This window comes from Xenopus laevis, chromosome 1L (assembly GCF_017654675.1).
Source record: "Xenopus laevis strain J_2021 chromosome 1L, Xenopus_laevis_v10.1, whole genome shotgun sequence".
NCBI lineage: Eukaryota > Metazoa > Chordata > Amphibia > Anura > Pipidae > Xenopus > Xenopus laevis.
The window spans coordinates 148,120,468-148,408,825 of NC_054371.1; the positions used below are offsets into that span (position 1 = coordinate 148,120,468).

The 288,358-nt window shown below is 36.1% G+C and overlaps 1 protein-coding gene across 2 annotated transcripts; it reads right to left on the bottom strand.

The window, feature by feature from the left end:
- Positions 1 to 30,768: 30,768 nt before the first annotated feature.
- On the bottom strand, positions 30,769 to 212,130 carry LOC108695542 (contactin-associated protein-like 4). 2 transcript variants are annotated; one of them, XM_041564659.1, is made up of 24 exons: positions 211,738 to 212,130; positions 170,838 to 170,948; positions 165,286 to 165,479; positions 137,248 to 137,395; positions 133,107 to 133,310; positions 128,604 to 128,788; positions 121,898 to 122,041; positions 117,868 to 118,126; positions 115,377 to 115,526; positions 108,662 to 108,833; positions 100,765 to 100,871; positions 91,821 to 91,940; positions 76,269 to 76,466; positions 69,875 to 70,031; positions 68,529 to 68,656; positions 65,703 to 65,873; positions 64,612 to 64,830; positions 51,928 to 52,167; positions 48,072 to 48,293; positions 46,210 to 46,343; positions 44,056 to 44,143; positions 35,740 to 35,961; positions 34,423 to 34,494; positions 30,769 to 32,040 (listed from the first exon to the last, which is right to left on the bottom strand). In XM_041564659.1, exons 1-24 carry the CDS (start codon positions 211,832 to 211,834, stop codon positions 31,841 to 31,843), a joined length of 3,942 nt encoding a protein of 1,313 aa, XP_041420593.1. In that variant the 5' UTR covers positions 211,835 to 212,130; the 3' UTR covers positions 30,769 to 31,840. The 2 variants fall into 2 exon arrangements, with proteins under 2 accessions (XP_041420593.1, XP_041420596.1); XM_041564662.1 differs by lacking the exons at positions 133,107 to 133,310; positions 137,248 to 137,395; positions 165,286 to 165,479; positions 170,838 to 170,948; positions 211,738 to 212,130 and having other exon boundaries at positions 121,898 to 122,036; positions 128,604 to 128,692.
- Between the last annotated feature and the right edge of the window lie 76,228 nt (positions 212,131 to 288,358).

Consider the following 288,358-nt stretch of genomic DNA (forward strand, 5'->3'; position numbering starts at 1 on the left):
TTTCAAAAACTTCTAAAACCACTAAAATGAGAATGTTGATAAATGGGCCCCTAATCCATTATATGTCATGTGTGTTCCTTTCTTTTTCTGTAATGTCTATCCTAGCTATTGAATCAATCTATCAGATACTAGCTCTCCTCCAGCCAAGACTCCAGTTTTCACCATTTTTGCATGTTCTGTGATCAGTTCTGGAGTCCTTGCTGAAGGAGAGTTAGCTGTCTACTACTTTGTTACTATTTTTGCATATTCTGTGTCTGTGATCAGCTATGTAAGAAACAGAGTTAGCTTTTGTTCTAATGTTTTAACAATCAGGACAAACTGTGCAAAAAGCAACAACAGCCACAAAAATTTTGCTTTCAAAAGCAAAAACATTTACAATTAATGTTAACATCATATACAATATATAATTTATTATATAGTATATAATAATATAATTGATTAAAATTACTTTTCCATTCATCAAGCAAAATCTCATTGTTGATGCTTTAATGATCATGAGATAATTTCAAAAGAATTATAAATATTTTAACATCAAATTTGCTTTGCTACCAGTGCCTGAGGGTTTTATTCTAAAGGTCGATTGTTTTCTATGTTGAATTTGAGTTCATTTATTATAATGTAGCAAGATTAGAATGGAACTTATTCATAATAACCGCTGTTATGATGTAATCAAATTATCAGAAATACCTGTAATGATAAAAGTTGCATCCATGTCTAGCAGTACTTCTTTTTAGTGTTTGCTAGTAAGCTAGTAGTTGAGTTAACTTTTGTTAGGAAGTTTATGGTTTTAGTGATAAATCCTTTAGAGAAGCAGGTAAGTAACACTTGTCTTAGTGAGTCAGAGGTAAGTGATGGATTACTTTAATAAATTATGGGAAATTTCTTTACAGGAAAACTACAGTTCTGGAGAACTTCTTGGTGAAGGGAAGAACCTTGTGGAGTTCTTAAGGAGAGTATAACTGTTGTCAGAAGTTAGTTCTTTGGAAAAGTCTGATCTAAAGAATCAAGTTTCTTTTTCCAGGTGCACAAGAAATGGATATATTACAGCAGTGGAATAATTATGGAAGCAACATAGTATGGAGAATCAATTGAGAAAAAAAGTAAGTTGGCAAACAATTAAGTAAGTAGTTTTCACAAAGTCTTTTGCAGGGAGGCAGCCAGTAAGTGGTTTAAATACAGTCTTTGCAGAGAGGGAGCCAATAAGTAGTTTAAACACAGTCTTTTGTAATGAGGCAGCCAGTAAATAGTTCAACACAGTCTTTTGCAAGGAGGTCGCCAGTAAGTAGTTTAAACCAAAATCTTTGCAGAGATGAAGCCAACAAAAGTTTAGTAACAGTTCAAATCTTAACAGTAAGGGAGTAATGGAGTAAGGTGCAACTTAACTCAATCCAGAGGAAAGCTAGTCCTTACCAGGAAGTCAGTCAATGAAATGTTTAAACCAGAGGGGTTTAGAAGAATCCAATCCAGAAACCAGCCGAGTTGTAGCCTAAAATCTGTCCAAAGAAGCGAGGTGCAGGAAAGGAGAAACTGAAGATCAAAAACCAAGAACTTTCCGAAGCCAGGACCAGAAACAGAAAGGATCGGAACATGGTGAGTATCTTCCAGGGAATGCTAACAATAACTGTGCGTAAAAGTGCACATACATGCTCCAGATAACCAGTATAGGGTAACAGCAAACTCAGGATCTTTTGGCCTGATATGTAATCTATAAGAAGGTGCCCCCTAGGAAGGTAGATTTTCTTACCCTTTCCAAAGAGTTTTGTATTTCACATGCATTTACATCACTGCCATGTCCAAAAAGAATAAAAGAAGGCCCACTGTAGCTGCTGTGAAATGTAGTAACTGCAAAATATGATTACTAAGGGTGTTACATATTATTTTTCTTAAAATCTCCTGTGTATCGTACTAGATATGTACTCCACAAATACCTGACCTATTGAGATTTTCAATATGCCAAATCAAATCCAAATGCAGGTATTGGACCTGTTATTCAGAAGGGACCTGGGTAGTGATGAGCGAATATGTCCTGTTTAGCTTTGCCAGGAAAATTAGGGAAATGTCGATTTTGACGCTGGCGACAATTCGCCGGAGTCAAAATGGGTGCCAGTGTCAAACTTGTCACCGGCGCCCATTACAGTCAATGGGCACACGGTAATTGTCGCGGGCATCTAAATTGTCGCCAGGGTCAATTCTGTTTTTTCAGCAAATTTACTTTTCTGGATAAGGGGTCTTTCTGTAATTTCAGTCTCCATACCTGAAGTCTACTAAACAATTATTTAAACGTTAAATCCAAAAGGGTGGTTTTGCCTCCAGTAACGATTAATTATTAATTAATTATGTATTAGTTATTATAGTTTATTATTATGTATTAGTTATTATAGTTTATTATTACAGAGAAAACAGAAAAAAAAATTAAAAATGTAAATTATTTTATTTAAATGGAGTTTATGGGAAATGGACCTGCCATAATTTGAAGCTTGCTGTATAATGGGTTTCTTAATATCAAAGAATAAAGATTATAGAACAGAACACCAGTACAGAACTGCTATGTTGTGGAAGAAGCTCAACGTTAAAGACCATTCTGTTATAAGGGTTGTAGAATGTTTACACAAAACAAGGAATCTCATGTCACAAGTATTCTTAGTGCAAGGCCAAGAAAAGCACATATAGTTTCAGAAACCACAGCACCCATACCATTCTGGACACTGTGCTGACATAGTAGATGTATTTTATTTGGCAATTGTACTGAGACTGTGAGTATGTCCCTAAGATAGAAATAGTGACACAGTTATGCTAAAACAAGAATGATGATTGGATGCCATGGGATCAGCCCCATGGAAGAAGAAATGTTTAAATTGTAACATGCTTTATTGCTAATTGTTCCCTACACGTCCTGACGAGCTTTCAGGACGTATGAGCTATTATTTAATACTCTGTATTGTAATATTCTGTATTATACCTCAAATAAAGCTGTCTGGTTGATATCCGGAGTGAATCTGAATGGTTCAAGTCAGGCCCAGGGGGAACTTTGGAGCCAGGCTCGATTTGAGTAAGTATTTTTTTAAATCCAAGAGAGACTTACTCATTTTGAGAGAGAATCATACAGTATATCCCTAGTGGAGAATCATATGGGTAGACAAGCGAGAATATATGAGAGTATATTTATATGATCATTTATATTGTACTATAATATATAAATATATACACCTTTAAATATGAAATTTAAATATGTAAACCTCTATTACTGGCTACTGTTTTTTTATTGCAGAAAAAGGAAATCATACCTGTACACCTACAGTATAAGGAGCATATTACGGTAGAGGCCTTTTATTTGTAACATTTGTATCCAGCAAAGGGCTCCCCAGTTCTATTGTGGTTTTTTTTCATAAAGAAAGGTACCCAATTTATCATGAATTGTTTTAAGAATAACTTCACTTTATAATTAGATCAACAAGAAAGCAAAATATTACCTCAAAATTGAATGCAAAAGTTACACACCAAATATAGTTGAGGAAAAGCTTCAGATGTATTAAGATAAAAGGGAATTTCAATATCAAAGAAAATAAGGCTTGATTGATTGGTTAACAAAATGACATATGCTGAAAGTTCTCACAGATGTACCAATTAATCAAAGAACAAAATAATTCATAAACAACTCTACAGTATATACTGTAATATACTTTCTTTCATAGCCACGTGAAAACTAATTCCATTCATCAACAAACTAGTTGTTTCTTAAAGGGACACCCTGGATCTGCTAACTTCCTTAAAGGGCATTTAATAGTGCTCCTCACACATAATCCTGAACTGAAATCTGAGCAAATGGTTCTGTTTTATATTTAGCTTTTAAATCCAGGTATCAGACAAGCCAACATTTTTGTTTTCACAGGATTTCTTTAAGTCTCCTGAATAGTGCTTTGATAAATTGTAGTTAATCTTTACTGTTGGCCTACAAATTGATATCAGTACTCCCCATCAGCTGACGTGAAAAGAGCCCATGGGGGGGGGTTAGGCCCTGGAGGCAGCAGCTCCGGTCCAACGCTGAAAATAATGACATGACTGTGGAACCTCTCTTGAAGAAATGGCCAAAATTCAACCCATGCTGCTTAACATTGACTTTAAGGGATACAGAGCATGGGGGAGGGTTGATTGTTTTTGCTGTCAGTCACCCATGTCTAACTATCACCACTTCTGATAATGTTAAAAGAATAGTGACTTGGCCAGTGCACATAGAGCAGTCATGGGGTTTGTTTGTCCTGGAGATCTTCTTTTCACTGCTCCATGTCACACGTGGAACTATTCATTTATCAGGAGAGGACACAGGAACATTTTAGTTACTGCTGACCTAATGGTTACATGGTAGATCATTTACCTGTTGTATTGGGTTATGTACATAAGTGGATTTAAATAAATATAGTGTACTGCATTGTTTTAAGGTTAAATAGAGATTTGAATAGTGGGAAAAGATGTGTAGTATTTAATTAGTAACACATGTTTGTGGAAACTTTATAGTGGGTGAAAGTTGTAAGGTGATATGGGTGTCTAAAAAAATTGCAATAGCTCTTTTTAAGCTTGGTTGAAGAATGTGTGTCTGTACAGTACGCAGTTCAAATATTTTTCTCTATTACATCAAGCTTAATAATTCTAGCAACTTACACATATTCACTCACTGGAATATACACTGGGAATCAACATGTAGGGGCAAATTTTCGTAAGGTCGAATATCGTGGGTTGATTAACCCTCGATATTCCACTGTCGAAGTTAAATCCTTCGACTTCGAATAACGAAGTCAAAGGATTTAGCCATATTCGTTCGAACGATGAAAAATCATTCGATCGAACGATTAAATCCTTCGAATCGTTTGATTCGAAGGATTTTAATCCATTGATCGATTTGGATTAAAACGATTTTTGTTCGACCAAAAAATGCTTACATTGACTTCGGTAGCTTTTAGGTGGCGAACTAGGGGGTTGAAGTTTTTCTTAAAGAGACAGTACTTCGACTATCGAATGGTCGAATAGTGGAACAATTTTTAGTTTGAATCGTTCGATCCAAAGTCGTAGTCGAAGGTCGAAGTAGCCAATTCGATGGTCGAAGCAGCCAAAAAAACATTTGAAATTCGAAGTTTTTTCTATTCATTCCTTCACTCAAGGGAATTCAAGTAAATGGGCCCCTAAACTTTTATCTTCACCTGATTGAGCTTGTATTGCACCAAAGTTTCATGCCCCATGATTAGGACACATACCTTTGTGAGAACAGTTATCAGACCAAATATACCCAGCCTTATTTTAGAATCTGCATTTTAAAATAGAAAGACCTAGAGAATGATCAAATATAATGCTGAACACCATACCAGGTTCACAGTCCATATCAGGACAAAAATCTAAGGCAGAATGAAAAGAGGCAACATTAATGAAACATTAAACGGGAACATCCCCTTTACAACATAATATAATACAGTTTGCAATATGAAATTCATATAATGAATAGAACTTGTGCTGAACAAACTTTTTGCCTATTGTTTAAATCATGCAAAATCTATAGTTTTGTTATTTCAACAGGGAAACTGAAGCTACTCTGTGTTTTGTCCATGAGCGGTAGATAATTAGATTCCCAGTGCACAGATATAGAAACAGTCTATTATATGTATTGGTAATCTAATTATTTACCTTTCAAGGACCAAACATGAAGGAGCTTCAATTTCTTACCTGCTCAAGAAATAACAAAGCTTGTTGAATTTGTGTCTCAAAAAGTATGTTCAGCACAAACCCTATTCATATTCTGAAGTTCTTATTATGAATTGTATCATATTATTGTCTTATAAGGTATTCATATAATAGATTCAAAGAGAATTTACACTGAAGTTGAGACTAAAGACAAATATTTTGTAAGTTCAGCACATTTATCTATGAAACAAGCCTCATGCATAGCAATTAAATAGCAATTAAAAGCAGAGCCTAAGGAAATGAAATGTTATCCTGACCGTATCAGAAAACTGCTCAGATGAATAATCACCATCTGATTACTTTAATTCAACATACATAAGCATGAAAACTTTAACATGCTAAGCACTTGTCTATTGTATCAATAATGATATATATTGTAGGCACGGCATATTACAGCTGAAATTCCTTTATTAAACTATAGCGTGACTTTCATCCCCTAATCACAAGGGGCACTTTTGTGTAGATACCAGAATTCGGATATTCTTTAGATAATTCTCTATTCTGACTTTTGAAATATTATTGAGGTATTATTTTGGTCATTTGAAGGTATTCTTCCTACCTACGAATCTTTTTGGCAAGTCTTTCTGTCAAGGATCCTGTAAAGTTATAAAAATGTGTGCAATTACCTAAATTCTATAATATCACATTTATACACAGGTGAAAGGGCAGCTCACATTATGGCCACCATACATTTGTAAGAGACCTGGACCTTTCCTGAAAACATCTTCAAATCTCACCAGCACAGACATGATTCCTATTTTACCATACAATGTATATCAGTGGACTATGCACCATCAAGCTGTAAAAGTTGTGCTTACCATTAAACAAAATAATAAAGCAGAGGTACAATCACATAATTCTTAAAAAAATATATAGATACTATAATTCTTAATGAATAAAATGAAGGCGTGACTTTCTATGTAGTTGGCCAGCTCTAATATATTGCAATAAATCAATCCCTGTTTTGAGTAAAGGGGAGGGAATTTTAGTAGCTTTTTGCACTAAATGCATTTATGTCTTTTGATATATTCAAGAATGGATGAGTGCAAGTGTTGTTTTCCACACTAGTAATTAAAATGTATATTTATTTCAGTTACATGCAGTATAGAGGCATATGTAATACACTGAGAGTGAAACAGCATACTGCACACACAACCAAAACCTATATACAGTTTACAACCATAGTATTTTCAATCACTTATAAGTATTTTCAATTACATTTTTTTATCCATTTTCTTTTGAAACAAGTGAGCAATATAGAAAAGCTTTTGCTAAAAAAAAGAAAGTAGGAGGTCAAAGCAATCTATCTGTTGGTTGTGCAGTTTTTACAGAAATAATTTTATGTTGTAGACAAAGACTGAATGTTTATAGCTGCAATCAAAACAATTCTTACTGTAAATTTTGCATGCATGTATAACATACTCTGTGCTCTATCGCTTTTGATAAATTAAGCATAACAAGGAAAGAAAAGCCAGTGTCAGTTAATTAAGATGTATAACACAACCTATTTATGATCAAACCAGATCTGCCCTCAGGTGCAGTTTCCACCTCACTAATAGACTTTGCTCCCTATCCATTTTTTTGATGCAGAAATTCAATTCTCAACTCAATGTTGTATGGGTATGATTAGAAAATTACTTTTTAAGAAGTCATGGAAAAAGTCAATATTACTTATATAACCACTAAAAGGTATACAATACTGTAGTACATTTGTGTAAAATATTCTATTTACTTTTAAGTAAAGAATGTCACTAGTCAACCTAAAACACGGAGGGTGGTCAAAGAAGTTACAGTACATGCCAGGTACAGGAACCAGGAGTCAGACATTCAAATGAAAGCCAAATATAAGTCAAAAACAGGCCACACAATCCAGTAATCAGGACTATTAACTAGGGACAAGAAATGGAGACATAATAATCAAGAGAAGGGAGCAAAACTGTATATTAGAAAATGGGTGTGAAGTAAAATATATTTTCGCTGTATATTGCCCTTTTATATAACATTAAAGTCAGAGTGAAGGAGATAGCTTTTTATGCAAGTAGCAAGTTTAAGGCCATTATATCTAAGTTCCCATCAACTGCAGCTTGTGATATGCAATGCCCCACATAAGGCCAACAATAGACTAAAAATGTCAAAGTTTATTAAATTGCTATATTTTGAATATCATGTCCTTGGCAGGTTGAGTGGTGTCATGCAGTGAGAAACAGCAGTGTAATGCAGGTAACACAAAATGTATGTGACCATTGCTAACAGGAGAAGGAGTAACATAATTTGAATAAGGTGAAGAGCTCACTTTTGGGCTCAAGGAATCCCTGTCTTTAACACTTGACTCCCTCCTCTCTATTTAGTAAATATTTTCTGTATTGTAAAAGTTACTCCAATTGCCAAGCACCAATTGATTCAGCTGGCACCAGCTATGCCTGTCCCACACTCATGCAATGAACACGTGCTTTGCCAATGCCAGAGTAAAGGATTTATTTGTAAATCAAGAAAGGCAAATTTAAATACCATCCTATGTAATCCAACATTGTACAATAAGGGACATATTTTTGATCTGCATGTTCACAATACCTGAGCAATAGTAAGTATTGATGGTAGCCAATCATAAAAGTAATAGGCACGTCAAGAGTATGGTGTGGTTCAATCAAAATGATATTCTTTCAGACATTTGCCATTAACCACTTACCTGTCAGGTATGATAAAAGCTAGGGTGCTGGTTGTCAATGACCTTTAAGTATTTCTGATTCTTCTTTGATCTATGTCACACCTTGTGTTAGCTGAAAACACCTGCTGTAGCAAAATTTTAGAGATCGGGGGAAAGAATTAAATGAGTTAATGGCGGACCATTATGTGATTTTCTAATGTTCTTTCTCCTTTTGTCATACTTGACCCTGTTATATTTTTGCCTGGTTGTATTTAAAAGGCATCATCCAAGCAGTAGAAATGCTAAGTTGTGCAGATGGCAGCATCATATAATATATAATAATATCATATAATATAATGACAACAGTATACTGTGATCACAATTAATATATACAGTATGCTATCATATATCACAATGGGGTCCGTTTATTAAAGTTCGTAAAAACTGTCTATAACCCATCACCCATTATTGCTGAGAATATTCTAGTGACACAATTATTGCCACTCTCTCATGTTTACTAAAATGCGATAAGACAAATTAGTTTTGCGATGAGTGATGTTTATTACGAAAGCATAGCAGTTCGTTTTGCATTATTCTTGGAGAATTGCAAGCTTTTTGGCGTTTATTTAGGTTTACTGCATAATCTGCTTTAAACCTTGCAAATTTTTTTGGCACCACTGCCAATAGACACACGAATTAATATACAGTATTATTAAATATATTTTTGGCCAATTAATTTCTATCAGGAATAAATTATTTTCCCATTCAATACATTTTATTTACTATATTCACTGCAATCCTTCATCTGCAAATCCAGTACACGAATAGAGCACATTTTCTTTATGTGTTACACAACTCTCAGCACGTATGCATGAAACCATTTATTCAGTCCTTCATTTATCATGTTTGTTGTCTGAAATTCCATTAGTTAGTTCTTTGGGTTATAATCATATCTCACAAGCAAAACACAAACAATACATTGATTTTTAAATGCATTTACCACCCAACAATTGTGGATTATTGATTGGTTCATCCTGTCAATGATAGTGTCAAAGACAAATAGACCATTATTATCTTTACTTAAAGAAATCTGCTGTATTATATTTTTCAGTTGTTTGTTGTTTTTAATAAAACTAATTTTTCTAATAACATATAAAAGGCCACTTTTTTATAGTCTCCAGTGTTTGCCTATATTTGTCTAAATGTATAAAACCAATATTCTCTACAGTTATTTCTCTAATTCAGTAAATACTTTACTGCAAGTGGTAGCATACTGGTAGATTCCTTGATTCCTAGATATATATAATATATAAATACAGTAGTATATTCCCACATGCAGAGCATGAGTGTGAGATCTGGCTTTCCTGGAAGTGTCCATAATGCCACTATCCTGCGTCAATCAGCTCTCCGTGACCTCTTCATGATCTCCATGAATCTTAGGTAAGTAAAAGGAATGTCGGACAGTGCATCCGACACGACTGTCAGATGAAGATGCAACATGCAGCGTTTACATCCGACAGTTGTGTCGGATGCATACAGCGACAACATCTGAAATTCCAATTATTTATCTTAGATTCGGCGCATCCGACGTGACGCCTGCGAGTCATCTCAGTGCATCGGAAAGGACAATATTGTACTTAAAATCGCCAGTGGAGTGCTACCCTAACCTTCAGAAAGCATTTTCTTAGTAAGTGGCAGTGTTTAACAATGACAGACTTTTTTTAGTGGCTAGTTCAAATGTAATATTTGTGTTTTATCTGTTTTTCTTGTAGAACCAACCGTGAAAAATGATCTACCTGCACAGCATACTTCAAATGACATTACCCATGATGTGCCTTTTTGGCCAGAAGTAAAAAAAAAAACAGACACAGTTTCATTTAGTGGGTTTACCTGACAAGATGTATTCGTGACAAATGTTTTCTTGTTTGTTGAACACCACTAAAACATTTAAGGGCAGATTTATCGAGGGTCAAATTTCGAAGTATTGGGAGTTTTTTTGAACTCCCATAACTTTGAAATTCGAATAAAAAAAGACCAATTGAAATATATAAAAAAACCGTAGTTTTTTTTTGGGCGAATAGGTCCGTTTTCGATCGAATTTGAAACGCAAGAAACAAAGTAATAGCGCATTCGATTAACTTTGATTCAAAGTTCTTCCAAAAAACCTTTTTCGATTTTTCGAAGTCCATCAATTGACTCCTAATAGGTTCTAGGAGGTCCCCCATAGGCTAAAATAGCAATTCGGCAGGCAAGTCGAAGTTGAATTTTTAAAGAGACAGTACATGATAAATTTCGATATTCAATTTTTTTTCAAATTCAAATAGAATTTGAACTATTCCCTAGTCGGAGTACACAAAAATTAGCTTGAAATTCGATTTTTTTTCAATCGAATTTTCACTTCGACCTTTGATAAATCTGCCCCTTATACAACAAATATAAATATGTACGTTGTAAGACACAGGAAAATTCTGTCTCAACATGCTTTTCATTATGTAGCAGTCTCCATTGACCACTAAAGGGCAGAGCTTTACAAAGGGTATAGTGGGTTAATGGCAAGCACTTCTTGCATCAGATTCCTAATGCACCTCTGTGGCTATGCCGGGCAACTTAAGGCAAATTGAAGGCCACAAAAAGTTTACCAAAGATAAGCCTTGTCTACAAAACAAGACTCTAACAGTCAATATTACAAAAAAATTTAACTTGTCAGTATAAGACAATCTGGCCTGTTTGCAAGTATGAACAGATATGAGGTTAGTAGTGGCCAGGTAATGTGTTGGATAGCCAACAATTGTTATAGTGCAAAGAAGCAACCAATGCTTTGTGCCTTTAATGCAAAACATACACCCTTGACTTGCTCTTTAAGTAGCACAGGCTGGTGAAGGAGGAGGAGGTAGAGAGTTGCCCATATTATCAGCGCTGGGCAGTAGTGATGGATGAATTTATTTGACAGGCATGGATTTGTGGCAAATTTCTGGATTCCGCCGACAGCAAATGTTTACACTAAACTACTGCGAAAATTTGCCATAGGAAAATTTGCTTCAACAAAAAAAACTTTTGCTCATCAAAATTGTGGCACATCAAAATTTTTCAGACTCCCATTGACTTTAATGCATTTGAACAAAAGAGCCGCGCGCGTAAAAATGCCTGGCAGTATTAGTGTGATCAGATTGAGCCCCAAATAAGATGTCCCATTATGCACCCACAACATGTGGGCTCTCTGAGAGCCTCTATCCTCCTTCTTCCTCTTGCAGGCCCCCTAGAGCCTCTATTCTCCTCCTGTAGCCCTCATACCTGCCCTCCTCCTCTCTCAAGCAGGCCTCCCTCCATGCCCTACTTTTCTCCTCCTCCCACCTGCAGGCCCCCCTACCTGACCTCCTCCTCTCTTCTGAAGGTTCCCCTCCCTGCCCCTCCTCCCACCTGCAGGCTCCACTACCTGCCCTCCAGCTCACTTCTGCTGGCCCCCTCCCTGCCCTCCTCCTCCAATCTGTGGGCCCCCTACCTTTCCTTTCCTCTTCCTCTCTTGTGTGGGCCCCCCACCCTGCCTTGCCCACCTCCTCCTATCTCCTACTGGCCCCCTCCCTGCCCTCCTCTTCCTCTCCCTGATCCCTCTGCCTCTGACTCCCTAACTTCCCTCCAATTCCCAATCCCTGTTGTGGCCACTTAAATCCCGTGTGCTAGAGACGCGCACTCACCCGCCACTTCCTCCCCCACCTCTTTGGGACTGGAGAGGCACTCTCCTTTCGCCTGCCTCCTGTGCCTGGCCAGATTGTGGGGAGGCAGTTGCTTGTGAGCTAACATTTAAATAAAAAACAAGCCTCCGTTTTCCCTTTTCGTGGGTGGAGGTTAGACACAGCTTTTATTAAAACCATATTTGCCAAAAATGATAACCCTTTCCTTGCCATTTTATACCAAGCCCAGGTTACCACAGATGCCAGCCACCGCAGCCTTGGTGGGCATGTAAAGGGAAAAACCTACTAACCATACCGAAATGGCAAGGACCAAAAACAATTACCCGCCAACAACTGTGACAATAATAATATTAGTTATATAACACATTTTTAACAATATGGAAACCAATCCATTGAAACTTTATTAACAAATAAACATAACAATTTAAATGTAACAGTGCAACGGTGGGGAGTGAGATAATCGGCCGCCATTAGGGGAGATCAGACACGCTGCCAGCGTGCACATCGCTCCAGGTGCCTATGATGTCACAAGAGGAACAGCTTCCCCTTTTTTATAACAGCCCTCCCTTAGTTCCATCAACCAATCCTTCCACTCCATGTAACCATTCCCAGGGTTCCCTCTGCTCCCAGTAACTCCCCACAGTCCCTGGCACCCACTTTGGTGCCTTGCATTTTTGCCAAAAAGCACCTGATATTTAGGAAACTCTCCAAAGACTTCCTCCTCCCAGCCTTTCCAAATAGCAAGTGATGAATCAACATGAAAATTAGGGATGCACAAATCCATGATTCGTTTGGGAATCGGCCAGGATTCAGCCTTTTTCAGAAGGATTTGGCCTGCCTGGATCCTAATCCTACTTTGCATATATATAATAACAAAGGGGTATATAACTGTGTGGTGGTATTTCATGAAGCCAACTACAGTTCAGACATAGGATCTATTACATGGAATGTCTGGGACCTGGGGGTTTCCAGATAAGGGATGTTTCCATAATTTGGATCACAATCACCCCATATTATGGGGCCTATTTACTAAAACTTGTACTTTTCTTTTTACTTTTTATTAAAACGAATTCGACCTAACTCCCAGCAATGAATTGCCTTAATTTACAAAAAAATCGGTTTGTAAAAAATACGTGCAGGAAAAGTTGTGACAAAATCACGCGACAATTTGATTTTTTTAGATTTTCGGGTGAAAACCAGCATCAATCAGTCCAGAACTCTCGAAAATCTTGAAGGCAAAAAACATCTTCAAATGGTAAAAGGCACATCTGCCATTGACTTTTACATGATTTCAACAGGTTATAGCTTGAGTAATTTAAATTTTTTAGCAGCTCTGGAGCATAATAAATCTCAAAAATTCCCCCTCAAATGATTCAGATTTTTTTCCCTTAAAACCTCGAGCAAGAAAATCAAGGTTTAATAAATAAGCTCCTAAGTCTTCTAAAAATGATAGTACAGAGAAAAAATAGACACGTGATCCAATATCTACATAGAAGTGCTTTCTATTGATAATATAAAACATGTAAATTTCTTAAAAACTTCAGGCTTGGAGTATAGTTCCAATTTCTCCAACGTAGTGTAATAACACCTTAATGATAGTGAAGTTCAGTGCCATATACTGTAAGGGTTATCCCTATGTGAAGGTCTGTAAACAATGTTGTGCTTGAAAGTAAGCATAATAAGTTCTGCTTTTTAGTAGTTCCTCCAAGTGCCCCCACAGCGTGTATCTCTCAGACTATGAAGATGTCTAGTGAGACTCAAGTCTATTTCATTTTTTTTTTCATTTTTCAATAAGTTATTTATTGAATTATCACACATGTATCATTAAAAATGACATTCTGTTTTGCGGTAGGTAATAATTTCTTTGTAATATTACTCACTTATCAAACATACATTACAGCAACATTTTGTCTTGGCAAATAAATTTTGCTTTGGTACTCTAGGAAATCAGGATATATAGCAAAATATAGCAGTAAGCTAATTATATGTCATGGCATAGCAAAAGATTAAATAAAATCATATTAAATGTAACTAATATTGAAAAATTAGTTTAAAATTTTATGCTGTAAAATAAATAAGATTTCATCTTATACTTTTGTCATGGGCCTTATTTTTTATGCATTAGATGTTTATTTTGTCGCATTTGTAATGTCTCATAATGTTAATATAATTATAAAGTTGCATCTACCTGTATGTGAAAATATTCTGCAAAAAATAAAATAGCAAAAGCCAGCAAAAATCTGGTGAGAAAAAGTTTTAGATGAACTATGGCACGTAAACTGATAGAAAGAGTCAACTGAAAAGACTCCACTGTGAACAAATTGTGCTTATTGTACCATAAAGAAATGTAGCATACGGCAGAGCAATATCATCAGCATAACAGATGGTCGCCATTTCCCTAAAGGATAATTTTTGAAGTATCATTCAAAAAGAGAAAGAATAAAAATCATAGAAAATAATGGTTAATCTAGATCTTCATAAAAAGAAGAAATATTGATCTATATTTCAAACTCATTATATGTAAACATTTGACCAGCTACTATGAGTTGACTCAAAGAAGTGTAACATCTAACTGGATATAATCTGGAACATGTTTTGCATTGCACTTGACCTTTTTCAGATAAACCAGCCATTGCATAGACAAATCAAGTTGCCAAGACTTAACTGAAACATCTGCCCTCATGTTACCACACTCAAAATTAAATAAACTGTGTGCAATGTGATGGGTCTTATAACCAAATTTTGTGACAAAATGAAATTAATGCTCATGGGTGTGAATGTGATTGTGTACCAGATGCATCGATAATGTCCAACTACCCAAATCCTGATAAATAAATATATGTGCCCAATATAACAAATATTAATGTAGGAGACAGTATACTATAAATTGCAGATCCCATTTGAAGTCATTTCCTATATGGAAAAAAATCAGCTCTGTACCATTGCAGCAACCTTGTGTTTACTCACTTGCTAAATAGTCATCTAACGTCATTTTGAAACTATCAAATGAGTTTGATGGCGCAATCACTTCTGGTAAGAAATTCCATAACTTTATAGTTCCACCTTAAAAACCTGGAGGTCGTTATGTTCTATAACCCTTATTTTGTTACTATCTATTTAAATAACAATTAACCCTTTGCAACCCAGTACCCTGAATCCCTTTTGCATATGAAAAGTATTGGGAACTGGGATTTACAGCGTAGTGCTTCCATCTACTGAACACCAAGGAGCACATCTCAGGAGGGTTCCACTAGAAAAAATAAAACACACAAGTTTGCAATGAAACAAATATAACTTTATGTTAAACTGTAGTGAAAGAACTTGGGCTATCTAATATACAATGCACTCCTGCACTGGGGACACGGGGGACCTACCTAACTCACTATTAGTTATCTATCTCTCCAACACAGTCCTTTTTATTATCACAGTCCCAATCCTCTAGGATGGGGTTATAACCACTCAGTTTAAATGGAATTTCCCTTCCCAAGAGCTCTTATACCCCAGGTAGCGCTACCTTTCCCAAAAGTACCTCTCCCTTTGGAACTTGGCAGGTAAATACACAAGACCTCTCCTCAAATCGAGGCCTCACTCTTGTATCATTGCCAATATTCTCACTTGGGTGGCTCGCTCACTGGAGTGTTCTCAGAGACAGTCACACTGGAGATTACAGGCAGCTCTGCAGCAGGACCAATCTCACCAGTGGCACATTTCTTCTCCTGAGTCTCTAGTATCTTGGCATGGAACTGGATGGTCTTTCTCTGTACATCAAGAGATGCAGAACACTCAAATAAAACTAATAAACAAAAGGAACACCAAGAGCCCCAATAGTGTAATATGTATTGGTAAGGGATAATAAAATAAGAGTAGATAACATATACTCACAAACCAAGGTTACCAATAGGCAACCACTGTAAAGGCAGGTGGGGAGATTGTCCTGACCACACACAGGATTAAGAAGTCGCTCTCTGTAGATAGAAAAAGGGTATCAACCCTCCACCCAGGGTGGACTTAGTATTGTATAAAAAGAACAGAGGCGCCAAAAGAATAAAAGGGTATAAACGAGTTTAAAAACCAAAACTTGGTAATCAGAGGAGGCAGTAGTGGACTTACCTCCTCCAAGCAGACACAAAACGACTGTAATTAAGCAGTCAAAATTTATTAACGAACTCCAATCAGTGCAACGCGTTTCATGGGCTCAGACCCGCTTCTTCAGGCAATAAACATAGGAGTTACAGCATCTGGCAGTAGTATACACACTTAGAGGCGCTAAGTGTGTATACTACTGCCAGATGCTGTAACTCCTATGTCACTTTAATAATTAAATGACTAGCAACTGTGATTCTTAGCTGTTTTCTGTTTTCAGAGGTATATATCTCTTTTAATGTAACATACCTATTACTAAATGATGATACAGAAGACGGGCTTTATTTTCTTCTATAGCCAGTAAACTGTAAACCCATGGCAAATGCTGTATGTCAAAACAGCAAGTTATTCATTTGAGTTAATACTAACTTTACTCTCTCTCTCTCTCTCTCTCTCTCTCTCTCTCTCTCGCTTCACAAATCTTGACAACATTTCACTCAAGTACAGTCTGCAATAATTCTGATGAGGAGTCTGTTCATCTGTGTAGATCACTGCTCAGATCAGTAAGCACAAAATCGCATTCACGCAGCACTGGGCTTTAATTCCAGTTATAACCATAATAGTAAGCAGTTTGTAGATTAAACTAAGGTTTTCTATGTCTGTAGTTAATTTGGCCAGATCAGTAGCACTTCCAATGTATTTTAGTACATTTTAGTACATTTTTATTTAGCCATGGAGTGCTCTCACAATTTTTCCTTTTTGTATTTTAAACTAAGGGTATCCTCCTTTAATCTGCCATATAAGAAGTATAAATAATTAATTTTATAATGTATCTATTTTTCCTAATTGATTAAGCACCAACACGTGTATGCAGTTCTTTACAGACATTGTGCATGATCCACATACTGTAATTGCCTGCCTCGTGGTGCTGACAGGTTTCCGACTACATTCACACAACAGCAAGGGGTTATTTATTAAAGTCCGAATGCCAAAAACGCGAAAAATTCGGGATTTATTATACCCCGAGGATGGAAAAGGTCAGGATCCGAAAATTCGGCATATCAGACCTGCCGAGGTTGCAGTGGTAGAAGTCCCAAAGATATCCTGATTTGCACTGGGTTTTGTGCAATAATCCGAAGATCTTGTTCGGGAGACAAATCCGAAAAATATGTACAATTTGTACAATTTTTCATGATTTTTTTGAGTCTTTCCCCCGCACAAGAAATTTTCTATATATGTATTGATAAATAAGGGAAAATCACCCGTGCAGATTTGGTCAGAATATATTTCAGAAAAAAATTAGATAACTTCGGATTTTGATAAAGAACTCCCTTACTGACAGTTTCATCAGGAGCCTGTTAACCTTCCTGTAAAAGTTGGGAGTGTTGGAAGAAACCCAAAAACCTGGAGGAAACCCAAGAACCTGGAGGAAACCCAATAACCTGGAGGAAAACAACACAAACAGAGAATATACAAACTTTTCTGTGCAGTGATCTTATACAGCATGCTAACATTTCCTCTGAATTAAGGGAAATAGATATAAATATATAGATATAAAATATATAGATATAAAATCTATGTTGATAATGTAATATATAGTATTTAGTTTGCTATTTGTCCAGTCCAATTTGATAAGTCGTGTTTGTGTGTATAAACAAATATATATTTATTTTCCCAAGGGGTAGATTTATCAGAAATTGAGTTGGAGATTTTTTTTGATTCGAAAAGTAAGAATGCTATTATATATGCAAGTATTTTCTGAAACATCAAACAGTTGTGATTTATTAAAAACAACTGAGAAAAGTTAACTGAAAAAATAAAATTTGGCAAGTTTATATAGAAGTCAATGGGAATGGTCTCAGGCAACATTATATACAGTATTTATTTATTTCTCAAGTTTATTATAGACCATTCATGATTTCCAGCTTCATTATATATGAATGGAACAATGTGATTATTGCTTGTGTGTAAGTTCCATGAAAAAATGCAACTGCGAATATTCAGCCATGTTCGTTAAAGGACAAGGAAAGTATTAAATAGAATAAGGCTAGAAATGCTGTATTTTGTATACTAAACATAAGCATGAACTTACTGCACCACAAAGTCTAATCAAACAAATAATTTATGCTTTTAAAGTTGGCCACAGGGGGCTGTCATCTTGTAACTATGTTAAACATCTTTGCCTGACCCTGAACCCTGCACATGCTCAGTGTGGTCTGGGATGCTTAGGGATCGTCATAAACAAAGCTGCTTGAGTTCTGCATGGCTGGGAAGTAAGACGGGGTCTCCCCCTGCTGTTCATAAGTATGATTGCTTCCCTGCTCAGCAGTTAGGGACCATCTGACAATTCCTATCCACAGCAGTAAATGAAGGGAGAATTTCACTGCATACAGTCAGGTTTCTTATAAAAACGGTACACATTTTTTAATTAAAGTATATTGGAGATAGGTTTCTTTTTCATTAAACAAAGTAAAAATGTGATTTTATTTTTTTGCCTTTCCTTGTCCTTTAAATAAGGTAACGTTCAAGGGGAAAAAATCACATGCATTTTGTCATTTTTTCCTTGAAATTTGATTAATCTGCCTCTGCATGTAAGAAATGTATAATATGTTTTTAAGAGGAAAGTATCAATTTATGAGATTTTATGTAATATATATATATATTATATTTGGGGAAGCCTATTTAACAAAATTTGGATTTTTGTAGTTTTAGAAGTTTTTTCTATTTTGAATAAACTCACAATTTAAAACAAACAGGAATATTATCTTATATATTTAAAGAAATCTGAATATAAAAAAACTCAAATGAATAAAACCAAGAAGTTAAATTTGTGGTTTACTCATTATTTGTAGTGAGTTAACAAACTCAAAAATGGTTTTTAAAAATTTTTTTTCATGCCAGCCAATACCCACTTTGGTCTACCAAATGTCTATCAAATGTGGAGGGGCCAGTGGCAGGATTTCCAGTGAGGTAGCAACCCTGAAAAAATACCCAAAAGAAGTAGATTATTATCTTATGCATTTCAAAGAAAGTTTGAAAAGATATGTGCTAAGAATCTTTTTATTCATTTGTATTGAATGTTCAACATATACTGTATATTCCAGACAAAATAAAAAATAGTGCTTGTACTCCCAGAAAGGTAGCTTCCTTGTCATTAAAACTTTTCCTTTGTTTCAAGAAGTTGAAGTACATTGAGAACAAGGATATAAGTTCTAAAAGAGTTAACTGTCACCCACAGCAGCCTTAGTTTGATCGCAAAAGGGCTGCATCCTAAAACTATCTAAGATATAATGAGAAACAGAGAATAAAAAAAGTATATGCAAAAAGGAATAAAAAAGAGAAAGAATGTCTATGCGTCCACTGGCTTAGTTAGTGATAGTTAGTTCTTGTTAGTTTTTATTTTATTTTACATATTACTTGATTGTAAATTATACATTCTGTAAATTATGTCATTGTATTAATCTTCTTATTCTGCATACTATTTGTTATCATATTGATTTTTATGGTTTATTGTGAAAACCAAATAAAATATTTCAAACAAAAAAGAAAAGAGAAAGAAAGAACGAGGAGACATAGCCAGGGCTGGCAGGAGGTTAAATGAACAGTAACACCAAAAAATCTAAGTGTTTTAAAGTAATGAAAATATCATGTACTGTTGCACTGTTCTGTTTGCTTCAGAAACACTACTATAGTTCATTTAAACTATTATAAATTGAAAAAAGACTATCTGGCACAGGTTAAATAGTGGATAACAGATAGCATCAATATGTTCTACCTGAGCCTGCCCCAATTGCCACACAGCAGCTTATTTATATAAACATCAGTAGTGTTTCTGAAGCAAACACAGCAGTTTTACTAGTGCAGGGCAACACTGCATTATATTTGTATAACTTTAAAACACTTTTAGTTTTTGATGTTACTGGTCCTTCCTGGAACTGTGGTTTCTCTTCACATCCTCATCTTCTGATTCACCATTCACTGACCTACACTGCTCTTCAACAGATTAAGTGTGTACAGAAATATATAAATTTTATAAAATGTGCTATTTGAACTACATTGGATGCATTTGTATATATTACAAAGCAACCAAAATTGTATGTAATAAAATATTGATAATAATATTGCTGAAGTGAAATAATGATTTTGTAATACTTTACTAAAGGCAAAACAAGAAAGATCAAAGTGTGTTCCCAAAGGCTTTACCAAAGGCTTTCTAACATCAAAAGCAATGCTAAGAAAACCCTTTAATAGCACGTAGTTAAAATATCAAAAGAAAATAATCATTACATTTGGGAGTGATTCACTTCTGTATAATGTCTTATCATTTTATTTTTTTAATGTTTATTTAAAAAAAAATACAGTTTTAGTGAGATAAAGTTGTCTTCCAATAATGAGACATACAGTATGCACTAGAGATATTTTGTTAGTTCATGTTAGACTGGGGAGGGTTTTTTTTGTTCACTATAAAAATAGTACATATTTATTAACAGTTTCATTTTTGTAGTTTTAGTGGTTTTTGAAACCACGAGATTTATTAAAAAATCTGAATATAAAAAATTAAGAATGACGAATTATGCTGAATTCTACACAAAAAGTCTGAAAACCTCTAAAAATTCAAGTTTTTTGAGCAATTCCTACCTGAAAAAATACAAAAACCTCTAAAAGTCCGAATTGAGTGGTCCAAAAAGATCAGAGCAGCTCCCATTGACTTCTATAGGACCTTGACAACTTTTACCTGGTTAAGTTTTGTCTCAGTGGGTTTCATGGTTTTTACACTTAATAAATTTCGAAATTCTTAGAGCTTTTTAAAATAATGAGACAACCACATATTTATAGAGGTGCGTGGAGAAAATTGAAATGGAATTATTTTTAGCAATTTAAACTACACGAAGAACTGTGCTGGTTTGGATTTTTAAAAAGTTTCCCCTTTCATTGAGAAGATCCTTGCTTGATTTTGAGTTTAACCCCTTAAAAGCCTATCCCATTAAGGGCCCCTTTAATAATGTTTAAAGACTTTCAGTGCTGGTCTTAGTATGTGGATAGCTAGTATTTCATAAATTGGATATCCATAATGTATGTCATTCCCCTACCACACACAGCCACATAAAAATTGCATTTATAGATTTTTGGGTCCAATGAACCAATGACATAATTGATCAATATTCCTTGACATTTCTATGTACTGAGTGCAATACCATAAAGGGAAAGGCATTGGGCCAATAACATCTAGATTAATAGGTATCTGTCTAGTGTGATAACCTTCACATATTTATTCACCCACTGCTCACCTTGAGAATTAAAATGTTGTGCATATGTTCTTTACTATTGGAATAGAATCAATACATTTATGTGGACAGATTAATTAGGATTCTATGGGCTTCTTCAGATATATATAGCTTCACCAGTATATAGATAATTTAGTATTGTTACACAAAAATCAAAGTAATAAATGTTGGATCAGACATTGTACGTTCCAATTACTTTTTTGTACCAAGTTGTTTTTGTACCCAATTTATTTACAACTGGGTCCAATAACATTTGATATTTTTATGCTTTCCTTCCAAGCCCACCCTATTTTGCCTTTTATTATTATTCATCTCATATTCTTGCCTGCCCTCAAGGAAGCTCTAAAAATAAGTCCAAGTATGTATTTATGAATGCTTAATTAATTTTTATACTGTTACTCAGATATGCAACACTGGAGAATTTTACAATATCAAAAAAAGGACACAAAGTGAGGGAAACATGTATATTATGATGATGTAACTGTCTTTGGTTGCAGTTTCAGTATTACTTCACTTTACATTATTCTATGGATAAATATCTACAATGGCTGTTGCCATCTCCCAAAAGCATTCTTTGGTGTTAGAAATATACTAAAAAAAATCCAGCACTGGGCAAGTGATTCATGAGGCATATACAAGAATGAATACTTACCTACAGTATGCTAAGTAAAATTTAGCAGGACAATTATAGGATATAGTGGCCCTCTAAGAAAGAACAGGTATTCAGATTGTATGTAAAAGAATGTGGGGGAACAAAGAGTCAGCCATTAAAGAATAGATCAAAGAGGCTGGTTTATAAATAGTATGATGGCAGAAGTTGTGGAAAATAGAGAAAGACAAGTGACCACTACAGCTAAAGCAAGACGAATAGCAGCATTTTTTTTATATTAATTCTCTGTATATTTGCATTCAGGGTATCACAGGGCATGTTAATCTGAATGAGCACCAAAAATAGAAAAGAAATTGCCACAATAAGAGAGACCTTTGCTGTTAAAATCATTTTAATTTTGAATAAAGTAAGAAAAAAATTAAATTACACATTAAATTAAAATACAATTAAAATTACAGTATCATTTAAGTTATGTGAGAGGAACTGAATGGGAATTCTAATGTTTGCAGACAAAATTGTTTATTACAAATCCACGTGTGTATGTTTTTAATTTCAAGGATCATTACATTGTAAAAGAGCATACAGTCTTGGTGGAATTTCTCAGCTGTAGGCTAAACATGCATTTAAATAAGTAATAAATCTCTTGAGATCACAATGAAAGTACATAAATGATTTGAAACGGAACATTTGAAAGGTCACCAAGCCTAAAACAATTTGTGTAATGTCTTACAATGGGCATTTTAGCTTAATGTGTGAAAAAATGACACTGTGGCACAAAGATATGAATGGGATGATATAAAATAAGGCACAAAATGCGCGGGTGGTTTTCTAACCCATAGTAAATAGTTGGCAGGTAGCATTTATTGGTCACCTATTTCAAAGGAAACTTTTAATTGTAGTCAATAAACCTGATGTATATATGGTTTTATCTGACCCGGTTAACAGAACAATATCCAAAATACAATTTTATTGTAGAGTATGGTAGTATGTATAGTAGTATAGTAGTATGGAAAAAATATTCCAAATGGTATACGAATTATAAACATGTTTTATTTACTTTTAACACAGAGACAATTTTTTTCTAATTTTGGTTCTGTACAATACCACAATGAATTTTAAATGAAACAACTCAGATACAGTTGAACTGCAGACTTTCAACTTTAATTCAGTGGGTTGAACAAAAAGATTGCATAAAAATGTCAGGAACTAAAGCCTTTCTTTTAACACAATCACTCCTAATTTCAGGTTCTTAAAAGGAATTGAACAAATTAAAAAGCTGAAAATAAAATGTTCATTTCTAATACTTGGTCCTGAACTCATGGACATCACCACATTCTGGGTTTCCTCCTTTTTAATGCTCTGCCAGGCATTTACTGCAGCGGCTTTCAGTTGCTGTTTGTTTGTCTTTGATTTGGCTGTATGTTTTGGTTCATTGTCCATCTATATTATGAAACATCTCCCTCATCAATTTGACTGCATTTAGCTGGATTTGATCAGACCTCAGAATTCATTTGGCTGCTTCTCTCCTGTGTCATATCATGGATAAACACTAGTGTCCCAGTGTCACTGGCAGCCATGCACGCCCAAGCCATCACACTGCCTCCGCCATGTTTTACAGATGATGTGGTATGCTTTGGGTCATGAGCTGTTCCACACCTTCTCCATAGTTTTTTCTTGCCATCATTCTGGTAGAGGTTGATCTTGTTTTCATCTGTCCAAAGAATGTTTTTCCAGAACTGTGCTGGCTTTTTTAGATGTTTTTTTTTAGCAAAGTCTAAAGTCCAAGCCTAGCCTTTCTATTATTGAGGCTTATGAGTGGCTTGCACCTTGCAATGAACCCTCTGTATTTACTTTTACGCAGTCTTCTCTTTATGGTAGACTGGAGTTTAGTAAATAACCCCCTGAATATCCTTCTATTTCTCTAAGTTACCCTCCCACTTGTTAGCTATGTGGGGCAGAGACCTCCATCTTCTTGGGTCTTTACACTTCACTCTGGAGAATCTTTAATGCAATTGTACTATATGTTTATTTGTATTTATTATTGTAGTTTGTATTTTTTTATCTGTTTTTGTAACTAACCTCTGCTTTTCTATTAATTTATTGTCCTGCTGTACAGTGCTACATTTATAAGTATTGCTATTTAAATAAAAAAAATCCATACAGTACAATGTAGTTGAATGGATACAGGTTGGATAACTAAACACTACCGTAGTATATTAAAAAATAAGATATTTGCATATTTTAATGCACAGTTACATTTTATTTTACAATCTTTAAAACATAAAATCACAGAAAATAGTAATTGTAGCTTGTGCAAAATGCAGTCTGTTCAATGATAAATATTACCAGCAAGTTTTTTCTTGTTTACAATTGCAGAACATAATAAATGTTTGCCACCCCAAAATTTGGGCTGTCACTCATCAACCATGGGCTCCTTTTAATTTAGTATGTGAAAATGAAACTGATACTTGCAAAGGTGGTGAAGGTCATAAAAAAATCAGCTCACTGTTTTCACTGCCATCAAGAATAGAAGTGGAACTGTGGAAGTCAACATGAGATCTGGAAAAACTAAAAACTTTCAGAGCGCACTGTTCATATGCTGGAGAGAAAAGCAAATGCAAGCCCTCATATGACTGCAAAGGACCTGCAAAAGAGTTTAGATAAAACATGGGTGGTGGTACACTATTTTATGATTGTCAGTCAAGAAGCTGAAGATAAAAGGGGATGACTCCTACACAAGACTGATCCTTAACAAATGTCTTCAGTGGGTTACTAGTGATCTTGGGGTGTCACTAAATACTAGAGAATACTAGAGATTCTGCAAGATTCAGCCTTTTTGAGCAGGCTTTTGATTCGGCCAAATCAAAGTGCCTAACTGAACCAATACAAATTCAAAAAAATCACGTGACATTTCATCACACAAACAAGTCCAAAAATGTTTAGCCTCATACACAGTGAGAGGTTATTTTTTCCAATCTTTTCCATAATTTACATATGCAAATTAGGGTTCAGATTTGGTTTAGGAGTCAGCCAAATCTTTCACAGAGGATTTGGATTTGGAAAAATCCTAAAATAGTGGATTCAGTGTAGCCTACTAAATACTAACTTACTAGGGTATCCAAACCCTATACAAACATGTCCATAATTAGGGATGTACTGAATAACTATTTGGGGATTTGCTTCATGAAAGATTGGTCTGAATCCCGAATCAAATTCTGGATTGAGTGCATCGTAAGTCACAACTACTATTTATTCCTATGTGTTCTGTTTCAACCCACTGTGCTTAGTGAGAGTTTCCTTAGATTTGGGCTGGATTTGTACAGAACACTACTCACCGTTATAAGCAGATTTACACAGGTAGTTTAACTCCACTGGACTGACACAAGAGCTTACTGAAGTTTATTCCAAAACTGTTTGAAATCTACGACACATTCATCCATCCAGTCGGTCAGAGAATATTTTAACAACCATGTTCAATTTGGGATCTACCATTAACTGATACGTGACCTCGACAGGTTTGAGATGACAGATTTTCGGATTCGGGTATAATAAATCTTGAAAAATGTATGTGATTTTTTTCCACAAAAAGCCCAACCAGAAAAATGTGAGTTTTAGTACATATCCCCCCAAGTGTTAAAGCTGGTAATACATTCCAGTGACAAACCACACAGGATTTTACACTGGAGCGAGAGATTGCAGTACTGTTGCTATATGAAGGAATTCAGTTGTAATATTATAAAATAAGAGGCTGTTTATGATGAGACCATTAAAGATGTGAATCTCTATAGTAAAGGTGGTAGTAACGATACATTAAAAATATATGTACGAATAAAAAATTGAAATATATTAATGTTTAAAAAAAAAAACAATAATTTAAGTCACGAGGTGTTGGACTCTCAAAATGATCATGCGACAGTCACTAGTTATAACAGCTGTAATAAAAATATCTACCTTGAGAAAGGTCCCCTAGTGCTACTGAACTCTGGCAATAAATATTTGATTTTTTTTCACTGAATGTCTATGAAGTCCCTGAGTCACTGTGATACTATTTGAATATATATATATATTCAGTATATACATATATATATTGTCACACTATGTTTTAGCTTTTATATAGGCCATATGATATAAAGAAAGCAAAAACAAAAAAAAGTATTGTGTCCCAAACATTTACCTGTATTTGTCGTTAAAGTATCTTTTTCCTACCTTTAAATTGATTTGAACAGCTCTGGGGAATGTCTATATTGTACTCCACCACTAAAAATACCACAGTATTTCCACAAAACTTTCTTATATACTGTAGATTCATAATATAATTTAGGCTGTGTATTTTGTCCGCAAAATTACATACTCATTTGTATTTAGGTCTATCACAAGTTTTCCTTCAGGGAATGAGTTATTATGGGCAATTTTGTATTGTGTTATTTGCTTTTTAAATGAATATAGCTATTAATTTAGAAAACTATGTTATGGAGGCAGCAATGACCTTTTGTTGTTATTACTCATCTGGCTGTGAAAATAATTTTTTCTTTCATTACTTTAAAAGTCAACATATTTGCATGAATGGGAAAGTCATAAAGATTGATATAAGGATGGCAATAATAATTTAGTATTTCCTCAGTACTGTTACCAAATATTTTAGCATGCAGTAAAAAGAGCTGCATTGAAGAAGGATGTTATTAGATTTTAAATTATTAGAATAAAAAAAATAATACACACACAAGCTCCAAAATAAAATAAAAAAATTGACACTCTATAGCTATAAATACTAAATATACATATAAATAGTCCCAAGAAATGGTACCTTCCATTTTAATATAGCAAGCAAGCACTTGGGACAATATATTTATATTAATCAGCATTAGCTTTTAAAATATTTTAAACTCAGTGCAAAGCATATTACATAAGAATTTACTATTTAATGTTCTAATTCTAATATTTGTGTAGCACTATATATGCATAACATTCAATTACAACAAAACAATTGTGGAAAATAAATATTTTCCCTAAGGGCAGAGACACACGTGAAGATTCTGCCTTCCCGCCAGTTAGAATCTAAATAGGTGGCAGGATTGGCACTTGGAGCACCTCGGTTTCCGAAGTCACCCGAAGTTGCCTCACAAGGAAACTTCGGGCGACTTTGGAAAAACTAAGCGCTCCGAGTGCCATCCTGCTGGCGATTTGGATTCTAGCCAGCAGTAAGGTTTTTCGGGGAGATAAGTCGTCCGAAGAAGAGGCGGTTTGTCACCTGGTGACTAAATCGCCGGGTGACATCAAAATTGGTGTACATACACTTGCTCAAAGCTGCCATTTACAAAAGCAGCTTTACAGTTATACTATGACTACATGTAGCATTCACACAATGTTGCAGTGGTCAGCTATGCTCTGGCTAAGACTTCAATCTCCATATGCTCCAATAGCTTATTCAGGAGAAAACCAGGATTGTGCAAGGCATTGCGGGAAATGTAATGGCTATGGGGAAAAAAAAGTTTAAATTGGGGATAAAAGAACAATTAAACCACAAATAACTTAAATTGCCTTGAGCTGCGAGTCCCTCAAGCAAAAATAATTTATCTGGGTTTCCATGTCAATGTTATGAAGACAATTTGTATCCACTGACATTTAAGTAATAACAGTTCATATCATGTATTGTGTCAAAAAGTTAACATAAAATGAGAACTGCTAAGTGCAATGTGAAAATAAATTTGTGTGAATACAATGTTCTAGAAATCTTCAAAATAAATATGTATTTATATTGTCCATGAGACGAAATTAAATTATTCCCTCAGCTCGTTATTTTTATCTTCCTGTCACATTAAAATAATGACTTACAGTACCCCAATGGGGATTGATGTTTATAGTTTTATTATGAAGGGACAGGTAAGTAAGTGATACCCAGCCATGGCCATGACAGTTGTAGCTGAACTTTAGAAGTCAAATGTTGGGCTTATACTAAAGAAGCCTTTCCCAATAGTAAAATAAATAATGTTTTTAATTCTTGCCTTTACCCTGTACTGACTGCTTCTTGTCAAATGACAAAGGTTTCTTGAGTTTTCTTATTGTTCACATCTGTTGTATGGTTGACTTTTTACCCACTGCCCATTTCTGCCTATGGTCAGAATGTCCTACACAAGCAGCATCTGATGAGTTCTACATATACCAGGCTTCATCTTTAGAAATAAGAGAATGGTAAGTTGGGGATCTTCTTGTATGTTTGCTGACTGTATGTTTCTATTATGATCAAATCCCATGTGCAATTACTTTACAAATATATAAAATACTGATGAAAATGCCATAATACTGTGTCCCAGCCCAACAGTGTCAAGACTAGATGGGTTCAAAAATGTTTTATTGTATTCAATAATGCCCCCGTTTCAGGCCATGCAATTAGTCCAAATCAGTCCAAAAATACTCAACTAAGTCAATTCAAATCTTAGTCCAAGTAGTCTGAAAATGCTGCTTCACACATGGCACATTATTTAAGAATAGTGTGTTAACAGCTGCCTAAAAACTTGGATAGTTCTTCATTTTGGTGCTTTCTTCTCCAGGCCCAGACTTCTTGAGCGCCCCTAGGCCACAAAGTCCTAGCGCATGCTGCCTTCGTGTGCAACCCCCCCCACACAAGCACACGTGTGCATGTACCGGAGTGCTGAGGATTAGCACACTGTAGCACTGGGGATTAGCACCCCTTAGAATGTAGCTGGGCAGTATGCCACCACTACAATCTTCCCACCCTAGGCCCGGGCCTTTGTAAATTTTCTCAACTCGGACAAATTGAATCGTCTCGATAACTCAATCAAATTTGAAAAAAACTTGAATGTCAGGAAGGCTGCAAACATCACCAAATTGATCCCTGGACCTCTCCCATGGAAAATTTACAATTCGAATTTGAGAGTTTTGACCAAAAAAAATGTTGAATTAGAATTTTCACTTCGACCTTGTGTTCTGTTTTTTTATGTTTATGGGCTTCTTGGTCGTTTGAAATGGAAATGTAGGTGGAACATGGTTTACACCAGGATATAGAAATGACAAAACACTGTGCAATTAAAGCAAAATGCTACTCACACTTCAGGATACAATGCAAAAAGCCTGTATGGATGTTAAGGTTGGCAGTATTGATTGGTTTAATAACTTTGTCACTTATTGAATCAAATTCTTTAGATCTAAAATGTACTTAAAGGGATCCTGTCACCAGAAAACATGTTTTTTTCAAAACGCATCAGTTAATAGTGCTGCTCCAGCAGACTTCTGCACTGAAATCCATTTCTCAAAAGAGCAAACAGATTTTTTTATATTCAATTTTAAAATCTGACATGGGGCTAGACATTTTGTCAATTTCCCAGCTGCCCCTGGTCATGTGACTTGTGGCTGCACTTTAGGAGAGAAATGCTTTCTGGCAGGCTGCTGTTTTTCCTTCTCAATGTAACTGAATGTGTCTCAGTGGGACATGGGTTTTTACTATTGAGTGTTGTTCTTAGATCTACCAGGCAGTTGTTATCTTGTGTTAGGGAGCTGCTATCTGGTTACCTTTCCATTGTTCTTTTGTTTGGCTGCTGGGTGGGAAAGGGAGGGGGTGATATCACTCCAACTTGCAGTACAGCAGTGAAGAGTGATTGAAGTTTTTAAGAGCACAAGTCACATGACTTGGGGCAGCAAGAAATTGACAACATGTCTAGCCCATGTCAGATTTCAAAATTGAATATAAAAAAATATGTTTGCTCTTTTGAGAAATGGATTTCAGTGCTGGAGCAGCACTATTAACGGATTCATTTTGAAAAAAATGTTTTTTCCCATGACAGTATCCCTTTAAGTGTTTGACAACTACACACTTTTTCAACACTACTCTTTGTGTGGAGAATGAGGGGAAATTAGCACTTTACAGAAGAGTGTTCTACAAACCTCATTTTATATGCTTAATCTTGCCCTCATACATCTAATTTAAAATATTCCTTACAGTTAATTTTTAAATTGAATTTTCTGAAATGTCAATGATTTTGTGGAAAACCTTGTGAATTACCGTAAGTGATGGAATTTTAGCAAAAGGGTACTCAGTGTCAAACTTAAAAAACAGCCTTCATAAAATATGAAAAAAATATGAACTGTTTAAAAGGTTCACAGTTATTTAACAGTGTTTCCTTTGTTGTTCAAAAACCTGCTTAGGGGTGTATTCTGTCTTAAAATGAGGGGAAACAGAAGGCTCTATTTTGTAATATTAATTACAACCCACAGTTTACTCAGATTTTAAATATCATTAAAAAGAATGTTGCTATGTTACAAACCAACAGGGTGCTAGGTTATATCCATTAGGTGTTACATGTCGGGTGATGTCCTAATCTTATAGAAAGTGTGAAAAGTTTAAGGAAAAATATGTAAATAGTTCAAAAGCCACAGAAATAAAATACAAAGATCAAATGAAAATTGTTTTAGAATTCTAAATATTAATTCAAAGGAGAATCCTTTTTTTAACATTCTCCATCTGGTATAACTATTACAGACTTTGTCACTCACCTTTCTCCAAAATATTTCTATTCATATACATTGATATGAAGCCATAACTGTCAGTGTATATAACCACTGTTTTATCCCTTATTTTCAGTATATTGTAAAAACATAATGCAATTATTTATAAAAATGTAAAATTCCATACAACATACAAATAGTTGAACATATTTTTGGATTTAAATTCAATACATTTAGTTTAGGGAAAATGAATGTTTTCAAGTCCAGCAGTACATTTTCTCAATTTTATTAAAAAAGGAAGAAATTAACACAAATATAGCCCTGCCCACAACAAAAAAAGAAGACAGTGCAGAAAAGTAATTCATGGGTTTAATAAATAAAAATAATCTTTACAAATAAAATAAATGACCATTTTAATAACAATAGTTTCAATTCACATACTGTAATCTGACTATTTTTGAAGAATAGCCGCAACATTAAAAATGCACCAATCCTCATACTCTCCAAAGTTCACATTATAATAAAACATAAATTTATCAAACAAATTGCATTATCTTAGTATTTTTTTTCTAGAAGTGCCTCAGTTAATAAGTCTTCTCTCTCCTTTTGGAGTTTTATTAGATATATATTTTTCGCAAATTTCTGCTTCGATCTTTAGGTAGGAATTTTATAATGACATTATGGTCATATCATGTTAAAATATGATTTTAATAGAATATTCTTTAAATTAAAAATGTGCTTAAATTCATGATTATCATGCTAGTTTTCTGTATTAGTGACACATTTTATGCCATCAGATATTATGCTAATTTTGCACACTAAGGTACATGGCTTTATTTGTTTTGTGTGGCAGTATTGATCTGATTTAAATACTTTTTCCCATTAGACTACTAAAATTTGCAATGTAACACAAATAACCTGTCTTTTGAAATAGGATATTGCAGTCAAGCTTTTATCTTGAACAAAACAATTCAAACCACAATAGATATTGAAAATCTGAAACTTCTGAACAGTCCATTAATTAAATGTTATATCAAATATTGGAATTTTGCATGTTTAAAGAATCACATCAGAACAATCTGACACTACCTACAATAAAAGTGTGTACAATACAGGATTACTTTCACAGAAAAATGCATTTATGAAACCTAAGAAATGCATGTAGAATTTAGAGGCCTCTTCTAGTCATTGCTATGACTGATTATATGTCCAGTTAACACATCTCCAGTCCATTGTTTGCTTGCAGTGCATGAACAGTTTTTTATTGTGTTGATCTGCTAGTGCCCCTTGCTTAGCAAGAAATTCCCTGTGTCTCATTGTTCAGCTAGACAATGGGAGTCTATTAGAAAAAATATTCCTTTTGACTCTCGTTGATTGTGTTTTGCATACTGATCTCAGTTTTCAATGCCGCTGTTGTGTCTGCATTATCCTCATTTTCGGAGGCTTTGGCTTCGTTTTTTTTATATGTGTTCTTTTGCAGGTGAATCCGAATTGCTATTGCTGTAATGCATAGCAGGATAAATGTCACAACTGATATCACACCTGGAGGAAATTGAATTTAAAAGAAGTCAAGAAAAGATTAAGAAAATATAGGGTGTTTACAGCCAAATGTAATTCAGTTTTTTAGTTGCATAACACAAATTCACCTTTATGTAACTTTTTGAATAAATACAAAATTACAATAATGAATTTCATTGCACTTTTGTGTATGTCAAGCACATTTTGTTGTGGATAACAAATCCCTCACTGTACTAACTCACCAACACCTTTTATACTGCAACAGGTAGCTAATCAAGTGTTTTGTGTTAGTAAGTGTAAATAGAATGCATTGCAATGTGTTGTGCTTTGCCCTCTGTTAATAGCTCTGCATTATTATTTCAAAAATTGGTGTCTTCATTATGAGATGTATAAGTGTATAGACTCCAATTTCTTAACAGCATAAAACAATGCAGTGTTTTCATTATCAGTACAGACACGAAGCATCTAAAAACAGTCTGGTGGGTTCATTATCAACAACATAATACAATGTTCATTGGCAATGCAGAGGAACACATCTGCTTTGTATAGAACAGCTAATAATGAATTAGTGGTTTATTTTCAAGGTTTTTACTAAGGGAATAGTCCTTAACTCTTACTACTCTGTAAACAAACTGCTATATTCAGTCCCTTAAGTTAACTGCATGCTCAAATAAGCATCTGGATATTTCCTTTAATGAGTCTCCGCCATCAATTCTTTCATTTGCTTCTGTCATGTTTTCATTTCACTTTCTGAGAAAATCTGCATGAAGATGTATGTGTATTAAAATCTATATGCACATGTCGATCTTTGTCACTTCCTACTTTATCTTCATATATTTTTCTTCTTTGGAACTTGGAATGCATTGACATGCCTAATAGTAGTGCAGAGGGGCTATGGAGTAAGTGGTTCAGCTTACATCCCCCCCACCATAATGGGTTAAAATATATGGGGGGGAGTGCAGAGACGTGCAACTAAACTGGTTAGTGGGATGGAAGACTTAAATTATGAGGGTAGACTGTCAAGGTTGGGGTTGTTTTCTCTGGAAAAAAGGCACTTGCGAGGGGACATGATTACACTTAACAAGTACATTAGAGAACATGATAGACAAATAGCAGGGGACCTTTTTACCCATAAAGTGGATCACCGTACCAGAGGCCACCCCTTTAGACTAGAAGATTAGAACTTTCATTTGAAGCAACGTAGGGGGTTCTTCACAGTCAGGACAGTGAGGTTGTGGAATGCACTGACGGGTGATGTTGTGATGGCTGATTCAGTTAATGCCTTTAAGAATGGCTTGGATGATTTTTTGGACAGACAAATATCAAAGGCTTTTGTGATACTAAACTCTATTCTTAGTATAGATATGAGTATATATAATTTATGTGTGTGTGGGGGGGTGTGTATGGATGCTGAGTTTTCATTTGGAGGGGTTGAACTTGATGGACTTTGCCTTTTTTCAACCCAATTTAACTATGTAACTATGTAACATGGTAAAAAAATTAAGCATGAAATAAAATGAAAAGAACAAAATGCTATTCAAAATGCGGTGTGTACATCTGCCAATTGTGCCTTTGTTTATGAGTTGTTACAAGTAATGGCAGGATTTTTGTTCCTAATGGAGTGTTATTTGTTCCTTCAAATGCTCACTGCATTTGCAGTAGGCATTACTTTGGTATAAAATAGGTATTCCATTTATCAATTCCTAATGTATTTTGAAGTTATATCAATATTATGACAAGGGCTGAACTGTGGTCTAAATAAAGCTGTGCCAGACCCTTACACAAATAGCTATGGTGGCTAAGTCCTACCTTCTGTGCCTGGTCAGGTGACTTGGATCACATTTTAGACACAGGCATGTTTTATATTTTGTGTGATGTAGGTATGTGTGACAATGGCAGTCATATTGTGCATTCCAGCCCAATTTCATTTTCTTGTCCTTTGATAACATCTGCTGTGCATATTTTAAAATCTGCATGCTCTGTGCACTTTAGTGATACCTTGGACTTACAGTATACTTTTGGATGCACACTGGAGAATTATTGTGCATAGTGTATTTTACCCCCTTCACCCATCTAATGATTATTCATACAGTAGGTGAACATCAGTTTATTTAGTTCCTGCTTTTGATTACTGCGTGAAGTATGGATACAATCAAATTTAATCTCAAAGTAAGTTTATATTAAATGTGCATTAAATACAAATGCACACAGTCAAATGCACATGAAAACATACAAGCAATAGCAATTTTCTTGCAATTGCAATGAATCATAATTAAGATATTTCATAATAAAAATATTTACAGCAGATTTTCGATTTTTAAGGAATGCTTTTAACTATTCATTTTTTAAATATTCATATATGCAGTATTTTAAGAAAGAAAATCAAAGCTTTTGTTTTCATTTTACCCCCAATCACTGCAGAGTCACTTCTGATCGCATTAGCTATGGGTTCTCTTTCATCTTTTGGTCCTGAATGATCTGTAAGCATAAAACAAGAAAAAGTTGCATCTTTTTAAGGTCTTTACACTTTTATTGGTAGATAAATATTAACATTATTTTAGGAAGAAGTATGGACCATCAGTGCTTAAATGGATAAAAAGTTATAGGTAAAGTTTCTGTTCTGAAATTCATTGAACCCTTACATTTTGCTCACTGTGGCATTTGTTCTTTTCTCTAGCATTTCTCTAGTATTTGAATTAAAAGATGCAGCTTAATACCATCTAAATACATTTGTTCTGCCTTGGCAACTCAAGGGTTGCAAGACCATATTGATCTCCTTTTTATTCTGAAACCAAGTACCTCTATTTCAGTACAGTATGTTTGTGTTGCTTCTGACTTCCATCTGTATATATACAGCTGAAATGCAATATCCTCTCTTTTTCTCCTGGTTCAATTCAAATTCAAAATTTGAGATTTATCAAACCTCGACCCTGGGAAAAATATCGCCACCTAAAACCTGCTAGGTTCATGTAGAAGTCAATGGCAGAGGTCCAGTGACCCATTTGAAGATGTCAATAGCCTTCCTGACAGAGAAAAAACTTGATTAGCGTTTAGTCAAATTCGATTCAGATTAGATTCATGTTTTCATGTCTGTAATATTCGTTCGAGTTTTAGATGCTCAAATTCTTTCTTAAATAACCTCCCATTCGAATTTTGAGTATATTCCAATGAAAAAAGTTTACATGAATTCAAAATTTGACCTTTGATAAATGGGCCTCTAAGTTCTATCTAGGTACTGTATCATGCTTTAAGGTGGCCATACACATAGAGATCCTCTCGTTTGGGGATTTTGACAAACAAACGGATCTCTTCCTGATATGGTCACCTTCAAGGTGGGCGATATCAGATTAATCCGATTGTGGGCCCTAGTGCCCAACTATCGGATCATAATTAAAGCAATACAGGCAATCAGATTGCGGGACTGCATTAACAAACAGAACAGGTCCGCAAACCGACACAATTTTTAATCCTGTCCGATCAACATCTGCCCGACTTTCGGACAGATATCAATTGGGGAAGCCGAGGGACCCACACACGGGTCAATTCAAATTTTGCTGGTTTCAGGACTCTAACTCGTAGAATCTGTTTTTTCCCATTCAAGTTTTGTCTTAAATAAATAACCCTTGATTTGAGTTCATTTGATGTATAAAAGATTCTAACACTGGACCTTTGATAAATAACCCACAAAGAGTACAAAATGATTGTGAAATTGCCTGAATTTACCTGCAAATGTATGGGTTGATTCACTTGATGTTGACTCTATACCATTTACGGAACCACAACTGGATTCTGAAATATGCCCAGTTGTTATAACTTGTGGTGATTTATCATGATAGAAAACAGTTCTTAAAGGAAAAATATGGCTAAAATGCATTGAAGATAGGCATCCAATAAATCCATTTGCATTTGCTTTCATTGTCTCCAGGTCAACATCAACATTTTCTGCTGTAAAATAAAAATATGGACTCTTATTTTCGAACAAAAGCTTCTTTGGAGATTACATTATGTATAAGGTAATAATTAAAATATTACAAAGCCATTTGGTATGAAATAAATGAAGTAAAATAAAACATTTAATTTTTCCATTAAACCTTGTTTATCTGATTAGACATTAATTAGCTGGATATATAAACATATACAGTACAAGCTCACATGTTTAATACTTAAAAGGATTTGACATATTATAATAGCAGAAGGGGAGAGGCCTATGGAGGGACCCTGGAACAGGTGGAGCGAAGTAAGGCATGACTTAGGGACAAAAAGGAAATTATGGGGATGGTCTGACTGGTGCATTGTGGAGATTGTAGGCAAAGGTGAGCAAAGGAGGGGGCAGGGCTGAGCCTATAAAGGGAGGTAAAAAGTGTGGGAGAGCAGTCCTACCTTTTACAGAAGACACAGGAGGCAGTGTTTCCGTCAGGATGGCACAGGACAGGAGTGATGTGCTGCAGGGACTGCGGATCACGCTGGCAGGCCAAGAGGGAGAGAGGATCCGGAGGGAATTGGTGGCGCTGCTAGGGTCGGCCGTGAGACAAGGCAGCATCGCGACTGCAGTGGAGGACAGTAGGAGGTGGCCACAGAGGAGGACCCGACCCCCTGATCGCCTGAGCCCAGGGACCGGGAATGAGAGAAGGCGCAGGAGGAGCCCATCAGCAGGCCCGGGTCCATCTAGGAGCATGGAGGGTGGGACGTGCAGTAGGCCGGCGCAGAGGACACAGCGGCAAGGAGTGGCAGGCAAGTGGGGTCATGCGGTGCTTTGGGAAAGGCAGCAGCAGGCACTGGGGATGGAGCGCTCAGGAGGGGGCGAAGTCTCACGGCCCAGGCTGCCAAAGGCCAGGAGCAGGAAGGGACATCGGCGGCTGGGGGCCAGAGCAGCTCTATGTCTAGGGGCTAGGGGATACGGCCAGTGGTCAGGGAGAAGAGGAAACTGGGAGGAGCAGCGTCACTGGGGAGGCTGCGGCAGCCACAGGGGCTACAGGACTCAGAGAGGGGGAGAGAGTGGAGGCCCAGGACATGGCCAGGCATGGTAGAAGGGAGGAGCAGAGGCAATGCAGCCCAGTTGGTGGCTATGGAGGGAGGCCCAGGGAAGGCTGGCAGCACAGTGGGAGCAGCTCCACATCTGGCCGGCGGTCCCCAAGGTGGGATTCCCTTCACCGTGCTGGGTCACGAAGCAGGGGGCAAGGGTATTGGAGCAGGCCAGGTAGTCGCACCAGGTCTAGGAGCCGGTCTGTGAGCAGATTCAGCAGGGGGGACAGCAGGCATCGGAGGGAGCACAGGCGGGGTAGGGAGAGGGAAGTTGGTTCCCCTGCTCATGTTTGTGTTTTTCCTTCTGGTTGGGAATCCGCCCCTAGGAGCACTGGACGAAGGGAGAAAGGTGACGGCAGGGGATCGGCGGCCAAAGAATCACGGCCGAGGAGTCGGCGGCAAAGTGGGAACAGGAACACGGCCCACTTGGAAGGGGCTTCTGGTGGGCCAGGTGGTGAGTCCTCCAGCAGGGCATCAGGGACACTCAATGCTCAAGGTTTTTTGCAAGGGCTGAAAGAATTTTTAGGGAAATGGGATGCAAGGGAGCCCCGGGAGAGTGTGGCCAAGGTGAGGGTCAGAGGTGAGGAAAGGGTGGCTGGCAAGCTGGTCAGGAAAGAGTCTGAGGTGCCCAAAGGGAATTGGCACTCCACTGGGATGGAAGGAGCGGTTGAGAAAGATGAAGTTGGTATGGCTGGTCAAAGTGAGCAAAGGGTTAAAGGAGCCAACTAGCAGCTGGTCCCGGGAGTCATTCTGGAGGCTGCTCAGAGGAGGCCTTACGTGTCATTTGCAGGCCCCCTAGGCTCACATGTTAAGAAACAGGTAAAAGAAAAGATTTGGAAGGGGGAATTCATAGAAATATTTTCCCTTCTTCCTTTGGAGGAATCAGTGGAGTTAAAGGACGAGGAAAAGAAAGATGGGAAAAAAGAGGAGGAGGAGAGGAGCAAGTGTTATAGGAAGATCCCCAAGACATTCGGCAACTGGCTTAGGGCATTCTGTATCTTAGCCAGTATAATTGGCAAGAAACGTCCGGAGCATTGTTCCCCTCTTTTTTGCTATGTAGATGGGATTTGGGAGGCGTACAGGGTTTACGGTGGCTAAGCTTGGTGGCGTTATGACAAGCAATTTCGTCAGATGCTATCGGCCAACCCAGGGATGAGATGGGATCAGTTGGATATGCAGTGGAGTAACTAAATGCTACTGGGCCCCACAGCAAATTAATTTTAGGGCCCCCAACATTTCCAGAGGTTGTCCTGTTTTACCAATATATATTGACATTTCTCATTAATTAGGGCCTCATAGGCCCCCTATACCTCCTGGGCCCCCCTGCAGCCGCAGGGTCTGCTTCCTCTGTAGTTACGCCCCTGTGGATATGCCACTATGGTTACGTCTGATGATGGCACAGAGGGCAACCCCCTTTCAGAGAGGCGCCGGTGGGGCATAGCAGGTAGCTTCTGAGTAGACTAAATTTCGCTTGCCGGGTGATTGTGATGGGCAGGGTGTTCTGTCGCAGGCTGGGCAGGTTGTTGGCTGGGGCAGTGGCACCTCATCACCACGTCCGCTTGACAAAAGAGGTCAGAGACGATTTGATAATTTGGCGGCGTTTTCTGGACTCATTCAATGGAAAATTGATATTGGAAGATGGTGCGCAGAGGAATGGCAGGGAGAGTGGGCCGGGTTAGGTCTGACGAAGAACAGGAGAGTGATATTTGTATTGGACAATTTGGGGGTGGTTCAGGCGATAAACAGGCAGTCAGCTTCCTCGGCTGAGGTGGTGCGACTTTTACAAGTTCTGGTTTTACGCTGCTTACAGCTTAATGTGGGTTTCAGAGCAGTGCACATTCCTGGGGTTCAAAATGAGATTGCTGACTCTTTGTCTCGATTCCAGTGGGACTTTTTTTGAAAATTGGCTCCGTTGGCACAGGAGGAAGGCCACAGCTTCCCAACGTGCCTGTGGCAACTCGGGACGAAAGGATTGGAGGGTTGGTGAGATCATCGGTGGCCGAGCGGTTGGTGCAATGGGCTTCGGGTACACACTCACCACTGGTCAGGCAGGAACTAATGCTGTGGTGGGTATACTGGATGGCGGAGCAAGGTTGGTCAATAGCCCAGATTGAGAAGAGTAAGGTGGCTTTGGCCTTTTGGTTTAAACTACACGGTTGGGAGGCTTTTTCAAAAGGTTTTGTCACTGGGCAGGCAATTAAAGGGTTGAAGAGGGGTCGCATACAACAGGACTCTAGAAGGCCTATGCAGTCCATTTACTAAAGTGAGGTAAATTTGACTTTAAGTTTCCGAATGTTATTGCTGAGAATATTTTTCCGCCAGAATATTTGCAACGACTAAGTTTACTAAACTGCGATGTGCTCAGAAGTCATTGCGATCACTTGCGGTAACTACGTTAAAAAACCAGCTTACGTTAGTGGTAATTTTAGCGAGTTGCCATTTTTCTGGGGACAAAGTTTTTGCGAATATTTATGCTATGAAATAGTCTTGTTTTATGGCGGTTATTATGGCAATTATTACTGTGACATTAATGGCCAGAAATGCATCTTCAAAACTCATAAACTTTATTGACTGGTGATTATACCATCCAACAACATTACCAGAGTAACACCAATCAAACATGTATGCATCATATTAACCCTTCTGACAATCATCATATGAACAAGAAATCATATCAGTCAATCTCTTTGCTTCATAGAAATGCACAGTTTAATGTAGCCAATCACAATGAAACAAAAAAGCGTAGATGCTGACGGATCCTTGGACTGTGATGCCCGCTGCCAATAATACGCCTCTGAGCTGAAACTGCTGCTGTTGCAACAGATAGAAGCAGAAGCCAAAACTTCCTGTCAGCAATAGCTACAGATCTCTCTCCTGTCAGCAAAGAATAATGGGTATATTATATTATTATGGGATATTTCCTGCTGCTTCAGAATTTTCTGGCGAAAAAAATACTTTTACGCCACTACACAGGTGGCGGTAAAATTTTGCGAATATTCATGCGTAAATTTTGTATTTTGCACATTTTGCTGTTTAGTAAAGCAGGCGTTAATATGTACGTTGCATTATTTTCATCGAATTCGATAACTGCCGAAAACATATTTTTGCGCAAGAAAATTCTCAAGTTTATATTTATATTTCGCAGGTTAGTAAACTGGTGAACACATATTTGGCTACAAATTTGTCTATATTTTGTGTGCATATTTTTACCATGCTTTAGTAAACGGACCCCTATGTCAGTTAACTTGTTAGAAAGATTGATTAGCATTTTAAATAAAATTTGTCTTTCACAATACAAAGCTTTGTTATTCTGGGTGGCGTTTGTTTTGGCATTCTTTGGTGCTTTTCGGATTGGGGAGCTGGTAAGCCGCAGCAAACGGGCAGCCTGGGGTCTTCAGAGGTGGGATGTGGAATTGTGTCAAGAGTATGTGGGAATATGGCTTTGCTGGTCTAAGAGAGATCAGTTAGGCAAAGGTCGACAGGTGGTGCTATACGCCTTACAGGGGGGGAGGGCGATTTGCCCTTACAGTAATGTTCAATAATTTTTGGTCGCTCAGCCAGGTCGGGATGGCCCCTTCTTATTTCAATAACGATGGCACGCCGCTGACCAGATTTCATTTTCTGAGGGTTTTTAAGAGGGGTTTGGAAGAACTGGGCATGGCCCCGCCCCACTTGAGTATGGATCACATTCCTTTGGAATTGGTGCTGCTACTGAGGGGCGCGACTTGGCCTAGGCGAGAGGGTGGTAAAGAGGATTGGGCAGGCGGGAATCACAGAGATTTCAGAGATATGTACTTCCAACATTGTTACAATAAAGTTTAACTGAGGGGGTTGGTTATTGGCTCTTGGAAAGTAGATGGAGTTAATTCACAGTTGGTTGTGGTGATTATTATTTTGTTCAAGGTGATCGTCGGCGTGTGTGGATCGTTGGACATTCCTTTGTGAGCCGGGCGGAAAGGAGAGCTGCAGTTCGGAGAAGAGGTCAGCAGCTGGGCTTCCCGGAACGCCAGGTTGAGGTAAAATGGTTTGATTTTCCGGGTCTTCAATGGCCTGGCTTATTTGACAGACTGATGGAAAAAACAGCGAAAGAAGAGCACCCCCATGTTCTGGTATTGCATGCAGGGGGTAATGATATGGGAATTAAGAGTCAAAAAGATCTTTGATCTTTGATTAAGTTTGATTTGATTCATTCATTGTTCATGGGAGTGGTGGTGGTATGGTCGGAGATGGTACCTCGCCTAAGATGGCGGTGGGCAAGGGATAATTCCGCAATGGAAAGGAGCAGGATGAAGCTGAACAAGTTGCTTAGCACCTTCATCAGAAGGTCCGGTGGGGTTGTGGTAAAACATAATAAGCTGGAGAGTGATATGCCGAGTTATTACAGGAGGGATGGAGTTCATCTGTCAGATGTGGACATGGATATATTTACTCTTAATTTGAAGGTTGGGTGGAAAGAGCCTTTCAGTTGCATGGTGGGGTGGTGCGGCCGGCATAAGGTGGGAAAGCTGGCAGCGCAGTGGCGGTGTAGGGCTGCCTTAATGGATAGCCAAAAAGGGGGCTGGAGTGTTAAGGTGAGATTGGCCTGGGGCTAGGCTTAGGGGCAAGGAGGCACAGTAAGTGAGGAAATAGGACGGAGGCTTGCTTAGGCTGGAGAATAGGTTGATTCTGAAGAGTAATGTGAATTCATTATAAGCTACTGTTAAATGTTATGCAGCCTTAAGCGGCTATTGTTTTATAATGTCACAGCTTATTCATTTGTTATGCATTTGTTACAATAAGAATTAATAATATGGGTATGTTGGTGGATGATTTTCCCTAAGCTTGGTGAGTTTTTAATAAAACAAGCTGTGGCCTTTTCCACCCATGTAATGTTGTGTTGTGTTTTATTGGGGTTAAAAGAGTTAATTGATGATATTGAGTCATATGTAAGTCATGACTAATAATGTAATATTAAAGAAGGGATTTTGAAGGAGGCTAATTCTTCAGAAAGATGATAAAACCTTGCTGTTGAAACTCACATTAATATTTTTTTAGCAAAACAGCTTGTGATGTAAAGACAATTTAGTAAGTCCAATAATTACAAGGTTTTTTTTTACAGTGTCAAAGCTGGAGACACTTCTAGGAAGTGTCTCCAGTACGCAAGGTAAATGTTATTATATTAAACAGTGAAAAAAATAATACAATTTAAACGTGTTACTTATAGCATCAAGAGAAGTGTCTCATTTTTCATTTATGCAGACTATAAAATATTAAATTAAATATATTGGATGTGAACATCTGCTGCACGCTAAATATAATTTTCACTGGTTCCTTTTTTACATATTTCCTTGAAATTTGATTTCTTGTTTTCAATTACATGCTCTACCACTCTCACTCAAAGGTTTGTTCTCCCTATATCAGCCCCCTTATCAGCACCTTATAGAGGTATTTGGTTTCTAAGGAAAATTCAAATTAATAAAGGGATACAGTCATGATATTTATGGAATAAAATATTATTCCTAAACCAACAAGTGTATTCTTATAGTTATATTTTTTTTGCAATATTGGCTTGCAGGCAGCTATCTCAGGCCATTTTACTTGATCCTCTGCTTTCAGAAAGAGCCAGCACTTTGTAACTACTTTCAATTAAGCTATTGTTTCTCCAACAAATGTAACCGAAGGAGATGCAGTTGAATGCTATTCTTATATCTACCAGGGAGCTGTTATCTTTAGTGATAGGCGAATTTATTCGCCAGGTGCGAATTCGCGGCGAATTTGTGTGATTTGCCGCCAGCGTATAAATTCGCAAAACGCCCGCGAAAATTTGCGGCAAAAATTCACCGGCGTCAAAAAAATTTTTCCGGAAAAACAGGCGCCGGCGTCGAAAACGGGCACCGGCATCAAAAACGAGACGCCGGCGCCGTTTCGCAAATTTTTCGCCTTTTTCGCAAATTTTGCGCGAAATCCGCTAATTTTTCGGCAAAGCGAAACGGCGCAAATTTGCCCATCACTAGTTATCTTGTTGCACTCCCTTCATTTCTGCTGATGGGCTACTAAGGGGAAAAGGAGGGGCTGGCATCCAGCTTGCAGTGCAGCAGTAAAGAGTGACTGAAGTTTATCAGAGCACAGGTCACATTACTAAGGGCGCCTGGGAAAGTGACAATATGTCTAACCACATGTCAGATTTCAGAATTAAAAGTTTGCTCTTTGGAAAAAATGTTGCTCTTTTGAAAAAATGGATTTTAGTGCAGAATTCTGCTGGAGGAGAGCTATTAACTGATGCATTTTGGAAAAACATGTTTTCCCCAGACAGAATCCCTTTAAATAATAATAATCCACTCCAAAACTACTGTTTCTTACTCCTCCTTGCATTTTTTAACAACTATATCTAAAATCATACTTACAAAATGCTTTATAGCAGCAGGTCAATAGGTTGACAGAGTACCAGCATCCCTGAACTTTAAGTTACCTTCACAATGGAGGTGCTTCAGTACGTGAACTTTTCATCAGTGTCTGCAGTTACATTTTGTGTTCACAATCTGTCATAACATTCCCTCCTTGAATGAATAGAAGCATGTATTGCAGATGCAGACACTGATAAAAAGCTTAAGTGCTTAAGTGTCTACTTAAAACTGAAGAGAGAATAGTAAAATACATTAGGGAAAATATATGTTCATCTTCTAGGAAGTGTTATTTTAAAATTTTGGCAAAGGTACATTTTATCATGAATTATAATGGGAATACAGGGCTATGGAAGTACAATTTGATCCAGGGATTGTTCCGATTGCCATCTTGGAGTCAGGAAGGATTTTTTTTCCCCTCTGAAGCAAATTGGAGAGGTTTTAAATGGGTTTTTTTGCCTTCCTCTAGATCAGCTAGCAGTTAGGCAAGTTATATACAGACTTAAGTTCAACTTGATGGATGTGTGTCTTTTTTCAACCTAACTTACTATGTTACTATGTTACTACAGTATGTTACAGTTATTTATTAAAAGTTGTAGCAATAAATAAATCAGACATAAATGAAAAAACGACTTACCTAATATCTTACCAAGGGTAAGAAACTGAACTGCTTTGAATGCTGTACTTGATGTTAGGCTGAATTTTACAGCTGTATACTTGTTAACCTGAAATTATATTCAGTATATTAATTATAAAATAGACAAGTGATAAAACATTTTGGTCACATCTGCTGTTTAACTAGACTCTGTATATAAGGTTTCATGAAGTTTAGGATTTGACTGGTTTATTACAGGATGCATAAAGAGTAAATATTATCTCATGGCACATTAATTTCTTTCTCTCAGTGCCATAATAAGCACTTTTTAAATGTACATGCACAATTATAATGATGCTTGCTTATTTGCTTTTGAACCATGAATAATTCTCAGAAAGGGGTTATTCATTCATTCACTAGACTTTGCATAGACAATGACATTACTACAAATTATATTAGTAATATATACTGTATACTGTATACCTTGCTTGAGGTCATTTAAATAAAGACTACTGAACTCTGTTTTAGAAACAGACCTTCATCTAAAATAAAACTCACTAGGGAATGTTAATCACTATCTCAGTTCCGGCCAAGCCAGTCAAAGTAGTGAACCATAGAAATCATTCCTCACTACTATGCTAAGATTCTTTAACTAAACTAAACACATTGTAGTCCATTGCCTGTTTGTACACCATGCTGAAGCATCTTTAGAGTAGTTGACTAAGCATGTGGACCACATGTATTAAAACAATTTCTTAGGTTTTGTAACCCACAGCAACTAAAGATAACATTTGAACAGGTTACCAGTAAAGGCTACTTGCTAATTAGTTGTTATCGGTGCAGTAAAATGGGTGCCTTTCATTGCATATGCCCTTTCAATTAACTAGGTGAGTTAACAGGCAAACCAAAACAACTGAAAACACACCAATATTCACCAAATTAAATACAAATACTGTTTTTCCTTCTTTAAATAATGTGCCCAATTTAGCTGCTTAACCACTGTATTCTAAATGCATAATTGCTTCAAAAAAGTCTAGAAAGTCTCAGGTACTATAGTTCATTCTAAGATTAAAACTAACCTTCTTTCTATAAAATGTGTTAGACTTTAATACTATAATATACTATACAATACATTAATTTACAGTGGATGCAACTTAACTTATGCCCACACTTATGCTGGGGTTCCTGGGGGGGGTGCTGAATAGCCAGTAAAAAACAGGTGATTTACATGCATGCTCTTTAATCATTCACTGCACTGTGTTTGTAAAGTATGGCATACATTACAAAGATGTGTAAAAAGCAATGTTCAAATGTGCACAACATCAAAACATTGCCACCATGTACTGTCCTATACTTTAATAAAGTCTGGACATTATTGTTTATGTATGTAGTCGAAAGAAAAATTCTGGTGGCAAAAAGCCTTAAAAAAACATTGAGGGGGTTATTTACTAAACTTTGAATGCAAAAATCAAAATTTGTGATTTTTTAAAATAAAATCGGACTTTTAAAAAATCACACATTTTTTGGAATTTATTAAACCTAGAGGATGGAAAAGTCTGAATCAGAAAATCCGGCATTTCAGACCTGTCGAGGTTGCATATAAGTCAACGGGAGAAGTCCCAATGATTTTTTTGATGTGCACTGGGTTTCGGGCAAAAATCAGAGTTTTCGGGGCAAAAAATACGAAAAAATTGTGAAAAGCAGATTAAAAATCCAAAAAAACCTTGAAAATCAAAGCAGAATTTAGGGAAAATGTAATGATAAATGAGTGCATAAACCCTAGCGGATTTGATCAGAGTTTGTAGCAGAAAATATTGGGATAAATTCAGACTTTGATAAATAACCCCCTGAGTTATGAGTTTTTTTTTTTTTACATGAATTCTATGGTTCCATTTATCAGGTGCCTTAATGTATCCCATGATTCATTGATTCATGTAAAATGGCAAAGCTGGGGTAAGTCTGGGACACAGTCATATACATTTCTCTAAATTTGAAAGTTCAGTTTTGAAGCATCAAGTTTTCCAATCCTAAACTAAATTTATTCTAAATGATTCTTGGATGACAGCATATTCTTGAACTGTCTGTTCAACTTTTTAATTATTACTTTTTTCTCCTCATCCAAGGAAGCAGGTAGTTAAAAGTGACACTTGGCGATTCTCTCAGTGGCCTTTTCATGTCTTGTCTCAAGTCTCTTACCTCTATATAGAGTGCCTCTCCTTTTCTTAAAAGTCTCACTTTCTGGAGATGTCCATCAACCAAGCTTTTTGCATTGATGTTAAATACATCAGGATCAAGATGATGTTCTAACTTGTATCTAATCTGCAAACTACCTGAAAAAATAATATTTGTATTTATCACTTACATTTTGCAATGCAAAACAAGGCCATGCTCCTGTATACAGTAAATACCTTAACAAGCATTTACAGACATATTTTTTAAAGGGACAGTATACTCTCTTTTTTCAATATAACTGCAACACATAGGGGCATATTTATCAAGGGTTGAATTTTGATTTATGAAAAACTTTCGAAATGTAAAAAGTTTTAGATCGAATCGTATGAATCGAAGTAATAGCACATTCGATCGACTTCGAATCAAAGTTTTCCCAAAAAAACCTTAGATTTTTCAAAGTCCGACAATTGACTCCAAATAGATTCTAGGAGGTCCCCCATAGGCGAAAACAGCAATTCGGCAGGTTTTAGATGGCGAATTGTCAAAGTCAAATTTTTAAAGAGACAGTACATGATAAATTTCGATATTCGAATCGAATTTAGACTATTCCCTAGTTGAAGTACCCAAAAATAGCTTGCAATTCAAATGTTTGGAATTCAAAAATTCACCTCGACCTTTTGATAAATCTGCCCCATAGTTCTTGTGCTAAACATGCTTTTTGTCTGTTGTTCAAATGACAAAAAAACCTAAGTGTTTTTTTTTTTTTGGGGCTGAAAAGGGCAAACAGGAAGACTACATCTCCTCACTGTTGCCTTTGTGAGGTAGACAATTAGATCTATTTATTTTGGATCTTTTTTTTACCTATTTCTGAAATGAGCAAACCGCTATTTTCTTTTACATTATAGATCCTGGCGCACATTATACTGTTCTATGTCTCTTTACTCTTCATTTTCTAAGCATCTAAGTGGACTGTGCAGCACGCAACACTGAATGTGCACCATTCAGTGCAGTTCTATGCAGCCCCTGTAGGCATATTCCTGCTTTGCAAATCCAGTCTGAGACCTTAATAATAACCAAACTAGCTTAAAACTATGTTGATTGAAAAAAAATCCTATTTTTAGTAGCATTAAGGCATGGTTCTCTGCCCTATGGAAAGATCCCTTGACCAGATTCCAAGAATCCAAGATAACAGATCCCACACCCATAATTGCTGTGTACTCAATAACTAAATTAAATGTATCATAAACTAAACTTTTAGACCAGGCAAATATGCACCTGGACAGTGACCTATAGCACCAATTGGTTGATTAATTGACATGGGTTACAGTCCATGAGCAAATTGCCCACTGTTTATAAATTACCCCATTGACATGTAAAGCACTTAGCAGAAAAGAATAGTTACTTTTTCTGCTAAAATATTTTAAGTATTTTTTAATAGCATAACTCATGTAAATAATTTTCATGAATTCATTTTATTAAAAAGATTTTACTGAGACTCTAATGGCATCAGCTATCCTTTAACATGTATTCTTGAAGTTCTTACATTGTATAACTCTTGAGGCATAGAGCTCAACAGACAAACTGTCACACTGACCTGATGTTTTAGGGAGGAAAAGGAAAGTGAATTCTGCCTTGCCTGTGTGTTCTTACAGTGTGTTTTAGAAACAAATCTCTCAATCACTGTACTAGCAATAAATTCCTGAACTTTTAGCACATTATGTGAACAATGCATACAGCTACTGTATGTTCAATTCACAGTCAGTATATTATCAGATAACATATTTACTATTGCATTGGTGATTTGCAGATTTCTGAGTTCTACTTCAGAAGTGAAACAAAACAATAAAAAATAACATTTAGAAGATGGAAAAAAAGGCAAAACCTACCATTTTTTGCAATGATGATGGAAATATATTGCTTATTGAAAGAGCTCACAAATAATAATAAACTTGGCGATTGAGTAGTTCGAAAACTAAATGCAATATTTTCTTTACTGTTTGTGTCTGTCTGCTGAGTAGAAGAATGCCAGCTGGAATTTCTGGATATGGTGTAATTTTCAGGGAACAGTAATGTTGCTGAAGATCCAGCACCAAAGTATGCTGAAATTTCTGAAAAATAAAAATACATTGCATGTTATCATTAGAACTGGAATAAGAGCCTAAGAGGAGAATCATATTCTAAAATTAATTTCCAACTTATATTGTTCTCCTAAAAAACAAAATTGTTTCCAAATGAAATACAATAATACATACAGTATAATCAAATTTGATAGCAACAGCCTTCTCAAACAAATCGGAAATAGTCAATAAGGAGTCTAAAATTTTATTTTAACCTATCAAGTTACTCTACAGTGTGATTGGAGAGTGAGACGTGTGATCACCTCATCATATGATTTACATTAGACTGGATAGCCAATATCTCTTCAGGCTAATAGTATTTATAAAAGTGTGAATTGTCCTTGTGCCTGCAGATTATGGGTCAAAAATATTTATTTCTTTAAAAAAAATCCTGGAATTATTCATATTGACCTGTCCATGGAATGGACAGGGCCGGATTGACACAGTGGGCATCCCTAGTCCCGCTGATATTCGTCGCCCCCGTCCTCTCCCTTTTATTCACCCAAAATTTTCATCATCTGGACTGGAGCAATGGGGATTGGCACTGGGAAATTTAAAAAACTATTTTATCTCTTATGCATCCTCAGTGTTTCTGAACCAATGTGGGTGTGGTTGGGCAGCATGCCGCCCCATAAAATCCTGCCACCCTAGGGCCGGGCTTTGGTGGCCTTTCTGCAAATCTGGGCCTGGGAATGGATATTTTGTGTTCCTATGTTTCTAATAAAGATTATGGGATTCCCCTGCCAGTAAAGTAAATTGGAAGGTTTAAATTGAGGAACGCGTTCATATTTATTGCTAAGGCATTGTTTATCGTCAGAGGGAGCAAGTGCTGAAGAGTCCTACCTTGTCCCTTTGGTGTCTTATTTCTAGAATATAGTCTATTACCCTTATCAAGTGTATCTTTTCTGGGTCAGAATAGTTACAGTAAGATATGCAGTACAGCATTTTTGTATGGATCTATTTGAACCATTAGATACTAATTAAAAAAAATGTTAAGCTTCTTTCTGAAGAACCTAATAATATTTTTAATCCTAATTAATTAAATCTATAACATTTCTGGAACTTAAATCATCACCTCTATTTTTATGTATTATTTTATGTATTATTTTAAGTGATATATATATATATATATATATATATATATTGAACTTGTGTCTTGAAATATACATTTTTAAGCCCAGCATTATAGAGGAGCCATTTACACACAGAACACAGTTTGCAAAGTGCATAAAAAAGTGTGCATTCTTTAAATGTTTTAACACTGCATTTTGCATTCATAGTAGTCTTCTTATTCTTATAGTATAGCCCATGAATACCGCACTTATTGAATTACTTTGAGATATATTGGTGAGTGGCGGGAGAAGGAAAGCATGTAGGCTTCTTCCCACCTGCTCCTACCAGTCACCTAAGTTGCACGTCATTCAGATGACTTATACCCCTTTGATTTTCCTTTGTAGCTCATCCTATAATGGTGAATACACATGCTCATTTACTGATGGTACTGATAGAAACTCACTATGTTCATAAGTATCACCAGTTATACCTTTGAAATGGATACATATGGCAAACATTTTGCATGGTTATCTGCAATCTTGAAACTACTTTAGCGTATTTACCATTGCATACCTTAAAGGTGTCATATTATACATGATGCCAAAATATATTTTTGCAGTATTAGATATGATAACACCCCATATGCCACATTGAATTGTGTTCCTCTGTGTTGGCTTAAATAGATATTGTAGCAACCTGTAATTGTGAAATTTAATAAGAGTTCAGCCATTAGATAATACTGTGCTTTTAAACTGAACTTTGCTTTTAAACTGAACTTTAAATAAATATTCTGTTTACACTTAGCTTTCCTTCCCTTTTTATCTTTATCTGTAGCTATTAAAAGGTGGATTTTAATTATGCTCCGTTCACACCTTTACATTCTTATACAAATGAACTGCAGCAGGGGAGTTCTGACTTCTCCATTGCACCATTAATTAGCTTAATGCCACAGGTAACAAAATGTTAATTAATCATCTAAATGTTCCGGGTAGTTTTAGTTACAATATAGTGTATGGTTTGTATGGAGGTTTGAAATTCTTCAATTTAATGAGGCCTACAGGTTAACTAAGATTTTTTTTCAAAATTTTAAACATTTAAAAATATATTATACCTCTAGATTGATGAAGAATCCTATTAGTATTAGACATGATCTCATTAGATTTAATCAAAAAACAGATACAGAGGGAATGATTTTAAAGACTGTTTAGGTCAACGCTTGGGAGTAATTATACATGACTTACATAAAGTCCAATATCGAGATGATGACATTTATGACTTTCTTCAATTTAATTTCTGCTTGTAATGATAAACCTGGGGGTTGACTGATCTATTTTATAGCTTGAAGAATATCTTAATACACAGAAATTATAAAGGAGCACATAGGAAGACAAATTAATATTTAAATTCCTTCTACAATTTGCAAGTATGTTTTTTTACTTAGCATAGGACTTTAATGTGTTAATGTTTAAAATATTACTGGATGGAATACTAAATATTTGACATATACAAGAGTACAAGAGCTTTTAAATGACCACATATTAAAGGAAAATATTATAGATGTTTCAACATGCGTATACTATTGTCAAATACATATCACACAGAGACTTGCCTTATAAAAAAGTATTTTTCTGACAATATTCATATGTTAATAGTATATGTACTGTGTTGCGTTGTAGCCAATATAATGTCTCCTTGCAAAAGCAGTGGTAGGAGGGCTAGGGCCACTATGGGAAACAATCTGCCGTAGATTTAATGAAGACTAAAAATTCACCAGACATAAATAGACATGAACAAGATTGTCTTTACACATTTGGCTCATATTGGTGTGTCTATAGTTACACATTAAACAGATGATTATTGTATAAATTTCCATTAAAATGAATGCTTAAATGCACCATGTGATGCCCAAACAATGTTTACTGTATCTGTATGATGCCCCTTAGTGCTTATTCACTACACAATTGCTTCATATAACTTGCTGCTTTCTGCACCTTTCATCCCATTCAAATTCAATGAGGGGTGCAGAGAGCAGTGGGAGCAAGATCGTCCTGTCCTTATTAGCCAACATAGACCAGATGATAAAGACAGTGCTTCTTAGCACATGTGCACCTACCTGTGCATCTAAATGACAAGTTACAGGGACAGGCAGGGTATGGAATGAGGGACACCTACATGACAGATGCCAACAGGAAGGAGTGCAGGTCTAACACTCGAAAAACTGTATCCTTGATGAAAAGCACAAGACAGGGTACAAAAAGCAAGGTTTGTGCTTGCTGCGCTTTGATACCCATTGTCAGAATAGTCAATGTACAACATTGTGTGTAATTACTAGTGTTTTACAGGAACAAATATATAGTTTAAATATTTAGTAATGCTGGCACAGATTTCCAAGGCAGACATGTTATTTAGGGCCTATTCTGCATTATCAGTTTAATCATTTTTAAAAAGGCCATCAGTATGTTTTAGCATAGGAGTAATAGTAATATGTTTAGGCTGTTAAAATCTTTTTAAATTTTTTAGTTTATAAAATAAACAGTTTCATATGGAATTGAAGACAAGTCATTGTATGTACCTTTCTTGCAAAATGGTCCTCCATAAGCAGAGAAATTGCAATCACATGAAAATCCATTTTGCTTTTCTACACATTTTCCTCCATTGTGACATAGGTTTCCATAGCTACTGCAGTGTCCAGGACATCCTGGTTTAATTCCTGGTGTCACTTTAGCCCTTTCTTCCAAGTCAAGAGCAATACCATTTAATGTTAAATAACGGATGCATCCTAAAAATCCTTTCTGTCTTGATGCTGTTCCACCTGTATAAGATACAAGCATTTGAAGTCACTTAACCATTAAAATTTAAAAATTTCCAAGATAAGATAATTTTGTCCTTAGTGTATATTAGAGATTGGTTTTATTTTCATTTTACAATTTATTTTACAATTGTAATTTATTTTACAATTTATTTTGTTTAGACGTATTTTGTTTATAACGTTCCCAAGAGAACTTATTTGTAAATTAATCTTTGTAGACGAAACAAAGCAAACTATATATATTTAGCCTCTATACCAATAAAGTTAATGAAGTGATTTATCTTCCTTCCTGTAAAATAAGTCAGAATGAGTCATCCTGTATTGATCATATGCAATCACCTAAGCACTACAAGGGAAGTCGAATTGAAATTGTACTTATAGACTTCTATGGAATCCACTTGTTATTTTGGAAGGTCTAAGATAACAAATTCCTGAATGTTTGTACAAATTGAAATACAGATTTTTTTTTTCCAAATCTATTGAAGTGAACTCTTGATTTGATCTAAAAAAATTCCACCAAAGATCAAATGGTTAGGAATCATATCAAACAAATAAGATTTTCCATTGAATCTAATATGTCCATTTCACCACCTTTTGTAATTTTGTAATTAAAAGAACTTTTGTAGCGTGAAGTTTTTTTTTACGAAAAGATTTTAGGAATTGACAAACGCCATGCATTAAGTACATGTAGAATAGAAAAACCTTCATGTAAAGCTCTAAGCAAGGATTAAAAAGTCAAATTTAAAAGTCTGTTACATAATTAACATTTATAAAGAAACAATGCAAAACATTTCGAAATTTAGACAAGAAAATGAAAAAGGGTCAAAACCTTCTAAACAAATATAATTACAGAAGATCTTTTCAATGATTAATACTTCAAATAGAGGAGGCTATACAATACAATACTTTCTACAGTAGAACCCCCATTTTGCATTTTCCAGGGGACCAATGGTCCAGAAATGGTGTAAAATACAGGAAAATGTCAAATTATGCATAATATGTATATAGGTGGGATCACAAAACAACAATGTAAAATGATGAAAAACTTAAATTCAGGAGATGTAAAATTGATGTTCCACTATATGAAGGTGTGAATGAAGTACAGTAGTGCTGAAGGATATTGGAGTAATATAGGATCTCTCTGTCTATCTGATATTTAGCTATTCTATTACATTAAACAAACCTTTTCCTTTAATCCCCTTACAACTTTCTGTAAAGGGATTATAACACTAGAAGTGAACAAGAATATAAATTGGTTTGGACCATATAGCTTGCATTATGCAATGCTAAAATTCCAATGAATAACTCAAACAAGAAACAATAAAAAGTAAGAATTAGAGACCCTGTAATTGGTCATACACTTGCTGATCTCCAAGGTATCTGATTGGTTGGCCTGTGAACTAGCCTGTTATTGGATAGGAATATGGTCATTTGCAAAAACAGGTATTAAGAGGGTTGACACCGCTAATTAGGTTTAGCTTTATTTATCATAAACATACAACATTTAAATGTATAACATGGCTTGCATTGTTATACTTCTGAAATAATTTGGGAAATAAACATGATATAGACACTTTTTAGAATGTAAAACATGACCAAATGACACCCACCTTTTATAAAAAAAATATCCTTTCATATAGGGCCATGATTGTTTTTTATTAACTATACCAATGCCTCATTTCTTGCTTGTAATCTAATATATTAAAAAACTCAAGATATAATATGCTGCTTTTTAGTCCGGAAGAAAACAATTGTTTTAGTACTTTAATATTTATTAAAATATAGCAACCATATGTGTCTATTAAAACTTTATTGCAAAGTAGATTTCATTTTCATTTAGTTAATTAAATGTTTCAAGTTTGGCACATATGAACAGCAAATTGTCTAATTTTACTTACCAAGGATTTGCAGTTTACAACTAGTACTCTACCCAATAAATGAAATTAATCTGAAAGAATGCCAGTTTATTCTATAATCCAACTCTAGAAATCTTCCAAACATCTGCTGCATTCAAAGAAGATGTTCCATCAGTAATCTACCCCTAACACATTATAGGCCTGCTAATGTGCAATTACAAGGTGCTGTGTGCAAATGATTTCATTTTTATGGATATCAAACTGTGTGGGCATTTTGGTGGTTTAAATAACTGGTTTTTTTTACAGCACTATAATTACAATTAGCAGACATTTACCTGATTTGCCCTACAGATAATAGTCAGACATAAGACATATAATTGCACTGAACGCACACTATAAAATGTCTTGTGTTGAGGACCATATTAGGTATACCTAAGTAAACCAACTGTTGGTTTAAGGACCAAATGCTCAATCAACGCAGGTTGTTCCACCTACCATCATTTTACTCCCTGTGGTCTACTTTTTAAAAAAGGACAAAGGATGTATGTTTGTATATTAATAATAAATATAACCCATGACACAGATCATAAAATGTACAGAATTGGCACAAACAAAGCATTTTCCCTAGCAATACCCCATGTATTAATGCACCCAGAGAAAATGTCAAATTTGACATTAAGTGGCATGTTTATCAAAGGTTGAATGAGTTTTTCTTTACCTTAAATGACCTTGAATGACTTTGAAACTCAAATGGTATCTTAGTTAAGAAAAAAACGTCTAAAACTTAAATAAATATTACCGAACCAAAAAGTGGACTTCAAATTGAATTCAAACAGAACTCGATTCAAGTTTTTTTCTTGGAAAAAAATTTGAATGTCAGGAACGCTATTCACATCTACAAATAGGTCACTGGACCTCTGCCATTGACTTCATTGAACTCAGCAGGTTTTAGGTGGCGATTTTGAGTTGTTCCTAGGGTTAAGATATAGATCTTGAATTCAAATTCGAGTTTGGATTTTTCTAAACTTGAATTTGTGAGTTTTGACAAAAGATTCAACTCGAAAATTTGAATTTGAATTTACCATACGAACTTTAATAAATCTGCCCCCATCTTTACAGTTTAAAAGAAATGTTATACTTCATACATCGCATCTCCCCAACATATTTCAGATTTTTAACTGCTTTCACCAAAATCAATTTGGTATGTAAAAAAGTTGCTTTTACTCAGAGGCTTTCCCACAGCTGCTGTTCCAATAGTATCAACATGCTTTCAATTCGTCCTTCCTGCAGTGTCCTAGATGCCTGATTGTTCTTCCTTTAATGATAATGGTAAAAGGAACATTTTGTTGCCAGTACAATTTCTAGTTCATGGGCAAATAGCTATAGGCTAGCAAATTCACTTTCATAAACAAAATGACATTTCCACCTTGTCAGACTTTTTATCTCTTAAGCATGTACTTAATGTAAACCTCCTTTGCACTCAGTCCATGGGACCCTTCCCTGGCTGCAAATAAAATGGAATTTTTTCCTGTCGAACTCCAGTTTATTTGGATTAATGTGTAAACCGTAGGGATGCTAGCAGCAGGGTCTCTTTTAAAATACCTGTCTATATATATTTTATGCCAAATGTAACATTACCATAGGGATTATTTAAAAGTATTCAAAGTAAGATGCAGTTGCAAGTTACAAAAGCATATACAGGCAGTCTTTCCTAAATATGTGTATGCCTGTAAAGTACCTGTATGTGTTAAATGTGAAGACTGATCATCAAGGTCAACTCTTTAAATATATATATATATATATATATATATATATATATATATATATATATATATATATATATATATATATATATATATATATATATATATATATATATATATATATATATATATATATATATATAGAAGCCTCTCCAATTTGCCTCAGACGGGAAAAAATCCTTCCTGACTCCAATATGGACTAGTCCCTGGATTAACTTTAGAAAGCTCTAAATTCTATGAGCTTTCTTTCATAACCATTGATGGCACTGACTGGCATTGCTTGCTACAGCCAAATTTATTATCCTTTTGCCAAGTACAGTACCATTAAGAGTATAGGTGGCTTGGATATTTTTACATCCCAGGTGCATGACTTTACATTTATCACCATTGAATCTCATTTGCCACTTATCTGCCCAGATTGCCAGTTTTTCAAGATCCTGTTGCAAGGATACCACATCCTGTATGGAATTAATTGGACTGCATAGTTTTGTGTTATCTGCAAACTCTGACACATTACTTACAATACCCTCCCCTAAGTCTTTTATGTACAAGCTAAATAAAAGTGGACCAAAAACCGAGCCCAGAGAGACTCCACTAAGAATCTTTCCCAAAGTAGAGAATGTACAATTAACATTTGACACTGTATCTAATTCTTTGGCTCCCCCCTGCTAGCATCTTCTTTACCTCATTATAAAAAGCAATCAAATTTGTCTGACATAACCCATCCTTATACGTCCATGCTGATTGCTGCTCATAATACCATTTAGTAGGACAAAATTTTGAATGTAATCCCTTAAAAAGTCTTCAAATATTTTGCACACCACTGATGTCAAATTTACTGGCCTCTAATTGCCAGGCTGACATTGTAATACCTTTTTAAATATTGGAATGACATCAACTTTCCTCAATTCCATAGGTACCATAACAGATAAATCTGAGAAAATCAGAAATAGAGGCCAGTCTGAAACTGACTTACGCTCTCTTAGAACCTGGGGGTGTAGGCCATCTGACCCTGGCGCCTTGTCCACATCCTGAGTCAGCCACTGACTAGATTGAGCTGAGCCAACAGTGCAGCTATGAAGTGAGCCTGGGAACTCTGACTACTCTATTGTATACACCAAAGAAAATAACTGATTTAGGACATTTGCCTTTTCTGTATATGTTACAAACATACTGGTACCATTATTCATAGGAGCAACACTCTCAACCTGCTTTTCTTTCTACTATTAATATATTTAAAAAACATTTTTGGGGTTAGTCTTAGCATCTGCCGCAATGCACTCCTCTTTTTATTTCTATCTTTGCCTTCTGGAGCACTTAGTCAACACTCACAAAAGAATATGGCTTTGAAGATTTGGGAACAGACTGTGTGTAATGTTACACATTAAATTATAAATCTAAAATTATTCAAATAAATATCTAAAATATCTTATTTTTAACTGATATAAATAACAGTTAGGGGCACAATTACTAAGGGTTGAATATCGAGGGTTAATTAACCCTCAATATTCGACTTTTGAAATAAAATCCTTCGACTTCGAATATCGAAGTCTAGGGATTTACCCCATTTACTTCGATCGAACGATTCGAAGGATCGTCCGAAGATTTTCCTTCAATCAGAAATTACTTAGAAAGCTTATGGGGAAGGTCCCCATAGGCTAACATTGGTGCTCGGTAGGTTGGTGCTCATGAAAGGCAGTCACATCATAAGAGCATCACTTTTTCTGCACAATATGGAAACTTAATTTCAGCTAGCTGTAGCTAAGGAATCAGGCTAAAACATGCTGGGTACAATCACTTGTCCAGTGCACTATTAAACCTTGATTGTAACTTTGGAATATCAGAATGATAGTTAAGGATCGGGTCACAAACCAGAGCATAAATCACAATCCCTCTATAAAATATATTTTCTTGCGCTAGCTTCAAATGTCTGTAGAGAGCACTGCAAGACTATGCAGAAATGTTTCTGTATCATTATCACACTTTCAAAGGTATAATTTGTTAAATTGATATTTTTAAAGCTTTAAAAACTGTGTTTTAGATCCATTATGCTTTATCTGTTACAATTGTTCCCACTTTTATTTCCTAAAATATACCTGCTTCTGTTGGAGCTGAAAAACATTACAACATATATGTTTTAGTTCTGCTTCTCAGCCTTTAAAAATAACAAAAGGTTCACACTCACAGTATGCTGCAGAATTTATTAGAAAACCTTGTCATATCTACAGAAGTCAGAAGTATGAAAATAACATTGTACAAATCTTTCTAGCATCTTTTGTTTTACTAAATGGCCAAAATAAAGCCAAAATAAAGTCAATTATTTCTACTTGCAATGCATTAATAATCTATTATTAAAAAATAAATAATCTGAATAATCATTTTTATACTGTTTATTTTTTTGCAATATAATTTTACACAACTTTTCTTTTGGAATGTGACATGCACACATACTTTAGGAATAGGTATACATGAAGAAATACATAGGGGGTTATTTACTCAATTCTGAATTCAAAAATCACTATTTTTTATAAAATGTAATAAATCAAAAAATTTTTGGAATTTATTAAACCCAGAGAATGGAAAAATCAGAATCTGGTTGCATATAAGTCAATGGGAGAAGTACCAATGATTTTCTGAATTTTTGGGTGAAAATTTCTTTCCAGCAAAGCAAATTTTTGGGAAAATGTAATAATAAATAAGCATAAAAAACCAGAGTGGATTTTATAAGAGTTTGTAGCAGAAAATATTGAAATAAAATCAGACTTTGATAATTAACCAACCATAGTATTGGAACTGGAAACACTATGTAAAAAAGGTATAACATAGCTATAAACAGTATGCAGTTTTATTGGAAAGTCATATTAGGTTAACAAGCTACAGCCCAAAAGAAATAGCAAAAGAATTTAATCAGTTCCTCTGCGACCCACTTTTATCCATTATGAAGGCCATCATTATTACCTCTTCTGTCAGTCAGTATTTGTATAATTTGGTAGCATAGATATTAAATACTTTATCCAAAAACGTAATATCCAGAAAGCTCCAAATTATGGGAAAGCCATTTCAAATTTTAAAAAATTATTGCTTTTTTCTTTGTAACAGTACCTTGTACTTGACTAACCTAACTAAGCTGAATGAATCCATATTTGTGGATTTATTTACTGTTTAAACATAACATAATGTTTTTAGTAGACTTAAGATATAGTGATCCAAATTACGTCAAAATTAGGGATTTTTTGGCGAAGCGAAATGGGTCAAATGCACCCATCCCTAGTAAAATCCCGTATTCGGAAAATTAGAGGTCCAATTGATTCTGGATAATAGCTACTATACTACTACTAATAATTTTATAGCCTTGCATAGAATAGGAGTTTTCCAGTCTTCCATTCATCCACAGAGGTGGCACCAATTGTAATACACTTTGAATTCATAGTTACTGTTTAGCTCTGTACTTTCCAAAATGATAGTAAAGTGGACAAATATAAGGAATTACATAGAAAATCCAGTTACTGATGTGATTGTATTCAACTATACCTCCAGCCAGTTATTGCACCCCAACAAAAGACTTTAGTTCCTCAAAAGCAAAAAAGACTACTTGATTCATAAATAGTTCACCATTTAAGGACCCGCTGTCCCTTTTAGACTGGATCACTTGAATCACATGCTTTGTTTTCCCTGCTGTTTATATCTGTGCCTTTAGTCATGAATATTGTGTGAAATGATATGTGGGTGACAGATTAGATAACCAAACCCGTTACTCAGTTTTTGTTTAACACAATCACTGTTACATACATACAAAGGTACTTGGTATGTATTTTAACTTTTAAATGATCATTACTTTTTGAATAGCAACAGCAGTTTAAAATGTCAAAAGAAACTCAGTCATTCTTAGTCTACTAGAAAATCATGTAAACGTTAAATAAACCCAATAGACTGCTTTGCTTCCATTATATCTTATTTGGGATCAGATACAAGGTACTGTTTTATTATTATAGAGAAAAAGGAAATCATTTTTTAAAAATTGTATTGCCTTCCCATAATTTGGAACTTTCTGGATAATGGGGTTCTGGATAACAGGACATTTGAATTGCACATATAACTGCTTTCCTAAGACAGGACTTTAAACACATTTTTCACTATTGTAAAAGGGACTTGACATTTAGTTTTACTATAAGAAAATAATTAAAGTGAAATGGTTTCCTTTTAATGGCTATTATTCTAATGGATCAGTTTCTTCTTCGTGATAAATAGAGAGAGTCAAGATCCAAAAAAGGCGTCCAAGGTCAATTTAACTTCCATGATAGATTGGTTCTATTAAAGCTAGGCTAATCACTCTGAATTTAGAGTTACTTTTTAAATAGATGTTGCATGTAAAGATATAATGTTCTTCAAACTATTGTTCCATCTGTACTCTAGGCTTGTAATTAAACACCTGCATGTAGCAAACAGTAGGCTGCAAGACACAAACGCTAAATTAAAATCAAATGCAAAATGTTGCGTAGTTACGGTATGTGAAAAACTGTAGCTCTTCTAATGTTATCCTAATGTGATCATGTTTCATTTAAATGATTACTCATTCAATATAGTTCATTACTCATTTCATTTCAATAATTTAATGAGAGTAGTTGTAGGAATCATCGCATTTAAAAATAACTATGGTAGTGACATTTAAATCAGCTCATGTCCTACCATATTCTGTCTTCCATTCAGACCTTAAACAGACCAAAAGTACCATCTAGAAATAGGAGCTACTATCTATATGTATATCTACAATGCATTTTATGGGTTACTGTATTTGCAGTTCACCGTCCATAATCCAGATTATCCATAATCCATTATCCGGAAACCCTCTATCAAGAAAATTCCCGAATTACGGAATAGCCAGCAGCCATAGACTTTATTTTATCCAAATAATCCAAATTATAAAAAAAGATTTCCTTTTGTCTCTGTGATAATAAAACAGTAGCTTGTACTTGATCCAAACTAAGATATACTTAATGCTTATTGGAAGCAAAACCAACCTATTTGGGTTTATTTAATGTTTGCATCATTTTCTAGTAGATTTAAGGTATGAAGATCCAAACTATGAAAATATCCAATATCTGGGAAAACCCCAGGCCCTGAGCATTCTGGATAACAGGTCCCATACCTGTACAGCTCTCACTATCATTCTTTAAATTAGTAAATTCCATTGGGTGGAGGGAATGGTATAATGGTTAAAAATAAAGCCATAGGCATCTGATCAAAGGAAAGAACATATTTTCAATACAAGACCTGTTTTTCTTGCTCATGTTAAACATAGGTGTATATTGCCCATCTAGAGATTTTTTCATTATTAACACAAAGGGGGTTATTTCTGGTCGACGTTTTTGGGAAAAAGCTCCAATTTTTTGGGGGGAAAAAAACCTTGAATTTGTCTAAAAGTCAAAATCGAAAATCTGACATCTCAAACATGTTGAGGTCATGTAGAAGTCAATGGCAGATGTCCCTTTTACAATTTGAAGATATTGTGATTTGTTTGATAATCTGAAAAATGTTGAGTTTTCAGGTGATAATCCAAAAAAATCGAGCGATTCGGGTGTCAAATTTTAAAAATTTGTACAATTTGAGTTTTCGCATGATTTTATCGAGTCTTTTCCTGCACCAAATTTTGTGAGTTATTTTATTAATAAATACATAAAAATCATGGAAGGGAGTTTAGTTGAGCTTGATATTATCATTGGTTTAATAAAAAGATTAAATAAATTCTAGTTTTAGTAAATAACCCCCTAAATATTGCAATCCTGACCTTCATATATATAAATATCTACCTATTTATCATGCTGAGTAAAACATTGGAGAAAAACATCACCGCACTGGTGATGTTGCCCATAGGAACCAATCAGCAATTTGATTTCAACACCTACAAGTTAGAAAACAAAAGCAAAAATTTGATCGGTTGCTATGGGAAACATCACCGGTGATGTTTGTCTCAAATGTTTTACATGGCATAATAAATAGGCCCTTAGTGTACAACACTGTGGTATAGCCTTTGTCCAGTTTCACTATCTCTCCTTCTCTACTACCAGAAAACCAAAAGGATGCTCTTTTATGGTTGTTGACATTTAGGGGCCTATTTATTAAACTATAATAATATAATTTGTGTTGATGCCAAAGAAATATGTAAATGTATAGGTACTACTACAAAATAATTAATAGTTCAAAATCAGATATTAAAGTTAATCATGGAGAATATACTCATAATTCACCCCAGTCCTAGGGTGTAGGTCCAAGACAACATTTCAAAAAAGGAAAATGTGAGTATCCACAATTGATTGGTTCATTATTTCTGGGGATACTCACATTTTCCTTTCTGGAAATGTTGCCTATTTATTAAACGTCAATTTTTTCTGGTCGAGTTTTTAAATGTCAGAGATGAATTAAACCACAAAGATGCTAAAAATAACAATCTGCGAATACTCCAGCTAAAACCTGTCAAGGTCATGTAGAAGTCAATGGCAGATGTCCCTTTTACAGTGTTTCTTGACATTGTGATCTGTTCTGGTTTTTTGTACGATCATCCGAAAAAGTCAAGGTTTTTGGGGTAAATTCAGAAAAGTCGTATTTTTCGAGCATCACATTAGAAAAACTCGTACCATTCAAATTGTTGCCTGATTTTGTGACTTTTCCCACACGTAGGGGCACATTTACTTAGGGTCTAATATCGAGGGTTAATTAACCTTGATATTCGACCATCAAAGTAAAATATCGAAGTCGAAGGATTTACCACATTTCCTTCATTCGTACGATCGAAGGAAAATCGATTCGAAGGATTTTAATCCATCGATCGAACGATTTTCCTTCGATCAAAAAAAGCTAGGAAAGCCTATGGGGACCTTCCCCATAGGCTAACATTGATGCTCGGTAGGTTTTAGGTGGCGAAGTAGAATGTCGAAGTATTTTTTAAAGAGACAGTACTTCGACTATCGAATGGTAGAATGGTCGAATAGTCGAACGATTTTTAGTTTGAATCGAAGTCGTAGTCGAAGGTCGAAGAAGCCAATTTGATGGTCGAAGAAGCCAAAAAAATACTTTTAAATGTGCCCCTCACTGTTTTGACCTGACTTTTTGATAAATAAGGTAATTCATGGATGGGAGTTCGGTTTTTTTATAAAAAAATGGGAATTTTTTTTAGTTTTAGTAAATACCCTCTATAGACTTTATAACACCAGAATCTATCCTGTGACAAATGAATGTCTAATGTATTACTTGTATACAATGCATGTTACTAACTGTGTATCAGTTCTTTGTTTCTGAATATCCTATGTTTTACTTAAACACAAAATATTTAGGTCAGAACTCATACTGTTACAGTACAGTATAGGTTATAATCCATCAATGACCACCATCCTGCGCAATAAAAATATAGAGTGCTAATACTGAAAGGAATTTGTTGCAACAGAACCAAAACAACATTCTCCAGCATTAGTTATTGTCAACATCTTTGTGAAAGTGGTACTGTATGTATAATATCTAGAGAAACCTTAGGGTCTGTTGATTTAAGCCAAAACTTAGATAACAAATATATGTGAAGGCTTTAGAAAAATATATAAAATATATATATATATAAAATCTGTGTCAAAGTGACCAGTTAGTATGAGCATTGATTTAAATTTCACATACTTTCTGCATTTTCCAAATCATTAATAAAAGTGTCTTGTTACAACAGTAGTAATTGAGAAAATTACTAGTAAAGATAAAGCAATTACTGTATCTTAAATCAGCACCATAATGTAAACCAATAAAGTAAATTCATATACCGGTAACATATATGTGTGTGAGTGTGTTGTCTAAGGCATGGTTGATCATGTAAATGATTGTATTTTTTGATGTTGTTAAATACTGTCTACATTAGAGGTCTTATTCAGTTTTTACACAGTGGTACCTAGACATAGAAATCAGTGGTCCCACGCAGATCCCCATAGCCATGTAGATGTAGGACCTCAAATGTAGGGAATATTTTAGATGTATAAAGCTTTTTTGTTGCTGTTTATTAGGGGGTTATTTATCAAAGTCTGAATTTATCTTAATATTTTCCATTACAAATTCCGATCAAATCCACTTGGATTTTTATGCTTATTTATTATTACATTTTACCGAAAATTTGCTTTGCATGAAAAAATCTGATTTTCACAATTTTTTCGGATTTTCCACCAGAAAACTTCGAAATCTTCAGTGCACATCAAAAAATCATTGGGACTTCTCCCATTGACTTTGATGCAACCTCAACAGGTCTGAGAAGCCAGATTTTCAGATTCTGACTTTTTCATCCTCAGCGTTTAATAAATTCTGAAAAATTTGTTATTTTTTCAAAGTTCGATTTTATAAAAAAAATCACGAATTTTTTGTGATTTTTGCATTCAGAGTTTAGTAAATAACGCCCTTAGTAACTTAATCTTATCTTTTACTCAGTAGTTGCTGTTGAGTAAAATACATATTTAAAATTAAGTTTAAAATTAAGTTATTATGACAATCTTTGTTGCTCTCTAACTTTGTTCTGATTAATCTCTAATCTTTCTTAAACCCGGTTACCACAAAACTAATTTACCATTAGCATAACATTATTTGTATGCAAATAAAGGATAAAAATCAACCAATGTAAAGCTTTAACTATGTGAAGCTTCAACTATGCCAGCTCATGAAAGATAAATGACAGTTTCCCTGCAAGGGTAGAACTATATAATTGTAGTTGTGATAAAGTATGGCAGTCATATAAAATATCTTATACATAATTGCATATATACTATAATTACTTTATAATCTTGCTTTTTTCACATAATTAAGTCACTTACCTATATAAAGCTGGCTGTTGAGCTGTAAACGGATATGCCCATCAGAAGGAGTGATAATTGTTTTTTGCGGCAGCTGATCCACTTGAAGGGATGCTTCTTTTATATTCCTTTCTGCCTTTATGAAGTGCCACTGATTGTCATTTAGATTATAGGGTGACTGTACTGTAACCCCAAAGGGACCATTTCCCACGTCAAATGAAAATACCACTTCTGTTGGAGCTGTTAATAGGATGATATTGCTAAAGTTATACCATTTACTGTTCATTCAGATGTACAGATTATTTACATGGAAACGTTTTAGCCCTAGACTAGCACTTTGATGAGTACATCATGCATTTGCCATGTTCCAGACACTCAAGTAGACCTTTCCAAAGTGTGAAAATCAGGTAGGCAGAAGATCACAAACCTTCGCAATCAACATGAGCATCTTAAATTCTAAAACTCAATAGGCATTTACTGTATATGAAGGAAACACTGTTAATCTAGCAAACAGTGATATCTTTATTGTTGTTAAATAGTGCAGTAGGGAAACTACTTCAACAACTACTCATATTAAGCAAGTTCCAACTTCAAGTTCCAAGAGCAAACACCCCTATACTGAATATTTTTGTTTTACTCTTGATTTTATTATTGTTACCATTGCTGAAAAGTTATTGAAAAAAGGGAGTACTATATTTCCGATGCATTTAAAAATTAGTTAACTTTAGCTTGGCCTTAGCGGAAAACAACATTTCTTTAACCAACAATATTATTGGAATGTTACTATGCAATACTATTGTTTTTCACAGCTCTTCTTCCACCCAGAGTGCATCAATTTTTCAATAAGTCTCCCTTTAAAAAGTATCACAGGCTAAAAACAGTAGTTCTGCTTAGTTACACAGGCTAGACTTCATTCCTCCAAAATGTCCTGCCCCAAATTAAGTTGAAATGAAAAGTGTGTGCTTACTTTACAGAAGCTGCAAGCAAAATGTGCCTGAAGTACTCTATATTGGCCATGTTCTTATTTGAGATTGTAAACTTAATTATTGTAAAATAATGGTAATAATAATGAACATAAATGAGTAATGAGCAACAAAGTAAAAAAAACTTACATTTCAATTCTATTCGAATAAAATCTTTAATCCCAAGATTTTCTAGAAATAATCCAGATGGTGATGATGTTTTGAAGAAAAAGGATACATCTGCACTGATTTCACCATGGAGAGTAGGAAAGTGTAGGTATGATGTGACTGTATTGAAGGAAGCCGAATTCCAAAAACTTCCTAGCAAAAGAAAATGGATTGACTGAAGAAAGTACCATATTTCTTTTATTGGTTAATTCAAGCTTTTTATGTGTAATTTCCTCTAAATGTGCAAAAAACCTACTACCTTTAATAATTAATCTTTTATCTTTTTTGTGTTTTAGAAATCAACACTGCATCTGTACCAGCATGCTATACCTTAATAAAATAGTTTAACAGCTTGCTATGCATCTTCCTAGCTTCCAGTAAAACCAAAGAGATATTACCCCAATTCAATTAGCATCAATAGCAAATGATAACATGAGTGGTAGTTTCTTACATGGTACCTGTCACACTTTGCCTATTTCTATGAGATGTCCTACTAGACATTACGCTATTATGTTTTTGTGCATATAAATAGAACCAGATATCTAGGACAATGAGGGTTATGTGCTTAGAAATACAGGTATGGGAGCTATTATCCTGAATGCAGTACAGAGGGGGCAGATTTATCAATTTGTGAAACTAGAACTCACCAAAGAAATCTCGCTCCCTTACTATTCATTCATATGGGAGTTTTAGAAGTGTGTTTATCAAATGGTGAACTCTAACTTTCACCCATTTATAAATACAGTTCTAAATACCCCATAGGAATGAATTAAAAGTGAGTGGTTTTCCGTTAAAATAGTCAAATAGTATAATAATTGACAATATGCATATAATATGTCCTATGAGCAAAAGTTGATATTTGAGTATAACTATGAAAGTAAATGTTTCATAATGCACAAGATAATGCTTTAAGCACTAATACATGATATTCATTAACAATGAGCAACACCACATGTCAGCATGCCTTAGGTGATCATAAGAAAGCCTGGTGGGTATAACTGCTTTCATCTGACCTGACATCATGTCAAATATTTCTGATGCATTATAAATTATAATATAATATTGTTAGCATACAAAAGAATAATAAAGCCTGTTGCACTGTGCAAAATAATATACTGTATCTATAACTAAATAAATCACATTTCAATGATTGTATGTGTTTATTATTATGATTATTCTAAGCTCCACTGAAAATAAAGAGCAGCAATTCATGTTTATAAATGTGGTCTTGTTTATATTTTTCATGATTTTTTTTAATTTTTGAACTTTGTTTTTCTGCAGCTCTTTCGGTTGGAGCATGTTTTATTACATATGACTCTGGGCAAATTTGTACAGTAACCAATTGCAACCAGTCAGCAATCAGCTAGGCACTTGATGGCAGACTGAAGTATCAAATGGAGAGGGCCTTAATGACAGCTAAGTACAAATATAGAATCTTGATGAATCTACTCTCTGATTATGGATGACACTTGCAAGTAAATTGCATTCTAAATTTCACGTTGGAGAGAGGGCAGCATGGATAGGGTAATTTTTTAAAAAAAAATCTATACATTAAACTCAAATGTCAGTTGTAGGTTGATCATTGAGTGTGCAAGATGCAGAGCATAATTGTATATGAATATGCATGGAACCCCTATAACAGTTTTATTAAGTGAGGGTTTTGGGGTTTAATAAAGGCACATTAAATCGCAGATTTATTAAAATGTGAGATTAGAGCTAACCACAGAAAAACTCACTTTCTATACATTTTTAGAAGCATATTTACCGTATATACTCGAGTATAAGCCGTCCCGAGTATGAGCCGAGGTACCTAAGTTTACCTCCAAAAACTGGGAAAGCTTATTGACTCGAGTATAAGCCTAGGGTGAGAAATGCAGCAGCTTCTGGTAAGTTTCAATCAAAAAATTGAGGGTTTCTGCTCCCATTGGAGGTGCCGGCAACCATTCTTGGACACTGGCGAATATTCTTGGAGACTATTCTTGGACGCCAGCGACTATTCTTGGACGCCGGCGACTATTCTTGGACGCCGGCGACTATTCTTAGACGCCGGCGACCGTTTTTGCGCTTGACCCGAGTATATGCCGAAGTAGAGTTTTTCAGCATATTTTGGGGGCTGAAAAACTCGGCTTATACTCGAGAATATATGGTATCAAACGATAAATGTTCAAGTTCACCATTTCATAAATATACTTCTAAAAAAGGAATAGAAAGTGGGTATGTTTTTTTGCAGTGAGTTCCAATCTCACATTTAAATAACTCTGACCCATAGATGCACATTTATTAAAGGACGAATTTCAAATTCATGTGAGTATTTTTAAAACTCTATTCAAATTGAATATACTTAAATTTGACTGGGGGGTTATTTCTAAAAAAAAAAAATATCTAAAACTCAGATGAATTTTACAAACTTGAAAACTCAAACCGAATTCGAATTTGACTAAACTTGATTCCAGTTTTTGCTCCAAAAAAAATGTAAATGTCAGGAAGGCTACTCACATGTCCAAATTGGTCCCTGGCCCTCTCCCATTGACTTATAAAAGAATTTGGCAGGTTTTAGGTGGTGAATAGTTGAATTTGAGTTCTTAAATGGCAAGAGTGTGATAAATCTTGAAATTTAATTTTAATTAAGACTCGAATCGAGTTTGGATAATTCGAATTTGAGAGTTTTGACCATAAAGAAAAATTGAAAATTTGAATTTGAATTTTCAGTTTGACCCTTAAAAAAATCTGCCTCTTAAAGTCACTGGAAACATGTTAACATGTGAGCAATGAATCAGTAATTTGCAAAAATTTTATGAATTAACTTACTATCTCCCCAACAAAGCAGAGGTCCAAGTTTATAAGCTGCTTCTGACTGAGGGCGATCAGTGTCTGTAATCACAATTTTTGTAACTGGGAGATGATCTTTATAAGAAAGGAAGCCTGTATCATTTGACCTGATAAAGAAATTGAATGCAAGTTATTAACAGCAAATATACTGGGGTAACCAGTGATGTGCAATATGTCATATGAGTGTCAGGACTGGAGAATGATGGCTAGATGGACAATCACATGGACAACTTCATTTCTATGGAGAATTATTATTAGTTTTCCTGAAAATATCTGTACATGGCTAAATATCTACATAACCAACATAACGTATTACTGTATCTACATAACCAACACATTTTGGCATTATTATTTATTATATTTTATACTTTTATTCCTTTATTGAATAATTTCACTTTACTCAAAGTAAAAACATGAATGAATACTATCATTACACACTGGATGGAAATACAGTCTAAAACTTACGTATTTACTTTATTGGTGTTGACTTGCCTATAATGATGCTTTCCTGCATCATGCTGGATTTCAGAACCCCCGGCAATAATGGTGCATTTTGTAATTGCCTAAAATGGACTTAGCACTGTATGCTGGGATGGAAGTAGCACTCCTGTTCAATTGCCATTTATTGAGATAACATCAACGTTGGTTCATGGACTAGAACCTTTGTCAAGATGTATTGCCATAATGTAATATAGTGAATAAAGTAACCCCTCTTGCAAATTATAAGGATATTATAAGTTACCGAGGAGTTTCATGACCGTATAAAAACACAAGGCCGAAGGCCAAGTGTTTTTATACAGGTCATGGAACTCCGAGGTAACTTCTAATATCCTCATATTTTACAATTGGGTGTACTTTATTTATTATAATACACAAGTTTCAGTGAGTCATGTGACTGAAATGACATCAGAACTCACCGTTTATAACTGATGACATCAGTACTCACCGTTTATAAGGATATCATTTACAAGATATTCATGGCTTTTGTGTATTATATATATATATAAAATGTGTGTATACAGAAATGCTGCTTTAAGATTGTGCTTGAACATGACCCAAAAGATGTGTGTGTCTGAAACTTTTCTCTTAAAGAGAAATGCATGGAAAAGCAAAGATGTACGAACCAGCCAAACACTTATTGGAGACTGCAAACTATTTTTTGTGAGCTTACACTTAACCAATAACATACATTTCTTTTATATTAACGTTTTCTGCATTTTTAATTGCCTCTATCAAAAGCTGTCTTGAAAATTGTTCTTTTAATGTTTTAATGTTATTCTTGTCTTCTTGAGCTACATTTTAAATGCCATCAGTACAATCATTACCATTCACTTTTGTCGGCATCACAATTACAGTAAAGCTGGGAATCAATGCAATTCTCTTCAATCCCACATGTACATTTATTGACATCTGGTGAAGATCCACTCCAGTACGTCTGTGTTTCATTAGTTCTTCCTACCCACCAACTGTAAGGGATGTGACCTAAAGAAACAAAATTCAGCTTAACTCGCTATTTGTAATATATACATAGGTTATATGTATGTATCATACAAAATCCATGAATAACAGGCTGGGTGTAATAACTCTGGGTATGCTAATAAACTGGGTGTACATTCAGCAAAGTCCTATTCAAAGAACTACACCAACAGCACACATAAATATTAAGATGATGAATCATTAATCAACAAACTTTAATTTCAAGAAATTGTGTGAACAGAACCAATGGTCTGGAAATGTAATATTTTTATTTCCTCCTGCATGTACCTAAATATGGGTGGTGAAGAAAGATTATATTGCTAAAGGGAGGGGCCATGAACCGTTAACTTTTTGTAACCTACATATAATATCCAATATGGATTTAAACATTATATAATATGTATGTGTTATAAAACTTTCTTAATACCAGATCCATCCATTCTTCTTTCATGAGTGTATAACACTAGTGATGGGCGAATGAATTTGCCAGGCGTGGATTCGCGGCGACAGGAAAAAAATTGTTGTGCGGCTGAATTATTCGGATAGCCATTGACTTTAATGCATTCGGACAAAATAGTCGCGTGTATAAAAATAGTTGCCCGTCAAAATTATTTTGACGCTCAGTGACTTCAATTTGCTTCGCAAATTTTTCACCGTTTCAAAAAATTTTCCTTAAATGTTGGAAATTTTCGGTTAAGCCTCTCAGATACTGACCCTCACTTCAATAGATTCCACTTGAAAGAATATTCCTCTTCATCCCTTAGACAATCTGTTCAATCCTTATTAAAATCGTTATCATGGATCCAGTGAAAAACTTCCAAATTCCTACTAGTTAACTATATTCAATCCTCCATATTTCTAAGTTTCTGCATATGTGTCTCCAGCTGTTCCTTGTTGAATCCTCCATTCATGGTCGGACTGGAGCATGGGAGGGCCCACCGGGTTCCACTCTTCCCGGGCCCCACGCGTGCATGTGCGAAGGACGGCGAGTATCACGCCGCACATTTTTTTCTTGGGCCTTGGCAGATTAGGGGGGAAAGGGCCTGGGCCTGTCTCCATTCATAGCACAGCAACAGTGTTTTGCTACCACAAACATCTGCTGCCAACCCCCATATTAAATATTTCTTGTTGCATATTAAGAAACTCTCACTCTCTTGGAGCAATGGCATGGCCCAATATAATTTCCATCCTATCTGTGCCTGTAAGGAATCCATCCAATTTAAAGTTTGTGTTTAAAAACAGATAATAGATGACTAAACACAAGAGGTGATGGGAAAACAAGAATTTAGAATTGTTTTTAAAGATAGAGATAATAGGGGTTAAAGAGTCAGATACATTTTTATTTTTTTCTGTCTTACTGGCTTTTTAAGCAAACAAAAAGGAAAAGTTAGTATATCAGCTGCATTACTTCTTTAATATATGCAGTTAGTTTTTTTGGTTTTACAGTGAAATATGCAGCTTTGCAGGTAATGTGTAGATTTATTTTGCTTTATGAAATATTCTGCAAATAACCTTATATTTCATTATTGTCAAATATTTTACTTTTATTAGTAGAAAGAGAACCAAGCGTCTACATACTCACTGAGGCATGATATTAGAATCATTTATCTTGAGGAGTTCACGTCTACATTTTAGACTTACAGGTGAGAAACAAAGGGACATGCTAAACTGAATGAAATCGATATCATGTAAAAACAAATACTGTACCGTTACATGATAAGTATTTTAAGCTTGCTGAAGTAAAAATAATTTCATTTGTGCTTTGTAAAGAAAAACTACATTTTCTTATTATATAATATAAACTTTGTAATTTTGTTTTTATACATTCAACACAAAATTCTTTTGGTTGATATAAATAAGGCAAGGTCTTATTGTGCTCTGCTTCTTTTTAGAGGCATATATATATATACATATACTTGTAATAATTCCAAATGGGCAGCACTCCGCCTTTGCAGCTTACCTCGGGTGCAAGGTAAATTGAATAGATAATAAGGTAGAAATGACCAGCAACACCAAGTTCTTTGGTGAAAAAATCAAAGTGTATTCATGTAAAGCATACTTTACATGAATACACTTTGATTTTTTCACCAAAGAACTCGGTGTTGCTGGTCATTTCTACCTTATTATATATATACACATATATATATATATATATATATATATATATATATATATATATATATATATATATATATATATATATATATATATATATATATATATATATATTCAGTGAAAATATATATAATTTTTTGGACATTTTTATATGTTGTACAAAGATAGCTGAAATGGAAAATACATTTGACATAACATAATTTACTGATTTTTTTTTATTCTTTTGAAAATAGTGAATACATAACAATATACCAGAATTTAATTTGACCCCTGCTTTTATGTTATACACCACTAGTATTTATGTTGCCCTACTGAGCCATCTTGAGGCAGCATGATGGCTCAGTGGGTAGTACAGTACTTCTGCCTTGCAGTGCTGGGGTCCAAGCCACCAGGATTTCCTTCCGGTAATCTGGTTTCCTTCCACAACCGCAATCCAATAACATACAGGTTAACTGGCTTCTGACTAAACTGACCATAGTGTGTGTGTGTGAGTGCAAGAGGTACCTTAGTTTGTTAAGTGCTGCAGATACATGCATTCATAGTAATAAATTTTTCGCCGTTTCGCGAATTTCGCGCGAAATTCGCTAATTTTTCGGCGAAGCGAAACGGCGCAAATTCGCCCATCACTAGCCACAGCACAGCGGATTACCATCTTTGTTTTCACATTAGGGAATTACAAAGCACAATAATTTATCAATTGTGATCTTAATTAGAGTTAAAAACAATTGCAAACCACCGGATCAATTTAGAGGTCAGAGTGTCATGTTATTTTTTTTAACTTTTGTCAGCTAATATATTACTATACAGCATATAGAGATTCAATTTCATCTAAATCGAGTTCCCTAAGTTTCAAGCATATTTAAAATTGTACAGGATGGCATTATACAATTCCAGTATAAAGGCCCAATATATTCTAGAATGTGTCACGGTAAATTATAAGCAAAGAGACATGTCAGAATACAATACTAATGAGAAACTTGTGGTGTTTCACTTCGCATATTTGCAAAACTATTACATTTTGCTGAAATGCATTGGAGTCAATGGGAAGGTGAAATTATATTTTAATTAAGGAATTTTAACTCAGTAATGGCATATACATTGCGCTACCTTGTTAGAGAAGCTCCTTTCCATCATGCCACAACTGTTCTTCATACACAGTTGCCAATATCTTCCATACACAGAACCTGGACAGAGCCTTGGGGAGGGTACGGAACCCATTTGTTGTTGTTACAGGCAAGGGATGAATAATAATGATGTCTGGGTTTTTTCCAGAGTACAATTTCAAAATTTGTATGGATTCACAAAAATTCTGGCAAAGCCACAAATTCCATTTTGGCCCAAAAAATTCCCTAATCCATATACAATACTGTATATGCAGAGAAGCCACTCAAGTAACCAAGATATGGAAACATGGTCTCCACACAACAAAATGGTTGTACCGACTCAAATATTGTGAGATGGTGGAAACCCAGTGACAAGGAAAAAAGAAGTGACGTGAACCAATCACCTCATTCAAACAAAAAGCACCAAAGTGCAAACACTAAAAACACCAATATAATGATCAAAATACTACTTCGTATTATATCAAACATAATCAAATACAATAATAGATTGCATAATCAGAACGTAATATTTAATATCACCTTGGAAACTGTGAATCTAAAACCTCCCAAAAATAATAAGCCTGCACCTATTAAAATCAACATTGCATTGTGAAAAAAAACAGTTGAACTATTTAGTGTGCGGCATAAAAACGTAGAAAATATTCAGGGTCAAAACCAGTTAAACAACTGTTTTAGTATGTAGCATAAAACATTGTATCCCAGTGCATTAAATCCAAATTACCCAACACAATGTAGCAATGTGAGCCACTAGTCCATGAAAGTAACATAGCCATTCTAGGCAATCAAGCCACCATAGTTTAAAATTGAAAAAGCAGCAAACCACCAATATAAAGCCAGAACAAAAATTCTGATCTACGAGCCAACATGAGCAGCGTACTCCTCTTGCTAAGCAGATTCATTCCAGCGGTGCACTGCATTGAGAGGCTTCTGGCCCACCCACTTCATCATTTTACCTATCAATCAGCTCACACTATTGATTGTCTATATCTTCTAATAAATCACTTCGCCACAGTGCAAACAATCCCCATCAAGGGGATCAAGGTTACTACTAGTTGTCGCTCATGTGGGAACTAAAGAGGGGTAATGAATTTACTTAAAGAGACAACGATTATCATTCAACATTACGGTTGCTATGCTCGAATCACCTTAGCAACCATGCATTGGTTTCCATTGTCTCACAGATAAAAACTACCAATTCATCAACATCAAAAGTGTCCACCATTCAATTAAATATACTAAATACTATAAGGTATGAACCAAATTTTTGCCTTAATTTTATGACCTTTCTCAGGGTCTGATCATCTGAAAGACACAGCTTGAATGTATAGTACTATTCTTTACTGAGAAATAGCTCTGCCTGATGGAATGCAAAACTAAATTCAGTATAACATAGAACATGTCTTTGTGTGGACCACTGTAGGTCCTTCCTTCATTTAGACTGTTGTGTCTACTTGACTTTACTTAAAGGAACATAATAATAGCATCCCTTTATTCTGTGCTAGTATGTTCAAAATTTCACACAAATGTGTACATTCATTCCAATACACCTTGGCAGCACCTCCAATGCATGTGTAAGAAAGAATATATATAACCAGTATTTAAAAATTGATCAGTATTCATAATATAAAGACAGTTCATGGAATACATTTTTTCTTTTACCTAGCTAATTAAACCATTAGGGACCAAATATTTAATATTCATGAGTGAAAATGAAAGAATGCCTGAAAAATCTATGGCTCAGTTCATGTTTTTTAAAAAAAAAAAGTTTTATGCTCTGGATTTCAAAATATAATTATTAGTTTTACTTAAGTTACGTTTGTGTTAAGAGACAAAACTGTCTTTATAATGATCAGAGAATACACAAAAGTAGCGATGACATATGCTATTATTCCTTAATTGGATCCCAATGTCTTTTTTATTGGATATAATGTATATATTCTGAAGTTACAATTTTAGGGGAAGCTATTATTTTCTTGGGCAAGTACTGCATCATGCCCAGCTGATGTCAGCTAGGGTAAAAAGGCATGGCCTTACATCACCTTCTACTCTAAAAGTGGAGATTAAACAATTTTCAGACTTTTTCTGAAACAAAAACCCAAAAGTTCTGAAATGCCATCTATAAACTGAATTAAAGGAGAAGGAAATGCAAATTATAAATACGCCTCTAATCAAAGGCTTGTGGAAAAGGAACTTACGTAGCCTTTTAAACGTTTTCTCCCTAGTATGATGTGGAAGGAGTAGCGCTCATACGCAGACTGCAGCGGTGGACTCGGTTGACGTCACGCTGCACACAGTCTTCTTGCATCCTGCTGCCAGAGGCAGCCTTGATGTGCATTGGGTGTAATATACATCTACTGCGCAAGTCCTTCGTGCTGCCACTACTGATCTGCTGGCGCTGATTCCTACTGAGTGAAACGTCTGTAGTGATGCGCTCCTGGGACCAAGTTTTTTTTTTTTCTCGCTGCGAACGAGGACAAGCATTACTGATGATTAGAGTGGACTATGTGACTCGCTACCTTAGCGATTTCAGAGGCCTTGGGGTGTTCATTAATGGGAGATAAGTATTTACTTTTGCCTTTCCTTCTCCTTTAAAACAATTGCCATTTTCTGTTAAGGAATAAATGTAGCCTACATATATATAAATATATATCAAATTATATATTCAAATAGAGTTATATAATTGGACAGATTTTCTGTCTCTTGATTTCTATACCATAAAAATATTTTATTGCAAATTAGCAGATTGGAAATTAATAGAACAATTAAATTATAGGCGCCCAACAGAATTGCTTTGCCTACTATAATTCGAAATATCAAAATTTATAAGTCAAAATTAAATTAAGAATGACTGAGATATGGCACCATTCATTAAGCTTTAAAAGTGTGATGGTCACATTTCCATGGATTTTGTTCCACTAATGGAATAGAACATCCAAGTAGAAAAATATCTATTTATACAATGGATAATTGTTAAACATACCTGAAATTTCCCTAAGTTACTCACTTTGTTTATGTAGAATCCGAGACTTTTTACAATGATAAGTAAGTTCTTGCTTGCAGTGCTCTGCATTGTCAATGGTTTCCTGGAGCTGTGCCAGATCAGCAAAGTATTTGAAGTTCATTACATGAGGGTTCTCTTTGTTAGAGTTCTTGACCTTGTTCATATCTGTATTATTGTGACTTATGACTGTCACTGCCGTGTCTTGATTTATCAGGAAAGAAAGCAAATAATTAGGTTTCTCATATTAAAGGTAATACCTGGAAAAAGAGAAAATGCATCAGTTTACAATTTAAGAATTAATACTTTTGTGTAGATGAAAAAACTTCCATCTTTTTCTTTCTTCCCCTAGCTCTTTTAAATACATTTTGAATATTGTTTGGTTGAGTTTAAGGTATGGACATTAATTGAGCATAAATCCATATTCATCTTGAAATTTAAAAAGCCCATTTAATTATTTTTTAAAAATGCAAGTATGAAAAAATGGTTTAGTTCAATTTACTAAATTAAATCTCAAACACAAAGAGAATTTATTGTCAAAGTTTCGGTCCTGTTTGGGACCTTTCTCAAAACATTACAGAATCTTGAGAAAGATCCCAAACAGGACCGGAATGTTGACAATAAAGTCTCTTTATGTTTGACTACATTATGAAGTCCTGGAGTGCATCAATTATGGGAAACAACTGATATATATATATATATATAATAAAAGGGCAGCCAAGTTTGGGGTTTTTACTTTAAAAGCAGCAAGTAAGTTGGAGGTCAAACTAGTCCCTTTGTAAAATGTATAATGAAGCAATAGAATTCTTAATAAATCAGATTAAAATTGAGCAAAGGACTGGCCAGATATGGGATGACTTTGACGTAGTTGGCCAGCTTAAATATATTGCAATATATGGACAAACAATCCCTGTTTTGTTTAAAGGGTAAGGCATTTTTTAGTAGCTGTATGCACAAAATGTCTCAATGTCTTAAATATATTGATGGGTTGAGTGCAGAGGACCTCTTCTATTTGTCTATATATATATATATATACAGAATTAATACCTGGGTGCCAGCAAGGGAAATATGCAGTAGACAAGCATTGCGGCACTCACAAGATTTTAGTGAAAAAAACAAAAAAGTTTTATTTAACCTCAACGTTTCGTCAGGAGCAAAAGTATAACCGTCAGGAGTCTGTTTTTGCCCCTGACGAAGCGTTGAGGTTTAATAAAACTTTTTGTTTTTTCACTAAGATCCTGTGAGTGCTGCAATCGTTGTCTAATTAATATATATATATATATATATATATATATATATATATATACAGTATATATATATATATATATATATATACACACACACACAAACACGCATAGCAACCTATAGATACTGTCAAGGTTGGGTTTGTTTTTTTTCTGAAAAAGACTGTTGACAAGATTACTTTTTACATTAGGGGGCATTATAGACTATACAGTATATACCAATATCAATATCTATAATAATTGTAACTTAAAGTATCATAATAGCCCTGGATATTATGCTTGTTAAACAAATGCATTAATAGAATCTGCCATTACAACATCACCTGTCTGGGTATTCCACTTCCTCACTGCCCTCACCGTAAAGAAACACCACATTGCTTCACATTAAAGTTCTGCTGCGTTGCTGATTTTTATGAGAAACAAAATATCCCCCACAGTCTATAATGCCCTCTAATGTAAAAGGTAATCATGTCAAGAGTCTTTTCCAGCAAGGATAAACAGCCTTGACAGTCTACCCTTATATATTAAATCCTCCATCCCTTTTACCTGTTTAGTTACACTTTGCTACACTCTCTCCAGCTCATTTATATCCTTCTTAAGGACTGGAGCCCACAAATACACTGCATTACCATAGTTACATAGTTACATAGTTACATAGTTAAATTGGGTTGAAAAAAGACAAAGTCCATCAAGTTCAACCCCTCCAAATGAAAACCCAGCATCCATACACACACCCCTCCCTACTTTTAATTAAAATTCTATATACCCATACCTATATTAACTATAGAGTTTAGTATCACAATAGCCTTTAATATTATGTCTGTCCAAAAAATCATCCAAGCCATTCTTAAAGGCATTAACTGAATCAGCCATCACAACATCACCCGGCAGTGCATTCCACAACCTCACTGTCCTGACTGTGAAGAACCCTCTACGTTGCTTCAAATGAAAGTTCTTTTCTTCTAGTCTAAAGGGGTGGCCTCTGGTACGGTGATCCACTTTATGGGTAAAAAGGTCCCCTGCCATTTGTCTATAATGTCCTCTAATGTACTTGTAAAGTGTAATCATGTCCCCTCGCAAGCGCCTTTTTTCCAGAGAAAACAACCCCAACCTTGACAGTCTACCCTCATAATTTAAGTCTTCCGTCCCTCTAACCAATTTAGTTGCACGTCTCTGCACTCTCTCCAGCTCATTTATATCCCTCTTAAGGACTGGAGTCCAAAACTGAACTGCATACTCCAGATGAGGCCTTACCAGGGACCTATAAAGAGGCATAATTATGTTTTCATCCCTTGAGTTAATGCCCTTTTTTATGCAAGACAGAACTTTATTTGCTTTAGTAGCCACAGAATGACACTGCCCAGAATTAGACAACGTGTTATCTACAAAGACCCCTAGATCCTTTTCATTTAAGGAAACTCCCAACACATTGCCATTTAGTGTATAACTTGCATTTATATTATTTTTGCCAAAGTGCATAACCTTGCATTTATCAACATTGAACCTCATTTTCCAGTTTGCTGCCCAGTTTTCCAGTTTAGACAGATCACTTTGCAAAGTGGCAGCATCCTGCATGGAACCTATAGTTCTGCACAATTTAGTATCATCTGCAAAAATAGAAACAGTACTTTCAATGCCCACCTCCAGGTCATTAATAAACAAGTTGAAAAGCAAGGGACCTAGTACAGAGCCCTGTGGTACTCCACTAACAACACTGGTCCAATTAGAAAATGTTCCATTTACCACCACTCTTTGTAGTCTATCTTTTAGCCAGTTCGCTATCCAGGTACAAATACTATGTTCCAGGCCAACATTCCTTAATTTAACCAGTAACCTTTTGTGTGGCACTGTATCAAATGCTTTAGCAAAGTCTAAGTAAATCACATCCACTGCCATCCCAGAATCGAGGTCTCTACTTACATTCTCGTAAAAAGAAATTAAGTTAGTCTGGCAAGATCTATTACGCATAAAACCATGCTGGCACAAACTCATAGTATTATTATTATATAGGCCCTTGAATTAATGGCATTTTTAATTTAAAGGAGAAGGAAACCCCCTGGGCGCAAAACCCCTCCTCTGTGTTGCCCCCTCCTTCCTCCCCCCTGGCCTACCTGTCCCCCTGGGCAAATGCCCCTAACTTGTTACTCACCCCTCTGGGCATTTGCCCAGGGGGACAGGTAGGCCAGGGGGGAGGAGGGAGGGGGAGGGGTTTTGCGCCCAGGGGGTTTCCTTCTCCTTTTTTTCTTTAGTATCAACTGATTGACACTGTCTGGTATAAGACAACTTGTTAACCACAAGTCCCCCAGCTCCTTCTCTATTAAGGATTCACCCCTACACTTTTATCATTTATATTAAGTTATACATTTAATTTTGCACAACAATGAGCCTCATTTTGCAGTTTGCTGTCCCGTTTTCTAGTTTGATCAAATCACTTTGCAAAGTGGCAACATTTTGCAGGGATCTTAAAGTTTTGCACAATCTGGTATCATCAACAAAAATAGAAGCAGTACTTTCAATGCCCATCTCCAGGTCATTAATAACCAAGTGAAAAAGCAAGTGTGTAAGGGACTCTTCCACACAAGAAAATGATTTATGAAAATTCGAATTTGTGTAGTTTTAAGATTCTACCACAACTAAACATACATTTTAAAAAAACATGAATGATTACTTATTTATGAGATTCAAATATTAAAAGCATGAACAATAAAAATATAGAATGAAACTGAAGAAGAATACAAAAGCCTTGAAATCTTCATTTACTTTGAATTTTAAGTACATTTACTAATGTACTTAAAAAAAAAATACTTTGCAAAATTATAAAACCTTGAAGTAACTAAATATTTTAAAGTTTTCTAATAATAACTCCCACTGACATGATCTCGGCAGTTATTAGATGGCATAATCTTACATTAAAATTTTTAATATTTTATTTACTCTATTTTGTATTTTTTACACTTAATAAATATGGAAAATTAGTTTTTTAAAACTATTAATCACATGCAAGGTTTTTTAGTGCTAAAAAGTTCAGATTGTAAAAGAAATTAGAAATGTTATAAATCAGCCGCCTATATTAAGTGGGGAAATATACAAAGTTAGAGCCAAACACCCCACTTTAGTACTGATCAGTTACCAGACCAGTACAATAGCCATTTGCCACTGGACTTCCATATGATTGAATAGCTAGTTTTGACAACTATCTCAATAGCATCGTGAGCAATTTTTGGTGCACGTGTTTTAAGAATGATCCATATTATTCCCACTCAAATGGTTAAAGCTGTAATTTGTCCTATAATTTTATTTGACATTATAGAACAGCATCTGATTAAAAAAAAGCATGACTTTAGAATAAAAAACTCCCATTTAATTTAATTTTGGAGTCCCCTTAAGTATAATTATTTGAAGGTATCTGAATTTACCCTAGAGATTGGATTCTTTAAACTCTGTGGTATTCTGATGTAAGATATTTGTCAAAATGAATTATAAACAACATCCATGGAGTGTCTAAGTAGTCCGCACAGATACAGTGCATTTACATTTATATACAAACATAAAATATATATGTCTGTGTCAGACAGTAGCAATTGGCAATTTAAGAACCAATTTTATTTTCTATATTCAGCTACCAGTTGTCTTGTGAGAGAGAGAGAGAGAGAGAGAGAGAGAGAGAGAGAGAGAGAGAGAGAGAGAGAGAGAGAGAGAGAGAGAGAGAGAGAGATGTATCTGAGAAAAGCTTTGGTAATCTCTTTTTTTCTAGCATAATGGCCTTTTCTTTGTGGGAAATTAACAGTGTAAATAACACAATGACAAGGGGCTTAATATTTACCTTCTCTGGAGGGTGTGTGAGTTCATTAAGGGGGTTATTTATCAAAGTCCGAATTTATCTCAATATTTTCTGCTACAAACTCTGATCAAATCCGCTCAGGCTTTCTACGCTTATTTATTATTACATTTTCCCGAAATTTGCTTTGCAGGAAAAAAAATCAGATTCTCATGATTTTTTCATCTGATTTTTTGGGGATTATCACCCGAAAAATTGCACGAAACTCTGCGCTCATCAAAAATCATTGGGATTTCTCCCATTGACTTATATGCAACCTCGACAGGTTTGTGATGCTGGATTTTCAGATTCTGACTTCCATCCTCAGGGTTTAATAAATTCCAAAAATGTTTTGATTTTTTAAAAGTCTGATTTTATAAAAAAAAATCACGACTTTTTTGTGATTTTTGCATTCAGAGTTTAGTATATAACGCCCCTAAGTGTCCCTTAAAGGAACAGTAATGCCAAAAAAGTACTTAAATTATAATGTACTGTTGCCCTACTCTGGTAAAACTAGTGTGTTTTATATAAACAAGCTACTGTGTAGCCATGGGGGCAGCCATACAAAGCTGAAAAAGGAGACCGGTTCACATAGCAGATTAGTTTAGTAGAATACAATGGGATTCTACAGAACTTTTTGTTATCTACTATGTAACCTGTGCCTTTTCTCTTTTTTCCGACCACATGGAAGAGCTGGAGGTTATATAATTTTCTGTAACTTGTCCCATCATGTAAAATTAACTTCAATCCTATCTTAATCATAAAAAATTGACATACTGACTGCGCTCTAATAAAAGGCTAATACTCTGCTCTATCTGAGATACTGCAAACATGAGTTTATTTAGGTACTTCAAATGGCATTAACAGCATGCCTATAGAATGATTTTATTTAACAGAGATTAGAAAAGCAATAGCAGACTGCACCGATTATAACTATTGCATCTGCCTTACTCCACTTACCGTACTCCAATCATATGACATAATTATTTTTGTACTACCAAGTCAAATAAACTTAAATGAATAGAAAAGACCAAAAAAAAACCACATCCATTAAGTGATACGCCATTCATAAAATGAATTACCATTACCACCACCATTACCACACTGTCTGGAAAAACAGCAGCACTAGTTGTAGAAGTGTGAATTGATCTTCTACCAGATATTTCTATTGCATATAAAGTATCTACAATTTTAGTTGCACACAATGAAACAGTATTAAATCCTCCTGTTTCTTTAAACACTGATGGATACAGAAGACATAAATCAAATTCCTGACGATGGAAAAATACATTTCTTTGATCTGAAAGGAAAGAGGCTAACCTTTTAACTTAGATTTAGCAAATTGTACTCCTTATTCTCCCAAGGCAATCACTTGATAAGTGTCATTGATGTAAAAAAAAAATCTCCAGACTACAGTGTTTTTAAAATAACACTTTCAGTAAAAAAAAGATATAAAATGAAAAGAATAAAATGGGGAAAGTGAAAAACCAGGAGATTAGTATAGTTTATTTGGCTGCTCAGTTTCATAGATATATTATAAACATATGTTCTACCCAGGAGAAATGTTAAAACCGCATCTTGTTTTTCAAATGCAAAAACAGAAAATGGTGCACATCCTGGACCAATGCTTGGTGATAGCCCCAAGAGGTTTCTCTATAATTTTTTGAACATGCAAATATATTTATTGTGTAGCTCTGCACCTATTGAATTTCAAAGAAATCCATCTTAATTTCTATGGGTAGACATTTTCTACTGTATCTACTGAACTTAATGCACAAGGCGAATGTTTCAAAGTTGTGCACAGGGAGTGACCATGTTGGATTTTGTTAGATGTGTCAGCGACACTGCACATGCTCAGTAGGGATGTAGCGAACGTCGGAAAAAAGTTCGCGAACATATTCGCGAACTTGCGCAAAAATGCGAGCGGTTCGCGAACGGTTCGCGAACCCCATAGACTTCAATGGGAAGGCGAACTTTAACATCTAGAAAAGACATTTCTGGCCAGAAAAATGATTTTAAAGTTGTTTAAAGGGTGCAACGACCTGGACAGTGGCATGCCAGAGGGGGATCAAGGGCAAAAATGTATCTGAAAAATCTGCCTGTGTGTGCTTGGAAGAGATAGTGTAGGGGGAGAGCTGTTAGTGATTTCAGGGACAGATGATAGTAAGTTTGCTGGCTAGTAATCTGCTTGATACTGCTCTGTATTGGAGGGACAGAAGTCTGCAGGGATTTGAGGGACATTTTAGCTTAGGTAGCTTTGCTGGCTAGTAATCTACTGTTCTCTTTAAACAACTGCCATACGTTGACCTTGTAGGCATTGTTTGCCCAGTTTTTTTGGACGCAGCCACTGAAGCACAGTTGCCAGAAAAAATATGCCATATAAATGCTGAAAATAGTCATTTTTCGCCATACGTTGACCTTGTAGACATTGTTTGCCCAGTTTTTTTGGACGCAGCCACTGAAGCACAGTTGCCAGAAAAAATATGCCATATAAATGCTGAAAATAGTAATTTTTCGCCATACGTTGACCTTGTAGACATTGTTTGCCCAGTTTTTTTGGTTGCAGCCACTGAAGCACAGTTGCCAGAAAAAATATGCCACATAAATGCTGAAAATAGTCATTTTTTGCCATATACGTTGAGTCAACGTATGGCAAAAAATGACTATTTTCAGCATTTATATGGCATATTTTTTCTGGCCTCTGTGCTTCAGTGGCTGTGGCCAAAAAAACTGGGCAAACAATGCCTACAAGGTCAACGTCGTTGACCTTGTAGGCATTGTTTGCCCAGTTTTTTTGGCCACAGCCACTGAAGCACAGAGGCCAGAAAAAATATGCCATATAAATGCTGAAAATAGTCATTTTTTTGGTCGCAGCCACTGAAGCACAGTTGCCAGAAAAATTATGCCATATAAATGCTGAAAATATAAATTTTTTTGGTTGCAGCCACTGAAGCACAGAGGCCAGAAAAATTATGCCATATAAATGCAGAAAATATGCATTTTTTTGGTCGCAGCCACTGAAGCACAGTTGACAGAAAAATTATGCCATATAAATGCTGAAAATATAAATTTTTTTGGTTGCAGCCACTGAAGCACAGAGGCCAGAAAAATTATGCCATATAAATGCAGAAAATATGCATTTTTTTGGTCGCAGCCACTGAAGCACAGTTGCCAGAAAAAATATGCCATATAAATGCTGAAAATAGTAATTTTTTTGGTTGCAGCCACTGAAGCACAGAGGCCAGAAAAATTATGCCATATAAATGCAGAAAATATGCATTTGTTTGGTCGCAGCCACTGAAGCACAGTTGACAGAAAAATTATGCCATATAAATGCTGAAAATATAAATTTTTTTGGTTGCAGCCACTGAAGCACAGAGGCCAGAAAAATTATGTCATATAAATGCAGAAAATAGGCATTTTTTTGGTCGCAGCCACTGAAGCACAGAGGCCAGAAAAAATTAAACCAGTAGGGTTTGCACCCTAGTTTGTAACGGTGGCGGAGGGAGGAGGAGGACGCTAAAGGACAGCTGTGTGTGGAGTCATGAGGCTTGAAGAGAAGGACAGCTGCATAGAAGTCAGAACAAGTCTTCCGGCGTGCAGTAACCCTCCGAGATCCACCCCTCATTCATTTTAATAAAGGTCAGGTAATCGACACTTTTGTGACCTAGGCGAGTTCTCTTCTCAGTTACAATCCCTCCTGCTGCACTGAAGGTCCTTTCTGAGAGCACACTTGAGGCTGGGCAAGACAAGAGGTTCATGGCAAATTGTGACAGCTCTGGCCACAGATCAAGCCTGCGCACCCAGTAGTCCAGGGGTTCATCGCTCCTCAGAGTGTCGATATCTGCAGTTAATGCCAGGTAGTCCGCTACCTGCCGGTCGAGGCGTTCTTTGAGGGTGGATCCAGAAGGGTTGTGGCGCTGCCTTGGACAGAAAAACATTTGCATGTCTGACGTTACAGACTGGCCAAAGGGCTTTGTCCTTGCAGGTGTGCTCGTGGCAGGATTACTGGCACCTCTGCCCCTGGAATGTTGATGAGTTCCTGAAGTGACATCACCCTTAAAAGCATTGTACAACATGTTTTGCAGGCTGGTTTGTAAATGCCGCATCTTTTCGGACTTGTGGTATGTTGGTAACATTTCTGACACTTTATGCTTGTACCGAGGGTCTAGTAGCATTGCGACCCAGTACAGGTCCTTCTCCTTAAGCCTCTTGATACGGGGGTCCTTCAACAGGCATGACAGCATGAAAGACCCCATTCTCACAAGGTTGGATGCAGAGCTATCCATCTCCGCTTCCTCATTATCAAGGACTGCATCATCCACGGTCTCCTCCCCCCAGCCACGTACAAGACCAGGGGTCCCCAAAAGGTCACCACTAGCCCCCTGGGAAGCCTGCTCCTGTTGGTCCTCCTCCTCCTCCTCCACAAAGCCACCTTCCTCCTCTGACTCCACTTCTGGCACCTCTCCCTGCGTTGCAGCAGGTGCCTGGGTTCGTTCTGGTGATTCCGACCAGAAATCGCGCGCTTCCAGCTCCTCGTCACGCTGGTCTACAGCCTCATCTGTCACTCGTCGCACGGCACGCTCCAGGAAGAAAGCGAAGGGTATTAGGTCGCTGATGGTGCCTTCGGTGCGACTGACCATATTTGTCACCTCTTCAAAAGGTCGCATGAGCCTGCAGGCATCGCGCATAAGCACCCAGTAACGGGGGAAAAAAATCCCCAGCTGTGCAGATCCAGTCCTACCACCCAGTTCAAAAAGGTACTCGTTGACGGCCCTTTGTTGTTGCAGCAGACGTTCCAACATAAGGAGCGTTGAATTCCAGCGAGTCTGGCTGTCAGAAATCAAACGCCTGACTGGCATGTTGTAGCGCTGCTGAATGTCAGCAAGGCGTGCCATGGCTGTGTAGGAACGTCTGAAATGGGCCGACACCTTTCTGGACTGGGTGAGAACGTCCTGGAATCCTGGGTACTTGGAGACAAAACGTTGGACTATTAAATTTAACACATGTGCCATGCAGGGCACATGTGTTAAATTGCCTAGTCTCAACGCTGCCAACAGATTGCTTCCATTGTCACACACCACTTTTCCGATCTGCAGTTGGTGTGGGGTCAGCCACCGATCGGCCTGTGACTGCAGAGATGACAGGAGTACAGATCCGGTATGGTTTTTGCTTTCCAGGCACGTCATCCCCAAGACAGCGTGACAACGGCGTACCTGGCACGTCGAATAGCCTAGGGGGAGCTGGGGTGCACAGGTGTGGAGGAGGAGAAGGAGGACCCAGCAGCAGAGTAAGAAGAAGAAGAAGACGAGGTAGAGAGCGATGGAGGAGTAGAGGTGGTGGCAGAACCGCGTGCAATCCGTGGCGGTGACACCAACTCCACTGTTGTTGTTGAGCTACCCATTCCCTGCTTCCCAGCCATTACCAAGTTCACCCAGTGGGCAGTGTAGGTGACATACCTGCCCTGACCATGCTTGGAGGACCATGCGTCAGTAGTCATATGGACCTTTGGCCCAACACTAAGTGACAGAGATGCGGTAACTTGGCTCTGCACATGTTGGTACAGGTGTGGTATTCCCTTTTTAGAAAAAAAATTGCGGCTGGGTACCTTCCACTGCGGTGTCCCAATTGCTACAAATTTGCGGAAGGCCTCAGAGTCCACCAGCTGGTATGGTAAAAGCTGGCGGGCTAAGAGTGCAGACAAGCCAGCTGTCAGACGCCGGGCAAGGGGGTGACAGTCAGACATTGGCTTCTTACGCTCAAACATGGCCTTCACAGAAACTTGGCTGGTGGCAGATGACTGGGAATGGGAACAGGTGGTCAAGGTGGAAGGCGGAGTGGAGGGTGGTTCAGACGGGTCAAGGAGAGCAGAGGTAGAGCAGTAAGATGCTGGACCAGAAGGAGTGTGGCTTTTAGTTTGCCTGTTGCCTTTGAGGTGTTGCTCCCAAAGTGCTTTGTGCTTGCCGCTCATGTGCCTTCGCATAGAAGTTGTACCTATGTGGCTGTTGGGCTTACCAAGGCTCAGTTTCTGACTGCACTCATTGCAAATTACAATGCTTTTGTCAGAGGCACACACATTAAAAAAATCCCACACTGCTGACTTTTTGGAAGTGTGCGATCTGGCGGTAACAGTAGAAGTTGGCGGAGTTTGCGGTATTGGCGGCAATGGCGGGTGCGTTGGCCGGCTGAACACAGGTGCCGATACATGTTGTTGCCCTACTGATCCCTGCGGGCTGTCCTCCCTGCTTCTTCTAAGTCTTATTCTCCTACTGCCTCTCTGACTCTCCGTCTCTCCATCTGAACTACCCTCCTCTTGCTCTCTTCTACTAGGCACCCACAAAACATCAATCTCCTCATCATCATTCTCCTCAGATGCATCAATTTCTTCTGACACATCACAGAAGGAAGCAGCAGCGGGGACCTCCTCCTCATCACTCATTATGTCCATCTCTATCGTGTTCTCTGCCAGAATTAAATCTGGTGTAAGGTCCTCATCTCCTTCATCTTCTTCTGGCAATAATGGTTGCGCATTACTCAGTTCAAGAAACTCATTGGAAAATAACTCCTCTGACCCCAGTGAAGAAGGGGCACCGGTGGTGGAGGAAGTGTTACGTGGGGTGGCCATAGCAGTGGAGGATGAGGAGGATGTTGTGGTAAAGTTAGAAACGGTAGAGGATGGGGTGTGCTGTGTAAGCCAGTCAACTACCTCTTCAGCATTTTGGGAGTTCAGGGTCATTGGCTTTTTAAAACTGGGCAATTTGCTAGGGCCACAGGATTGCATAGCAGCACGGCCCCTAGCACGGCCTCTGCGTGGCGGCCTGCCTTTGCCTGGCATTATTTTTAAAAAAACAACAACAACAACAAAAACTCAGTTGGTTTTTCTGGAAACGATAATACACACAGCTAGATGGCGGGTTGAAGAAAACACTGTGCAAATAATGCCTACAAAGTCAACGTATACACTACTACAGCGGTGGATACGGATTACGTAAAATATATGAATGCTGCTTGAAAAAAAGTAACTCAAGTGGTTTTTCTAGAGACGATAATATAAAAAATGTGAAGTCACATGATTTAAAAGGCAAAATGTAACAAGGTCAACTACACAAAGCTATCGGATCGTAAGAGTGCTTGAAAAAGAATAACAGAACGTTTATCAATATTAGACAAATGTGAACAAGTCACACAGCTCGATGGCGGTTGAAGAAAACGTGCAAATAAAGCTACAAGTAAGTATACACTACTAGCGTGGAAACGATACGTAAATCAATGATGCTGTTCTGAAAAAGTAACTCAATTTTTCTAGAACATATATTAGCAATATTAACAAATGTGAACAAGGCTCACACAGCTCGATGGCGGGTTGAAGAAAACAGTGTGCAAATAATGCCTACAAGGTCAACGTATACACTACTACAGCGGTGGATACGGATTACGTAAAATATATGAATGCTGCTTGAAAAAAAGTAACTCAAGTGGTTTTTCTAGAGACGATAATATTATCAATATTTAGACAAAATGTGAACAAGCTCACACAGCTCGATGGCGGGTTGAAGAAAACAGTGTGCAAATAATGCCTACAAGGTCAACGTATACACTACTACAGCGGTGGATACGGATTACGTAAAATATATGAATGCTGCTTGAAAAAAGTAACTCAAGTGGTTTTTCTAGAGACGATAATATTATCAATATTTAGACAAAATGTGAACAAGGTCACACAGCTCGATGGCGGGTTGAAGAAAACAGTGTGCAAATAATGCCTACAAGGCCAACGTATACACTACTACAGCGGTGGATACGGATTACGTAAAATATATTATGGCTGCTTGAAAAAAGTGACTCCGGTGTTTTTTCTGGAGACGGTAATATTATGGATATTTAGACAGAATGGGAACAAGGTCACACAGCTCGATGGCGGGTTGAAGAAAACAGTGTGCAAATAATGCCTACAAGGCCAACGTATACACTACTACAGCGGTGGATACGGATTACGTAAAATATATTATGGCTGCTTGAAAAAAGTGACTCCGGTGTTTTTTCTGGAGACGGTAATATTATGGATATTTAGACAGAATGGGAACAAGGTCACACAGCTCGATGGCGGGTTGAAGAAAACAGTGTGCAAATAATGCCTACAAGGCCAACGTATACACTACTACAGCGGTGGATACGGATTACGTAAAATATATTATGGCTGCTTGAAAAAAGTGACTCCGGTGTTTTTTCTGGAGACGGTAATATTATGGATATTTAGACAGAATGGGAACAAGGTCACACAGCTCGATGGCGGGTTGAAGAAAACAGTGTGCAAATAATGCCTACAAGGCCAACGTATACACTACTACAGCGGTGGATACGGATTACGTAAAATATATTATGGCTGCTTGAAAAAAGTGACTCCGGTGTTTTTTCTGGAGACGGTAATATTATGGATATTTAGACAGAATGGGAACAAGGTCACACAGCTCGATGGCGGGTTGAAGAAAACAGTGTGCAAATAATGCCTACAAGGCCAACGTATACACTACTACAGCGGTGGATACGGATTACGTAAAATATATTATGGCTGCTTGAAAAAAGTGACTCCGGTGTTTTTTCTGGAGACGGTAATATTATGGATATTTAGACAGAATGGGAACAAGGTCACACAGCTCGATGGCGGGTTGAAGAAAACAGTGTGCAAATAATGCCTACAAGGCCAACGTATACACTACTACAGCGGTGGATACGGATTACGTAAAATATATTATGGCTGCTTGAAAAAAGTGACTCCGGTGTTTTTTCTGGAGACGGTAATATTATGGATATTTAGACAGAATGGGAACAAGGTCACACAGCTCGATGGCGGGTTGAAGAAAACAGTGTGCAAATAATGCCTACAAGGCCAACGTATACACTACTACAGCGGTGGATACGGATTACGTAAAATATATGAATGCTGCTTGAAAAAAGTGACTCCGGTGTTTTTTCTGGAGACGGTAATATTATGGATATTTAGACAGAATGGGAACAAGGTCACACAGCTCGATGGCGGGTTGAAGAAAACAGTGTGCAAATAATGCCTACAAGGCCAACGTATACACTACTACAGCGGTGGATACGGATTACGTAAAATATATGAATGCTGCTTGAAAAAAGTGACTCCGGTGTTTTTTCTGGAGACGGTAATATTATGGATATTTAGACAGAATGGGAACAAGGTCACACAGCTCGATGGCGGGTTGAAGAAAACAGTGTGCAAATAATGCCTACAGGGCAAATAATGCCTAAAAGGTCAACTTATACACTACTACAGCGGTAGTAAAATAAAAAAAGTAAAATAAAAAAAAATGAATATTAAAAAAAAAAAATTAAAGTTGGTGCTGCTGAACTACTAGGAGCAGCAAATTAGCACACCAGTCCCACTCCCCAACACTGCTAGACTAATAGCACTGGGCTCTTATAGTAGTAGTAGTAGTAGTAGTAGTAAAACAACAAAAAAATAAATAAAAGCAGTCCTTACAAGGACTACTGTTATTGCAGCAGTCAGCAGATGAGATCAGAAGCAGGACAGCTGCCCACTGCAGCTACATACAGAGCACTGCAGTAGAAGGTAGATTACTAGCCAGCAAAGCTACCTAAGCTAAAATGTCCCTCAAACCCCTGCAGACTTCTGTCCCTCCAATAACAGAGCAGTATCAAAACGATTACTAGCCAGCAAACTTTCAACTGTCCCTGAAATCACTAACAGGCAGCAGCTCTCTCCCTACACTATCTCTTCAGCACACACAGGCAGAGTGAAAAAACGCTGCAGGGCTTCGGTTTTTATAGGGAAGGGGAGTGGTCCAGGGGAGAGCTTCCTGATTGGCTGCCATGTACCTGCTGGTCTGGGGTGAGAGGGCAAAAAAAAGCGCCAACAATGGCGAACCCAAAATGGCGAACGTCGCGCGACGTTCGCGAACTTCCGGCGAGCGCGAACACCCGATGTTCGCGCGAACAAGTTCGCCGGCGAACAGTTCGCGACATCTCTAATGCTCAGTGTGGTCTGGGCAGTTTTTGAGAACCTAAGCTTAGGGGTCATCACAAATCGTCAAGCAAAAAATGAGGTCCATCTGTCATACTGTAGAATCTATTGCTGTTACGGTTTCTGATCAGACTTGAACTGTGACTTTTCTATTTTATATATGAAGAATATTGAGTTGGCCCCTAAGCTTGTACTGTGTATCAGCAGAAGAGAAGATAGGAACTATTGGGGCATCTTTGGTGGCACAGATCTTCACTGTTAAGGAGCTGTGGTTGCCTTGGTCTGGTGCGAAAACCCAAAACATAATGTTCAACAGTTGTAACTTGCTTCTTTGATAAGCATGAATTCTCCTTTAAGTCGCAGAAAAAAAAGAGTGAATTACTAATAAATGACTTAATAATCAGTGCTATTATTATATGATATTGACAGGTTTATGTTATCACACAATATAATAGACTTGCCAAGAATAAGGTTTAATGCACCCAGCTTACCTAGCATATTACAGTATACGGTAAATGGTTCTAAGGGACCACTTCCATCAGAATCAATAAAAAAGAATCCAGATGTATTTCCTTTATGTTTGTATGCTTCACATGATTTTTCATAAACCGCTAAAACAGAACATACATGCATATTAATACATATCAAATGAATACAAACTATTTTTCTCTTAATATACATATAAATATATAGTAGTAAAGTAGTAAAGTATATATAAACATATACATTGAGGCAAAATTTTACATATATTGTTCTTTATGTTATTTATAGATCTTGGAAAAGTGAATAAATACACAAGGACATTAATGTGTAAATACACAGGTATAACATTTGTTTTAAATGTTTGATTTAAGCAGACAATACTGTACAGGGATGATTACGTTTGGACAAGCCTGAAAACAAAGCAATTGTCAAGTAATTTGAAGATACTGTATGTACTTTACAATTAATTATTTAGGAAAAAAGTAAAAAAATAAAATCTAGTATCCAGAAATCTCCGAATTACAGGAAGTTCATCTTCCTTAGGCTCCATTTTAATCAAACAATTCAATATATAAAACCTATTTTCTTTCTCTCTGTAAAAATAAAATGGTACCTTATACTTGATCATAACTAAGATATAATCAATCCTTACTGGAGGCAAACAGTTCTGTTTGGTTTAATTAATAGTTTGATGATTCTTTAGTAAACTTTAAGTATGGAGATCCAAATTACCGAAAGACCACCTTTTCCAGAAAACCCCAGGTCCCAAGCTGGAAAACAGGTCTCATACCTGTACTTTGAAATCCTTAACATCTATTAGCCATAAGCTTAATTTGATAGATGTTGGTGTCCAACCATTTGGTTTTAAAATAACCAGGTACGATACATCCAGGTAGATGTATACACTATGGGGAAGAGAGGTTAAGCACAGGGCTCAAGTAGTGGTTATCAGCCCATAAGTTCTATAGGGTAGGTCCCTCCTTACTATTTTATCAGCGGTTAGCACTTAATCATAAATGTCAATAAACGTTCTATTTCTTTGTATTTTATTGTTGTATTGCATTAACCCATCTGTTACTGTATTGTTCTTCTGTACTGTGCTACATGCACAAGTAGTGCTATATGACTAAAAATATAAAACTAGTCCTGCCCAACAAAAGGCATCAGCTTGCAGCTTGAATAAACTGCTTAATGCCAGTGCTAGCAGCATTTATTAGGTAAATGAACTCCTTTATCAGCAGAGTTCATCAATCTGTCGTTTTTGATTCCCTATAATGCCATATTAATGGAACACATTCCACTACTGAGAGTGAGATGAAATTATGTTACAAGTCAAATTATGCTTAATCTCGCTGCCTAATTTGAGATAAAAAAATCAACAAACTTTCAAAATCTGTCCTCCAGTGTCGTAATGCTTGAATATTTTTCATTTATTTATTAAAAAGAGTGCAGACTCATTAGTGCTATAACACAAATCATATCTAGTATTTGTATGTCTGTCTAATGAAAACAATATTGATGTTTCATAAAAAAGGTGTAAGACAAAAAAGACCCTTTAAAGAGCTTCTTAATGCTCATAAAATAAAATTATAAGAGTCTGCAAATCTGCCGCAATAGTACATTTATAAAGCCATTTTGTAGCATGACAGAAGTCTCAGGAGGATCAAAAAAGAACTTGCCTAAAGAACTTGATTTTATTTGTACATTCATTTCTTTTTTTCACACACATGGTTTGTCTAAATAAGCATACTGCCTTTACAATGGGTAGTATATAAATTATCATCAATATAATCAAAATTGAAAACGAATTTAAACTTTGTTTTCTCTTTTCATCGATGCCTTGTAAATTTGATGTTAAAACTTGATATTACATTATGCTGAACTATATTTTCTCTATATTTTTGAAAAATATATATGAGGAAACAATCCCTTTCCAGCACTTTCTACCAGCATCTCAATAGGCTGCAGTAAGGGAACAATCCAATCCCTGTCTTTGGGGTTTTCTGTTACTGGTCTTAGTATCCATTGGAACACTTCATCCATAACAAATTAAAGATCACTTAGATACACATGTAGGCACATTGCCATCTATTACGAAACATCTATATTTTCCATATAGATTCTTATCAAATTACTTTGTCTGGTCAATATCTTCTGTAAAATGAAGGAATATTTTGTACACATGGATCAGTAGGTCCAATCTAAAGGAATTTCATTTAAAAAAACACACAAAAAAAACCAAATGCAGACCCCTCTGTTTTTTGCACAATTGCATTTGTAATTGGGTCAGTGATGTTTTGATAGCTGTAATTAGTGATGGGCGAATTTATTCGCCAGGCGCGAATTTGCGGCGAATTTGCGCGATTCACGCCGAGTGAATAAATTCGTGTAACGCCCGCCGGCGTCAAAAACGGGCGCCGGCACCAAAAACGGTTTCGCAAATTTTTCGCCGTTTCGCAAATTTTGCGAATTTCAGCTACATTTTTGGTTTTTATCATCATTGTGGGTTGGAGGACATTTCTATTTATGATTTTGAGGTTGCCCCCTTGGTTCTGGGGGCTGTATCCTGCTCCCTTTGGCATGTTGTTGGAGCCATTTATAATCCCCCTTTTAAAGATATTCTGCTTATTAAGAGTATATAATTAAAATTGGCTGCTAGAGAACATAGGATGTTTTTATGTTGTTTCATTACTGCAGAATACATAAAGGCATATTCATGCAGCAGATTGAATTTTTGGAAGGCTTATTCAGCACACCTAGAGAAATATAGATAAACTTAGAAAAGACAAGAGGGCAAGAATATATATAAATTAATATATGTCATAGAGAGGGCACATGGTTGTCTATAGATAAACATTTGTTGTAGTTAAAACCTATGTTTGTAAATTAGTCATTTTACATTTATTTGTAAGGCAAGAATACAGGAGCCACATTACAGTTATAAATATATATAGTATAATAACATAAAGATAAATGAATAGTGTAGGTTCCAGTATCAATATAGGTTCCACTACTAAGCACAGACTCTGCCTTTTTCCACTAACACACTGAGCACCAACCCAGACACCGTGATTAATACACATGGGGAAATGCTGAGTTTATGAACAGGTACTGTTTTATCTGCATACTGTAAATGAACATAAATGCATAGACCAACACTAACTTCAGCCATGGACTTGAAAAATGTATCCAGATAAATAACTTTGGAATTTTTTTTTGTATTTGCCCTTTAAACATAGAATAATGGGTTGGTGGGCACTGCAGGAACGCAGCTGCTCTTTTTACATTCTGAAATCCTACATTAGCAAAGCCAGCAGCAAGACAACAGCTGAATAAAGAAAGTGTTTTATTAATGATGAACTGGCATTGGAAAAATAAGATGAACATCTACAGGCCTAATTTAGGAACAGACGGTATCTGCAAATATATCACTCTAGTAAAATATACAATGCAAAATAACTGGACTTATTTGCATATTATGAACGGAATAATCAAGTGTAATGAAATATTGATATTGATTCAGACAGATGCTTGGATGACCTAGCAAGTTCATGGTGGCCAGAGGAAATAACAGCAATGTAGCTGTCCAAAAACACCAATAAATTAAACATAGCAGAAACAGGCTATTTATCAAGTCTTAAATGATAAATCCAAACAACACAAAACAAAATTAAAATAGATGGTAAATAAACCATGAATTTAGTACTTTTAAATGTTGAAAAACTCAATTTACTGGTGGCAAACTGAATATTTTACAATAGTCAGAAAGGGATTTTAGGCTTCTTTCAATTTTACAGTTCATATATATATATATATATATATATATATATATAGTTCAGTTGAATGAACTGCTTTGAGTAGTCTCTCCTGGTTTTTTTTTTATTCGGGAGCTATATTCAGCAGCAACTATCGTTGATTTGGTAAATCCTCCAAAAAAGATTGCTTGTTAATTTTAGCATAATTCAGGTCTACGGAGGATTTTGTTGAATTGATATATAAATACATAAATACATTTCAGCATTACTATGAATTGGTAGTGAGGCAGAAAATTATTTACTAGCAGCTGTACATTAGGGTTAGTGTTTATGGTTAAGGATTTGGCTGTAAGAGGATCAATAGCACATTTGGAGTCTCCGATAAAATGGCACAGTTGGCTAAACCTATGTAAATGAGGATTTTTTTAGACATAGCTCTGCATTGGTATATAGCAGCAAAATTGGTTATAAAGGGTAATTTTTAAAAACATTAGTTGAGTCATGTAAAATAATCATGGATTAATAAAGATTTACGTGGAATCAGATACCATTTTCCTAACAGATATTGTATTGATGTTGACAATTATTGTCCAACAGTGTGAGATTTGTTAAAAATGCTAATGATTTTGTTTTAAATCAATCCTTATTTTATGATTGGGAATAAGTGTATTTTACTTTCTGGGTTTCCGTTTTACTTTTCTTGATTATTATTAGATACCCTTTTTATAATACAGAAAGCTCACAAATTACAGCGCAGAGGTCAGAGGTCAGATACAGTAATGTCTCTTTGGAAGAAGCTGTTTGCATTAGACATATGAATTATAAATTAAAATCAGCAAAAGTCTAGTAAGCCATACCAACTAACAATTTATTAGCTTTCAAAAATGCATATTGGTAACTAGACCTGGATTTAGGTCCTGTTGTATCATTATACCTATGCCTTTTTTCAGATACTGTAATGAATATTTTCCAAATTCATATAGTCTGCAGGTTGCTTATTGTTGCTTCTCCTACTCTTGTATAATTGCTGCAATATGGAACAGCCCTATAAAAATATTGTAAGAATTCTTTGTATTTCCATAGCGGAGGTGGCAGAAAATCCTTTTGTCAACCAATGAAGAACCTTAGTAAATAGAATATTCTAAATAAACAAAGGCATCTTTGAAAAGATATTAGGGTTCACTTACTAACATAAATCAAGTACAGGTATGGAGACCTGTTAGCCTTTCTACTAGAAAGTCATGTAAAAATTAAATAACCCCTATAGGCTGGTTTAACTTCCAATAAGGATTCAATATATCTTAGTTGGGATCAAGTACAAGGTACTTTTTAATTATAACAGATAAAAGGAAATACTATTTTAAAATTTGGATTATTTGGATAAAATGGAGTCTATGGCAGATGGTCTCACATAAGCAATTAGAACAATCACACACCCTTGGAGAGATCAGCCCGGTGCACAATATAAGAGGATCCAGCTTCCTAACAATTGATCTGGGAAGAAGATATCGGCACACAAGGCATTACCGTTGCAGGGAGCACCCTGCTCGTTTATTGTGCGACGTTTCGGGGACACACCCCTTTGTCAGGCATGCTTGCACAATAAACGAGCAGGGTGCTCCCTGCAACAGTAATGCCTTGTGCCGATATCTTCTTCCCAGTTCTATGGCAGATGGCCTTTCCCTAATTTAGAACTATCTAGATAATGGTGTTACAGATAAAGATCCCCTGCCTGTATAGAGATTGGACAATTCAGTATGTTTTTACTGAGGAATGATGCCACTTTTCCCAGAATTCCTTAATAATTGCAGCATGGCAAATTAGAGCAACATTTTATGACAGATAATGGTGCAAAATTTGTACTGCTCACTGAATTGTGTAAAATTGGGTTAAACTTTGTAAATTCCCTGTTTCTTATATGACAATTTATCTCTTTAAATGCTAGCAATGTAAAATCTTCACAACTGATGGCATTGTGTCTGCTGCTTCAAGTGACGCACTGCACAGAATAGCCCCTTCTCACAAGCCTCAACACTGAATGTTTTGTGAATAATAATTGTATTATATACAAGTTGTGCTGTGCAGTTATTCATATACACTAACTGTTATCAAGTCCCAAAGACAGGTTTGAGCATCTGTGGCATAAGACCTGATCCTTTCAGACAGATGATTAGCTATTTTTTGAATCCTTCTAATAAAACATGACTGGTTGACAGACACGAAGGAAACAGATAAAGGCAAATGACTGCCACAGAGTGCACTTTTCCATGCAAGTTTAAAATATGTGCACTCTATAACTAACCATTCATGCAAAAAAAAACTAAAGATTTTAAAGTCACATAAAAACCTAAAGGGTAATGCAATAACAGGCACAGCATTTGATGTAGAAGTAGTAAGCTAATAAGGAAAGAAAGAAATTTGTATTCAATCAGATGTCCAGTAAAATCTATTGCTACTGGCTGCTGCAAACTGACCCATATTCACATAACCTTTAGATAATTCACACGTATAACAAAACATAAGCAATATTTCCTGTTGTAGAAGAAATACCTTTAAGCAATAATGTAGATTATTTTATATGTTACCTTAGGGAGAGTTGCTTGTGTCATGTTTTATTATATACAATATGGGGCAGATTTATCAAGGGTCGAATTTTGAAGTAAAAAATACTTCATATTCGACCATCAAATTAAAATACTTCAACTTCGAATATCGATGTCGAAGGATTTTTTACCAAAGTAAAATCGATCGATCGTACGATTAAATCGTTCGAGCGATCGATCGAAGGATTTTCCTTCGACCTCTAAAGACTTTAATTTTTTAGGTTTAATTTGGCGAAGTATTGAAGTCAAAGTTTTTTTAACGAGACAGTACTTCGATTATCGAATGGTCGAATATTCGAACGATTTCTACTTCAAATCGAAGTCGAAGTAAATTCGAAGTCATAGTATCCTATTCGATGGTCGAAGTATCCAAAAAATTACTTCGAAATTTTTTTTTTTTTACTTAGAAAATTCCCTCTAATTCACTTCGACCCTTGATAAATCTGCCCCTAGGTGTAGATAAGCAACGAATATAAGGAACACATTTGCTGCCCTAACACAGCATTCAACCGAAGTTCCACGCTAAACACTCACACCCGGCTGCGGCAGCGCAGGAGGAGGAGAAGGTATCGGCACTGGTTTGGCCAGACCGAAATGGACATGCTGCCCTCTTCTACCTTCCTGCACCTCTTGTGATTTATAGTAGGCAACTTAGATTATAAAATAGAAACAGATATCAGATCAGAGATTTTACATTCAAAAGTGAATTCTCGTGCCTCTTCCACAAATGTAGCTACAAGGTTACAACTTGCTGCAGAACTAGGAAATTTACACCTATAGAGTAACCAATTAAATCGTACCCGAACAACCCCATGGTGTCCAGACAGTCCCGCATACCCTTCGGGCTTGATTATCATAGTAGATTAGGTGCAGATCACAATCTGCAAAAATGGAAGAGATACAAATCCTACGCTTGCTAATTCAATTCTATTTTTATATAACAGCCTTGCTCCCAGACTCATATGCAGTGTATGCACAGGAGGAGGAGGTATCGGCAGACCTGGATATCAGTCCTGTGCAGCCCGAGGCCGATTTGTGCCACAGGGTCCTAGTGCCCAGCATCTATGCAATGCAGGGCCCTACCGGCTGCTAAATTTTCACACAATTCCATGTACCCCTGCAGGAGCACGCACGCACTTAGAATGCGGCTGGGCAGCATGCCGCCCCTACAGACTTGTCGCCCTAGGCCAGGGCCTTTGTAGCCATGCCACAAATCCGGGCCTGGGTATCGGCACCAGTTCGGCCGACTATATGCAGATTTATTAAAGGTCAAGGTGAATTTTTGAATGAAAAAAAAATAAATTTCGAGCTATTTTTTGTGTACTTCAACTAGGAAATAGTCCAAATTCGATGTGAATTTGAAAAAAAAATGTAAAAATTAGAATATCGAAATTTATCATGTAGCATCTCTTCAAAAATTCAACCTCGACCATTCGCCATTTAAAACTTGCCAAATTGCTGTTTTGGCCTATGGGGGACCTCCTAGAACCTATTTAGAGAATTTGTGGACTCTCTGGAAATCAAAGTTTTTTTTGGGAAAACCATTGAATATGATATTAATTCGATTAGTACGATTCGAATTCGGCTGAATACGGACCTATTCGATCAAAAACGGATCTATTCGGCCAAAAAAACCTTCATTTTGGTTGGTCTTTTTGAATTTGAATGTCAAAGTTTTTCAAAGTCGAAATTTGACCCTTGTTAAATATGCCCTTATGTGTATGAGATTAATATACACATTTAGGGGCATATTTGTCAAGGGTCAAATTTCGAATTTGAAAAATTTCAAAATTCAAAAAGACCAACTGAAATTAAGTTAAAGGTTTTTCTTGACCGAATAGGTCAGTTTTTGATCGAATAGGTCCATATTCAGCCGAATTTGAATCGTACAAATCGAAGTAATAGCGCATTCGATCAAATTTCAATAGAAGTTTTCCCAAACTTTCAAATCAAATTTGGACTATTTCCTAGTCGAAGTACACAAAAAATAGATAGATTTTTTTTAATTCAAAAATTCACCTCAACCTTTGATAAATCTGCCTCTTAGACTTACATTTATTTTTGGGCAACATTATACATAGGTAAGCAACTGAAAAAAGGTACTGCCTAGGCCAACATGGGGTATATCACAAGAGTAAAGGTGGAGTACATTTCTTTGCATGAGGGTACTGGAAAAGTCTACCTTTGTATAGTAATGTACTGTACTAGATAGATGTCTAGTATAAAGTCTTATATTTTCTTGTTTCATGTATAAGAGATGCCTAATTTTGGATGTTTACTAAAAGTGTATTCTTATGTGAGGGTTTCTCAACAATAATAACTACAGTACTTCAGAACATTGCTAAAAATGGCAATATAAAAAACAATGATTAGACTGGATAACACACATGCAAGCACTGTCACAGTCAAGGTATCATGACGAAATAGTATAGAACAATTCAGGTATCATTATGTAATAGTATGTACACTTTAGTATTTAAATATGCAATGATATCTACATTTCAATATATTTAACAATTGGAGATACACTAATAAAAGAGAAGCAGCAGGAAAAATGTCAGATACGGACATTATAAATGAGAATATATACTTACAATAATGGCAAGTAGCTCCTTTGTATCCTGTATCTGAACAATTACAGTAAAAATCATTCCAAGTTTGTGAACATTGACCTCTGTGTTCACAGTAGTTTGGCATGCATCTGAAAAATTAAATCCATTCAATAATTTGTTATAAACATAGAACATTTTAACACCACAATGCAGCATTTTTAGGCATACAGGTGCACTGCTTTCTTTATTTAGATTGCTATAACAATGCTCTAATATTAGTTCCACTCTCTTCTCTATTTGCACTATTATTATAGCAAAAGCTTCTGCTGAAAGGGCATCATAGGGGTCTACTGCTTATTTCACAAGCAAATTCTACACAAATAGAGCTTAAATTCTGGGGTTAATAGAGCTTTAACTATTGCAGACCTACTTAGAGATATATGCATTGCATGATAGTTGATCATGCTTCTCCTTGTTAACTCACATGTAAGACATACATTTTTAATAGCAAATAACTAAAAACATAAAATAAACTATAAACATTCCCAATATATACTAGTAAGACAGGTAAGGGTTTGAGATCAGACACTCCATCAAATCCTGACAAAACTTGTAGGTTCTAGGGAGAGGGAATATATTTATTTTCTTTATTTTAGGGTCTATACTCTAGATACCCTATCCAGAACTGGAAGGCACAATATAAATGGGGCAATGGTGTAAGGGTAAAATGGGGATTACTGAATTCCTCCCTCTTCCCTTATGTAGGAAATGTAGCACAGATTATACCATATTATATATTACATTGCATAACCTAATTATTATAAAGAGAGAGAAAATTGTCACAGGCCATGGACAGTGGTTCCCTAGGTAGACTTTTTATATTATATTTTATTCCTCACCACAATCATGAGTTTATAGGTAATTTGATAAGCTAGAGGGTTTGCTTTGCTAAAGAAACTTGGTTTCAGAAATTATTTAAAGATAGAAATTGATAAATAGTGTCGTGTGGATGGAAATTAAGGTGTATCTTTAAAGCATGAATGTGTAATGACTCTGTTTTGGAGACTACTTGGAGATTAATTCAGAGATATCAGGGTTATTAAAATGTGAAATTAGCACTCACGAGAAAAATTCACTCACTTTCCATGCATTTCCTAAGGGATTTTTAGAATCATATTTATCACTGGAGTGAAAGTAAGAGTCCACCATTTTGTAATACAATTCTAAAACTCTTATAGGAATGACTAGAAAATGAGTGAATTTTTCAAGGGGCTCATTTATTAGACCTCAAATGTGGTCAAGGTGTTCTCAAAAACCCTCAATTTTTTAGCGATCTATTATACCCCAAACCATGTCAATCGTATGATAAGAATTGCCAATCAATTTTGTTCCAACATTTTGTCCGTATTTTCTGAGAAAATATTAAGAATAAATTATTTAAATTCATGGAAGGGAGTTTTAGTTGACTTTTTTCATGAAAAGATTAGCTTAATTCGAGTTTTAGAAAATGACCCCTAAATCTCACATTTTGATGAATCTGTCCTATATTGTGCTAGAGTACCACACTGCTTTGAACATCAAGGTCAGTAGATTTTATAGTCTTATCTAGTGATGGGTGAATTTATTTGCCAGGCATGAATTTGCTGGGAATTTCCGTGTTTCAAATAAATTTGCGAAATTGCCGAAACAAATTGACTTTAATGGGCGTCAAAATTGTCGCCAGCGTCGGAATTGTCGCGGGGGTTGGAATATTTTAAGAAATATTTCGACAGCGGTGCAGAAATTCAAATTTCGCGGTAAATTGGCAAATTTTACAGTGAAGTGAAACTGGAGAAATTCGCCCATCACTAGTCTTATCCTGAATGATGGCAAAAGCCAGTGTAGGGATTGGCAAAGTGAGTGGTTGGTGAGATGAAAATTAAAGATCAAAATTAAAATGTGTGTTATGTTAGAGTTTTTTTCTACTTTGAAAAAAAACTCATTTTGAATAAACTCATATAATGTTTATCTGAAAATAAAAACTAGTTTGAATAAATTGTGAAAAAAATAAAATACCTTGAATTTGCACTGTATTTAACATTTTTAATGGGTTTAAAATTTTGAAACATTTGCATTGAAAAAATGCTTTAAATTTGCCATAGATGGCTCCCCTTGAGTTCTACATTAACTCAGCAGCTTTTAAATGCTGAATTTTTACATTCCTGGTTTACTATTTTTTTGTGCTTAATACATTCTATAGATACAAGTCTTTTAAAGACTGTATCATTTTAATTCATGAGTTTTTGCTGAAAGAAATTTGATGTGCAGGAAAAATTCTAATTCAAAAGTTGATAAATCATCCCCTTACAGTCTGACAAGTGAAGTAATTATTAACTTGAGTTGTGGCAGTATCTGAACAAACTCTGGATAGTTGCAGTAGGAAACATTTGACATACAGTAATGGGAGAGCAAACTAGAAATTTGGTGGCAACTTGTGCAATGAATGGTCGTATTTTAGAAATATTCCATGCCTATAAGGAGATAAGGATAGGGCAGAAATAATGATGGCAACTGCTGATGAGATATAAAGTTGTTATCAGTTTCTGTTGATGCTATGGTTGGAAAACGCATTTTAGGGGTCAAGCAAGTCATATCTAAATTTAGCAAGTCTTGGTATGTGTGTGTCTGGGTATGTGCACTAAGTGGGTAGAAGAAGCTCACTGTGAACCTTAGATTAAATTATAATACTTAATAGTTCTCTTATCTGTAACTTAAAGTAAATAAATCAGCACTAAATGAAGAAATAGGTTAAACGTAATAATCCTGAAAGCCAAATGTTTATTTTTGCATCACGTTTATATGAAAGGAGACCTTTGTGTACTATTTGACTACTTTCTAACATATATTGATTTCTTATTGCACATTAAACAATTTTAATAAAGGAAGATGTTACAGATATAAAAAATAAAAACATTATCCAACATTTTAAATATAGTCTTGCATTGTATTAAAAAATAGCTACTATTATCAACACATAGTTTTCTTGATGGAAAAAATACAGGGCAATTGAACATTGTGTGCTCTGTTAGGTTCTGTAAAAATATAAATTATAAAACAGATTTTATTGAACCTTTTCAAAACAATTAGAAAGAGCTTTCAAGGACAAACTCTTATCCTAGGGCTAAGGTAAGTGAAACACATTTCTATAAGTTAAGAAGTTGTTTTAAGTATCTAATAAAAGTCATGAGCGATTTATGGCAAACACAGTATGAAGAGCAAAAGCAATTCTTGGCACTTTTAAGGTCATAATAAGATTATTGATATCTTAAACTAGAATAAAATCTCCTAAAAGGAGCTACATTTAGGATTAGTTAGATAATGCTTATGATTTTTTTTTGCTAACTACCATCTTCTTAAAGTTTTCTTATACATAAACGTGTGTCCATTGTACCTGTGCAGAGATCACTTGTCCCTATAACTTATTCTTATATATCCATGCCATGCAGTACAGGCATTTAGAAACTGTTATGGTTAAAAAGATCAGGAGCCATGAAATATTTGCTCTCTTAGGTGTTCTATTAGACAAAACTATTGACCCAGACCCCTGACTTAGCCCTGCTTTCCTTTAACTATGACTCCCTCACAAAGAAAGAATTTAAGTTGTGCTCACAAATCTGTCTAGCAACAAGATGCAATATAGCTCACAAATGGAAAGAAGGCATCCCTACAACATGGGAAGTTAAAAAGAAGGATATGGTGGGTGTCTTCAATGGAAAAACGTACAGCATTGATACATCACAACATGGACAGCTATAATTCAACCTGGGTGTGAATCCCAAATCCCTTCAAATATGTCGGATAGAGTAACGCAAAACATTTAATAGAGATAATAATGGTATAAATTATATAGTTTCAGCATGATAATTATGTTGATTATGTAAACTTTAATATTGCACTTAGTAAATATGCATATTTATCTGGCGTGAGTCCTATCCCCCCTCATTCTTCTATCCCTATATTCTTTCCTTTTTCTTCTTTCTTTTTTTTTCTTTCACTACTTGAATTTTTTCTTTTCTTTCTTTCCTTTTCTTTCTCTTACGTTCTTTTTCTTCTGTTCTTAATATTACAATCTGTAAATGAGTCTGGACGTGGAGCACATTTGGCCACATCTGCGCAGAAGGCTCTGGGACCCGATGTGCCTCGAAGTATAGGGGTGCGCCGGTCTCCCAGAACGCGTAACAACTGTGTTCCCAAGTTTTGCTGCCAGTATTTCCATCATTATAGCCTTGTATAACCCACTGTCTTTTGCTAAATTACAAGGTAACCAATAGATACCAAGAAATATTATTGCATTAACACAGTCATTAGGGGTCACTCAGAAGGCACTGGGTGTCCCTCTTTTAGATTCTCCCAGTTCATAATCTTAAACATTATCTGTACCTATTTTAAAGAAATATTCATCAATATAACTGTGCATGCAGTTAGATTATTTATAGTACAGCATGGGCAGACAAAGGGAAAGCTATCAGCCCAATATGCTTTTGAGAGCTTAGAGGAAAATAATAATTTGATAATTTATATTTATTCAGTCTAACAAATATCTGGTTCAGCAATCTGAATTTATTCGTGAATAGTGTAAAGCAAAGTTCAAAGCAGGTTAAAAGTTCAAGCAGACGTTTACAAGCTCTGATTATGAATCAAAGCTTGAGTTATATTCCTTACTGTACCACCAGGTCTGCTATTCAAGCTGTGATTCATGATCACAGCTTGTCAACAACCGAGAAATTACTACACTGGGGTAATGATAGATCATTTTCTTCACCAACTCCATCTTACTGTTAATGTTTTGGTAACAGAGGAACCCAGAATCATTTATCCATGAACAGAGTGCACACTACATACAGCATGAACTAATAAAGTTTATGTTTAAACGCAAGTTGGGGAAAAATAGGTAGAAAAAGGTAAGTAGCAAACTAGATAGATAAATAGACCAACAGTTCTGTATTGTCTAAAGTACATTTAAAATAAAACCAGAAGGGGTGTGTGTGAGAGATGATGAAGAAACAGAGAGAAGTCCTGATATCCCTCTGCAATTCATAGGCTTCAGAGAAAACACAATCACAAATAGTAGCACCTACAATATATAAAGGACAAGCTGTGATTTTGTTTTCTGGAAGCTGGTTGCATAGCTGATTTCAAGGTTTGAATGTTTTTAAAATAAAATTATGCAGGTTAGCTGTGTATTTTAGCAACTGCTGTTAAATACAGAGACTCAGAAAAAACAATAACAATAAAAACTTTATGATATTCTATAATATTCTGTAATGTTCATGGAGTGTGTGATGTACTGATGCTAAGTTATTGTTGGCAAAGGTTAGCTTATGTATGTCCACCTTCTTTTTATGTAGTAGATTCTTTCCTATTGACAATGAAAAAGTTGTGGAAGGTAATACTTGAAGGATGCTTTTCTTGTCCCTCCATCTACAGCTAAACAGGAATTACCATAATCAACAAACTAAGAATAGAAAACTGGATATTGGACAACAAACTGGTCAGGGAGTTGTGGAGCATAGGTAAGCTTCCTAGTACTAATAGAAACTCCATATGTACTTAGCAGCTTTTTTTAACAAATCAGCATGAAATAAGACTTATTTTGGTGAACTGATTGAACCTGAAACTGAATAAATTACAAAGATGTAAATTCAGATGGGGAAGGTAGGTTATTGATGAAGAGGAACAAGCCATTTTATGTCAAGAGAGAATGGGTCGTATTTGGGTATTAGTAAAGTTCTATGAATAATGAGTTAAATAAATGTTATAGAATTCCATGATCAGCGAATTGTATTTGTATCTGAACAAAATTTGCTGTCTCATCTCAACCTCAAAAATAATGGAGCATGTTTGTTTTCAAGACAAGGAAGTACAAATGAATGTGAATTAAGAAATCATTAGTATTACAATAAACAAAACAATATCTTTATTAATTTCATATTTTGGGTTTAAAACTCTTAGGGGGTTATTTGCAGATATCCATAAAGTCGACTACCGTCCATGAATTTAACTCATTTGCTAAGAAATCAGCTTGAAAAGTCAGTGTAGGAAATGTCTCAATAAAATTGTGCGTCAATTCGAATCATGCACATTTTTCAAGTTTGTCAATCAAATTGCTCAACTTCTGAGTGTGGTGGGAAAAATGCATTAGTGGTGGTGAGAAGTAGCAAAGCATTTTAGGAAGCTCCTCATAGTGCTTATTCCGAGAGCACTTCTGCCCCAGGTCTAGCTGCACTGTGCATCTTGCACCATTCATATAGTTGCTTTATTGCTTTTCTTTCTACCTTGTACCAGACTGTTCAAAAGAGTTGATTGGTTGGGTAACAGACCTAAAACAATGTAGCACTAAAGGGATTATTTACTAAAACTCGATTTTATTTGGTTGGGCTTTTTGGGGCAAAAAGTTGCAAAAAAAAAAAAAATTCTGAGATTTATATAAATATTAGTGATGGGCGAATTTGGGGCATTTCGCTTCAGCGAAAAATTTGCAAATTTCCAGAGAAATTCACGAAACGGCAAAAAAATTTGCGAAACGGCAGTTTCACAAACCCCCGGGAATTAGCAGCAAATTTGCGACCTGGCGAATAAATTCACCCATCACTAATAAATATATTATGTGGAAAAAAGCCTGAATAAGAAAATCTGCCATTATGACCTGTAGAGGTCCTGTATACGACAATGGGAGCAGCACCTATCTCAATTTTATCAAGTTTTTCCAGGATCAGGTTAATTTGAGTTATTTTATTAATAAATAAGGGTCAAATCAAGCATGGAAGTTTAGCCGTGTTTTTTTAAAAATAAAATATGAGATAAATTTGGATTTTAGTAAATAACCCCCTAAATGTGACACCAAATTCAACTTATGTTTTCACTTTGAGCACCATGTTTATATCTTTTGGCGTTTTAACTATAGCATATACCATTATTACCTAAACCTGATTTCCTTCCCATGATTCTTTTTGCTTATTCATTCCTCTTCTCTAAATGGTCAAGTTATGTTCACACTGGAAGTTTATTTAGAAAATTAAAGTAGCATTTCTTCCCGTTACATCAAGGGGGTTATTTGTTAAAGGTCGAGTTAACTCTAATGAACTCGAATTTACTCACAACTAAAATGGGAGCTTATTTATGGAATAAAAAACATCTAAAATCCGATCTAATGTTAACGACCCGAAAACTCAAATCGAATTCAAACGCAATTCGAATTGAGCTTGCCTCCCAAAAAAACCCCACAAATGTCAGGAATAAGGAAGGCTATTAACATATTGGTGGTTTTAAACTCGAAAACCATTTCGAACCTTAGTAAATCTGCCCCAAATGATTCCTTGCACTAATATACAAACAATTGGAAAATATGATGGCATGTTCCTAAAATTCTCACAATTCCTGCATATTTTTTACATCCCTACAATTCAGCACATTAGCATTGTCCAAGCCACAATATGCTAACAACTGCAAAAAAATGTGTTCTTAAATGCAATAAGTTGTAGAGTAAATATGGAAAAGGGGAAATCAAAGGACCGCACACCGGATCATTTAAAAGTTCATATCTTTATCCGTCAGCATTAAAAAAACACACATGGCATTATAGGGCTGACATGTTTTGGTCACTTCCGCCCTTCATCATAAGAATATTCTGGCCACATTCCAGCCACATCTTGGGATAAAAAATCAGCCCCTGGGTATTGACGATTGGGCCACACACTTTGGCCAAATTGCACCGACCCAGAAGGTTGCTGAGACCTATGCAGCCTTGGACCCTATACAAGAGCAAGTTTTAGAGGCATTTGTAGCCATGGGTCAACCTGATTTTCTGCCCAATTAATATTTGTTACTCTATATATTATGGCATCGCAATTATAGATGAATTAAAATATATTCAAATAAAACATTATGATTGTTATTTTACCTGTCTATGATGCCACAGATGTCAAATTGCAGATCGGTGAAATTTCCAATCTGCCCTTGCTGTAATGAAATAATATCTATTAAATTGGAACCAACGGAAATTAACTTCATGCATCCCAGAAAACTCCTTACAGGGCTAAAACACCCATGATCAGTACTGTTGTCAGGACAACCTGAAAAGGGAAACAAAGACAAAGCAAAACCATAACTGTCAGATGATATATACCCTGGACAGAATTACCAGTTGACAATTTGTAAAAGCTTTTTAGGATATTAAACAAGATAAAGAAACATGACTTCATCCCTAATGTTTAAAGCTGGTGCTGGTACCATTTTAGACTTTGTTTTTTGGTAATAGTGATTATAAGGGTATTGTACAGATGTATTGTTAGATGGCACTAATGTATCACTATCAGTTATTGATAAATACTGTATGTGCAGTGCCTCAATACCAGCAACCCTCACAGCATTTAGGTGCATAGGGGGAAATGAAATACAATTTGCAAAGAGCAAAACTTTGCATATAGCAATGTACTATTTTTCCTTAGGTTTTAATTTCATTGCATATCTTAATTGCGCATTGCAAACCTTTAACAACAGCATTGGAGTTTCATTAAATATTTTGTCACAAAAAAATAGTTTGCAGTTGCTAAATTTTATTACATACACTCCAAACGTTCACAAACTTTAGTTGTATTAGGGGCAAAGTGTTCACAAAGACAACATTTTTCACTTTGCAAACATTTATTCGCATTGTGAACGGATTGCAAATGATTTTTGCATTATCGACCGATATTACACTCCCCCCATAATGTACTTGTAGTGCTATTAGCTTGTATCACACATATGAATACATTAGATAGAGATCCAGATTTATATGTGGTTATTTTCTAGGTGCATGCCTTGGACTGCATATTCGTTGTGTCCTGTTGCCTGCCGCTATTACTAGTGTTTGCAATTATTTGGAACACTTGTCCAAACACATTGATCACATTTGCTTCACAGAGATCAGCAAAAATATTGTGAGTGTGCGGTCTACAAATTTATGTATCAAGATAAGTGCTTTCTAGTGTGTCTGTGTAATCTCTAATGGTAAAGAATGAGATACATAGCAAAATTCAAATAGGAGCTGTACTACACATATACTGTATAATGCAATGTGCTTAACTCAAATATTATAAGGTACGGGCTGCGGCAACTTGTTTAGTTACACTCTTTGCTTTCACAAATGCATGGGGAATTAGGGCACTTTTGAAAGTATAAATATGATCGTTGGGGATAGCCCATATACAGGGTTTAAAACACTTTAACTCGCCTTTAAATGTTTACAGTTCATTTAAGTTCAACTGCGGTGAACCTTTTAATAACAAGCATATATTTATAAAAATGTTTCCACTGTTTCATGGCTGATATGCCTTGTCTGCACAAATGGCAATACCAATCATTTGGAGAAAGGCACTACCTCATAAAATACAGATGAGAGAAACCATGAAAATATTCTCAGATCCAAAATTAATTGTTTCCACACATGTCAATTTCAGTCTAGGACCTCAGATATCAGACTTTTCTTTTGAATGCCTCTTGTGTTGTTTCCAAGTTATATAAAAAAAACTACATTGCTCAAGGATCCTAATCTTACTCTACAGCATGTATCAATCTTTGTCTTATTATAGAGGGTTTGCCTTCTGTCTACATCTACCAGATTGATGGTAATGCTTCACAGTAAATTTTAATCTCTGAGTCATTTTTCAAACTCAGCAATAACAGAAGGCAAAATAAATCCATGCTTTGTCTGGTGCTCCTGAACTAAGCATAGTCTCTCCGTGACCTTCTGGAATGATACATTTTATAATACATTTTACTTGTTCATTTGTTCATTTTGTAAAGGGTGCTGCTAAAGTTTTAATCTTTATTTGAATTAATAAAAATAATGTTATTTATGTTAAATATGGATTAAAACAAGCACAAGCCACTTCAACTCCTTCATAAATTCTCTTCAATTATTCAATGTGGTCCACCAGCTAATCACTATTCATTATTTGCTATGCTGCAAACCAACTTTACAGAGGACTTTAAACATCCTATGAATCTTAAGCACAAAGAAAATTTTCAGTTGTGTTTTGGGAATTAGTTTGAAATTGAAATCAGTTTCATAGCCAGGTAATATTAAATAGTTGACATTAAGCTGGTGCATTAGCAAATGTTTATCTGATTAATTTGCAAGATGGTCTGTTACATATGTCTTTAACATATATATGTAAACATATATGTCTGTAACACATGTCCTGACATACTTGTCCAGAAGAGCTTTATGAGCCAAAATATGCATGTTTGGCCATCTTAAATATAAACACAGATATACATTATACGTATGGTCAAAAGTATACCAATACCTGCCTATCCAAAATTTCATTTCCAAACCAAGTGTATGTGTACAAAGCCGGTCCTCTTCTTTTTCTTGGAAGGCTTTTAACTAGATGTTGGAATACTGTTGGAGAGATTTGCTTTTATTTCATTAGTGAGGTTGGGCAGCAAGACCTGGCTTGCATTCCTTACTGTCATTTGTCAAACAGGTTTTCAGTTGGGTTGATGCCAGGGCTCTTTGTAGGTAAGTCATGTTCTTCTACTCCAATCTCAGTAAATCTATACTGTAACAACCTTCCTTTGTGCATGAGATCATAATTGTGCTGATACAAGAAAGAGCCTTACTTAAACTGTTGCCAAAAGTAGAAATCACAGAATTTTCAAGAATTTAATTTTTTTTATTTTATTTAAGAATTTCACAGTACATGTAGCATTAATGTTTACTTATAGTGAGCTCTAACCCAAACAATAGAAAATGGCCTCAGAACATAAAGTCTTCTATTGCCATTATACATTCAGACAGGGTGTATCTAGTAGTAATATTCTGAATTTTAGTCAGACTACCAGATTGTGAAATTTCATTTTATTATCCAGAGAATGAGCTTTCTGCCCAAAAGTCCAATGGTGGTGACTTTCATACCACTCCAGACAAAGCTTGGCCTACACAAAGTCATGCCAGTTTTATTTTCCTATAATTACTAGCGATGAGCAACATTTTTCAGCAAGCATGGATTCATCATGAAATGCCAGGTTTTTCCATCAGCTAATTTTTTTTAAGGAACCGCAGCAAAATAAATTTTTGGTATCAGAAAAAAATGCATATTTTCTCAATGCATTTTGTGTGAAAACAAAATATGCATCAAATAATGGCCATCTATGGTCATGACTTCAGGCATTCCACATATTTTTGGGGGCGAATTGACAGATTTGATCATCACTACTAATTAACAATAAACCCCATGTGGCCTACAAATAGTGCTTTCAGAGTTTGAAACTCAGCAGTGAGTTTTCACTGTCATTTAAGTTTCTGGCCATATGTAGCCTCTATACAATGCAAAACAATATAATTTGGCAGTTATAATTATATGATGTGGCAGTATTACACTGTCACAAACATATATAAATATCCCAACCTTACATTATAAAAAGCATCAACTTTATTTTTTTTATTTATTTATTTTTTTTAACTTTGATCACTTTTACCTGCAACATTTTACATGTTGAGGCATTAGCTCCAATGTTCTTGTTTCTATATGAGCTGTTTTCTACATCTATTTAAGTAGTAATTTAATGTGATTTGTACTGACACTCTTATTCTCATTCTGTCACATTGATTATTCCTCTATAACTTAGGCCTTTCTCTTTTGTCATTTAACGTCTTCCTTTGATCATGTTCAAACTTCAGCAATCACAAAGATTGCCATTCCCTGGATATTGTCTTCACAAAAGATGACACTTTTTATAGTCTTACCATTCTTTTTTTTAGAACACCATCTTGTTTCCATTTCTGTCACATACTGTACTCTTCATCCCCTCTGCTACTGCTCCACAGTCTGTGCTCTGAATACCCAATCAATTAACCTTCTTGTTCTGTCTTTTAATGCTTCCATTCTCTGTTTTTCTTACTTTGACTAGGAGTCTCCCCTACTGACATCCTTGGAATAATTGTCTAGTTTCATCATACTTAGTGGAAAGTTTGCAGTTTACAGACAAACTTTCTTCATCATAATCCTTTCTTCATAATTTTCTTTGCATACTCTAAATGTCATATCTCTCCTTGGAATTACAATGAATTCAGTTTCAGCTGGCTGATCAAATATTAAAGTTTATGATCACAAAGTTAATTGTAACCATAAAACTTTCATGGAAAGCTAAATTTTAGAGAGAGATTAGAAACACGGGATATCCGTATTAGCTAGTGATGTGTGGGTCAACCTGAAACCCGCAGTGACCTCCAGGTTTAACTCCAGTTTTTTGGGTTTGGATTGAAATTTTGCTGACCATCCTCCTCTGCTCCCAAACATACATTCCCTGACTTGGAACCTGATGCATAAAAAAGCTCAAACGTCACTGTAATCCAGGGTCTTTGCCATTTTGTTGGAATAAAGGATTTTTTTATTGGAAAAGGTGCTGTATGCTTCCGCTCTACAGTCATTGGAATGGATCATCACCATTAATGGTATGTTCACCATACATAATATAAAGAGGGAATGTGGAGCTGACACTGTAACATTGGAACCAGATGCACACAGAGAGCTAGTGTACAGAGCATGAAGCCACGGGTACAAAATAGGTGCAGGCCCTAAAATGGCAACAATTTTTAGGTCAGGGTGTGGTGATGGTTAAGGTTTTGCAGGATAGGGTCAGGTGCAAGTTGATAATGCACATCACTATTATGAACATAGGCACTGAAGTTTTTGGATCAACTTTGTACAAAGAGTTATTTTCAGTAACCCTGTATTTTCTCAATTGCTAAAAAGCCATTGAACAACCAGCCATCAAGTTTTGTAGTGTATCTGCCAGTACAACCACTTTGATGTATTGATTCTACTGTATATGCTGGTTCCAATGTCCATTGCTTTGATGTATTGATTCTATATGCTGGTTCCATTTTCCATTGCTTACTGTGATGGCATGAATGGTGTTTTGAGTGGACATCAGTGGATATCAGCACTCTAAACCCCAAATTGAGAGTTGAGCAGAGCATTTCCTATTGTTTTAAATGGTATGCAGAGAAGGGAATTTGACTTCCATTGTTCTTTCTGAGAGTACTTGGATTTATGTTGCTTTCTCTGGGAATCCCCATAAACATCAAATGTAGCACATTCATAGAAAGTCATGGATCAAGTGTGCCTAGTTTATATTTTGTATTAGTTTAATGTTATAAAAGTAATTCATTGAAACAATATGTTCAATGCAAATATGACCTCATTTGCACATATAATATAGCTTTTGAAAACCTTTGAAAGTGTGCACCAAAATAGAATTTGCACCACTGAGCAGTGTATTTTTATTGAACCAATGTGATGTATGCAATTAAAATTCAACATGTAATAATTGTCTGATGAATAATAATCCATTTATAACTCTTCCACACTTCTCTTCAAAATATATTTATTTCCTTTCCTTTATTGTACAATGTGTACAGTGGAGTAGTGTTTCAGAGACCCAATTATACATGGTGATCATACAGATCACCATGAAATGTGCACACAGCCATTCCCTTATCCCAAATAAAATGAACAATGTGACATATGTGGTTTATGGGCAAGAAGATAGCAGTTTCAACATTTGAAGAGCTTGCATTTCATGTAAAAATTTGTCCCTAATCCCTCACTTTGCGCATTATAGATTCTATTGTATCCTTGATCAGGTACTTCATCTCAGCACTGTACTTAATGTGGCCTCCCAACTCTTTCTGAGTGCATTCTCACCCCAGAAGTCTTTCCTGTTCTGTAGATACAGAATTTTGCATTTTTTACTGTTCATCTAATGGCTTATATAATAATGATTTGTTTCTGTAGAGTAGACTTGTACCTCTATAAACCTGTAAAATGCAACATACTGTTATTTTAATGTATCTTTTGCTGGCATATTATTTATCGTGTATGGAGTTATTTCAGAGTTGATGACAACATTGAATAGAATGCGATATTCCTAGAATACCAAATAATTATTATTCTAAAAGAGCAGCACTTGTTCAAGAATATTATCAACAGGGTCTGACTTTATCAAGTATATTACATAGTAGCTGAGATTGAGAAAGACACATGTCCATCAAATTCAGCTTTTTGCATGTAATGAATAATGGCTCATCCTTTTATCTGCTACTTACATATCTAAATCAAATAATCCGAGTTACACAATGTAAATAATAATGAAGTACCATTTGATCATATTGCCTGAAATCTTCAGGGCTTTTAAAAAGAGCTATTGAGCCAAGCCTGCCTAGCAATATAAAAATGCCTAAACTGTTATTGTCTTAGGAATCCCTTAAAATACAAAATTAATGTAAAATGCAAAAGTGCTTTGAAGACCACTCTGAATAAGATTTCAATAATGTATTTTTTGAGTTTAGATTCACTTAAAAAGAATGGAAGCAGAAACCTGCATGCACATTTGTGCTCTTAACTGGTTGATTATAAGCTTTAAGGGTTCTGAACCCATAAAAGACATTATTTAGTTTACATCAATTAATTTTTTCGGTTTAGATACCCTAATCACACAAAAGCAATAGTCATAAAAATATAGTCAGAAAATATCAAAATCCAAATAACCATCCATTTTAATTTGCATATCCAATACAAAATTAAATAAAGATGGTGTTTCTAAAGCAAAAAAATACTGCGTACCTCCAAAATAGTAATTATCTTCAGATCTCAGCTGAAATGGCAAAACAGTTTGCAAGGATAAAGTCTCTTGGTTATCAATGGTTACGATGAGACGATTTCTTTTGGCCACAAAAGAGAGAGAATGCCAGTGACCATTATTCAAATCAAAACCTAGAACAACAGAAATACATTGAACAACAGAACCTAGGATCACAGAAACAAGTAAGTATAAACAGAAAATTAGTTTTTTTTAGAAAATTATTACATTGCTATTTCATGCTGTTTGCTTATATACTCGAAAATTGCTTGTAAAGAAACAAAGAAAAACTTTGGTGCCTAAAAGCTGACAAACTTTTTCTTCATTCTAAAAGGGTAACATTACAGTAACATTTCTGTTTAAAACCCAAAGTGAGTTACGAAACTCCTGCAGGGTTTCATTATATATTGTTCATGCTGAAAAGCTTGAGCAATATTAAATAGGCCCATAAGTGTTTAAATATGAAAGAAAATAAATCAAAATTACTCCCACTATCTGCAACGCTTTGATTGGTGTGTGTGTAACTCTTCATTTCCACATAAAAATTCTAAAGGCTTTAAGAATATATATTTATCATATGGAGGATTGTAATCTAATGTAATTGTAATGTAATTGCAATGTCATTATATATATATATATATATATATATATATATATATATATATATATATATATATATATGTATATATATATATATGTATATATATATATATATATATATATATATATATATATATATATATATATTAATGTGTGTGTAAAAGGGCTGCAAGTACTTTAAGAAACTGTAAAATCTTGAGCTATTGTTCTTGACAGAATTAGACCAGCAACTATAGTGTAAGCACCATGTAAGCAAAGGGGGCGGCTGCGGACAGGTTTGCTGTTGTGTGCCTGGGTCCCCTCTGCATGTTCTTTTGTGGGGAGGCCCAGCATGAGATAGTTACCACTGGTTCAATTTAAATGTACATATAGTAATAGTTATTATCCATTTCCAGTTATAAAATGCAAACAACATAGACAATAGTCTATATTTCTGCATTCTGTTGAAATCAATGGAAATTGTGTTGTTAACTGCTGGCAGGGAAACTGTAAGTGCATTTTCTTGGCAAATCAGCATAATAACAGCAAATAGCAGCAAAAAATGAAACAAAAGTAAAAAAAAAAAAAGTACATTAATAAAATACAGGCATGGGATCTGTTATCTAAAATCCTGTCATACAGCCCTGAAATACAAATTATATTACATGGGGTGTAGTATACTATTTAACCAAACAATTTTTAATTTTTGAAGATTTAGATTTTTCTCTGTAGAGTAGAATAGTAAAGTGGTGCTGATGTACTAAGGTATTGCATAATATCTGAGCACAATGCAGCAAAAATAGTGCTGAATAGTGATGAATCATTTTTTTTCTAATAACAATTGTGTGCAATTGGTGTTCTTTAGAGTAGTATTTATTAAGTAAAAGCCAGTTGCACGTGTAGGTGTGGAGCCCCGGAAGTGCTACTTCCTCAAGGCAAGTTTTAATTCAAGGGTTAACTTGTGTCTGTTGGCCCAGTACATTGCAAGCAATAATGCCCCAGTTCTTCAAATCAGGCTCAACTGCTGCATCAGGAATACATGAAAGTTGTGAGGGGTGTGAAGAGTGATTTTGTGGTTTGTTCTGAATGTTAACTAAACTACCATCAATCCATGTTGATGACAAAATATTTTTTGGTGCTCCACGTTACAGAAAGATCATTAACCTCAGGTTGCAAAAATTCTAAATAATACTTCCCATGCATTATCTGTCCTTATATACTGTTGTTAAATGTGTTTTTAACTATTAAGTCCAATGTGTGCAGGAAGCTCCCAGTGTCAGTGGCACTGTTGAGGCACACACATGCCACATAATGAGTGAGTGTCTCAGTCAGCTCATTGTGTACATGCGTGTGATGTAGGATTAGGAGTCTGTTTTACATATCACCCATGTGCATAATCTGCACATGCCCACTGGCTCATTATGCGCATGCACATGCCCCAGAATTGCCGTCTGCACTGGAGTTTACTCCTGGTGGGGGGCAGAGTGATTGATATGAGACTCAATGCTATCTGCACTTCTGGTTAGGGAAATAGTTGTTAATTGAAGAAATACAAGAAACACAATGCTATATATTTATTATTTCTTTATATCCAGAATCAGATGGTAGTGTAAGGCTACAGTACACCAGATTGCTGATGTAATTCAGATATGCAGATATTGCTGTTCTTAGTCCAATCTGAAGAACAGGTCAGCTTTGTCACAGATAGAAGGACAAGATACTGGCAACCAAAAATATCATTGGACTTGAAGAGCAATGAAGAAGCAAGCAGCATCACACATCAACAACCTATCCTTTAAGATGAGATAAGTTAAGAGATAACATATTAAAACTTTAAAGTTGTATGCTTTGTAATTCGTCTATTAAAAAAGATGATTGTATTATTTGAATACTCACCTGTAGCTGTGTTATACTGGCTTCTTCCATGCTTAAACAGGCTCATTTTAAACTTCCCATCAGTAATATACAATACAAGATCCAAAGACTCAGTGCCAAGTTTGTAAGAAAATAAGGTGCCATCTTTATTCCAGGTACGAAACTGAAAACTGACAGTTAATCCATTTTGTTCTAATCCAGGCAAAGCTAAAAAACTGTTGGAATTTAGAAATGTAACAGGGACTGTTTCAGGTTCCATGCAAGAATAAGAAATGTTACCCTTGAAAGAGAGAGAGAGAAACGGCAATTTAATGTGTTAAATATTAAATATAGTTTGATAAAATCTATTAATCAACCTGTCATCTATCTAAATATTTCCCTTCAGAGAGAAAGAAACAATAATTTAATGTGTTAAATATTAAATATATTTTGATAAGCTCTATCTATTCATCCAATATGTATTCAAATAGACTTTTTGAATCATACAATATACTGTAATACAATCATAGTTAACACATATCGATAAAACAATAGTGAAGGAATGTATATACTTAAAGTGGACCTGTCACCCTAAAAAAAAAATCCAACCCCTATTTTATGATGTTGATCACTTTACTTTCACTACTTTAATCATTTAAATATTGTTTCTTTAAGTCTAGGAATTCACAATCACAGCAAGCAGGCAGGTGCCATTTTGTGGACACGGTTATTAAGGCAAGCATTATGTCTAAATCTTGTTTATGCTACAGAATGCTGCACCTGATGACATTAGCTATGCACTGGCTCCACAATTAGATGGTGATGGGGGAGGGGGATGTGAGGAGTGTACTGACATCTAGAAAGTGCAGAACAGAAAGTGAAAGAAATAAGCTGCCCGAGGAGGGACAGGCAATATATGATTGACAGCTAAGACTTTTAAATGTGTTTATAACAGGTACAGATACTTTAGTAGAAAAAGAATTTAAGTTTCATGTTTAAGTTAGGACTTTTATTGAACAGCTTTTTATGTCTGGGTGACAGAAAGCTCAGAAATACAGGAATGCAATTTATGATAGAGATCTGTTAAAGCAAACATTTGAAAACATTTTACTGATTTCCTTTTTCTATGTAATATTAAAATTGTACCTTTAGCTTGATGGTAATTAACATAAATCCATGTTGGAGGGATATATGTTTTAATGTTTAACCACCATGACATAAAAGATACAAAGTTTGCCCAGGTGCAGTAACCAATATCAACCAATAATGTGTTTCCCTTTCTACAGGTGATCAGTAAATCATCTAACTGGTCTTAAGCATGCCACATAATACACCCCATACCTGTACATACATAATACATTTTTTGTGTATTCATTTTATAAATATCACCAACTTGTAGCAGTTAGCAGAATGGAAAAACTAGGCAGTGGAAAAAGTTATTAAGTTTAACAGCTGTTATTATTAATGCTACAAACATTAGCATAAACATGTTATATTGTATATTTATATCATTAATTAAATGACAAAATGAAGTGTTAGATGTATCAATAGATTCATTTCCCTTGACCACTCAGTTGGATGTGTTTTCATTTCATTGATGGACAGGGTTGTTACTTACTGTTGCTTACTGTTGTTTCTGGGGTCAGTGGACTCAACACATTTAAAATTCAAGGGAATCAATTAGTTTTTTCTGTGTCTAAATTAGATGTTTGATAGAACCAGAGCAACAACAAATTCAAATGCCTACTACACTGATCATTCTGTTAATTAACAAACAAGACTGTAAGGAAATAGAGTTTTGCGTGGGAGACATTTCAATGTCAGATTGTTATGCCTTATTTATAAGAAACTAACAACTGTTTAGAATGGCCCTATTTACAAATGCAGTTTGCAATATCATAAAATACACATACACATACTGTACATATTTTATTTCCAGATATTGAATTGTAGCTGTAAGTCATTTACAGCTACAATGTTTTTATTAAACCAAGCTCAACCAAAGTCATATCAATGATTTTATCTTATTTATCAATAAAATAACTTGAAAAAAAGTTTGATAAATTTGAGTGAAAACCCGAATTATACATTTTTTTCAGATTTATCGTCTGAATTGCTCGATTTTTTTTGGGTTATCCCCCGAAAATAATGTTTTGGATTATCGGACGAAACCCAGCACAGGCCACGATATCTTCAAATTGTAAAAGGGACATCTTCCATTGACTTCTACATGACCTTGGCAAGATTCTGACTTTTGCAGCTTTGGAGTATAATAAGATTAAAAAAAATTTAGTTTTTGTCAAAAAAACCCGGACCAGAAATTGTGGTTAAGTAAATAACCTCCATAATGTGTATCATTAATGTGTATCTTTAATTAGTAGAGGTAGTCCCCAGGTTATGTACAAGAAAGGTCTGTAGGTTTGTTCTTAAGTTGAATTTGTATGTACAGTAAGTTGAAATATTTAATTTACTTATTAAATGCAACTAGACAGATGTTTGTCTTATCTTAGTATTTATTTTTTGTATCGATATTTTTTATTAATTTTCATATTAAGTTCACAGCATATATTTCTTGTAATGCAGGTAAATGCACATTTTTCTGAATATGTCAAACATTGTTTATATACTGTAAGCTGTATATTTTGAATCTATGTTTATACTGTAACTCATTGTAAAGAATAATTGAAAATTACACAATCGCATTGTCCTTGTCCTATTCAGATTATAGAACACAGACTTGAATAAAATAACATAGTATACATTAAAATAAAATAAAATACAAAGTTATAAACTTATAGTGCCTCTCAGTTCTTTTTCATAGTATTTATTTTTACCTTTCTGTGCTTTGCAATAGATAATACAGATCAGAGGGGGTTGGGGCATGTGGTTTGTTAAAGCTAAATGCAAATTAAAGTCAAGCAAACCACAGTATGTTTCTGTAATAATCTCAGTTTGTAAGTGTGAGTTGTGTGTAAGTCGGGTGTTTGTAACTCGAGGACTTCCTGTATAATATGCTATATCAAGATGGACCAAAGTTAATTGATGCATCTGGTGTGGTACAACAGTTGCTTATTATTGTAAAATGGTCAGGTTTTATGACTACAACCTGTTTTCTACATTTAAAAAGATGGAGAACTTTTCCCTGTTATTTGGGGAACAATAACTTCACAAAACATTAGTAATGTTGAACAGCAGCAGTTTGTGCAAGCTCTAGTAGCTCAATCACTGGGAAGCATTTATTGGTCTCCTGTTTGAGAGCAAACATCTAGCTGGTTTCCAAGGGCAAGTACTTTAATATGAGATTTATAATTAATTGGCTGTAAGAAGTAAATACTCTGGTATCATGGTATTCCAATCTCCTTGACTTTTATCAATAAAGAGTAAAAGAACAAAACTGGACATAGCAACTCCCAACAAATTTGGCCTATGGTGCTTAAATCAAGCTTTAAATACCCTTTTTTACACATGAACTATAACAGACTTATACTACATGGGGCAACATTTCTGTATCATGTAGAGAATTGTGAATTAGGAAACTTCTTAAGCACTGTACATTGTTGCTATTGGTATATGCTCAACAGAAAAAGTGCAAATATTGTTTGGTATTACCTCAGATACTTAAATTGAATTTATATTTATATGCTATGTAGACATTGAGGTTGCTACCCACGTTTAAATTCTGGTATTGGGCACAGGTATAGAATGCAAACAGCAGAAAACTCTGTAGAACACAATAGATTTACCTATCCAAAGAGATAAACAGTGGTCAACTGTCATTTATAGGTAAAAAAAAGTCTCATTTATAAATGTATGCATGTATTCACTGGACACTGTTAATTTGTAGGTTGGACATATAAAAAGAAAATTTAAATATAAAAACAAATAATTTTTTTGTTTTACTGATTCTTTAAAATAAAAAAAAAACCTTAGTCTACAGAGCATCTTCAAGTCTGTCCTTTAAAGTATTTCTGAAATTCTCACTAGCCAGGAGGCTTAACCATGCAAAGCTATTATGAAACACTTTAATGCCTATCAAATTAATCTAAGTTTCAATGAACACAAATAACCTTACCACAATGTAGATCTGGGGTTTGTATCTCTTTGCCAAGTCAATAATGTTCACACCATTATAATAAAGATTCTCAAAGCACCCATGAAAATTCTTCTGCAATAATGATACCGATTTTCCTTTTAATGGTATTCCTCCAAAGCTAAGCTTAGAAAGAAAAAATAAATCAATAAAGCCATTAAGTCATTTAAATACCGTACAACAAGATGTTATAGTTAAGATTTTAATTGTGCATATAATTACTGTAATGAATTCCATGTATTACATTCCAAGTTATGGTGATAATATGAATTCTGTTATTCGTGCCTTACTGACATACTTTGCCATATTTAAAAGAAAGCACAATTCAAACCTGTAGTAGAATATTTTGCAGAAATAGAAAAGCTTCATTTGCTGTTGATGCAGCTTTTACATATTTGCTGTTTGGACATGAACTTTTCCTGCCTAGGCGTGCCAAGTTTAATGAGAAAATGATTTGAAATAGCCCATTGGCATAAGAGAGGCTAATTTAAAGCAATAGTGTATATGTGCACATGGGGGGGGGTCATTATTCTATGTGCTGTGGGGTAGGGGTCTATATTACAATATATGCAGTTGTTTCTAATGTGAGTTATTTTCCTTAATTCATTTTATTAATGAATAACCTAAATAAAATTTGCCCTGTGTCCTTTAACATAGCAAAATCAAGCTATAAATAAAACAATGTAAAGCAAACACTTTTGGAAAACAACTGAAATAAGTCCTGAACAAAATACAGCAAATCAGATGATAAGTAAAGCTATATGTAAGTCTGTTATGGTTTGCTGCCAATTACAATTGTTACTGTACACCTACAAAATTCACACACATATTTTCTTATATTTTCATGTATATAAACATAAACATGTACGAGGGCTGCCAAAAGCTGTATGGGAGGTATGTGCGTTGAGTGTGGAATGTTTGAAAAATGTAAACATAATTAAATTGTTAAGAATTGTAAGATTGCGAGAGTCACCGCGAGAGGGTAGTAGAGTTCTCTACTAAATATGGTTGCAGTTCCTACCACAGCAACTAGACATGATGGATATAAAGGAAAACAATGTATTTAAGGAAATGACACACCCAGGACAGGGTTCTTTTCCGAAAGAACATTGGTTCAGTAGGAGTAGCTAGAGAGAGGGTTATGAGTAATAAGTTCTAGGTACTTCAGCTAGTGTAGGGCGCAGCTAGCATGGGTAGACTTGACCCCAACGAGGAGTTAAAGGCCTAAGAGCCATGGCTAAGCCAGTGACAACAGTGACAGTTGAGGTTACAGGAACATCCTGAAGCAGGGGCCAGAAATTTCTACCCAGAGTGGGCCAGGGGGACATAGTCGTACGCTGGACTGTCAGGACCGGGAGGTGGTGAGAGACCCCAGAAAGGGATGCATCTATGTCACTTTGGAAGGGTATGTGACTACTGGAAGGGTTTTATGCTTTTGCAAGTGTGGAAGAAATTGTGCCAAGAGAGCAAGTGTGAATATCCGGATCTGTTATGCTGTTGGTGAAGAAAACCCATGAGTAAGTGTGTGTATTATGCTTGCCAATAAATGTTTATTTGGTTCATTGGTATTGGACTCTCTCAATTAATCTGAAGGGCTACTGGAATCCCTCCTACAAACCCATACTGCGATGGGGGCCTAATAATGAAAATGTTATTTTTTTAACTGACATTTTTTTCCTACAGCAAAAAATTAAACCATGTTGTTCATTGGTAATGGACTTCAAGTGAACAACTCGCAGCATGAGTGTATTGGTTGTAGCTACAAAAAATTAGGTTGAGGAACAGCTATAAACAACTATAAGAAATAATAAGGAATATTTGTTAAATAGTTGGATTAAAAAGCAACTTCAGTTTTGTGTCTAATAATACATTACATAAATAATGAACTTAAAGTTAATTAAATATCAATTAATGGAATTTACTTAACAACTATTAAATGAGTAGCTCTCCCAATGGATAATATTATAAATGGTGATACAAGACATGATAGATTTGAACAACTTAATTGGTGGAACAAATATGTCCCAGACAGCCCATGGGGTGACTTATTCTAGAAACTTGCCAGTTTCTCTATATTAAAAAAAATCTGTAGAAAAGAAAGCGCAGGAGGCTTTCCCAAAGCATCAGCCATTTTTTATAACAATAACTAGCAAATAGGAGTTTTAGTTTATCGACATTTCCTACTCAAATTGAGTTGCCTCTTTCACACCGCTGAGGTATCTACTACAGAATACCTTAATGTACACCAGTTCCATGTTCCAGCAGTATTACACATATATAGGCAACCTTCTCAACAACTCTACAACTTCAGCGGTCTATCCAGCTTTCTTCATGAGCCAGCTGCTCACTTCATGGCTGTGACCAAAATCTTAAGGTAGGTATAGCAATCTAATCCTATCTAATATACCCAAGCTTATCTCAAGGCTTAATAAGACATCAGGTTCCTCCACTCTATGGGTATATGTAGATGGGGTATAGTAGGTGCTATGTCCTTAAACTTATAATAAATTATATTTGGCTTTATTTTGGTGTTGAAACAGTTTTTTTTAGTAAAATTTCAAACCTTTTAGGCCACTAAAATGATCAGCCTGGGATAATGTAGTGTCAGACAAGCTCCTCTTATGGAGAGTGAGTTGACTGTATAAAAACTAATATGTGCAGATTTGTATTCCATCAAGGAGAAAGTGTGAGGTTTGTATTCCCAGTTTACATCTGCTAGAGTAGGAACTTCAGTGATTATACAGTAGAATCAGGGTAGTGTAAATTTCCTTTGAAGTAGTTGTAACTTCCAGTTACTACAATAAGGGCCCAGCTGAGAAACGGGAATGTATCATGTGCTCCACCTGAGAGCAACAGGTCAGATGTGCTGTTCAAGTGTGTGTAGTTTATCACTTTTCCCAGTCTAAGAGTCTTTCATGTTAATTTGTGCCACAAGTTTTCAAGTACCGTATATACTCGAGTATAAGCCGAGTTTTTCAGCACCCAAAATGTGCTGAAAAAGTCTACCTCGGCTTATACTCGAGTCAGCTGCTAGGGAAGAACTAAATGTATACTGAAATGTTAAAGTTGCTGCTTACTCACTGATCCGAAGACCGCAGTGACTCCTCCGTGCTTCCTTAGCCCTCCGCCCCTCCCCTCTCAGCTCTCGTAACTCAGTCCTCCCTCCTCAGCCCTTCCCCTCTTAACCCTCCGTGCTCTGCGTTTGTGAGCTAGCATTTTCATTTCAGCTTTGAGCACGGAGGGGAGGGGCCGAGGGCTAAGGAAGCAAAATCAAGCCACGAGGGGGGAGAAGTATGGGCAGAACGGAGGAGTCACTGCTGTCTTCACATCAATGAGTAAGCATCAACTTTACCATACTGCCATCGGTGTCCGCATAATAGGGCAAGGGGGGGGGGCACGTCTGCATAATATGGCAAGGAATTTGTCGATTTGTCCCCTTCTTTAGCTGCCCTACAGTTCAAACTATTTTATGAAGCGTCCGGTACACAGACTCATAAGTCTGTGCAAAACCCTTACCGGCTTTTTGCTGTTCTAGGGATTCCTTTGATAATGGTATGCGCAGCATGTGGTGTTGCGCATACTTGTCTGCCTGAGATTACCGTCACGAAAGAGAAGAATGTGCTGAGAGATAAGGAGGGGGCATAGGAAAGACACAGAAAGAATAAAACAGGGGGTGAGTTGAAATATGACAGGGAGAGGGAGATTAAAAAAGAGCAGCAGGAGGGGGAGGTGCGGGTGAGATAAAGGCAGGAGAGCAGACAGGCACACTATGCATATATAAGAGAGTTGCAAGCTCCACAGAAGACAGGCAAGCACTTGGCCAGAAATGAATTTAGGAGTCAGGATCCAAGTGCTGCAAGACTGGCATGTTAACCATTTACTTAAGTGCCAGTTCTTCCCTAGCAGAGCGCACGCAGGAACGTGTGTTCTGCTGAACATGTCCTAAAATGTATTTGTCACCCCCTAGGCTTATACTCGAGTCAATACATTTTCCCAGCTTTCTTAGGTAAAATTAGGTACCTCGGCTTATACTCGGGTCGGCTTATACTCGAGTATATACGGTATGCATCTTGTGCAAGTTGCTGAATTACTTTAACGTGTGTTGGTGCATGTGAATTGTGCTTTTAAAGCAGTGATCAGCATCCTGACCTTGAATCTCTGCTGCCTGCCGTTGACCTAGCCTTTTCCTGATTTTGGCAATTTGTTTTGGACTATTTCCTAGAGTTTACTTCTGCCAAGCTCTCCAGTAGTGATGGGCGAATTTATTCGCCAGGCGCGAATTCGCAGCGAATTTGCGCGTTTCGCCGCCAGCGAATAAATTCGCGAAATGCCTGCTCAAATTCGCGAAATGCCCGTGAAAATTCGCGGCAAAAATTCGCCGGCGTCCAAAAAATTTTTTCAAAAAAACGGACGCCGGCGTCAAAAACGAGGCGCCGTTTCGCGGATTTTTCGCCGAAATTTACGGCGAAGCGAAACGGCCCAAATTCGCCCATCACTACTCTCCAGCACTCTTGCCAATCCTTCTCTGAGTTAGTGCTGTACTTCTCAGACCTCAGGTGCTGTTCCTGGATTTAAAGGTGTATGTGAGGCTGCTTTTCTTTGCTGACACAGATTCCTGTCTTCTGACAGTTATATTTCTTATTTCCTTTATTTATTTTCTTTAATGTTTATACATTTTCCCAGATGAAAAATCTTAAGAAATATCTTACCACAGGCAAATGCATACACAATTAATAATCTCATTTTTATTTTGTTTGTACAACCTTGTGGGCTTTTCATGTTCTTGTGGGCTCTTTCTGTTCTTGCCCATTTTACTGTTTATGAACAAGATGTCAGAGAATGCCCTAATATTATATGACTATAAGTCCTATTAATTTAATTAACTCAGAAATAATTGATCAGTCGGAATGGAGAAATATGCTCTATAAACACATGAAAGAGGTCATGGACCAACATTGTATCGAACTACCTTGCACATAGGTCTTTGAATAAATACAGTGGGTTGAGAAGGTGTATAACCACTGGGACCATAGATGAAAGTGCTTTGAGAAAATGGTAAGGATTCTCAAAAGCAAGTCACATTTTCCATCAAAGTTTTTAACTTCAATGTGCTGTTTGTAAGAGGCCTTTGGCAGAGCTTAGAAAGATTACGGGATAAACACCAAACAATATCTCAGGAGCACAGACCTATATTTATGATCAGTAATGGGAAAAACCACAGAAATGTCCTCCTCTCCAATAACAAATTTAATTATTGTTACAAGTTGTTAAGCTTTAATTAATGACATGCTGATTTAAATGGACTTGGTAAGCTAATTAAAACTGAATTATTATGTGAATACAAATAGTAGTACAAATCTATCGGTTTCCTAGTGTTCTGCGATGCAATTATATCTATAAAATAAAAAAATATATTCTTTTTGCAATGTGATCTGGGTTTAGAATAATGCAGTAGGGTAAAACCTGATCTAGCACAGTGCTAGTGACTGTAAAGCAGTTTTATCATGTTTGATAATGTATTAAAGATAAACAATATCAATGGATAAAAACATATATATAAATCTACAAGTTTATCAGTTTTAATTTGAAACCTGCATCTCCGTTTAACATTTTTAGACATTTTTCTGATTTTGCATGAATTGAAAGAGGCATATAGTATATTTCTTTAAAAATAAATACATGTAGAATGTTACATGCCAAACTGGTACAAAGGGGGGGGGGAATGGACTGTGGAATTTGTTCTAATTGAAATGGACGGGTAAAAAAAATCAGCTACATCTGACAAAGCTATAAATGTACCATCCAAAAGTGTATCCATTTAACAATGAAAAAGGCAGCAAACAATAGTTTAAACCACATTTGATTTGATACAGTTCACTCTGATCATTTTACACATGAGAGCCCATTGAGCCGAACTGCTTTGAATATTGAGTTGTCACAAAGTTTTTGTCTTAACTTGAGGGGCCACAGTTTCTGGAAAAAAAATTCCGTCACTGGCTTTATTTTTGTCAGAAATGTTAACATCTATGCACACTTGCAATTTGAGTTGCAAGCAAAAATTAAACACCAGAGGGCTGTGGCAGATGTCCCCTTTTGTTGTGGTAGGCCAGAAATAAGAGATTGTGAAGTTTGCCAGTGCAGTTAGTGGGGGCAAGGATCAGACCATTTGCCTTAGGAATAAAGTACAATCCAGAACTTTTAATAATATATATTTATTATATATATACTTAACATGTGGCATCCTGATGAAGATTAGTTTCAGGTTAAAAAACTTGTGGTGTGGATAAAGCTTAGTAGGATTGAATTATTGCATAGTGACAGGTGTTTATTGCTTAAATAGTGTGGCAGAAGAGATAATGAATTTAGCTTCACTGATGAAATTAATAATTCTAACAATAATCATTGAAAATCCAATACCGTACTTTCCGGAACTACATCACTATGTCAATTGTTCTACGCTTTTGAGATACAAATTCTAAAATAAAAATTAAATATGGAAAAAAAAACAGGAATCTGTTTGGCTTTCGCCTACAAATTCATTTTGGACTAATGGGCCATGTAATTATGTAAACTATATTTTTTATCCTAGCCTGAGGGTTCTGTAGATTACATGAAGGTGGAACTGAGTGGACTGTGTGCTAAGCCTGTATTTGATTGATACAGAAAGATGAAGCATAAAGATACACACCTCATAATCAATGTCCAAATGGTATGTGTCTCCCTTCATGAAGAAATGATGCACATGTCTGTCAACACTAAAATTGACTTGTCTGCTAAAACGCTCGATGATAACCGAATGCCATTGCTGATCATCTAATAGGCTTCCCAGAGACACATTAACATGAGGAGGAGAAGGATGAAATTGTGCATTTCCTTAAATGAGAACAGATGAACCATTAAATCAGTTAAACAGCTACAATCAACACTACAATACTGGGCCCAATTTATTTCCATAAAACATTTTTTAAAGTGGAAGTGCAAATAAGTATCAAATCGTGATGCTTTCATTTTTATCTACTGAAATATTAAATGTTATGTTTTTGCTATCGGACTGGATCATTGACATAGGCAGTTTATTAAAAGCAACAAAACACTTGCATTTTTTCACTTTACATTTTTACTTTAAGTTTTCTAAAGGTTTGTTAACCTTGGGTCTCTTTTTATTTTATTTTAGGTTTTAAAAGCATGACTAAAGTGGATAGTTTTGAAATAGGTGATGATAATAAATTGAATATTTCTTTTCTGCCTATAATGATTTCCATTTTGTTTTGTTCATATTGGCTGCAATGTCAATTATGTGGAAAATAACATTTCTGGGATTAGAATGGGTTAGTCAGGGTGGACAATGTTCAGATGAAACCCTATTTTAGGGTCATATGAGCTTTTCTATATACAAATCAAGAAATACATTTTTTTTTCAAGTAGTTACCATAGTATATAATTTTATTTTGCTCTCTGCATTCAAATAAGACATGAATTAAAAGACATTACAGCAAACAATAAACTAAATGTGCTGTATTCTTAACCAAATACCTGAGTCTTTGTCAGAAACACAGTGATCAGCCACACAATATGAACTGCATGACAGACATACAGGAAAGCAGGCACAAATGATCATATGTCATTAGAAAACAGGCATACAAGCGAGCAGTCAAATGTCACTCCTACAGACAGACAGCAGTCACACAACATCAGTTTGCCAGAGAAATGGATAACCATAGCAAACTGTCAAATTTCACAGAATTAAAAACCAGTAATACCCTATTAACTTACAAAGATATGGTACACAACAGTCAAGCAGCATCAATTGTCAGAGGGATAGAGAGAATTCACACACTATCAATAGCCTCAGAGATAAAAAAAAAAAAAAGAAAAAGCAATCAACTACCAGATAGACAGTAAACTGACCTTGCCCTTTAGTGTTGTACTTGGTGTAGTGCTAGTGAGAGATTTTATTACCCCTAAGGCATCAATTATCTTGGTTCTACTGGTATCATACTCAGAATCTTTGGATGAAAACTCTGTATCTTCTCCTGCTATTACTATCAGACAAATATGAAGATAGAAAATTGGCCAACTGTTGTCTTTTTTAATGCAATACATAACTTTATCTAATTAGGAATCTTATTGATCAACATGTGTTGCAGCAATAATATTATCTTAACTAAAGTTTGAGATATTGCTGACCAGCCTGAGAATAAAAGTAAAACTGTCCCTTCAACCTAATTCTATACATATAGAAGAAAAAATTAATCATATGTATTCCAGATCCAAAGTGTTTAAAGGGATACTGTCATCGGAAAACATGTTTTTTTCAAAACGCATCAGTTAATAGTGGTACTCCAGCAGAATTCTGCACTGAAATCCATTTCTCAAAAGAGCAAACAGATTTTTTTATATTCAATTTTGAAATCTGACATGGGGCTAGACATTTTGTCAATTTCCCAGCTGCCCCATGTCATGTGACTTGTGCCTGCACTTTAGGAGAGAAATGCTTTCTGGCAGGCTGCTGTTTTTGCTTCTCAATGTAACTGAATGTGTCTCAGTGAGACATGGGTTTTTACTAGTGAGTGTTGTTCTTAGATCTACCAGGCAGCTGTTATCTTGTGTTAGGGAGCTGTTATCTGGTTACCTTCCCATTGTTCTTTTGTTTGGCTGCTGGGGGGGAAAAGGGAGGGGGTGATATCACTCCAACTTGCAGTACAGCAGTAAAGAGCGATTGAAGTTTGTCAGAGCACAAGTCACATGACTTGGGGCAGCTGGCAAATTAACAATATGTCTAGCCCCATGTCAGATTTGAAAATTGAATATAAAAAAAATCTGTTTGCTCTTTCGTGAAATGGATTTCAGCGCAGTATTCTGCTGGAGCAGCACTATTAACCGATTAATTTTGAAAAAATTTTTTTTCCCATGACAGTATCCCTTTAACCTTCATATTGAAAATCAGACATTTGGGTCAAACTAACAATTTGACCAGTTTGTTTAACCTTATCTGCATAGTAACAAAGCAATTTAGGTAAAAAAAGACACATGCCCATTAAGTTCAACCTTTATGCATAAATGAAACCTGCCTAACAGTCTATCCTAAGGAAGGGAAAAAGAAGCCAACTGGAGTTGTCGACAATTTGCCTCAAGGGTAAGAAATTCCTTCTTGACTCCAGGCAGGCAATCGGACAAGTCTTTTGCTTAAGTTTGTATTAAGAGTTAACTTCAGTAACTCTGTATTTTGTTCCTTGCTAAACAATTATCCAACCCTTGAATCTTGAAGCTGTTCAATGTATCTGACAGTACATCTGCTTTCGGTAGAGAATTCCTCAGCTTTACCTCTACTGTAAAAAATGCATTTTTTGCACCTCAAGATGGAACTGACTTCTAATCTCAATTGATGCCCTCGTGTCTACTAGAATCTACTGTGAAATAAAGCATCAGACATTTTGAAAACTTAGACACTTTGAGAATCCCACACTCCCAGCACTAGTTTGTCTGAACTTTTTGTGTGATGCAGCTCCCTGGATACCTGGCAACCCGTCAATCACAGTAAAAAGTACAAATAGGAGCTGCACAGACTAAACAAATAGGTACAAAAAAACTTGTGTTTGTGCCCTGGTTCACCAAAAATGTTGAAAAAACTGTTTTGTTATAAATCCCTCTTAACTGCTTCTTCCCAAGCATTCCCAACTTGGCCAAACTTTCCTTGTGTAACTTTACATATACGTTACTTAATCACTATTTTTGGACTTTTTTGGGAGACACATTCCCATTTGACAGATTAGCTTAAATGTGTAAAGTGAACCCATATCCAAAGCAAAATGAACAATGGAAAATCAATTCACTAAACAGTGCTATCTAAATAACCTAAAGTAAATGAATCTATCATAACCAGGATTCTTGTACATTTTATCTAGATTGTGCTGTTCACTGATTAGTAACAAGCATGTTTAAGTGACCAAATATCTGTTTTACCTATTTGTTTCGTCTTGCTTCATTAATATGTAATTTACCCAATCTCATTACTGTGCCCTGTGATTACATTTCATTTCAGGGCCTTAGGGATATGGGTAGATAAAATGGGTAGGATTTAACAAACACAAAGCAACTGAGGCCATACCATGGCCTCAAACTATTCCCATTCATGATGTATTTATTTATTTTGCTGGTCTAGGTGGGCAGTCTCTCTAAAGTCCTTGATAATGTAATAAAGTGAAATTAAACCATAAATGCTTTAAGGACAATGTCACATGATTTATTTGATTGCCATACTTGTAATGAATGCAAAGACTGCTTCAGACTGCACATTTGCACAGTTGAATACATGGGAAGTGTAAAAGGTCACCCTGACACACGATTATCTGTTAAAACACATGCTGATGCAGTTTCTGGCAATAGTCATAACTCAAAGATGCTTTTAAGTCCCCTTCTATGCTTTCCATAATGAGACAGCAATCTACAGTGTGGGTGGTTTTAATGGCCATAACAAGTATATAAATTAAAATAGCTCTAAAAAGCATTATAGTTCCTATATTTAATTACTAGTCTTTACTTTTAAGGCTTTTGTCAGAAGGGGAAATTAGTAGTTTCTACTTGTAGGTGTCTATAAATAGATTTAATTGTTTACTATGGGATCATTTGTCTACTATGTAATACAAATAATGTTCCTCTTCTAGCTAACTAAAATTATTAGATACTAGTATCCCTTTGTGACAAAAGCTTTAAGCTGGTAATATAAATACCATTTCTATGATTTTTGGTATACATCTGGTGGCAAGGCTGACTGATATCTATTTACTATGGATATTGGTTTGGACAGTTTAGGGATGATTTATATTAGAATAGGTTGTCTGCCAGTGTATGGTGCTTCCTCAGATGAGGCAGATAATGATGTGGTCTGTCACATAAATCCAAACACTAGAAAAGCAGCCATGTAGTGTATGGCTACATGTACAGTTGTATATGAATTTATATATATAGGTAAACATGCCATTTTGAGAATGTCTTTTGTTTTTGTGTAAATGTGTATGAGTGTATGTGTGTGCTTGTGTACGTATTTGTATGTGTGAGAGGTCAGCATAATAATAATGCAGAATTATTTTTTTTTTTTGCACAAACAATTATCCATTCTTAGTCATTAAACAATTATGTAGAAAATGTATGCAATTATGCAAGTTATAAAAGTATATTGAAATAATTTTACCTAGATTAATAATTAAGGAAAGTTGTCCTTTAACAAGCTGCAGTGTGATATGATCTCCATTTTGTCCATCCCCATGAAGCAGTACTCCATCACTTTGCATTGTCTTAAATTTAAGCGAAATTGCATCTTTCACCGTACTCATTAATTTCTGCTGAAATCGATACAATATCGAACTTTTACCATCAAGATAAACCATATCTGATCCTGTAGAGACAGAAAGAAAAGAAATGTTAACAATTTTGTCAAAATGAAGCAAAATATTTCTGTTGAATTCATTTGTGGTGTTGGTTAATTCATCAGTAAGTTTCTAAGACTATGATATCAAACTGGAAAAGGAAGAGTAGAGAAGTAACCATAGAGTGAATGTTAAAGGGATACTGTCATGGGGAAAAAAATTTTTTTCAAAATGAATCAGTTAATAGTGCTGCTCCAGCAGAATTCTGCACTGAAATCCATTTCTCAAAAGAGCAAACAGATTTTTTTTATATTCAATTTTGAAATCTGACATGGGGCTAGACATTTTGTCCATTTCCCAGCTGCCCCTGGTCATGTGACTTGTGCCTGCACTGTAGGAGAAAAATGCTTTTTGGCAGGCTGCTGTTTTTCCTTCTCAATGTAACTGAATGTGTCTCAGTGGGACATGGGTTTTCACTATTGAGTGTTGTTCTTGGATCTACCAGGCAGCTGTTATCTTGTGTTAGGGAGCTGCTATCTGGTTACCTTCCCATTGTTCTGTTGTTTGGCTGCTGGGGGGAAAAGTTAGGGGGGTGATATCACTCCAACTTGCAGTACAGCAGTAAAGAGTGATTGAAGTTTATCAGAGCACAAGTCACATGACTTGGGGCAGCTGGGAAATTGACAAAATGTCTAGCCCCATGTCAGATTTCAAAATTGAATATAAAAAAATCTGTTTGCTCTTTTGAGAAATGGATTTCAGTGCAGAATTCTGCTGAAGCAGCACTATTAATGGATTCATTTGGAAAAAAAATTTTTTTCCCATGACAGTATCCCTTTAAAATCTTTAGATTGTACCCAACATCCATAAATTAGCTTAATGCCCATTTTCAACATACATTAAGTGCCAATGTATTTTAGATGAGCATATTAATAAAAGGTATAACGATCAAAGGTCAAAGATCAAAAATCGTGTTCCAGTGACTTTTTGGAATAAAACACAAAACCTCTTAATCTCACATCGACCTTGAATTGATTACTTTTATTTTTCTTGTATGTCATAGGATTTTTTTTTCCAGAAGAATTTTTTTTTAAAGACTAAAAGCTTTCAAACTAGCATGTACAAATAGGAGTGATCAGTTTAAGGATAATGAACATATTTCCTGTGTAGAGAACACTATTTAGCCACATTTTCAATATGTGGGCAATCTTAGGCAACCAACTATAATTATGAGCTAGAAGAATTGGTATAGTTCATTAGAAGATGGTTAATAAAAGGTAACAGTAGATGTAACCAATATTTTAAAACTGCATGGATTAGTTGTGTTTCCTTCATAAACGCATATGCTAAGTAAAATATATACAAATATATACAAGGTCAATAAAAGATTTCTCAAGGATAGTGAGGTTACTCAAAAACAGTAACTATAACTTGAACAAGATTTTTTTGTGCTAGTGGTAAATCAAAAACTGATGCAGGAATAAATGGATATGCATAATTTAATATAAGAGCTTAGAAGTGGGCACTGGTGTGCACAGGGCATTTATCGGTTATTAATACATGAAATAAATAAGAATTGATTAAGTGAGCTATTGAATTAGGAGGCAAATCTGACTGTATTTTATAGGACTACTTGCCTGTCTGTAGTCTGTAGTCCCCTCTGTCTTCAATACCTCCTATAAAAAAACAGATCTTCTGCCCTGTGTCACATTGTTATCAAAGTCCTCAATGACTACTTATATCCTGACAAATAACAGGAAGGTGAGTAGAATACATATATCATTTGCAGTGCTATTCTCTGTCAGGTATAGTAAGGTCATCTATAGTTTAAAATGTAAGTGCCTCAAGGAGGTTTGGAGGTGATTCTATTTGTATATATAGTTACAGATATATTTAACAGATAGATAAAAAGCCCTGAGGGTACAGATATGTTAATTTCAGCAAACTAAGCAATGTGCAAATTCATATTTTCTTCACCATTCTTCATAGTTAAAATATTGTAGCATAAGCATATATGTGGTTGTGTAATACAAAGTGCTAAATTCTTAATATTGACCTGTTTTTGGTGAGTGCTTACCCATGTCACATTTCTTTGGTTTTTCATTCCCTTAAGCTAAAGATTTGGGACATGAGTACCTGGGTCTCATGTGAATACTATATTCACATGAGTTCAATACTTATTTGATCATGGATTGTCTGCAAACCATTATATTTGTGTACATATATAGGAATACTTATCATTCAACAATCACAATTTTTTTTTCAGGTATACAAAATAAATTCAAGAATGGATCACCTTGATATTCAAAATTGAGAAAGATGTTACAGATTTTAGAAACCAAGATAATATAGGATATGGGACAATGGTTAGCAATTGAAGTCTTTATACAGTATATTTATACAACATATGTCTAACAGGTTGTGTAATTATGGATAACATTAAAATTTGCAAACAAATAAGAAGTAGGGATGGGGGTGGGGGGGGACCAGGTCCAGGGGGAGGGTAAAAATCCACAGTTATATACTGTATCAAATTAATCAGTGTTACTTTGTAGCGGTATTGTCTCCAGGTCTATGTGTGGAAGCTATAAAGTAGTCCCACCTGGACCATATCTTCTCCCAATTAGCATGATCGCCCTTAATGTTAGTCATCATATACTCCATTTCCATCATATCTTTCACTCTATGTACTATATCTGTTTACTTAGGGGGGGTGAGGGTTTTTCTACTGAAAGGTAATTGCTAACATACATGCAGTTAAAATAAAGTTTGTTCTGAAGCAGTGTTATCTGGGATAGGCTTGCCCACTAATGTTGTATATACTGTATATCTAGGTGGACTTCTCTAACTAAGATGCAGGAAAGCAAGTCTTCTGCTTCTTTCCACAACACTGAGATTATGGGGCATTGCCACATTACGTGCTGCAGGGTTCCCCTGAGGTCACAGTTTCTCCTACATAGTGGGGATGTGCCTGGGAACATGACACTCAGTTTCATGGGGGTGCCAACAATCTCAACTTCTCAAACTTTTAATATGTTATAGAATGGCCAATTATAACCAACTTTTCATTTGGTCTTCATTATTTTTATAGTTTCTTCATTATTTGCCTTTTGTCTTCTGACTCTTTCCAGCTTTCAAATGGGGGTAACTGACCCCTTCTAAAAATAAATGCTATATATTGCTACTCTTTATAACTCATCTTTCAATTTATACCCTCTCCTCTCAATATCACAGTCTCATATTCAAATCAATGTATGGTTGGAGTCTATGGACGTCATTTTTACCACAAAAAAATTTGTTCATCACTACAAATAATAAACAATGAAAACCAATTTGTCTCAGAATATCACTTTCTACATCATGGAAAAAGTTCTCAAAGGTTAACAACCCCTTTAAATACACTAACACTTATTGCTCCTGTAATGTCATGTTGACTTCAATGGGTTACATCAGGGCTAAAGTAGTATATAATAGTGATGGGCGAATTTATTCACCAGGGGCGAATTCGCAGCGAATTTGCACGATTTGCCGCCAGCGAATAAATACGCGAAACACCCGCAAAAATTCGCCGGTGTCGAAAAAACGGACACCGGCGTCAAAAATGGGCGCCAGCATGAAAAAAACGGGTGGCGTTTTTATAATAGCAAAATATAAAAAATATGGATTTTTTTATTTTAATAATAGTAATAAATTCTTTTTCAACGCAAGTTCGATTTTTTGTGCTTGTGTCGAGCAAAGGATTATATATGCATATTCTGCCCCATTGAAGACATTTAAATTTACCATCAGAGAGGGGTATTTAGTCTGTGGCTACCAAGGCAATCCAGGAAGAGCTGAAAGATCTGTCCAGCAAGGTGCTTGGGAAGTTTATTTGGTTTATGAAAGACAAAATAAAGTTTACAAAAACAAGGGTTTACTTTTATTTACAGATATATAAGTAGCTAGCCATTGAAAGTAAATACTTACTATAAGCACAACCATACATTTCTACTCTCATTCCAATCCTCCCATAGGAATTCCAGTTTACAGGTGCAATGCGTAAGAATCTTGCTATAATATGATTCTGAAGTTTATAGTGCACAACACTGTCTGCATTTGTATTCCCAATAAATTCCTGGAAAAGAGATAAATATATATTAAGACTGATGGATAATGAATATGGAAGCTTTTTCTGTAATATACACATAGGTTACATTCATGTATTCTGAAATTTTGCTAAAGTGTTACATACTGTATGTGTATGATAAAAATTAATTAAATTAATTGTTCAGCGTAAAAATAAAAACTAGATAAATATACAGGATGTGCAGAAATTTATTTTTTTTATAATGTTTTAGTTTAGCCACAAATTTAATCTATAGAAGCTGGAGTGTCCAGATGTCTAATATAATAGCCAGAACCCAACTTTCTTTGCAGCTCTCTTGGTTTCCACTGATTGGTTACCAGTGTGGTCACTCCTGCCTTACTAGTTTTGGCTAACTAACTATATCAGAAAAATTTAATGTCATTGATATAAAGAAGTAGAAAAATATAAATGGTTTTTAAGTGTTTTTTTTCACAGTAATAAATGGTAAAATTGTTTCATTTACTTCTGGCATGCTTATATCATGTACTCGGTGGGGGGTCCTGTGATCACTGCTTTAGCAGAATATTGAATTTAAATATCCCTTAGCAAATGTTCTTTCTATTAAAGTATAATAAGGTAATTATAATAAATAATGAGGTAATTATTCAATTCAATAATTTCAATGATATTACTCCTCAAATGCTAGCCTTTGAATCTGTAACACATTCAGACTCTTCCAGGTTTCAGAAAATACATGTGGAAATATTCATGTTCATGATTTTTCTATTTCAGGAAGAAGATGCAAAAAAACTACAAACTTGCTAAATAGTGTAAGGGAGCCAAAACAATATGGACTTCTAATAGTGTCTGGGGTTCCAGTCTACATTACAGTGTCCTTATAAATACACTACTATTTAATCACACCTTTCCTTATCCTTTAACAATAAATTATTAAATTTAAATCTATGCTATAACAGTTGCTAAGCATTTAAAATAGCATATTTCAGCTTCCATGGTATAGATGTTTTTTTTTCTCAATAATTTATATCCAGGGTTCGACTTCAACTGGTATTTTACAGTGTATAAACATTTAGTTACATTATTCAGGATTAAAGTTAAATATTGCATATGACTAATAATGTCCCCACCTAGGGCCACACACATTTTAACTGATCCAGGGTATAAGAAATTATAAAGAATTCAGGATTACATTTATGCATTATACAAGACTGATAATCTTCACACCTTGGGCCATTCCAAGTTCAGTGAACCAGGCTTCAGCAAGTTAATATGAAATGCATACTTTACAGTTGAGCAGTTATTAGGTAAGTCAGTGGAGTGTGGATGGAACAGAGATGCATAGAAATTGCCTGAACAGTGATAAAGCGTACCGATGAACTAGAATTATTGACACATGACACACTATTCATTTTCAGTTCAGTAAGTCTACTGTTCTATCCCTTGAGATATTGCTTCCTTATAAATTGCACAATTTGACCACACAGGCAAAGCTAAAGAGTTCCCCTTATGTCTTATGAACTGTGAGATAAGAGTAATACACATAAATTGAAGACTGGATTCAATTAAAAAAGCTGCCGGACCATAATCACTAATTGCCCCAAACACAGTAGACCATAACGAGATTGAATCACGTCCATAAAGTACAACATTTGTTTTCTAAATAAATCTGCATAACTGCTAGTTGATCCAGAGGAAGGGGAAAACTCCATATGGAGCCTCTCTCTCTAATTTGTATCAAAGGGAGAAAAATTCCTCCCTGACTACCAAGAGTGGGGAATTGGACCAGTTACTTGATCAGCAATGAACTAATAGTTAAATTTAGTAAACCTTTCTTGAAACTATCTAATGTACATGCCAGTATATTGTGAACTCCTGCACGGTTCTCGCTGTAAAAAAAAACTCTCTTTGTATCCACAAATAGGTTGAATAAACCATACCTTTTATCTGGTTTTACACCATGGACATACTCCAAATGTGAGTGGGCAAATGCTTACAGGTACCAATATAGCTGTTACTGTATGCAAAGTTCATTGTTTTAATGTCACATGCATAATACACACAAGTCCCATTTATGAAGGTGTATAAAAGAAATTGGTGTTTTTTGCAGTTACTACCTTACTGTTTTCAAGCGAAAAAGAGCTGTTTGCTTAAAACATGTAGTGTGTTAATAAAAGCACCCTGAATTTGCAGCAGTTATCTGCGTTTGACCTTTTCTAACAATTACTTTGAATTATATAGCTTCACTGGACTGAAGCAGTGAAAATTGGTCTAAAAGTGAGAGTGAATCCCAGTGACATAACTAGAGGGGGGCGGGCCCTGGCGCGGGACGCGCTGCCGGGCCCCCGCCCCCCTCCGTACACCCAGAACTGCCGGGAATCGTGGCGTGTGAGCTGCCGGGGGGGCCTGCGGGGGTGCGGGCCCTGGCCCAATCGCACCCCCTGCTCCCCCGGTAGTTATGCCACTGGTGAATCCATAACCTGCCTATGTTAGAAGATTCCTTTAAGGTCAACCAGGTGGTATAGGCCGTAGAATGCTTATCTGTGCACTCTTATAATCTGATAAACTGGAAGAAACAGGAATTTGGAAATAGAAGCTAGTTTTGCCTGGTTTGGCTTAAGAATTACATTTTTTTTAAATAATAGGCTAAAAGTACATTTAGCATAAGTCATATTCATTAAACTAATATTAAGCAAGGCTTATACTGCTCCTGGGTCAGTTGATCAAATATATAATCATTATGCACAGAATTGAACCCATTAGTATTGAATATGGTGTTGGCCTGTGCCTACTTGTACTTATAAATAATAGTGCCTCAGTCTGTCAGCTGTGCCTGGGTTGATGCATGAAATATAAGGTGCAACATGCTCTTCATCTGACAACTGCCTTGCCCAGTTGGGAATTGCAGGGTCCTTTTTGTGCATTGCACCAACTGAATCACTGGCAATTGAAGAGCATGTAGTGTACACCCATGTGCCACCCTTGCACATAAGTGCCTTGCATTCATTTACACACATTTAAGAAAATGGAAATAATCTTTGTGCCTCTGATTTTGTGCTAAAGTTCAAGAAATTAATGTTGTATTGAGAATAGGTTAACTGCATAGAGGTATTTGCACTTTGCACTCCATTATCTAATTTATCAGTGTGTTCATATTACATTTTATCGCTAAAAGTATATTTTATCAGTGCTTAATTCTTGCATGCTCTCCATTGGCTGCTAATTTTTTATACTGTGGAGAGCAAAGGAAAAAAAATGATAAAATGCAATCGAGTAATAAAAGAAATCTAAATGAAACATGTATAATGTCTGCCTTTGGGAGGATATGAAATTCTGAGATCTGTGGAATTATTAAGTTACAGAGCAGTATTACCCTTGAGACGTTTCATAGTACGTATTTCTTAGTTTGCTTATTTTTTTATTTAAAAAAAGATCATCTATCACATGTGAGGGCCCCTTGGGACACATCTGTGTGGCCTTTTTCCACAGTCTGAAATGTAAAATCTTTTAACATCTGATTTCTTTTTCTGTATGGACTCAGGCTGAAAATAATATTCTAAAAGCGTAGCAAGAATATACACACAGGAATCATTTTGGTGCACAGACAAATTTCAGCTAAAGGCATCAACCAGTACTTAACCTCCCTTTAATTCCTGTCCTTGATTTAAGAACTCCATTGGGCAATATGTAAAGTAGGGGGTAAGGTTAATCCGTTTTTTGCCCCACATTATCATTATATGTTTTTCTTGATATTACTACATGATCCCATCAGAAGAGGGCTTTGTTGCAGCAGCTCTTGCAAAGATTTGCATTTTATTCGAGAACTGGATTGCTTATTCTCCTGTATCTCAGGCTGAGGTTCCAGTTGATCCATCCCAAATCATCCTCATCCATAAATATGAGAATATATTCAATGTTTTGTTTTTTTTAGCAATGTAAATGAATCATTTCAAAAAGGTATATTTTTGAACATTTCTTTCTGCAATGGATCACAAATATATTTACAAACATGGAGAAAATGTATAATTTGAGAACAGCCCATTGCTGTGAAAGGCAAACTTTCTTTGTGCATTACTGGCAAATATACAATGCATAACAGATAAAACTACAATGTAATGAACTGCAGTAAGAATTTAAATTGCATGACTGCAAATCCTATTTATGGGGCAAAAACCTGTAATGCACTACCCAAAATGCATAGAAGAGCATATCTGATGAATTTCCACTAGCTTAAACATTTATTGTATGAAGGTTTAGGCAAATATATATATATACTTTCTTAATGATTCTTGGAGTCAATTTGTTACATGTAGAGCTTTTGAAATGCTGGCATTGACATCTTGACATAAATAAAGTTCCCCATATACATATATATTACATTGTAAATTCTCTCTTTATTCTTTATTCTTTATTTTTTGTGAAAACAGCTGAACTGAAAAAAGTGTTTGGAAGGTGAACAACCCCTTTAAACTTGGTCACCTATTGGCACTACTGATTAAAACATCTATACAATACATACTGTATAATACATTTATCTGATCAAGATATGAATTAGAGAATCTATAGCCCTAAAATTTGCAAGTCTCTATGATATCACATAAAACAGCCCATATATAAAATACTGTTTCATAAAAATAAAGCATTTTCAGGTAAAAGCTATGTTTCTAATTATATGTACTATTGCATAACCCTATGTTGAAAAATTGCCATTTTAGGCATGAATACATGATAGGTTAGATTAGCCAATAAATGGAAAGATCTTTTACTTCTACTCGCAGTTCAAATCTACATTCCTTCCTGTCTTGTGATCAGCGAGAAAGCACATAGAACATCACAAAATAGTGGTTCAAAGGTAAAACATGGGCAATATTTAATGATATGTATAATTCAAGTTTGATAAGATTCATTGAAAAGGCACATATAAGAATATAAACTATATGTTGGAAATGTTCTCTTTTCAGTAACATTAGTATAAAATGCAGCCTGTATATAATATATTTTATGACTGAAGTTATTTACAGCATGCGTAAAAATAAGCATGGAAGAAAAGCATTTAAAGATATTGTATTTTGTTCTATAACTTCCAGGTAGATATGAATTTCAAATAAAAAAAAGTACAAAACAATATACTTTAATTCAGTGTTTTGTAGTTGCATGCTGCCACATCTGTCCTCCCTCACAGCTATTATCCCTGATTATAGGGGATATATACAAGTATGAGAATTGCACAGTCTCTTTTTACAAAATCAGGTGCTTGTGTGGCATGGACATCATGCTATTATTGAAAGCTATTTCTGGTTAAAATTGAATGTGTCAGTTTTAAGAAGAAAACAAAGCCTAGAGTTGCAGCATGGAGCATGGTAGAGGAAGGACCTATCAGTGGTATTTTAAAGTGCTATAAGACAAATGTGTGAAAGCTGATAAAGCAAAACCAGACAGGACCTGGCAGTGTTTAGCAACTTTGCCCCCCTCCCTTGCCTTTATCAACTCTATACCACAATGCTCAATAATAATAATGCTTAATAATAATACACAATAAGCTTGGCTATATCTGTAAGATATCCAAAGCTCTTCCATTACACATTACACCTTTTGTTCTGTGTCACTGAGATGGCTTCCACAAGATTGTGACTTTGAGTGATAAAGAAACAAATCCGTTATTCTGAAGAACCTTGTCTTGGAGTCTTGTTCTATAATAAGGTTCTGGTAAGCAAATTACCAACAAGCTATTGGCTGCCATTTAAAGATCTCACAGCAATTATTTCTGTTTCCATGTAAAGCTTAGAAGGCTGGTCTGACTAAATGAAGGTGTGCATTACTGCTCCTGAGCAAACTAAGGACCCAATTTAAGAATGCTGAAGTCTTTTAGTCAAAAACCCATGCAATAGTTTCCAAACTCTTGTGTGTTTTCTTGTTTCAAATACATCAGCTTCCTGCCTAGCGGGTTTTTTTCCATGAGCAGATCTTCTAAAAAAAATTTTTAACATCTCAGCACTTGGTCAGGGAAAAACAAACTCCCTCATCTGGAAGCCAAAGCAAGAAACCATGTGATAATTTACTAACTCTTGTGTGGTTTCTGGACCCATATGCTCGACTCAAAGGCTCTATTGTTAAATCAGGCCCTTAAGCTGGCCATAGATGTTGAGATTTTTAAAAGATCAGATCCTGATCGTGAGACCACGATCTTCTCAGAACGATCGTATGAATTTACCATCAACCAAAAAGCTGCCTGCTTGGCCCTGCAAACATAGATAGATTGCACTGGGACCGACAAAGATTTTTTGACCTGGCCGATCAATTTCCCGACAGATGTCGGCTGAAAAATCGTAAGATGTACGATCGTTCGAATCCCACTAACCGCACGATAATTTTGAAGGATTGGCCGGACTTCCCTAAAATCGGTCTTTCGGCAAGAAGAATCGTCGCGTCTATGGGGAGCTTAAGTGTCTTTTATTACATAAATCCCTATGACTCTATTGCTAATAATCAATAATCTATTAATAATAATAATGATTTACCGACTGTGGGCAGGGGCAAAGTGCATACAGCTGACACAGGATGCCTGGTTTTTTTTCACCAACAGTTTTTTTTTCTGTTTTTTTGCTTGTGCTTTACTCCACTTTATATGTAGTCATATTATAACTTACACTGCACTGATTGTCTTGTCTATGGTGAAAATAGTGGGGACATGCTGGGTAAAAAAAATCTATATATTTTATACCCTTCTGTTTTCTGTGTTAATGACACTGAAAAAAATACAAATAAATACACAATACAGTACAGTATTGTGATGCTTTAGCGTTACTTTTATCACCTTTGTCTTGAAGAATAAGACCTTTTATAAGGTTAACACCAAAACTCACAAAAGTAAGCATATACAGATAAATCTTTGACAATCAATACCAAATGTGGATACTCAAGTGGTATTTTCAGATTAGACTAATACATTGTTTTAGGTCCTGGGGCCACGATAAGATCACATGGGGAGCCAGCGCCCACACCGATGTGGGGCTTTTTCAGTTTGATTTTCCAGCCTGTCTGGTTGGTATCCATCAAGTCCCTGCTCAGAGAATCATTTTGGCACCATGCTTTGCCAATAGGCTTAGTGAAGAGTGTACAGGGTATTAGCATTATTTTTTCTTTTCAGACCTACTTTATAACCATTTTATCATTAAAATAATAAATAATAGAGATACATCAGTAAACCTTAATCTACCTAAATTTCCAGGCATGAGTTTAGCCTGATATTCCTTTAAATGGGCATTTCAACTTAACATTGTCATTTTCAAATAGCCTCAACATATTTTGTGGATATAGATTTAGTTAATGTTGGATTGCTCTCCTGTCTAAAAGTGAATAGGAGAGACCTGAATAAAATATAAACAATACAGAATTATAACAACAACTACAACAAACTCCAGCATTAGCATGAGCATTCAGCCTGGCTCTCTGTGAACACTAGACCAAAGATGGCTACCATGCATTGTTTGTCTCTTAGTTTTAAACACAGCGCTTGTAGTCAGCAGGAGAGAAAAGTCAGTATAAGAGATCTTGGATGATTTTTAACATTGAAAACAATAATATATAACCTCAAACAAGAGAGGTCTATTGCTGCTGATAGCTCTTTAGAAAGTAAAACAATTTCATTGACCTTCTGCTGAGTAAGATAAGGTGTGGAAGGGTAAATAGTAGAGCAGCCTTAATTGCCATATTTTTCATTTAATTTGTTTATTGTATTGTATCACCCCTACTCTGTATTGTAAAGAGTGATAAATACAATATGTTTTCTATATTAAAAAAAAGGTGTTCATGGAATGAGAATAGGGTAACGTATACGAAAACCGATATCCAGAGAGAATACTGAGAATGCTGAAGTACATTGTGGGTTACCTACAAATAAAAATAATTCTCATCTTTTAACCTATTTTAATAGACAATATTCAAGACAGAGTTCACTATAAATTAAATATATTGCAAACATTTTACTGCAAACTAAATCTCATTTGTTGTTTCTGCTCTCGGCTCTTTTCTGTTCTCGAAGTTATTTAGACCTTCCAACAAGCAGTAAATCAGAATGACTGCCATTTTACAGACTTAAAATAGTGAAAACTGTACATATGCTGTGAAAAAAAGATAATTATTTTTAGCAATAACCTTAGTTATCTCAAAGTAGAGGCTTAAGCTTGCTTCCTGTCAGTATGTGCACTAGCGTTCGATTGAAATCTTTTGAAGTGCTGGTATTGTATCTGATAGTACTAACAGTGAGTTTCCACTTAAGGAAATGGTTATTGATTCTCTTAATGAATCTGCAATAGCATAAAAGCAGTTTGTTTAGCCACCAAATTATATTGGGTAGATGTTTCATGCTGTTTTCTATAGGGGTTATATAGTCCACATATCTATGTCTGTGTTCTCCATGTATAAAATATATGTAATCTTGTTTAATACTTGAAATTCAGTTCATGACATATGAAATGGTAGATTATTATGTTATGCATAAATAAAATGTGTATTGAAAATGTTTCCTCTTAATTTCTTAACAAGGAGTGCATTTACTAAAAATAAGCAGTAATACAGGTATGGGACCTGTTATCCAGAATGCTCGGGACCTGGGGTTTTCCGAATAATGGATCTTAAAGAAATCATATAAATATTAAATAAACCCAATAGGCTGTTTTTGCTTCCAATAAGGATTTTATTATTACAGAGAAAAAGGGAAATAATTTTGGATTATTTGGATAAAATGAAGTCTATGGAAGAGCCATTCCGTAATTCAGAGCTTTCTGGATAACAGGTTTCCAGATAATGGATCCCATACCTGTACTATAATTTGAATTCTAACCAGCACAGCTGTTATAAACTACTGTATATTAAATTAAGCTTACTTTATAGGTAAACCTATTACAATGATGGTGTATGCATACCACTCGTTTATACTACCTCAGTGTAATAAACCAATCTGTGTGGTCCATAAATAATAATATTCTGATACATGGATGTGAATTGTATTTCATTTAAAAGAGAATTTTAGAGCCAGTTTTCAGAAACTTATAGAAGCAAAAGTACACAGGTTGTGGATGCCAATTTCAGAACAAACAAAACAAATCTTTAAAAATAACTCTTGCCCTCTGGCAGTTAATAAGCACTCGTTGACTTTCCTCATTAAACAAAGCAGAAATGTTTGGGGTCACCCCTCTACCCACTCCAATCCAAACAATTCATAGGGGGTTTGTTCTGCCTCCTTGTCAGTCCCTCAGAAAGACCTTCCTAAGATTCTAATTAAATGAAATACCCTTTCACAGGAGAACTTGTTAAAAGTCTCCTCCAATTTGGTAAATGGACCAGTAAAATGAGTCTGGCTCACCCTTTCCTTGTATATACTGTATATATAAAAAATATATATCATATTAGTCTCTGTTTATAGTGATAATGTACCTTTGCGAAACGTATATCTCCTACTATTAGAGAAATTAAATTCAAAACTTGCATGTATTTACAGTAATCACTCACAATGTCTGAAAGTTTTAAATGTATAAGGAAAGCCCTGCAATTCACAACAGATATACAAGTAATTAAGGGATACAATTAAATGGCTAAAAATATTTTAAAATCTAGCCTGTCCTTTACATAAAGCAATCGTTTTAAGGTTTATTCTACTATTAGTCCTTGACTCTACAGTCAAAAGAGTACATTATGCCTTCTAATAAAAAAGTCGTTTTTATACTTTATTAGATGCTAAAACATTCATTGTATATCTTGGGGCTGAACAGCTAGAAATGAAAAAACTATTTAAAAAGAACACTTATAATTGTATGCTGTCTTTAGCAACTTCATAAAATGTGTGAAATAACTTGTAAAGTGAAACTGTTTTAGATTTGTTTTATAATGTTGTGCCTATGTTGCTATTAATTTATTAATACTGATAATTTCAGTTTAATATGAGGAATATATATATATTTTTTTTAAGTCCTGTGAGTGCGGTTTTTTGTTACAATATATTACTATTTGTTTGCCAGCACCTGGGCAGTTACTGACAGGGAAGGTGTGCACCTCTTTGGACTTTTTATATATATATATATATATATATATATATATATATATATATATATATATATATATATATATATATATATATACATAAATATATTATGATTATTATTATTGTAGATGGGAATGCTATTACTTTGATCAGCATTTGCATGATTAAGATTGTTTTGATCATTATATAAGCATTAAATATTGCATCTTATTAATGGGGTGAATTATCAAAGATGTCATTGGCAAGTCCATTTTGCAAGATATTTTGCAAGATTTTCCAACAACTGTTATATACAGTAAACAGCAAACTGCCAAACTGAGGAGTTTTTAGGGTAGTCCCATTTTGGATCACTGAATCACTTCTCTGTGGCTTAGTTTCTGATCATCTGAGTTTTTGATATTCCTGCTTCTAGCTTGACAAACCTGAGAGAGTCTGAGAGTGAGAGGCAAATATACTGAGAGTGACCAAATATGCTCTCTAAATCTCTATGTTATTTAGTGGTGCTAAATAAGCAATAACTAGTGATGGGAGAGACCCGTTTTGTATTGGCGAAAATTCATGAAGCAGCAAAAATGCACCGAAATGCATTGAAGTCTAAGGGGGAAATTCTTTTTTGATGCGCAACTTTTGCAGAAATTTCACTTATCACTAACAATAGCTAATATACATAAGTATAAAGGATAAGGATGATGTTTTAAAGGGGTGGTTCATCTTCATAATAAAATGTATATATGGCTTTTTCCGCACTAAAAGAATAATTTTGCAATATATATTAATTACTGAAAATAAATATTTTAGGAGATACTTAACTGTCTATTTTCCAGTTAACCGCCATAAACCTTTCTAAAGATTGTTCTGATGCAGAGGATCACAGACACCTTTCAATCATCATCAATCCTTAAACCTCCTCAGTCTGTGTCACACACAATTTGGGCACAAATTGGGATTCTTCAAATGGGATATATTGGTATCCTATACTGTATTATTAACATAATCATGGTGATTCAATAAGGTGCTTCATTTTCCCAAACTATTGTAAAGACTTTGTTTTCTTAGACCTTCCTCAATCTATATAGAGAATAAGCTCATATTATGGTATTAGGAGGATATAAAGGATACAGTCTAGAGTTACATGTGCAATTCCACTTCTTGTCCCAATGACAGCATGTTTCTATGCCAAATTCTGACTATATATGATGCACTTTCAATTAAATTTCTGTGAAACGAATTGTTCCATATGGACCATTTTGTATCCCTTTGTATATTTACTACATTTTTTCCACCCTTATCACTACATAGAATCACTAACAGCGTAGAAGAGGATATAGAGTGATAATTTAAAATAATGTAAAGTATTTATAAATAAAAAAACAGAAAGGGATTCCGCCCACATACTGTATCATGGAAAACCCACGTTAAACCACCTGTGAATGTTCAGAATACATATATATTCAATTTAAACCATTAAACCATCAAAATCTCCAAAAGCCATTCATGCAATGTACATTCATTTGCTTCTTGCTCCATTCATGTTATATCAGACTATGTTTGTTTGTTTTTTTTTTTTAAAAAAAAGAATCTTCTGTGATTCATCTGGCTCTGCTCTCTGATTTTATTTACTGTACATTGTTCCCACTATAAAAAGAAATGCTATTTCTGAATTCATTTAATTTTTAATATGTTTTTTCAAGACATACTTATAAAGAGCCAAATTTTCAGTAATTATGTTTGCCAGTCCATGCACTTTAGCATTTCCTGTTGAAATGGTAAGTGTTTATGTATAAAACTTGAAAATATTGTGGTCAAAGTTAGAGAGAAAGTGCTTCAGTTCTACAGTCCTGCTAGCATTTCAAAGACTTCAATGAAACTATTGAACTATTGAATGAGCTGTTCCTCTTATTTACACATAAAAAATGTTCAGCTGCTAACAGGACAAAATAGGGGTCATATTTAATCCCCTTGGGCGCAATTGTTGCAGCACTAGAGGCACAAGAGCTTGCCCATTAAAATTCATCTATCAATGCTGGTGTAGATCTGGTTATATTTTAAATCTACGTTGTTTTATAGTTTCTATCACTACTGTTATTTCCCCATTACGTTTCTGATATAATTGTTATTATTCATTATATCTACTCACCTGCTTCTGTTTATTTTTTGAATTATGTCTTCTACTATGGGCTGCTTTACTAATGATATTTATGGAACAATTTTTTTCTATCGATCCCTAATGATCATAAGTCTTTTAACTATTACAATCAATCCATAATGAATAGAACTGATTCCCCATGGACCATTTCTTTGCAATATTTATAGAAAGGATGTTTATACTACTACTAAAAAATGTCAATTTGATCATAATGAATACTGATTAAATCCTAAAGTTGTCTTCGATGGTACTCAGCATCCCAAACTAGTGATTCAGGCAGGTTCGGGATAACGAAACCAAAGGGGTATGAGTATGCTAAATATTAATATTAATCATTTATTTATGAAATTCATCAAACTCACTAATCTATTCACTTGGCTGCCACATCAACTCCTATCAGTGGGAATCTCAATGATTGCTAGTTTGACTAATTCTTTGCTTACATGTATTAAATGTATTCTGTTTTTAGGATGCAGATTATGGTTTTTTTTCCATTGGAGTTGTTTTTATCTGTTGCTAATGCTAACTGGGTTTTGAGATATATCCTTTACAATTTGATGTGATCTGCTCCATTTGAGAGATGAATAGTTGCTTTTCAGCTCATGTTTTATTTTATTTGCCTATTCATTGCCCATGAGGAAAAGCATGACCCATGTAGAGCAAACTTGCCAGTATTTGTTATGCCTTTTTGAATTTTAACAATTTTTGTATTGAAATTTTTTGGAGTTTACACCTTTACCACAAGTTTTTCTTAGCTTTTCCTTTTAGATTCCCTCATTAAAATTCTGTATTAACTAATATCAACATGACATACACAAAATCAACAAATACCGGTGCCATTAACGTTATTGTAAAGTTCTAGAAGCTCAATGAAATATTGAACTGGAATTATAGATCTGATTTTCAATTGTAATCATCCACATTCATCTTAGAACATATGCACAGGCATATAAGCCTGTGTGATTTATATTGCATTGGGCGTTTTTGTTTACAGTACTGTGGCATTCTCAAGAATCTCACCAGACATTTAAACTATCCTTTCAAACCAGACGCTGCTTATTATTCTTAGTAAGGCAAATATCTATCCTATGCCAATAAGCAGGTATAGCTGTGAAACACTACCTTTCAAATTGTACTAACTTAATGTGACATAGGGCAGTAATAGGAAGTAACCACAGGCAGGGAAAGTAATTTTGATCACTGCAGTTCAAACAATCAAAATGTCCATGTGCAATTATCTTTAGCGATAACCTTTCAAAATACATACAGAAAAGCAATTTTCAATTGTTACGATATCATTGGCTTACTAACAGAATGGAGGCTGAATAAAGGAACAACAACAAAAAGCACAAATACCACAAGTACAAACTGTTATTTTAAAGCACGGTTTGTTTATTGCTATGGTTTAATTTTTCAATGTTTTTTATTTTCCAGGTGCTAAATAACAAAGTTTGGTGGCGCTAAGTGCAATGTCAATTATGCCATTAGAATTACTTCATGTTGAGCAGAACAAACTGTGTGCATAGAAACAGAACTCCAGTGGAGCTAGTTCCTGTGGATAGATGCTTTAAGAAGGCATCTTAAAGTGGGAAGCAAATAGATAATTTTTACCAGTGCAGGGCAACACTACATGATATTTTCATTACTTTAAAACACTAATTTTTTTGGTGTTACTGTTCCTTTAATCCAAACTAGGATATAATTAATCCTTACTGGATGCAAAACCTGCCTAATGTTTACCTGATTTTAAGGTGTGATGATCAAAATTATGGAAAGATATTTTATCCAGGTCCCATATTATACAGACCCCACCTGTAAGTAGTTTACAGTTAACAATTGAGCATTTACATCATCAGCACCAATCCACACATTATTTCCCATGTACAAAGCACAACTTGCACCACCAATCCCTCAGGTGCATGTACTATGCTGATTGAACCTAAGGTACAATATTGCACACAGTTGGTAATTGAGCACCTTTAAATGTTATATATTCACCTACTAGAACCTTGGTATCTACATGCCTTAATCAACAATACTTTGGAACTTTTAATTTGCCCCTTTTGCAGAACTAATGAAATTGTATTTATATACATTGCCAAGAATAAACACCCAGGGCTCTACTTGAAGATACATTAATACTGTAAATGTATACATCAAATTTCAGGGTAACACACAATAGCTAACACCTGTTGCCAACCACAATCCCACAGCATTTTGGTTTCTTATTGAAGATGCATGGAAGTTGATTATTGCTGGTTTCTTAGTCAGCACCTGTAGCCTCCCAATTCTTAGAGCCTGGTGCACGTACAACGATTTCCACCATGTATCCGTTCACTCACAATTTTCAAATATTGACAGCACCAGTCATGGATTTCTTTGCTTAAAATGCCTTTATTGAGACATGGGCTCAGACCCCGATACACTTGGCAACATTTCAGACTGCCATGGGTCTTTTATCAAGCCATGTGCCAAGTGTTTCGGGGTCTGAGCCCATGTCTCAAGAAATCCATGACTGGTGCTGTCAATATTTGAGCTTATTTCTTATTTGTATATGCATAAGTAGGTATGTATGTATGTATATCTCAATTACCAATATGACTTTTCTTCAATAAAGGAAAACAAATAGGGACATAGAACAGAAGTTTAATTTCCCCCTTGCAAAGATAGCAAGTATAAACTAGCGTAAAAAGAGGTGGCAGATTGAAAAATGTAACTTGAAAATTTGCATTGATTAATGCTACTTTTTGAACAGCTTCTCACTACACTTTCCACGAAAGCCCAAATTAGGACTGTTAACTTCGATAGGCTCTGTCAGGTTTGAGGTGGTGTAAGATAGTGATGTAATGTTTGGCATTAGTCAAAAAAAATTACCCACCTGTGCAATCAACCTATTATTACTTATAATAGATTATTCATAAAGATTAAGGAAGGATGGCATTAATGTGTGTGCATTACTACAATTACTACAAAGCTCTATAAATATGCCAAATACTTTGCACCAACTTTATGTTTTTAGGCATAAAATATTTTACACAGCTTTACAAATATGACCCTTAATTAAATAAAAGATTTTAAAGAACAGAGCTCTGAGTCAATAGTTCTTAGGTCGTTTGCTTAATTTTTATGCAGCAGATTCACAAAATTTTCTGGAACGTTTGTGCATTTAGCTATGAATAAATACATATTCTGCATATATTGGAGAGATTAAATTGCTTTTAATCTATATGTAAATGCACATTCTGGTTCATTATTCAGTGATGTCTCGGATAAAGTTTTTGTTACTGAAAACGTAAGACTTGTAAATGTACAAATAATTTAAACAGGAAAAAGACTTACTTTACAAATACTGTACTGTACAACAGTGAACAGAAATAGAATATTCTTATGTTAATATTCAAATAGCTTTAGTTGGATGCCATGTAGATTACTGTTTTTAGTTCTAGAGGAGGTTGTAAGAAGGATATTAATAATTTAAAGGCTATAAAATGGTTACTAAAATTATAAATTATCTAAAGCTTAAACAACATGATGACCATTGTATATGCACAGGTTAGAAGGAGGGAGAAAACAGGATTGTACAAAAGAAACCACTAAATGCAACCAACAGACGTGATAAATGAAAAAAAAGTATTTATTATAATAAAATAAATATTAAAAAAAAATAGGTCATTATCCCAGTGGGTAAGGGAAATTTAACACTATAAAGCATATTTTTGCTGATTAAACAAGTGATATTTGGATCAAGCTTTTCATTGAAACACCTTGTAAATCTGTGGTCAACCAGACAATGTTGATTTAGTCCAAATAAAACTGTCAGTAGCAGTAGTCAGAATAAAATACCCCATTTTGAAAAAAACAGTTACAATCTATTGAAAAGGAACTCCCTGGAGATATAAGTCTCCATGAAATCTATTATCTTAACTATTTGTGAGAGGGATTATAACACAGCAAGAAGTCTGTGGGAGGAAACAAGAAAATCTGTGGTCAACCATGTAAAAACAATGTTGATTTAGTCAACAATATAATTGTCAGTAGCAACAGTCCCCTAATTTAGAAGAAACATCTGCAATGTATAGTAAAATAACTTACATAAAATATTGATTTATTATCCTTTATTTTTACAGCACCAACAGATTTAAGTAGTTTTTGAATTTGATCATCATTGACATTATTTCATGCACAGTGCAGTGAACAGTCTATGGTCCCTATCACATTCACACAAGATGAGTATTAATTAAGGGTATATGGAATTAAGAGATATGTTTTTCTTATGAAACTAACTGAATGTCTATTTTAAACTTTTTAACATGACTTACTTTTAGCATTGTCACAAAAAAAGTTATGTTGCTTGGTGAGATTTAAATTCTAGTTAATTAGAAAGGGTATACATATTTGTTAATAGGTTAATCTTATGGAACTATGAATTGAGATGTAGTTGTTTCCAAAATATGAATATTATTATAGATTGAAGAATGTAAACATTTTCCTTAGAAACAAGAGTGTATAGAAGAAAAAAAATAATGGTGATTTTAGGTCAGATGATATAACTGAGAACTTTAAGCTTGCAGAAATATTAAGGGTTAGTGCCAAACATACCTAAGATAATATTAGATTGTAGACCCAGTAATAGTAATTATTTAGGTTCCAACTGTTACTGTAAAGAGAAAGAGAGAAATGAGTGAGAAACTGGTGAGAAATGTCAAATTGTCAAATGTCAAATTCTTTCCTTGAAGGTCTCTAGAATTCTGTAGAATTCTACAATAAACTGCTTGCAGAATTTAAAGTTGCATAATTCAGTTGGAATGGATATGTCCCCTATGACCAGTAGACATAAAGTATATAAGTGCAGGAGTGGAATGATTTTGTAAGAGCTTAAATGGCTCTTAAATCAGAATGTTACCTTTCACTAATAAGCTATTATCTGTCAGTCTGAACTTTCTGCAACATTGGACATTGCTAGACCGTTTTTCTAAAACGTATTGATCATATGATATCTAGTTTGGGCATGCAGTGTTTTCTTCCAACTAGAAACCAAATCTGGAAATTAGGTTTATATAATGGAGATAATCTCAGTCAAACAGATTCAGAAGATACATCATCAAAAATGGAATACTTTTTAATTATATATTCACAAACTAAATTCATTAAAAACAATCTTCAGTGCACTGCACCAAAAAGCTTTTAATTATCATTTTTAACAAGCTAATTAGTGAACTACACATAAAGCCTTTATCAGCTCAAACTATGTATGGTATTCTGTTGCTGAAAGTGGTTAAAGTAAAGAAGAATGTTTTCCTAAACAGTGGTTTACACATATAGACATTTTAATACATGTAAAGCATTTGGTGGATTATTCAGAATAATATCTTCTTAAACCTATGTGTGGTGCACTTATTTTGAGATTTTACACATTTTGATAATTTGTTACCAATAAATCAATTTATAAATGTACAGAGAATAAAACCTTGAAGGTATGTTGAAAATGCTATATACTTTAATATACTTAAAAAGGCCTTTCAACAGGACTAATGGATTAGTCACATGGTCTTGGGTTGCACTGGACCTTTGTTTCTCTTTCAAGCTACTGGGAAAGGTGTTGCCTATAACAAACCATTTAAAAATGTTAATTAATACACATCAGAAACATGCTTAGAATAATCGAGTTGGGTTTCCCTTTAAATAACTTTACCCCATCCTATCACCTTCAATCTGCTCTGCTTCATAAAAAATGGCAATTTCTTATCTAACTTTAGAATCTCACCTGTGCAAATTTTACAAATTAACAATGTGCCACTTGAATTCAATGCATAAGGATAAAATGAAATTTGTCCATGGAAGAACTACAAAAATGACAAAGAGAACCAAATAAAATCCTCTAGTTGCATCTCTCCGCCCATCCAGTATGCAGTATGAAATTAAAGGTTAAACTCCTAAATCTAATTAAAATAACAAAATAAAGAAAGAAAAAAAAGTAAAGCAGGATGCAAACCCAGTAATGCAGTTACTAATCATTCATTAAAGAAGATAACAAAGCATATACAGTACTGTAGCTCTAAGCAAATTCCAAGTGCACTCCTTATATTTACCAATGTTTAGCCTATGGTTAACAGAGCACTTGAAAATGCAGGGGCACATCTAGAAAATAAAACTACAAGGACTATATTCATGTCAAGGAATTTAACTGCAATCAGTTCATCCCTACAATGTACATTTATTAGATGTGTCCCTGAATTTAATGGAATTATTAGAAGTGTATTTATCAGTGGGTGATATTCACCCTTTAATAAATACAATTCTAAAAATCCGTTAGGAATGAATAGAAATTGGGTGATTTTTTCTGTGGTGAGCTCTTATCTCACATTTTGATAAATCTGGCCCAAAATTTGCCCAGGAGCAGTAACCCATTGCAACCAATCAGGAGGTTGCATTTACTGGTCATCTGTTTAAAAGAAAACATCTTATTGGTTGTTTGGGGTTTCTGCTACTGGGCAAACTTAGTGCCTTTTATTACATATGGATAGAGAACCTGCTCCGTTTGGCTTGCCTTAAAAATTTGCTAAACTGCCAAATAATTTGCAAAACTTTTTTGTCTCATATATTCTGTCACGTGCCAACATTTGTTTGTAGGAAAACGATATTATATGGGCATTTATTTTTGGCATCTTGTTTCTGCTTTGGGAAGGCAAAATCATGTGTATTTTTTGCTCAATATACTGCTACACACATGCCCTACATTGAGAGCCTCCTATTCACTGTGATACAACTGCTTTTTAAATAGAAAAAAGGCTCCTGTGTTGCCATTTCTTAAAAACATTTTCATATTACCTCAGCTGGACTACTGGTAATGGTAATGGTATCTATTACTACACTATGTTGCTTACAAACACATCTGACCAGCAACAAATAATATCTGGGTACTTTGTATCTGAACATAAAATGAATAAACCATATATTTATGTGTATGTCCTTATATAGACAGTGGGATAGCTCAGATCCCTTTGGTTGATGTGAAAGGAGAGGGGAAGGATAAAATGACATATGAATTTGTCGAACGTCTCTTTTTATTGTCACGTGCCAATTTTGTTTTGTTAAGTGAAACTACACTTTTTCATCGACATTTTTCGCTCATCACTACATATGATAAATTTGTGAAATGGCGAAAAATTTATGAAATGCATAGAAGTCAATGGGCATCAAAAAATTTTATGCGTCACAATTTTTTATGCACGCAACAATTTTTATCACTCCAAATGCAGTTTTTTTTCTTGTGGCAACTTCTGTGACTTCTTTGTTCAAATGCGTTAAAGTCAATGGTGTTTTTCTTATGGAGACTTTTTTGTCCAAATGCATTAAAGTCCGTGGGCGTTTTTTTTTAAGTCCAAATTGATTTGTCAATGATTTGTTTCTGTCATGGCAAATTTTTGCCGCACTTTCGCTAAAATATTGCAGAATGAGGAACTTTGCCGCAAATCCATGGCTGGTGAAAGAAGTCTCTTATCACTGTCTATGGCATCTTAAGTTTTAGTTTTTTTTCCACCTATTTAAGAATTTATATGTTGTTATCTTCAGGACCTATTTACTAACATTCAGATAGTTTTTTTTCCACAAATCATCATTCTCTCAAAAATGTTTTTATTTCTTTAAAAATCAAAAATTGGATTTATTCAGTGAAAAAATTCACAGAAAACCCTAATATAAAACTTAAAATAAATAAAAGTAAAAGCAGTCGAGGCCCTATAGAAGTCAATGGGAGCTGCACTGACCCTATTGGATCTTTTTTTAAGCCATTCAGACTTTTAGAGGTTTTTTTGCTTGCAATTGTCCAAAAAACTAAAATTTTTCGAGGTTTTAGAGATTTTTGCATTTTTATTTTGGATCGTTTAGCACCTTGTTATTTTCATACTTTTTATATTCGGTCTTTTAATCACTTTGATGCCATTCGTGATTTTAGAGAAATGGAGGTTTCAAAAAGCTCTAACACCACTAAAATTCAAGCCTCTTAATGTCCCGTTCTTTCATAATTCTTCTCATTTGCAAACCTACTTATTTATATTTCAAAAGCATAATTTTACCATATTGTAATTAACTGCTTTTTCGAATTTGATATTTCTTCCTGAAATACACTTCAACTTTCTTCCTCACTCCAGGTTGCTGAATTCTGTGTTAGATGGTTTTAGAAGTGAAAATAAGACGTTAAGTACAGTAAATTTCATTAGCGTCTTATGCATGTTTTAAATCAAACCATTTTAGAATTTTAAAAGTACACATCACTAAAGTGCTAACATCAACACAGGCTGAAATAATTATACCTATAATGTAATATTTTAAAAACTGATCTTGGATATGCATTTTATTAAATAATGATTTCATATTAAAGGAATTTTTGCTACAGAAATCTACTTTGCCTGAAATCTTGAAAGAAATATGTCTGATTTTTTTCTGCTTATAATTCCCAGTGGCATAACTACAAAGGAAGCAGATCCCTCAAAAAGGGGGGGACAACTTCCTGCGAGTAACCTTTGAAATCTATGATCACTATCGATTTTTATTTTGCCCCACAATTTTTTCACATTGCCGGTGACCAATAATTTTGCCCTGGGGGTGATGGAAAAAAATTAGCAGGGTGGCCCAGGCTCCCAAAGTTATGTTATGGTTGATTCATGTTGTTTACATTCTACTCAGAGTTATACATTGATTGCTGACTTCATACTCATACAGAACCAGGTCTTCAGTCAGCCCGTTATTCCCTGTCTATCTGTGAACTGCTTTAATTTGTTTTATTCCCACTCCATGAAAACGTATATTATCAGGATTGTTACAGTAAGTCTGGAGCCAACCATAGTGTGTGGCAATATGAGTGATAAGACTATGTAGGTTGCTTGAACAGATGGTGCTGGTGTTAATGGTGCCTTTTACTCAAGATGGAGCGGGGCATCATGACATACGTATTTTTTTCCACTGAACAAATTATATTCTATTATATGTTGTGCTATTCAGACCCATTATGCACTATTACATCTAGCTCTATATAAATATTCTCTACCTTGTGATATAATTGTTCATCTCTCACCATGTTGTATTTTTTTTCTACCTACAAACAAAATTCTAAATTAGGAAGCAATATTAGTAATTACTCTCTACCTTCAAATAGGATGTCTAATATTTTCACGCATAGCGAGTGCTAAAACTAATGATCCTAATGTAGTGAAAAAGACCATAATATGGTTTGATTAAAAAAAGAATAAATTATGCATGAATGGTTACTAAAAAAATCAACTTGGATGTTCTAAGCAATGTCAATGTGTACATTTGCTTTACTATTACCCTGGAATATTGCCAAACCTAAAATGGCTCATCAGCTGTGTAGCGCAAAGAACTTCAATTCAGCAGTAATCCATATGCCCTTGTAATCTGCACTTTTATTAACTATTCTGAACAAAAAGGATTTTGTATTCCTTTTTTGGTAGCTAAATTTGTATTTTTTGCTGGCTATTCTGACATGAGGTATTTTAAAAGAATGATTTCAGCTCACCAATCTTTCAAATAAATATGGCTTAAAGTGATTCTGTCACGATTTTTATGGTGTAGTTTTTATTTCTAAATTATATCAGTTTACACTGCAAATAATTCACTCTACCATATAAAATTTTAATCCTGAACCAATAAGTGTATTTTTTTGTAATATCAGTGTGTAGGCAGCCATCTCAGGACATTTTGCTTGGTCAGAAAGATCCAGTGCTGTACTACAGAACTGCTTTCTGGTTATTGTTTCACCTACTCAATGTAACTGAAGGTGTCACAGTGGGACCTGGATTTTTACTATTGAGTGATGTACTTAGATCTTCCAGGTAGCTGTCATCTGGCTATCTTCCCATTGTTCTGTTGTTCTGGGGGGGTTATATCACTCAAATTTGCAGTACAGCAGTAAATAGTGACTGTAGTTTATTAGAGCACATGACTGGGGGCTCCTGAAACTGACAGTATGTCTAGCCCCATGTCAGATTTCAAAATAAAATATAAAAAAAAAACAGTTTGCTCTTTTGAAAAGTCTACAACACTATTAACTGGTGCATTTTGAAATAAACATGTTTTCCCATGACAGTATCCCTTTAAGGTACCTGGTCTAATATTACCAAGCATAATGCTAAGCATTAGAAGGTGCAATTCCCATTTACTCATGCTTAATTATCTGGCAGTCTAACAGATTATTTTAGGAGCACAATGCTGAATGTTAAGTTTGGCACTAGTTTTACTGACAGCGATGGAACGACATTCGTGTCAGTTTAGTACTTTTTCCTTAGAGGCAACAGTTTGGGGAAGGCTTTTTCCTGTTTCAGCAAAATAATGCACCCGCACACATTGTGAGGTATATGTACAGAACTGATGTGCTAGGATGGGAGTCTAAGAACTTGACTGGACTGTAGAAATTCCTACCCTGAAAACAAATAAACAATTCTGGGATGAATAGGAACACTGACTGCATGCCTGGGCTGATTTCCCAACATCAGCACCACACCTCACGAATGCTATTGTTGCTGGAACTCTGGTTCCAGAGTGGAATGGAAAGATGATGTTGTACTCAAGTGAAATACTCAAAATGAAAGATGTTGGACAGGCAGGTGTCAAATTACTTTTTGTATAAACAAGCCTTGGAATTAACTTCAACCTTGAGCTTTCAGTAATCATCGCATTCCTTTTGTGCGTTCTGTCATATGCAACTGATTTGCATTCAATTAATTTTATGCTAATGCTATCTGTCCCACAAAACAGCAAAAAATTTGCAAAACGCATTGAAGTCAATGGGCGGCAAGATCATTTTGACGAGCGGCAATTTTGACACAAGCGACAAGTTTTATATGGCGACTATTTTTTCCAAATTCACTAAAGTCAATTGGTGTCCGAATAATTTTGACACGCGACAATTTTTATGCGCGCGCTGGGTGCCAATTTATTTGTGGGTGACGAAATGTGGAAATTTGCCACAAATCCATGCCTGGTGAATTTATTCGTCCATCACTAATAATAATCTGAGTGGAAATGGGAAAGAATATCTATAATTTCAGCAATTAAAATAATAGTATTTATCTATCAATGATCAGTGAGGCAATACATTTTATTTATATTGTCATTAAAGCTAAGTGAAGAAATCTTTCTTCAGGATAAGGGGATCCAACTCAGAATTAACTAAAGTTCCCTAAATCAAATGAATGAATCAGTACTTTTGTCATGATAAAATGATGACCTTCGTTTGAAAAAATAAGGAGATAAACTCTTGTGTATTCTGCTATGGATCGATTTTTCATCATAATACAAAATTTGTGTGAAAGTGCAAAAAGATTTTTGCACTTTCACACAAGGGCGACTAATTAAAATTATTTATTACACACTTCATTGCTCATTGCTTACATCTTCTGTGTAAGCATCTTACTGAGAATAATGATTTTGCTTACCTTCAGTCAGGTTGCTATGTTTGTTCTAATTGGAAAAGACATATAAAAAAAAAACCACACACATGCATAGATATCAGGCTGAATGTAATTTTGCATGTAATATCATGCTTTGGTTTAAAAGGAAGACTGCCATGACACAGTAATGTGATGGAATGTTTGACAATGAGTCATGTTGCCATTTTTAGATTATCTGGGGAGAGAGAAGAAATCAGCGACCACAATCTGAAGGTATTAATTTCACTCCATTTTAAATACACAAAGGCATTCATGGAGGGAAAATAGAAAACTACTATAGGATTGGTTAATCACACATTCTCTCCCCATCAAATATACTATATTTAAAAGTGTAGTAGTTAACTATAAAATATCTATCAGCAAGCACTACAACTGGCTGGTCTACAGTGTGTGAAACTAGGTATTGCCTTGCATATTTTATTAACATTGCCTTGTTTGTCTGTTCCAATTGTTACCTGCCAGTTCGAGTCTTGCATGTTCTGTCTGTTCCCCAGTACAAACATCTCTTTAGTCTTTCCATCCTAATCTAATTTCTGTCTGACACACAAAGGTTCCCCAGTTCTGCAACCAATTAAATCCTAACAATCGTCATTAGTGATGGCCGAATTTATTCACCAAGCGCAAATTAGGGGTGAATTTTCGCATTTTGCCACTGGCAAATAAAATCACGAATTTGCAGTGAAAATTCGCCAATGTCAATGTTTTTTTCGACAACGGCGACAATTTAGAACGCCTGCGACGCCCATTGACTTTAATGGGCGTCAACTTCGATGCCAATTTTGATGCCAGCGAATAGTCGTCAGCATCAAAATTTGCATTTTGCAAACTTTTCGCCCATTTCTCATGAAATTCGCAAATTTTGTGGTGAAGCAAAATAGGACAAATTCGCCCATTACTAATATCCTCATATACTAATATACTCAAGAGTGTGTTTGTATTGAATTCTTACAGGAATTTATTTGATTTCAAACATATAATAACATCACTGCTTACTTCTCTGAGGCGTGGGCCATCAGGATTTTAATATGCGCAATAATTTGCCAAAGAAAAATAAAACATTAGTGTGTTAAAATATATTAATTAATACATTCTCACAATCAAAACTGCAGCAGAGCACAGAGAAGTAGCCTATTACAAGTGTTCTGTCTCCAAATATATTGCCACAGTAGCCAGCAGCAATGTAAGTATAAACAATGGATAAAATAAATTGACCCTGACTGCAATACAATGCCCAAGTTTTTCATGGGTTATCCCACCCCACTTCCCCAGGAAGTGCCTTTGGCAGGTATAAACACTTTCTCTATCTCTTCGTGGCATATTTACTAAAGTGTAATTTTTCTCTTTATCTAATCAAAATTCACCTCAAATGGAAATATGTATTTTAACAACATATCTCAGCATGTGGCATATAGGGGCTCCAAAATAAAGACCCTCCATATGGTCTGTCATTTCAGGTACTGCAAAATCAACACATTACATCAAACGAAATATTTTCGGAAAGTACAAATTTCCCAGAATCCAAATTGGGTATGCATGTCTTTCTACTCCAAAGAACCAAGCTACAAACCTTTCCCAAATGTGGCGATTTTAGTGACACTTCAAAAAATCACCTCAAAACTTCCACCCTGTAGTATCTTATCTCTCACATACTATTGGGTATCACAATAAATCACCCCAAATATGAAAGCCTGGGGTCCACTGGATAGTTTGATACCCAATGTTTATAGAAGTACATGGCATGTAAAGACCCCAGAATCTACCTTGTGCATACTTAATTGATGACTTACATTTACACTAATTTATAAACACTGCCAGTTTTATGTGGAATAAAAAGTACAAAAACGTATGGTTACCCCTGAAAACCATATATCTTTGGAAAGAATACATGTTGATGAATCCAAAATGGTTAATTATGTATTTCTAGTCCAAACTACTCAACTGCAAAGCTATGCTTAAGGCAGCGGTTTTTATAACCTTATTCCCTGGATAATTAAGGTCTCATCTGGAGCACAGTATTGGAGGTGAAGCTTATAGTAGAGAACAGTGCACTCAATTCATTATAGCGCTAGACATACAATTGAAAAACACCCTAAATATTGATGCCAAGGGTCTACTGCACAGTTTGATGCCCGATATACATATATATATCAAAGCAGCTGGCATGTGTGGACCCCAAATAAAAATAAAGCATATGAATTTTCTTGCCTGCCGAGTCGCCTTCTGTCAACAAAGCCTAAGGACTGCATATTGTGTGCAACCAGACCACCTAACATCACAAATACCATATGTTTTTGAAAAGGACACATTCAGACCAATCCAAAATAGGTAATTATGTCTTTCTACTCCAAACTAACATACTGCAAAGCTACACTAAATGCAGTATTTTTTATGACATTTCTGAAAATTGCCTAAAAATATTGCAATTGGCCACATTTATCTCACCCAATCTCTTACATACAATTGTAAAACACCATAAATATTGATGCCAAGGGTCTACTGAATAGTTTGATGCCTAATATAGCAAAGCAGCTGGCATGTATAGAGCCCAAATGAAAATAGTTCACGAATTTTCTCGGCTGTCTTTTCGCCTTCTGTGAACAAAGTTCCCTAACTAATTAATTAATAAAATGAAAATCTAAAACAAAAATATAAGAAAAAATGTTTAAGTGTGTGTATGTGTATGCATGTGTATACTTCTAAAAGGTGTTTGAATGTGTGTATAGGAGTATGTGAGTTTGTATATATATATATATATGTGCAAAAGTGTGCCAAAAAATAGCATGAAAAGAAAAAGAATAAAGCTAACTTTAGTAAAATTTGTATTGTGTGTATGTATGCATGTGTAAATGTGTGTATAAGTGTAAAAAAAAAGGCTACTTACCATTCTGAAGTCCAGGAGGGTCCTTGGCAGCCATGGGGGTCCTAAAGCAGAGCCCATGCAGCAGGAAGTCGATGAAAGAGGCAGATGAGATGAAGAAGACGTACAGACATATGTCTGCGTATTTGAAGACAATCTCCCTCCTCCTCCCTGCTCATTGCCTAAGGGGTTGGGAGTGCACCAGATCCCTCTGCTGAAACAGCAAGCACCACTAGTGCCGAGAGTAGTCCTTTACAGCTGAAAATGTAGGTACTATGTGCTTGGCAGTTGGGGCTTTTCCCTGCAAGAACGTAATACCTACCTAGCCTGCTATGTAGGACCTACTGCTACCTGGGGTACAGAGCTCTTGGGACTGGGGCTGTGTTTATCCAGCATGAGTGGAGTATGGGACTGTGTCCTGGGTAAAGACTGTCAGGAGTTGAAAGACCACATGGGTACCATAGGGCAGGGTTGATATTGCTATTGTGTAATTGCCTTTTTGTTCCAGTTATATATAAAGTTTTATTTTTTTGTTGCATGTGTGTGTAATTATTGTTTCCTAGTGGGGCTCCCCGTAGGTGATTTAGAAAATGGGATTCAGGACCTTTGTATGGTATTGATGATGTACATCCTATAATATAAGTGGTGACCAAAATAGGGTTACATAATATATTAAAAAAAACATATAAAAAGATATACAGTACAATATAACTTAAGGTGCTAAAGAATGCTTTTGCATAAAGAGAAGTGAAGCATTTTGAAATAGAAGTTGAACTGTACTTCAAAATCTGCTTATATTAGGTCTTTTCTCCAATATGTAAAGCTGACAAGTAGAAAACATGTCAGATTTGTTACAGTCAAACTAAATTAACTAAAATAGATCCTGTGTACAGCTCACTGCTTAAGATGTATAGCAAATTACCGGAAAAGAGACAACAAAATACCCATCACTCAATGAGTTGACCTTTGTGAGAAATGTATTATGTAGAAATGGAGTGATTTATTACATACTTAACTACTTAATGGAACTTTTCAAAACTATGTTTTATAAAATACATGGTCAATAAAAGTTTTTTCAAAATATTCAATGAAACATTTAGAAACATTTCTAAAACTTTGTAGGTTAGTAGTAGAGTTAGATGAGTGAATATTGTCAACTGAATGAACATCAAATCTCAACAGATTTGAGAGCACTTCCATATTAGTCCACATTCAATCACCATAAACTAAAGTATCAAAGACATACAGTATATAAATTGTAGCAAAAAATAACATAGGAAACCTAATAAAAAATCACAGTGATGAATCTTAAAATGTTTTTATATATACTCACAGAACAGGCACAATAGTTAAAAACAAAGAAATGTTTATGTAAGTACACACATAATTATACAATTTAAATCCACATACCGATATGCTTTCTTCCTGATGATACTGCTTCCAGTTCCTTCCAGTGTCACTAAACATCAGTATATAACTTGTAACCCAGTCTGAGCTTCCATATTTTCCCTGTGTTGCAATTCCAGTGATTTCAGATCGTTCTCCTAGATCTATCTGAAGCCATTGGTACTTATTAGAGCTAAGAGGCGACCACCCACCAGCTCCTGTAGAAAGAAAACATATTAATATGCATGTTTTATCTGAATCAAAAGAGTATATGTTTTAATTAATTTATTTATGATATCTAACACAATGGATAAAGTGGAATATTTTGTAGTTCTCATGCTGGCTTCTCATGTAGTTAGATAGTTGTGACTGGCCAAATAATAGTAATTATATAGCAGCAGATGTTTTATAGCTCAAATTGGGGAATTCAGAAGGAATTCAATCTTATCATAGCTGATCACATATAAAATCTATATTAAGCATTGTTTAAACCTTCAGTATATCTAAATCCCAATATAAGTGATCAAAGATATTTCAATAGATTCAAAATTAACTATTCTGACTTGATATTTTCAATAATAATAGCTTCAACAAGTTTTTTTCTGAATGGATCATAATCACCCATTCTTTTATATAGTTTGACAATTCCATTTTTCATTATTTAAAGATGTTCAGTATGTTTAATATGTATAATATTTGTCTAATAATTATAAAATGTTCAAAACAACAAAATGTAACCTTAACGCATTTTGTAATTATTCCTGTAATTATTCACCCTTTATCTCTGTTTTTATATTTTGATAAAATATTCAAAGAGTGCTCCATATTTATTTTCAGAAAGCTGACTGTGAATTTGAGTGTGCCAGCCTTGTGAGCTGGCAAAATGGAGGAGGGTGCAGCATTTGTGAGGACAGGTCTTGTGTGTGTGCCTGCTATGTAGGAGCAACTGCTTTTTTCAAGAAAAAGTACTTGAGAAAAGGTAATGCTAGCTGGTTTAAAAGAACTCTTGGGAAGAGACATTTTGCATTGGACTGAAGTTTGTTTATATAGTCGAATCTGAAGCTGATTGTAGGACTATGATATTTAAAGGATTGTGTTAGTTAATTAGTCAGAGTATTATCTGCTAGAGAGTCAGATAGGTACCCACTTGTCCCCACTGCATGATTGCTATTTGTATTAAAAGCCTTGCATTACTTTCTTTTCTATATAAAATTAATTTATTGTTGTAAAACATCTCATTTTCCTGTGTAACTCCACTGGAGTGGTAGAGAAACTGCATCATAAAGCCTAGTTTCCCAGTATCTTCCATAAGCAAAGAGGCCAGGACTTCCCACAGGTAACAAGCCATGTGTGAGTGTTATTAGCGTCAAGAAAGTGTGGCAAGAAATCATTATATTTTCATGAGATAAGTCTTAAAGTTTCTCCTTCATCCAAGTCATGGTATGTCTATAGAAATAAATCAAATCAATTGGACTTGCTGTATATTCTTTTTTCCTTGAATATATTTCACTAGTCATCTGACTGGCTTTCTCATTTCTGAATGACCTGTACAAAAATATTTGTGGTTATTAGTGATGGATAATTTGATGAAAATCGTGAAACCGCGAAAACTTTGCGAAATACAAAATTTGATGCAAGCGACATTTGATGCGCATTGAAGTCAAGAGGCATCTGTTTAATTGTCACTTGTGTCTAAATTGTCGCCGGCATCATAACTGTCGCTGGCGTCAAATATTTTTCACAGCAAATTCGCAAAATGCTCCATCTCAAATCTGTCGAGGCCATGTAGAAGTCAATGGCAGATGTCTGATAATGTCTAGCTGTTACAGCGACAATTCAATAGAATCAAGTTTAAGGAGCATCAATCATACAGTTTGTGAGGCTTGATTTTGTTGCAGTGTTTTTTTGCTCTGACTTTTTTGAGAAAAATTATTGATAAATGAGTTCAATTTGTGGGAAGGAGATTGGTTGACTTTGTTTTAAGAAAAAAAGGAGAGTAATTTGAGTTTTAGTAAATAGGCCCCTAGGTGTCGCAACCCCTCCCTCCATTTAAAGGACCAGTAAAAAAATTGTTTGTGTATAATGAAAAAAAAAACACCAAGACATATTTAACTTTAAAATCGCAAAGTGTTTATTAAGAAATAAATTACTGATACTCCAAGTTAAATATGTCTTGGTGGTTTTTTTTCCCGTTATATACAAACTATTATTTTTTTTAAAAAAAAATGATGTTACTGGTCCTTTAAACTTCACAAGATAGACTTTTTTCATTAAGTTGAATCTGGTCCTTTGTAATATACTAAAACAAAGATAAATATGGGAATTTGGAATTTTTTGTATGAAACTGGATATATTGTAATTTGGTGTGACCTCCCACCATTCTGATTTTTACTAATCTGTAAATTGAATCATAGTATATTTTCACAGATGTAATAATTTTACTGAAATAAAAATGAAGCTTATACTTAATCACTAAATGATTAGCAACCGCATAGAATTTAGCCAAACAGAAATGTAATTTTAAGAAGTTCAGCACCACTGTTAACTTTTGACATGCACCATATGTTTTGAGCATTAGATAAATATAGTTATACAAAGGTAAATGCAAAACTGTCATATGCTTTTAAGCTTACTATGTTTATTTGCTGGGTTATACTTTAATTTCTCTGAATCATTAGTTTGTTATCAAATCTGTTATTGCATTATGCATTATAACTGATTTAAATTACCTGCAATTATTTTATTTTTTCATATCAAATTGTCCCTGTTTGTTGAATATAACAAAATAACCCCTTTGCATGACCTACATCAATGCTAGTATGCTGTATTTGTGATTACTATTCTAGATTTTAGATTAGCTATTTAGTCTGCCAGTAGCTCTTATGCCCATGCCTCAGGCCTTCTTGACAGTTCAAGGCCCAGAGGACACTTTTGCTCAACCATAATCATTATTTCAATACATTACAGTATTAGGTTTCATTACATGTGATGAACCTAGATCACATAATGCCAGAGAGCTGGCAAAAACTGAACAATTTCACGCTTTATTTCCAGTCCAAGATGTTGTTGTTCATGCAAGTGAAATTATTTCTGCAGCAGAAATACTTGGCAAATTCCCATGATAGCAGTCAGATTTAAATTTCTCTATTTTAATATGTGTTTTCCATAACTAACATTTACGACATTCTAATATTTACAGCAAAACAAAAGACTGTAGTGATGAATGGAATTCTTCACCAAGTTTTGCAGCAAAAATTATGCCAAAAAAAATTTGTCGTTCATAGACTTCATCGCATTTCAAAATTTCATCGCATTATCATAATAATAAGAATTTTACAAATATTAGTGTAACATTTTCATGAGAAAGTTAAACCAATAAAGTCTACAGTTCATTTTCCTGCCTGTTTATGGGATTTATGAGTGTCTGTCATCTCTTCCATGGTTGAATACCTCTACCTTGAGCTGTAGATCTGGGGCATGTACCCAGACCCCATGTCTAAACTGATGAGATTATATACTTTCGGCTATGCACCAGGAACTTTTCTATGATATTGACTCAACAGAATACAAATGTAGTTTAAAAATGTGTGTGTGTTCTAGGGTTTCCATTGCAGGACTAGGTGAAGCATAATTGCTACTAAAGAATCACACATAGATTTGTGAAGCAATACCGACAAAGGAAAATTTGAGCATGATTATATACAATTTTTTGGTGCCGGCGACAGTTCCAACACCGGCAACACTTAAACGGATGCTGATTTAATGTGCATCAAATGACAAATTGTTGATGGCGTCAAAATTCGCGTTTCGAAATGGGACAAATTTGCCCATCACTAGATTGAAGAGATGGAGTAGGCTGGTAGTAAGCTATCATTGCAGATAGCTGTTTAGTGTAGTGCCTTACACATCTGATCAAGTAAGGTGTAAGGAAACCAGAAGTTGTGAAACTTCCTTACTAATAGAGAAAAAGAAACACAGGAAATGTCAATTCTGATGGTGTCAATTCTGATGGTGTCAATTTTGCTTTTGAAGCACTCAGCAAAAACTTGAGCAGTGACGGATGCACTTAAAATAATAAATTAAAGATAGAGAAAAGTTGTGAGGGTTTTTAGAGTGAATTGAGTGTATTAAAGTAGGTTTGTTTAGCTAGAAAGTGGCAAGTTTTATAAGAACATTTTTAGCTGCAGGAGTCTTTTGCGCCAGTGGTGTTCTGTATGAGCTTTACTTCTGGTAGCCCTCTGTATACCTCTCTTTAATTGTATAAACCCATACTCCAAAATCAGCTATTGTTAACTTTGATGAATAAAAATACATAACTCCAAATTCATAAGGTATATGTTTAAATATAAGATTTGCATACATCTTATATTTGCAGACAAACGTATGTAATTGAAAAGGCAAGAAATTGGCTCATATTAATTACCTGATATTTTGGGAGTAAATCAAATGAATATTTACATCAAAATCATTATTCCAGACCTATATATTCTATTTCATTGTCAAAAGAAAAACAACAACAACAACAAAAAAAGAGAAAAACCAATATTCATTAACCAAAGAGTATTCTCTTGTTTTGTATGTCTATGCTGTCAGAACAACATAAGTATCTGTAAAGTTTCTGTTTTACCATATTTAATTAACAATTAGAACTTTTTTTCCTCTTTTTACCAATATTAACTATTGCTTAAATATTTATGTTGCACACAGATTGCACATAGACTGCACACATAGGCTTCTCTCAGCCCACACCTTCTATGAATACAGTGCTACCAAATAAACTGAAAATTTACCAAATTAATTTCAGTCAATGCCCATTTTATTTGCTATATTTTTCTCATGACAAATGCATTGAAGTCAATGGGCATTTTTTTCTACATTTGTCCTCGTAACAAATGGAAGAAGTAGGGATCAATTGCTGCAACACTGGACTTGTTTAAACAAATTCTTCTTTATTTTTTACATATAAAAAGCATGCAGAATACCACTCCTGGTTTCGGGTGCTTCCGCCCTTGATCATAGGCATACAATATAGCAAATGCATTGGAGTCCATTGGGGGATTCCCGGCACAAAAGATTTTAATTGAATATTTTAATAATTCTATTTCCTGGCATTTTTCTAGCACAAAGACTGCTTTCTTATTGCAAAACACTGCAATTGACATTTTCTTATATTTTTTTCCAGCACAAAAAAAATCCTTTTTTATTCTCCCAAAACAAAATGCATGGTGAAATTCTATCGTACATTTACAACTGCAGAAAATGGGAATTTCACTGCAAACTGTATCAGACGAAACATAGGGGAAGGTTGCAAACTGTTAAAAACATGGAGGCTTACTCCTGTTTTTTGCATTTTGCACCCCTCCCAACACTGGTAAATGAACTGTAATAAGGGTTTATTTAATGGGGCAGTGAGGTGTTTCAAAACAGACAACAAATATCATAAAAGCTATGCTATGAGCAACCAATTGCAGAATCTTCAATCCAAAAGTACTAAGATAGTAGTTTAATTTTACATTTCTGATGTAGTACGATGCTGAAAAATATATGCCAGCTACATGCAATAAATAACAACTTACCGTCTCTTCTGTTCAGCCTGGCAAAACCAGCGCTGTGACTGCTTGATAGTTCAGATGAACTGCTAAAATGGGATTGAGGCAGAGATGATGTCAGCTGGCCATCACAATCATCTGTGCAAAAACAACATATAGAGTATTATTATTTTACCCACAACCTTTAATTTACATGTAGATATATTTTCTTTAGTCTAATGTCACCCTAAGAGAAAAGTAGATGCTTCTCATACCTAGCTAAATAGTTTACACTGTGGGAAAATTAAAGATTCCCAATGGAAAACAATACAATCTAGTAGTAAAAGTTACTAGAACCCATAAGCATTTTGTATCAATGTGTTTACATAAATACATAGAAAAACACTCTTAAGGATACCAACATAGTATAAGATCTAATAGCGAATAGCTTTGTTGAGTCTTAGCTGCAGTGACAGTTCTTCCCTATAAAGGACAACATTTTAGATCTATTTTTAATGCTTCTTCCTGTCTTTCTTTTTATGTTTTTTTTACCATACCTGTTTTACTTTATTCTTTAGAGACTTCTTTGACAAACACACTACAGAGCAGCATGATTGCTATTTCTTATAGTTTATATGGTGACATCTGTCATTCTAGACACAATTCACTAGCACTGTGGGTGTATCAAGTAAATGTAACAGATGTAGATGTTGTACCAGTGTTGTCATTCTGACTGCATTTCTATATTGCTTTCAAGTTTAGAGGCCACTTCTGATTTTTTTTCCAATGACATTAAAATAAAGTAAGAAGCTATTTCTTGATGGGCGATTTTGACAACAGCTAGCATCGTTAATTTATTTCTTTTACTGTAAAGCCTTGCAAGTGTTGTTCTTTGGTGTTCAGAATAATTAGCATGATGACTGATAATTACTTTTCTTATCACAGATTGTGAAGTAAAAGCAGAGAATACTGATTGGTGTTTATGATATGAGATGTACAGCATGCCACATTAGACCTTAGCACATTATGTCCCAAGTGAAATCTTCTCAGTTACCACATTAATGTTTGAGAGTTCTTTTTCATTATATGAAAGTTTTAAAGGAGACATTTTGCATTACCTTCATATTCAGATATGTAATTAATCTTTCCTCAAACAATGTAATGACGCAGAAAAAAAAAAGTTTTGAATACATTTGACCTGCTAAAAGTTTTATTACACCAGAGCTCCAATGAGAACCTCTCAGGTCAGAAGCTAGGCTGAAATGAAGAGTGGGAGTGTCTGTTCATTCTCTCACAGGAAATGGTCACATCACTGACTGACAGGCTGAACTCTGCTGTAGCTGGGATAACCCGTCCCATCTCCCTTACTGCTGCAAGGACTGAAAGGCCCCAGCCACCCCTCATTTGAAACTTGAACAGAGCCCAGATCAGATCTATAGAAAGCTCTAAAAAAGGGGTTATCTTTAAAGATTTTTATCCCACAGTGAGACCAGCACCATAAATAATGAATTATTGCATACACGATTGGAGGGTGTTATGAAAAGTGCCATAACCACATATACAGTTAGCCCTGTGGTTATGGGAGCCCCCAGACCATAGGGTCTGCTGTATTGTAGTTCCCTCTCCCCACCCCTTGCTTACCTTGGCAGGGTTGGGGACAGAGGGATTGTTCATACCAGGTCTCATGGACACATTAACGAGACACGAGGCACAAGGGCTGCCCAGGATACAGTAACCATATTAACCAGTGGTTTCCATAGGGGATACATTGCCTTCAAGCAAATTCAGTGCAAATACAAATATTGTGTGTCTGTGTAAATAAATGCATGTTTCTCAGTTGAAATGAGCGCATTTAAATCACTGTGCCCTGGATGAAAGTCTGTCTTCTGTCAGTCACACACAGCTTGGGTCACAGACCCTGTGTAACGTTCACAACGAGGAACCGTTGTGACCGAGGATAGCCACTCCAAGGGGAGTGGATATGGTGGACGCCCAGGGGTGTAGCCATAGGTAATTGTAGGCAAAGACATGATGGTGATGAAATTATAGTAGGTTTATTGCAGTCGGAACACAGAAACACAAAAGGCAGGAACAAGCAAAATGGCTGATCGAGGAATCCACATGGTGAGGGAAAAATGGGGAACACAGGAACAAAGGTACTCACTCAGGAAACAAGGTAACAAGGTTTTCAGGAACAAGACAAACAAGGTTTTCAAGGTTCAGGTTCAGATTCAGGTTCAGGTTCAGATTCAGATTCAGATTCAGATTCAGATTCAGATTCAAAATAGCAGGTCAGGAACAAACAGGATACAATCAATGACTCAGCACTGAGCAAAGCTCAGGGCGGGGTTTATAAAGGGAAGGTGATTAGGAAATGGGAAACACATGAGGGTAAACGAGGTGGGTGGAAAACACTGTGAACAGGCATATAACAGAAAACAATACACTCAATAGTTCAGAATCAGCCCTGAGAGCCCCCAGTGGCTCATCAGGTAAGTGCTGCAAATAAGCAGAACAGCACTATCAGAGTTCAAGTCCCGGGCTGATCCTGACATTACCCCCCCCTTGAGGATCGACCTCCGGGCGATCCCAGGATCAAATGGTCCCCCATCCATTTTAGTCCAAACCCTGGGGAAATGGGCCGAAGCCTCGCCAGAAACGAGAACAGGAGCTTCTTGAGGATTGGAAAACAAAACAAAGAAATTGCTGGGGTCAGGAGCCAGAACAGGAACATTGGCAGAATTAGGAGCCAGGATATCACAGCCAGAGTCGGAAACCAGGACATGAAGACAGACAAGATCAATACAGACACCCATTACAGGTGGCGGCCCAGGAGCTTGGACACCCATCACGGGTGGCAGACCAGGAATACAGGCACCCATCACGGGTGGCGGATCAGGAGTTTGGACACCCATCACGGGTGGCAGACCAGGAATACAGGCACCCATCACAGGTGGCGGACCAGGAGCACAGGCACCCATCACAGGTGGCGGACCAGGAGCACAGGCACCCATCACAGGTGGCGGACCAGGAGCACAGGCACCCATCACAGGTGGCGGACCAGGAGCACAGGCACCCATCACAGGTGGCGGACCAGGAGCACAGGCACCCATCACAGGTGGCGGACCAGGAGCACAGGCACCCATCACAGGTGGCGGACCAGGAGCACAGGCACCCATCACAGGTGGCGGACCAGGAGCACAGGCACCCATCACAGGTGGCGGACCAGGAGCACAGGCACCCGTTAGAAATAGGAAGAGGCAAGCCAGGACAGCAATACCAACACCTACAGCAATAGACCTGATAGAGACAGGATTAACCGCCCTACCAGGTCCAGTAGCAGGGAAAGTGGCACTATCCAGGGCAGGCAGGTCCTCAGGCCCGGAGGCCAGGGCAAACAGGTCCTCAGGCCCGGAGGCCAGGGCAAACAGGTCCTCAGGCCCGGAGGCCAGGGCAAACAGGTCCTCAGGCCCGGAGGCCAGGGCAAACAGGTCCTCAGGCCCGGAGGCCAGGGCAAACAGGTCCTCAGGCCCGGAGGCCAGGGCAAACAGGTCCTCAGGCCCGGAGGCCAGGGCAAACAGGTCCTCAGGCCCGGAGGCCAGGGCAAACAGGTCCTCAGGCCCGGAGGCCAGGGCAAACAGGTCCTCAGGCCCGGAGGCCAGGGCAAACAGGTCCTCAGGCCCGGAGGCCAGGGCAAACCGTACAGAAACTGGCTCGGGAAGAAGCAGTCGTCTGTGAGCTGGCACGGGAACGGAGTCTGGCTGGGCTGCAGGCACGGAGACTGGAACCGGCTGGGCTGCAGGCACGGAGACTGGAACCGGCTGGGCTGCAGGCACGGAGACTGGAACCGGCTGGGCTGCAGGCACGGAGACTGGAACCGGCTGGACTGCAGGCACGGAGACTGGAACCGGCTGGGCTGCAGGCACGGAGACTGGAACCGGCTGGGCTGCAGGCACGGAGACTGGAACCGGCTGGGCTGCAGGCACGGAGACTGGAACCGGCTGGGCTGCAGGCACGGAGGCTGGAACCGTCTGGGCTGCAGGCACGGAGGCTGGAACCGTCTGGGCTGCAGGCACGGAGACTGGAACCGTCTGGGCTGCAGGCACGGAGACTGGAACCGTCTGGGCTGCAGGCACGGAGACTGGAACCGTCTGGGCTGCAGGCACGGAGACTGGAACCGTCTGGGCTGCAGGCAGCTTTCGGGGAGCCGGCACAGGCAGCTTTCGGGGAGCCGGCACAGGAGCAAGGACTGGCTGGGAAGCCGGCACAGGAGCAAGGACTGGCTGGGAAGCCGGCACAGGAGCAAGGACTGGCTGGGAAGCCGGCACAGGAGCAAGGACTGGCTGGGAAGCCGGCACAGGAGCAAGGACTGGCTGGGAAGCCGGCACAGGAGCAAGGACTGGCTGGGAAGCCGGCACAGGAGCAAGGACTGGCTGGGAAGCCGGCACAGGAGCAAGGACTGGCTGGGAAGCCGGCACAGGAGCAAGGACTGGCTGGGAAGCCGGCACAGGAGCAAGGACTGGCTGGGAAGCCGGCACAGGAGAGAGGACTGACTGGAGAGCCGGCACAGGAGAGAGGACTGACTGGAGAGCCGGCACCAAAGCTGGAGACTGGAGAGCCGGCACCAAAGCTGGAGACTGGAGAGCCGGCACCAAAGCTGGAGACTGGAGAGGGTGCTGGGAAACTGTAGAAAAACTAATAAACTGGGGTTCAGGTCTGAGAGAAAAAGAGGGTGACCTGGGTTTGGCAGCTGCCACAGGAGCAGAAGGTTGTGGAGGAGACAAGGGCCCAAAAACTGGAAGTGGCCGATCTGACACAGGCCAGATAGCGGTTTGTAGTTCATCTTCATCCGAGTCTAGATCCTCCCAGTCCTCATCGAAGGCTGAATCCTCCCACTCATCATCGGAGACAAAATCCTGCCAGACATCATCAGTGAAATGGATGGCGTCTTCTGCCTTACCCTCTCCATCCCAAGGGAGTTGCAGTTTAACAACAGAGTCAGAAGGCATGGAGGGCTTTCCCAAAGGCTTCCTGTAGTTGGGCTGAGTCATTCTGTAACGTTCACAACGAGGAACCGTTGTGACCGAGGATAGCCACTCCAAGGGGAGTGGATATGGTGGACGCCCAGGGGTGTAGCCATAGGTAATTGTAGGCAAAGACATGATGGTGATGAAATTATAGTAGGTTTATTGCAGTCGGAACACAGAAACACAAAAGGCAGGAACAAGCAAAATGGCTGATCGAGGAATCCACATGGTGAGGGAAAAATGGGGAACACAGGAACAAAGGTACTCACTCAGGAAACAAGGTAACAAGGTTTTCAGGAACAAGACAAACAAGGTTTTCAAGGTTCAGGTTCAGATTCAGGTTCAGGTTCAGATTCAGGTTCAGATTCAGATTCAGATTCAGATTCAGATTCAGATTCAGATTCAGATTCAGATTCAGATTCAGATTCAGATTCAAAATAGCAGGTCAGGAACAAACAGGATACAATCAATGACTCAGCACTGAGCAAAGCTCAGGGCGGGGTTTATAAAGGGAAGGTGATTAGGAAATGGGAAACACATGAGGGTAAACGAGGTGGGTGGAAAACACTGTGAACAGGCATATAACAGAAAACAATACACTCAATAGTTCAGAATCAGCCCTGAGAGCCCCCAGTGGCTCATCAGGTAAGTGCTGCAAATAAGCAGAACAGCACTATCAGAGTTCAAGTCCCGGGCTGATCCTGACACCCTGGAGCGCTGACACAAACCTCTTCCCTGCCCTTGTAACATCCCAGCACTCATCGGCGGCTCCTCAACAGACAAGGTGTTTGTGCATCAAAGTCGGACACAGAGAGATGCGTCCCAGTGCTCAGTGGATCCTCAGAAAACAAGGTGTTTGTGCCACGGAGTCGGACGCAGGAAGATGCTGAGCGGCACCTTAGCAAACAAGGGAGATTGAGGAGCAGTGCAGAGGCACCGCAGGGAATGTCCCCTGATTTTCCTGCCCCATCACTTGCCCCACTCTCCCTGAAACTACCAGCAACTACCACCAGCCCATCTACTCTTATTGCCCATTTATATTACATGGCAGATTCGACTGGATTCTTTCTAGCGCTCTTCTTTTCCTACAGGGGCCAGAGAATGCCTTACGTGCACAGTGTCTGCGACTCACTGTCTTTCTCAAGTATCCCAGCCTGGTCTGCAGGGATTTAGTCTGTGACAGGGGGTAATAGTCGCAGGGAATATGAGAGCTGTAGGTAAGGAACAGGGGGCACACTTTGGATACCTGACATGTGGGGGTAAAGGACACTTGGTGCTAATTGTATGGACCATGGAAGTCGAGCAACCCTCCCCTTACATCTGCGCAAATGGATATGAACGTGTTTGTAAAGCAATCGTTTCTCCTTCATTCACTGCTTGCTGAAGGAGGATGATGGAAACTGCTCGCTCCGTCTGCTCGTGCAGAGGAGAAGCTGGGCGGGGACGAGCTCAAACAGCCCTGAGAAGGACCCTGGCATGATTGACGTGACAGCAATAACCAGCGCCTCCCACCTATGCACGCCCAGTCCTTTTCAGTGGCTGCTGCTAGCAGAAGAAAAGACAGAGAAAAAAATAGAAGGCCGATGGCCACCCTGTCCTGCTGTACAGATACCAGCACAGGAAATCAAGAGAAAGGGAGGAGCAAGAGAAGAAATACAAAGATAACAGAAAAAGTGGACCCAAAAGGTATATGAAACAAAACGTTTTATTCAATTTTATTAAAAAAGGGATTGATTAAGTCTAAGTTCAAAAGTAGTGATATCTAGAAAGTCAATACTAGTGCTGCTAATGGTATGCGTAAGTTTGATGTTAAGATTATTCTTGTTGAGCTGTTCCAGAATCAATAAATCACGGTCTCCTTTCACAGTAACACAGGTCATCGATGTACCCAAACCAGTGTGTTACGTGTTGCGTGTAGCGGGACATAAGATCACCAAAACCCAATTTGCCTCCCACCAACCCATAAATATGTTGGCATACGTGGGAGCAAATGCAGCCCCCATTGCTACTCCTCGCACTTGTAGATAGAATATCTCATGAAATATGAAAAAATTATGATTAAGGCAAAAATCTGTTAGGTCAGCCATAAAGTCTTTATATTGACTGTCCCATTCGCTTTCACTTTCCATAAAGAAGTGAATGCCTTGTTTATGCGAGATAGAGGAGTAGAGGGATTCCACATCTCAACTTACTAGTAATGTGCCACTATCTATTGAGATGTTTGAGAGTTTAAGTAGGAGGTCGCCGGTGTCCCTAATATAGGAAGGCAATATGGTTACAAATCTGCGTAATTTATTGTCGATGTACCGGCTTGCTTGTTCGCATAAATTACCATTGCCAGATACAATTGGTCGGCCTGGGGGTTTAGACATATTTTTATGCAAATTGGGTAACATGTAAAATGTAGGGGTGACCGAGATATTATTCAATAGTGCCTTAGATTCATTCTTGGTGATTAGTCCTGTCTGTAAACCATCATAAATGAAGTTATTGTACTGTGTTCTAAAGTGAATAGTTGGATCACCTGATAGCTTCTGATAGCATGAGGTGTCATTTAACTGTTTAAGTGCTTCAGTAAGGTACATGACCCATGGCCAGAGTACTATGTTACCTCCTATCTCTTTGATGGCACGTTTCTCATCCGGACTCAGATTGTCTATGCCACTCATAAAGTCCTTCATAACTAAATCTTCAAAGATGATTAGTGCGGAGCTAGTGTTTTTTGGGGGCATAAAACGGCTCTTGGTTTTAAAAGATCCTATTGAGTCTGTTTGTTCTAACAGTAACTCATTGAGATCAGATAAGGCTTGTTCATATGATTGTTGTTCAGTATGGGGACTAACAGAAGTGTGGATAAGATCATGTGGATTTTGAGAATCTAGTATGGCCATAATGGGATTAATTGAGGATTGAACATCTCGATGAGAGCCTTTATAGAAATGTTTCTTCAATAACAATTTACGACAGAAAAGGAAAAGGTCTTTATACAAAGTGAAGATACTAATATCATGGCTGGGAGAAAAAGATAGACCCTTTGTTAAAGCAGAGTGTTGTGTTTCTGTAAGGTTATAATCACTCAGATTACCGTATATACTCGAATATAAACCATTCTGAGTATAAGCCGAGGTACCTAATTTTACCTCCAAAAACTGGGAAAGCTTATTGACTCGAGTATAAGCCGAGTATAAGCCTAGGGTGAGAAATGCAGCAGCTTCTGGTAAGTTTCAATCAAAAAATTGAGGGTTTAAGCTCCCATTGGAGGTGCCGGCATCTCGGTTTTGGACGCTGATGACCATTCTTGGATGCCGGCGACTATTCTTGGAGACTATTCTTGGATGCCAGCGACTATTCTTGGAGACTATTCTTGGACGCCGGAGACTATTCGTTTTTGCGCTTGACCGGAGTATAAGCCGAGGTAGAGTTTTTCAGCATATTTTGGGGGCTGAAAAACTCGGCTTATACTCAAGTATATACGGTAATGATATTTAATATCTCTGAGTTTGTCTCCCTCTGCCCCAATTCCGTTCCCAATGATTGTTTCGACGGTATGCCCATCTGTCTCGGTTTCCTAACTCTCTCCCCCCCCTCTAGGAATCCTTTTCTGTGATCTTCTTCTAAAAAAGAGACAGAGGATGATGTAGGATTCGTGGGCATGCCCGAGTTATCTGGGATGTATATCTTTTATTGCCTTTGTGTCCCCATTTAAACACCATTCCCAACGTATAATCTGTAGTATCCCTCACATATCTCTGTTTTTTCCTGTCTATAATTTCTTGTTCGATTGGTCAATTTCAACATTAATTCTGGACAAACGTGAAATATACACTGCATTCTGTGAAAAATTGGACAGTTGTTTTTCAATGTCATTGATCTTAGTAGTTAGATCTGACACAACCTGTCTCTCATGCTCACATGCTAAATTAATTAGTTGCATGGAACATTTGTGCAGTATATCTTCCCACCTACATTTGAACTGGTCATCCTGTACCTCAAATGTGGGAAGAATCTTAATGCGAATCCGCCTCGGAACTATGTTATTTTCTATATACTTGTCATATGTGGATACTATCCACCAGGCTTTAGTAAGTTTTATTTGTTTTTGTTGATATTCATTTAGTAACAGTCTTCAATCATCATTAGTCGATGATGGACCGCCACTCGTATCAACATTGAATACATCCGATAGTTGGGTCGACCATTTATCAAACCTAGATTTTAAATTAGGGATGGGAGTTGCCATAACTACACCTATGTAGGTCGCAATTGATGTGTGCTACACCCTGATTTTTCCAAGAGGTTGGGAAAAAAATTAACTCAATATGTAAGTGGTGTTGGGGAGCACCTTCCATCAAGTAGTAAACTTGGCTTAATAGTGGCATACTGGACCTCTACTCATTTTATTGGTATTTAATAAAAGTTATGTTTTAACATTCGCCGTGTATATACACATAACTGAGTCTCTGGACTAGGGTGGATGGGAAGGTGCAATGTATAAGGTCATTTCTTTTTTTCTGATACCCGACAAACAAACAAGGCTTTCCAGCAAAACCCAGCTTGGTTCATATAATTCACTCAGCAGAAAGTAGTATTTTGTAAACGGGTAACTTCAAATGATATAACCAGGCAGTATAAGTAATATATTAATCCTTATACTGAATATTTCAGTTGCACTCAATTGCATAACAGTGTAATCTTGCAATACATTAGCATAGTGAAATGATGTTAAATTAAGAAAGGGCTTAGAAAATTATGGAACTAGGCTATGATTTGTCTCAGGAGAAGGTATTAATAATCTTTATCTATTTCCTTCTCAAATTATAACACAAAAATATACAGTGACCTTTTTGGTCTTTCAGCCAGCTCCTGTCCAAAGTCAGCTACAGTATACACTCATTTGTTAGTTTGTTGGGGTATCCTTAATTAAGAAGGTCTGGATATTTTTGTGGATAACACATTGTATAACGCCAGGCAATGCCATTCACTGGCTGCTACAGCAAATGCTTTATTGCATAAAAATGACTTTTCCTGTATTTGATTCTTTTATGGGACCCTGGTAAGGCCTCATCTTGAGTATGCAGTGCAGTTTTGGACTGTATATATATATATATATATATATATATATATATATATATATATATATATATAAAAAACTCGCAGACATTCATTTTAATTAAAAACAAAGCCAGCTGACTTGCAAGATATCTGTATCCTAAGAGATAAGTTGAATGATGAGAAATAAATACAGCAGAAGAAAAAGTTGATAGAGCTAAAATGGTCGAACCCCAGGACTATCATTGGAAGATGATAAAATGTAACAATGCCTTTGGAAGATAGACATTATGTAGATATGTGTCATCAAAATGGGCATTTGACCAATTGAAACCTATTTAGAGGTCTTTCTGTTAAGTTTTAATGATTTTTTTATGTATTGGTTCCTGAACTATTTTACCTACCGCAGGGAGGAACACCACACGTATATACCTCTTGAGTATGGCCTTCTTGCTATTAGCCATTGGTTTCTCTCAGCTGTTAAATTAAATGTTTATTGCACTTCATAACCCCAAGCTTCACCTGCAGCCTCGTAGTAATGCACTTTTATATTTTCCATCACTATTTTTTTTTACAGTTTATATTTAAGATAATCTTAAAGCTTTTACTGTTATTTCTGTCACTGCAAATATTTTCAGTGTGAGCTAAGGCTGAAGAGCTATTAAAACCAAAAAGTCATAGCATACTAACTTCAACACAGAGTTCACAGCTAATTAATCCCTTCTCAGTCAAGCTTGAAAGTCTGTATAGGCTATGCTTTAAGGTAAAATATAGTATTGGCTTGTTATGATAGACTTTACACTTAATTTTTCTATTAATGCTTTTATTTTCTATTAATGCTTTGCAAAAGTGATTCTGCAAATGGAATTTCTGTATATGCATTTATTTATCTATATGGGACCATTTTTATTTCAATAACAAGGTAACCTTAACCAAGGACAACTTGGTATGCTTTGTGATGGAATAAGTCTTGACCAAAGCACCTTGTAGATGCTGGCATTCCTGTTTATGCTGTGCAAATATGCAGTGCTTTCTAATGCATAACTGCTTAGTATAGAGTTTCTCTAAATATTTCTCTGATGAAGGCTTTCAGATATTGTCTTCCTTTCCATATTTGTAAACCTCCCTATTGTATATTGGTATCTCCCTGATTGTTTACATTCTGGGCACGCCTGGCTCTCACTTCTGAATTAATGTTTTTAGGCTCTTAATTAACTTAATTAGAGGAGACCACCTGATCCTAGTTTTAATAATGAAAGTCTTTCATCTGCAATTTACTTATAAACCCTGATTTTACGTACCCCTGTTTTACATATATTTCAAGTTTTGTTTTATTGCAGTCCCTTCATGTTGTACTACATGTCCTGGATTTTAAGTATGTTTTTCTGAATCTTACATAATAATTTTGCCCCATATTCCTCAGAAACTCTGTTTTTCCACGGTAAATGTGAGTTTTCTCACAATTTAAGTTTCATTTGTAATTGTCAACACTTTTACAGAAAACCACTGATTTTATGTAGCCCCATTTTACTTTTTCCTGGATTTTATACTTTGTTACTTGTACCCTGTAAAACATAAAATTGGAGGGTTGACTTTAACTTTACAACCACTAAAATGTATAAAGAGATACTGTCATGGGGAAATATTTTCTTTGTTTTCAAAACACATACATTAAGGGGATTATTTACTGAAATCCAAATATATCAAATTTTTGTATTAAACAAACTGCCATCCACATTTTTACCTTATTTATCAATACAATAATTTGAAAAATTCAGGTCGGGAAAAAACTTGATAAAATCGAGCAAAAACTGGAATCATATAAATTTTTCAGACTTCACTCCTGGATCGCTTGATTTTTTCAGGTTATCACCAGAAAATCCCAAATTTTTTGAATTATTGGGCTAAACCCAACACAAACCAAATCTTCAAATTAGAATAGGGACATCAGTCATTGTCTTATACATGACCTTGACAGGTTTGAGATTCTGTTTTTTTGCAGCATCGGGGTATATTAAATCTTGAGGGGTTTGTTCCCTAAAAAACCCAACCAGAAAAAAATCGAGGTTTATATTATAACCTCTTGTCAAAATAAACCTTGCATTTTACAAGAGTTTTTTTCTATTGTGTAATGCACAACATGTTTTAGATCCAGTTATCCTTCATCAAGTACTTAATTGACTAAACACCTGATCTGAAATATGTTGTGCTCAGTTACACAATTAAAAAAATGACTGGATGATTTTCATGGTTCTCCAAAGTTTTTGCTGATTTGTAAAGTTTGCAAGGCCTGACTGAGCCTCTACACACTGTATGAAGAACCCATTAACAAAACTGACACCACCTATTCTCCATTTATACCTTAGAATACTTAGAATACCTTAGAAGAGAAATTGCCAGTATTGACCATGCTGCCTCCCGTTCACTTCAAGAATAAGCACACATTTGGCGTTTTGTTGCCTGAGGGAAATCATAATCTCTGCAGGCAAGAAAATGCCTGAAAATACTTGGCACCTTATCTAAATTGCCATGCACAGACAATTAAAACCATGTTTTTGTAAGAAAATTGCTTCTTCTTACGTGACTTAAATTGCACAGAAAAGGTGCCATGCAAAAGAATTGTCAAGTGTCGTTTGCAGGCTGTGCAATTTTCAAAGGCAAAAAAAAAGCTGGGTTCATATCACAAGGGCTAAAGTACAGGTAAGGTATTGACCCCACTGATCTGTCACAGTTTCTAAACTGTCAAAAATGCAATTGTTGATGCACAAAGAGAAAGGTGGAGGACTATGTGTGTAACTTAGGGTTATATAATATTATCAGTTGTGGTAACAGGGTATTTTAGCTGCTCATGACCACCAGTGGACCAGATGCGCTTTATATCATAGCCCTAATAGTAACTGCCTATAAGGCCGCTAGTACAGATGGGTATTAAAATGCTTTTATGTGATTTCCAGAGTGGGAAACATCTGTACCAGCTGTATCTGACAGTTTCAAATTCTGTTGGCATGGGTACTGTAGTTTCAGGCATTTCTCTGCCAGCTAACAAAATATAATTTTATAATCAGAAATTGTCTGCATTGCTGAAAATTATCCTATTGGCACCTAGTGGTAGGTATAAAAATAGCACCTAACGGAAGAAATATAAGATGTGTCATACTGATCTGGAGATAAGATCTTAATAGCTGAGGCAGTAGCTGCCTGAAATGACTTGCATGGTGCACTCACAGAAACATAATGAAATGAGATAGCTGTCTACACCGCATTATTAAGTAAATGTATTATTTTGAAAATACAATTTTAAATTGCAGAGTGAGTTTTGCAGGTTTTCAATGTATACAACTACACCAGAAAACAATATCCCTTTTATTAATATATATGTGGGAATTGAATAAATCAGTGATCATAAAAATCTGTATTTCACAATAGTCCAGAGAGGATAGGCAGGCAGAGAAAAATAATACCTTACACAATAAATGATTTCTTACTATTTTATATCATTCAAGCTACAACTCATCTCATCTACAACTTTTCACACTAAAAGTTTTCCCTGGTAAGGAAGACAAGATGCCACCAGCAATGAACTGCTGAGTAACTTCTTTCAAAATAATTCATACCCAAGATCTTGTTTAGGCTTTGAGAAGTAGCATTCTCTAAGCCACAATGGAACACGTAAGATGCATAAATACTTATTAAGCACACTACATCTGGGCTTATAAGTGAACAGAGTACTGCCACTGTTAAGTTATAAGGCCAAATTCAAGAATGTTAAAAATTGTATGGCAAATGCAAGAGTTTCATTGAAAATTTCTTCCTGATTAACTAATACCATGTGAAATCTCTGGGGTGTAAATATTGTTAACATGGATCCAACAGAATGAATCTTTATTTATTCATCTCCAGCTTCTACAGTATATTTATATTTCAGTAAATTATTTCATAGGGGAAATGAGTTTCTTCAAAATGCAGAGAATGTGAGAGTCACTTAGGAAGAAAGAATAGGAAAATGTGTGCTTACTTAGTGAAGATTAAAATGTGTTTACATGCATACTTTTTTAAATTAAAAGTTGATTTGTTATAAACATGAATATGAAACACTATTGTGTTGTTGACACTCAGTTTGAACCATCCAAATGAAAATATTGATTTAAAAGGTAATACTGTATTTTTAAATATGAATTGTTTATTCATTTTATATAGGTACTGAATATTTGATCCTGTTTGTGTGATTAATATTCTGTGTGTCAAGTCCTCCCACTCCTGTCTTTTCCAGGGTGCTATACACCAGCACCTGTCTTACCTGTTAAATCATTTTCAAAACCTGTAGGATATATGACAGGCTGTTTTTAAAATAGAAATAGTACTTTTAATTATAGCAGGGATGTCTTCTTGATAAAACAAACACCTTGCATTGCTTTTAGTAAAAAAATACAAACTAAAAAGTTGCAAAATAGTTCTGATACTTAGGGGCAGATTTACTAAGGGTCGAATATCGAGGGTTAATTAACCCTCGATATTCGACTAGGAACTAAAATCGTTCGACTTCGAATATCGAAGTCGAACGATTTAGCGCTAATCGTACGATCGAAGGATTATTCGTTCGATCGAACGATTAAATCCTTCGAATCGAACGATTCGAAGGATTTTAATCCAACGATCGAAGGAATATCCTTCGATCAAAAAAACACAGGCAAGCCTATGGGGACCTTCCCCATAGGCTAACATTGAGTTCGGTAGCTTTTAGCTGCCGAACTAGGGGGTCGAAGTTTTTCTTAAAGAGACAGTACTTCGATTATCGAATGGTCGAATAGTCGAACGATTTTTGGTTCGATTCGTAGTCGAAGTCGTAGTCGAAGGTCGAAGTAGCCCATTCGATGGTCGAAGTAGCCAAAAAAACACTTCGAAATTCGAAGTTTTTTTAATTCGAATCCTTCACTCGAGCTTTGTAAATGTGCCCCTAATTGTTGAGTAGCTATAATATATTAAAGTATTTTATGTAATATGCTTCGAAACATGTATCAGGTATTGCTATATTAAAATGCATGCAAAAAAACTCAAATCTATGTTTATTTTGTGTAGGTTTTTTAATTTACTAAAGCATAATATATTTGGAGCAAAGTTTAGCCTCCTCCCATTAACCCAATTTTTTATGACATAATTTTGGCTAGATCAACTTTTAACTACCACAGAATGATTCACCCAGCCCCCCAAAAAAAATGCTAAAACACATATGGGATCTATTATCCAGCATGTTTGGGACCTTGGGTTTTCCAGAAATTGGATCTTTCCCTAATTTGGATCTTTATACCACACTAAAAAGAACATTTTGGGGCAGATTTATCAAGGATGGAAATGAATTCAAGGGAATTTTCAAAGTAAAAAAATTTGAAATTCAAAGTAATTTTTTGGATACTTCGACCATCAAATAGCATACTATGACTTCGAATTCGATCCAAAGTAAAATAGTTTGAATATTCGACCATTCGATAATCGAAGTACTGACTCTTTAAAAAAACTTTGACTTCAATACTTTGCCAAATTAAACCTGTTGAAGTGCTATGTTAGCCTATGGGGACCTTGTAGAGCAGTTTTCTACGTTTTTTGAAGTTGAAGAAAAAACTTTGATCGATCGATGAAATCCTTCGAATGATTTTACTTAGACTGCAAATGGGCAAATTAGATGAAAAAAAACTTTGACTTCGATATTCGAAGTAATTCAATTTGATGGTCGAATTTCGAAGTATTTTCAACTTCGAAATTCGACCCTTGATAAATCTGCCCCTTAAACCTTAAAGGGGTTGTTCACCTTTGAGTTAACTTTCAGTATGATGCAGAGAGTGATATTCTGATATTTGAAATTGGTTGTCGTTTTTTGTGGTTTTTGAGTAATTTAGATTTTATTCGGCAGCTCTCCAGTTTGCAGTTCCACCAATCTGGTTTGCTAAGGTCCAAATTACCCTAGCAACCATGCATTGACTAGAATATGAATAGGAAAGGGCCTGAATGGAAAGATGAGTACCAAAAAGTACAATAACAATAAGGCACACATTTACTTAGCACGAGTAGGATTAGGATTAGAGGATTAGAATACAAAATACTTCGAATTTCTAAGTTTTTTTTTGGCTACTTCGACCATTGAATTGGCTACTTCGACCTTCAACTACGACTTCGACTTCGAATTGAACGATTTGAACTAAAAATCGTTCCACTATTCGACCATTCGATAGTCAAAGTACTGTCTCTTATAAAAAAACTTCGACCACCTACTTCTCCACCTAAAACCTACCGAGCACCAATCAATCGATGTATTAAAATCCTTCGATCCGATTCAAAGTATTTAATCGTTCCTTGTTTTTCCTTCGATAGTTGGGTCGAACAAATTGCGGTAAATCCTTCGACTTCGATATTCGAAGTCAAAGTATTTAACTTCGATGGTCTAATATCGAGGGTTAATTAACCCTCGATATTCGACCCTTAGTAAATGTGCCCCTAAATTTGCAGCTTTACAGAACATTTATTTTTTAGACTGGGTCAGTGGGCCCTGTTTGAAAGCTGGAAAGAATCAGAAGAAGACGAAGGCAAATAATAAAAAAAACTATAAAAAATAAATAATGAAGACAAATTGACAAGTTGCTTAGAATTGGCCATTCTGTAACATACTAAGTTAACTTAAAGGTGAACCACCCCTTGAAATAAACCCAATTGGATTGGCTTGCCATCAGTATGGATTCATGCAGTTTAGTGACCATGAAGTACAAGGTACAGTTTTATTATTACAAAGGAAATTATTATTGGTTTAAAATGGTCTTCTGGGAGATGGTCTTCTCATAATTCTGAGCTTTCCAGATTAGGGATTCCAAAAGCATATTTTTTATTTCCAATACAATATGACAGTTGAAGCAGTCATTCCAGTATTTTAACAAAATTTTAACATTTTGGACTATATTCAACTTTGGCTTTGTTTCCCTCATGAAAAAGTCACTGAACTGTAAGGTAATAAGAAAATGAAACAAGACACAAAACATTCATTCATAATATCACATAATATTATTGCACATGTTTAAATAAATTACAGGTAAGGGATCCATGTTTATTTAGGGGTCTTTCCTAACCTGTAAAACCATGTCTAAAATTCATTGGGGAACATTAGTTATGGATAATCCGTCAAAAATGAAGAATTTTGAATTGGCAGATTTTGGAGATTCCTTTAGAATGTGTTTTATTTTAAAATAACAGTCCATCCTGGCATTCTACAGGTATAGTTAAAGGTGATGATCTATTGGTGACCACGTAGACATAGAGCAAAGAATGTTCAATGCAAGGTGTGCTGGGAGATGTGCAATAGCCTGTGTATTGAGTCTGCTGCTAGAAAGCTATAACCAGCCCATTTTTACCACGTGTGTTTCCTGTTTTGGCCCACAGCTACATATGAATACATTCCTTTTAAAATTGTATGGAGTTTTAATTTACTGCATAATAAAAAAAAACATTCTTAAATACTTTTGCCAACCTAATTAGCAGAGTTGATGTTATGGACTATTTAAAAAGGCAAACTTGGTTTTATAATGTTTTACAGTATCCATTACACGAATTGCAATGACTTGTACTTAATGTGCACAAGCTGCAGTGGGTTATTACACTAAATTAAGGAGGAAAATAATTGGAACAAGAATGCCAAGCCCCTAATACTACTATTTTCACAAGTGTAAGACTACCATATATATGTCTAATGTACACTGAGCATTTAAAAACTAGTGACTTTAATAGTAATTATATTTTAGGTCAATTTATTTTTACTTTTGTTAAAAATGATTGAAACTGAAATCTGAATAATTTTTACATTCCTCAACACATGTTGTTTTATGCAATATAAGGTAATGCTTCAAAAACACAATATATTTATATTATTATTAATATTTAAGAGGGGTTTACTATCGAAAATGAATCGTCCTGTATTATGGATCTATGATGATCAGGTTCTTACTGGCTTTCTTAGACTTTATTAATAAAAAAAAACATATTATATGTAAAATGATACTGCTACGTTGATTTAACTGCAAGTATGGGAAGTTAGAGGGAAGCTCATATGCTGATCTGGAATAAAATCAACTGAATCTACAGTAAATCGCTCTAGTATGGATCAGAGTGTGCAAGAAACCATTTATTAAATATAAAGTAATCAGGCCAAGGCATAGATCCACCTAGAAAGTTAATTGCTGCAGAGAAACACAGCTAACCAGCAAAGGGATTGTGGTCATCTACCAACATGTGTTTCCCCAAGTGCAGCAACTGGACTAAGATGAGATTATTCCTGTTTTTTCATGGTTAAAGATAGAATCCAAGTATACAGATAAGACCCAAGACTTCTTTAAACCCTTTACTTTACTACAACTCTCATAACTGCCATGATCTGCAGATGACCCTACCTGCTGAGAAATTAAGTATTGTAACATTTGTAAGGTTTAAGTTCACCCATCCCTAAGCTTATACCATTTATCTTACTTAAGAATTAAAATTTATGTTGTATACAGACAGATGCTTTGAAAGAGTCTTCTCCATCTGTATATGTCAGACAAACCTCTCAGCTTACAGCCAGTTGGGATCTCTGATACTGTAATTCCTTGACCAAAAACGTTTCTGCTGTATCTGCAATTACACCACTCCCTCCAGTGACATAATGAGGAGTTTAGTGGTCGATAAATATAACATTAGCATTTTGCTTATTGCAACGGCTATGTGATGCCCCAATTCACATATGGCACTTTATAAGGGCTGTGTTTTATGAATATTATATGCTGTTCCCACTGAGCTGTTTCATATAAATAATTACATTTCACTGTACTCTAGATATAGTTCAGGGAAGGTATATGAGGCATAATTTATTTAAATAATTGCTAGGAACGCCATTCTGCATAGTAAGACTCGTGGGACTTAATATAAATCTTAAGCAATCACAGTATTATTGTAACCTTAGTGTCTGGATAATATGTATATGTAATTAACCTTATTTTTAGTTAGCATTTTCTTTTTTTATTCTATTGGAGGTTGCTTCACAGAGGAGCATTTGTTATTTTATGTAGCGGTAGGCATGTCTTTATTAATTATGCTAGTATGTTGTTGTGATTAGCTTGGAAATAACCCGCATCTTAAATTACATCTTGTTTAATGAATAGACTAAGGGTCTTTTTTCTTACAAAGTACTTACAAAATATGTATGGCCCAAATGACACTGTCTGAAGAAAACAATATATATAGTAAACCTATATTATCTTGTTGATTCAGGTAGCCAATAGCTATTCAATATAGTTTTTATTATTGGAATGCATTTTATAGTATGAGATACAAGGAAACCTAAATAAATGGCACTGTTATTAAGAAATCCATCATGATCCATTTTGCTAGCCATACCCAAAATTGTCAGATCATACCCCCTTGATTACTTAGAAACACATTTGGCTTCTTGCTTCACATCTGGTAGCCAGGTTCACTGCCAAGTATACCCAGTGTAAAAACTCATTAGACAGAGACCTTGAAGATAGCTGGAACTAACAACTCTTTTGTAGACAGGGAAGACCCTGCAGGTACCGGTCTTTAGCAACACCATTTTGGGTCACCAGAACTTTCTGCTGCGGAAATCTAAAGGCAATCTGAAAACTCCAGAGGGATTGTAGGGATTCAGAGATCAGGCAAAACCATAGTCTAGGAATAGGCAAAATAGTCAAGTTGGGTAGCAAGAATCATAATGAAGAGACAAAGGTTACAGGCAATAGAAAGACTTGAGCAGGATCTAAGAACAGAAGGCAGCTTGACAAGTAGGGAAAATTGCCTTTTAAAACAGTAATTGGCACCAAAGATTTGAATTTTGGCATGAAAATGAAAATGACGCCATTGCGCTTGGCGGTATGGCACAAATTTCTACAAAGTTATACCGCATGTTACTGTAATGGGACAGAGCATGCGTGCTGTTCGCACATCTGCAAAGCCGTCTGGGGACTGGCACGATGGCAGGTAAGGGAGCATACCGTCTCCTGGTGTATCTTAAACTCAGTAGTACTTGTAACCCCTCCCCCCATGGGGATGAACATGCGCTAGTGCGCATAGCCCAGTGACATCATTTGTATGCACACACCGCATGTGTCAAGAGCAATGACGTCATTAAAGTGCGTGCTTTGTTTGTAAACAAAGAATTCTTGTGTTCTGGTTGGTCCACTGCCTGTCTATAACTAATTACTCTTTCCTGAAGCTGGAGTTGCAGGGGAGTCCTGTAGTCACCTAGAGGAGGATTCTTGACCAACTGTCTCCCAAAGGGGTTCTTGTCAACAAACCAATATAGTACTATAGGACTGTGTGCATTGAGAACTTGTTTGTCCAGACTTCCAGTGTCCTTGATCCTGATAGGTGATCAGTGCCAGACAACCTGGACACCAAATGTGATGAAGTCAAACATGGTGGCAGCCAGCCTTGCTGAAAGAGTATGGGGTAAGGGGGCAGATTCTGGCAGACTCATTGTTTACCTGTCACTGCCTGTGAGTGCCCTAGGCAGTGATTTGCCCTGAGAACCTTTTTTACAGCCATGTTTCTCTGCAAGATCAATGAAGTGTTAAAAATAATCGCTGGAAAATAATCTTGCAATGCAAATGGCACTTGCTGGTCTTAAGAAGTCTTGGCAAATACCATTTGTGAGGTTCTTTATGCAAAGGTCTTTCAGCTACTGAACTCAAAGTATATTATAGCAATTAAACTAAGCTGGTAAGTACTAAATATTAAGACAGCAGTAAATATGAACTGACATGATGTACACAAGTTTAACTGAATGACTGCAGCCAGAGGTAGAATCAATAACAAAACATCAGTTAGCGCTCAAGACCAACTTCCCTTAACCAAGTACCATAGGAAATAAAACTACTATTATCCAGGTTTAATAAGCAGCAGAAGTCCATAACAGGCAGAAAACAAATGCATTTTTTTCCAGATCAATATTTGCAGAATTAATCAATACATATCACCTAGATTTTTAACTTACATTTTTACAGTCATTCTTTGCTTCAGTTATAGAAGCCAAAAAAAGGTAAAAAAAAGTTACACTATATCTTCAGGAATTTTATATTTAGCACAACATGTTCCATAATGTTTTATGGTGTCTATAAAATTTTATGGTTTCTAAGCAATTGTAGAAATGAAAAGATCTATAATCATGACCTAGTGAAATGAACAAGAGAAAAATCCCACAAGCAGGGAAAAATGTACCTACAACATGTGTTTTTGGATATAGTTTTACGGAATCCTTTTAAAAGAATACAATTTTTCCATGGAGAATTTAATTATGCTATAAAGATATGTATGAAATAACACTCATTCCAGCTGATTAGAACAAACCTAATAAGGCAAATGCAGAAAAAGCACAGAATGTATATATCTGTACATTAACCCAATTATATAAAGAGTACATACCGTTATTGGAAATTTTAAGAATTTCTGTGATCATAAGATGCAAAGCCACATACCATAAATGCTTATATAAAGGCCCAGGAAATTTATGGTGGCCTGTAAAATATGAATACAGTTATGGGACCTGTTATTCAGGATGCTAGGGACCTGAGGTTTTCTGGATAACAGATCTTACTGTAATATGGATCTTGGTATCTTACATCTACTAGAGAATCATGCAAACATTATATTAACCCAATAGGTTGTTTTGCTTCCAATAAGGATAAATTATATGTTAGTTTGCTTCAAGTACAAGGTTTTTTTATTACAGAGAAAATGGAAATCATTTTAAAAAATTTTGGATTATTTATACACATGTTTAACAAGCTCCAAAACTGTGAATGACTAGTGATGGTCGAATTTGCGCCGCTTCGCCGAAAAATTTGCGGAAAAATTTGCGAAACGGCGCCGGCGTCTCGTTTTTGACGCCGGCGCCTGTTTTTTTTATGCCGGCGGATGTTTTTGACGCCGGCATCCGTTTTTTATCCACGCCGGCGAAATTTTTTTTTGACGCCAGCGAACTTTTTCAGGCGAATTTTCTAGTGCTTTTGATCCTGGTGATAATTACCTTTAGTGCGCCCTATTAGTGAATACTAAGCCCCTAATGTTTCATCTCTCATACAACATTCTAATACTGTCCAATGACCATTTCCAGAATTTGTTGCCAATTGACTTCAATGTGTTTTGAACATTTTTCGCCTTTTTGTTAATTTTTCAACAATTTCACACATTTTTGGGCAAAGCAAAAAGGGACAGATTCGCTTATCACTACAATGGGTCATGCAGCAAGGTAACAATCCTAAACACACAAGTCAGTCTACCAAAGAATGGTTAAAGTGAATGTTCTGTGAATGAAGTGAAATAAAGTGAAATAAAGTGAATGTTCTGGAATGACCAAGTCAAAGTCCTGACCTTAATCCAATTGAAATGTTGTGGAAAGACCTAAAGCGAGCAGTTCATGTGAGTTACTGTACATTATTCATACTAAGATATAATTAATCCTTATTGGAGTCAAAACAATCCTACTGGGTTAAATTAATGTTTAATTTTTTTCTAGACAAAGTATGGAGATCCAAATTACGGAAATATCCCTTCTCCAAAAACAATCCAGGTCCAGAGTATTCTGGATAACAGGACCAATACATCTACATATTATGAATATAGGTGCAACCTAACATAAATGCAGTTTTCAGTGTCAACCGAGCAGGTCTTTGTTTTCAATTTCCAAATTGTAATTGACTGTTTAAAACTTAATACTAATTTGTCACTACTGCCAACTGCAGTATAGCAAACATGTTCATAATTATCCCCAAGCCTACTACCAAACCACAAATCTTTTTAAAAAATTTAACCAAATCCCCCACAAAAATATCAGAGGAGCTTCTGGAGGCAGATAGGAGGGCACCTATATTCAAAGGAGAGACGTCATATGGGCAGGGTCGGACTGGGCCTGCGAGACACCAGTAAAACCTGGTGGGCCCCTGGATCTAATGAGGTAAACACATTCAGATGGATTCTGCAATCAGTTCAATATCTTATACTATAACTAGACAGATCTAGCCATTTAATCTTCAAATCTAATAAAAAGGAGGAATCTATTTTGAAGTCTGTGGCTCTAATTAACATTTCTGAGTTGTAATTTATGAGGCTATTGAAAAGGTTCCCAAATTTTAAAAAAAAAAAAGCAGCTATGTTTATAAAACATTACAGAATGTACCTGTTTCTTATATTTATAATGATTCACCACCACAGTATTTCTCTCCAACATCACTAATAGAAGAGGTAACAATCATCAATAGATATAATTTAATGAACCAAAACAGAGACTGTGATTAACTGTGGAGTGCTAGAATCATTGGCAAGTTATGCTAATATGAATATTCATCATCAGACATTCCTCATAATTGTAAAAATTAGTAAACTACATTTGAGGAAAAAATAATTCATTCATATGTTGTGGTGGCTTGGCAAATATGGTAGTGTCAGACCAGTCCTGAACACAGAACAAAACATATGACAAATATACTAATATAATACTGGCAATAAACTGCATATCTTTACATAGAACAGGCCAAAAGTAACTGGCATTCAAGGTAAGCTCGAATTTCTTTACAATTAGGCCAAGTAATATACAGATAGTTTGTACAATTGTGTGCCAATGTTACTGAGACATTAGTACTGGTTTGGGGGTCTTTTATCTGGAATATAACATAAATCTACTAAAAAAATTAAACAACCCATTTTGCCACCAATATGGATTTATACATCTTAGTAAGGATCAAGTACAAAATACTGTTTTATTTTTACAGAGAAAAAAATATTAAATAATTTAGATTTTTTTTTGTGCTTTAAATAGACTCTATAAGTGATGGCCTTACATTAATTCAGAGCTTTCTAGATATTGGTTTTCTGGATAAGAAACCATATACCTGTATTACTCTTTGTGTATAAGTATAATCTCTAACTACCACTTGATAAATGTAAAATATACTGTGATAATAATAAAGATGTTTTTCAGTTGACAAATTCAGGTGTATTCAGCAGTACCTGGATCATGCATGTGAAGTATTAGAGAGAGTGTGGTCATATAAACTTTGTAAGGGAAGCTGTATTTTCAGTACATTATTGTACATATACAGTGTGGAATTGGCTAAATATGTATGATCATTGTTTTGTCATTCCTACAACCATTATCTTCTTTAAACTTTTGTGCATTATGGACAGGTCATTTTCTAAAACCACGGGCCTAATTTATGAAGTCAATTGACAAAAAGCAGGGAAAATCATTCTGATGGACTGACACAAGTATTGAATTTGTGTCAGCTCATTAAAACTTTCTTGACAGTCAGAAAAATATTTGTGACAGAAATCTTTTGTTTGGCGGAAAATATTGTATTGCTTGGAATCCTTATTTCAAAAATTAGCCCATGTATCATTTTGATCAAATGTCCACAAGCATTTAAAGTACATGTGTTCCTAATTATCTATAATAAGACACTGAGATTATTTGTATAGTCCCAGTTTTGAAGCCACTAACCCCCATATACAATAAAAAACACTAAGGGGCCCATGTACTAACAATCAATTTGCATTTTTTCCATGAATCTCAAAAAATATGCAGTTTTCCTATTTTTAAAAAAAAACTCTAAAAAGTTGAGATTTATTAAGTGTAAAAACCACAAAAACCACTATTACAAAACTTCTCCATGTAAAAGTTGCCATGGTCCTATAGAAATCAATGGGAGCTGTGCTGAGCCTATTGAACAGTTTTAGAAGATTTCAGATTTTTTTTCACTAGGGATTGTACGAAAAGCTCAAATTTTTAGAGGTATTAGAGGTATTCATTTTTAGCGCATTATTTTCTGTTCAAACTTTTTTTATACAGAACTTTTAATACATTTCGCGACATTCACAGTTTTACAGTTTGTGAGTTTAGTTGTAGTTTCGAAAACCACTAAAATTCAACCATTGATAAATAGGCCAATTTATAAGGTTTTGTTTCTTTCACAATTCGCAAAAAAATGCAAATATACTTGAGAATATTCTTTGAAGCCTTGAATAGTTAGAGTTTATTAAAGAGTAAAACCATGGGAAGTCACCAGAAAAAAACTCAACAAGTAAAAGCTGGCAAGGTTCAATAGGAGTCAATGGGAATATTTATATATTTATTTTCCCAGTTCATTAAAACATTCAAGTTTTTAAGGGGACAATTCACCAAGCTCAAGTGAAGGATTCAAAGCAAAAAACTTCGAATTTCGACGTGTTTTTTGGGCTACTTCGACCATCGATTGGGCTACTTCGACCTTCGACTACGACTTCGACTTTGAATTGAAGGATTCGAACTAAAAATCATTCGACTATTCGACCATTCGATAGTCGAAGTACTGTCTCTTTAAGAAAAAACTTCGACCCCCTAGTTCGCCACCTTAAAGCTACCGAACCCAATGTTAGCCTATGGGGAAGGTCCCCATAGGCTTGGCTAAATTTTTTTGGTCGAAGGATAATCCTTCGATCGTTGGATTAAAATCCTTTGAATCGTTCGATTCGAAGGATTTAATCGTTCGTTCGATTATTCCTTTGATCGTTCGATCGAACTTTTTGCGCAAAATCCTTCGACTTCGAATATCGAAATCGAAGGATTTTCATTAATTAACCCTCGATATTTGACCCTTGATGCTTCGGCCCCTAAGTCTCATTGAAAATACTGAACTTATTTTTTTATTAAATAAGCTAGTGTTCAAGATAAAAAAACGGACAAGTTTTGGTGCTTACATATTTTTCCCACAACATTCAAAATTAGAAAATAGGCATTAGTTTGCCTAGGTGCAGTAATCTATAGCAACATAGCAATATATTTTTTGCTTTAAAACAAGTGAACAATTGTGATGAGCAAAACTGCCCTAAATCACTTCTTGAAAATTGTCAAAATGGAGAAATTTCACAAAATGCATGGAAATCAATGAACTTTTTTGACTGTTTTTTCTTGTGCCAAAGGGTCAAAGGGTGTTTTTTCTTGCATTTTTCTTGTTTTTTTTCCCAAGCATGCTTTCATGCAAACATGAAATTCTAGTGCAGAGTCACAAAAATGATCATCACACGTCAAAACACAAATTTAGCTGCATAGTTTGTATAGGTTACTGCACCTGGGCAGACCTAATATATTTAATTACATAACCCCATAAGAGTTGACTGTGATGTGCTATATGAACATGTATTTTATCATATCTCTAGGCTTTAAGAACTCATGCTTATTTTCACAGCATAAGTAAGCAATTACATTATCAAACATTTTGCACTCGCTAGAACAATTCATTGTTTTAATAATGTAATGTAATAAATGTACAGCTTTAATTTTCTCATTATTTCTGGTAGCCATTAAAGCTTACCACATAGCTGGCTAAATGCTAGCAAGGGCATTATTTTTTTATGTTCTTACACCAGTAAGTCATTTTTGAAACCAGTTTTATTAAAGCACTTTGCCGTTTCCATGCTCATTGATGGGAAAAACAAACTGGGTCTGAGGATCAATCAGCTAGCCTTTCTTTTTAAAAACATATTCTAAAAACTGTAAAGCAACATCAGTATATAGTAGGTACAGCAATATTTTGCTTCCTAGTTCTTTCATTCATGACAACTGTTATCATTAGATTTGAACAGGAACAGTAGATTGTAGTAGGTTGGGGAATGACTACACTCTATCCATCATATCTTCTTTATTCTTAATTGCTGTGTGAAATTAGTTTTGGAAGTGGTATCTGCAAAACAACTGAAAAAGTAAAACAGCAGGACTGAAATGTTATTGTTTTCTTCTGTTCTACATATGTACAACACCGGCAAGGATATCTGAAAGTAACCAAATTCACTTTTATTCAAGTGTTTTACATAAGGAATAAATTAGAATTACCTTTCTTGCATAAAGATGAGCACTCCAGAACATTACATTGTATTACATTGTATGAAAAGAACAGGAGAAAAATGTTGGAATATAAACAGACACTTGAGCCCAACAGGGACTTGAGCCCAACAGATCTATATGAAGGTAAATAGTGACATCTTAACTGCAAATATCTCAGAAACCATTATAAATAAAGAAAATAGGCTTTAAAGGGGACCTGTCACCCAGACATTAATAGGTGTATAATAAAAGTTATTTCCAATATAATCATTAAACCTAGATTCTAGTTTTAATTGAATCACCCAGAACTCATTTAAAAATCTCAGCTGTCTGAGATCTAATTGTGTAGCCAAGTGCATGGGCATGAGATCAGGTGCATATACAAGATTTTGAAATTATGCAAAGCTTGCCTTAATAACAGTGTTTACAAAATGGCACTTCATTGCTTGCTGTGATTGTGAATTCCAAGACAGAAGGAAAGAAAAATGAAATAATTGATATAGTGTAAATACAGTTTATGTTGCTTAACAAACACAATAGAAAATAATTTGGAACTATTTTTTAGGGTAACAGGTCCCCTTTAAGGACTAAGGCACATACAGTGTGAGTGATTGATATCTTCACATGCAGGAGACAAACTGCTAAAAAATTGTTCCCTATGGATTTTGTTAACAATTGAGAAGACCCATGGGTAACTCCAGGGGTGGAAACTGATGCACTGAAATGCAGCAGAAAAAACTGAAAGAGTCACTACTTGGGTTAGCCAGTCTTAGATTTTTACTATTGAGTGCTGTTCTCATATCTACCACTAGGTGAAGCATGGGAACATTTTTAGCAATGCAGGTGTCTGGGAGCTTGTATACTGTAACCTTGCCATTGTCCTGTTGATCGGCTGTTGAGGGAAAGGTGTTGATATCACTTCAACTCCATCTTGCAGTGCAGCAGTAAAGAGTTATTAAAGTTTATCAAAGCACAAGTCACATGACTGATGGCAACTAGGAAACTAACAACGTTACCTGCAAGTTACCTTGGCTATTATGATTAAGAAAAGCGATATAATAGCTTTTAAAATGATGTTGCTACTTGCATTTAGCTCTAAATTTATTTTATTGTTTTTTAGGGGGTAGCTAGTCTAGTTTAAAAAAAATCATAAACTTCATTACCGCTTATCCAAGCAAGCAACATTTTCGACAGCCAGCTACTGAAATTGCTTTAGCAATTAAAAGAAGTTGAAATAAAGTGTAAATACTGTAATTATACCCAAGCCTTTCTTTCTGAAGAAACTTCATTTTCATTGCATGGCCTCACAATGAAACATTTCCTTGAAAAATTTTGAATGAAGCTCATAATCTGAGCACATTAAAGGCAAAAAAACTGATTCTATTAATATATCAGAATACGAATTCTGTGCATTCAAGGGAGAATCTTGTTCTGAACTATGGTCACATAGCCATTGAATGGCAGCTAATTGCAAGTGTTGGCAAGGTTGTGTTTGAGAAAACAGACTCTCTTCTAAACCTTGATTTCCATAATGTGGAGGTTTTGGATAGTCCCAAGGAACAGAAATATTCAAGTTTATTACTATCCTTATAATATTATTGTAATTTATTGAAAAAATTACATTTTGGCAGCAGCATTACATTTGTATGGTTATCATATAGTTTAAGCCCTGCTGTACTCAACTCTACATTTAATAAATATCAAAATGGATGCAGTGACTTTTTCTTCAGTGGTAAATCAAATAAATCCTACAAAATGTGAACCACAGAAATCAAGAGAAGAAGAAGGAAAAAAATGTTTATTGTTTAACCTTCATGAGCCGAATTTATCTTCCAGTGACATTACCTTTAAAGATTCTGATCTTTCCTTGAGTACAAGTGGAAGCGTCTTTCTTCGTGGCAGCTTTATGTAAACTAATTAACCTTCCTAGAGGAGTGATATACTTGGAACTGCTTCTAACCTGTTTGTGGGACTGGAAAGATAACAGTTACTGTATTGATTTCTGCACTCATCTGTAGGCTAATAGTAAGGACAATTAGTATCAAAAACCCATCATTAAGTTGCTTTGTGGTAATATTACAGATATGGAATCTTTTACATAAAATGCTTAGGACCTGGTGTTTGCTGGATATGGAACCTTTCTGTTATTTGAGCACCACTAAATAGATTCTTTTATGATTTTTATGGTGTTGTTTTTATTTCTAAATAACATTTTTTACACTGCAAATAATTCACTCTACCATATAAAATGTTATTCCTAGTGATGGGAGAATTTATTCGGCAGGCGTGAATTCACAACGAATTTGCGTGTTATGCCACCGGCGAATAAATTAACAAATTTGCCATGAAAATTCACGAATTTTGCAGGCGTCAACAGTTTTTTGACAATTTAGATGCCGGCGACGATTAACAGACACCCATTGACTTTAATGGATGCCAGCTTCAATTTTGGTGCCGGCGCCCATTTTGACGCCGGGGAATTGTCGTTGGCGTGAAAAATAGGTGTTTCACGAATTATTCGTTTGTTTCACGAATTTCGCGGGAAATTCACTAAATTTGTGGCGAAGTGAAACGGGACCAATTCGCCCATCACTAGTTATTCCTGAACCAACAAGTATATTTTTTAGTTGTATTATTGGTGTATCAGTGCCTGATCCTGTGCTTTCAGAAAGAGCCCACAGTGGGACTTGAATTCAGAGCAAGTCACATGGCTGAGGGCACCTGTGAAAATGACAACATATCTAGTCATATTTCAGATTTCAAATATTTTTAAATATAAATACATAATATTAAATATGAAAAATCAGTTTGCTCATTTGAAAAACAGATTTCAGTGCAGGCTTCTGCAGGAGCATCATTATTAGCTGATGCATTTTGAAAAAAACATGTTTTCCTGTGACAGTATCCTTTTTAGTCTACTTAAATAATTTAAATATGCTATAAAGTCAGTATAGTTTTACCACCAATATGGGTTTATGCAGGTTAGTTTGGATCAAGTACAAGGTACTGTTTTAGAGAAAAATTAAAGCATTTTTAAAAGTAAAATTATTGCTCTATAGGAGATGGCCTGTAATGAGTTTCTGGAAAACAGATCCCATACCTGTATTACATTGAATACATTTCTAAGTTGAGAAAATCTGAGGATGTAATGAAGAAAGAGCATTGCCCCTATAAATCTATGAATTGCCAGTACACTAAATAACTCTTTCTGCTGATTAGTTGCTATCAGTTACTAAAAAACGACCAGAGGTTGCACCTGTTAGAGGAATGGGATGATCTGTTTTACGGAAACCCATTAATCAGAATACTTTCAATTACAGGATAGTCATCTCCCATAGATGCCATTTTATCTAAATAATCCAATTTTTTACAAAGAAGTTCCTTTTTCTCTGTAATATTAAAATAGTATCTTGTACTTGATAAACTGAGACATAATTATTCCTTATAATTAGTCCAAAACCAGTATATTGGTTTTATTTAATGTTTAAATGGTTTTCTGGTAGATTTAAAGTATGATTATCGATATAACTGAAGATCCATTATCTGGAAAACCCCAGGTCCCAGGATTCTGGATAACAGGTCCCATACCTGTATTATATTACTCATCTTTTCAACAAAAATAATGCTCAATATATTTTAACTAACGAAACTCACAGAATATACGTTAAATTACTTTCTGTCTTTAGATCCCTTTCTCAGTATCAGCGTGTGTTAATGTTAATACATAGCTGAGAATAAATATGGCACAAAGAGAAAGTGCTGTCAATCTGCTACATAGTGCTACCAATCATGTGATATCACATCTAAACAAACGTACTGTAGCTTAGCATATTTCTGGGAAAATGATAAACACCCGATTTTGGAGGGAATGTTGTTCAATTATAGGAAACATGGAACAAAAGGTAAAAAAAACTATATAGGAATGCACGATACTGAATGTCAGAAATATGACATGCAAACAGGGAAATGAGAGGCATAGACAACATTTTTAATAAACACACTCTCACTGACTGTGACTGTGAGATATGCGTGCCTCCTGGACCACAGAGCATTTTTCATGGAGACAAGAAATTGTTACTATAAACCACCAACACAATAGACATTTGTGTGTTATTACACAAATCAAAAATTGTACATTTGTGTGTGTGAGACTACCATTGGCCTTGTAGATTGCTTCATACTCCTCATCTCCTTGGAATGAGATTTATACTTCTGGCAGCTTTAGCTGTACATCTGTAGTTATATAAAATGTACTATATAATTTTATCTATAGTAAAACACTGTTAGTGTGCTATAAACAGGGCCCTGCAACTACTGTCTAACCTACAGCAAGCTGTAATTACAGATGGGCTCAGTGAACACAAAGAATTTCGAATAAGAATAAGATGAAGGTGGAATAAGCTCAGGCAACAGCATGAAGTTATCCAAAATTATGAACACTATGTACAGCACTCACTTAGTAAGTAACCTTTCTAAAAGAAATATGTTTCCCTAAAAATTCTAAAATGTTGGATGTAATCTCATCGGATATCATTGGATATCATCATGACTTTTGGATTCATATCTCCCATAATAATGATGGCAATATGAAGATATGACCATGAAAGTCCACAGTTGACTTAAAAACAAAAACAATGTCTGGCCAGCTTCAAGTAGAAGCTACTAAGCTTCCTGTATAACAAAAGGGGAAAAGGAACTGTTGAGCACCACAGAAAGCATCTTTGAGCCAATGATTTTGGCAGGAAGAGTATAGAATAGAAATATCTTCAGTTCTAAAAGTATGCATATTTGTGAGGTTACCGGTACATGTTACATGGTACATGTTACAGAATATTTTTTTCATATAAGTAAGAGTACAATCAGATTGAATACTGAGTAACAAAAGACTTCCATTTCGTGGAGGCCTATTTATCATAAGTTGGAGCCACGACTAAACTCACAAATGTGAATGTCATGGAATTTATTGAAATACCTGAAAAAAAAGTATAAATGGAAAATAATGCAATAAAAATATTAATACTTCGAACACCTCCAAAAATGTTAGTTTTTCGGACAATTCCTAGCAAAAAAAAATCTGAAAAACTCTAAAATTCCGAATTAATTTAATTTGAATTAATTCATTTATCACAACACCTATTGACTTATATAAGACCTTGACAACTTTTACCTGGTGAAGTTTTGTATTAGTGGATTTCGTGGTCTTTACACTTAATAAGTCTCAATTTTTTTTAGGTTAGGAAATGGGCCCCTTAGTGTGCCAGCAAGATATGCTAGACTGATTCTTATTTTCATTCTAGGGCCACCCTTGCTAGATAGGTCAAACGTTGGTGATTGACCAGAGAAATTTTAATCCATCTGACTTCAAGATGAAGTATTGGACCTGTTATCCAGAATGCTCAGGACATGTTGTGTTCAGGATATGGTCTTTCTGCAAGCTTAAGTATATCTTAGTAAGGATCAAGTACAAGGTACAGTTTTATTATGAAAGAGAAAAAGGAAATCATTGTTTAAAATTTGGATTATTTGATTAAAATGGAGTCTATAGGAGATAAACTTCCTCTAATTCTGAGCTTTCTGCATAATAGTTTTTCCAGATCCCATATCTGTACAACTTTAAATTGAAATGCAGCACTGTAGCCTCAACATTGTGGCAGCAGATGATGAATGGATGGGAGAAATAGAAACTTATACCAGAAGAAGTAGTCATTTATATGTGACACAAAGATGTTCCGCATCTTGTTCCTGCATCTTGACATTCATAAAGTGATATGGTATCCACCAAAAGGAAGATACAGCAAACAGACTGAACATATCTTGAGCAAAGGAGGGGAGAAACTATTCTTAGTGACCACCCTCTTATATCATATTTTGTGGGGAGTGCTCAATAAAGCAAATTTTTATGTGGGGAACGAGGATTTGGCTATAAGAATTACCTTCTTTCTTTAAGCAAATAACAAATTTCAGGCACTTCCGGTTCATGAAATGTGTGATGCAAATCAAAGAGTAGCAAGGTATAAAAAGAAACCAAGGAACACATTACAATAAAGGCCCACCGGGACTGCTATACAGGGTCCCCTCTGGCCCACGCCTCCCCACTCCTACGCACCAATTGGTGCGCGCTTGAAGGCGTTCATACGCGAACGGCACCACATGCATGTGCTGACGTTGCTGCTCAACACCCATGTGCTGACGGCGCTGCACAACGCCGAAAAAATTATTTTTTATGTAGAGAGAGGTCTTCTGGAGAAGGAGTCCAACACTGCAGGAGCATAATTACTAAAGTGTGAGATTTGGTTAGCTTTCTCAAAAATGAATATTCGCAACAACATATGAAATTTACAAAAATTTGAGTAGGAGAAATTTTGGATTATAATTTTTGGTACCATGTGTTTTGTTTTGCAAAAAAACATTGTTTTTTTTTGTGCCGGGAAAAACTCAGAAGTCACAATTGCCTTCCATCTCCTCCAATGGAATCAGAGCTCCTTAGCCCCTCCCCCATCTAAGGAGCTTTCTGGGAAATATGGGTGCCTTGTTTCCTATGAAGAATAGTTGTAGCATTGTGAAAAGGAGCTTGTCTAAGAAGGGAGGGTAATGTATATACTACTGCAATTTTAAAAATGCCTTAAGCGCAATGTAAGTTTTCTGTAGTTTCACAGATTTTTCTGCAGCAGTTTCACTTATCACTAGTAAATGCTGAGACTGATTTAAACAGCCTAGTATCCTTACTATACCATACAATGCTATTTAATCTAGTTGGCATGGTCCCCTGAATTAGTGAGTAATTCTTTCCCCTGTCTCTCCGTTAGTTTAAAATGTTGGGCTCATCTCCTTTAAAATGAAACTTTGAAAACAGTCAATTTATCAATCGCCCTCATTATCCATATCATATGTTCCATTCCACTATCCCATATACGTCATTGCTTTATGGCATTAATCTGGCAGCATATTTCCACATTACATTTGCATGGGGAAAATATTTTGACATAATTATTTATATCAGAAAAATTCTGGCACATTATGCTAATTAATGGTGTAAATATGATCTTCTGTGAATACGCAATGTTATCATGAATAGACTCCTGATGCATTGACATGAATTTTGGCTGATTTAGACATAGCCGGGCCAAGCCGGCTGGGAACCTAGGTAAAGAACACAAGGATAAATACACAAGCTAATAAAAGTTATTTGTGAAAAGACCAGACGTGCTTCAGCTGCCCTAGTCAAAACATGAAAAATCTCTTTCCACTGGAGAAGAAAAAGCCTGCTGAATTGAACACTTATATAAAATCTTAGAATTACATCAGAGGAGCAATCCAAAATCCATAAAACTGACGCAAACCTTGTGATCAGCACAGAATATATGGATCTATATGTAGGAATATATGTAAAAGAAATGTATATACTGTATACATTATTGCAGCAAGTCATTTGGCTGTGCAGGCTTTGCAGCTTCTGATCTTCAGTCCCTATTCATAAGCATCAGGAGAGAAGCTCAAGTGCCAGATTAAGGGAGTCATTGTCAAGATACATGGGAAAAGACCTCCCATAGACTATACAAATGGTATCACACTGCTTTCTAATCCTGGCAAGATACTAGAATTGATATTGAAGGGAGTCATTGTCAAGATACCTAAGCAAAGATCACTCAAAGGCTATAAAATTGGCATCAGACCCCTTTTCATTTCGGCAACATAGGCACAACTATCTCACAGGACATTTCCGAGTAAGTGCATGAAAAGTACCAAAAAGAGCAGCTAGTGACTTCAAGGAAGATTCTGAAATATTCACAGGGATAGTTTGTGGATCATCTTAATGTTTTTTGGCATTCCAAAACATTGAGTGCCACTTTATTGTCATTGGACTGGTATTAGACAAGGCATTTAATATCTACCAGACCATTTTTAACCTTGTCATCAATTAGGCCACTCATCAATATACTAATGCACCCATAGGTACCAGATAAACTCTGCATACAATAAGGACCTGGGCTTTGCATTCAGAGTAGCCTTATTGTAATATATTTACTGCCATATTCATGAGAACAATGTTTGTTTCATCTTCACTTGCTTGACATACAAGTGAAGATGAATGTCAACCAAAAGATGACAACAATCAGAACTTTAAACCTTGATATAACAGCACCAGTTAAGATGAACAACCAAGAAATGACAGATACTTTCATTCATCTCTGCAATTGATGTTTTAATAAATTGAATTTAAAAAAGAAAAGGTTGGTTTCAATTAAGAGTCTCAATATGAGGTAAAGGGGTTGGGTTATGCCCTTACAAGTTTATTCTGGTCTTGCCAACTTGTTAAATATTATGCCATGCAAGTCTCTGGCTCAATAAAATTGACTAAATACATTAACTGCATGTGAGTGCCATTTCTAGCATCAAAAATTGTCTGAAAAGATGGCAGCATTGAAGATAACAGAAGTGGGTGCAGCAAAGAGTGATGAATCAAATAGGTAATTGTAGGGGTGATGTTGAGCAGCATCATGAAAGGGATGTCAATCCCATCCTTTTTTTCCGAAACATCAATAAAGCAAATCTCTTCATTCTTACTATATCTCCCCAGTCAATACTCTGAGCCACAGTTTGATCTAAAGTGATGGGGTAAAGACTAGTTACTTTGTTAAACCCATAGGATGTCAACTATTTGCTCCAGTTTTGTTTTCCCATTGGCAGAAAAACAGTTGTCACTGTTTGGGGTGACTTCATCATCATCATCATTAATTTATATAGCGCTAACAAGATACACAGTGCTTTATGACTTTTATTGAAGTGAATATCAACCACCTGTTCAACTCTATGGACTGGTGTGCCATGGGCCTTAGCATTTTACTTTAGAGCAGTGGCAGACGGGGAGATTTGTCACAATTATTTATGCATGACGGTGGGCGAGAAATCTCCAGAAAATGTATCTCCATTGGAAATAACTGTAATCTCTTTATTTTTTTAACTGCCAGTGATTTCAGTTATTTCCAATGGAGACACATTTTCAGGAGATTTGTCACCTGCAGTTGCGCATAAATAATAGTGGGTGACAAATTAACCCCCCCCCCCTCCCTGTTGGCCATTGCCCTTACAGGTCATTTTATATAATTTGTAAAGTCTTTTGCAGTATGTACAGATTATCTACAAATGCTCCTTTGAAAAATGCCCTTTGCAATTGGCCATTGCAATCAAAATACTTTATCCATTGGCCAGTCAGTGTTTAATGAGCAGCCAGCAGTTCTTTTGTATCACTTAGCTATGAATCATAGAAGACAAATCTGCAACAATTGAAATGTGATCAATATATATTAATGCAACCTGAAAATAGTCAGCACAAGATGAGCAAGGGAGCTGTGAAGCAGTGACAAAAGCTCAGAAAAAAAAACATATATATGGATTATTTTAAAATAAATGGTTGTATAATGATAATTTTATTTCTATGGGCTGTCATAGAGCAGTGCTAAGTGTGGTTTGTGTTACAGACATTTGAGGTTGACCTAAAATAACTTTTAAAAAACAAAAGAGTCATTGTTTCATAAAATTTGACACAGCTCCTTTAATTTGCTTATATAAAGACCATTTTGTTGGGCCAAAGAAATTCACTTTGAAAATAGATAAGATTCTCTGTCAAAAGTCTAGACACTTTTATATAGATAGACTGACATTTTGGCTTTAACAATAAGCATTTTCAAAAGCTTCTCCTGATAATGGTGCCTCCATGAGTCAAATCACAGTGGAATAGATTGGTGGGTTTTTTGTACTATCTACTTGTGATAGTATATGTTTTAATTGAAACTCTTTTCTATGAACACGATATGATAATTGATCACTGGAGAAATCTGCATTCTACGACTTAAAAGAAAAATAAAGGAAAAAAGAATGAGTACGTCTCTGAGATATACAGAACTGGCAGCAATGCTGAATCACTTCCATGCCATTATTGTATTTTACCATTAGAATTATGATTTTACAAAGCAAAAACCTATTCTCTATTTACGCCATGAAAAACGTTAATCTCACCCAGGAGCGGGGTAGAGGAATTGACGGAACAGTACAATTATAGGCAGGATCAATGAGCAAAATCAAAGTATGCTGAAATGTAATGGAGTCAAAGCACCAAATATTTACCGGCAGCTTAGACTACCAGGAAACTATTATTTGTGTACTTTGTGGTATTAGTATGATAATGACAGAAAGTCCATGTCATACCGAGGCTCATTACAGAGAAGCAGGTTTCATTTAACAAAAGTTCAGAGTCAGCAGGAGAGTCTTATTGCTTTTGTTTAGTGTGAGGCATTGCATTGACATCTGCATTTGAGAGAAATGGTTTACCGATTTACAATTAGTTTTCTCAAGCTCTAAATGAAGTGTAAGGTGTATGAGGAGTTGTTCAAATCATTAGCAATATGCATACAGAATAGAAGCTCGTTAAATGTCAAATTGTTTATGTCTGCCTATACAAATTAGGGGGACTTTTAAGTAATAGAGAATTATCATTTTCATGCACACATTTTATATTACAAATATGGTGATCCATACTAGGCAACTACCCATTACTTTTTTTTTGTCTGCTTTCACTCAGTATGAGAAAAGAGTTGCTGACTTGGTGATCAGGGTACCATATCCACATGGAACTTCTCTCCTGTGACATACTTTCCAATCAACAAAAAATTTCTTACAGTTACTTCTGGATAGTGGCAAATAGGGATCATCAGTTTAACATCTGATAGGATATAATGCCTTCCATTCATGTTACCTAGGAACTATTGTAACAAAGGGGTTTTAATTTCCAGGGTGGATGAATAAGTTGCGAGACAACACTATTTACTATCAAACAAGCCAAGAGGAGAGAACAAGTTATGTGGGTTTTTTTCAAACTAATGGTTATCCTTACAATGGATCTTCTACATGAAATATTGATATGAATGTGCTTATGGTGGAGGGAATTTCCTTGGATTTTGTTTTGTTATATTAATGAAGTCTTAGGGGCCCATTTACTTAGTTCGAGTGAAGGAATAGAGGAAAAAAAGTTTGAATTTCGAATGGTCGAATATGGCTTTTTCGACCATCAAATGGGCTACTTTGACTACGACCTTCGACTTCGAATCAAACGATTCGAACTAAAAATCGTTCGACTATTTGACCATTCGATATTCAAAGTACTGTCTCTTTAAAAAATTCTTCGACCCCCTAGTTCGCGACCTAAAACCTACCGAGGCCAAAGTTAGCCTATGGGGAAGGACCCATAGGCTTCCTAACAATTTCCTGATCGAAGGAATATCCTTCGATCGATGGATTAAAATCCTTCGAATCGTTCGATTCGAAGGATTTAATCGTTCGATCGAACGATTATTCCTTCGATCGTTCGATCATAAGAATAGCGCAAAATCATTCGACTTCGATATTCAAAGTCGAAGGATTTTACTTCGATGGTCGAATATCAAGGGTTAATTAACCCTCGATATTCGACCCTAGGTAAATGTGCCCCATAGAGTCATTCACAGAATAATGTAGTCGACCTGATACAAACAATAAGATATTAAAGACAATGATAAATATAATTCATTATAGCAGATATTTGTGATTGCAGAATTTTGGGCCTTAAGACCTCTTTGTAGACCTGTTGTCAGCCCCCTTAGCATAGTCAAAGACATTGTTATAGATGTTTCCTGTTGAGTTTCTGTTTCTATATTGTCCAAGTCAAATTAGGAAACCCTAACTTACAGAAAGTCTGAAAGTCAGAGTTTTTTTAGTTTTTTTTAATCAGCTAGCATATTTGTGTTTAATAGCACTTTGCCTTGCATTAATATTACTGCTGATTTGCAACTTTAAATCTAACACACAAGCATTCAAAAGAGAGGAAAAGAATTCCTTGTGTGTATGTATAAATTATACAAAAATATACAACAGGACAATTATTTTCGATGACGTTATTGCAAAGTAGCATTCTGTACTAAGAGTGAAATCCATTATAGCACATATACGTTTATTAGAACCAAGACGGTCGAAGTTCATTTGGTCAAGTAAATTGCACCCCTGCTGTTTAAGAGTGAAAATGTCGATTTGGTGATTAGATTGAGTATGATGTAGGTGTCTTCTAGTCTTTAAACAGAGTGGAGAAAGCAATGTTCCTAAAGTATATTAGTGTTTCATGACCCAGATTTAGGCTCACAGCCAGGGGCTGATTTACTGACTGACTTTCAACTGCAGAAACTGACACTGATAATACAAAGTCCTTTGTTCCCTTCAAGAGTAAAACTTTTTTCCAGTCTGCTGAGTGCATTGGTTTATTGTCTAAGAACACCTATGAAGATTATTTTGGCATCTACCCTTAAAGGTCAACAGCATGGTAATAATGGCAGTTTCATGTAATCTGGATTTCTTTATTTAACTTTTTTTTTACCTGTATCCTGACCATAAAGTGTTAAGTAGAATTACATAAACTTTCCAAAAGTTACTAGTAGAATTAGATTTACTTCCGTTATATCATGTGCAAGTGTCAGCATGCCATTTAATTTGAAATATATCACCGGTGTGCCACAGGATACATTAGAAAATCCAGAAATGCATCAGAGCATAATGGAAGAGAAAAGAGGCATTATATTTACTCTGTATTTATCTTACAATGAACCAAACTGCATAGCAATAAATTCAGTCGTTATTTTGCAGGTCAAAATCATTAATTAAAAATCACTGCAACCTGTTATTATTCCAATGCAAAAAAATACCTGTTTGCAACTACCAGCCATTCTATAAAGAAAAACAGAGCATCACTGAAGTTTGTCACTATTTTAGTTGTGTTTTATGAACAAGTGAGTGAACCTGGTTATGCGTGCAGGCTACACATTATTTACACTCAGCTCAGTGGATACGCTAACGTTTGCTACATCAGTAAGAATTAGTTACAGTATGTGCTTCGCTTCCATTCAGCTTGCACATTTTAAATATTTTATTTCCTGTGTGGTGCATTGCTATGGTGTTTTAAATTGTAAGAGTGACCTCTAGTGCCTCTTGACTATGGTAAAAATACATTTTCGTAATGGTTTACAATATGATGCCCATCAATTCAGGCTTACTCCCTACTACTGAAGATCATCATGATTACAAATGTAGCAATGTATGCAGATGGATTCCAATCAAGTGCTTGATTATATACAGATGCAAAATGAATACTGTTTTAATGTATACTGAAGACCCTGGGGTGTTTATTGAAAGATGGCAAATTTTAGCAGAGGATTTCGAAGTGGGTAAGAAATGTATGCCATGCTCTGCACAGATGCAGGAATGTTCTTTTTAGAGAACTGGCATGCTGCAGTTGATATTTTACTATCTGTTTTCTTTGAAATCCAGGGCAAAGCATAATGATGGCTCTTTATGCCCGTATGCCACAGAGATGTCTGTGCATATAAATCTCAATTAATGAAGGTAAGGTCTAAGTGTAAAAAAAAGGCAGCAAGAACTGAGAAGGCAAACAGTGCATTTTGATATTTAGGTTACATTCCTGATGTATGCTGGTCACAGATTCTCAGCGGGCAAAGTGCATTCTGCTCTAACAAGCTAAATGTAGAACACAACAGCACTGTTTCGATGGGTATAACCATTTTTTTGCTGACATAATAATATCTCTTTCATCAGTTCTGTTTCCCCTGCCAGTTCCATTTGGTCTTATTGTGAACTAATCGGCTATGCATCAGTTCCATTCCTAAGGCAGCTTCATTGAGAGGATGCTGAGAGCTAAGCACGCTGTAAATTAACTGCTGAAAACAAAAGTAACATTGCAATGCTGTAAAGTCTCTTCTATATGAATAATACAAGAAAGCATTAAAGTGCCCTGATAAAAAAAAAACAACTTTAAGATCTGATTTCAGTGAAATAATATACATCACAGTGTCAGCCTAACACCAGCTAAGTGTGACTGTGATGAATTAAATGGGTGATTTTATAGAAAAAAAAGTCAGTTTGGAAGTAGCTCTGAAAAAGAAATAGTCATACTCACATTTGCTTTCTGCCTTTGCTGTTGCCAGAATATTGCAGAAAAATACAATTAGCAGCTGACAGAGCATGCCTGGGACAAAATCCATTCTGAGATCCATCGGAGCACCACAAAAGTGCCAGACTTGTACAATGCAGCTGCTCAGCACTTCTGCTTACAGTTCTTTGCCTTGCCTTTCTAAATGAGGGTTTTCATTAGACAGACAAAAGCATACTGGATCTTCTCACAAAAGGCACACACCTCCAGAAATCTGCTTCTGCTTCCTGACAACATGCAGCCTCGAAAGACTTGTGAGCAACAATCTCTCCAATTTCACACAATCACTCAGGGCTAAACTGTCAGGCTGCCCCCCTGATCAGCTTGGCTACTGAAGCTTCACGTTCACAATGTGTCCTGGATACCCCTTGTGGTGACAGGTGGGAAATGTGACTCTGCAATGAAATGCAGACAATAAAACGCAGAGGCTTTGCACATGTGCACGGGATGGAGCGTTTTGCAGATGTCTTTTCTGTTTTGACCTCGTCTTGATGGATGATTAGCTTGCAACGCTCTCTTCATATGTATGAGTAGCGAAAGGAACAGGGAAGGGAGAAGAAGATTAAGTTTCTCTCAGGACAGCTGACAGTAGTAAAAAAGAAAAAAAAACCTACTTTCAGTCATTTTAAATATATGTCTAAGCTGCCACTGAAGTTGAGAGGGATCTTTTTGCACAGAATGTGTAAAAAGAAATGAGATAAATAAAAAATAAAAAAATGATATGAATCCTATTAATACTATGAATAATATGAATAATATTATAATTAGTTTTTCCTTTTCATATCATGATTGCCCCAATTCAGCGTGTGCTGTCCATGGTACTGCAAAACTAGGTGTCCTGTGTGAACTGAAAGTGATATTTTATGGTAAATTTACAACTACTGTCTCTGCCATTATATTTTCCTCACTCCCCCCTCTCTTTCTCTCTGTAGGTCTGTCCCTGTTTCTTTTTCATCTCTTTCCCTTCTTTTCTTTTTCCAGCCCCTCTTTGTTTTTCTCTGTAACTCACCCCTCTCTCTGACTTTAATTTGTTTAATAACAGGATGTGAGCTCACACACAATCTCAGTGGATCCAAATCATAATGAACTTTTCTACGCTGGTAGACTGAATGGCAATTATATTTTAAATATGTAATTATGATATTGGCCATCGAGCAATTTACTTGAAACACCTGGTACCCAGCAAGTTCAATGAACATATTAGTGACACTGATATCCAAACTGCATCTAAGGAAGAGCCCCCAGTTGTAGGTAAGTGCTGTATCCAGTGGTGACCAATAAAGCTGCTGTATTAGGTAAAGAAATGAATGCCAGAGGTGAATGTCAGCTTTAAATTAATTGGCTACAACATATGTGATATCAAACTGTGAGACAGTGATCATTTTCATTTCTGCTGCATCATTGTATAGCAATTAAAACTGTGTTTCTGTTTTTATAACAATAACACAATTGTCAGGAAGCTTTTTCTGTGGTTAGAAAATAGATTTTTCTTGGAACAACTGTGATTAAATGTATAGACAAATGTGTACAAGGCAATCTTATCTTTCCAGTGTACATGTTGATTCATACTAACAGTAAATAGGTGGGGGGAATTTAATTGATGAACCTTGCAGCAAACTTCAGATAGACTGTATGAAAGATATTTGCACTTACAGATTGCCATCTTGTGGCACAAAAGAATAGCATATATTTTAAGCAACAAGTTTAGCTTTCAGCCATCAGCTGTAGCTCTCTCATATGTGTAACACTGAGGGATTCTAAAGATCATCAGTAATAGCTGATGACATCAATTATTTTCCCATTATGTATATGTATAAGTTAGACATCAATGTGTGGGTGCAAGTAATAACGTTAGATCTGTTACTGCCACACATTCTTTTGCATTGGTGTTTTTCATTCTGCATTACAAATCTCTCATTTGCTAAACAACATAGTTGCCTCTATGGATCATTCACATATTATTGTGGAAATTGAATACAAAATAGCCATACTGAAAGTCAGACTATTTAAATAGGAGGGACCCTGTCTGTTTTAGGAAGGGTAGACTGGGACAAAAAAGGGTTTAGTCATTGCAGGGCTAATAGGTAAAGTAGTAGCAGGGGAAGGAAATAAAACATTAGAAAAAGGGCATATTTTGGTATATGGAGAGTAATAAAACAAAATAACAGTTGTTTCCGGTGGAGAGCAGGTGACAAACAACATCCCATCCTATTTTTGTCAAGATCAGTTTTTTAGTGGGGTTCAGTAGGGGTTTTCATTTACTTTTTGTCACGGAAGTAGAGGAATGCTTGCAAGGGGTGAAGCCCCAGTTCTAAGCACAAGTATGTCATGGTTGGAGATGGTCTCTTTTCGACATGGGTCTCAGGTATTTTGGTTGCCTGAGCTCGTTTGCCCACCTATCATTCTCAATAAATAGAATTATTACATGGAAATAGGAAATCATTTAAAAACATTACAATTATTTACTTAGTATGGAATTTATAGTAGACAGCCTTCCTGTACATCAAAGTTTTTTGGATATTGAGTTTCTGGAGAAGTGGTCAAATGCCTGTACCTGTAACTGTTATTAACCAAAGGGGGACTTGACATACGTCTGAGCCTCCAAGGGGGTTTGAACTTAAAAAATCTGACAAAAACTGATGTAAACATTTGTGCCCATAGGTTAGTAGAAACAACTTGGTTCTAATATCATTGATTTAACAAAGTAGAGTTGCTGCTCAACACCATAGGCCTGGCTAAATTCTATTCCTAGTTCATCTTTACATGTGATATATCTCTTGTAATTGCTAACCCTCATTCACTGGGTACCCAGCCTAGACTTAGGCTCATCTGAAGCCTTAGGCTTTGGACACCTACCAAAAGAAAGAATACCATACTTGTCTTTAAAATAAAACATGATAATATAAACATCACTGATGGGGCTGTCCTGCCTCAACTCTACTTCAGTTAAGGGGGCAGATTAACTAAAGGGCGAATTGTCGCCAGCAACCGCTTCACACACATCGCACCACTTTGCCAGGCGTAAATTTGCTACCACTACGCTAATTCACTAATATGCGAAGTTGCGCCCTGGGCACCATACACTGTTAATTTTTCGCTAATTTACTTCGGCAGTGCGAGCATTTCATAGCGAAGATGTGCAAGCATTCGTTTGTGCCTAGCGAAAATTCTCTAGTGATCTTGTGCTTAGGTCAATTTGCATACAGCAGGTAATTTAAAGTTGTATGGAGGTCTTTATTATAGACTAGACATTAAGCCCGTTAAATTAACGGGCTCTACTTCGCTAGCGTAAATTCGCCAGGGACGGTCCGTGGCGCACATGCGCAGTAGCGCAATCCCACGGACACAGGGACTGGACGCAGAGACACTTCAACTTTATTATATAGGATGTTGGTGCAAATGCTTTAAGTTACCACTTTTTATAACAATTCTCCAGGGAACCTTAATAAAGACAAAAGAGTTAATAAAATGCCCTACACAAGAGCCCACTGTAAAATTAATGTTCCACGTGTTATGAAATGTCTGAAGAAAACTGGTCACCCAAAAAAAGTCAGTACTTCAAAAAAGGAAAAGTCGCCAGCGTTTTTAGAATTTAGCTTTTTCAGCACACAGGATATGATGTAAGTGTCAGAAGATTGAGAAAGATCTAGCGTCTTTTTAGCACTTCGCCTGGTCTGAGGTGGCGAAAGAGGTAGCGTAAAATCCACACGTGAATTTGCGGAGTAGCGCCTGTTCGCCGGAGTGAAAATACGCCTGGCAATAAGGTCCAAAACTGCACTAGCGACGGTCTGGTTCACTAGTGAATTGGCACTTGCACCTGTTAGTGAATTGGTGATGTCCCTGTGGGTGGCAACGCTAGCGAATTGTCGAATTGCCACTTCGCTCTTTAGTAAATCTGCCCCAAGGACTTAATGAAAGGTATGTTTCATAGTCCACCTGACACTACATTGTGATGGCTTCCCTTGTGTTTCCTTAGGCATCTATGTATATGTACACATTTGTTACAGGGCATACCTGGTGATACCTTTATTGGCTAACTTTTATAATAAAGTATCACCTTTATACCACTGTTGTTTTTTGTTTTCTTATTCAAAAGGGTCGCCCTGTAACATTTTGACTGATTAACACAGTACAACAACTTTACCTGGAAATACACATTTGTTTTATCACTTGTAATTGGTAAAATCCTTACTTGTACTGCTCCTTACACATGCAAGGATATGCCTACATGTAGTCCAAGCCTAAGACTGCATCTCTGAGTATGTTTATGCATATTTATGCAGCAGGTTTGAATAACTGAGAGAACAAACCTAAACCTGCCTTTTCACTATTTCTGTGGTTTATATGTGAAACATAAACCACTTTTCACTATTTCTGTGGGTTATAGGATGCTCTGCTATTAAATGGCACGATTCACACTTGGGTCACTAAACTGCAAAATAAAAGCATAGGGCTTTCTGTGAACGCTGTTGCCCATACTGAAAAAGTAGCAAACGTTTCCTCTTTACTTGGAACTATGAAAATACCCCTATTAAAAAGCCATATTTTGTACTACAAACATTCCATTTCAGCAAAATACATTGGTGATATCTTTGTGTAAATGACAGTATTTGTGTGTTTATAGTTTCTATTTTATTCATCAATTTCCTTCATATTCATACACTACTGTTAATCTAAAATAATGTTGTCACATTTGTGTGTGTGTTTAAGCACTCATGTATGGTGTCTGTTACATAGAAATCCTGAATGGTCAGAAAGCCAGTAATGCCATTATAATTAAATTTTTCCTTGTAATGTCTTATCATTTATTAAATAATCTATTATATATTTACTCTGATGTGTGTGTGTCTTTGTGTGCGAGCAATATAATTTGTGTATGAATACACGTATTATCTGTGTATAACAAAGAATGATAAGAATATAAACATTTGCTATTAATCATCATCGTCGTCTTGGCAAATGAAACCATCCTAAAGGCATAATTTCATCCTGTAGTGAAAATCTTTATGTATAGTGTTGAAGGGAATACTAATATTTCCCATTCAGTTCCTACACATTGAGATATTCAGTTGCCCACGGGAAATGTTTCCCTGTGATATATCTTATTAGTCTGACAAATTAAAGTATTTTTATGATAATATCAACCTAGATTGTGTGAATCTCAGTTTATATTTAAGAAATAAAATATTCAAAATTCATTATTCATGATTTCATTGATTTTGTAGACTGCATTAGATTGCAGACAGTAATTACATCAACAGATGATGAGATCCCACATTTAGTTTTATAATGCAGGTTAAAGATAAACATTAATAAAATAAAACATGTAAGGCATGTGGGGCTTCATAGCAAAAACATCAGATTCACATGGTGATAATAGCCATCATTTCTCCCAAGCGATTTAAAGAGACGATAGAGCCTGCATGGGCTTGGGAGGGACATGACTGTAAGGCAAAAGGGGGGAGAGAATAAGGAAGTATAGGAAAAAAGGAAGTGGTAATAACAGCCAGGCAGGGGGGCTATGGGGATATAATAGTAAGCTCGGGAAAGTGCCACTTCCTTTTTTCCACTCACCAGCAGCACACAGGTTGGAAGCAGAAACCCACCCTTCCCACCCATTTCCCAAGTAACAGGGAACCCATGGTAAGTATGAGGGTTTTGATTGTGGGGGGCGTTTTACCAGGCAGAAAAGGGGGTATTAGAGGGGGAGTTCTCTGTCGCAACATCTGGCGGTGGTCCTTGTATAGCAGAGAGTTAAAGGAGAAACTATGATGAGTTACAGAAAAAGAGGAACACTGGATATCTGGCTAACTTGTGCATGGTGTCCCATGGTGGCAAAAGTAAATAATAACATTGAGTCGGTGTACTGTGGCTAATGGGTAAACAAAATCAAGAGGGGTGCAGTGGTACGGAGGTTCAATGCACAGGAAGGGAATCCCGGGACCATTTGCCCAAGGGAATCAGGACAGGTTTGAAACAGTTAGAGTTACAAAATCTAATATGGAATGTTTATGGATGTTAGAAATTTGTCATATGCTTTATAATGGTTAATATGTACTGTATTACAGCTTATTGATGGTTGAATGTTTGAGCATGTAAAATGAATAAAGAAGCTGCAGCCATCATTATCCAACAAAATTGTTATTGTCTTTTGGTGTGATATGTTTGGGGGGGGGCAAGGTCGCAGCACGTGACGTGTTTTTGTACAAGGTTGGGTTCCCCCCCACATTCTTTTACCCCAGGCCTTTCATAGTCATGTAAAAAACAGAATTTATGCCTCTTAAGCACAGAATTCTTCTAACAATGTATTTGTACCCAGACCCTTATACCCTATATAAAAATAATGTGGCTGGTAATAAGCAAAACATTTTGGCATGTATAGATTCCATGCAAACTTCCGCATTTCGCCAGCAGGCCAGGATTTGTGGAAAGGCCACCTAGGCCCGGGCCTAGAGCGGCAGGATTTTAGGGTGGCGGCATGCTGCCCAACCACACCCACATTGTTTCAAAAACTCTGGGGATGCGCTGGAGATACAATAATTTTTTTTAAATTTCCCGTGCGCCAATCCCCATTGCTCCTGTCCCCCTGGAGGGGACAGGGGCGACGAACGGTAGTGGTCCCAGGGGCGCCCACTATGTAAATCCGGCCTTGTTCGCCAGCAGTGCAAATTTTCATGAAACTGCTGCAAAAATTTGCCATGCGACTCATTTAGCTTTGCTTGACAAAACAAACAAAAATGATGTGCAAAAAACGCATACATCATTTTATTTAAAATCATGTTTTTAGGAAATTGGCAACATAGGAGCCTATTTTTCATTGAAAAGGCAGTTGTAGCATAGTGAATAGAAGGCCCTCTAACAATGTAGGGCATGTGTGAAGCAGTATACTAAGTGAAAAATGCATGCCATTTTGCCTTCCCAAAGCAGAAACAAGAAGTCACTATGAAAAAAAACGCCCATAGATTCTAATGTAGTTTACTACAAAAATGGCACATGACAAGTTGCGCAATGAAAATGTTTCACAGAGCGCTCAAAAGGATGAATGTCTGCTGTGATTATTGTAGACTACTTTACAGAACATGGTTCATGCCTTGCATGCCCTTTCTCAAGTGTAACACAATACAGAACACAAGGCTTGAAACATATTGGGGCCCATTTACTTGAAGGAATAGAATAACAAAAAACTTCGAATTTCGAATGTTTTTTTTGGCTACTTCGACCATTGAATTGGCTACTTCGACCTTCTACTACGACTTCGACTTCGAATCAAATGATTCAAACTAAAAATCGTTCAACTATTCGACCATTCGATAGTCGAAGTACTGCCTCTTTAAAAAAAACTTTGACCCCCTAGTTCGCCACCTAAAACCTACCGAATTCAATGGAAGGTCCCCATAGGCTTTGCAATCTTTTTTTGGTGGAAGAAAAATCGTTCGATCGATGGATTTAAATCCTTCAGATCATTCAATCGAACTATTTGCTCTAAATCCTTCGACTTTGATATTTGTCAAAGTCAAAGGATTTACATTGACAGTCGAATATCGAGGGTTAATTAACCCTCGATATTCGACCCTATGTAAATCTGCCCCTACGTGTAAAGAAGTCTGCAATATAGTCAAGAACATGAAAGCAATATGCCTGTATGAGGATTGCAGAACGCCTTCCTTATTTTTTGTTCTAGTGCACTAGAACATTCTAGCACCGAGCTGCATACCAGGTAAAGAAAAAAAGAACCGAATATTCTTTTCACAGGACAAAAACAGATTGTTCACTTGTAAAGACTGCAAAGCCTACAAAAGTAATGAAAAAAAGATTTTTAAGTTCAGATCTAATGTTACTCTAATAACTTGCAACCATAGCAATGTAATCTATCTACTTGAATGTCCTTGTAAGCTACAGTACATAGGAGCAGAAACCTTAAAATAAGAGTAAGAGAGCATATTATTAATATTAAAAAAGGTGTTCTAATGCAAAGGGGCCAATTCATTAACTTCGAGTGAAGGATTCGAAGTAAAAAAACTTCGAATTTCGAAGTGTTTTTTGGGCTACTTCGACCATTGAATGGGCTACTTCGACCTTCGACTACGACTTCGGATCGAAGGATTCGAAGTAAAAATCGTTCGACTATGCGACCATTCGATAGTCGAAGTATTGTTTCTTTAAGAAAAAACTTTGACCCCCTAGTTCGCCACCTAAAAGCTACCGAAGTCAATGTTAGCCTATCGGGAAGGTCCCCATAGGCTTGGCTAAGTTTTTTTGGTCGAAGGATAATCCTTCGATCGTTGGATTTAAAATCCTTCGAATCGTCCGATTCGAAGGATTTAATCGTTCGAATCGAAAGGATTATTCGATCGAACTTTTTTTGCGCAAAATCCTTCGACATTCGAAGTCGAATGATTTTCATTCCCAGTCGAATATCGAGGGTTAAAGTCAACCCTTGATGCATCAGCCCCATAGTGTGTCTGCCCATTTTAAGTCCCACCACTATTCAGACCCTTCTCTATTAACTTTTGTTGGAATAGCTCAAAAGAAGGCCCACTGGCGTGGAAGTGACATGATTAATTTAATATCCAAGGAAGAAACTTTCTGGATCCACAAATTAAAAAACACTCACACCAAGAGGACTTAATATCGAAATTGATTTAAATTGTTTTTTAAATGATTGATCTGATTTAATCTTATTTAATCTTATTTAATCTGATTTAATATTAATGATTGATTGATCTGATTTAATCTTATTTAATCTGATTTAATCTGATTTAATATTAATGATTGATTGATTTAATCGTTCGATCGAAGGATTATTCGATCGAACTTTTTTTGCGCAAAATCCTTCGACTTCGATATTCGAAGTCGAAGGATTTTCATTCCCAGTCGAATATCGAGGGTTAATTAACCCTCGATAGTCAACCCTTGATGCATCGGCCCCATAGTGTGTCTGCCCATTTTAAGTCCCACCACTATTCAGACCCTTCCCTATTAACTTTTGTTGGGATAGCTCAAAAGAAGGCCCACTGGCGTGGAAGTGACATGATTCATTTAATATCCAAGGAAGAAACTTTCTGGATCCACAAATTAAAAAACACTCACACCAAGAGGACTTTATATTGAAATTGATTAAAATTGTTTTTTAAATGATTGATCTGTTTTTTATATATGAAATGAATTGTATTTTAAACTCTTGTTAATTGTTTCCATTCTAGTGACTTAATTATACTGATTATGTTAATTGCTAAAACCACTCACCAACCTGATAAATTACACCAAAAGGTTGTGTGGGTAATTGCCCCTGAGGAAGTATTTTTAGATACGAAACGCGTTGGGCTCTGTTAGTCTGCTTCTATTAATAAAAATGATAATTATTTATTGAAATTATTATTTAAATTGTGTTATTAATCCCCAACGATACCTAAGAAAGGGATAGCAGAATATCACTACATCTACCAGCGTCTAGCACGAGGAGGGAGCTGACCCCCAGAAGCACTTGCCAACACCGAGAACCCAAACCGGTGACCGTGCCCCAGCCCCCGTCTTAGAGCAAAGAGCCAGCGCCGGGTACTCTACAACAGCCTGACCAGGACATCACTAAAGGGTGATTCTATCCTTGGATCGCCACCACACCGATCCCAGACGCTTTTGAACCAAACCATCTTATACTGGGCATTAGACCACCTTATTAGCGCGCCATCCCTTGATTTCTTATTTCCTATAAGTGTATACGTGGATCCACACTTCTTATTGGTGCAGCTCAATTTCTACCTTACAATTTAGCGAAGCTCTTCACCCCCCTTCATTTAGTGCACTAGAACATGCAAATATCTACTGATCTCCGTATCTTACATCTACTAAAAAAAACGTTTAAGCATTAATTAAACCCAAAAGGACCATATTACCACTAATAAGGATTAATTATATCTAAGTTGGGATCAATTACAAGGTACTATTTTATTATTACAGAGAAAAACAAAATCCTCAAATATTGCAGATGGCCTTCCAGTAATATGGAGCCTTCTGGATAACCGGTTTCCAGATAGCGGATCCTATAGGTGAACACCAGAGATGGGTTGCACAGTGACTAAGTTCCAGATAGGTTACTAACAATATTAGCACTGCAGCATAAAGAGGAAGGACTGGTAGAATAGGTTTATGATAACAATATGTGCAATATTTCTGATCACTCGTTTGAATAGCCCCATAGTTTTTAAACTTTTTAAAACCATAAGTGCTTTTTGTTTTTTCCACACTTTTTTATGAGTATGAGTGTATCCCCTCTTCTTTTGGGTACATCACCATTACATATGAGTGCATCTATGACCAGACCATATTGTGTTTGGAAAATAAACAAATTGATTCTGTAGAATCTTATGCATATGTAGCTAAATTTTTATATTTCTCAGTCTCTGTTATAACGGTTTACTATTGGTGTATTTCCCATTGTGATGTTTCTTTGAGTCACACAATTTGGATATCCACTCCAGCACTGATTGGAACAATGTTTTTGCACTTTTTTCTTCAGTAATTATCCATTTTACATGGCACAAAGGATATATTTGTGTTGCTCCTCAGTCAAATGAGCAGGGACATATTTGAGTTTGTTTTCCTTTTATTCTTAGCAAAAGACTTTCTTTATCACAAAATGTACTTTTCTGTGCAATAACATCCAACAGTGGCTGAGAACTGCTTTTATTACAAATCATTCTACATCCCAGTTTAAAAATTAGAACACATGTAAATACTGTATTGTGCAGGCTGCACTGAGATCTCAGGCCTATTATTTCTCTCTATTTAAATGAGAAATTGCTGGGAAATAGAATTAAGGTTGGCATTAAAAGATTTCCACAAAAACTGGGGTGCATTGATTCAATTGATCAAACATCCTTCAAGTAGCAGTTGTTTTGGAGAGAATATATCATAATGATTAGGATTTAAAGAAGATGATTAGCAATATATGCTTGATTTAATTTAGGTGGTTATTTATTATAGGTCAAGTTGTGCTTTCCTGAAAAAAATGTAGTTTTTTCAAGGATAGTTTCAGTAAAAACTCACATTTTCCGAGATTAAAAAAACTAGATTTTTTTAAAATTTATTATGCCCCAAATCCAAAAATCTATAGAAAGAAGAGCCCTAGAATGGAATCCACAAGGATCAAGAAGAAGGGGACGGCCTCGAAAAACATGGAGAAGATCAGTGGAAGAAGAAATTATAAAGATGGGAAAAACATGGAATGAGATCAAGAGAATAGCAACAAATAGATCTGAATGGAGAGTCTTCACGGATGCCCTATACTCCACTGGGAGTCGAAGGAACAGATGAGAGAGAAATCCGAAAATACTCCAGCTAAAACATGTCAAGGCCATGGACAAGTCAAGGACGGAGGACCCTTGAACCGTTTGAAGATGTTTTTAACCTTTAGGATTTTCTGGGGGTTTTGGTGGTTTGCTCTCGAAATTCAAGGTATTCAAGGTTTTTCAATTCCCCCCCATTGTATTCAGTCGAGTTTTTCTCATTCTGTTTTTTTCATAAATAAGCAAACATTTGAGTTGTAAGTTTATTCCAGGTAGAAAAAAACCTCACAAACTCGACCTTTGATAAATAACCCCATAAGAGTGAGGAAATGAAGACATGGCAGGATTTATCACAGTAGCATAATATTGGTGCTGATAAATCACTCTTTATACATCTGTTACTGACACTCCTGTCTGCTCAAAGAAGCAGTACAGAGAGTTCATGTAATCAATACACTATGATCATAATGAAAAATGTGCTTATTCATTTGAAATACAATCACTCCATATTTCAATAACATAATAACATTATACAGTTGCATGGTAATTTGCATGACAAGACACCAAAAAATAGGAGTAATTTACAAAGTACAGGGCAGGGTGTAAAATGCGAAACTAGCGTATTGTTTGGATGCCTATGCACGAGATTTTCCGTGAGCAAAAAGTAGTTATATAGTAGCAAGTTAATAGCATATGGCAATGGAGTGTAATACAGGAAATCCACATTGTGCCTGTGAAAATGTAACATACATGAACAAAGAAACTCATAAAATCAGACTCATTTTAGTCCCCAGGACAGGTTCTGCACTGGACATTGTGAATTTCATAAGAGATACTGCCACATTATTGAAATCTGGGGAATGTGGGGTGCCTGTATGGTCCAGGGCACAAATAATCATTTGTATTTTGCTTATACAGGTATAGGATCAGGGGTTTTCCAGATAAGGGGTATTTCTGTAATTTGGATCTTCATACAGTCTACGAGAACATCATGTAAACATGAAAAAAACCCAGTTTTGCCTCGAATAAGGATTAATTATATCTTGCTTTGTATCAAGTGCAGGGTACTGTTTTATTATTACAAAGAAAAACAATATCCATTTTAGAAATTTGGATTATTTGGATAAAATGGAGTCTATGGGAGAAAGTCTTTCCAAAACTCAGAGCTTTCTGGCCAATGGGTTTCCAGATAGCGGATTCCCACAATTAAAAATGACTTTTTTCTCCTTAGTACAATACAATACTATATTCATGGATCTGTAAATACTGTATGTTCAATTAAAAAATATAATAGAAACAGAAGTAATGACTAAACTAAGGTTTGTTGTTCCAGTGTTCAATCTACATTTGCCTTCTATTCTGATGTTCGTATCAGGAAGGATGTGTGTGTGTGTGTGTCAATCACTTCAATTAATCAATCTCAGTCATTTGGAAATTGATTTTGTGGAGGTTTTAACTTTTAAGAAAAGCTGCAGGTGGACAACAACAACAGTATAACACGATGAAAACAAAATGCACTTTAATTGAATCGTTTTGCAATTACATTCTAAAGATGGTTATTTAGAAGAAGAATTTTAATGAGAACAGGTAGGATTCCGCCCGTAACTAATTAGGATTTATGATCCTGGAACACGAACATTAATATTGTCATTGGCCAAACCAGTCTGTGGGTAACTCTAGTAACACCAGAAATCCATTATTTCTGCTTTCTGTGCGTGCAAGAGTAAATCAATCTCCCAGAGAGATGCTTGTTAATGTTGACATATTTCAATTGTCAATCTCACTGGTTAGTAAAATATTGTTAAAGGAAAAGTAAAGCTTAACTAAAAAAGTAGGCTACAAATGTTGTACATTATGTTTTGGTCTTCTGTACCAGCCAAGGCAACCACAGCCCTTTAGCAGTAAAGATATTTGCCTCCACAGATGCCCCCGGTAGCCTCCCATCTTCTTTTATGCTGATTCACTGCACAGTTGCTTAGTGACAACTCAAAATATACAGTACACATAGAATATAAATGTCACAATATAAGGCTGATTAGTAAGTAATACTGATAATTACTACATGGCAGCACAGAAACCAGTGCAACTAGTATCAGAATTAAATAATCACCCCTGTAGCATCAGCTTATATTACAGGCCAAACTCATTTTCTGCTTGATACTTTACCCCTAAGCTTAGCTTCTCAACAGCTGCTCGGAGCCCACTGAGTATGTGAGTGTCACAGACACTTTCCAAGATGGTGACCCCCTGGGATGGTCGGTGAATTTCCCCTAGATATTGGAACAATTATTTATGGGAATTTCTTCTATGAATTTTTTGATCATAGCCAAGTGCAGTTGAAATTGTTGTAGATAAGGACGCCAGTTATTAAAGGTACTTGCACCTAAAGACATACCTAGTAAATCTTACAGATGAATCATATGCAAGTGTGCCTATTGAAACAGATGACATCTACAGCTACCACCACCTTGACAGTTGCTGTAATGGCAAAGTCCAGGGTTTTCCCTGTGAGATGCATCATTTATTGCAGTGTATCTGTTGATTTTTTCTGCCCTGTAGTTGCATTCATCTATTAGACACATCTTTTGTTAAGAGTGTTTGCCAAGTAGCATCTGCTGTCATTTACACTCCACAACAAAATTGGCACATAACCTGCAATTGAAGTGGCTATTCCAGTCGTGCACAAAACAGAGAGAAATCATGAGCGCTTGGTCTAAACCCACGCTGTAGTATTGACAAGTTGCTATTTTTTTTAACCTACAATCTGGAGTTGACCAGATGCTACAAATGATATACAGTCAGTCATCATTTGCACACACAAAAGAGAGAAAAAACTTCCACTGTTTCCCCTTCAAATATATTTTACATTTTGGTCAAAATATGTAAGCTCACTAGCCATGTCAAGATCCTTCATTTACACTGCTTTCTGTGTAAAAAAACATTTAAATCCCATAAACCCTGTGCAGCAATGTGCATTATATGTGACTGAGTGGTAGAACTGTGTTCATTTGCCTTTTATACTCAGAAGCTATAGGAGCATTTTCATTCATTTAGCTGTTTTATTTAACAGTGGTGTTGCTGGGAGTTCAATTAATAAAAATGTTGTACTAACAAATACATTTTTTGTATAATATATTTAAAGGGATCCATATGAGCGGAATTCAAGCGCCTGAAGTTTTTTTTCTCTCTCTCTTTTATATTCCAGTAGTGACTTAAAGAGATACTGACCTTTTTAATTATCTATCATAACATTATCTTTGAATGCTATTTATGATTTTGCCATAAAAGTATTTGCTCCGATGCTCTAACTGACAGACTGAGATGGGACAGGTTGGCAAAACAGTCAGGTTTATCAACTTTAAGTAATAATTACAAAAGCAGAACTATGAGCAAAAAATGATCAACGTGACCTATATATAACTTTTAAGGGGTTATTTACTAAACTCTGAATGCAAAAATCATGAAAAATTTGTGATTTTTTTTTTTTAAAAAAAAATCCAAATTTTCGGAATTTATGAATTCCAATGGGAGAAGTCCCAATGTTTTTTTTGATGTGTGCTGAGTTATGTGCAAAGCCCCGAAGTTTTCGTGTGAAAATTCCGAAAAAATCGTGAAAATCGTAAAAATCATATTTTTTCCTGCAAAGCAAATTTTCAGGAAAATTTAATAATAAATAAGCGTAAAAAACCTGAGTGGATTTGTAGCAGAAAATATTGAGATAAATTTGGACTTTGATAAGTAACCCCCCTAATGTAGATTAATATTTTGAAAAAAAAAATTTGTGTCAGTATCACTTTAAATCAATTTTGGAGTGTGGCATTATAGCATAAGGGACCAAATCACTAGGCACAAGTTGCATTCACGGAGCTCTAGAACTATGGCCAGTAGTGATGGGCGAATCTGTGGCGTTTCGCTTCGTCGAATAATTCGCAAATTTCCCGGCAACAATTTTGCAAAATGGCTTGTTTTTGACGCCGGCGTCCATTTTTTTGGATGGCAGATTTTTTCCTGCAAATTTTTGCGCTGGTTTCGCGAATGTATTCGCCGGCGGAGAATCGCAGGAGATCGCCACAAATTCGCGTCTGGCGAATAAATTCTCCCATCACTAATGGCCAGTAATACTTGACTTAAATATATATATATACTACAGAGAGTTTTAGGGTTATTTTTGCTTATACAGGTATAGGATACGTTATCTGGAATCCTATTATCCAGAATGTTCTGAATTACAGAAAGGCCATCTCCCATAGACTCCATTTTAATCAAATAATGCTAACTAATCATACATTTTTAAAATGAAAACAGCACTTTGTACTTGATGCCAACTAAGATATAATGAATCCTTATTAGAGACAGAACAACCCCATTGGGTTTAATTAATATTTAAATGATTTTCTTGTAGACTTCAAATCTGGAAAACCCCAGGTCCTGAGCATTCTGGGTAACAGGTCCCATACCTGTACTGTATGTACACACACATACCTGTATGTTTAAACACACAATAGCACATTATGTATTTATGACAGAATGGGAAACTTGCAAGTCTGATTACTGAAAATAAAAACTACCTCTGCAATGGTGACACTGCTGATTGTGTATTAATGATTCAAATGTGTGTAGCTCTTGAACATTTCTGGAAGGATGTTTTCACAGCTCTGCTAAACACACAAGGAAGCTCTAAATCAATGCCTCACAGTTCAGCAGCTGCACAGCTGGATTACAGTAATTGCTCAATAAGACAAAGTCTCATGAGAAAGACAAGGTAAACCATGATACTTAAAAAGATTGAGTTGTTCACTTTATAGGAGCTGATGATAGCCGGCATTAACAGCAGACATTGCAAAAGAACTTGCCTAAAATTTATAGGTCACATGTACGATATTCCCAAAGCCGTTTCATTTGATGTGAAACATATTATTATTCTCTGTATGAAGGAATATAACACAGCAATAGGAAGTGCACTCTTTGGATAGCCATTTACTGCAGAGTTACCCAGATGGCAGACAACCAGAAACCAGATTCTACAGAGAAAAATTGGCACTTACAATATAGTAGTGCTTATTATTTTTAACATGCACATTTAAGTATATACAGTACCCATGACCTATTTCATAGCACCACAAGAAACCTTTAAAAGAGAGAAAACAGTAAAGGGGATTTTTTAATTTAATTAACTGCTGTCATTAAAGGGACTGTTCACTTTAGAGATAACTTTTAGTATGACGCAGAGAGTGACATTCTGAGACAGTTTGCAATTGGTTTTCATTGTTTATTATTTGTGGTTTTTGAGTTATTTTGCTTTTTAATTCAGCAGCTCTCCAATTTGCAGTTTCAGCAATCTTGTTGCTAGGGTCCAAATTTCCCTAGCAACCATGCATTGATTTGAATAAGAGACTTGGATATTACTAGGAGAGGTTATCATTAGAAAAATGAGTTATAAAAAGAAGCATTAACAATACGGGGCATATTTATTATTATTAAAATTAAAATTTTCTTATTTGTATTATGGTCAAAACTGTCAAATTTGACTAGGGAATTAAATTACTTTTTCTAGATTTATCATACTCTGGCCATTTAAGAATTTGAACTTGACTATTCGCCACCTTAAACCTGCCGAATTACTGTATAAGTCAATGGGAGAGGTCCAAGGATCAATTTGGTGATGTTTGTAGCCTTCCTGACATTCGAGTTTCTTTCGAAGAAAAAACTCGAATCTAGGTTTTTTTAATTCAAATAAAATTCGATTCGAGTTTTTGGATTGGTAAAATTCATCCGAGTTTTAAAAATTTAATTTTTTAAATAAATTTCCCCCAGTCAAATTTCCAATTCAATTGAATTTAAGGGAGTTTAAAAAAACTCACATGAATTTAAAATTCGACCCTTGATAAATGTGCCTCCACATACATTTTTTTACAGTACAGCATTTATTTCTAAATCACACTGTTTACATTGTGAATAATTCACACTAACATACAATTTTATTTCTGAACCAACAAAAATATATTTTCTAAGCTGTTAATATTGGGTGTAGGCAGTCATTTCAGGTCATTGTGCCTGATCCTGAGCTTTCAAATCTGACCTGTTTCACTTTGCCGAAAGTCTATGGGGGTCATTTTGTGTCAAGTGTACACAGGGAGGACAAGTAACATATACATATATACAATAAATATACACATATATACACAAAGCTTATACAAGGTCATAGAGCTTAAGTGTCGTGTGGTAAGAGAGATGGCAGGAAGGAGGAAGGAGAGCTTACAATCGAAGTGGCTGGATAGCATACAGGCACAACTTGGAGGGGGAAAAGTGCACAAGGTAAAGGCATTTTGTTCCTTAAGTGCCAAAACTAGACTAATGTTCTATTGGTAAAAAAGGAAGAATCTTAGTTTTTTCTTGACAGTTTGATATTGACAGTTCATTCCTCATGGAGAAATACAGGCAGAGGTAAGGAGCAGCAAAAATGGTTTGAGACAAGAGGTAGCTGTGGATGTTTGTGGTGTGAAAAGAAGAGGAGCAGACCAGGAACATACAGTGAGACAAGTAAAGAAATTTAGTGAGGAGCAGAGAAGTGAAGGACTTTCCATGTTAGTAGATTTTAAAATCCTATGTTTGTTGGATTTTATATTATATCTTTACAGGCAGCCATACTAAATATTTTACTTGGGGTTGAATAGGTTCCCTCATAGGAGAGAGCTGGAGGATCCTAGTAGAAAAGTCATTGCAGGGGAGAGAGGTGGGAGTCAGGAAGACCGGTTAGTAGGAGATTGCAATGTAGGTGTCAGGAATCTGTAATTTTGTTACCATCCCATTGTTCCGTTGATCAGATGCTGAGGGAGGGAGGGTGTGATATCACTCCAACTTACAGTGCAGCAGTAAAGAATGACAAGTTTATCTGAGCACAAGTCACATGACTGAGGAGAACCTGGGAAATTAACAACATGTCTAGCACCATGTCAGATTTAAAAATGATATTACTATGCCTCTCAGAGTATCCTTGTGTGCTTTGGTTACACTATGCCACCCAGAGCTATTCCAGAATTTTACTACACTAACACTTCATGATTTTTTGTGTGCAGAAGTTGCTGGTTGAAACTGAGAACTTAATAAAATTATTCTACTGTGATTTTTCAGATTTTAAAAATACCATACCAAAAGTGAAAACCTAACATGATGGAAAAAAACCTTTGCAGGTGCAGCCTAAAACTGGTACAGTTATCAGAGCTGTAAACCACAGTTTCATGCCATAGTGGTAAAGGAAGATAGATTTATCTGAACATACTTTTCAAGCCAGTTCATGGATAGTTCTAAGTAACTAGCATAAATCAGTTCACAGACATATTGACTACTCCAAATAACAAGTATGTTGCCAGAAGCCTATCTCAAGTGACTTCTCAAAAAACAAGCTTAAAACCTTTTAATGTCTGTTTTATATTTTGATCTTTGTATTAAATGGGGAATTTAACATGAGTAAATAATGTTGTGTTGTTTGTTGCCAACATTATTTCTATAAGAATATACTCACCATTTCCTTAAAAATAGTTTATAGTAATTTGTATGAAAAGGTGGATTTACATAGAACAATGGCCCAGATTCACTGCATAGTTTTGCCGTATGCAATATTACTTGTTTGTGAATTAAACGTTTTACCAGATTCATATTTTTTGCAGGAATATATTGGCAGCTCTGGGAAATGAAATGCAGGTCTATAGAGAATGCAATTCAAAATTACATTACTGTAAGGTTAAAATTATGGCATTGATGGCTAGGTATCTCCTGCAACTTCTGAATGTTGCAGATGCATAAAGATGTTTTATTTTAATAGCAGAAACTAAGTCTGAATAAGGACAGACACCCATAAATGGAGGCGCTCTTGCAGATGTAAGAATGACTAATGAGTATTGAATTTTAACAGGGATATCAAAGAAACCTACAGTATATAACACTGGTGCTAAACAAACTAATATTGAACTTGATCTGCTTCTGCTGTAGACAAATATTTGACTTATCTCAAATCCACCTGATGGTCAAATAAGTAAGGATATTAGGATTCATATAGTATGCAGAGCAAGGTATAAATTGCAAAACAAGTGGGGGGGGATATGTTAATACTTTTTGCAAACACTCATGTCCATTTGTGCTGTGCTATTTATCTGTGTGACAAATTATTTTGCTGTTCTTCCATTAACCTTAGATGCAAATATGCTATTCTAATCATACACCAAGGTAAGCATCGACTGATGGATAAAATACAGGAAAAATCAGGAAATGAGGTACAAAATATGTCAAAATGTAATTTAAATGCAAGAATAAACTTGGTGAAAATCATAAATGTGAATATACTTAAGAATATTCTTCTGAACCTCAAATAAGTCAGTATTTATTAAAATAAAAAAATAACATTCGAAATGTCGACATAAAAGCCTAGGCAAGTAAAAGCATTTTTTTTATGATGAAAACACAAATATATAAAATTACAGAACAACAATTTTGATGCGCTCCAACCCTACCCCCTTTATGTGAACTGATTAAACCACGCTTATTAACAGCACCGCTCAACCTATAACTAAGTGGGTCCGGGTGCAAATGCCCCGGACCTGTCGCTTAGATAAACACATTCACAGGCATTCAATGTTAGCAGGTCACTCACCGTTTGAAGTCCATGGTCCGGGTGCATCGCCCCAAACCTGCAGCTTTGGGAGACTCCACAATCAGTACACTTCCAATGTTGAGCGCACTTCACGGATCAGCAGACAGCGGTAATTAGTGATGAGCAATTTGGGGGCGTTTGGCAGAAAAATTTGCTACTATTTTTTTGATGCCGGCGAATTTTCGCTGTGGTTTTGTGAATTTATTCGCTGTGATTTTTAAAACAGCTTTACTCTCCCGACAATTCTCCTAACGCGTTTCGTGTGGTCTCACACGTACTCATTGCTTGTCTCATTGCTCATTGTTAGACACCTATGAGTACATCTGACACCACATGAAACGCGCTAGGAGAATTGTCTGGTAAGAAAACTGTTTTAAAAATCACCGCAGTCTGCGCGCAACATTGGAAGTGTACTGATTGTAAAACACAAATATACTCAAGAATATATTTATATATACAATATTCATGTATTTTTCATGCCATTTAGAGGAGGTGTGCATAATATGGTAGTCGGCTTATAGAAAATAATTGAAATAAAAACATCATTATAAATCTAAATATGTTAAAGGTGTAGCCATTGTATGTAATGTTTAATACTGTGTAATAAACTATGTTGAAATTTCTATAATGTCCCAAGTTAGAGCATTTTGGCTGTAACCACTGACATTTTTTGGAAAATTAGTAGAGCTTAAAAAAAAGCTTCAAAAAATTGCACCAAGCTTGACACAGATTTCAGTGCACTAATCATGTGCTGAATTTGACCCAAAATTGCAGAAACAAAGAAAAACTTCAACAGCTTTTAGCCGAAAAGCACAAGCAATCTTAAATAGGCCCCTAAATCAACATGGTCTCAGTAGGGTCCAGGTGCACCACCTCCACCCTTCAGGTTAGGGAGCAGATCAAAACCAGTAATGTTGTGTAAGTAATCAGAGTGGCCCCTTGAGTGCTTACTCTTCTCTACAGGGCATAGGTTATAAACTTTGTTTTTAATACAGCCTATGTTGTATTGCAAACACAATTTAATTATTTTCATGTTTCATGGTGTGCTAAACTTCTTCACCAAAGAAAAACTATAAAAAATAATTCTGAACGTAATCTGAACAGTCATTTGATTGAAGCACTAATTGTTTGTAATTGATTAAAATGCATTCCAGTTGTGAATACAACGCTTAGGAGACTGCTGAGATGCCAATGTTATGTTACATAATATGCAAATGTTACACCTTGATTTTAATATCCTCAACTAAAATCAGTCCTAAATTTAGTACATTTACTTTTATTTGCTAGATTAATTTATCTATCATTAGAAGAATTGATATTAGTTTTTATTACAGTTCTGAGGTCCTTGATTCAAGTAATAGCAAAGCATATATACAAATACACACTATTAGCTTCATAGAGAGAAAATTAATTATTGAATGTATAATGCTACTGGATATGAATGTATCATGCTTATCTTAATCTGCTCTGCATAGCTTGGCTACCAACACAGAACATTTTGATTCCCTGCTAATTGCTGAGCTTACTTCCTAATTAAATCAGATAGCCACAAAACTTTCATATATAATGTGATTTGGTGTAATCTGCAGTTTGCTTATTCTCACTAAGCAGAGGTTAGTATGTAATGGTTCAGAATAACTTGGTTTAGAATGATTTTTTTTTTATAGTATGTTGGATTGAAAGGTAAATTGAAAAAATTAATTCAGTAGCCAACAAAATACATTTCCTTGTAGTGAGTACACTGTAATCCAAAACCTCATCACTTTTATTTATATACAGCTATTCTGCAATTGGACAAAATGTGTATTTTGTTAAGGAAATGTTCCAGAATGTTTGGGACCTGGGGTTTTTCCCAGATATGGGATCTTTCCACAATTTCAATCTCCATGCTAGTCTACTTAAAAATAATTTACATATTAAATAAAACCAATAGGATTGTTTTGCATCCAATAAGGATGAAATGCGAGGTACTGTTTTATTATTACAGAGAAGAAAATCATTTTTAAAAATGTTAGTTTATAATGAAGTAAATGTGAGATGGCCTTCCCATAATTTGGAGGTTTCTGGTTTCCAGATAAGGTATCCCGTATATAATGTCGGTCCCCATTCTGTTTGCTGAGATCTCTCCTGTGGAGCAAATGTGCATGTACTGTTTGGGGCTTCACTGCCGACTGAGTCTGGATCTCCCAGTTGCTTGGTGCAGATGATGCCTGTTTCTTTGACTCAAACATTGATGTACTAATAATTCTCTTAAAGTGAACCTGCCACCCTGACACAAAAAGCTGTATAATAAACCTTTTTAAATTTAACATGAAATCCAATTTAAATGTTTTATTAAAGCATTCATAGCTGTTGTAAGCTCATTAAAAAATCTCAGCTGTCAATCAAAAATTGTCTGCCCCTCCTCAATGCCTTAGGCATAGAGACGGGGCAGACATTTACTTTCACTTTCCATTCGGCATTTACTAGATGTAACTGCTCTACCCACATTTCCCCTCTTTCGTCACCATTTAATTGTGTAGCCAGGGCATGAGGATGAACATCAGGTCCCCCATTCTGGTGCACAAACAAGATTAATGGCTCCTGCTTGCTATAATTATTAATTCCCTGAAGGACTGAAGGAAACAAGATTCAAAAAATGTATACAGTGTAATTAAAGTTAATTTTGCTTGACTAATGTGATAAAATAGGATTCTGAATAATTTTTTTGGGTGCCCTTTAATAACATTATTTGTAATCAAGTTTTGTTTAGCATACTATGTGTGGTGTGCAAATTATTTCCGAGAGATTCTAAAGAACCATTTCACAGGTTGACTCTTCCATACTATGCTCATTGGAGTAAATCGTTGACAGCATACATTATGATAACATACAATGATACCCCCCCCAGAGAAAACATTAGTTTTAGGGCATTGTATTTGGCAATTATATCAATATATATATATCCAAGCCTCTTGCTTTTAACTTCTTAATTTTTATAGTAAAGACTGTAACTTGAAAGATTTTATTGGTCATTTTTAAATTAAAATAATAAAATAAGCTATATCAAATCTTTTTAGCCAAAGTAATAAATTGGTTCTAACCAAATACAGTACTCATAAAATACCAATGACTGGATTATTATGTATCTGTTTACAATCAAGATATGCTAATTATTGTTAGTTTGTCTCTCCCGTGGTCCATGACTGAATGCAGATTACTTCATGCTGATTTGTAGCCATTCTTTTTTACAAAAAAAACATCTATCTATTCAAGACAGAAATAAATATCCAACTGCTTCCAGAACAGAATTAGAATACAAGAATACAAGCTTGTCTTTTACTTGTTGGATAAAATCCTTTATTGAACCACACATGAAAAGGCCTTTACATAAATCATACACGACATAGAAGATTACTGGCAGTAAAGGATTATCTTAGCTAATAAAACACCCAGGAGTTGTTGGCACATTGTTATCCTTTACTTTGATTTCCAGGCCACAGGAGATTTTAAGATACAAGTGTCAAACGTCCCCATGTAAATAAATATATTTGGTCCATTTTCATTTTTTGAAGGTTTCAGATTTTCAAAAGTTTTTATAAAATCCTTAACACATTATATAATATGTCCACTTGCTAAACTTGTTGTAGCAGTTTTAATGATATATTAGAATGGCTGTGTAATTATTTTTGAGGGGCTTAAAAAAACAATTGGGTGAAGAACCACACAGATGAAAGACAAAAGGTTACAAAAGTTTAAAAATCTGTGTCCATCTGCTCTCGATCATTCAGCTGGAAATGCTTTCCACTGATTGTAACTTACTTCAGTCCAATAACATTGAATTTCCACTATTGCAATTAGACTTAAATTTGTTTCTTTCAATTTTAAAATGTCACAAGGAGACCCATTTACCAACATTCTCATTTTGTAGGTTTTTGAAACCACAAACTCATGTTCTCTAAAATCACAAATGCCATGTAATTTATTAAAAGATTCAAATATAAAAGCATGAATGATAAAAGAGCTCAGCAATCTGAAAAATCATAATTATACCTTTAAAACTCGAAAAATCCAAGTTTATCAGACAATTAAAGTCTGTGGTTCAAAGCATCACACAATGGCATTATTAGCTACATAGTAATATAATAAGCCAAGATGGGGGTGCACCCAGTTCCACTGAGATATCCCAATATATTGAGGTGTTTGTTCATTTATAAATAAACCACTTACTGTTACTGTGCCATGGCATGTGGAAAAAATACAGCAAATGTTCATCCAATATCTGCCCAGCATGCTGCAGTCTTTCAAACTAAGCCTCACAGTTGTGAATTTGAAGGAATATTTATAACTGTTTATGGGTAAGATTTAGAACTCTGCTCATATAAAAACTCTTCTTGGAATCTATTCATCAGTCATAAGTACTGTCACTGGGATTAAAGGCATTCCTGGAGTGAAAGTGATTTAATTCAGTTGCAGTTAGTAAATTTGATCTTCTTGCTGTTAAAGCATTAACTGTACAGTGCATTTTTTGGTATGCTATGTTTATCTATACAGTAGACAGTTTTTTTAAGAAAAAGTATGATTAAGTAATTAACTGGTTCCTGATAAAACTGGTCCTAGAGTGTGAGCATGATAGGGACCTTAGATTATAAATTCTACTGCGGCAGAGAATGATGTATAATATCTGTACAGAGCTGCAGGGTATGTTGGTGCTAGTCAGTTGCATAACTAGATGTTACTGGGCTCTACGGCAAAAGAAATTTTAGGGCCCCCAACATATCATGAGGTTGTCCTGTTTTACCAATATATATATATTGAATTTGAACCTCTAGTCCCCCCTGAAGCTGCAGGGTTTGCTTCCTCCAGGGTTACGCTCCTGGTGCAAGTGATGAGTGAAATTTTTGGCAGGTATGGATTGTCAGAGAAATTATGCAATTTGCCACTGGCAAAAATTTGGTGGTGACACGGGACAGATTTGGTCATCAGTATTTTGGCGCTATATAAATAACAGCAAATAGTGTACAGCGATGTAATCACTTTGGGTAAATACCCGATAAAATTGAGCAAAAACCCAAATCGTATAATTTTTTCTGGGTTTTTTCCTGAATACTAAGTTTTTTTTCAGGGGGGGTTTCCTGAATAGCTTGAATGGTCTGTTTTTTTAGGCTAATTCCAGCACAGACCACTTCCAAATAGTATTAGGACCTTTGCAGGTCTGAGATGGTGGATTTTCAGATTTGCCCTTTTTGCAGCATCGGGCTTTAAAAAAACCGAAAAACTTGAATTCATCCCCAAAAAGCCTGACCAGATTAATTCGGAGTTAAGTAAATAACCCCTTAAATGTTATAGTCAACAGATTCATGGCCAGAATCTAGACATCCCAATTATGACCATTCATATTTTCCTACGCAAATTGGTTAGGTTAACTGGCACATAAATCCTTGCACCCATCCAAATTTTACACTTTTTTTCTTATCAAGGAAAAAGGTGGTTAAAAAGACACATTTTTGGTTTTAAAATCAATCATTCTCTAGTCCAGGTTATTGACATTACTGTTGCAAGACAAATGCTTTCCTATTAGAAACAAAATCTTCTCTTAGTAACACAGATCACATAGAGTATATGGGTGTGATTTACACAATCCCTTTCAATTAAAACATCCATCTTCAAATGGCATTCAATAATCTACAAAGATCAGGTTTAAAGCCTTCAGAGAAATATTAAATGCCCTGTATAGTCTGTTTAAATCATATGACAAACATTTGCTTTTTCTGCAGTTCAAGCACAAGATATTGTGTTAGAAAATATCTTTGCTAATATTTTGGGGCCGTTTCACATAGGATCGAATATCGAGGGTTAATTAACCCTCGATATTCGACTAGGAATTAAAATCCTTCGACTTCGAATATCAAAGTAGAAGGATTTAGCGCAGATAGTTCGATCGAACGATCGAAGGATAATCCCTTCGATCAAAAAAAAGTTAGGCAAGCTTATGGGGACCTTCCCCATAGGCTAACATTGACTTCGGTAGCTTTTAGATGGCGAACTAGGGGGTCGAAGTTTTTTTTAAAGAGACAGTACTTCGACTATCGAATGGTCGAATAGTCAAACGATTTTTACTACCAATCCTTCGATTCGAAGTCGTAGTCGAAGGTCAAAGTAGCCCATTCGATGGTCGAAGTAGCCCACAAAAAACTTCGAAATTTGAAGTTTTTTACCTTCGAATCCTTCACTCGAAGTTATTGAATCGGCCCCTTTATGTTACAGATAAATAAATATTCTGTGAATTAAAACAGTGGGTCACAAGAATTCATCAGTACAGTTAGAAGATTTTTATTAAAGATCACATTTTAATGGTATTAAAGCTTTTTCAAACCCTGGTTAAACTAATTTTCTCTAAAACCCCAAATGCCAAGATGCTATTAAAATATCCAATTATAAAAAGCACAAACGAAAATAGCTGATAATCAATCCGAAAAAAAAAACTAAATTTTTTTGTGAATGAACATTCGTACTGTACGTACAACAACAATGAAACTATCTTCAAAAATATCTTAAACCACAAACAAAAGACAGATCTTTGCGTGAACAGAAGTACAGCTTCCATTGACTTCTACATAACCTCAACAGCTATTATATGACATACTTTTGTATTTGTGGATTTTAGATATTGCATGTAGCACTGCAGTTTGTGCAGAAGTATGTAGTGCGTAGGGCTTCACATAACTCTGAATGCGGCACTGCCTATGTTTGACAGTACTGCTATAAGAAAGGGCAGTAGGTGAATGTCCTTGGACTTCACCCTAGCTTGCACATAATTTGGACATGCAGACTAGGGAGTAACATCTAGCTCAAGGTTCACAGCACAGTATGCACAGTTTATTGCTTCAAGCACAACTATTAAGAGCATGGGTCCTAAGGGGTACAATTTGCACTTGCTTCTGAGGCTATGGAAAATGCTTTTGTCTTTTTCAATAATTCAACTTTATGAGGGAAGACCCAAACAAGTCTTATAGCAATAATTAAGTGATAGGATTGCTAAGGGGCAACTGTATCAAAATGTGTGAGTTTACCACAGAAAAACTAACCAACTTTTTATCAAATCCTAAAGGGAGAATTTATCAAAATCTGAGATTAGAACTCAGCAAAGAAAAAAATCACCTACATTCTATTCCTTCCTATGGGATTTTAGAAATGTATTTATTAATGGGTGAAAGTTTGAGTTCACCTTTTGATAAATTAAATTCTAAAAATGCTGCAAGAATGAATATAAAGTGGGTGAGTAAAACTGCAGTAAACTCTAATCTCACATTTTGATAAATCTGCCCCATAGTGATTTTCTGGGCCACATGGCCTTTTAAGGTTTAGTTAGGAATTAGGACAAAAAAATACCAGAATTCAATAGTACAATATCCTAAGGGTCAAAGGGACCCTTGGGGCTATACTGTATATTGGAGTGCTGGGATTAAATTGTGCAGTATGTATATCAAGCCTTACCCACGTGCACCCAATAAAAAAGGATGAGTGGCATCTTATAGACTGTATGTGTGTTTTATATACATACAGTCTATATGTAAATATATATATGAAAAAGTTTGGGAACCCCTCTCAGCATGCATAATAATTTACTCCACTTTCAACAAAAAAGATAACAGTGATATGTCTTTCATTTCCCAGGAACATCTGAGTACTGAGGTGTTTTCTTAACAAAGACTTTTAGTGACGCTTTATTCAGTTGTATGAAATTAAATCAAATGTGAAAAACTGGCTGTGCAACAAATTGGGTACCCTTGTAATTTTGCTAATTTGAATGCATGTTACTGCTCAATACTGATTACTGGCAACACCAAATTGGTTGGATTAGCTCAATAAGTAGGGATGTAGCGAACTGCCGATTTGGTGTTCGCGAACTTCGAACACCCGCTAAAATCGTTCGATTCGAACGATCGAAGGATTTTAATCGTTCGATCGAACGATTTTCATTCGAATCGAACGATCGAAGCATTCGATCGAATGCTTTTCATTCGATCGAATGCTTACAATCGTTCGAACGAATGGAAATCGTTCGATTTTTAGCGGTCGAAGGAATTCGAATGGTCGAACGATTTGTATTCGAATCAAACGCGAACTCAAAATGCGAACGTCGCGCGACGTTCGCGAACATTCGGCGGACGCGAACGGTCGAAGTTCGCGCGAACAAGTTCGCCGGCGAACAGTTCGCTACATCCCTATCAATAAGGCCTGAACTTCATAGGCAGGTGTGGCCAATAATAAGAAAAAGTATTTAAGGTGGCCATTTGCAAGTTGTGCTTCTGTTTGACTCTCCTCTGAAGAGTGACAGTGTGGGATCCTCACAGCTGAAGTCATGCAGGGGTTTGATATTCCAACAAGACAAGGACCCTAAACACACTTCAAATCTACAAAGGCATTTACGCAGAGGGAAAAGTAAAATATTCTGGAATGGCCGTCACAGTCTCCTGACTTGAATTTTATCGGAAATCTATGGGATGCATTGAAGCAGGCTCGGCAGCCATCAAATTTAACTGAACGGGAGAGATTTTGTATGGACGAACAGTCAAAAATACTGCCATCAAGAATCCAGACACTCATCAAAGGCTATAGGAGGTGTCTAGAGGCTGTTACATTTGCAAAAGGAGGCTCAACTAAGTATTGATGTAATATCTCTGTTGGGGTGCCCAAATTTATGCACCTGTCTAATTTTGTTATGATGCATATTGCATATTTTCTGTTAATCCAATAAACTTCATGTCACTGCTGAAATACTACTAATACATGTTATATATTAAAAGGAAGTTGCTCAGCCAATGATAAACAAAACAAAAAGAATTAAGAAGGGTTCCCAAACCTTTTTCCTAAGCTGTAGACTAAAATATTTAAGCATTAATTTTCTGCATAAGTAGATGTGAGGTAACTTATATATAAAAATTCTAAGTTTATTAAAAAAGGAGTAGGAAATATCAAAGATCTGCCAAAAGCAATACACACTTCCACAAGAAGAGCCAAATGCTGTGTCTCATCACAAAGAGAGCCAAGTAGAACACCTTATTTCTTCATACACATGCAAATTACTAATTATAAGTCAAAATCCTAAAAACTGAACAAGAAAACTAAGATACAGATTTTTAAAAATAAGATTTTGATGCCTTAATGAAACATGCTAAATAAAGTTCCAAAGACCGAATGCAGAAAGTATGAATTATTAAAAATTTCAGAAGGATCTATTTTTTCATTAAAAATGTGCCAGTGGTTAGCAGAGTGAAAATTCGAATATAAACTGGCTCTGTTTCTAAAATGCGTTTTGTGATTTTTTTTTTTCTCCATTTGTTATGCGATGTTTCCCTACAGTATGCACTAGTTGAACAACAAAGGTGGCACAAACATAAGAATTATAAACATGCTGAAGAAAAAAAATTACTTGACTTGGCCTTGAAAAGGCCATTGGCACAATAACAAATGTAACTCTCCGGCCAAATATGTGAGTCAGTCCTGGGCATAGAATAATTTGTAAGTGCCATTCTGGATGATGATTTATGACTTTGCTTTAAGTGGAAGATCTCTGAGACTAAGCAATCTGTTGCCTTTGAGTTGGGGCCTGTCTAATTAGCTATCTGGGTGGATTCTTCAAGATGGTATACCATCTGGCCTTACTAACAAGCAAAACAATAATCCATTGAATGAAGATGGCAAAAATAAATAATCATGAAGCCCTGAGACCAGTTTGTGAAACAGGTCAAAACAGTTTAGCTCCAGGATAGAAATGATTGCTGCTGATCAGAGCAAAGAAAGGCACTTGGTGTGACATATGGTAGATGTGGTCAGCAGCATCTGATTATTAACTGTTGCTGAAAAGTTAGTTCTACTCTCATAACAAAAATAGATTCACTTCATGCTTTTTTTTCAATCCAGACATATTTTACAATGTAAACAATTATATATGACTAAAAATGTATATTTGATACGTTTGATGAAGATTTCTGTCGTGTTTTGGCACTTTCTTTGCATATCTAAAATCTTTAACATCTCCAGGCTCCTTCTCTATAGATAGAGACTTATATTAATCATCAGTGACCTTAAAAATATATATTTTCAATAAATAAATATTAAACACTAAGGAGGTTATTTATCAAAGGTCAAGTGTTAGAGTTTTTATACCTTGAATGAACTTGAAAGTCGAATGGTATCTTATTTAAAAAAAAAACTCAACTAGCAAAAAAACTGATTCTGTGAGTTTTCAACGAAATAAATCTAGAATTGCTCAAATCATTAGATTTTTTGTGTGAGACCCTCTGAAAAAAACTCAAACATCAAACAGGCTAACATCCTCAAATGGTTCAAGGGTCCTCTGCCATTGACTCCTCGACAGGTTTTAGATGGTATATTTTCAGATTCAAGCTATTTCCAGAGTAGGCTTATAATCAATCTGGAAAATTTGAGTTTCTTTTTTTTAACCTAAACTTCTTTCTGACAGGCTATTAGTTTCTCCTACTCAATGTAACTGAATGGGGTCGCAGTGGGACATGGGTTTTTACTATTGAGTGCTGCTCTATGTACCTGGAAGCTGTTATCTGGTTTCCCATTGTTCTGCTGACGGGCTTTCGGGGGGGGAAAGGGAGGAGGGTGATATCACTCCAACTTGCAATGCAGCAGTAATGAGTGACTGAAGTTTATCAAAACACAAGTCACATAACTGGGGGAACCTGGAAAACTGACAATATGTCTAGCCCCATGTCAATTTTCAAAATTAAATATCAAAAAATTAGTTTGCTCTTTTGTCAAATGTATTTCATTGCAGAAGTCTGCTGGGGCAGCACTATTAATTGAGGCATTTTGAAAAAAAAACATGTTTTCCCATGACATCCATCCCTTTAACTAATATTAATTTAGATGTACAGTAGCTGGTGCTAATTACCTTTGAGAGCCTAGTATTGATTGCTTTGCCATTTGCAGTACCACATGTCTTGTTGGGGGGAGTATTTTATAGCTGCCTGAAAGGAATTGCATTGTGTTTTTAGGCCACATTTAATTAAATGAGAAAAAGTTATATCTTGGTGTCTTACGTGAAAACTCATGGCTGATATTCAATTTGACTTTTTTTCCCATAGACTTCAGTAGAGTTTCCACCTCAAAAACAGTGAGATATGCTTTTCTGAATTGAATTGCATCTCAAATTGAACCTCGTCCATGAGTTTTCATGTGATAAACCTTTTTCTTACTGACTTAAATCTGGCCTATTGGATCGTCCATAATATACTGAGATGGTTGCTATATGCCATATTAAAGCTTAGAAAAACATTAATGAGTTTTAAAATAATATGTTAAATGGTAGAATATGTTTTTTGATAAACACAACATAAAAAAACAACACCATAAATGTCATGTCAGTGTCCCTGTAAAGGAGAAGGAACATTTAAATTATAAATAGCATTCAAAGGCAATGTTATGATATATAATAAAAAAGGTTATTTTCTGATGTCAGTATCTCTTTAATTGTATAAAATATTTTTTTATTTTATAAATACCATTTTAAAAAGTCTTATATTAGATTAATTTTTACGCAAGGGTTACTCTATAAATCTATAAAGAATTTAATAGTATTCTTGGTTTGTTTTTCCCTCCTTAGCAACTTTAAAACATACAATCATGTACAGCATAACATTTAACAGAAAAAAATGTTTTCCATTTACCGGTAATTAGCATTTAAAAAACTCTTGAGAAATTATGCGCTTTTGGTGACCTTTCAGAATCCCAGATATTTATTGTTATTCACATACGTGTAACTATTGACATTTATAGCAAATGTATTGATATATTTTGGACTTAATAAAGACAAAGTAGAAAGAATTTAGTGTGCCAGTCATTTCTATCAATATTCAGTTAAATACAGATAGGGCAGCTTTGACCCTTCTTATCCCTGTATATTTTTGTTGTACAGTAATATACCATCTCAGAACACTGCATTAGATGGTGACATGTTGAAGAGTATGTGACATGTTGCTGCTTTACACATTCATTTACACATATTCTCCTTTATATGTCAAGACTGTCAGCCTATGCTCAAAATGCAGAGAATTTTAATACAAAAGCTGGACTAAATTTGAAGGTCAATTTGTGTGCTTGAAATATGACATTTGTGTACCAGCGCCCCTGGGTCATATGAAACTATTTATTCTGCTGGGTCTCAGCTTGCTAATGGCAAATACATATGTCTATTAGTAGGCATGTTAAAAGAGTTACATAGAGCAGCCTGCTTAGGAAATGTTTTTCGATAATGGGTAGACAGTTAACTGAAAAAAATGGCTGGTGCCCTTGGGTTTTAATATAATGAACACATATTTACTATCATAATACTTTTATACCAGTATATACTGTAATATGCAAATATACACTTGGGGGTACATTTATTTAGCTCTAGTGAAGGAATAGAATAAAAAATACTTTGAATTTCAAAGTATTTTTTTGGCTACTTCGACCATCGACTTGGCTACTTCAACATTCGACTTCGAATCGAATGATTTGAATATTCGACCATTCGATAGTCGAAGTACTGTCTCTTTAAAAAAAACTTCGACCACCTACTTCGCCACCTAAAACCTACCGAGCATCAATGTTAGCCTATGGGGAAGGACCCTCGATATTCGACCATTAGTAAATGTGCCCCTAATAATATCTACAAACTTTAAATGATGATCAGGTTTTACTATTTTATAATTACTTATTCATGAAAGGTTTAGTATGGTATACATTTCACTATATATTTCCTTTTTTGGGGGGGGGTCTGTATTATGGGCAATCAATGTATTTGATTAAAGTGGAAACTGAGAAAGCAGCACCTTGACATTTACTTTCTTTTGTACTAACCTTTAATGTGCTAGTTTTTATTGTCAGCCTGTAAAACATGTCAGAATTAAGGTGAAAAGTGGCACACATTTATTTTTCAGCACATTTTATTTCTAGTCCAAATCTGAACCACTTTTCATAGTCTCTTTGTATACGGCCAGGCTGTAAAAGTTGCAGAATTACAAAAGGGACATAAAGTAATTAGTATTTCCCTTCAGATATTTTTTTTTAATATTTCATTATCCTCTTCCCTTTTAATAATATTAACAGCAAGTAGCATTTCTACTACCAGCAGGAGACAACTGTAGAATCTAGCATCTATGGGGAATATGTCTATTTTTGTACCACTGGAAAGGAGAAAAGTTTTGCACAAGATTAGCAAAGTTGAATAGTGTTGCTTCTACCTTAAATGCTGTGTAAGGAAATACACAATATGAAATAAAGATGCATGAAAAGCCCTCATTACAGCAGTGGCATGAACTGGGTAATATATTTACCAGAAGGTGGTTAATGCAGCGTGGATGAAATAAATGGAGCTGCAATAGGTACCAGCCTTAGATGAGAGACATAAATATACCTGTTAACTCATCTGCAAATACCTTAGCCACATCAGAAACAGTAAAATTAACAGACCTAAATACAATCTGTATACCATAATATTAGATACATGAGCAACTTTGCAGTTTTCACCCTCCTGTTTAGTTTCCTGTTTCTGTGTGCAGTTGTCATGGTGCAATGTTTTAAAGAATGTTTTTAACATCACCAAGAAAATATATTGACATGGGGACTCCTCAATTGACCCTTTGCTGTCAGTCATCCCACTGAACCCTATTGTTACATACCTTAATGAAACACCAGGAGCCATAAATGGGGTAAAATGGCCACAGCACTTATTCAAATGTTATCAAATAAATAGGACCTTGCCAGCCTCACCTCAAGGCAATATTCAAAGCCAAAATTTCCTAAGAGATTGCTACTATGATCTGCCATTCCTCACTGAAGACTTGAGATCAGCACTATGGGGCAAATTTACTAAGCAGCGAAAATTCTCCAGTGACGGCTTCGCAGGCAGCACAAAACTTCACCAGCCAAAAATTCGCTCAGACAACACTAATTCACTAACATGCCGAACTCTGGCGAGGTTGCACTAGCGTTAATTCGGCAAACAGAGCGAAGTTGCGCTAGCGTTGGCTTACACAAGCCCAGGGAAGCTTAATAAAAGAAAACAGAGTTGTTATATTGCCCTACACATGAGCCCAGTGTATAGTTAATGTGCCATATGTTAGGAAATGTAAGGGGGAAGCCTGAAAAAAGGAAAAGACGCTAGCGTTTTTTGGGACTTTCAACTAAATTTTGAGGAAGTCCTATCTACTTCTGCACTTTGCCTGGTCTGAGGTGGCGAAGGCAAGTCTGGTGCAAGTGGTAACGTTCAGTAAAATCTGCATCTTAGTGAATTTGCGCAGTTACGTCCCTTCGCCAAAGCACTACTTCGCCTGGTGATTGAGTGCGAATGAGCGCCAGCGTCAGTCTCTTTCACTAGCGAAGTTACGCCTGCGCCCGATAGTAAATCGGCGAAGTACCAAAATGACATCACACTGGCGAATTCTCACCAGCATTAGTCACTTCGCCCTTTAGTAAATTTGCCTGTATATCATTATATCCACCATCTGAGTATTAGGCTGCTTCTACCTACAGTGAAAATGGCCCCAGACTGTGCTATTAGCAGGAGCTGCATCTCCCAGTATGAGAGAAGTTCAGCAGCCCTGCTGCTAGTCTCTTGATGATAGGAAATCCAAGCAAGTTGTCACCTAGCAGAAGCCGTAGTAGCAGTGTCTGTATCAATCAACCCACTGTGCAGTCACAGGAGAGAACCTCCTTTCTCCCTTTTCTAAATGTACCTGTGCAGTACTCTGGCAAGGTCCTACTATTGCTGTGACAAATAAAACTTACATGATACATATATAACATACATAATACATTATCATATATCCCCTGTTTTGATCCAGAGGAAGGCAAAAAACCCAGCCTGAAGTCTATGCCAATTATGCCTCAAGATGGAAAAAATTCCTTCCTGAGCCCAGTGGTGATCAGAAACACTGCAAAAAAAAAAAGGGGAGGGGGTGGTTGTGGGAGCACTCCAAGGCTAATTAAATATATATATTAAATATATTGCTTTATTTAAATACAATGGAAGTGCTACTGATCTGGCTAAATTAACTACAAACATAGAGTATAAACAATGCATATTCCCTGGTCCCTTGTCTCATAAGAAAGCTAGTATCTATGTAAGTGCATGTATTTATTATTTGGTTTAGAAGACTCTTTACTTCAATACTTCTCTATTAGCTCTCTCTCTCTACCCATGACCAAGATCAGTGATGGCAATTTAAGAGCTTTATTTAGAAATATTATAGGGATTGGCAGAAAATGACTGCATAATTTTTAGTTCAAATCCTTGTGCCCAGGAAAATGTGGGATTAGCAGTTATTGTATCCCAATCCAGACCTCTACACAGGAGTCAACAGCATAATTATGTTGTTGACAGGTTAGGGAATATTATATTGCCCTTTAATTTATTGCACGTACAAAGAGTATACTATGAGGAAAACATCCCTTGTTTACACTGGAATTCCTCTAAACTGTGCTGAGTATAATTATAAAATGGAAGATCTATATGGAGTGACGAGATAGAAAGTTGCAACAAAGGCCAAAGTCTTTTGAAAATGATTTGGTAAAATGATGAATAAAATGAATTACATTGAGGCAATTAAATATAACAATGGGTTCAAAAGTAACATTAAATTATTCAGCTACCGCTGCTAAATATATGTCTTAAAGGAATTGTTCAGTGTAAAAATAAAAACTGGGTAAATAGATAGCCTGTGCAAAATAAAAAATGTTTCTAATATAGTTAGTTAGCCAAAAATGTAATGTATAAAGGCTGGAGTGATTTGATGTATAACAAGTCAGTCAGAACCTGCTTTTCAGCTCTCTTGGTTTACACAGACTGGTTACCCTGGTTACCAGGCAGTAACCAATCAGAGACTTGAGGGGGGGTCACATGGGTGATATCTGTTGCTTTTGAATCTGAGCTGAATGCTGAAGATCAATTACAAACTCACTGAACAGAAATGCACCATGTGGCCCCCCCTTCAAGTCGCTGACTAGCTCAGAGTTATAGAGCTGAAAAGCAGGAAGTTGGATTCTGCCTGTTTTATTAGACATCTGTTCACTCCAGTCTTTATACATTACATTTTTGGCTAACTAACTATATTAGAAACATTTTGTATTTTGCACAGCCTATCTATTTACCCAGTTTTTATTTTCACACTGAACTATTCCTTTAAATGTAAGTCACATTTTTCTCGGGCCCCCTTACCTCCTCCAAAAAAAAAAAAAACTCAAATATTCTGTAACTTTGGAAGTGACACATTTACTGCATGTATTATAAAATGGCAAAAATAGCATATATTATCTGATGAATACACATGTTGCAAAGGAAATTATGCTAAGTGCGATATTACAATCAGCACATTATTTACAGTAACATGCCGCAGAGAAAAGTACATGGGGTCACGTGAATGTACACATGCAATATGAATTTTCTCTAACACAAGAGCTGTATTTCTTTAGTACTGTTTACTGAAATTCAGCTATACAGGGCCCACTCAGCTGTGAACTGCCAGGCTTATCAATTACACCCTCAAACTGAAGAACATTGGAGATGTTATCCATTCTTCCATTATAGATAGTAACTTGACTCCTGAGTTTCTTGTCTAGATGGAGTACATTGTACGAGTCAAGATGCTTTCAGTGCTCCCTGATTGCAGCTCCTGGTGCTTAGGTGGCAACAAAGAAACATGTATAACTCACTGGCCCCATGTTGTGGTATATGATCAAAATAGAGCTGTTATAATAATTGTCCACAGAAATTTGTGAATAAATGCAGATCTGTAAATTATCAGTCACCTATTAAGAGAAATTCTTGGAAATAAGTGGAAAGGTACTCAACAAACCTATGACAGTCATTTGAGTGGTTTAATAGGCTTAAGACCATCCTTCTGGACACTATAGAGACCTTTTTAAAAAACTGATTTGTGAAACCTACCAACTATTTCAGCCTTATTACCAAAAACTGACTTTATGCCTGTAAGGGAGGTGTACAACAACCAGGGAACCCTAAGCATGACCACACAGCCATGAATCACTGTTATACCAAATGCATATAAAATATATCAAACATGTTGCATAATAATGAACAGATACAGCTAGGAATTGAAATCACATGGAAATTCTTTTGAAAACAGGGATTTGTTCCACATTTGTATTTGTTCATGATTTTTATATTTGGATCTTTTAATAAATATATAGATGTTCTTGGTTTTTTTAAAACATGAGTTTTTTTGTGGTATAAAAACACTAAAACCACACAACTCTGAATTTTGATAAGCAGGCCTCTATATAATGCCATAAAATAATGATGACATTGTTTCACATCAAAATTTGGGGTTTAGCAAATAGCTAATATTTTCAAAAGTCCTTGCTAGAAACAGACATTGGAAAAAATGCCAGTGGCATTACAGTAGAACGCCCATTTTATGTATTTCAGGGGGCCTGGAAAAATAGTGTAAAATAGGACCAACGAAAATTTAAGAGGGCATATCTAGTTTCACATCACTAAACAACACCAAAAATCAGTTTATAACCAGAGTCTTTGGAACAGTTTACTGTTTACTAATTAATTTGATATTCTGTAGATTCATATTAGCTAATAGTTCATTTAACTAGCGATTCAACACTTGAAGTTACAGATCTCGAATAAAAAATAAATGTCCAAAAAATACATAAGAATAAGTATACAAGTAAGCAAATTGCACACTGGCCACAGTATACATATTACTAAATACGATTATAAATAGGGGGTAGATGTATTCATTTTTGAGGTGAAGTAAAAAAAAACAGAATTGTGGAAAAAATACTGGAAAAAAACGCATCGTTTTTTTCCACTCAACCATGTTTAAATACAATTTCTTTCTTTCATAAATCGTGACTATTTACGTTTTCAGAGAATATTCTCAAGTATATTTGTGTTCATGTGGAACAAAAGTGATTGGTATTTGTCATTACCCGCCCCCCTCCCCTCCTTTGTTTAAGGATTCTGAAGTTGTATCTTCTACTGAGTGAACCAGACCTTGAATTTAAAATGAATCTCGCTCATTTATAAATTTGACAATGGTAAGGTTTAGCCAGGACTAAAAACCCAAGGAGGATTACTACAGAATCAAGGAAAAAATGTACTACTCCCTAAACTAAAAATATATGTCTAATTTGTATGTATATTTGTTGCACCATATTTTCTCAAAAGCAGTGGCTGCTGAAATTAATATAAGCATGTCTGCAACTGTCGTAAAGTAATTTTGCATTCCTCTTGAAGTTTTTCATAATCTTGTGCAGGCGTTACCAGGACAAAACTAAAATGTGATAACTTCATAAACTCTGAATGATTTAATTATGGTGGGAAGACAAGACCGTTATAGTAATATTTTCATTTAACAGAGCAAGAGACACAAGCTGTGTTCAGTCCTATCAGTAAAACTAGGGTATCAAAACACTGAAAACTAAAATCAGTCAACCATGTATTTTATTTGAATTTTTTTCTAAAAAAAACTTGTAGAAAAAATTAATACAAAACGGAAGCATAATAAATCATGTACAGACTTCAAAAGAAGTTCTTTACATTTCAGGAATATGCAAAAACGTTCAAATCAGCAGTTCTATAAAAAGTGGTCGCAGGAAAGAATTAGAACAACTGAAATTCAATGTTTTGTTTTGTTTTTTGAAGAAGTAGAAACAGTTATTGGGAACTATAAAAGCAATAATTCAACTGATATTTTTTATTTTGCAATTTTAATTTTTTACTGACTTATCTCAGTAAAAGACTGGCTAATGAAAAGATTTTATTATTCTAAGTCTACATTTAACCAAAATGGCTAAATAGTGTAAATTTGCACTGCAGTCTTTCTATAATGTATTTTTTTAAACAAATTCACAGATACTGCTTGCTGCTTAATTGTTGATTCTGCACAATAATGCATTTATGTGTCTGATGTAACAGAGTGTAAACTAAACCATTGAAAGGTAACACAATATGCTCTTTGGCAATGGCATTAAATCTACTACATAGAGAAATTGTTTATTATTTTTATTATTACATGGTATAAATGTATGAGTGAAATCTCTTAATTGCCCTGTGCATCAAATCTAAAGAAGAACTAAAGCCTGAAGAAGTGAAGAGTCATCTAATAGATACACATAATGTAGAAATCTAGGGGCCTATTTATCATGGAGGAAAACATCACCGGTGATGTAACCCATAGCAACCAATCAGCAATTTGATTTCAACAATCACCTACAAGTTAGAAAATAAACCAAAGATCTGATTGGTTGCTGTGGGCTGTGATGTTTTCCTTCAATTTCTACACAGCTTGGTAAATAGGCCCCTAAATCTCTTCTCTCAGCATTGTATGTGCTTAGCTTTGCTAATAGAATGTAAGTTTTATGGTAGACTGGCAAACAGCAAAGTAGCGTATTAGCCAGCTATGTTCCTTTATAATATCCATATACCTGTGACAAACCTAATGCTTGAAATTAATTTACATATACAAATTCTCTTTAAAGGAGACATTTCATATAACCTTCATATTCAGATATATTACTTATCCTTCCTCAAAACATGTATGATGCAGAAAGAAAAACGTTTTTAAAACATGTTACCTCTGTAGGGGTCTGGTACATTAGGCACACTTAATAATATTGGCAGGCAAGTCCCCAGTGTTATAGACGCCTAAATGGGTCCTAATACAGTTAGCAAGGGGACCTATTTCCTTATTCTGCCTTAAAGGGAAACTATCGTAAAAATAAAAATATATATTAGCTTCAGCATACTGAAATAAGAAACTAAATACAATCAATTAAAATTCTGTACCGTTTCTGAAATAATCAAGTTTATCTTAAGTATTCCTCTGTCAGCATCTGTTTATTTTCATTCTCTCTTCATGCAGCAGTTGGGTGTCAGATATTCATTGATAGTTAAATCCAATATATCTTATAGGGGGGCTCCTTTTGCCTAGAAGATATATTAGAGCTCACTATTAAAATCACCAGAAATCCTGTCTATCTACATGCAGAATATGTGCAAAAGGCAGTTGTTTTGTTAGATTTTGTTTGTACTGGAATCAGTTATTTGAGTGAGCTCATCTGCCCCCCCCATAAGATATATTGGATCATTCACCTGACACCCAACTGCTGCATGAAGACAGAATGAGGAGAAACAGATGCTGAGAGAGGAATAGTGAATATAAACTTGATTATTTCAGAAACAATGCAAAATGTTTAATTGATTTTAAGAAACTTGTACTTCAGTATGAGGAAGCATATATTATTTTTTTTTTTTTCATTTTCGTGATAGTTCCCCTTTAAGCTAGGACCCTGGAGTTCTCAAGTGTCCAGTAGATGGCACTGTGCTATAGTATAAAGGTCTGGTTAACCATGTGCTCAGGGTCCATTGCTTTAGCCCTTACCTGAGCAGGCAGGAAGGGAATGGGTAGTGGAACCTAAGTAGGTCAGTCCCAGTAAAGGATAAGCTATATTCTGTAATAGGTCACTCTAGGAGTGACAGACAGGTTATTTAGTTGAACAGCCTGAGGCTCCGACGAGGAGTGTGAGAGGGATTAAGATCCCGGGTACTAATTGCCCAGAAATAGGGACTTAGTGTACAGACTTAGGGATGTAGAGATTCCCCTGGGTTCCACTTAGGGAAAAGGCTGAAAGCTGGGTGTACCTTCTATTTGCTGGTCTGTATGTTCCCTTGCCTTCGGGGACTGAGCTGTTCGTTGCTGCTTGTGAGTATATGATATCCTCTGTTGCTCAATGTTCCTGTTGATTTCAATGAACTCCTACAGTATGTGGATGAAGTTGTAGAGTAAACTATGTTCTCTGGTTAAGCATAAAGAACCACTGGCGCCCAATTATTGTGCATAGCACTTTATTACAGTTTCATTACACCCTTCCTCCACACTGTTGCGAGGGCTTCACCCCTGAAAGAAAAGTCTCATCCTGAGCACAAATATATATTAGGGTAATCTCTTGGAGATTGGGTGCCACTCAATTTACTATAATGCTACACCTCCTAAAACTGTCATTATATCAGAGCTGCAGAGAGATGTTTACAGGCGAGAAGCTAGACTGAAATGAAGAGTGGGAGTGTATCTTCAATCACCCACAGGAAGTGGTCACAGCACTGACTGACAGGCTGTACTCTGCAGGGAACCCCCTCCCCTCACACCCTCTGTCCTGTGTGTTCCCAGCCTGCACATAGCTGTCTTATGCTGCTGCCTGATCATTCACTTATAACAGGGGGCCAGTTCACAGTTCCTCAGACTGTTGGGGGGCCGGACTCTACTTTGAAAACAAAAATGAACAATTGTTTGGCCTCTTTCTAGCTTTCCTATGGGGTCACTGACCCCATCTTAAAAACAAATGCTCTTTAAGACTATAAAATGTATTGTTATTGCTACTTTTTATTACTTCTCTTTCTATTTAAGCCTCTCTCATATTGCAGCAGCTGAAATCCAGTCTCTTATTCAAATCAATGCATGGTTGCTAGGGTAATTTGGACCCTAACAAACAGCTGAAACTGCAAAAAGCTGCTGAATAAAAAAAAAGCCAATAACTCAGAAAACAACCAAATAATTAAAAAAAATGGAAAACTGTCTCAGAATATCACTCATTATCTCAAAGGAAACAATCACGTTAATTGCCTTGCCCAAATTGCTACTTTGTAGCAACCTCTACCTTTCCTGTAACCTTGTTACCTGCAGTTTAACAGGTGCACCAGCTCAGATCCATGGTACAAACTCTGATCCCAGTCACCTGCCTGACTCCACGTGTCCCCAAGTAAAAGTGCTCCCTTCCTCCTGTATCCTCTCAGCCGCAAATGTTACCAGCTCCCAGGAAATTGGCACAAGCAGTGGTAGTCCAGAAGATGTAACATCCTCCCCTTCGCACAAGACCTCTTCACTTAAATAACTCAGCTTTAAAATGGTGAAATGACAAAGCCGTTAGAGCTGCCTCCCCCTGTATCGCATAAGAACGCGTCAAGTCTGCGCCAAAGAGAGACAAGGTGCCTCACGTCAGTTCCGCCCCATAGAGAGGCAAGGAGAATCACTTCCGCTGCCAGGCTCTAGAGCCTGATACTGGAAACCTCTGAATAGGAAGCTTGCAAAGGGGGGGGGAGCACAGTTTCTGACCCAAAAGGTATTAAAAAAATAAATGATTTCTTCTATTTTACATTATTTTACATAGTTTGATGCATTGTGAAAATGTATGCTATATGTCCCCTTTAACTGCATGGAACTATAAAGTATAATAAAGAATAGATAAAGACCCTGCAAAGCCTGGGAACTGCAAGGGGCCTGGTGTGACCTTTATTCATGCTCAGTTTCATCTATGCAGCTTTGAGGTCCCCAAAAAAGTTATTTTTGAGGCATCCATCCAATATTCTCCAACACGGCAGACCAGAACTTTTTTAGCTGTGCTGAAATGCCAGTGCTCTTTAATGTCCACCTGTATGCAATACTGTGAACATTCCCTTAGTGTGCATGCCCTGTAGCCCATGCGTGGGTCCCATGCTCGCCAGCTTGACACAATTCCCCATTTGTAATTAACAGAACAAAGTTTGCCTAGATGCAGTAACCCATACCAATCATTCAAAGGTATATCTAGTAGAAGTAAATCTTACAGCAAGTCCAGTTGCTCTAAATTTACTATTACTAGATATACCATGGCCTGGATGAATGAAAACCTTCATAGACAATAAGAGGTGTACTTTTCAACAGGGACCAGGAAATGATTCCTGCTGATTTATTACTATAGGTGATAAGAACTGTAGCACCTTATTACATAACCCCCGTAATCTACTGTTTAAGCTCACTTACTAACTATAGCTTTTGGCCAAGTTGTGATTTGTATAGCATGCTAAATAATGTTTTGTTTTTGGTTATACTTCAGTCTGCCTTGTTATTTGGACCTTGCCTGTCCATAAAAGTTTATACTTGCTGCCTCCCTGACCCTTAGCCTTGATATTGACTAGGTATTTTGCTTGTTTCTAACCTGGCCCTTACTTGTTTCAGTTGTTATATTACTGTACAGTGGAGATAGCTTCTTTTGAAGGTCCATCCATACCAGTGCATTACATTTGTGATGTGGGAACCAGTAATTTCAGAACCAGACATTACTAGAACATTTACTAACTGTATTCCTGGTCTACCCATTATATTCAGCACTAGAGAGAAAAGGGAGAAGAGAAATACATAAAATAAACACTTCACAGTATTTCAAGTATTCAGGAACAATTAGTCAAATGTAGGCTGCATGGGACATAGTGATGTGCCCTTATAAAGCAGTCATTGAAATAATTAACCCAACATGTTCAAAATGCAGCTATGAAGAATTGTTGTCTATATAGATACAAAAAGTAGACAGCAATCCAAGGGACTAGTTCTGAAATTAGAATCTAATAAAAATATATACTATAGCAGGAACCAAAGGGATATCTGCAGAGGTGGAAGCCTTGAGAATACTAATGCTATCGTTGTCAAAGTACCTGGAAAAACTAGCAAGGCTCATACAGGAGCTATGAACTTGCTCATGCTGTGTCTGTAATGGAGAGAAATAGTTGGACAGAGAAGGGAGTTAATTGCAAACACACACAGAGGATTTTGAAGACTTGCAGGAAATCGGAGGACTATATAAAATAAGGATTTCATAAGCCTTTATTGGGTCCCATAATCATTCAGCATGCCCTTACACATAACTTTTCCTGACCTTGCAAGAGTTCAATTTATTATTTTCTAATTTGGAGCATATTCTTGCTGAAAGATTTATAAATGATGAAAAAGTAATAATACTTAAAATTTGACATTTAGCAGGGAATGAGAAAAAAACACATCATTCTTTAAATTTACCGTTATTAAATTTATTCCATCATCTTACACAGTGTCACTTATTTCTTTATTTCTAGCTGCTATTGATCTATCTCACAAGAACAGAGACTATATTGAAACATTATATAAAGATTTGCTTGAAAGGGATCTTAAAGGTATAATGTTGGGGCGGGGGCATTTCATGCATGGCTGATATCAAGTGACTTTGAATACCCAATCCAAGTCTTCAGAATCAGTTTGCATAAGAGGAATTATATAGTGAGCCCCGGGAAAGTCAGTTCTGACTAGTGATGGGCGAATTTGCTCCATTTCACTTCGCCGAAAAATTCGCTGCGAATTCGCGCCTGGTGAATAAATTCGCCCATCACTAGTTCTGACAATTGCGTGGCTATATGAAATAGATTACAACTAGTTTGTCACAGTTACATGGCCAATGAAAGAATGTCAGCCATTCACAGAATATGAACATAGTGTTCCTTCCTTTGTCCTATAATTATCTTGATCTCCCAATGCCCTTGTGTCAGCCTTGATTATTTGCTGTAATCAAAATGGAACAGTTTAGGTTTGGTCTAACTGATTAGGGCATGGGCTGATGAAATGGTTGCTAAGTAAGAACCACAGGTACAGTAAATATAAGATGTAGAAAATCGACGCAACCCGTAAATAAAAAACCCCTGCATATCAATTGCCTTTAGTCATTTAGATACAATTATCTAGATTTTATTAATCAAGTAATACAATACCCCATACCAATACAGAAATGAACTGCCATATAACCAGTTTTTTCAATTTCTAGTTTTATGCATATCTTATCATATATAAAATACATTCTGTGAACCAAAATTAGACGTTGTGTTTCTTGCAGTTCTGAACTAAAATTTTAGAAATGTAACCACTTGATACAAATACATTTTATTTAACTATACATCACATTGCAGTCTACAGTATGAGCCACAGAGGAAAATATTGTTTTTCCCCTCTCTTTTTAATCAGAGAAAAGGAAATGTCATTCATTATTGCTTCTCAGTCCCTGGCCGCGTGCAGACATAGCAGCAAGCAAAGCCGTAACAGTTATAGTTCAGCAAGGTGCAGTGCATAACATACCAGTAACCTCATCTTCAGATGTAGACCACTGAGATAAAAGTCTTGGCATTTCAAAAGATAAAGGGCTAGATATGAATCCTCGCTGGGATCAGCAATCAGAGAATGTCAATTTGACAGTTATTATTCATGCATTGGTTGAAGCTAGATTTTGAATGCAAGGTCCTAGTGTGCTTGACCTGATTGTCCTTTTCTTTTAATAACTGTAAAGCATATTTTCTTCTAAAGTGACCCAGAATAGAGTTTCTGTAAAAGACTGAAATGTGAAAAAACTACAGTTTTAAAGAGAGATGGCTTTTTGTTTTCCTTTTGTTTGGCTTTTCCTTTTCCTTGGTATAACCTTTACAGTAGAATTGTTTACTTTATACACCTTTTTCTCTCTGCTGGAGATAACCTGCATTAAAAAATAAAACATTCATATTTTAGGTTAAACAAGAAATATTTAAAATGCAAACCAGAGGGGGATAGTTTAACGCAGGGAAACGGTTGTGCATTTCCATTGCTATATTATGGTCTCTTATTCTCTTGCACAGTGATATTGTTAAGTACTGGGTTTTTTTTACAGAGAAAAAGGAAATGATTTTAAAAATGTTGGCAAAGGAGGCAAATCAAATTGCTGTGACTTAAGGAACTAAATACATTACTTTATTTTGTAAGTAGGTGGCATGGGTATCACATGACATGTAGATGCTTATTCACTAAAACTCCAATAACTCTCATTTTCTTCTTAAAACAAAGTCGTCCAAACTCCCTTTCACGAATTGAACTCATTTATCAATAATTTGCCTAGAAAAAGTGGATTTTATCAAAACAACACTGTGAAATCCCCGACCCCCTTTATTTGATAATCCAGTGCAGATCACTGTGTCAGGAAATAAATTCAGGGATATCTGCCATTGGCTTCTACATGACCCCTTCCCAAAAATTTCTAGTTTTTTGAGGGTAGTTTCACTAAAAAGTCAAATTTTTCGGGATAAAAAAAGAACTAAATTAATACGCCTAATACGCCGAAGATGCCTGTCGAGGTCATGTAGAAGTCAATGGACCCTTGATCTATTTGAAGATGTTTTTTGCCTTCAAGATTTTTAGGTTTTTTATGGTGGTTTGAGCTTGAAACCCCAATCCTTTTGAGGTATTCAAAGTTTTTTGCGTCGATAAGTCGATTGATTCGAGTTTTCTTGGTTTTCCCCCAATTGCATTCAATCGAGTTTTTTTAATTACATTTTTTTCATAAATAAGCAAACATTCGAGTTGTGAGTTTGTTCGAGGTAGAAATAACCTCACAAACCTCACAAACGCAACCATTGATAAATAACACCCCAAATCTCTAAAAGTTCAAGTTTTTAGTTTTCCATAAAAAATTCAAGTTTCCCCCTAAAAAACTGGACCAGAAAAAATCGAGGTTAAATAAATGGGCCCCTTGGTTTTTATGCCTTGTATCATTACCAACATGACGGGGCAGATTTATCAACGGTCAAGGTGAATTTTCAAATGAAAAAATTTGAATTTTGAGCTATTTTTTGTGTACTTCAACTAGGGAATAGTCCAAATTCGATTCAATTTTGAAAAAAATTTAAAAAATGAAATATTGAAATTTATCATGTATTGTCTCTTGAAAAATTCGACTATTCGCCATCTAAAACCTGCTGAACTGCTGTTTCAGCCTATGGGGGGCCTCCTAGAACCCATTTGGAGTCAATTGGTAGACTTTGAAAAATTGAAGATTTTTTTGGGAAAAACTTAGATTCGAATTAGATGGAATGCGCTATTACTTCGATTCGTACAATTCAAATTTTTTCATTTACGGACATATTCGGCCAAAAAAAACTTCGACTTAATTTCAGTTGGTCTTTTTGAATTCGAATTTCGAAGTCTTTCAAATTCGAAATTCAACCCTTGATAAATATGCCCTGATATGTGCACCAAAAATATAATTGTCTCAATGGATTCCCACAAGCGGAACAGAGAAAAATACCAATATACATGACAGATACAAAACAGAGGGAATTACTAAATGTAACAAAAAACAGAAATGTACCACACAACTAATACAGTGGCTTGTCTGTAACACAGTGCTCAGTTATAAAATGTCATATTCATTTGCACTGAAAATTCTACAATAATTGTAAGGTAGAGTAAGACCTTGCAGACAAGAATTATGTTTGGCTGGAAGTTGAAAATGCAGCTTATCAGCAAAAAAATTAATTGGAGTTAGCCCTCAAAAGGTAGAAATGACTGCTAGGGCTTAATAGCATATTTCCTTGCCTCTATAGAACTAAATAGTTTTCTTTTATCTAATTCTGATGATGTTTTTCCATCAGTTCTCATGAAATGACATGCAACACAAAGTAAAACTTGTATATTTTTAGCAGGATATAATACTTATTTAGTAACATGGAGACAGATGAATTAATTATTATTAACTATTAATTCGAATGGCAATTATCATCTCTATTGAACAAGATAAAAGAACCAGCTCAGACCAGTCCCTAAACATTTTATGGAGTATAATGGTGGCAACATCCAATGTGTATTTATTCTGGCAGAGATAAGGTTGTAAATGATCAAACAAAGGGCCAGATTCAATTCACTAAGAAAAAGTCATGTTCGAGATTCAATTTGAGATGCAATTCAATTCAGAAAAACATCTCACGGATTATCATGTGAAAACTCTATAGAAGTCGATGGGAAAAAACTGGAGCTAGATTTGGAGAAAAGTTTTTTCTCCTCAAATTGAATCTCGGCCATGACTTTTCACATGATAAACTGTGAGATAACTTTTTCTCACTGAATTGAAAAAAATACAAAATACAGCTGTAATGCTATCTTGGGCTATACAGGCCAACGGGGTTAATCACCTGCTAGTGCACTAGAGCATGGGTTACGCGTGACTCTAACACTTCAGGCTAGGGCCTTCGCTAAATGGAAGATTATAGGTGTGGTGCAGTGTAACTACAACTCCCACAGGCTACTGTGCAATAAAACAGGAAAATAGTGGACGCCAGGAGGTTTTTGCTGTCAAACAATAAACTTTTATTAGAGACAAATGATCCACAGGGTACTTACATCAGTACAGAGGCATTTGCAGAATATATGTAGGCACTCACATAGCTCACACTGCTGTAGTCAAGGCAGTGCAGCATACCTCCAGGCAGATATACCTCACAAGTGGTCTGGATCCCACCCAGTGGAGTGGTCAGGGAGGAGAACCTAAAGCCTGACACCCTATCCGCTGTGGTCCCTTCACTGTAGGCAAATCTTACAACCTGGGAAGCAATTCCCTGCTACACCTCCTTGATGGAGCACAAGGCTGCTCTTTTTCTCTTAACTCTCTGCCTTACTCTCCTAGAGGGTCTATAACATTATACTACTGCCACTCACTAGCCTCATTCATGGGGTCCCTGCTCCCCGACTTATCTCTCTAGAGGTACTGGTCCCTCTAGAGCACATGGATTTTCTGGGCATTGCTGTACCCAGGCTCCCCTGGACACACCCAGCTGGATCAGCATCCAGAAGACAAAGAGTAAGATCCACCCCTTCTCTCTTACTATACCAGAGTGTGACAGAACGTGGTCACAGCGTCTCCTGGCCAATAATACAACTATGCAAATTACATCTAGCTACATGGGCCTCTGCCCAGCAACTAGAAAGATCAGCAAGTGAAGGGAATTAAAGCCATAGGGACACATTAACCCTATGGGTCCCTACACAGCTATACTAGGTGCAATTTTGGACACAATTATTTTTTGCAACAATGCTGCATTTTTCCCTAGTGATGCCTTGATCAAGGTCTTTTTGCATTGCTGAGTTCACCAGTGCTTTCTTTCTTTCTCAGGATGTACCAAACTATAGATTTTGCCACTCGTAATATTGTAGCAATTTCTCGGATCGCTTTTTTCTATTTTTGCAGCTTAAGGATGGCTTGTTTCAAATACATGGAGAGCTCTTTTGACCACATGTTGTCATCCACATACAAGCACCCCCCAACCCTCAAATCAACTCCAGGGCTTTTATCTGCTTCATCAATAATAACATAATGAAGGAATTGCCCACACCTGCCCATGAAATAGGCTTTGAGTCAATTGTCCAATTGCTTTAGAGCCCCTGAAATGAAGTGATTGAGTTTAAAAAAAGGCTTAAGTTTCTCACATTTTTATGCAATCTTTTTATCAACCCACTGAATTAAAGTTCAACTGCATCTGAGTTGTTTCATTTAAAATTCATTGTGGTAATGTACAGAACCAAAATTAGAAAAAAGTTGTCCCTGTCTAAAGATTTATTTTAAGATTTGCTGTGAGTTTTGCAATGGAAATTACCCCTATATTGTGGTTCAGTATTAAGTTGTGCTTTCTGAAAACTGTTCTTCTTCTTTGTCAGCAGTTTTAATGAAAATTGGTTGCTTTTTTGGTGTACCAGATACATGGGGGTATTTACTAAAACTCAAAATTAAATGAAATTTTTTATTAAAAAAAAGTCGACCTAACTCCAATCCACGAATTTTACTTATTTATCCAATAATCAATTCAATAAACTTGGTGTGGGAAAAGTCTCTCCAAAATCAAACAAATATTTGAAGTGTATGACTTTTCTTCAGAGTTGCCATCTGAAAACCCTGAATTTTTTCTGATTCTCACACAAAACTCAGTGCAGATCATGATATCTGCACATTGTAAAAGGGACATCTGCCATTAACTTCTACATGACCTCGACAGGTTTTAGCTAGAATTTTTTCGAATTAGAATTTTTAGCAGCTTTGGGGTGTAATAAATCACTAAAAAAATTCCTCTAAAAGTTTGCATTTTCCTGTTTAAAAAATCCAACCAGAAAAAATTGAGGTTTAATAAATAGGCCTCATACTATTTTATTATTTTATTAAGAACATGCTCTTGGAAAAAACTTATAAAAGAAAGTCAAAGTTTTGTTTTTGCAAGAATAAAAATACATTCATGTAAAGGTAATTTAACAGCATATTAAGATTGAACATAACAGTCTTCATACTTTAAACAGGAAAATGTTTTGGAATTATTTTGAAAAAAAACCCGATAAAGGCTAGGGCATTATAATATAGCATTACATTTTTCATACTTTAGACTAGAGAAATAATCAGATTGTTGGTAATTAAGAATAATTATCTTTTTAAACCTAAGTTCTTGATATTGAAATTACTCCAGAAAGATTACATGTTGCTTGGAGTTTAATTAAAATGCGAATCATCCTACAAAATACAAACTGTAGTTTATAAGATCCGTTTAATATACATTTCCTTCTGGAAATGTATCATAAGTAAACAGCTTGTTGCAGTGCATAAAATGAAATTCTAAATGGTTAATTCTTCTTGCCACTAAGTTTCTTAAATTGTATGCATAATCAATAGTAAATAGATTTGGATAGATGATATCATTTATCAAAGCATTATGAATATAATGGAATAGCAGGTCTGCTTAGAGAGAAAGTTACAATTTCTTTGTCATTTTTATTGTGATTCTCATAGGAATTATGTTATAATGATATATAATATTTACAACTGAGTAAATACACAAAGCTACTGATAGTTGGCCAGTATACAATCATTTAAAATAAATCAAAGCCATTAGTCAAATGGTATATGAGGATAGGAACAGTAAAGTGATTTAGTTATTGCTTTCAGTATGATTGTAATCAAGTGCATTTATTCAATCTATACCTCCTTCCACAACATATAGCAAGGTTCCAGGTTTTTTGGGGCTTGTATGCTATAGTGTAGCAGGTGCTGACTGCTATATACAGGTATGGGATCTGTTATCCAGAACCCTGTCATCCTAAGAGCCATGAATATTATTTTTAGGAGACTGTTATGGAGATCCAAATTACGCTTATCCAGTCCTGAGCTTTCTGGCTAACAGGTCCCATATCTGTTCTTGCAAGCTATAAATTGATCATCCCAAAGTAGCTGGATTGACAATTACATAAAAATGAGATTTACTTATATGGTATAGCTGCTTCTAGAACAGGGATACCCACCAACAAAATGTTTTTCCTTTGCAAAATCCTCAAGATGTCATTAGCTGGATCCACCATAATATTTGATAAGCAGGACATATTCAATTACAAAAGCCTGTAATGGGGAAGATTGTGCAATTATTTGATCAATTATAACAAATAGCTATTGCTATCATTGCTGGTGTGCAAAAAAAGACATCAAATCCTATGATGATATATAAGGTTTTCATACACAATAAGCAGACAGCTCTTGCTAATGTCATAGGATAACTACAATATTTCCAGTCTGTTTTTTTTCCCACTGGCATGTATTGAGTGTGTTTTGAGATATCAAAAAGGTATATCTTAAATCATTCAAAATATCGCCAGTCTTGAAGCAAAATATAAAGATACACTTTAAATGATTTAAGATCTTGGCTTATTATAAGAACAGATGTCACTACATGCAGTGAGATAGCTCCAGTTTTGCATAGTTATGTCTAATCATTACTTTGCTACTAACAGTGATTTGTGATACCATAAAATACATGTGCTGCATAAACCAAAGAATAAAGCGTAGTCTTTGCAAGATATTTCATTATACAAGTTATACCTCTTTTGTTTGCTGTGATATTATGAGTGCAGTCAATTCCTTATGTCAGCAGCAAACAGTGAGCATATAAAAGTCCCCCATGTAGTTTATGAAAGCAATTCAAATAACTGGCAACCTGTTTTCATTTCTTAATGAATATACATTGTTTAAAACAAGTCAAAATAAATATGCTCATTACTGCTTTATAATACACCATTAAATTAAGCAACAGCTGAATCTAAGCATTAACCTAGGAATAATAGTACAGCAGGATACTTTTATGAGTCCTATCAGTATTTTAGGGGTTACATGTATTTTTAATGATACATGTTAAATCTAAGTTAAATAAACTTTGATACATTATATTTCAGTTTATATTTGTTGGAGCTCAGGGTATGCACAATAAAAGACTTTCAGTGGATAGAGTAAATTTGTTCTTCATTAAAACATCTTCCTTTCTGATTACTAAAAGGAAACATCAGATACCATGCCATTGGTATGAGAACAGAGTATATTGCTAAATGATGTTATGTGTTGTTGATTTTTTTTTTTGCAACTTATGTTTTATTTGCAATTTTTTCAGTAAATAAAGCACTTTGTGGTACATACAAACATAAAAGTAATGCACATGTCACAGGTTAGTGCAAAACAACATAAAAAGAAAAAGAAAATAAGAAGGGGCTCCAATAGGAGCAAAAGACATTGTAGTGCAACAGGCATTTGCATCGGTTGTATGGCAGGCAGGCATAATCTTGGGCTATGATAAACTACATACATATTGGGGGACAAAATGAGCGATGAGGAGGTGGGCTCAGGCATGGAGATAGAGCCAGTTATATGACCAAAGGGACATGGGCATCATGGCGTGATATGGGAAGGACTGACACGAGGGTCTCAATGATTGCTACGAGGCCAAACCCCTAAGTTCCCACAACGACCAGACCTTGAGGTAGTGATCCATCCTGTTTTGCATATAGGCAATGTTTGACTCAAATATTCTGTTGCTGTTAACTCTCCGGATGATTTCGGGCTTAGTTGGCGGTGTTGGATCCTTCCATCTGGAGGCAATTGCTAGGCGTGTAGCCGTCAAGATCTGATTCACTAGAACCTGACCACTTCTACATAATTTGGGGATGGGTTTACCAAGCAGGAGAACAATCGGATCCAATGGGACAGGACAGGCTATTATCTGGCTAATGAGATCTGCTACCTCTTTCCAGAGCTGTTGTATGGAGGGACAGTCCCAAAAAATGTGTGGGAGCGTGCCTTGGGCCCCACAATTCCTCCAGCAAGTGGGAGGGTGATTTGGAAACAGTTTGTGCAAGCGGTCCGGAGAGAGAGAGAGAGAGAGAGAGAGGGGTAGGAATTTTTACCTGATGCACCAGTTCATTGTGCAGGTTAAGCAAATGTTCCAGGTAGTAGGAACATTAGGGTATAAACTTATTGAAAGGGTTTATATTCCACTGTAAACTAGTGTTATACTGTTGTCAGCACATACAGCCTGCAGTGAGCTAAAGCACACCAACAGTTCCATCTACAGAATCAGTGCACATGTTGCACATTAATTATTGCTTGTTATAGATTCTTAATGCTACAAGATAAAGGGGCAGATTTATCAAGGGTCGAATAGAATCCTCCGACATTCGAAGTCGGAGGATTTTATACATCGTACGATCGTATTACGATCGTAGTACGATCGTATGATCGTACTCCGATCATACTTCGAATCGTACGATTCAAACAATTTTATCGTACGATCGTATGGGTTTCCTTCGAATCCAAAATAGGCTAACATAGCACTTCGGCAGGTTTAAGTTAGTGAAGTATTGAAGTTGACGTTTTTAAAAGAGACGGTACTTCGATTATCAAATGGTCGAATAGTCAAACGATTTTTACTTCGTATCGAAATCGAAGTAAATTCGAAGTCGTGGTATCCTATTCGATGGTTGAAGTATCCAAAAAATTACTTTAAATTTTTTTACTTCGAAAATTCCCTTGAATTCACTTTGACCCTTGATAAATCTGCCGATAATCTGATAAAGTCAAACTGTTTTATTAATATTCTATGATTACTGGTTTTATAATATGTTTAGAAGTTTAGGAACTTTTACCTGATGCACCAGTTACCATGTGCAGGATTAAAGGAGAACTAAAGCTTAACTAAGGAAGTAGCTAGAAATGTTTTACATGATGTTTTGGACTTCTGTACCAGCCTAAGGCAACTACAGCCCTTTAGCAGGGAAGATCTGTGTCTCCAAAGATGCCCCAGTAGCTCTCCATCTTCTTTTCTGCTGATTCACTGCACATGCTCTGTGCTGCTGTCACTTACTGAGCTTAGGGACCCACTCAAAATATACAGTACACATAGAATAGAAATATCACAATATAAGGCTGATTAGTAATTAATACAGATAATTACTACATGGCAGCACAGAAACCAGTACAATTAGCATCAGAATTTGATAATTATCCCTGTAGGATCAGCTTACATAGTAACATAGTAACATAGTAAGTAAGGTTGAAAAAAGACACATGTCCATCGAGTTCAACCTTTTTTTTTTTTATTAACTACCTATCTGCCAGTTGATCCAGAGGAAGGCAAAAAACCCATCTGAAGCCTCTCCAATTTGCCTTAGAGGGGGAAAAATTCCTTCCTGACTCCAAAATGGCAATCGGACTAGTCCCTGGATCAACTTGGACTATGAGCTATTTCCCATAACCCTGTATTCCCTTACTTGCTAAAAAGCCATCCAACCCCTTCTTAAAGCTATCTAATGTATCAGCCTATACAACGGATTCAGGGAGAGAATTCCACATCCTCACAGCTCTCACTGTAAAAAACCCCTTCCGAATATTTAGGCAGAACCTCTTTTCTTCTAATCGGAATGGGTGACCTTGTGTCAGCTGGAAAGACCTACTGGTAAATAAAGCATTAGAGAGATTGTTATATGATCCCCTTATATATTTATACATAGTCATCATATCACCCCTTAAGCGCCTCTTCTCCAGCGTGAACATCCCCAATTTGGCCAGTCTTTCCTCATAGCTAAGATTTTCAATACCTTTTACCAGCTTAGTTGCCCTTCTCTGTACCCTCTCTAATACAATAATGTCCTGTTTGAGTGATGGAGACCAAAACTGTACGGCATATTCTAGATGGGGCCTTACAAGTGCTCTATACAGTGGAAGAATGACCTCCTCCTCCCTTGACTCTATGCCCCTTTTAATACAGCTCAAGACCTTATTTGCCCTTGATGCTGCTGACTGGCATTGCTTGCTACAGCCAAGCTTATCATCTACAAGGACTCCAAGGTACTTTTCCATAATGGATTTGCCTAGTGCAGTCCCATTAAGGGTATAAGTGGCTTGGATATTTTTACATCCCAGGTGCATGACTTTACATTTATCAACATTGAATCTCATTTGCCACTTAGCTGCCCAGATTGCCAGTTTGTCAAGATCCTGTTGCAAGGATGTCACATCCTGGATGGAATTAATTGGGCTGGATAATTTTGTGTCATCTGCAAACACTGATACATTACTTACAACACCCTCCCCTAAGTCATTAATGAACAAGTTAAATAAAAGTGGACCCAATACTGAGCCCTGGGGGACCCCACTAAGAACCTTACTCCAAGTAGAGAATGTCCCATTAACAACCACCCTCTGTACCCGATCCTGTAGCCAGTTTCCTATCCATGTGCAAACGACTTCATTAAGCCCAACAGACCTTAGTTTAGAAAGCAGTCGTTTGTGGGGCACAGTATCAAACGCTTTGGCAAAATCCAAATAGATCACATCTACTGCCCCCCCACTATCCAGAATCTTACTTACCACATCATAAAATGCAATCAAATTCGTCTGACATGACCTATCCTTCATAAAGCCATGCTGATTGTTGCTCATAATGCCATTCATTAGGACAAAATTTTGAATGTGATCCCTTAACAAGCCTTCAAATAATTTGCCCACCACAGATGTCAAGCTTACTGGCCTATAATTGCCAGGCTGAGATCGTAATCCCTTTTTAAATATTGGAATAACATCAGCTTTTCTCCAATCCATAGGCACCATACCAGATGACAGTGAATCTGAGAAAATCAGAAATAAGGGCTGGTCTAAAACTGAACTAAGCTCTCTTAGAACCCGGGGGTGTATGCCATCAGGCCCTGGAGCCTTGTTTACATTAATTTGTATTAAAGCTTTTTGAATCATATTCTGAGTCAGCCACTGACTAGATTGAGCTGAACCATTCGTGCAGTTATTAAGTGAGCCTGTGAACCCAGACTCCTCTATTGTATACACTGAAGAAAAGAACTGATTTAACACATTTGCCTTATCTGTATCTGTTACAACCATACTGGTACCATTATTTAATGGAGCAACACTCTCAACCTGCATCTTTTTACTATTAATATATTTAAAAACTTTTTAGGGTTAGTTTTCACCTCCACCGCAATTAACTCTTCATTTCTTTTCTTAGCCTTCCGGATTGCTGATTTACAACATTTATTACAGTGTTTATATTCATTAAATGCAGCTTCTGTCCCTACAGATTTGTAGTTTTTAAATGCCTTTCTCTTCTTTCCCATTAACATCTTTACCTCTGTATTAAGCCACACAGGATGATTCTTAGAGCTTTTACGTTTAGTCCTTAAGGGAATAAATTGAGAACAGTAATGATTTAATATCATTTTAAAGGACAACCATTTCTGTTCTGTGTTTTTAGCTGAAAACCTAATGCCCCAATCAATGCTCTGTAGGGCAGCCCTCAAGGCACTAAAATTAGCTTTTGCAAAATTCATGGTTTTTGTTGCCCCAGTATATTTTTGTTTTTTGCACCAGACATTAAAAGATATAACATCATGGTCACTATTACCCAGGGGTTCAATGACTTGCACATTTGCTATAAGTTCTGGGTCATTTGAGATCACTAAATCAAGAATAGCATTTTTTCTGGTAGGCTCCTCAACAACCTGTGCCAAAAAATTGTCGTGCAATAAGTTTATAAACTTGTTCCCATTAACTGATCTAGCAGTACCGTTGCTCCAGTCAATATCTGGGTAATTAAAATCCCCCATTATCATTACTTTACCTAAACTAGCAGCCTTTTCTATTTGCATTAGGAGCTTTGTCTCTTCCTCCTCACTTACATTAGGGGGTCTATAGCATACTCCTACAATTAATTTGCTGGATTCTTTACAATTGGTGAAGAACTCCACCCATACGACTTCTGGCCCCTCATTTTCTAACATAACCTCCTCCTTTATATGAGCTTTTAAATCCTGCCTAACATACAGACATACCCCTCCTCCTATTCTATTGCCTCTGTCCCTCCGAAACAAAGTATAGCCACTGATATTTACTGCCCAGTCATGCGACTCATTCAGCCATGTTTCGGCCACACCAATCACATCATATTTTCCTTCCATCACCAGCAGCTCCAGCTCTCCCATTTTACCAGTCAGACTTCTTGCATTTGTAAACATACATTTAATACTGGCACCATATTGAACATATGACATGTGGTCCTCCCTATCCTTAACAGTATCCCTAGCCAAATCTCCTCCCCCATTTTCCCTTTCTTTGCCCACTATCTCATCTAACCTGTCTACCACTGAATCTTTTACTGAACCCTCCCCCCCCCCACACCTAGTTTAAAATCTCCTCCAACCCTCTAGCCATCTTCTCTCCCAAAACAGCTGCCCCATCATCATTGAGGTGCAGCCCATCCCTAGCAAAGAGCCTGTAGCCGACTGAAAAATCAGCCCAGTTCTCCAAAAACCCAAAACCCTCCTCCCTACACCAATCTTTCAGCCACGCATTAATCTCCCTACGCTCCCGCTGTCTCCTTAGCGTTGCTCGTGGCTCAGGTAATTACCTTGGAAGTCCTCGCCCTCAGCTTTGAACCTAGTTTTTTAAAATCATTTTTGAGGACTTCACCACCTCCTCTAACTTTGTCATTGGTACCTATGTGTACCAAGACCGCTGGGTCTTCCCCAGCCCCTCCCAATAATCTGTCCACTCGTTCCACCACATGCCGAACCCTAGCACCAGGCAAGCAGCAGACTGTTCGGCATGTAGGGGCCTTGCGACAGATTACCCTATCCACCTTTCTAATAATCGAATCCCCTATAACTAGAACCTGCCTTTCCTTCCTTGCACTCCCCCCACCACCCGTATTAGAGCCACTGCCTCCCGGGGTGCTCCGAGAGTCAGCCTGCTCCATACACGCCAGTTCGGAGTTTTCCTCCCCAGCATCTTCAGCCAAAACGGCGAATTTGCTGTTTTGGACAAACTGTGGACCAGCCCCCCTACTCTTCTGTCCCCTACCCCAACCAGTAGCTCTTGAGCAACATGTTGCTCTCCAACCTCTTGGATGTTGCTCCCAGTGGCCTCAAAGTAGGTGATTATTTTTGAATTCCAGGCTTGGGAGCACATTTTGGTTGTATAAAAACCAGATGTACTGCCAAACAGAGCCTCAATGTAGGTTGACAATCCACAAAGGGCTACTAAATGGGCAATCACAACACTTATTTGGCACCCAGGAACATTTTTCATGCATGTGTTGCTCCCCAACTCCTTTTACGTCTGAATTATGCTCACGGGTTCAAAAGGTTGGGGATCCCTGCCTTAGAGTCTGCAGCTCAGATTCCAAGATGAAAACCCACCGACATCTCTCACATGTAAATACTGCATGGAACTGCTGCTCCAACACCACATACATGTGACAAGACACACACTGAGTAATACCAGCAAACCCACTCATATTTACACTGGGTACTTACAGTCTCCCAAATGTAATTCCTCACCAACACCTTTTCAGTTTTAAACGCCTTAAGGTTTTTAACGCTGCTTAACACTTAATTCACATGCAACACTTCGATCACATGCAACACTCGCTAAGCAGCTCCCACACTCGCTTTGCCTTCACAAGTGTAAGGTTTCAACCAGAGCACACAAAGCCTGTTCAGAATTTACCTGATTAACCCCTCCCCCTTAATTAGAAGAAAGAGGGAAAGGAGAAAAAAAAATGCTATTTGCTACCAGCAGTAAATAAAAACCCTTATTAACTTTTTTTTTTTTTTTATGTTCCCCTTAGACCTCTAAAGCTAAAACAAGCTTATATTACAGACAAACCTAATTTTCTGCTTGATAATTTGTGACGACCCCTAAGCTTAGCTTCTCAACAGCCGCCCAATGAGGATGTGCAGTTTCACAGACATTTTCCAAGATGGTTTGAAGTCCTGGATCATTGCTCCTATTGACAAGCTGAAACTTTAGGCTGGTGCAATAAGTTCTGTATAGAAAATATGACATTTTTAGCCACATTCATTTTAGGGTTTAGTTCTCCTTTAAGTGAATGTTCCTGTGTCTTTCAGCTCCCTGCAATAAATGGAATTACTTCTCTCTCACCCTACCATTGCACTCTGAATTCATCTTCATATGTGCAACATTTACTTTTATCAATGTAAGTTTTCATAATTTAAATAGAAAGATGCTTGCAATAGACAAAATAATCATCTTTGTTTTATTTATTTGCACCGAGAATGACACAGGGCAAAATAAATTGTTCACCTGGTGTGCTTCTGTCACAAATGGCAAGGACCTGAAAAAAAATTCTATTAAAAGAGTGATCCAGTCAGCGTAGCTGGAAAGTTATCCTCCAGTGAACCAAAACTTTACAAAAGTCACAGAAATATGTAATGTAGAATAGAAGAGCAAGAAAAGGCCACTAGATCCATCATCCCATCCCCCTGTTTTATACTTCATGGTCCCCTGTTTTTCAAAATTTTGCAAGAATACAGCATAATCAGCAGGTACATAGAGGACAAACTGACTTCATAATTTATACTTTCTACTTTACATAAACCACAAATATTGTCATACATATGATATTTGTAAGTAGCAGGAAAAAAAAAGTATTTTATTTACATTCAATATTTCCTTTAATTTTCCTGGACGTATTAAAGAGACACATCAAAAAAAAAAAAAAAAACAAGTTTGTTTTTGTGCCTTAAAACTACGGCTGGTATTTTCAAAAGTAGAGTCGTTTAATGTTTTACAGTTATGATCACTTTGTGTTTATTTGACTGCATGGTGGGGTGAAGGGGATCAACTTAGGCAAAATAATTTAGCCTGTATTCCTTTCCAACTTCACAGTATATAGCCAATTATTCTCACCCATTGTTAATATAGGACTGTTTCTACTTATAGATAGTCCAAGCTGATCAGGCAAAGTGGTTATAAAGGAGTACTTTTCATTGACATTATACACCTTAATACATGTATGGGACCTGTTATCCAGAATGCTCATGGCCTGGGGTTTTCCAGATAAGCAGACTTTCCTTATTTTGTAAAGACCCCTTATCTGGAAAACCCCAATAAGATTGTTTGGTCTCCAGTAAGGATTTATTATATCTTATTTGGGTTCAAGTACAAGATACTGTTTTTTGTTTTTGGGAGAAAGGAAAAACAGTCCATTAGATTTGCATAGAGATTCATTAGTGATGGGTGAATACATTCACTAGACAAGAATTTGCGGCCGCAAGAGAGTTAATTCGTGAAACTGTGGCGACAATTTACTAAAAATCCGGTGCGTCAAAAAAAAATTGCCATAAAAATTGTCGCGCATCAAAATAGTTTTCCTTAAATATTAAGCTTGCTATTTAACTATAATTAATACTAGTCGTGATGAGCAAATCTGTACCATTTCGGTTAGCTGAAAAATTTGCAAAAACAGCAAAAAATTTCAAAAAAGTAAATTTCAGAAGTCAATTGGTGACAAATTTTATTGCACGCACAACTTTTTTTCTCACTCCAAATGCATTAAAGTCAATGGCCATTTTTTCTTGCTGTGACTTTTTTGTCTCTGCAAAAAAAAAAATTTCATGACAAATTTTTGCCACAGTTTCAAAAATTTGCAGATGCTGAAATGCGGGGTTTCGCTGCAAATCCATGCCTGCCAAAAAAATACACTCATCACTGATAAAACTAATAATATAGTTTTATATTTTCTGTATTAACCTCAGGAGCTGCTTTACTTCCAATAAAATATAGAGATTGACTCTTTGGGAAAATTCGCCAGCGATAGCTTCACTCACATTACAACACTTCGCCAGGCGTAGATATGCCAGGACAACGCTAATTCACTAAAATCCAAAGTTGCGTCAAGGGCACCAAATGCTGGCGAAGTATCGCTAGCGTTACTGCGGCAAGTGAAGCAAAGTTGTGCTAGTGTTGCCTAATTTGCATACGGCGAGAAGTTAATGTTCAATGGATGTATATTTTGCAGCCAATACATAACACTACACAAGCTGGGGAAACCTTAATAAAATAAAATAAAGTTGTTATATTTCCCTACACATGAGCCCAGTATATAATGTATGTGCCATATGTTAGGAAATGCAGGGGGGAAGCCGGGTATCCCAGAAAAAAATTTACAATCTTTTGCAGCCTATCACCCTGAAAAATAAAAAGTCGCCAGCGTTTTTTGGGACTTAGAAAAATGTTCAACTATTTTTTGAGGAAGTCCTATCTAATCTATTGCACTTCACCTGGTCTGAGGTGGTGAAGGCAAGTCTGGCGCAAGAGGTAACTCAGTAAAATCCACATCTTAGTGAATTTGCGTAGTTACGTCCATTCGCCAGAGCGCAACTTCACCTGGCGTATGGGAGCGAAGTACCGATAGAGTACTGTTATTAAATCGGCGAAGTTACGAAATTACGTCTTGCTGGTGAATTTTCACTAGCATTAGTCACTTCGCCCTTTAGTAAATCTGCCCCTTATACCTGCCTTGTTAAAGCTGGTAAACAAATATTGCTAGTTGCTTTGTAAATGTATTTGTTTTTCTATACACTAATCATCTTCTCTGTTCTCTTTTTGCCTATAATGAAGAGTCCAGATTGAAAAGCAAGATAAATTGCTCTAAGAAAGAAAAATCAATATTACACTTTCTAAACTGTAGTTTTGCTACTATAACCGTCAGGTGCTGTGTATTATGAATCTATCACTTGCATCAGTTGGTTAAAAACTTTTTATGTGAGGGATCTGTTGAAGCGCAAAAGGGACACAATCATCAAAATATACATTTTGTATTTGACAGTGACAAAATTGGGTTGATGCAAACCATTTATACCATTTACAGCAATATGGTATAAACAGCAATAAACAGAATTGTTATAGGAATTTTATACAAGGCAGATTAAACTAAACAGGCGTGTTAAAACATATTGGACCAGATTCAAATCAATGATAAAATATTATATTATGGTATATCAAATGAAAACTTGTGGGCAAGATTAAATTTGAAACATAGAAACAGTTTCCCTGTGATAAGTTTTTCTCAGTGAATTTGTATCTGACTCTATTGGAAAATCTGGAATTGAATTAGGAGATATGCTTTTCTCATCAAATTAAATCTGGCCCAAGACGTGAAAACTCATAGGAGAGATTCAGTTTGAGGCGTAGAGGGGGTGTAGAAATAGCAACCAATCAGAAGGTAGAATTTACTAGTCATTTGTTTAAAAATGAACAACTTGTTGGGTGATACAGGTTACTGTATATGGGTAAACGCTGTGCATATTATTACATTTGAGGGCTCATTTTATATAAGACAAATAAACAAGGGATACAATTGCAAAGCACTAATTTCCCTTTTATAAAATATGGAAATATCTATTTTGAAGCACAAATTGTTAACTACAAGTTGCATTACATGAAATATAGGGCTCCTCTCACACATTTAATAGGATTATTATGGAAGAGTAATATGCAGAGGAACAGGAATATCCAATTACACTGGAATTTCCTTTGATATGAATTTCTAAAAGGTAAAAGTGAATGACAAGTAAAGGGTAGAAATATGCATCTCTGAATAGATTGAAAAGTAATTATTCGTATTGCTGTGGGAGTAAGTGCCATATAACCCATTAATTATAACAGCTTTGAACTTAAGTTAAAATAATAATTCAAAATGGCAAATATGAATTATAAGTGGATGGTTTCTATTTTCTTTGTTATCATTCCCCAGCAAAAAAATAATATTTATTGGTGAAGCTGGGGACCTATAGCTAAACCAGAGTTTTTCCAGTCTCAGCTGCCAAAGTGCTGAAGTATATCACAACATAATGTTTTTGCTTCAAGAAGATGACAGCTGGGAGAGAAGATAAGATAATGGTTAATCAATAAATATTTGCGGTCCTTGGCTAGAAGTAATGGAGTAGGTAATGAGAAAGCTTTAGACACGATTTGGTCAACTTCAGCACCCCATTTTCTCTACAAATAGGAATCCAGGTCTTTTGGCATAGGTTTTTGCTTCACTTGCTCATGGACCCCTACTAGGACATTGATTGATGCTCCCTGGTACTTTGGTTTAATTACACTTCCCTATAAAACTTTTTTACACCATACATTATGTTCAGTCGCCAAGTAGAGTGTGTCAATAGACACCTTTAAGCCTTTAATAAATAGCTATGAAAAAAAGAGGAAATTAAAAAAAAACTGAGCAGAAACTAAAATTTTAATACAGTTTAAACCATTATTGACATCACAGTATATAAGTAACCAATGCAGTAGTGGCATCCATAGGACCTGATAGAGTAGTTGCTTAGTTTAAAACACTTTGGGGGTTATTTACTAAAATGGGAATTTATCTCATAATTAAAACAAAAAAGAAGGAATCTGAAGAAGCGTGGCGCTCCACGTGAAATGTGTTAAGGTTAGGAGCAGTGCCAATTGACCTATTTTAATTGTACAACATTAAACTCAATGTCCTGTTATTTTGTGAGTAGACCCAGTTGTTGGGGCATCTTATTTTTAAATTAATATATCAGCACTATTATATATTTTTCTTTTCTTTTCTTGAATATTGCGTGAATATTTGAGGACACCATGGATTCAGCATGCACATGCTTGATGTGTACTTACTTTGAAAGTTTGGTGAGTCGTCAATTTTACCATAGGCTGGCAGACTTATCATCCTTGGTCTAACTCACTTAAAGTGTCTATAGCACATGGCACTTTTTTAAACAAGTCTCACAAAATTAACATAGCACAGTGTGTTGCACTTTATTATAAATAATAAAGGGTACTGCACCATAGTACCCATTTTTGCACTTCCCTGTAGAGTTTTGTTTTAACTTAAAGCCCTTGTTCCGTGAGTATTTTTTTGACTCTTGATGCTAGTGAGGAAGAATACAATTCTGTGTATACAGATTCCTCAGGGAGCCCCCCCTGACTTGGATGAATTCTATTTTCAAGCTAGTCATGGTTATTGGTAGGGATGCACAAATCCAGGATTCGGTTTGGGATTCGGCCAGGATACGGCCTTTTTCAGCAGGATTCAGCCGAATTCTTCTGCCCGGCCGAACCAAATCCGAATCCTAATTTGCATATGCAAATGAGGGGTGGAGAGGGAAATCACGTGACGTTTGGTCACAAAACAAGGAAGTAAACATTTTTCCCCCTTCAGATCCCTAATTTGCATTTACAAATTAGGATACTGTTCGGTATTCGGCCGAATCTTTTGTAAAGGATTCAGGGGTTCGGCCGAATTCAAAATAGGGGATTCGGTGCATCTCTAGTTATTGGTACCATGACCTGGTAGGAGAACCACCTGAACTATTATGAGAGCAATTCTTGGTTTTTTTTCTGTAATCTGGAACAATATCTCTATGCTCTCCCAATGGTAACTAACTTTTACATTCATAGGTTCTTATGTCATGAGGTCCCAAGTCTACAAAAAATCTGTGTTTCCTTTGTTTGGGGTTCTGACTCTTGGGGGCCCATTTACTAATAGGGATGTTGCGAACTGTTCGCCCGCGAACTAGTTCGCGCGAACTTCGACCGTTCGCGTCCGCCGAATGTTCGCGAACGTTTGGGAACGTTCGCATTTTGAGTTCGCGTTCGATCGTTCGACCATTCGACCATTCGAATTCCTTCGACCGCTAAAAATCGAACGATTTCCATTCGTTCGAACGATTGTAAGCATTCGATCGAATGAAAAGCATTCGATCGAATGGCTTCGATCGTTCGATTCGAATGAAAATCCTTCGATCGAACGATTAAAATCCTTCGATCGTTCGAATCGAACGATTTTAGCGGGTGTTCGAAGTTCGCGAACGTTCGCATTTTTTGCCGGTGTTCGCGAACGGCGTTCGCGAACACCAAATCGGCAGTTCGCTACATCCCTATTTACTAAAGGTTAAAGTGAATTTGAAGTGAATTTTCAGATTCAAAAACGTTGAATTTCGAAGTAATTTTTGGGTACTTCAACCATCGAATAGGCCAAAATTAGATATAAATTGAAAAACTTTGAATATTCAACCATTCGAAAATCGAAGTACTGTCTCTTTAAAAAACGTCAACTTCGACACTTCGCCACCTTAAACCTGCCAAATTGCTGTGTTAGCCTATAGGGACCTCCTAGAACCTATAGCCAGTATTTGGCTAAGTTTTTAGAAGTCTAAGTTTTTTTTTGAAAATCGTTCAATCGATCGATTGAATTGTTCGAATGATCGTTTGATTCAAACGATCGATCGAACGTTTTGAATTCAATCGAAAACAGCTAAATTCACTCAAAAAAAACCTTTGACTATCGAATTTCTACAATTCGATGGTTGAATTTCGAAGATTTACCACTTCGAAATTCGACCCTTAGTAAATGTGCCCCTTAGTAAGTTCAGAATCCTCGGAGCTTGTGTCAAAAATAATTAATCTTTTTCCCTTAAGTGGTTTTCTGTAAGTGAATTTCCATGAAAAGTAAAAAGAAATTCTGTGAAAAAGTAACAAATTCAACAAAACTGTTCTAGTATTCTGGACTCTGCTGATGACAATTCTGCATTAGTTAAAATTTCAGAATGGTGGCCTTACTTTAATATTTGATTCAAAATTCTTTGTTATTTATAATTTGTCATGTTAGTTAACCTAAAAATACAAGGTAACATTCTTTAGATGTTTGTTTGTATTTATAGCTAATGTATTTGTAGCTAAAATACCTAGATTTCATAGCAATATATACTGCAACGCAGGAAATAAACCTAGGTTTCATAGCAGTATATACTGCAACCCTGGAAATGAAACATTTCATCGTGTCCAAGTTTCAAATGGTACAACAGATGCTTTAAAACCAAATTAAGCATAAGGAAATGGCTATATTAAATATGAATATCCCTGAATTAGATCCAAAGCAGGGCACTGCTAAAATTTCCCAAACCGCATATTAATTTATTTGAAAAATTTGTTTAAAAAAATGCTAAGGCATAATGGCTGTAAAGATCATATTCTTTTGAGAGCAATGGATAAAATAGATTGGAAGCAGAAAAGTAATGGACAAGGTAATTGATTAAATTTCTTTCTCAAGAGGAAAGCCAAATGGATCTATTAATCAAAAATACCAAGTCTCCATCACTTACAAAATATTAATTTGATATATCGCCTTTAAAATGTGCTATATGGATTACATGTAATATAGAGTTTGTATTGCACATTTCTTTGATATTTAAATTAGCTCATGTGATGCCTTTTTGTAATCTGATTTACATAGTTTATGAATATGGGTATGGGAACATTTATCCAGAAGCCTGTTATGCAATTAAAAGCTTTAAATGCAATTTCCAGGTCATCCTATTTATTTAGTTATTAATTTTTGTGCTCTTTTTTTCTATAATAGTAAGACAATTACTTAAGCCTTGTCATTCAGAAGAATGAGCTGGGGAGCAATGAGGGCAGGCCTTAACTACAAGCCACCCAACAGTGCTGTTGGCTTGTTCCTGATGTTTAATGTCACCTTTAAACTATTCCCCTCGGTGCTCAAGGCTATAGGGTATTCCATGAAAATGGAAATTGATGAGAGACACTTCTCTTCTTTTCCAAGATGCGTTCACTTTTGCGTACAAATGACGAAAGCCTTTTATTTCCCTGGATGATAAATATGCTGATATAGAAAGGCCTGCACTCCAGTGACAAGACCCAATATGGACAAAGCTGATCATTACATGCCCTCGCTTTGCTTTAAAACCCATTGATAGCAGAGTCATTTAAAGCCCTTGGTGGGCCCTGGGCTCATATTACCCTGCTGCACGCATGCCTACTTTTGGCCACACCTATAAATCCCACACCAATTTTACTATAACACATTCCAAAAGTAAATCGCTGAGTAAAATGGATAACGGCTTATTAACCCTAAGCATGCCAGTATAAATACTACAGAAAATGGAAAATTGTCCTGTTAACCCCAGCTATATCAGTATAATCACTGTGGAAATGACCAATAAGCACTCCATCAATTCCAGACATGCTAATAAGATCACTAAAAAGTATCCAATACACACTACATTAACTCCAAATATGCTAGTAAGATCACTTTAGGAGACACTCCTGCTAATAAACCACTCCCTATGTTACAGATACCCCTTGAGTGAATATATAAAATATAAATATATAAATGAACGGTGTTCCTCCAGAACTCATAGCTGGCTTGTACAGTGGCAATTCCATGTATAATACCCTAATAATTCATAACAGAATGGCACAGTGGCAACTACATGTACAAATGCCCCCAGAACTCATAGCAGGATGATATAGTGGCAATTCCATGTATTTATACCCCAGAACTCATAGCAGTATGGCACAGTGGCAATTCCATGTATAATACACCCAGAACTCATAGCAGTATAGCACAGTGGCAATTCCATGTATAAATATTCCAGAACACATAGCAGGATGGCACAGTTGCAATTACATGTATAAATCCCTCAGAACTCATAGCAGGATGACACAATGGCAATTCCATGTATAAATACCCACAGAACTCCCAGCAGGATGGAACCGTGTCTATCATCAAGTTCTCAGTAGCAGATTTTTGAGGTTACTCATGAGCAGGCTGCAGACTGTTGAGGTGTGTGGTAGGCGGAGGCGCTATAAGCAGCAAATTGAAGTATGCAACACTTACACATTCTCCCTTGCATTATCCCTTAAATACCCCTCAGACTGTGGGCATGGGCACATATAAATTCCCAGTCCTGCCCAAATAATCACGTCACATTACCACAATGCTCCCTGTGAATCCAGTCTCCTTCTCAGTGTTAGTGATGGGGAGGGGTTTGGCGTACAGATGATGGGCCAGGCATGGGACCGAGGGTGGCCAAAAAAACTTTTTTTAAATAAAACATTGCAGTCAGTGGGCCACAAAATAAGTGGGCCCAGGGCAGATGCCCCATTTGCACTGTTGTTAAAGTTGCTCTGATTGGTAGTGATGAGTGTAACTAAAAATTGCAGTAAAATTGGTGAAATGGAGTAAGATGAAAATGCCACAAATTAACCAAATTGGAGTTATGGCAAATGAAAATTATATTGCCGTTAAGGCATTCTTTTATCTCTGCAATAACAAATACATTGCCCTACCTTGTTATAAAACTCATTTCCACTATGCTTCAACTTTTCTTCATAGAAATAAAAATGATTCCCATATTGCCAATTTCTTCCAAATTTGGCAGCTGGACGGCTTCTTTGACAGACAGGTGTGAGACAGGTGAGGGCTGGTGTAGGGTCCAATCTGATTAGTTGATGTAGAATGCAAGTGGTACATAATGATGTCAGTGTTTTATTTTGCCACCGGCAATAACGTGATTTTCAGGAAAGCTGAATTAGTGTTTTCCAAAGTCACCTGAAGTTTCTCCGTGAGGCAACATCAGACGACTTAAGAAAAACAAAGCACCACACATGTTTCCCCACTGGTGATATTGCTGTCGGGAATGCATTTTCAAGATTTTTGTAGCCTGCGCAAGAGAAAATTAAAAATAAATAATAAAAATAAATAAATCTGTTTAAGTGGAATGGAATCGTAATGATGATAAGAGATCGTACCTCTCCTTTAATACAAAGATCAACTAAGATCCTTTTTGACTTCAAAATATACTCCAGCGATGTTGTGTTGTATTTTATCTCCAATGCTTATTTTGTTCAATAGACTCAGTAACACAGGGAAACTGCATCAAAAGTTTGCTTTGTAATTATTAGAACACATTGCTTAAAGTCATTTGTAAGTGAGCAACTCTAAATTGTTACTGAAAGCTTTGTTATTTCTTTCCCTGAGGCCAAATGTTGCCTTAATGGCTGCTATTTTTCTTTTGCAAATCTTACATTCTAATATACAGTTTCTACTGTACTATTTCATGTAGAACCCAAAGTACATTTTAGCAATCTTTTACGAGTGCTTTCCAAACCTGTTAAAAAGATATATAAATTGCCAGTAATCAAAAGATTTTACATCATGTGTTGCAGTTTGATCCCAGACATTCTAATCTGAATAGCTGAGATCAAAATGCAACACAATACAAGCTTTGTGTTTAGATGTTTACTGAATATCAAAGGTTCATATTAAGGTAGAAAGTGTTTTGTTATGTTCTGTAGAACTGCTCTTTTCTTTGGTTAATAATATTAAATTGCATTCAACAGTCACATAGTTTCAGTCTGAGCGTATTTTAACCTTGTGCGGATTTAAAAACGGAAGTTGTGTTTTTTATATACAAAATGGTTAATTATAATACTATGGGGGTTATTTTAGTCCGAATTTATCTCAATATTTTCTGCTACAAACCTGCTAGGGTTTTTACGCTTATTTATTATTATTTTTTGGAAAAAAATCTAATTTTCACATTTTTTTCAGATTTTTTCATCCAATTTTCACGAATTTCAAATTTTTTTTTGGAATTTTCACCCAAAAACTCCAAAAACTTCGGGGTATTGCATGAAACACATTGCACATGAAAAAATCATTTGGACTTCCCCCATTGACTTATATGCGACCCCGACAGGTCTGAGATGCCGGATTTTCAGATTCTGACTTTTCCATCCTTAGGATTTAATAGTCCGATTTTATTTAAAAAAGCACAAATTTTTCGTGATTTTTGCATTCGGAGTTTAGTAAATAACCCCCTATGTGTCATTTAAAAAAATCAGGAAATAATATACAGGTATGGGATCCATTATCCAGTAAGCCGTTATACAGAAAGCTCTGAATTATGTAAACGCATAGACTCCATTTTATCCAAGTAATCCAAATGTTTAAAAATTATTTCCTTTTTCTCTGTAATAATAAAACAGTACCTTGTACTTGATCCAGGATATAATTAATCGTTATTGGATGCAAAATCAACCGATTAGGTTTATTTAATGTTTACATGATTTCCTAATAGATTTAAGGTATGAAGATCCAAATTATAGAAAGATCCATTATCCAGAATAACCCAGGTCCCGAGCATTCTGGATAACAGGTCCTTTACTTGTATATTGGTATGATAGGTATGTTGTTTTGTTTTCATTTCCCCTGTCAAATCAACTTTGGTAAAAATTACCCTGAAATATTTGCATTGTTTTGCCTGTCTTTTATTAAAATAAAGATCAGATACTATATACAGTAACTAAACAGCAAGAATCCTAGTAGGGCCACACTATAGGGTGAAGCTATTCTACTGGGATTTAAAGCACTTACAGGCTAGCTGCTTACAAGATTCCAACTACAGCACATATATGTACTGTATATATTGGGCCTCATCTGTGTAATCCTTTGTACTCAGAGCGTTGGGAGCAGCTTTAGAATGGTTTCCTTTCGAGGAGTTCCACTGTTGTGTTTACTAACACATGTCTCTCCCTAATTGTCTTCTCACAATATATATCTAAAATATCCAAAATAGTCTCTAACTGACTTCTGGTCAGCAGTTACCTTGCCTGTTCTTTAAAAGCCAGTGGCACGTTAATGCTTAAAGCTGGTTATGTAATAAAAGGCACCCCATAGCAACCAATCAGCAGGTAGAATGTCCTAGTATAATTTTACTAGTAAAATCAAAATTCTTATTGGTTGCTATGGGTTACTGCTCCTGGGCAAACTTAATGCCTCTTATTACATATGAGGGTAAGACTATCCTGTGAAAATGTAAATTATTGGAGTGAAACTTGGCCTTCTTCCTAGGACTCCTTTTTGGACCAAATCTTTTGTTCATGTGATGCTGCATATCACAGTTACATAGATTCCTGAACATCTATATGTCCTTCATGTCTTTACTGTAAGAGTCTTGATGTAACGCAGAGTTTATCTTAAAGGGGACCTGTCACCATAAGAAATAAATCCAAATCATATTTTATGATGATAGTCAAGCAAAATAAACTTCTCTTACACTTTATAAATGATTTAAATCTTACTGCCATCAGTGTCTGTGATGAAGTCTGCTGAAGTGTTTTATACATTTTTGAATCTTTCGTGAAAATATTCTCAACAGTTTATTAAACATTGGGTTGTACTTTTTAAAACAAGTAGGGGTAAGTATTTGAATTGAATATTCTGCTAGCTATGGACTTTTAGCGAAGTGTAGACCATGACAATCTGTAATTAGTCTGCATTATTGTTTCAGTACTATTTAACACTTTCTGACATCTGAGAAAAACCTGTTATATGAAATGTCCAAGAAAGCAGACATTTAGTTAATAAGGGTCATGGCATCAAGGAAACTAAGCAATAATAATAATGCACAGCCCAGTGCCAGGAGTGCTATAAGGATTAATCACAGCGCTAGTACTGGCTGTGCAGAACCTATGTGCTAGGTTACCAAATGAAAGAATGTTTACACAAAAACAGGAATTAACTGCTGAGCAATAAAGGTATTGGCAGACAATTCAAAGTAAAAATTAACAAAGGTAGCCAAAAATGCAGGATGTATGACAAATTCATATGCAGGCATTAAATCGGGGTAAATTCAGAACAACAAAGTCCGTGAGACAGGCCATGGGTCATACCAGGAGATAAGCAGTGACAATAATGGAACAGGGCAGGAATACAGTCACCAAATAAGAGCAGATTCATTCAATGACATTGAGTTGGAGAAACAGCAGCCTGCCAGAAAAAAGTTTGGAAAGCAAGCTCTTTCTGAAAGCACATGACCAGGCAAAATGACCTGAGATGGTGCCTACACACCAATATTACAACTAAAAAAAATACACTTGTTGGTTCAGGAATAAGATTTTATATGGTAGAGTGAATTATTTGCAGTGTAATTTAGAAATAAAAACTACATCATAAAAATCATTACAGAATCACTTTAATGATCCTGCCAAGAGACCAGCATGCCCAATGCTTAAAAAATCCTTTAACTGGGAAATTACCTGCAGCTGAATCAAGTGACTAACAAATGGGAGCCAAGGAAGGCAAAGGCATGGACAGTCTGTTGACCAAGCCCATTCCGACAGCAACAGGTCTCTATTAGTTAAGTTAATTCTTGCTTTTTACTTTAAGACCCTAGGGCAGTGCTGTCCAATTTATATGGTACAGAGGGCCAGAATTTTTCTAATCTACATGGTGGAGGGCCGATAATGGAAGCCAGTGTTAGCCACTCCCTGTTTTTGGACCACGCCCACTTTAAACCACACCCATGTTACAGCAAGACCATGTCCACATTATTAATAGCACACCAAAAAAACAGGTGGTTGGTGCTGACTGCAGGGATCAGGGCTGGAACTAGGGGTAGGCAGCTGTCTAGGACGCCATCATTGAGGGGCGCACTTTTAATGGGGTTTTTTTTTCAAGCATTTATTTAATCATTTGTTTCAGTAATCATGGTCACTCAGTCCGGTGGATCAGATTTATTTTTGGCTGCTGTTGGCACAGGTAAAGATTGGGGGCAATATGATAGCTGCTGGAGGGCTGTATGATGGATGGCTGCTGAGCTTGCTGGTACAGCTATGGGGGGCAGTATAATGGATGGCTTCTGGCACAGGTATGGGGGGGCAGTATGATGGATGGCTGCTGGGCTTGCTGGTACAGCTATGGGGGGCAGTATAATGGATGGCTTCTGGCACAGGTACAGGGGGGTTGTATGATGGATGGCTGCTGGGCTTGCTGTTACAGGTACAGGGGGCAGTAATATAAATGAAAAAGTGTTGTACATTTTCTTGCTTTCTTTATTTAAAAACCATCATGGTAAGGAGGGAAATGGTAATGCAGGACAGGTGGCGCTGATTGAAGCTCTTGCCTAGGGTGCCAAACTACTTTGGCCCGGCACTGTCAGGGATGCCACTCATGTGAAAAAAGTCATATTAAGGCATACTCTTAAATCCATATGCCTCCTCCTCCCCTGTGTATAATACAGGACCCCAGCATATGATTAAACACTTTAGGGGCCTCTAACAATAATTTTCAAATGTTAACAAACCCCCAGAAAAAATACCAAGCTTATGTTCCATTGAGATCATAGGTCAGGCAGAGTATGGCAAACACAGGGTGCAAAGAGCAGGCAAAGTATGACACACACACAGGGAGCATAGGGAAGACAGAACAGAGCAGGAGACAGGAAAATCAGGACCAGTCTAATATGTACTACATACAGTGACACAGTGCTGGTGCCCCATTAGCATTTTGAATAAGGTGTGAACAGGTGAACAATGTGGGCAGTTTCAGTCTGGGTCTCAGGTGTGAACAGTACAGGCCTTTAGGATATAAACAATAATGGTGTCACAAGTGTGAACAATACAGGAGGATCACAGGTGTGAACAATAGAGAGGATTACAGTCTGAATATGATTAAACAATGCAGGGGCCAGTTAATCTCTGTAGTGATACCTTTTAAATTTTACAAATGGTAAACAGACACAGCAGGCAGTCTTTGATATGGAGGGTCACATAAGGGGGGGGGTCACGGCCGCTTGCGGCCCGCGGGCCAGCAGTTGGAAAGCCCTGCCCTAGGGCATTTTCCTTCTTGATGGTTGCAGCGTCGATTCTGCACCTTTCCCTTTCGCCCCAAGAAAATACCTTCCATCCCCAAATAATACATCGAACACCACTGGTTTGGAAAGAGATGGCCGCAGTTGTTTATTTTAACACAGTAATAATAATAAATAACATGTATAACATTTTAACCTTTTACTAACCGTTTGTATAACAAACCTTTATAATATTATGACATTATAACATTATTCCCCCACCCGAGGGAAGGGGAATGGGGGTGGGGTGGCTGTACCCCAATTGTAAAGGTAGGTTCCTGTTCCATTCTCCCAAGCCCTAAACAAGGCTGCCTACATTCCCATGAGGACCCAGGCCTACCTTGCTACTTCCACTCACTTTGAAATACCCCCTTTTAACTTCCCCTGGGGGTCCTTGTAAAGGTACCCTCCGCCAACTGCGACATAAACCACCCATCTACGGGAGGGAGGGCGGGATGCTGCGTCCTGCTGCCTCCACGTCCCGGCGCCGGATGTAAGTATCCTCTCTTCTCCCACAGGAATCGCGAGCCCAGGGTCCCTCCAGCCAATCACCGCCTGTAATAGAAAAAAGGGGGCGGGCCGGCGCACTCCTACGCACCGTCAAGGCTCTGCTACCCCTACCCGGGTCGTGGGGTCCCATTCTTTTATTTCCTTCCCTTTTCTTTGGTTATTGTTGTTGACTAACTTGCTGCTGACTCACTACTCAGCTGCTGAAATGTTACAGTAGTTATCATTATTGGGGGTAAGTTCCCACTGTGTACTTTTATTCAGTTAAGAACGAACACAAACATGTTTGCTATAATAAATATCACTTTATTGTCAAAACTATTATGCTAAATGACAATCATATTGTTAAAACTGCAGATGTTTATTCAAAACCTTTAAAAAAATGTTTAAAAAAGTCATGGATCGTCATCACCATTAGGTACATCCTAACACACAGTTTTTAAAATACTGTTAACTGTTTAGTCATAGTTGGAACAGACTTAACTGAAGTCTGGCAAACACAGCCAAAAAAATATCTAACCTTAAATTTATGAATTTAAATAATTATAATTATTAACTTAGAAACAGTTTTTTTTAGTAATTTTCTTTTTAGCATATTTTAGCAATTTACATAATTGAGGATCTTTTTAAACAAGGTCAATAAACTGAGCCAATAAATTTGCAGAATTCCAGAACACATATTCACTGGAAATGTCCTTAAAGGAACAGTAACACCAAAAAAATTTAAGTTTTTTAAAGGAATAACAATTTAATGCACTGCACAGGTAAAATTGTTTTCTTTTTTGTTGTTTTTTTGCTTCAGAAACCTAACTACGGTATAATTTATGTAAACAAGCTTTGCAGCCATGGGGGCAGCCATTCAAAGCTGAAAAAGGAGAAAAGGCATAGGGTATGCAGCAAATAACATATAAGCTCCGAAGTAGGACTCTTAAGAACTTATCTGTTATCTACTGTGTGTCCTGTGCTTGAATGGCTGCCCCCATGGCTACACAGCAGCTTGCTTAAATAAACTATAGTCATGTTTTTAAAGGAAACACATAAGTTTTACCAGTGCAGTGCATTATAACCCTTTAAAACACTTTAATTTTTTGGTGTTACTGTTCCTTTAAAGGGGTGCACTCAGCATGAGGTGCTCACCTTCACACGCCTTTCATTTCAACATTACAAAAAATGCAGTAATCCCATTCTGTAGTAGTAAAACTGCCATAATTTCACATATGGCACAAATACAGCAATGTTTCCGACCCTGCAGGCTCTTTTTCAAACTGACAAAACATACTTTACAACCCCCACAGCGTCCTTTTATGTCCGTTTGTAACATTGCCCTCTATTAGTCATTCAACAGTCATACATATATGAATATGTCACATGGATTTATAATATATGTATGATATATAGTTGTACATATATTTATCATTGCCTATGCTTGACGTAGAGCCACCTGTTCCAAATAAGTTGGGGTTGTGGTTTGCAACTTTCAAAATTACTGTAAACCATATCCTGTATGTAAATGTGCAAAGAAAATAGCTGGTCTTTGACCTTAAGGGTAGGACTCCACGGGTGAATCTTGTGCGATCCGACACAATGCTCAAAAATGAAGGCGTCACGTCGGATGCGACGGAAATAGGGTAAGTTATAGCATTGTCAGATGGTGTCACAGCATTAATCCGACGTGACTGTCGAAAGCAGACTTTGCACGCTGCGACTGCATCCGACAGTCGTGTCATGTCGGATCAATGCTGCGACTTCATCCGACATTTCCATATCTTACCTTATTTCAGTCACATCTGACGTGAAGCATGCGTTTTTGCGCAGCAGGTTGGATCGCGCCAAAATCACCAGTGGAGTCCCATCCTAACACTTGTCACTTGCCAGCTTGTGTAGGTACACTTTAAGGGAATAGATAAGTACGGTTGAGTCCAATCGGGCTAAGGGATAATACCAGTTTAGACAGGCCTAATTTGTCAGCTGAGTAAGTAAAAAGTTCACAGTTTTCAAGCTTGAAGTACACAGTAGACAGCATGTAGATGTAATTTTGCTAGTATTTAAACATCCCTTTATCAGGGTAATGCATGTTATATGGCCTAGCCTGCTTCTGCCACTATTGATTGTGCTGATTTATTGTTATATGGGAAACAATATGAACATAATTAAAAATTAATCATTTTCATTTATTTAAATTTACTATGTTCGATAGAGAAATCAAAATGAAAAAATACAAGTGTAGTGGCTCACTTCAGGTTCTCTTTTTCCCCCTCTTTTGATCACTATAAAAAATCCTCCCAGGATTATCAACATCAATTTTCTGCTTTTAGGGTACTGTAAATAGCAAAATCTGCTACATTTGAAATTTATTTTCTGAAATGACATGCACATTTATCAAGGGTCGATTTTCGAAATTCATGTGAGTTTTTTTTTAACTCCCTTAAATTCTAATGTATTCGAAATTTGACTGTAGGGTTATTTAATAAAAAAATCGAATATCTAAAATTCTAATTTTGCCGACCCGAAAACTCAAATTGAATTCTATTCGAATTCGACCAAACTTGATTCAACTTATATTGGCTTTTAGAATCTCCCCCCTCCATGAAAGATATTTTATCACAGATAAATAATTTGTGTTGGCAAGAAGCTATATGGGCAAAAACAGCTGAACCACATTTAAAGCGCAAATTCATGGATGACTGGTCTCTTTTTTTCAAACTAATCAATCCTGGTCAAAAAACTAAAGTCTTAGAACTATTACAAATCTGAATATATTGAAATGTAAGGTGGCTTTATCAGTTCATGCATATTTTGGATACTTGATACTGCCATTTTTGTTGATAATTCTTTTTACATTAATTAGTAAATCCACTGAGTGAAGTTTGGTTTATTATTGTTTCTTTACTTCATTATTTTATTTACTA

Bases quoted from the DNA above. Each gene is read 5' to 3' on its own strand.
- LOC108695542 (XM_041564659.1), bottom strand. From the start codon at position 211,834: ATGGATCTCAGAATGGATTTTGTCCCAGGCATGCTCTGTCAGCTGCTA. The intron at 133,311-137,247 runs GTAAGTATTTAC...CTGTCTCTACAG, and splicing joins AATGTATGGTTGTGCTTATA to GATCAGATATGGTTTATCTT. The intron at 118,127-121,897 runs GTAAGGTTATTT...CTCTCTTTCAAG, and splicing joins AACCCCAGATCTACATTGTG to GGTAACATTTCTTATTCTTG.